Raw genomic sequence first — 288,358 nt, forward strand, 5'->3', positions numbered from 1 at the left:
CCTCATGAAAACATGGTACTGATACATAAATAGAGGATATCTCATGAGTGTCCTGGAAGTAGGTGTTTATTGCGCGGACAAGAGCAAATATGCGCCATTTTTAGGGTAGCAGACCACAACTGACTGGCATTTCACTAGCAACTACATTTTTTCTTTTCATTTTTTCGTTAATTTTTGATAGAACTTCCATAAAAAATAGGTGTAGGAAAAAGTGATGTTCTCTGAAGATACGTAAAGACGATCTGAAGTTGTCGTTTTTTATATGAAACAAAGAAGGATTTGAATTACTGACCTTTAACCTACTCTTAAATTCTTAAATTTAGATTTCTGTTACCCACGGTATTGCATATTTGTAACAGTTTTTCTTTCTTATGCCCACCGTTGAAACTTTACGGAAATACCCGGAAATCAACGATTAAGGTACATATTTTTCCGTCATGTACGAGACGAAGTGTCGTCACTCAACCGGACATTACCGAAACCCATTCGGAAAAACAACATGGCCGCTCCATAGTTACGAAGTACGCCAAATGTCATTCAGGTTAAATTTGACAAAATGTAATAAAAAGAGAGATTTCCGTTTGAATATGGCTCTTGCTGTGCTTTTAGATGGGGAAACACAAGCATAATGCGGTAGGAGATACGAAATTCGTTCCCCGCATTAGCTCTGCAAGTCGAAAAATTGCAGCCCGTCGATTTGAGCAAGCAGCTTCAAGCGGCACTCCACATTATATGAATGATACCACTACCAGGTCAAAAGTGCAGTTAGCACCAATTTCAACAGATGAAAACACACTATTTACGAAAGTGAATAAAGGTTTTTTTGCAGATTCCAAAGAATCTGATGAAACAAAAAAGTTGTTGAAACATTCTGGTAGAGAAGTGCTTAAACCTATCGCAATGAGCAAGCAGCCTTCAGTGATGTTGGATGACAATGTCTTTACCTTCCGGCCAAAAGTTAGTTCTACCAGTGCCAAAATTGTTGAGAATATGGGAACAGATTTTATGGCAAGACAACAGCAACATTTGGAAAAGCAAAAGAAACTTGTAAGTTAAATCTAAATTTCAGTGAGTTAAAGAGATAGCTGGAGCACTTGCACTTTAGCGGTCCCTATAAAAATAGTAGTTTAAAAATGTCTTAAAAATTAATAAGTTATAAGGAATATCTTTATTTTTAAATGAATACGTTTTGTGGCTGCTGCCCCCACACCCTAGCTCGCTTTCAGCTTTGCCCCACACCCCAACTTACTGCGCATGCTCATAGTAAACTTCCTGTGACCACTAAAGTGCATTCTACCCAAGATAGCCACTTTGATGCTCTTTCCGCAGTACTAAGAAAATAAATGATGAAGGAAAAGAATACAAAATTGTGTTGCCATTATTGTTCCTTCTCTCGAAACTCTGTGACCTTAGAAATAACCTCTGACGTTTAAATTATTCTTTCCTAATTGAGGCGACTTTCTGGCTGAACACGCTCCACAGATTATATATTACTAAATCTGGCATATGGACATGGACTGGTCAATGTGTATAGCCAGTGTTCCTTAATTACCGTATTTACTCAACTGAAAGTGGTATCTGATTTACTTTGTTGATTTTCTGATTTTACAATTTACGTAAGGGTAAATACTTTGGAAATAGCGGACTTGCCATTTTTTAGGCAGCAGAAAACAGCATAGTTCTTTTTCAAAATCTTAGTTTTTTGTATTTTGGTACAGAAGTAAATGCACCCTTGGTGCAAAATGTAACGCCCCGGGGCGCTTAAACGTGACACTGCAATCAAAATTTTACAAGATGGTCATTATATATTTCTATGTGCCCTAGAAGGAAGGAACTTTTGCTATGCTTTAACTTGTTACCTATTAACTTAGTAAAACTTTGTTGCAAACATTTCAGACAAAATCAGTTTTCTAGTTAGTACTTGTTTACTAATGTAAGTCAAGAAATGCTTCTTGTTAAACAGGTTTGAAACTCTGATGAGTGATATAGGCAAGACTTGTTTTATTTGGCAAAAATATTTCTGTTTTTGCCACACGGCAAAGCTAAGATAAGATAAATTTTATTTTAAGTCGGCAAGACAGAGAAACAATACAACATAAGCGACAGGCGCTTTTTAACCGACTATATATAACAAAGATAACCAGTTAAAATATATAGTAAGCAAACTGTAAAATAAGAGATAGGGTTATACAAAATTACATGTAGCAGTACAACATGAAGTTAAACCTGTGAAAGACCTGCTGCTCTTGACCAAAAGCCTAAGAACTGCTTAAGATAAACATGAAATAAAATACTGAAAGACTAAACTGGCGCAAAAAGCTGAATGAAAAATATGCTAAACGAGAATATCACCTCAGATCAGATCTGAAATGAACTGAGCAGCAGCTCCTTCACAGTAGCACATAAAACATAGCATGAAAATAAGATGTAATAATGACAATAGCACATAGAGAACATAAAAAGCATGCAAATTATTACATAAAAATAATAGAAAGAAAAGTGTGCAACTAAAGCAACAAAACAAAGAAACCAGCTAAAGCAGCTAAACATGGATATAAGTCGACTACACAAGGAAACAAGGTATACAAAAAGTAGCTAAAGCATGCAAAGCAAGACAAGTATTGACAACACAATGCAAAAAGCACAGCAAGTAACTAAAGCAACTAAGCATGGAGAAAAAAGCATAAAACTATGTCAACTACACAAAAGAAGCATTTTAGTACACATACTAATTGTAGCAAACTATGAGGGACAAGGCATGCAACAAAAACAGCTAAACAAAGCAAAAACTAACTGGTTGGGTGTAATGAAAAGAGATGCCATCCAGTCCTGCGGAACAAGCTGCTTAGTATGTTTGCACATTGAACATTTGCAGTCTTGACCATTCCAGTGTGCAATTAAGCTTTTAAATTGATTAAAACTACAGTCGACATCGTACTTGCGACCACCTCTATTAAGCGATTTTCGTATTAAACGACCGGTCAAAATTCCTCCCGAACGTTTTCAGTACATAAATTCATTCCATTAAACGACTTTTTTATTAAGCGACTAGCGACCACATAAATGTAGTCCCGACAGGTAAAATAATCGACAAAATATCTATTAAGCGACTGGGTACCAAAATTCTACCGGGCATTTCTTCATCTATGTAATTAGAGAGTACGTTTTGCACGTGACTGAATGCAATTAACCTTTGTATCAGTCAAACTGACAAACAATCTAGCCATGATTTTCACGGTTTGTGGACTTGGAAAAGTGTTCACGATGTTAAAACAGATTTTGAAACCATACATGTATGTTCATAATAAATACAGTTACATTAACAGTTAAAAATAACTTTTCTTTTCATTTGACTGAAATTCATTAAGCGACCATTCCATTAAGAGACCACTTCTTAGCAGTCCCTTGGGTGGTCTCTTAATACAATGTCGACTGTAATTAAAATTTTCTGGGAGCGAGTTCCACAGAACTGGAGCGGCATATCTGAAGCTTTGTTTACCATACCTAGTTGTTGTTGTTACCCGGGGAACTTCTAGTAGGTTGGAATACCTAAAATTGTAACCAGAATCATGAATATGAATTAAATCATTTAAAACAGATGGAGCGATATTGTTAAAAATCGTAAAGGTCAAGATCACATTAGGGGTCAAAGGTCATGTCAGGTTTTGTCAGTGGTGCTATAACTTTGTCTTAGGTGTAGTTTGTTTTTGATTACCTGGTATATTTTATCTTTAAATTTTGGCTCATTATTTTGAGTCATCTATTATTAGAAATCAAAATCATCCCCCTTCTTCTTTTCAGAAAATTATGGATGATTATCTTGCAGTTATTCTATAGTGGCCTTCAGGAGTTATTGTACTTTGATAATTTTAATTATGAAAACATATAAATTCTTCCCTTTCTAACTTCTGGTCTGATTTTGATGACTCTTCACAGCAGATATTACTATGAATGTGTATTACCGTGTATGTAAGTATGTAACCAAACATCCAAGACTGATCTTTGTAAAGACTGTAGTAAAAATGTTTTAGTTATGACAGAAATATCAGTGTACTACAGCCTTGGTTATAATCCGTTTTTGTGTTTTTCCAGATTGAGAAAGCAGGATATTCTTTCAACAACAACTCTGGTCGTTTGTCACCTCTGAGCCAGTACAGAAAACTGAAAGAAAAAGGATTTAAGGTATACAGTACAAATAAAAACTACATGATCTAGCTTTTAAACAGATTATGGATGATACTGGAATGTTACCATTTTAGGGGAACAAATTCTTGGATTGCATGGTTGCATAAATTCAGGAAATCACAATAACGTAACCCTTACCCACTCAAAACAGATAGACTAGCTCAAATCCCTTAACAGACCAGCTCAAAGCCATTAAAAGACTAGCTCAAAGTCCTTGATAGACTAACTCAAAGGTATAAGTAGACTAGCTAAAGTCTTTTAATAGACTAGCTCAAAGTCCTTAATAGATTGACCCAAAGCCCTTAAAAGTCCTGGATAGACTAGCTCAAAGGTATTAGTAGACTAGCTTAAATCACTTAATAGACTAGCTCAAAGTTCTTGATATATTAGCTCAAAGGTATTAGTAGACTAGCTCAGAACCCTTGATAGACTAGCTCAAGACCCTTTATAGACTAGCTTAAAGCACTTGATAGACTAGCTCTAAACCCTTGGCTAAAAGTCCTTAATAGACTAGCTCAAAGTCCTTAATAGAGTGGCTCAAAGTCCTTGAAAGACTGGTTTAAAGTCCTTAATAGATTAGTTAAAAGCCCTTAAAAGAATTGTCTAGCTAAAAGCCTCTGATAGGATCGCTCAAAGTCTTTATTAGACTAGCTGAAATCCCATTAAAGAATTGCCAGACGTCTTTAATAGACTAGCTAAAATCCTTTGATAGAATTGCTAGAAGTCTTTTTTTTAATAGACTGGCTTAAAGTCCTTTATAGACGAGTTAAAAGCCCTTAAAGAATTGCTAAATTGCCTTTGATAAATTGTTAAAAGTCTTTATTAGACTAGCTGAAAGCCCATTAAAGAATTGCCAGAAGTCCTTAATAGACTAGCTAAAAGTCCTTTATAGACTAGCTAAAAGTCCTTTATAGACTAGCTAAAAGCCCTTGATAGAAATGCTTGAAGTCTTTTTAAGACTAGCTGAAAGTCCTTTACAGACTAAGCTAAAAAGCCTTAAGAGACAAGCTAAAATCCTTGATAGACTAGCTGAAAGCTTAAGTAGACTAACCAAAAGTTCCTAATTGACTGGCTAAAGTCTTGACCTAATACAATCCAATATGAAAATACAAATATAGTAATGATCAAATATTAAACCATTAGATAATGTTATGCAATACTAAAACTGTATATTATATAACTTTATGTTGTAGACTTTGCAACAAGTTCATGTCCCGGGTTGAAATTGATCACAAAATTTTATGTTTTGCGAATCGGCATAAAATGAACTGAATTTTATAATTTTATGAAATGAACTAAATCAGCAGCTGGTTTGCATTTTGTTGATACAGCACTATATAGTATATTTCTATATTTTTCAGTTGTGTTTAGCACTGTATAAGGTATTTGAGATGTTTTAGTTGATTTTTTTATTGTATTTTATTGTATTTTTATTGTTTTTTGTTGGACTTTAAATATTTTCATTTTATATTCTGGTCTGTATACAGGTGTTCTTTTTTTTTGTCTCAAAAAGGTATCTTATATATTGCAGTTAGAGGAGAGAGAAAAACAGAAGTTCAAATTGTTTTTGCTTTTTTTGTTCATTGAATTACTTTTAGTTTCTTTTGGTTGTTTATTGAGTTACTTTCACTTTCTTTCGGTTGTTTATTGAGTTACTTTTAGGTTCTTTGAGTTGTTTATTGAGTTACTTTTAGTTTATTTAGGTTGTTTATTAAGTTACTTTTAGTTTCTATTGGTTGTTTATTAAGGTACTTGTAAGTGGAAGTTTCTGTGTGTTTTTTTTTCTTAAGTTCCATTTACTTTCTGTGGGTTGTTTATTGAGTAATTTTTAGTTTCCTTTTGTTGTTTATTGGGTTACTTTTAGTTTCTGTTGGTTGTTTATTAAGTTACTTTTAGATTCTATTAGTTGTTTATTATTTTACTTTATGATTCTATTGGTTGTTTATTAAGTTGTTTTAGGTTTCTATTGGTTGTTTATTAAGTAACTTTTAGTTCCTGTTTGTTGTTTATTTAGTTGCTCTAAGTTTCTATTGGTTGTTTATTAGTCCCCTACTGGTTGAAAACAAGTTTCGTTGACTATAGGAATGCACTTTTCCATCCGTCATTCTGTCCGTCCGTCCGTCTGCAATTTCGTGTCTGGTCCATAACTCTGTCACCTGGACCTCTAGCTTAAAGGTCAAGGTCACAGTTGAAGGTCAAAGGTCAACAGGGCTTTTTTCCTGTCTGGTCCATAACTATGCCATCCATGAAGGGATTTTAATATTACTTGGCACAATTGTACCTCATAATAAGACGATGTGTCATGCCAACTTTCAGACCCCTAGCTGAAAGGACAAGGTCACACTTGGCAGTCAAATGTTTACATAGCATGAAAAGGGTCTGTTTTGTGTCTGATCCATAACTCCGTCATTCATGAAGGGATTTTAATATAACTTAGCAAAAATGTTTCCCATGATGATTCAAACGTGTCATGCGCAAATCCGGGACACCTGTCTCAAAGGTCAAGGTCACAACTGGAGGTCAAAGGTCAACAGGGCTTTTTTCCTGTCCGGTCAATAACTATGCCATCTGTGAAGGGATTTTAATATTACTTGGCATAAATGTTATCCATGATGGTATGACGTGTCGTGTGCAAAACCCGGACCCCTAGCTCAAAGGTCAAGGTCACAATTGGAGGTCAAAGGTTAATAGGGTTTCTTCCTGTCCGGTCCAGAACTCTGCCATCCATTAAGGGATTTTAATATTACTTGGCATAAAGGTTTCCCATGATGAGACGGCATGTCATGCGCAAACCCAGAACCCTAGCTTAAAGGTCAAGGTCACACATTGAGATCAAAGGACAATGGGACTTTTTCCTGTCCGGTCAATAACTTTGTCATGCAAACCAGGATTTGAATATCAATTTGCACAAATATTCCCTTTGATGAGACAATGTGTTGTGCGCAACACCCGAGCCCTTAGCTGCAAGGACAAGATCACACTTGGAAGTCAAAGGCCAAAAGGGTTGTTTTCCTGTCCAGTCTGTAACTCAACAATCCTTAAAGGGATTTTGATATTACTTGGCACAAATGTTCATCACCATAAGACGGAGTGTCATGCACAAGAACCTGGTCCTTAGGTCTAAGGTCAAGGTCACACATAGGGGCAAAAGGTCAAATACAAGAAAGACTTTGTTCGAGCATTTCTTCTTTATGCATGGAGGGATTTTGATGTAACTTGGCACAAATGTTCACCACCGTGAGGCACCCATGTATTTAGAATTACGTCCCTTTGTTATTACTATAAATAGATTATATTGTGACTTATTTATTACTGTTCGTAGGGAAAAATTGAGACCAGTTTTCTGTGGTACAACATGCATGTTACATCCAATTTTTAGGAGCATTTTGACCTATCTCTACCTGGTAAAGAGTTTCTTGTGGACTTTTTTTCCCCCCTTTGTCATGTTTGTTGTTACTATATATAACTTATGACACCTTTTTAGCTCACCTGTCACAAAGTGACAAGGTGAGCTTTTGTGATCGCGCGGTGTCCGTCGTCCGTCGTCCGTCCGTGCGTGCGTGCGTCCGTAAACTTTTGCTTGTGACCACTCTAGAGGTCACATTTTTCATGGGATCTTTATGAAAGTTGGTCAGAATGTTCACCTTGATGATATCTAGGTCAAGTTTGAAACTGGGTCACGTGCCTTAAAAAACTAGGTCAGTAGGTCTAAAAATAGAAAAACCTTGTGACCTCTCTAGAGGCCATAATTTTCAATGGATCTTCATGAAAATTGGTCAGAATGTTTATCTTGATGATATCTAGGTCAAGTTCGAAACTCGGTCACGTGCGGTCAAAATCTAGGTCAGTAGGTCTAAAAATAGAAAAACCTTGTGACCTCTCTAGAGGCCATATATTTCACAAGATCTTCATGAAAGTTGGTCAGAACGTTCACCTTGATGATATCTAGGTCAAGTTCGAAACTGGGTCACGTGCCTTCAAAAACTAGGTCAGTAGGTCAAATAATAGAAAAACCTTGTGACCTCTCTAAAGGCCATATTTTTCATGGGATCTGTGTGAAAGTTGGTCTGAATGTTCATCTTGATGATATCTAGGTCAAGTTTGAAACTGGGTCACGTGCGGTCAAAAACTAGGACAGTAGGTCTAAAAATAGAAAAACCTTGTGACCTCTCTAGAGGCCATATATTTCATGAAATCTTCATGAAAATTTGTCAGAATGTTCACCTTGATGATATCTAAGTCAAGTTCGAAAGTGGGTCACATGCCATCAAAAACTAGGTCAGTAGGTCAAATAATAGAAAAACCTTGTGACCTCTCTAGAGGCCATATTTTCCATGGGATCTGTATGAAAGTTGGTCTGAATGTTCATCTTGATAATATCTAGGTCAAGTTTGAAACTGGGTCACGTGCCATCAAAAACTAGGTCAGTAGGTCAAATAATAGAAAAACCTTGTGACCTCTCTAAAGGCCATATTTTTCAATGGATCTTCATGAAAGTTGGTCTGAATGTTCATCTTGATGATATCTAGATCAAATTCGAAACAGGATCATGTGCGGTCAAAAACTAGGTCAGTAGGTCTAAAAATAGAAAAACCTTGTGACCTCTCTAGAGGCCATACTTGTGAATGGATCTCCATAAAAATTGGTCAGAATGTTCACCTTGATTATATCTAAGTCAAATTCGAAAGTGGGTCACGTGCCATCAAAAAGTAGGTCAGTAGGTCAAATAATGAAAAAACGCTGTGACCTCTCTAGAGGCCATATTTTTCATGGGATCTGTATGAAAGTTGGTCTGAATGTTTATCTTGATGATATCTAGGTCAAGTTTGAAACTGGGTCAACTGCGATCAAAAACTAGGTCAGTAGGTCTTGAAATAGAAAAACCTTGTGACCTCTCTAGAGGCCATACCCTTGAATGGATCTTCATGAAAATTGGTCAGAATGTTCACCTTGATGATATCTAGGTCAAGTTTGAAACTGGGTCACGTGCCTTAAAAAACTAGGTTAATAGGTCAAATAATAGAAAAACCTTGTGACCTCTCTAGAGACCATATTTTTCAATGGATCTTCATGAAAATTGGTCAGAATTTTTATCTTTATAATATCTAGGTCACGTTCAAAACTGGGTCACATGAGCTCAAAAACTAGGTCACTATGTCAAATAATAGAAAAAAACGACGTCATACTCAAAACTGGATCATGTGGGAAGAGGTGAGCGATTCAGGACCATCATGGTCCTCTTGTTTGATAATCGGGCAAAAAGAAATGCCATATGAAAACAACTGTAGGTTTTTATATATATAAATTTTAATCCAAGTGTTTTGTTATAACATATTATATATATAGTACAATATTGTTTATAAATCATTGACAGATATCAGTTCATTATGTTATACTGCAGTAGAGAAAATTAGGTGCCTTCCAGTAGGGGACTTTGTATTGCATGGCAATCCTTCATTCACTTGTTAAGTTACTTTTAGTTTCTATTGGTTGGTTTTTAGTTTCTGTTGGTTGTTTATTAATTAAGTATTAGGCCCCTAATAGTAATGTTTAAAAAATGGCATTTGCTTGGTATATTCTTACAGTTGACCGTGCTGTGCACTTTGTTGCAATTTTTTTAAAACTTGTACCATGCCGTTTTTTTATAAATTTTGTGTAATTTATGGTGTTTCCTCAAGCTCAAATAGTGACAAATTTCAAAGTGACGGCCATTATCCAAAACGTTTGCGGATAATTTATTTTACCATTATTTTGTATGAAAGAAACATCAAACTATTGGTAAACAGTTATAAAACTTAAAATAAAACTGTTAATATAATTTTTTCTAAGTAAACAGATTTAATGAGACAGAATTCTAACTCCAACATTGAAAAATTAAGGTTGAATCCTGCGGGTCTGTTTTAAATTTTGCTCACTTCATTCAAAAATAACCTTGGGGCAGAAGTAAAACCTACCTACATTTCTTCCACAATATGTAATCTAAAGAATGAAGGCAAAATAAAGAACTTTTACCGCATGTAACTCAGTATTTTTAAAGATGTCTAACTCTACCCCTTCTATTTCAGAGGTGAATTCACTTTGAACAGCAATAAATCGCTTATCAAATGAATTTTTTTCCACTTTTGTACAATATATCAATAACAAGTCTTGAAAGAAGTAAAAACTTACTAGAAAAAAAGGAAAATAAGGAAAAACAAATTTTGGTCCCAGTAGGGCTTGAACTTATGCCCCCCTGAAAATTGCAGTCAAAGTAGGTTTATAGTAGGAATTGAATACTCTTTAAAAAGGAGGTACTCTATTATGGGCCTAATACCTTAAGTTACTTTTAGTTTCTATTGGTTGTTTATTAAGTTGCTTTCAGAAGTTTCAAAAGTTTCTATTGGTTGTTTATTAAGTTACTTTTAGTTTCTTTTGGTTGGTTTTTAGTTTCTATTGATTGTTTATAAAGTTTCTTTTAGTTTCCTTTGGTTGTTTATTAAGTTACTTTTAGTTTCTAATGGTTGTTTATTAATTAAGTTACTTTTAGTTTCTATTGGTTGTTTATTAAGTTGCTTTAAATTTCTATTGGTTGTTTATTAAGTAACTTTTATTTCCTGTTTGTTGTTTATCAAGTTGCTTTAAGTTTCTATTAGCTATCAAGTTGCTTTCAGTTTCTGTTGGTTGTTTATTAAGTTGCTTTAGTTTCTATTGGTTGTTTATAAAGTTGCTTTAAGTTTCTTTTGGCTGTTTATTAAATTACTTTCAGTTTCTATTGGTTGTTTATTAAGTTACTTTTAGTTTCTGTTTTTAGCTCACCTGTCACGAAGTGACAAGGTAAGCTATTATGACGGCTTGATGTCTGCCCAGCGTCGTCCGTCGTGCATCATCCGTCAACAATATCTAAAAAAATCTTCTTCTTGAAAACCACTGGGCAGAATTACACCAAACTTCACAGGAATGATCCTTGGGTGGCCCCCTTTCAATTGTATTCAAAGAATTGAATTCCATGCAGAACTCTGGTTGCCATGGCAACCGAAAGGAAAAACTTTAAAAATCTTCTTGTCCAAAACAACAGGGCCTAGGGCTTTGATATCTGGTGTGTAGCAACATCTAGTGGTCCTCTACCAAATATGTTCAAATTATCCCCCTAGGGTAAAATGTGGCCCCGCCCCGGGGGTCACCTGGTTTATATAGACTTATATAGGGAAAACTTTGAAAATCTTCTTACAAGTACAAAACCACATGGCCTAGGGCTTTGATATTTGGTATGTAGCATCATCTAGTGGTCCTCTACCAAGATTGTTCAAATTATCCCCCTTGGGTCAAATATGGCCCCGCCCTGGGGGTCACATGGTTTATATAGACTTATATAGGGAAAACTTTGAAAATCTTCTTGTACAAAACCACATGGCCTAGGGCTTTGATATTTGGTATGTAGCATCATCTAGTGGTCCTCTACCAAGATTGTTCAAATTATCCCCCTTGGGTCAAATATGGCCCCGCCCTGGGGGTCACATGGTTTATATAGACTTATATAGGGAAAACTTTGAAAATCTTCTTGTACAAAACCACATGGCCTAGGGCTTTGATATTTGGTATGTAGCATCATCTAGTGGTCCTCTACCAAGATTATTCAAATTATCCCCCAAGGGTGAAATATGGCCCCGCCCTGGGGATCCCAAGTTTTACATAGACTTATATAGGAAAAAAAGTTTAAAAATCTTCTTGTCTGAAACAACAACACTTAGACTTTTGATATTTGGTTTGTAGCATTGTCTTATGGTCCTCAACCAAAATTGTTCAAATTGTACCCCTTGGGTGAAAAGATGCGTGAAATATGGCCCCGCCCTGGGGGTCCCAAGTTTTATATAGACTTATATAGGAAAAAGCTTTAAAAATCTTCTTGTCTGAAACCATACGACCTAGGCTTTTGATATTTGGTATGTTGCATTGTCTAGTAGTCCTCTAGCAAAATTGTTCAAATTAGGCCCCTGGGGTTAAAAGAGGCCCCGCCCTGGGGTCACTTAATTATTATGTGAGTTATATAGGAAAAATACTTAAAAAATCATCTGATCCTATTTCCAAGACTGTTTAATTATAATTACCTGATGACCCCAAGAAATATGATGTCACTTGACTGTTACCTTGACCTACTGACCTACTTTCTTGTTTTTTTTAAGGTACAGCCTTGATATTTTGATGACATACACAGTTCTGCACACAAATCATAAAACTGAATTTCATTGACCATGAATGTGACCTACTGACTTTCTTAATATTTTATCATCAGTTTGACATTTGAAACATGTAGCTCATATTACTCAGGTGAGCAATCCAGGGTCATCATGACCCTCTTGTTTGTTTATTAAGTTACTTTAAGTTTCTATTAGTTGTTTATTATGTTGTTTATTAAGTTACTTTAAGTTTCTATTGATTGTTTATTAGGTTGCTTTAATTTTCTGTTGGTTGTGTATTAAGTTACTCTAAGTTTCTTTTGGGTTTTTTTTTATTAAGTTGCTTGTTGTTTCTGTGGGTTAAAGCTTGCTTACAATACATCATTCTATAAAATGATTATTTATTTAGCAGATTTTAAGATTTGTATTATTGTTAGAACATCTTTTTTTATTAAAAATTAACAAAATTTCCACATATTGAAGGAATTGTTGATCAGTTTTAATTTGCTCACCTGCACAAATGCTTTTTGTCTTTCTATCCATCTGTCCATCCACAGTTCAAATTTATCCAGATTAACTAGATTAAATAGAGTGATCGGGAAAATGTATTCAGTACAGTATTGCAGAGTGATGCTGTTGCATGACTTTTATTTTGGTTTCATTTTGTAAATTAAAAAGATCAGAAATTATTTAACCCTTACCCTGCTATATTTCTATAATGGACTGGTCCATCTTCCAATTTGGGCAGTATCATTTATCATTTGAAGGGGTGTTTACTAAAAATTTACTGACTGAATAGCAAACAGTGCAGACCATGATCAGACTGCACGGATGTGCAGGCTGATCTTGGTCTGCACTGGTCGCAAAGGCAGAATCACTTGCCGCCAGCAGGCTAAGGGTTAAAGTTTTATTGCAATAGTTGTTTTAATGAATAAATAGGCAGTTTTTCACTTTTAGCTCACCTGAACTAAATGATTTGTAGGGATGATGAAATGGTTTTCATGTTATGATGTCGTTAATGCAGTGAAACTAGGTCATATTGTGTCAAAACTAGGTCATTAGATCCAGTCTAAGAAAAACGTTTTTAACACTCTGTGGGCCATATTTTTTGTTTGATCTGTAAGAAACCAGGTCTGAATGCCTTTTTTATGAAATCTTGGTAAAGAATAAAATAGGTCATCTAGGGTTGAAAGTTAGGTCATTACTTCATATCATAGAAAACATTGTCAGCACTCAACAGGTCACATTTTGTACCTAATGTACATAAAACTTGGCCAGAATGTTACAGTAATTTACATTTAAGCAAATTGGTTCACTCTTTTGTACTTGTTTTGTAGTGTCATTCTGTTCATTCATTTAACCTTTTTTTATGGCAGTTTTGAAAAAAAACAAACATTTTATGTGATAATGCATGTGTCTTTCCTTTTGTCTGTCTGTCACACAAATATTAACCTCCCCCCCCCCCCCCCCCCCCCCCCCCCCCCCAACTCTCTCCTCCCACAAAAAAATCACTTTCAGTTTCTTAAAGCTTAATTAGTATTCCATCACCGCTGCCACACAGAACCCTCCAACTGCCACATTTCATTCTCCCCCACCTCGCCCTCCAACCAACCACCCTGAAAATAATTAAAAGGTTAAAGATATACATAGCTGAAACTGTTTGCACTTTGCTTTTGATATCGTATTATAGAACAGTTTAAAAGTAATATAAGCAAAGTTTACAGATATACAATGTAAATGTGACAATATACAACTTTAAGTAGTGCAATTTTCAGCAAGTAACTTCTGTTTGGAAGTTTGCCTAAATCTGTGTCAGTGTACATTTAAACACCTGGATCAGCTGAATAGACATTATTTAAAGCAGAAGTGTTAATTGATTGTTATAATTGATTGGCATAATTAACTGTGTCATTGTTAGTCGGATCTTACATTTTGAACTGAAAGGTGTGTAAGTACTGTACAGTATAATGGCATTTTTAGCTCATCTGATTTTTTGAAAAAAAATGATGAGTTATTGTCATCACTTGAGCGGTTGTCGGTGTCGGCGTCTGCGTCGGCGTTGCCTGGTTAAGTTTTATGTTTAGGTCAGCTTTTCTCCTAAACTATCAAAGCTATTGCTTTGAAACTTGGAATACTTGTTCACCATCATAAGCTGACCCTGTATAGCAAGAAACATAACTCCATCTTGCTTTTTGCAAGATTTATGGCCCCTTTTGTACTTAGAAAATATCAGATTTCTTGGTTAAGTTTTATGTTTAGGTCAACTTTTCTCCTAAACTATCAAAGCTATTGCTTTGAAACTTGGAATACTTATTCACCATCATAAGCAGACCCTGTACATTAAGAAACATAACTCCATCTTGCTTTTTGCAAGATTTATTGCCCCTTTTGGACTTAGAAAATCAGTTTTCTTGGTTAAGTTTTATGTTTAGGTCAGCTTTTATCCTAAACTATCAAAGCTATTGCTTTAAAACTTGCAACACTTGTTCACCACCATAAGTTGACCCTGTACAGCAAGAAACATAACTCCATCCTGCTTTTTGCAAGATTTATGGCCCCTTTTGGACTTAGAAAATATCAGATTTCTTGGTTAAGTTTTATGTTTAGGTCAACTTTCTCTCTTAAACTATCAAAGCTATTGCTTTGAAACTTGCAACACTTGTTGGCCATCATAAGCTGACCCTGTACAGCAAGCAACATAACTCCATCCTGCTTTTTGCAATAATTATTGCCCCTTTTGGACTTAGAAAATCATTTTCTTGGTTGAGTATTATGTTTAAGTCAACTTTTCTCATAAACTATCAAAGCTATTGCTTTAAAACTTGCAACAGTTTTTCACCATCATAAGTGGACACTGAACATCAAGAAACATAACTCTATCCTGCTGTTTGCAAGAATGATGGCCCTTTTTAGACTTAGAAAATCATGGGTAGGACAATATTTCTATTACACAAAAAAAATCAGATGAGCGTCAGCACCCGCAAGGCGGTGCTCTTGTTATTTTTAGTAGTAGTATTTAAATAAACAATCAGTAGCATATATGTATATTTTGTTTTCCTTTGATTTGTACTTATTTCCATATGATGTATTTCATATTTGTAAGTAAGTTAGATCTTAATTAACTAATGTAATTTACCTTTGTTGAGTAAAGAAATGAAATAAGGCTTTAATTAAAATAAAACAATACTGGCTTGGGAGTCGAACTTAGGAAAAATGCTTTAGTTCTGTAATTGAGCGCACTCATGCCACACTACCCAGGGATTAGTGTTTGTATTGTAAAACTTGTATTACTATGCACTTACATAACTTATATTTATTTTATGTTCAATTCATGTATATTTTGAATATTAAATTACAATCTTCTATTTAAGTGCCAGTTCTTTATACATTGTCACCTCTCATTGTCATTGTGGGATAGAGTACCTAATCGGCATAATATTTTAGCTTTCAACATTCAATTAAGTGCGGATAAAACTACTGTAGCATGAATGTACATTGTTGTAACTGGTCATGAGTTTTATGACAAGAGATAATCCTGACTATAAATTTACAACTTTATCAAAGCAGTTAGTTCCCTTGTATTAAGATTTTTTGGTTACTACCAGTACTGAAAAAAAACTGTTTAAAAATTCAATTATGACAAATCAATGATATAAATATGTAAATACAACTGTGGTTTGATATACAGTAATTAAACACATCAACAATGGCTCTGAGACCTTTTTTCTATTCCTGAGACGAATTATGTTCTCATACCTCAGATATGGCGGACACTTTTTTGTGCTCTGAGTTCTAGGCACTATTCATTTAGGCCAGAGAAAATAAATCTGTACTTTCTTGTCTGGATTTTTGATAAAATGGAGCAGGTGGGCACATTTTTTATATGCCCAAAGGGACATATTATGTTATACTCCTGATGTCCGTCTGTCTGTCTGTCAATCCATCCATTAGCAATTTCGTGTCTGCTATGTAACTCTTGAACCCGTTGCAGGATTTCGAAGAAACTTGACACAAATGTTCATCACATCAAGACACCATGCATAGCACATGTTCTGGATTGCTCGCTTAAAGGTCAAGGCCACACTTAGGGGTCAAAGGTCATATGACTTTGTTTCATGTCTGCTCTGTAACTCTTGAACAGCTTTAAGGATTTTATAGTTTTATAGGAACTTGGCACAAATGTTCACCACATCAAGACAACGTGCAGAGCGCATGTTTCGGATGGCTCGCTTCAAGGTCAAGCACACTTGGGGGTCAAAGGTCATACCTGAACCCCTTGAAGAGTTTTGAAGAAACTTGACACAAAATTGAATTTATGTTCACCACATCGAGGCAACATGCAGAGCGCATGTTCTGGATGGCTCGCTTCAAGGTCAATGTTCAAAGGTCATATGACCATGTTTCATGTCCCCTATGTAATTCTTGAACTGCTTGAAGGATTTTAAGAAAAAAAAACTTGGCACAAATATTCACCACATCAAGACGAAGTGCAGAACACATGTTCTGGGTGGCTTGCTTCAAGGTCAAGGTCACACTTAGGAGTCAAACGTCATACCTTCGGGGTGTATATTGCTCTGCATTGCGGTGCTCTTGTTTTTTTTGTTTGTTTTTTTTGTTGTTTTTTTTTTTTTTAATACAAAAGACCTGTGGTGAAGTCTTTAATAATCTGACTTGAAACTTTTAAGTGAAATGTCATGGAATTTTATTTTAGTTACAGGAAATCATTTCAGCTGTCAAAATATAATGCTGTTAAACTATCTTTGCACCATCCAATTTTGTCAAATGATTGTTCAGAATGGAGATTCAGGGAATGTTAATGAAAGTATAACAGTATTGGTTATGACATTTTTGATACCTGGAATATGTTCTCCCATATTTGACAAATAATAAAATTGAGATTAGGTTTCAGACATGGGCTGGTGAGGATGAGAATCTAACAGATGGTTTTCTATCGCCTTTTGCCTTGGTAAATTACATTGTAAAGCTCGAAAGCATTGATAAAATCAACCTTTAGCCAGTTGACAGCAAGTAATTCTGCCTTTGTGACCAGTGCAGGCCAAGATCAGCCTACACAACCATGCAGGCTGATCATAATCTGCACTGTTCGCTATTCAGTCAGTAAATTTTATGTGAACACCTTCTAATAATAAATGGTATTGCCCAAATTGAATGATGGACCAATCCATTTTAGAAATTTAGCAGGATAAAAATTAAGATAAAAATAGATACTTATATCTGAGCTTTAATTATACTGATTAGTGTTTAATATATATGTTCCTATCTTTTTGTAACATTTTCGAATCTTAATGTTGACTTGGAGACAAGTCCCTTGAAATTTCCAGGTACACCTGACTGTTTGGCAGCGTTATTGCCCTTTGTCAGGCTCTTCTCATATACATACAGATGGCTTGAACTGAGCCAAACTTGGGAGAAATTTATGGGCGATGATTTTTGTTCTTTTAAAAATAAATAAAAATAAATTTTCTCCAATTGATCTTAAATTAGAACAAGAATAGTTGGAGATACAGTAGTAAATACTCTTCAATTAATTTGTGGATGTAGATGAGGAGATATGGTAGGCCGTTTATAGTCCATTGAGTTCTATTGACCAGCTCTGGGATGTTTCTCAAGTCAACAAGTTTCACTCAATGCAAAAAATTGATTTATTTATTAAACTGATGAATCGATCTTAAATGATAAATGTATGTTCAATACCTAAAACTTTGAACATTCTCGAAGTTAATCCTTTTATGCATAAATTTCTGTTTAAAAGTAATTCAATGTTATTGAATTTCATACGAGCGCAAACTAATTACTTATAGGTGTTTTATGGTGATTGGCCGACAAGTAGCCCCATGCATCTTGGTGCCGGTCTTTCAACAGTATATGATCAATATTTCATTAACAGGTAGAAAAAACAGATATAGAGCTGTCATTGTTGCACGTTCCTTTGAATATTAAATATCTTTTTTTTTTATTGATAATGATTTAGTGGCGTCTGTTATCGTAGTGAACAAATAATGTAGCACTGTTTTGACTACTGAAAGTTAATGTTGTTCTGTTCTTCGATGTAGGCATAGGTGTTATAGCTTAAAAAGTGAGCTTGACTTATTGAAAAGGAATTTTCTGACATATTAGGATAAAGTTATTTTACTTATCTATATACTGGGATGATTTAATGAACTTGAGGAGTAAGTAATTTAGTAATCTAGTCTGCATAAAATATTAATGTTGTAATATGTTTTTTTTTTCAAATTCTACGAAGAAGGGATTTCAGTCCAGTGTGATGACAATCATAATATAAATGTGTTGTTTATTCAATCATTTAAAAAATTCTTATCTTTAATAATGCGAGTTGAACTGGCTGTAATCTTTAAGTGCTTTTACATTTTTCATTTATTGCGAAATCATGAATTTTGCGGGCACAAAACTTTGTGGCTTAGGCTTTAAAAAAATTCTTTGTTTCCAGTAACATGCTCAAAAAAATTAGGGTAGGTAGGTCAGAATTTTTTTTTTTTCTTAATTTTTTTTAGCTCACCTGTGACAAGGTGAGCTTTTGTGATCATCCTTTTGCTTGTGACCACTCTAGAGGTCACATTTTTTGTGGGATCTTTATGAAAGTTGGTCAGAATGTTCATCTTGATGATATCTAGGTCAAGTTTGAATCTGGGTCACGTGTCTTCAAAAACTAGGTCAGTAGGTCTAAAAATAGAAAAACCTTGTGACCTCTCTAGAGGCCATATATTTCACAAGATCTTCATGAAAATTGGTCAGAATGTTCACCTTGATGATATCTAGGTCAAATTCGAAACTGGGTTACGTGCCGTCTAAAACTAGGTCAGTAGGTCTAAAAATAGAAAACCTTGTGACCTCTCTAGAGGCCATATATTACACAAGATCTTCATGAAAATTGGTCAGAACATTCACCTTGATGATATCTAGGTCAGGTTTGAAACTGGGTCACATGCCGTCAAAAACTAGGTCAGTAGGTCTAAAAATAGAAAACCTTGTGACCTCTCTAGAGGCCATATATTACACAAGATCTTCATGAAAATTGGTCAGAACATTCACCTTGATGATATCTAGGTCAAGTTTGAAACTGGGTCACGTGCCATCAAAAACTAGGTCAGTAGGTCAAATAATAGAAAAACCTTGTGACCTCTCTAAAGGCCATATTTTTCATGGGATCTGTATGAAGGTTGGTCTGAATGTTCATCTTGATGATATCTAGGTCAGGTTTGAAACTGGGTCACGTGCGGTCAAAAACTAGGTCAGTAGGTCTAAAAATAGAAAAACCTTGTGACCTCTCTAGAGGCCATATATTTCATGAGATCTTCATGAAAATTAATCAGAATGTTCACCTTGATAATATCTAGGTCAAGTTCGAAAGTGGGTCAAGTGCCTTCAAAAACTAGGTCAGTAGGTCAAATAATAGAAAAACCTTGTGACCTCTCTAGAGGCCATATTTTTCATGGGATCTGTATGAAAGTTGGTCTGAATGTTCATGTTGATGGTATCTAGTTGAAGCTCGAAAGTGGGTCACGTGCCTCAAAAACTAGGTCAGTAGGTCAGATAATAGAAAAACCTTGTGACCTCTCTAGAGGCCATATTTTTCATGGGATCTGTATGAAAGTTGGTCTGAATGTTCATGTTGGTGATATCTAGGTCAAGTTCGAAACAGGGTTATGTGTGGTCAAAAACTAGGTCAGTAGTTCTAAAAATAGAAAAACCTCTAGAGGCTATACTTGTGAATGGATCTCCATAAAAATTGGTCAGAATGTTCATCTTGATGATATCTAGGTCAAATTCGAAAGTGGGTCACATGCCGTCAAAAAGTAGGTCAGTAGGTCAAATAATGAATTGACCTCTGTAAAGGCTAATGTTGTGACCTCTCTAGAGGCCATATTTTTCATGGGATCTGTATGAAAGTTGGTCTGAATGTTTATCTTGATGATATGTAGGTCAAGTTTGAAACTGGGTCAACTGCGTTCAAAAACTAGGTCAGTAGGTCTTGAAATAGAAAAACCTTGTGACCTCTCTAGAGGCCATACCCTTGAATGGATCTTCATGAAAATTGGTCAGAGTGTTCACCTTGATGATATCTAGGTCAAGTTTGAAACTGGGTCATGTGCCTTAAAAAGCTAGGTCAGTAGGTCAAATAATAAAAAAACCTTGTGACCTCTCTAGAGGCAATTCTTTTCATGGGATCTGTATGAAAGTTGGTCTGAATGTTCTCTTGATGATATCTAGGTCAAGTTTGAAACTGGGTCAACTGCAGTCAAAAACTAGGTCAGTAGGTCTAAAATTAGAAAAATCTTTTGACCTCTCTAGAGGCCATATTTTTCAATTGATCTTCATGAAAATTGATCTGAATGTTCACCTTGATGATATCTAGGTCAAGTTTCTAAACTGGGTCACGTGCGGTCAAAAACTAGGCCAGTAGGTATAAAAATAGAAAAATCTTGTGACCTCTCTAGAGTCCATATTTTTCATGAGATCTTCATGAAAATTAGTGAGAATGTTCACCTTGATGATATCAAGGTAAAATTCAAAACATGGTCATGTACCTTCAAAAACTAGGTCAATAGGTCAATAATAGAAAAACCTTGTGACCTCTCTAGAGACCATATTTTTCAATGGATCTTCATGAAAGTTGGTCAGAATTTTTATCTTGATAATATCTAGGTCAAGTTCAAAACTGGGTCACATGAGCTCAGAAACTAGGTCACTATGTCAAATAAAAGAAAAAATGACGTCATACTCAAAACAGGGTCATGTGGGAAGAGGTGAGCGATTCAGGACCATCATGGTCCTCTTGTTTATTAAGGGAACATTTTCGGAAATTATTTTTGTGTCAAAAAATGAATACAAATAAGGGGGTTATGGCTTTAGAGCATCAGTAAGTTGATTTCTAACATCACTGGTCATGTTTAAAGCATTAAAAGTGCAGTTTTGCAACTTTTTGTTAAAAAGTTGAAAAAAAATAATTCTCCAAACATTTAGGGTCAGGCCAAAAATTTAGGGTAGGTCGGGATACCGGAAACAAACATTTTTTTTACGCCTTATGCTGAAATGACTATTTACTGGGAAATGTATAATTTTATGGATTATCTAAACAAAATGGAATTTTAGTTGTTCACTGGAATTAACCCTTATCATGCAGGACACTATTGATTCTGCCTTTGCAACCAGTGCAGATCATGATCAGCCTGCACATCCATGCAGTCTGATCATGTCCTGTACTGTTTGCCATTCAGTCATTATTTTTTGGTATGCACCCCTTTTTACAGTTAATGGTACTGTCCAAATTGAAAGATGGACAAGTTCATTATAGAAATTTAGCAGTGTTAGGGTTAAATCAGTCCTTCATAATATTAATGATTTCACAGTATTCTAGTGTGTAAATATACTATTACATTTGATTTTGTTAAAATATATTTTTCAGCATTATTTAAGTTAAACAAATGATAAATTTCAGATTGATGAAACTGACAACACCAACGCAAACACAAATGCTGTAGACGTTGATATACCTGGTACACCAAAATCAGAAGCTGACGAACAGTCTGACACCATGCCAGCCCTTCAACACAATGGTTCTGGTATGTCTGCAGGACTTCAAAGAATTCTTGATGGTAAGAAAAATGCAAATTAACATTAGTAATGATATTATATTGTTCATTTGTTTAACGCTGTTTGTTACCATTTTTAGCTCATCAGTATTCTGATTTTTAAAAAAAAAATGATGAGTTATTGTCATCACTTGATCGGCGTCAGCGTCGCCGTTGCCTGGTTAAGTTTTATGTTTAGGTCAACTTTTCTCCTAAACTATCAATGCTATTGCTTTAAAACTTGCAACACTTGTTCACCATCAATAGCTGACTCTGTACAGCAAGAAACATAACTCCATCCTGCTTTTTGCAAGAATTATGGCCCCTTTTGGACTTAGAAAATATCAGATTTCTTGGTTAAGTTTTATGTTTAGGTCATCTTTTCTCCTTAACTATCAAAGCTATTGAAACTTGCAACACTTGTTCACCATCAGAAGCTGACTCTGTACAACAAGAAACATAACTCCATCTTGCTTTTTGCCAGAATTATGGCCCCTTTTGGACTTAGAAAATCAGTTTTCTTGGTTATGTTTTATGTTTAGGTCAGCTTTTCTCCTAAACTTTCAAAGCTATTGCTTTAAAACGTGCAACACTTGTTCACCATCCAAAGTGGACTCTGTACAGCAAGAAACATAACTCCATCCTGCTTTTTGCAAGAATTATGGCCCCTTTTGGACTTAGAAAATATCAGATTTCTTGGTTAAGTTTTATGTTTAGGTCAACTTCTCTGTTGTTGCTTTAAAACTTGACGCAGTTATTCGCCATTAAAAGCTAACTCTGCACAACAAGTACCGTAACTCTACATTGCTTTTTGCAAAAATTATGGCTCTTTTTGGACTTGGAAAATCATGGTAGGACAATATACAGAGACAAAAAATTTAAAATGAGTTGAGCATCTGCACCCGCAAGGCGGTGCTCTTGTTTTTCTTTGGGGGAAGGTGGGGGATGGGTGATTGGTGGGAGGGGTCAGCAGTATATCAGTTAATATGTAACAGAGTTCTATTAAAATATTAGCATTCTTTGATTCTTTACCAGGACTGACTTAATCAACACAAGTAATTTCCACCTTCTACAAATGATTTCAGACAACATACTCTGTTGCCTCTCAGTTCATGTTCTTGTACTTCACCAACTAAGCTGGCATGGTCAGTATATTTTGAAATGGAAAATGAAAGAAAGTAAATATTGAACAGAATCATGTTTGTATTTAAAATTTCCAAAAACAGGGAAACATAATCTTTTATTCTAATACAGCTCAATTTGTTTGCCAATTATTCTGCGATAACTAATAGGTTTGACATACTGACTGGTGAGAAACCATTATGATCTCAAATTTTCATATTTTTTATGAACTATTTTATACTAGTGGTGATGTTGCATCCATAGTTATATACATTATTTCTTAAATGATATACGTGTTTTTCATAGGAAATCAGTGCCTAGTCGTACACACTATTCTATTAATTGTGAAGATGTTTTTCATAGGAAATCAGTCCCAGGTCCTACACAGTATTTTATTAATGATTTACGTATTTCTCATAAGAACTCAGCACCTAGTCCTACTCAATATTTTATTAATGGTGCAGGTGTTTCTCATAGGAAAGCAGCACCTGGTTGTTTGATGTAATTATCCCCTACGTCGAAGAAGAATGGGTATATGTTGTTTTACTCATTGTCGGTCTGTCAGCCAGTTGGAAGATCATTTGGCTTCCCAAAGTAACTACAGAATGCTTGGTCTCACAGCAATCAAATGTCGTAGGATGATTGTCTGTGGTCAGTTCTGTTGGGTTTAACCTATCACTTATAATCACTGATCACTTTCGTTTTGGGGGTCAGTAGGTCAAATGTGACCTTGAGACTGAAAATGGTTTCTGCTTAATAAGAATTCACAAACCTGACAAGAGACCACATCTATATTGTGGGGAGAAGGAGGGGGCGGGGGCAAGTGCGGTAGGTCAAAGGTGAAGGTCATATTGATCCCAAGACTGAAAATGGGAAGGCCGCCCTGGGAGACAAAAGTTTTACAAACAGCTCTTTTTTTATTAATAGTGGGACAGGGGTATTTCCATATACACATAAATAACATTTTTGATGACATACCATGAGTTATATAGAAAATGGTTTGATAATTATTTTCTCATTTGCTTTGATCTTTACCAATTGTCTGTGATTTTTGTCATCGATTTTCTTTCCATGAGATGGTAGCTTTGTTCTTGGTAAGTGTATCTAATATCAAAGCCAGTGTCATTGTGTAGAAGTATGTTCATTAATATTTGTGGACTATTTGTAAAGATATAACCTGAAAGTGATAATGTTTCAAGGCCAGTACGTATATCAGATTCTTGAATTTCTGTAGAAAAAACTTAACAGACAAAAAAAATGATACATTTTCTTTGACCGAAGTTTGACATCATGGATAGTTTTGATTTTAAAATAATAGACAAAATAATTATCGAAATTAGGATTTAACACGAAATTAATTTTTTCTTCAAAACAAAAGATGTTGCAGCCACATTATAAATAAAGGCATTAAGAGCTTTTAAATAGTATGCAATATCTATTAAAGCGTTAAATAGTTAGTAAATCTGATATTTAAAAGTATAATTTTATTTGTTTGTTGTGTGTTCATAAATTACATTTTCAAACTTTGTCAATTTAAGTTTTTCTATTATAATTGAAATTGGAAAGTTCTTCTGTTGAAGTTTGTTATAAAGGATTATTGATATTACGGTAGGTATGCTTTTAAATTGCTGTCACAGAATGATTTCTATTTGTTACAATATAATGTTATAGCAACATTGGTTCAGGTAACAGTCAGATCATTGTGCTCTAGACTGATGAAGCTGATCAGTGTTAATTATCAACTTGTAAATGAAATGAAGTCAAATTGATTCTCATGGACTTTTAAGGATAACATCTGATTTTTGGTTGTGTAAACATTTCTTTTGTTTTTTGTGATCTGAAACAATTTAAGTAGATTAAACCTCCTAACAATGTTTGTTTTTTTTGTGAAGTTAATTCCATCCATATGGTTTCTTAATTAAGCAAAAATATGTCAAAATTTATTTTTACAAAACTTTTATGGTGTATAGAAAGAAATTAATAGCAAAATTGCACTCATTGTATAAACACATTTAGCAAACTGATATTTTAGACATTTGTATAAGGTAACTTTGTTTTCAGTTTCCAAAAATTATTTAAGGAAACTTTATTAAGCTTTGAGGTTTCTGATTATTTAGAATGTTTTCCAGGCCCATATTCCAACGGCAATCCAGATATGGTGCTGAGACGCCACAAAACAAGAATTCGAGCGCATATGAAAGGAAATAAGTCAGTTGGAGACAGTTGTGATGTGGATGATTTAAGAGGTAATCTTACCTGTTTCATTATATAATATTTCTACACTTGAAATTTGATCAAACTGGGATTCTGATTTACAGTGCAACCTCTGTAGAGCAACACCCTTTGGGAGATACAAATATTGACTGTTATGTAAAGGTTGTTGTTCTGGAGAGGTAAATTTTATAGTATATTTCAGTTGAAGCAAATTTTGATGATGTTGTTATAGAGAGGTTTTGCTTAAGAGAGGGCTGCTCTTGAGAGGTTGTGCTGTATTTGTTTGCTTTGTACAGATTGATCTTTCTTGGTATAGAATGTAAAGTGCAGATTGATCTTTCTTTGACACAGAATTAAAGTGCAGATTGATCTTTCTTTGATAAAGAATTAGAGTGCAGATTGATCTTTCTTGGTATAGAATGTAAAGTGCAGATTGATCTTTCTTTGATACAGAATTAAAGTACAGATTGATCTTTCTTGATATGGAATGTAAAGTGCAGATTGGTAAGAGCATTGGTCTACGGATCTCGGGGTCGCGAGTTCGATCCTCGGGCGGGGCGTATGTGCTCCGTGACTTATTTGATAGAACAGGTTTGTACTGGTACAGAATCCAGGAATACTGGTTAGGTTAACTGCCTGCCGTTACATGACTGAAATACTGTTGAAAAACGGCGTTAAACCCAAAACAAACAAACAAACAAACAAACAAATGATCTTTCTTTGATACAGAATAAAGGTGCAGATTGATCTTTCTTTGATACAGAATAAAAGGTGCAGATTGATCTTTCTTTTATACAGAATTAAAAGTGCAGATTGATCTTTCATTGATACAGAATTAAAAGTGCAGATTGATCTTTCTTTGATACAGCATTAAAAGTTCAGATTGATCTTTCTTTGATACAGAATTTGATCTTTCTTTGATACAGAATTAAAGGTGCAGATTGATCTTTCTTTGATACAGAATTAAAAGTGCAGATCAATTTTTCTTTTGTACAGAAATGAAAGACTAAGTGGTTATTGATAATTTAATGGTACAGGAATAAAACTGCAGATTGATCTGTGTTTGGTACACACATGAAAATGCACATTGGTCATCTTTCTTTGGTATAGAATTTAAAGTGCAGATTGATCTATTTTTGATACAGAATTTAAAGTGAATATTCATCTGTCTTTGGTATAGAATTCAAAGTGCGGATTCATCTGTCTTTGATATAGAATTCAAAGTGCAGATTCACCTGTCTTTGGTATAGAATTCAAAGTGCATATCATCTGTCTTTGGTATAGAATTCAAAGTGCATATCATCTGTCTTTGGTATAGAATTCAAAGTGCAGATCACCTGTCCTTGGTATAGAATTCAAAGTGCAGATTCATAAAGTGCAGATCACCTGTCTTTGGTATAGAATTCAAAGTGTGGAGCCATCTGTCTTTGGTATAGAATATAAAATGCAGATTCATCTGTATTTGGTATAGAATTTAAGGAGCAGATTCCTCTGTTTTTGGTGTAGAATGAAAAGTGCAGATTCATCTGTCTTTGGTACAGAAATAAAACTGTAGATTGATCTTTTTGGGTACAGAAAGAAAACTGCAGGTTGCTATAGATATTTTTGCTAAAGAAATAAAACTGCAGGTTGCTCTATTTTTGGTACAGAAATAAAAGTGCAGGTTGCTCTATTTTTGGTACAGAAATAACAGTGCAGGCAGCTTTGTTTTTGGTACAGAAAAAAGAAGGTTGCTCTATTTTTTGGTACAGAAATAAAAGTGCAGGTTGCTTTATTTTTGGTACAGAAAAAAAACTGCAGGTTGCTCTATTTTTGGTACAGAAATAACAGTGCAGGTTGCTGCGTTTTTGGTACAGAAAAAAAACTGCAGGTTGCTCTATTTTTGATACAGAAATAAAAATGCAGATCAATTTTGCTTCTGTACAGAAATGACTTGGTGCAGATTGATCTTTCTGTGAAACAGAAATAAAATTACAAATTAGTCTTTCATTGGTACAGAAATAAAAGTGCAGGTTGATCTTTCTGCAGAACAGAAATAAAACTGATGGTTGATCTTTCTATGGTATAAAAATAAAATGCAGATCAGTTTTTGCTTTGTACAGAAATAAAACTGCATATTGATCTCATTTTGGAACATGAATGAAAATGCAAATTGATCTTTTTTACAGAAATAAAAGTATGGATCACATTTTCTTTCATACAAAAATGATTGATCTTACTGTGGAACAGAAAGAAAACTGTAGTATGATCTTTCTTTGGTACAGAAATAAAAGTACTGATTAATTTTTCTTTGTACGGAAATGAAAGATTTAGTGCAAGTTGATCATTCTACTGAAAAGAAATATATCTACAGATTGATCTATTTTTGGTACACACATGAAAATGCAGATTGATTAATCTTATGCAAATCTTTGCTACAGAAGTAAAGTTCAATATTGTTATTAGCAAGGGAGAGAATTTATGACCCTTTATGAAATTCTCAAAATTTGAAATTTGAGTGTAAGTGGAATGAATTGTGTCTGGTTTTCAGGAATACAGTTGGTGTAGCAGTTTAACAGAATGCCCACTAAACTTCTTTAGCTTCTTTCCTGATTGCTTGGCAGGCTGACTCCAACTTGATACGATTTTCTGGTAGCTTGTAGGCTGCGACCTTGGGTTTTCTGAAACCCCCAAAATGGATATCATTTCATTCCTCTAACATTGGTTGCTTTTGTCAGCATGGAGCAGTAAAATGATGATGATGTTGTTATTGCTTTGTCAGTAAATATCACATGCTGGAATTTCAGGTAAAGCACCTGCTGTGGAAGAAGAAGGTAAACCGACGATCAGACATTTATAACCTGCATTGGTGTTGGTTTTATGCCGTCCATATAAGTTTTGCTTGCAATCCTTCCCTGTTTGATGTCACTTTTAAATATTTCAGTTCCAGGTTTTAGTTTTATAATGTAAGATTGTTTTGCCTCGGCCATTAAAAATGAGGGGGCATATGGTGTTAAATCTGTCTTATTCATATGTTTTCCTCCATTTCATGTTGATGTGTTTTGAAAAGTCTTGTTCATTTCGGAACTTAGTCATTCATGTTAGGATTTTAAATGTAGTTTGCACAAAGGACCACCATATAACAAGACAACATATTTGTATAAAAGACTCCGAGGTCGAGGTCACATTTACAGGTCAAAGATTTAAGGTCATTTTTTGTCCAATCAATCACTTTTTAGATGGATTTAGAAATACAAATACATATGCACAAGCATTCATCATAATTAGATGGATATGTTGCATAAAATACCCAGACAGTTAATTTAAAGGTCAAGTTCATACTTATAGGGCAATGGTTATTCTCAGGTCAATAACTTTTGTATGCACAAAATTAATGGATATTTAAAAAACTTGGCATGAGCATTTGTCATAACAGGAGTTGTTTTATGTAAAACTTAGACCCCTATTCCAAACGTAAAGGTCAAAGATTTTACTTCCTTTTATCTGATCTTCTGCTTTTGTGTACCTGGATGGATATTCAAAAACTTAGCTAAGACATTCACTATAATTAGATACTGTGTTTTGTTTCACTCTTTATGATGAATATTTAAAAGATCCATACTACAAGCTCAAAGGTCAGGGTCACACTTAAGAGGTCAAATATTTTATGTCACATTTCTTGTCCAGTTCATGTCTTTTACATGGTTGGATGATTCAAATAACCTTGCTGAAACATTCATCATAATATGACCCAGTGTTCTGTGTAAGATTCAGACCCTTGGCTCAAAGGTCATGGTCACAGAGGTTAAATATTTGAAGTCGTTTTTCTTGTCTTGTCTATAACTTTTTTATAGGATGAACTTGGAGTTGACATTCACTGTAACAAGGTGGCATGCCCTTACAAACTTAAAGAGCCCTAGCTCATATGTCAAGCTCATACTTAAAAGTTCAGTTGTAATAATTATTCTATTATCAAAATGCAATTATTTACAGCAAATGTGCTTCTGTGTCCAGACATTACATAACAGGGGCATCTGTGGCCTATGGACATATTTCTTGAGTTTCATAAATTTGTTTTTATGCCCCCAAAGGGAGGCATATAGTTTTTGAACTGTCGGTCTGTCGGTCTGTCCGCAATTTTCGTGTCCGGTCCATATCTTTGTCATCGATGGATGGATTTTCAAATAACTTGGCATGAATGTGTACCACAGTAAGACGACGTGTCACGCGCAAGACCCATGTCCCTAGCTCAAAGGTCAAGGTCACACTTAGACATTAAAGGATAGTGCATAGATGGGCGTGTCCGGTCCATATCTTTGTCATCGATGGATGGATTTTCAAATAACTTGGCATGAATGTGTACCACAGTAAGACGACGTGTCGCGTGCAAGACCCAGGTCCGTAGCTCAAAGGTCAAGGTCACACTTAGACATTAAAGGATAGTGCATTGATGGGCGTGTCCGGTCCATATCTTTGTCATCGATGGATGGATTTTCAAATAACTTGGCATGAATGTGTACCACAGTAAGACGACGTGTCGCACGCAAGACCCAGGTCCGTAGCTCAAAGGTCAAGGTCACACTTAGACATTAAAGGTCATTTTTCATGATAGTGCATTGATGGGCGTGTCCGGTCCATATCTTTGTCATTCATGCATGGATTTTAAAATAACTACGCATGAATGTGTGACACAGTAAGACGACGTGTCCGCGCAAGACCCAGGTTCGTAGGTCAAAGGTCCTAAACTCTAACATAGGCCATAACTATTCATTCAAAGTGCCATCGGGGGCATGTGTCATCCTATGGAGACAGCTTTTGTGCAATGCTTTTTTGCATCCTTAATTTATAAACATGTCAACATGTTCAAAAAGGAAACAACAATTTTATAGTTATAATGCATTTAACATAAATTAGTTCACAAGCATGAATATTACTAAAGTATCATGTATCATTTTGTTTTTCAGCTCAGTGTGATCCATTTTAGTATTACAATAGAGATAAGTTTCAAGTGTTCATGAAATTTGAAGTTTTTTAGTATCGTAAAACATTTTCTTAAGGGCATTTGAAAGCTGGGCCCTGGTACAAAGATTTTTGAAGTTTGGTATAAAGTTAAAAAAAGAAATATAGTAGAATATATTGTTTGACATAGAGGTGATTAAATTGCTTATGGCAGAAGAGGGAAGTTTTATGTCCTTGAATATGAATTAAAAAACGCGCCTTGAATATCAATAGTATGTTAAATATTTACTTTGGTTGTTAAGGTATGATTGGACTCAAGTTTACTTAATTAAGTGTCTTCCGTGCTTAAATGATCCTGAATCTTGTTTATAATTTTCAGTTATGAAATAAAATGTCTTGTGTTCATTTACAACACTATTCCCTATAACATGCTGATTTAATTCATCCCTTCATCCAGTTTGGAGAACATTAACTTAACTGTAACACAGTTTTGCTTACTCATTTTTGAGGTGATCACATTTTTAAATCAAATATTGGAGTCAATTTAAGATCTGTTGATTTCAATAATCGTTTGATAAGACAGTAATCTGTTTCTTTCACAGTCACATTAATCAATTAGATTTCTTATTGTAGTACCGATAAATAGTATAGATTTGTTCTTATCATATATTAAACCTGTTTTATGGTTAAAAAAGGTATTTTAAGGTCACCTTAAGGTTGCATGATTATAAATGTAATACAAGATATAGTAAGTCAGTATTTGTATTTATTTTGTTTCCCCTGCTAAAGGTGGAGGGATATAGATTTGGCATTGTCCGTCAGGCTGTCCGTCCGTCTGTGCATCCGTGCATCCTTCCGTCCCTCCAAAATAGAAAAGTATTTGAGCTAGAATCACCAAACCTCAGATGACTATTACCGTAGATACCCATGTATAATACGCACCCCCGATTTTGGCCCAAAATCCTGGGAAAAAAGAATTTTTGGTCAATTTTGATACAGAATTAAAGTGCAGATTGATCTTTCTTTGATACAGAATGCAGATACTGAATAACCTATTCAGCTGGGGATGTAAATTTGCTGAATTTGCTTCTTTTTTCTAAAGGACATCTTCTTTACCATGTCAGCCACAACATTAATGAACCAGTCACTGCCTTAACCACCATTTGTCATTCACAGTCTGAATAACCCTTTTGTCAGTCACAACCTTCATAATCCTGTCAGTCACAACCTTCATAACCCTGTAAGCCACAACATTAACCTTTGTCAGTCACTATCATTGCAACCCTTTGTCAGTCGGACCATAATTACCCTTTGTCTTGCATAACCTTAATGACCTGTTGTCAGTTAAGACCACCCTGTCAGCCATAACATTGACCTTTGTCAGTCACTACCTCCATAACCCTTTGTCAGCCACTACCTTCATAACCCTTTGTCAGTCACTACCTTCATAACTTTTTGTCTGTCACTACCTTCATAACCCTTTGTAAGTCACTACCTTCATAACCCTTTGTCAGTCACTACCTTCATAACCCTTTGTCAGTCACTACCTTCATAACCCTTTGTAAGTCACTACCTTCATAACCCTTTATCAGTCACTACCTTCATAACCCTTTGTCAGTCACTACCTTCATAACTCTTTGTCACACCTTCATAACTCTTTGTCAGTCACTACCTTCATAACCCTTTGTCAGTCACTACCTTCATAACCCTTTGTCAGTCACTACCTTCATAACTCTTTGTCAGTCACTACCTTCATAACCACTACCTTCATAACCCTTTGTCAGTCACTGCCTTCATAACCCTTTGTCAGTCACTACCTTCATAACTCTTTGTCAGTCACTACCTTCATAATCCTTTGTCAGTCACCAGCCTAATACCCACATGACATTATCTGTCTGCTTTCATCAGACTACACCTTTTCATACTTGAACAGTAAAATTCAAATTGCAAAACTTTACAACCCAAATTTGTACAAGTATTGATTGTCAATTTTTCTTGTATACAAACATAATAAATCACAATAAGCCTATAAAACCCTCCCATATACCAGAATTATTTAATCATTTCTGTATTGTGTGCTCAATTTTGGATATTTGGAATGTCCCGGGAGATCTGCAGCTATTTAATTATTCATGTTATAAGGAATATTTTATTTCATCGTGATTGAATGCGCGATTGATATCATATTGTTCAGTTTCTAACAACAAAAATATTGTTAAGAGAGACGACGGACATATTTTGATTCTGATATTTTTAAAAATTAAATTGCACAGGAATTTAATTTGATTCAATTTTTGGAGTACATTTTTGTTTTTTATTCAAAATTTGCTTAAAAAGTCTAAATTAAATTTAAATACAAGATGTTTATATAAGTAAAAGCAAAATCAGGAGTATGAGGGATAAATGAATAAGGAAATAAAATAATTAATTTAATGAAGGACATTTAACAGTTTAATCAAGATGCATTCATACTTTGATAGTTCTTCTTAAATGATAAAAAAAAAAGTTGCCAAAAAATTAAAACAGTCAAGGATTTAATTATTGTTCAAATAAGGAGATTTAGTGACAGGTTAAATTTGATTTATTGAAATTGTTGAACTGCACAGTAATAAAAATCTAGTCACTACATTTTAATGAATATAAATTTTGGAAGTTATATAATGTCATTACATTTCATAGACAAAATGTTTGAGTACATCTATTAGGATTATGTGACAAAATTCAGTCTAAATTGTGATACATGCCATGTCATAATGATATAAAAATGGAGTTACCTCCCATGGAAGTACGATTTATGAGTACAGTCGAAGCATACAGAAAATCTTGCGGACTTCCGCTAATGTATCCGAGTAAAGGCGGTATATTCCAACAAAAACTCTTCAGTTTGACATGGGGAATTGTTCCTCTTTGCGTCTAGGTGAACATTCTTTCTTTGATTTTTAGCTCATCTGATTTTTTGGAAAAAAAAATGAGTTGTTGTCATCACTTGATCGGTGTCCGCGTTGCCTGGTTAAATTTTATGTTTAAGTCAGCTTTTCTCCTAAACTATCATTATCAAAGCTATTGCTTTAAAACTTGCAACACTTGTTCAGCATCAATAGCTGACTCTGTACAGCAAGAAACATAACTGTATCCTGCTTTTTGCAAGAATTATTGCCCCATTTGGACTTAGAATATATCAGATTTCTTGGTTAAGTTTTATGTTTAGGTCAACTTTTATCCTAAACTATCAAAGCTATTACTTAAAACTTGCAACACTTGTTCATCATCAAAAGCTGACTCTGTACAGCAAGAAACATAACTCCATCCTGCTTTTTGCAAGAATTATGGCCCCTTTTGGACTAAGAAAATATCAGATTTCTTGGTTAAGTTTTGCATTTAGGTCAACTTTTCTCCTGGTCAAAGCTATTGCTTTAAAACTTGGAGAAATTATTTGCCATTAAAAGCTGACTCTGCACAGCAAGTATCGTAACTCTACATTGCTTTTTTTGCAAGAATTATGGCCCCTTTTGGACTTAAAAAATCATGGGTATGACAGTATTTCTATTATACAGAGACAAAAAAATCAGATGAGCATCTGCACCCGCAAGGCCGTACTCTTGTTTTTAACATAGACCAGCAAAGCAAGTTATGAAGTTTTTAGAAGTACAGATATGTAGACACTATTTTATCAGACTATATAGGCTATATATCAGTAATGAATTAGTTTGTTAATGTTATTAAATCAAAATGTCCTTTAAATCCTAATTATTGACACACATTAATTTTTTAACAATGAAGTTTTTATAAAAAATGTGTTACAGAATTTTGTTTTGGCTAACACTTGTGAGCTGTTTTTGATAAGAAAATTGAATGTGTCTAAAAATTCTGTTGACATTTTAAAAAAAAAAAACCCATTATGGTACACACACACAATAGAAAAGAATTATTCCCCTTTTCTCCATGGGAAGTTTTACTTTCTTCAAATTGCAAAGAAGCAGTGCATGAAATTGAATTGAATCCAAAGATTTTTATTGTATCAATATAACTACATATTACATTTAAAAGGGAGATCGAATGTTTGTATATTTCAGATGACATTGAGAATGGCTCAGCTCTCTCCCGCAGTAAGACAATGCCGTCACTCGGACGTCCAAAACTCACGCGGAAAATTACCTCAGGCAGCAATTCTGATCGCCTTGCCAAAGCCAAAGATCAGGCAGAAAAAGCTATTAAGGTAGGACAAGAGGGGTCAATGTTGTGTATTGTCTTAAATATGATATTCCTTTCTTTACATCTAATGTATTGTAAAAAATGAAGTAATATTTTTTCCTATGCTAAAATATGTGCTGAGTTTCAAAAATTTTTGTTGATAACTTTTGAATGACAATATTCATGGGATGTTGATTATATACTAAAAATATACAACATACACATTATCCTGTTTTAAAGAAAGAAACACAAGAAAAATGTGACATCATTTCAAATGCAATAAAGGACGGTTTATTTGAGCATCAGTGACCTGAGAACCAAAGGTTGCCCCATAAGCTTCATAATGGTTCACTTCTGTTTTTCCCTATAATTATATTCTGTTAAAAATCTATGTTTAAAAAAAAGCAAACTTGTCATCACCTTGTGACCAAAAGTGATCATTGTGTTACTGTAATGGAAAACGTAACCAGTGGTTATAAGTTGCTTTCCAAAATGGAGCAGTTGCTGTCTGTGAATTGGTCCGTCTGACTACAGATGAAACACTCCCAGCGATTTTGTTCCTCATTGCTGATTCCTGCGGTGAAATTATCACATCCTTACAGGGGTACAGGCGTCAGTCATCCTGAGGAAAGCTTAGCAAGTCATGTTGTTGTTTTCTATTACAGATGAAAAAAGTCTTCACGATACAGGGTGGTTATTCAGCAATTCGGCAATGTTTGAGAAAACGTGGTTGGGTAGAGAAGTTTTACAGAATACCCGGACCACAAAAACAGACAAGGAAAAGAAGAAGAAGAGGTGGTGATGATGACGATGATGATGATGACGATGATGATGATGACGACGATGATGATGATGATACAGATAGTGACAGTAAGATATTGTACAATGTTATTTTGATTCAGAAGACAATTTGCATTTTAGTATAGAGATAGAGCTACCAGTATACTTTTTTCAGTGATGTTACTTTCATATCAAAACTTTTGTATTTATGACAAAGTATGAAACATTTATAGACTGGTATCGTCTCCTGACTGAAAAATGTCTAGAAAATATTTAGGACAGGCAGGCCTTCCAAAGGTAATAAAATGCAAGTATTTTTTAATGTTTTTGGTAGGTTAATAAAAGTAATTTGTTCATTTAAATTTACGTTTATTTGGACTGCAGATATTTTATTATAGTGAAATGTGCTGTGAATTTACTACCAGGTAAGACTGACTGTAATGTGCACCAATATATCAGTTAGACAAAACCACTAGACTTTGCCTTACTTCTCTCAACATAGTCTTCATAGTGTACAAGTATATACCAAACAAATTTTTATAATAATGTACAATCTAGGTAAAATAAACTAAAGTATAAAATACTCTTTTCTTTAGTTAACTCTGTATTACCAAGCGTTTAATTAAAACACTGAAGTAAAGTGCTGAAAGTTCAGTAAGCAGACTGTCCTGCAGTAAGTTGTTAACAACTGAGAACAAGTCAGGACCAGCTAAAAAGTCAGGTTCATCATTAGGTTGTATGACTTTTGCCTTTTGTCAGGAAGATATTGTAGAAATGGTAACATTTTTAAAAATACTAGATTTCTACACTACATACAAGGAAGGAACCATCTCCTGTATGCCTTTGTAGACATTTGTGTACACAAGCCTTTAGTAGAAAGAATTAAAGTCTAATTTTGTATACTACTGTTTGAACCTTAGACGAGGAACACATCAAAGAAATAAGACTTCCAGAATATGTTTAATATTTTCTAGAGTAATGTAAGTACTGTAAAATGGTATCAGCATACAATATTCTTCATGTAAAATGAATTGTTTGACTGACATTTATTCTTCGCTGAAAGCATGAACTTTTTTCTGTCTGACTGAAACTTTATAGAGATTGCAGTTGCTTATGTCTTTTTTATTTTTAGCTCAACTATTCAAAGAATAGTCTAGCTATTCTACTCATCTTGGCATTGGCGTCGGCGTCACACTTTGGTTAAAGTTTTGCATGCAAGTACATATGGCTATCATTTAAAGGTATATAGCTTTGAAACTTATTTTTTCTGTTAATTTTAGGTCATTTACCAAGCTCACTTAACTCTGGCCAAATTATGCCCCCTTTTGGACTAAAAGTCCTGGTTAAAGTTTTACATGCAAGTTACTGTCTCCAAAACTAATGCAGATATTGAACTGAAACTTCACATGTGTCTTCAGGGTTATAAAACTAGGTGATAGCATCAAATCCAATAACTCTGACATGCATTTTGGCCAAATTATGCCCCTTTTTGGACTTAGTAAATCCTGGTTAAAGTTTTGCATGCAAGTTTCTATCTTCAAAACTAATGCAGATACTGGATTGAAACTCTAGATATTTTAACATTTAGGGTAATATTCCTGCTTCTGTCTCTGTGACAACAATTCGAATAGTCGAACATTGGCTGTCTTAATTGTTTAATGCCACTTGTTTTTCCTTTGTATTTGAGCAATGGTTTCAAAAATATTTTTGTAACTATGTGAATCATGTAAATTTCTGAGTGTCAGCTACATTTTTTTTCCGATTTTCACTTTGAAATACAGTTCTAAATCATCTGTTTAAACGTACATTGTAAAACATGGAGTTCAGCAGTAGAGAAGGTGGTGAAAGAACTTAAGGTTTTCCATATTTGTTATTAATACATTCATTATGTCTAGGTCTGAGACTCAAGTTAACTGAAATACAATATTTTGTAGATATTACAAAATCGCAGTTTTGCTGATATGCTCTCAGTTTAGTATGACATAGAATAAAACTATGTGCATTTAATTTTGACTGAATGAAGCTCTATAGAAGCTCATTCTATTGAGTGTTCAAAGCTAGATGGTAGAACTACTTTAGTTCAAAATTCTTTGTGTAAGAAGATCTTACTGAAAACTATGTAGTTATGTAGTATTTTGAGTTCTGACAGAATGGGAAAGAAGCTGTTTAAGAATAAAACTGTGGCATGTAGTGGTATCTCGTAACTTAGTCTGAAAGAAAGAAAATAGCATGTAGACATTACAGTAGCACAATACTTGCAATTAATTCTATTTTCTCTTGATCTTTGATGTTCTGTTTTGTCTTACAGAATGAAAGTATCAAAAAATGTTCACTCTAAATTAAGAGAACAGTTAGATTAGTACTGGTAATAAAATCAGTTTGCATAAACTATTCACTACTTTGTGTGTGTTTGTGTCTATTTCTATAGCCTATAGTCATAGTATATAATTGTGAACATGAATTGTTTGTTTTCATTTTGAGGAAATATAAAAGTTTCATTATCATGAAAATACATACAGTAAAACTCTGAATACTTAAAATTAGGAGTGAGTGAGCAGAATGAGTTATCCTAGATTTTGAGCGATCAAAACTGAGAGAAAATAAGGAATATAAAGAAAATGGCTGTGGACCATAAAAATTATTTGAGTCAGTCCTACTGCTTGAGCCATTGATGCCTGAGCAAACAGTGTTTCACAGATATTATTAGTTCAACAGTAAGTCAAGACACATGGTTTTATTTACATTTACATCTGTGTGTTTTATTGAACTCTTTATATTACATTTTAGGTTAAAGCTCAGTATAATCTAGCAGTCTTGGTCAAATATTTAGCTGAATCAAGGTAAACTGATTATGTCAGACTTTACTGTTTATAAATTAAATCAAACATAAAATTATTTCAGATGATCAGCCAAAAGTGGCACCCTGGGAAGAGGATGATGGTATATATGGAATTATGGTAATTTAATACAGCATATTTTTGACTACAGTCAGCCTGTTCATAGGTCTGGGAGTTGTTGATCCAGACTCTGTAGTTATATTTTATAAAAGATGATAACAAAACATGTCAACCATACTGGCATTTATTCTGGCAGCAGTTGAGGTGGAGAATCAGTGCCATTTTGTTTCCCTACTTTTGATCATTTTTTGCACATAATACAAATAGCTTAATCATTGAAATAGACTGGGAATATTAATGCCACTATATCCCCAACAAGTAGTTTGTGTTCAGACCCTGTGTTTTGTTCACAAGAGTTAACTCCTGAGGCTTTTCAAATTTTGTATAATTATGTCCCTTTTCTTCTCAAAACACTTGATAATTAGAGCCAAGACTGATGAAGTCAGAATATATAACAGAATTATTTTTTGAAAAAAAAGAGAAAAGATTATCTAGTTGGTAGCCAGACTACCCAACAAGTAGCATTTAGGTCCAAGTCATTGATGCATAACAGGAAAGATTCTACCCAAACCTGCACCCCACCCCCATCCCGCCACCACCAGTCCTCAAAGACTGTGATTTGTATTGGTCTTCCTTCTGTAACCTTGTCTTGTATGTTTTGCATTATTTGGATTTTTTTGCTTTGCTTTCAGTCGCGTATAGTCCGTAATGTAAACCCCACCTTTATCTGGGTGTTAAAACGAGATGTAATTGATTACCGGTTCCTGACAAAAGATCAGATGGTCAACCATTACTGCAAGGCTGGTTCCTTCACTACTAAGGTTTGTATTGTAGTAGTGTAATGCTTGTATAGTGTCCTTGTTTGATAGAGAGACTCAAAACATTGGAGCCTATTTCTGTATTTTTGAAAGTATAAAAAATTATTTAGGTATTGTTTCATATTTGACATCATGGGAGTGAAATAGCGGCTGCTGTGTCATATTTCAGATATTGCATTTTTCTGACTTTGATGTTGGTGTCATTTTAAGTATAGAAGACATTTGTTGAAATAACTTTGGCCATCTTACCTACTGAAAGAAGAAACTTTGATGTTTGTACACAAAAATGTCTAATGAAAATGAATTTTACACTCGTATCTTTCTGCTTAATTTATTTAGCTAGTTTTATAAAAATGGATCTCACATTTTATTATATGCCCAAAGGGACATAATAAAAATAAATTATTATGTTATGATGCCGGTGTCAGTCTGTCTGTTAGCAATTTCATGTCTGCTCTATAACTCTCGAAATCTTTGAAGGATTTTGTAGAAACTTGACACAAATGTTCACCACATCGAGACGATATGAAGAGCGCATTTTTTTGATGACTCGCTTCAAGGTCAAGGTCACACTTAGGATTTCAAATGTCATATGACTTTGTTTCATGTCCCCGCTGTAACTCTTGAACTGCTTGAACGATTTTTAGCTCATCTGATTTTTTGAAAAAAAATGATGAGTTATTGTCATCACTTGAGCGGTTGTCGGCGTCGGCGTCGGCGTTGCCTGGTTAAGTTTTATGTTTAGGTCAGCTTTTCTCCTAAACTATCAAAGCTATTGCTTTGAAACTTGGAATACTTGTTCACCATCATAAGCTGACCCTGTATAGCAAGAAACATAACTCCATCTTGCTTTTTTCAAGATTTATGGCCCCTTTTGTACTTAGAAAATATCAGATTTCTTGGTTAAGTTTTATGTTTAGGTCAACTTTTCTCCTAAACTATCAAAGCTTTTGCTTTGAAACTTGGAATACTTGTTCACCATCATAAGCAGACCCTGTACATCAAGAAACATAACTCCATCTTGCTTTTTGCAAGAATTATTGCCCCTTTTGGACTTAGAAAATTTGTTTTCTTGGTTAAGTTTTATGTTTAGGTCAGCTTTTATCCTAAACTATCAAAGCTATTCCTTTAAAACTTGCAACACTTGTTCACCATCATAAGCTGACCCTGTACAGCAAGAAACATAACTCCATCCTGCTTTTTGCAAGATTTATGGCCCCTTTTGGACTTAGAAAATATCAGATTTCTTGGTTAAGTTTTATGTTTAGGTCAACTTTTTCTCTTAAACTTTCAAAACTATTGCTTTAAAACTTGCGACTCTTGTTCACCATCATAAGCTGACCCTGTACATCAAGCAACATAACTCCATCCTGCTTTTTGCAATAATTATTGCCCCTTTTGGACTTAGAAAAATCATTTTCTTGGTTGAATATTATGTTTAAGTCAACTTTTCTCATAAACTATCAAAGCTATTGCTTTAAAACTTGCAACAGTTTTTCACCATCATAAGTGGACACTGTACATCAAGAAACATAACTCTATCCTGCTTTTTGCAAGAGTGATGGCCCTTTTTAGACTTAGAAAATCATGGGTAGGACAATATTTCTATTATACAAAAAAAAATCAGATGAGCGTCAGCACCCGCAAGGCGGTGCTCTTGTTAAGAAACTTGGCACAAATGTTCACCACATTGAGATGATGCAGAGTGCATGTTTCGGATGGCTCGCTTCAAGGTCAAGGTCACAGGGGTCAAAGGTTATACCTTCGGGCATATATTGCTCCGCATTGCACTGCTCTTGCTATTTTATTCAATTCTAATAAATTTATATTTGAAAATATATGACACTCTTGTAAGATGTATGTTTTGAATGACTGATCAGTTTCAAGTTTAGAAATTCAGATAATGAATATTGTCACATAGTTCTAACAAAATGTATGTTTTTCATGTAGGTTGGCTTGTGTGTAAATATGCGTCAGGTACCATGGTTTGATGAATCTGATCCTGATGAATTCTACCCTAGATGTTACAGACTTAGTCATGAAGAAGAAAAAGCAGCATTTATAGGTACATCTCATTGAAATGCAGGATTTTTACTGCATAAGTTGACTTGATTTTGAAACAGGAGAAACCTTTCCATGCCTATTATGATATTGTTACTGCTTTAATGTTTTTGAGCACCTAGTGAAATTTATGTGCCATTTTCAAAAAGAGGGGGTATATTTTTTAGCTCATGTTGGTTTTGGCTGATAGACATTTGGTTTTTGATCAATAATTGGAGAATGATTAGATATCAAACATTATAGGATGTTTGTCTGTGTCAGTAGATTATCCCTATTGTTTTGAGAGTTTGTATGTCAAAGTTCAAGGTTGTAGCAGCCTGGAGATCAATGTAGACTGCTTGCATATAGGATGGTTGCATATGTTTTTAATAGATAACTCCTACTGTTCTTGGACATGTTAGGTCAAAGGTATGCTTGCAGTGGCCTGGAGCCTGAAAATGATTTCCTGTCATTAACTGGAGAACATTTGGAGCTACTTAATTGGATGATATCCTGTGATAGGTAGATGACTGTCCACCCACGATTGTTTTTTGGGGTTAATATTTGGTAGAATTTCAAGGTCATAACTTATTTGGGACTGAAAATTATATACCCAGTCACCTCTGACAGGACATCATAAGGGGAATATGTGTTTTACAAACCTTAAATTTTAAATTCAGGGATAGGATAGATAGAAAAGCATTCTTGATCTTCATGTGTTGCTGGAGTCATGCATCTGAGTGAACTTTTGATATATATAGGGGATTGAATTATAGTCGAATATTGGGCATCTTACCTGAATAAGGGGTCATCAAGCTCTGAGTCGAATAACTAAAAGTTTGATCCTATTGACTAAAAGTCATTTTGATCTGAAGCATTTAAACCAAAAATGGTAAATTGCTAGTCACTAAAATACAGTAATATTTAGGAAAAATCTCGCTTTCCTTGCAGATGATTTCAGAATAACGAGTTGTGTTAACATACTTAAGATTGTTACCAACATGTACATGGAGGGTGGAGAATGTAATGAAGAGAGTAGAGATAAGGAAAATATACCTAAAGAAACCACAGAAAATACATTTGAATGTACAAATCCGGAATGCACACGCTCAAGACCCAATCAAACAACAGAAAATTTGTGCGTACATGCGCTACAAAAGAAGGCGGAGGAGGAGCAAAAAAGGAAAGAAAGAGAACTTTTAGCTTCAGGTATATTTTGAAAATTAAACTTTTATGTAAGTAATTGAATCTCTTAAGTTAGTATCCCAAACATGAAGTAATTGTTCTCTTTGTGTCATTGGAGAAGTTCATTTCTTGACTTCTATTCGTGTTTTCTTTGAAGTTTTCTTAATTAATATATCACCTTTGCAAAACTGTTTTGACGATATACATCACATCCCTTCCGATGGTGTCGTATTTCATATTTCAAAAGATGTTTTCATTCAGAGCATGAAAATTCTGTTTCAAAATTATCTGTGTGGACAAGACTTGATACTAGACATTTCAAGTCCTCAAAAAATGATCCTTGTGTTATATATAATGTGGATACAACAGTGTACTATAAAATTTTAAGCACATGAATAAACATTTTTAAATGCCAGATTGATAAATGATTTTATGTATAGTAAAAGCATTAAATTTTACATTAGAGAGTATAATTTGAAAACTTTTACTATTTTTACTTTTTTTGTGAAATATTTTTAATATATAAGCAAAAGGTTATAAACTGTAATATTTTGCGACAGCTCTCATTTTTTTTACCAGCTTTGCCGCAAATTGCAATTTTGTTTATGAAAATATTGTTTTAAAAATTTAGAGAAAGATTAAGTAATATTTTCCCTGTTAAATGCCTATCAAAAACAAAGTCCATGCGTGCTTATGAAAGGTTTTCAATAATTTTGAACAAAACAGATAAACTTACGCAATTTTCATGCTCTTCTTTGTATATATTGTAAAACTTGTGGACATAAGTCGCACAATTTTCACATGATTGTCACATGACCTTGTTTATATAAGATGAGGATGACAAGGGAGAAATGGAAATAGAGTATGATGAAAATGGTGGTAAGTTTTCTACACCTCTGGCTGCCGCATGCATTCAAAAATATGGTGATCGGAAAGTACCGAAAAATAAAAACTAATTTTAAAATGATTAAGATCTGAAAATATTTTTAAAAAAAAATGAATGAGGGAGATTTGAAATATATTTTTCAGAAATTTGATTAAAATTTCTATTGGTGCATGTTTTCACTTCACCATAACTCACAATTTAAATTTTTTGTTAAAAACTAAAGTATATCATTGCTTATATAGCAGTTCAACCTGTTTGTATTTCATCCCCCCCAAACATAGCTGAGTATAATCCATCTATGTTGCCCAATTTTACCAGTTATGATGTGAGCACAGTGTGTTTCAATGATATATGCCTCAAAAGTTTTGCTTTGCAAATTTTCAGCATTTAATTTCTTCTCTCTGACATAAGTTTGTGAAACACCTTTACCATGTTATTAGAAATTGTCCATCTTGAAGTGTGTTAGTTAGACAGTGTAATCCATGTTGTTTTGTTTGATACCAAGATCTTACGTTCATGCTTAACATAGAACTAAATTTGTACTTTTTGTCGAGCTCCCTTGCGGTGAGCTCGATATAGTTGCCACTTTTGGCGGTTCGGTGTATATGCGTGCGTCCGTGGGTGCGTCCATCCGATTTTGTCCGGACCATAACTTTGACATGCATGGACCAATCTTGTTTATATTTGGCATGAATGTTTACCTCAATGAGAAGGCGTGTGATGCGCAAACCTCATATTCCTATCTCAAAGGTCAGGGTCACAGTTGGAGGTCAAAGGTCAAATTGAAGTTTGTCCGGAGCATTTCTTCTTCATGCATGGTGGGATTTTGATGTAACTTGGCATGAATGTTCACCATTATGAGACGGAGTGTCATGCGCAAGAACCAGGACCCTAGGTCCAAGGTCAAGGTCACACTTGACAGCTGGCAGGCTCGACATTCTGCCTGTGGGCATACTTAATATAAACAATCAGGCACATGATTAGGTTATGTACTACCATTACGTTATTCAACTACCATCAATCCAAGATTAAATAACACAGGGTCCCCTTGAAGATAGAATTATTGAAACTTGCGTGAAAGTGTATTGATACTATTGGTTTGTGTATCAGTATAGGACTGATCAAACACAGATAATATATAACTTGACTAGTTTTTTGGTATAATGAAATTTGAGCGCAACTATAAATTGTTGCTTTAAGAAGACCAATAACCATAGCTCTTTTCTAGTATATTGCCTATTAAATGTCTAACACTTACAGACAAGCATTATAGCTCCTGCAGGCATTTATATATGTAATTGTCCAGCAAGGATATAGTAAATTTATCACGCAGGTTTAAAGAATAGTTTCGTAAAAGTTCATTGTCAATTTGGAAAAAAATTTGAAAGTACAAATTTAGAATTTTCATTTCCATTTATATTATATTATATATATATATTTATTTATTTTTTAATGATACAATCATATTGACTCTAATTTGAAATAACAGGATCCCTTTTCCAATTTGACTTGCTACTTATTTGAAAATTGGACGAGATACTGTTTTTAATTGCTCTATAGATTTCTTTTTAATGTTGATCCATTTTTTCTCCAATTACATACTTTTAAATTTTAGAGAATGAATTTAACCGAGTAGTAAAAGGAATGAGTAGATATCTAACAATTGGTGTGTTCCATTCAGCAGTGTGGGATAATCTGGCTTTGACTGAAGTGGAACAGTACTCCTTTTTCTGAACTGCTTAAAGTTACGTAAATGGAACTTTTCTAACCAGGAGTTTTTCTTTTGGCAACTTTTCCAATTGACTCAAATAAAGTATCACGGTTCATGCTTTTTTTGTCTGTTGTTTTAGGTGGAACTAAGAAAGTTCTTGGAAATAAAATGTGATATATTAGATATAAATGTTTATGGAAGGGCATACATGCCATAATGTTATGATGGAAGTCTATGGGAAAACAAGTGATGGTCTATAACAATTCACTAGGCACATCCACTATGTTGTTTCACTGTGTGTGTTTGTCTCAAACTGCTACCCTTCATAATTTCTGACATTTATTTTAAATGTAATTGAGCCTTGCCAGGAGAAAACCAACAAAGTGTGTTTGCGACCAGCATGGATCCAGATCAGCCTGCGCATCTGCGCAGTCTGGTCACAATCTATGCTGTTCGCTTTCAAAGCCTATTGCAAAATTAAACTGTTAGCGAACAGCATGGATCCTGACCAGACTGCGCGGATACACAGGCTGGTCTGGATCTATGCTGATAGCAAATGTACTACTAGTATGTTGGTTTTCTCATGGTGCGGCTCAATTATAACTATTTCTGAAGCATGCTGTCATTTTTGTATTCTTTCAAAACATACCAGCTATTATGTTATGTCACTTCTCTTTTTAGCTTATATTGTTACATTTACCAAACATATTAGTGGCAAGAGGTTATTTTTGTTGTTATTATTTTTCTTTCACATCTTGTATAATTCATGTTTATTGGTTGTATTTTCAGTTTGTTAATATTATGTACATATGTACAAATTGTAGGTCAAATCTTGATTTAAAAAAGTTATGGCAGTTTATTTTGCTTGCTATGTACATACATATGCATACCTGTATATTAGTCTTTATGTTTGATTCATTAAATTGCATTACTATAATCATGTCCCAAGATGGTTTTCAGTTTCAATATTTATACCCGTAATAATTTCAATTTTAGAATAGAAGTTAAATATTCTGTTTAGTTTGTACTTTCAGCTTAAAGCTAGATTAAATGTTCATTTCACCTCTACATAGTAGTCCGTATCAGGCAGACAGAGATTTAATATCTAAAGGCAAGTTTCGTATGAATGTATACTTTATTTCACAGTTGCCAAACCTCCAGATTCTAGTAGGAAAAAGAAGAAAAAGCGTGTTGTAGTTCCCCAGAAATGTCTTGACAGGGCCATGATACAGTGTGAGAAATATCTTACCTTTCGTAACCATGACGATATAGATCAACCTGTTGAGGTGGGTACAAAGAATGCTTTGTGGTTCTACAGTGAAGATATACTTTTAATCAATATGATTTTGCCCATAATATGCAGTTTAAACTTTGATAATAGTAGTTACCAAAGCCCCTTGAAACATGCTAACGAAATGAATAGATTATGTTCACATTTTTTTTAAAAGAAACACATTTTGACTTATGTTGACACTTAACCCTTATCATGTTGGACAGGACTTATTCTGACTTAGCGACTAGTGCAGATCATGAACAGCTTGCACATCCATGCAGTCTGATCAAGATCTGCACTGTTCGATATTCAGTCAGTATCCTTTTAGTAAACACCCCTTTTAACAGTTAATGGTACCATCCAAATTTAAAGATGGACAAGTTCATTATAGAAATTTAGCATGGTAAGTGTTTAATATACACAGAATCACCATCTGTACTCAGATATTAACAAAGTTTGAAAGATAGATTCTATTTATCAACACTTACCAGACCAAGAATTGGACTTTTATGTCTCCAGACCTCACAACATTACATTTACTTTCAGAGAGATGCGTTAACTCCAGCACAGTGGGATGAAATGATAAGCTGGTACTACCAACTTGTACAGTGAGTATTCTTTGGCAAAGAAGCATTTAGAAAAGGGAGATAGACAAAAACTCTCCCACTAAATATTCAAAATAAATGGTAACAAAATCGTAAATAGATTAATTTGTTTCTATGATTATATTGCAGAAACAAAACAGTTTAATTTTTCTTACCGACTAGTTCAGGTGATGTGAAATTATTGCTTCACAGGTAACATTTTTTCATAGATTTTCTTATTCGTTTTTCATAAACTCGAATGTGAAAAATTACCAAAGTCCAATTTATTTTATCTTTTAATGTCTTCCATAAATAGTGGTTATGCTCAAAACAAGGAAAATGTATGCCATGAAGTTTTATGATTTCATAGTTGTAGCCAGTTGATGTGTGTTTGAAATTATCACAGAAAGTTAAGTACACATAATGAATGAACACAAAATGTAACTTACCGATGATGTTTTTTCAGTGATGGAGGTATAATACCTAATGTTCCAGCAAGTATTTTAGGGCAGATTGAAAATATGTTGAACAGAATCAAAGCACTTTGGCCCCAGTTTGACCTTGATGGGGTGAAGAATGTGTGGATTGTCAAGCCAGGTGCTAAATCAAGGGGAAGAGGTAATATAGTAATTTAAGATATGGCTTCTTTATTTGCTTAGTTGTCTTTGTTAGGTAACAGAAGCAAACAAAGTTGTACATTCAACAATTTAGTTCCTAGATTATGGTGAAAGGTCAGAGGCAACTAAGGTTGTACATTCAGCAAGTTCACAGATTGTTGTGAAAGGTCAGAGACAACTAAGGTTGTACATATAACAAGCTCCCAGATTGTGGTGAAAGGTCAGAGGCAACTACAGTTGTACATACAACAAGTTCCCAGATTGTGGTGAAAGGTCAGGGGCAACTAAAGTTATACATTCAACAAGTTCCTAAATTGTGGTGAAAGGCCACCGTTATTACAGGCCTAGGAGAGCTTCTAAAACTACCAACTTTTTACAAACCAGCTGAATGATTTACAAGTATAGAGGAATAGCCTTAGTAAGTTTTGATAGCCCATCAAAGCATGTGGGTAATCATGGAGAACAGTGCCATGGAGGGTAAAAACTAAGATGATAAATACTATGCCCAGAGGCATGGAATAAATAATGATTGGATGGGTGAATGGTGGTTACTTGAATTTAAGTTTCACAACTGTTATATCTACTTAAGCTAAAGGTGTTGATAGACACTACCATTAAAACCCATTCAAATAAAGAAATATAAGTAATGTTTCTCTAGAAACATTTTCTATGAAAATGTTAAAAAAGAACTTGTTTCTTTTATTACAGGTATAACATGCTATGATCGTCTTGAAGACATGCTGAAACTGGTCTCTAGTCAGGTGGTCAGAAAGGACAATAAATATGTCGTCCAAAAATATATGGGTATACACTATGTGTTACACTTGACTTTTCTTACAAATTTAAAGTAATTTGGAGATTTATTTAAATTTTAAACTATTATGTTGATTCTGAATATGAAAGAATGCTTTTAATTTAAATTTCCAAATCAGTATTATGCAATAGTATAAAGTGAACTATGTTAAATGAGCTGTGAAAATTGACTCAATGCCACATATATCTCTATGGTCAGTGTTTAATGTGTTTTAGAGCGTCCTTTACTGATACACAACTGTAAGTTTGATATCCGGCAGTGGTTTCTGGTCACAGATTGGAATCCTCTCACAATCTACTTCTACATGGATAGTTACCTCAGGTCTGTATTGTTGTATTATTTACATTTCTACTACATGCCTATACTAGTTTTTAAGTAATATAGGAAGTACTGTTTCTTTTGTCTTGTTATTTTATCACTTTGTCAACAATTCCTCAAAATCATAGTAAGACCCTGTAATACTATATGAGCCGTGCCATGAGAAAACCAACAAAGTGGCTTTGCGACCAGCATGGATCCAGACCAGCCTGCGCATCCGCGCAGTCTGGTCAGGATCCATGCTGTTCGCTTTTAAAGCCTATTGCAATTAGAGAAATCGTTAGCGAACAGCATGGATCCTGACCAGACTGCGCAGATGCGCAGGCTGGTCTGGATCCATGCTGGTCGCAAAGCCACTATGTTGGTTTTCTTGTGGCGTGGCTCATATGAGTTTATCTTTTATTCTGTTCAAACTTTTATCTTGTGAGCCAGACTGCCCAACCAAAGTACAGGGTCCAAGGTCATAAAATTAAGTTTGGAGACCTGGCTCAGATAGCAGCACTCTCATTGGTGAGGGGCACTCCATGGTTGAGTGGTTAAGGTTGATGACATCAAGTCACTTGCCCCTCATTAATGTGGGTTCGAGCCTCGCTTGGGATGCTGAATTCTTCATGTGAGGATGCCATCCAGCTTGCTTACGGAAGCTCAGTGGTTCTATCCAGATGCCCGCTTGTAATGAAATAATGCATGGTTGGGCACCTTCCTCCATCATCAAAGCTGGAAAGTTGCCATATGACCTATAATTGTGTCGGTGTGACATTAAACCCAACAAAATAAATAGATAAATTCTCATTGGTCAATTTCAAATTTGTGCCCAGAAACAACCAAGCACATGCTGCAATACTGAGACTGGTCTCAAAACTTAGTTATTTGACCTTTGACCCTAGGGTAATAAGCTCAATTCCAGGAATACATGTTTTTCTTCCATGATACCACAAATCTCCAGCCTCTAATCAGAGGTAATATTCAGCACTGGATAGAAATCAGAAAATATAAGTTAACCCCTAACATGCTGGACAGATTGTTTCTGCCTCTGCGACCAGTGCAGATCATGATCAGCCTGCACATCTGTGCAGTCTAATCATGACCTGCACTGTTTGCCATTCAGTCTGTCTCATTTTGGTATGCACCCCTTTTAACAGCTAATGGTTCTGTCCAAATTGAAAGATGGACAAGTTCATGATACGAATACAGCAGGGTAAGGGTTAAAGGCAAAATGTAATGTAAAAGCCAATTTTGATATTGAGAGATGTTGTGATTTCAGGTTTTGTTCCCAGCAATTTACACTGGAGGATTATGATGAAGCAATTCACCTGTCAAACAATGCTATACAGAAACATTATAAAAATGGTCCACGATCTAAAGAACTGCCAGAAGAGAATATGTGGACACATGAACAGTTCAAAGATTATATCAAGTAAGTAGTACTTGAAAATTATTCAGTACTTATTTAAGTCCAGTTATCAAGCAAAAAGTTGATTAAAAATGCTGATGCTATTATTTTGCTTGGTTGCGTTCTATGCTTCCGAAGGATCTTTTCACAGATTTTATTAACTGTCACAGTGGCAGTCTTGTGCCGTGTGGCGGCTGTAAAGAATCTTTACATACTTGGACTCGGTGTTGTTATATTTTCTGGTCTTTTGGATCATTGAGTACATGTTCTATGATAAAATTCCAAGCAAGCCAGTGCTAGGGTGTGTGAGAGGTGTTGCACATTTCATTACCTCTCGTAAGCAGAATCAAGCTGAGTCTGCTATCATGTTACTTGGTTGCGTTCTATGCTTCCAAAGGATCTTTTCACAGATTTTGTTGTAAATAATCTTCGTATTTTATGGCAAGTATAACATACGCCTTTCTTTGATATTCATCGCAACAGAGTACAATTCTGTCATGTGTTAGTGTTGAACAACTTAAACAGTAGAGGCTGGCATTAGGCTAGTTGTTATATTAATGAGCCGCACCATGAGAAAACCAACATAGTGCATTAGCGACCAGCATGGATCCAGACCAGCCTGCGCATCCGGTTTCTCTAATTGCAGTAGGGTTTGTAAGCGAATAGCATGGATTCTGACCAGACTGCGCAGATGCGCAGGCTGGTCTGGATCCATGCTGGTCGCAAATGCACTATGTTGGTTTTCTCATGGCGAGGCTTATATTTATCTGCAGAGGTCAGAAGATGCCAAATCATTGGGATGAGCTGATCTATCCTGGAATGAAAAAAGCAATCATCTGTTCTCTACTCTCTACACAAGATCTTGTAGAGTACAGAAAGGTTTGTCATTTCATTTACATTGATAATTCTCCAAAGATGTAGCATGATACATCACTAAGAACAGTAACATAAATGCTTTTAGGAAATACATTTACATACATTACTATAAATAGTAACAAAACTGCATAGCACAGAATCCTGTAATCCATGCGAAATATTAAAGGGGCATTATAAGTGGAAGCAGGCATTATAACAGATTATTGGCCCGCCGGGGATGAGTGAGATCACTTTTGCTGTCATCTTACCCCATGTTGTTGCAATAAAAATTTTAACATCAATATATTATATGATTAACTGATTAAAAAAAACTTGAGTAATTTTTATTATGTTTAGGTATATAATAGGGAATTGATCCTACTGATTTTGTCAGATCTCTCTTTTTTTTTTTTTTTAACTAAATGTGCTTTAGACAACCTTTTATCATATCATGTGTATAGAAGTGTGCCAAATTTACACTGAGGACTATTTTTTCAGTCTTCATTTGAGTTATATGGTGCTGACTTTATGCTGACAGAGGATTATAGACCATGGTTGATAGAGATCAACTCGAGCCCAAGCATGGAAAGTAGTACAGACATCACTTCCCGTCTCTGTAATAATGTCCTAGAGGATACACTCAAAGGTTTGATTTAGCATCTTATTGCCATTTTATTATAGGCAGGGTATATATAAATCTGGTTTAATATATAATTATATATGTATGCTTCTGTACAGGAAAATTTAATCAACACTGTGGGACTGTAAATATAAATGCAGTAAAACTTGGTGTCTCAAACTTGCTTATAAGTCATAAAATTCCGACTGTCTATCAAAATGCATTCTTTAGGTATGTTTTTTCAGTCTTTTTAAGTCAAATACGACACGCTGTGACATTGGTTTTTCAAACTGAATTTGAAGCCTGGTCAGTCAAATACCTATGTATTAACATTTTGAACTGCTTAAGTTAAAAACTTTAAAGGAGAAGAATTCTATAAGACTTGTCTTTCATTCTTATCCTTTTCTGTTTTGCTTTCATCACAGTATGACATATGTACCAATATATGCACTCTATTTTGGGAATAAATATGTTTAAACTAAAAAACTAAAGTTAAAAAACTCATTACAGACACAAAGGTATGGTCATGCCTTTAGAAATATCAAACAAAAACTGAGAAGTATGTTTCAAATTTCTCAGTAATCTCAAAATGCATATGAAATGTATGTCAAGTTTACATGTATACAAAACTATGGCAACACATTTAGCAAAAAAGTCTGCACCAATTATTGTCTTGGTTATCTCAAAGAAAAACAGGAGCTTTAAATTTGAGATACCAAGTGTCTGCTGTATCTAAAAAATGTTTTAAGTTAAAGAAGAGGATATCAAGGGGATTGTATCACATAGAATTAACTATATTGTGCTTCTTCCAGCCCTTGTTTGTTAACTATGATTTTTACAGATTGTAAATCACTTTCCTAAGAGACTATTTAGAAATATTTCATATAATTATGTCTATTAATAAACACTAAATTCTGCCTTTGGAATTATTCTTGCCTTTCCTTGTTTTATTCTATGCATTTATTTGACGTTATCATTTTATAGTCAGGTTCAAATTTATAAAGCAAACCTTTTTTAACAGAGTTAAATTACAGAAAACATTATTCTTTGTAGTACCGTATCTGTGGTTTAGAGGTTATGAACTTTGATCTTATATAGACTTGGCTTACAGTGGTTTGAAATTGCCTTTGAAATAAACACTTGCATTTGATAACACAGCAGAGTTACGTTTTCGCTTTCATATTTCAGTGGTGCTGGACAGAAAATGGGATAGAAACTGTGATATAGGACGATTTGAGTTGGCTTACAAGCAGCCTTTAGTGACTGTACCACCTTACATTGGAATAAATCTTTGTGCTGAGGGCGGGACAATAAAAAAGCCAAGTTGGATGAATGTAAAGAAAAACATTGATTCTGATGCTGCGTTTTCTCCCAGAAAAGAAAAGCAGGTGATATTTAGTGACAAACTCACTGGCAACAGTGTTGATCCTGTCAGTAAGACGGCAGGAAATTTGCGGCGACCTCACAGTGAAAGTAATCAGGAGGAGCATAGTAATTCTAAACCAAGCAATTCAGCTCCTGTGAAAAAATCTGTTAGCAGAGATAATAATGAGTCACATACACACGTGAAAAAGAAATCGCACGTGCAGAAGTCTCCGAAGATTGTGAACAATTTAAGTGCAAATCAAAGTAATAGTAACACAAGTGTATCTGCTGATAAATCAGCAAGTGATAGTGCTAGTGTACATAGTCATCATCATTTAGAGCATAGTCGCCAGTCGGAGCATAGTCGTCACTCAGAGCATGGTCGCCACTCGCAGCAGGGACGTAACTCGGAACAGGGACGCCACTCTGTGCTTGCTCGTGCAGATCCTGATACAGTGTTAGATGAAAAAAGTTCAGAGCGAGGAGCAAATATTTCTTCCCCACCTTCCCCGGTGCTCGCCCCAAAAACGTCAATGTTTGGATCTGGTGCTGTTCCCACAACAAGCTATTTTTCCAATTTACCATCAAAGAAAATTGTGTCAAGAACTTCTGTATCAACAAACTATACTATTCCTCCCTCAGATAACAGAGATCGTCCTGCTTTAAGTGTAAACAATGTGGAAACAACTGATCTGAAGACACTTAAAGCTCAAGCCAAAGGTAATGTTAATAATCCACTCTCTCTTGTTAACAGCAGCACACAAACACAAGAACTTCTTAGTGAATATTACAATATAGATGCTTTTCCTACACAGCCCCGCAGACCAAAAAGGCGACAGTTGGGCGTTCCGAGACAGCAGAATGGTCAACCACGGAGCAGTAGTAGAGCTAGAAGGCCTGAAGTTACGATTAAATTTCCAAAAGTCCCTTATGCCAGTATAAATGTCACTTTCAACCCAGATGAGGAGAAAAGCCCAAAATTTAGATATTTCAATCTGACCCGATCAACAGAAGACCTGTATCGTCCTGGTCCAGGTTCTGCCACGTTTCCTATCGAGAATTATTAGAACCACTTGATGGAAACTGAGAGAAACTGGACTTGTAATGTTGATTAGGTCAGAATGTTAACAAGGTCGGGATGGTGCTGTTGAGGTTAGAGTGAATGAATATATTTTATATGCAAGATGGGTAATTGGAAATAAACAGGGCTGTTAGGCAATCTCAAATATTTATTTTTAAAATGTGTGTATTGATACTGAAGCATTTTTAAATTCCTTAAATTAAAGAAAATTATAATTTGTCATATTTTTTGCTGGCTTTACAACACAATTTTGATAGGGAAATTGCTGATCTATAACAATATGTGCTGTGGTTGATAAAAAAAAGTTATACATCTATAGATAAAAGTTTTGTTAGACAGAAGACCTTTTTTCTCCAGGCTTTTTCTCCTCTTCTGTTTGTCGAAACTGAAATTTGTACTGATATAGTTGTAGATTGTGCATTTAATTGTACATATTTATTATTTTGCTGGTTGATATATATTTTTATTTTTACCTTGATTTATATTTTTATATGATAGATAGTGTAAATAGCAAATTTATTTTTTATCATATTTCGTTTTACCAGATTTTATTTATACACCAGAGTTTATATATTTATAGTTTTATAGTTTTATATTTTCTGCCAGGATTGGACATTTAAGATTTATAAATAACCGGTTGTGTTTATGACAGATATGTTTCTGGCATTTGACGGTAAATATTATAAATAGAAACATTTGCACTGTTTGACAGCATGATTATTTCCTATATATAGAGTAGTTTATATTACCACCATGTTATCAGACCTTTATGTATACAATGTATGGCAATATTATCATTTGCACATAAGACAGACATGGATTATGGAATATTTTCAGGCATTTACTGATATTTTACAATCATCAATACGTAATGGCAGCAACAACTAATGCAAAGATCAAAACAAAATTTTGTTCTTTGCTAAGGAGAATTTGGATTTTTAAATCAAAGTGATATTTAGAGTGTAAAGGATTTATCAACTTCTGTTGGGTTTTTGAAATTTTACGATAATTGATCAGTTTCACAGGTGCTTTATAGAAATCTCTTGGATTGCTAGTTAATGTTTTGCCTTTTTAAAAGTTTTTGTTAAATGAACCGCACCATGAGAAAACCAACATGCTGTTCGCTAACGTAACTGTTTCTTTAATTGCAATAGGCTTTGAAAGCGAACAGCATGGATCCTGACCAGACTGCTCGGATGCGCAGGCTGGTCTGGATCCATGCTGGTTGCAAAGCCACTATGTTGGTTTTCTCTTGGCACGGCTCAAATGTTAAAGCTTGTGTGAAGATTGTGACGATTTACCTCAGTTGTTAAGTTTTGTATTTATTTGTTAACAAGTCATATTTCAATCGGAACTCATTTTGTCACACATTGCATGAGATCATTATCAGGTACAGGGTAGTTTATCAGCTGGGAGCAGAGTGACCGCACAACATCATGGGGGCATTTCACGGGTAGGCACTGAATTTGGTTTGGCATTTCATTTTATGGGATATTACAATGCTATATGTGCAAGGCTTGTGTTACTGTCCAGTACTCAATGTGAAAGAGGATTTTTAGTGTGACAGCTCAGCTACTGCTCTCTCTTAACAATGGTGTTGTTGAATGCAGAATCAATGCTTCGCATGTAACATTTTTGAAAATTCTTGCCACACTATCTTTAAATAGCATTTCAAACACTTGTTTTAAATAGTAGGATGAAGAAATTAGGACCGATGGATTTTACTGTTTGAATTTAGAACTTGAAAAGTTCAATTGCATGATTGACGAACACATGTGTAAAACAGGTTTTAGACAGCCAAGGGCAGTGCTGCAGTGATGTGTATATTAAACAACATATCATTGTTGCAAAAATTCATAAGATTTTAAAATAGCTCGAAGTACCGAGTGTATTTTATTTTCAATTTGTCATTGCCAAAGTTATAGTTAAAAATCCCATCCTAGTAGCATACTAGAGAAAAGAGAATAACATTTTCATTTTAATCATCACTTCTTTAATTGGCATTTTCATTGATGTCATCCTATATTGTGTGTTTGTTTGCTGTGGTTTGGCCATTTGATTAGCAGTGTGTGTTGCTCTACTGCTGCCACTGTCTGTTCACACATATAGGGGAGGTAACTATAGATAAACAGAAATATTCAAACTTGAGTACATTTTTCTTACATTGATTCTAAATTATATGTTTTGATTTAAAGCCATCTGTTGCATAAATGTACAGAGAAAAAAATGCGTAGAGAGCAACTAAGACATTAAGGCACTAATTTCATATTGATTTTATGTATTATTAGTTTTTCAGTTTTTTATGTCAAAAAATAGGATTTGTTGCATATAAAAATAGTGTCACATGTTGTTAATAATTAGCTTTTATGTCAGTTATCAAATCAACGTTGTTTCCATAGTAACTATTTATATTTTAAAGGCCGACGGCGACGCAAGAGGTACCGGCTAGGTCGAAGCTTACCTGTTTACCCATCAGGGCCAACTGAGCCTGTAAAACTGCATTTCTCAAAAGGAACTACTGCGGCCCCTTCTCCGTACATGATGGTTCAAAAACTACCTGTTATAAAGGTCCATATTATAAACGAGGGGCAATGATGGGCTTTTATATAACAAATTTAGGTAGAAAGGTACTGAACAATTTATACAAAGCATGTCTAAAACTACCCCACCCATCCTCACCTTTAGTTTTGCATGATTTGGAAAAGAAGATAACAGCTAGATCTTTACAAAATTATACTGAAAGTATGTGATAACTGTTTATCCTACTAACTTAGTATGCTCTTTAGTTCCTGTATCAACATCTTACGAAAGTACATTTTAAGAGTATTGAATACCTAATGATTATATAGTAAATAACCATTCCCTATATATGGCAAGAAATAGCTAACAGGAGAGCCGCTGAGGGAAAGAGGCAGACTTTCTGTGCGTAGATATTTATATTGACTGTTGAACACTGGATTGATTTGCTTTAGTACCAGGTCTTGTACATACATTTTTAGAAGGCAAAAAAAAAATCATTTTAGGCCTACATACATAATAATTCATTGTTGAATATTTAGTGGTGATTTTTTTGGATCGTCGGATTATCAAAAATATGTACATCCTTACCAGAAATAACTTCATGTACTATATATAGATTTAGATTTCCTTTCATATTGATTCCCAGAAAATAATGAAACCGTCCTAAAAGGTAACCTGCACTTTCAAAATAGAGCTTTTGTCAAACAACGAACACATATTTTGTCGTTCCTAAGGTTAATGTTAATACTTTAATCCAAATTAACACAGGCATAATAGTACTTTAAATGTGTAAAATTGACATGCTTTGTGTAAAATATGTTGTATGTGTGAACAGCTAACAGCTTTGTTAGGGCGCCTGCTTTGTTGCTGGTTTTGTAAACATGTAATGGCATTGTTAAGGTGCATGCTTTGTTAAACTGTAACATGAGCCGCACCATGAGAAAACCAACATAGTGCGTTTGCGACTAGCATGGATCCAGACCAGCCTGCACATCCACGCAGTCTGGTCAGGATCCATGCTGTTCACTTTCAAAGCCTATTGCAATCGGAGAAACCATTAGTGAACAGCATGGATCCTGACCAGACTGCGCGGATGTGCAGGCTGGTCTGGATCAATGCTGGTCGCAAACGCACTATGTTGGTTTTCTCATGGTGCGGCTCACATACTTTTATTGGTGTTGGGAAGAATATAGACATAATAAGAATACATACTGTGCATGCAGGTCTATGGTGAAACAATGTTAAGATATTCTATTTTGGTAGAAGAGATCGATTTCGCACTTTCTTTAATGCCTTTTGTTCACTTTGATTATTTTTATGTTTATTTTCCAAATTGCAAATATGGCTCCCTTTTTATGAAAATCCAAACTTAGCAAATTTTATGTAGTTCAGTACTTCTTTGAAGTATATGGATCATCGCCAGGGAACTGGTTTTGTCCTGTGTTTGCTGGAGATTTTAACACACTGCCAACAGTTGCAACTGTAGCTGAAAAAAAAAACCCATAACTGTGACACATTGATTCAGTTTACAGCTTCATTTTTCACTTTATATAAATTTAGATTATGACCAGTTTTTGTACATTTACATTAAAGACTGCTGCACAGATTGTGTTTGGCATCAATGCTTCGTATATATGGCATATGAATTTGCAGGTGCTGGCTTCAAAACACACGTTTATGTTGTTACTATAGACACTGTTTCCAGTATTACCATACACATTCTGTAGACAAATAGTAAGAGCTTGCCAATGGGTTCATACTCATAACTTATTGTCAGATTGTAGCTATCTTCTTTTTTAGCTCATCTGATTTTTTGAAAAAAAATGATGAGTTATTGTCATCACTTGAGCGGTTGTCGGCGTCGGCGTCGGCGTCGGCGTCTGCGTCGGCGTTGCCTGGTTAAGTTTTATGTTTAGGTCAGCTTTTCTCCTAAACTATCAAAGCTATTGCTTTGAAACTTGGAATACTTGTTCACCATCATAAGCTGACCCTGTATAGCAAGAAACATAACTCCATCTTGCTTTTTGCAAGATTTATGGCCCCTTTTGTACTTAGAAAATATCAGATTTCTTGGTTAAGTTTTATGTTTAGGTCAACTTTTCTCCCAAACTGTCAAAGCTATTGCTTTGAAACTTGGAATACTTGTTCACCATCATAAGCTGACCCTGTACAGCAAGAAACATAACTCCATCTTGCTTTTTGCAAGATTTATTGCCCCTTTTGGACTTAGAAAATCAGTTTTCTTGGTTAAGTTTTATGTTTAGGTCAGCTTTTATCCTAAACTATCAAAGGTATTGCTTTAAAACTTGCAACACTTGTTCACCATCATAAGTTGACCCTGTACAGCAAGAAACATAACTCCATCCTGCTTTTTGCAAGATTTATGGCCCCTTTTGGACTTAGAAAATATCAGATTTCTTGGTTAAGTTTTATGTTTAGGTCAACTTTTTTTCATAAACTATCAAAGCTATTGCTTTGAAACTTGCAACACTTGTTCACCATCATAAGCTGACCTGACAGCAAGCAGCGTAACTCCATCCTGATTTTTGCAATAATTATTGCCCCTTTTGGACTTAGAAAATCATTTCTTGGTTAAGTATTATGTTTAAGTCAACTTTTCTCATAAACTATCAAAGCTATTGCTTTAAAACTTGCAACAGTTTTTCACCATCATAAGTGGACACTGTACATCAAGAAACATAACTCTATCCTGCTTTTTGCAAGAATGATGGCCCTTTTTAGACTTAGAAAATCATGGGTAGGACAATATTTCTATTACACAAAAAAAATCAGATGAGCGTCAGCACCCGCAAGGCGGTGCTCTTGTTCATCATTATGCCCCCCGTTCAAAAAGGAGGGGTATATTGTTTCGCTGATGTCAGTTGGTATGTTTGACGGTCTGTCAGTCGGTCCATAGACCAGTCGGTTTCGGGATGAGAACTCAAAAATACTTGGGCCTAGGATCATGAAAGTTGATAGGGAGGCTAGTCATGACCAGCAGATGACCGCTATGGATTTTGAGATCAGTAGGTCAAAGGTCAAGGTCAAAGTGACCCAGAACAGTTCAACCATTTCCGGACGCTAACTTGAGAACGCTTGGGCCTAGATTCACGAAACTTAATAGGGAGGTTGATCATGACCAGTAGATGACCTCCTATTGATTTTGAGGTCAGTAGCTCAAAGGTTAAGTTCATAGTGACCCGGAACAGTTTCCAGATGATAACTTGAAAAATAAAATAGATTCCAGATAATATCTCAAGAATGCTTTGGCCTAGGATCTTCCAACTTGACATTCTGTTCCTTGTGCAGTTACTGAATGCATCAAGAGGGGCATTTCATGTTCTACGAGCTCTTGTTTCACATCTAAATCTGTTACTTAAATGGATGTTTTATGATCATCCTAGCCGCGGCCTAGTAAACAGGATAGATACTTCATGTAAACTTTCATTATTAGATGCATTATTGGATATTAAAGCATTACATCTTTGGAGAAGACAGTTTTCAGTAGAGAGACTGATCTGTTAATTGCGTCTTTTGTGCGTTTATCCTAATTTTATTTTTTCTGAATATCCTTTGCTCAGTCTTGAGAAATAGAAAACATGTCTTGAACTTTTACCTTCAAAGGCTACATTTTATCTTATTATATTGAATTTCCCTGCCCAACAGTTCTTAATCAAAATGTGTTTAAAATAAGACCTATATGATTTTTACTTTGAAAATCATAGAAACTTTCACACTGAAACATGTTGAGCCTGTTTTTGTTGTTTTAAGATACCAGGCTTTTTTTTTTATAATGTTATAGCATTAAACAAATTATTAACATAATATTCATACATACACTTTGTAGACTGGTATCGAAGAACATCTAGTTTTTATCTCTCGATGAAAATCTTTTCTTTTTGGGTTATGAGAAGAATGAATTTTTCAATATATTTATTTATGCTTTTATCATCTTGTTGTACTATGGACTGTTATGTTATAGTTGTTTGACATAACTCGGGCTATTTTCCTGTGTTATGAGTGATAATGCTGGTGAGAGGGGATAAGATATTGTGTCACACATGATTGTGGGCCCTTTTTATGGATCTGGTTTTGACTTACACTCAGACTGGTTTCTGATAATATCAGTTAGTTAGTTTTGAAAAGGTTTTGGGAATTTCTAGATTTTATTAGATTAGATTTTTCTAACTTTATTTTTATGCCTCCCTTCGATGAAGAGGGGGGTATATGGCTTTGCACCCATCGGGCGCGTCTGTCTGTTGATAGAGTGAATGGTTTCCGCGCAATAGCTTGAGAACCACTTGTACCAGAACCTTCAAACTTGGTAGCATGAATAGGCTTATGAAGTAGATGACCGCTGTAGTTTTAGGGGTCAATAAGTCAAGGGTCAAGATCACAGGGGCCTGAACCTTGAAAACGGTTTCCACCCAGTAACTTGAGAACCACTTAATCCAGAACCTTTAGACTTGATAGCATGATTGGGCCTATGAAGTGGATGACCTCTTTTGTTTTTGGGTTCAATTGTTAAAAGGTTAAGATCACAGGGGTCTGAACCTCAAAAACAGTTGCCGCTCTGACAATACCTTGAGAATCACTTGACCAAGAACATTCAAACATTATAGCATGATTATAAGCTTATGAATTAGATGACCCATATTGTTTTTGGGGTCAGTGAGTGAAAGGTCAAGGTCACATGGATCTGAACCGGAACCACTTGACCTAATATCTGCAAACTTGATAGCATTATTGGGCTTAATGGACTACATGAACCCTAATGTTGTGTTGGTTAGTAGGTCATTGTCATAGTGAATATGGAACTGAAAATGGGACAACCCATCATGGGCGCATATGTGTTTAACAAACAGCTCTTGTTTAACAAAATGTGTAGGACAATAACCATAAAACATGAAATGTACTGTGTACATTGTTGTGAGGTGAATGTTTCAGACTGCTCCCAAGTTCTTATCACATCCATGAGCCGTGCCATGAGAAAACCAACATAGTGGGTTTGCGACCAGCATGGATCCAGACCAGCCTGCGCATCCCCGCAGTCTGGTCAGGATCCATGCTGTTCGCTTTTAAAGCCTATTGGAATTGGAGAAATTGTTAGCGAACAGCATGGATCCTGACCAGACTGCGCGGATGCGCAGGCTGGTCTGGATCCATGCTGGTGGCAAACCCACTATGTTGGTTTTCTCATGGCGCAGCTCCCATAGAATATAAGTATATGTTTATTCTTTTATTTAATTAACCTTGTATCATGCATAAGGATGTATTAAAACCTTGGAATCAGTCTGTACAAATGTAATTGCTTATACATGTATATAGACATGCTGCTTTCTGTATTGTGATACCAACATAATTAGTGGGTAGTAAGTAGTGTTAGCCTCATTTCTGTTTTAAAATCCTACTGCCGAGTATTAAGATATTCGTATATTTTGACAATTAACTGTTTATATAAGTAAGGTTTTCAGATAATTTTATTTAAACAAATCACCTGAAGCATTGTTATGGTCATATTTTATTTTTAAAATAGCACTGTATTATACAAAACTAAAGGTGCTTTATAGTTAACAGAGGCCCCCAAAAAAAGATAGTAGTAGCATTATATTAATAGAAACTGACATAAATAGGAGATTTAGACACAGTTGCTGAATTAAATACCCTGTGTAAATACAGTAGCTGTTGTATTTAACATTTCAGGTCCGCCCGGGTTGGCTCACAAGCTCTTTTATATAGGTACTTGGCTTTATAATCAATGATCCCAAATTAACCTTCTGCTGTACACCTTAGAAGCAAACTGATAGGAATTGTTACATTGACTTGAAACCGTAGTAGAGTTTCCTTTTATTATGTACTTCAGTTTCCATTAAACATTGGAGAATGATTTTGATTGGTATTAATTCTTTTTCAAATATACTAAAGCTTGTTTAAAAGGTAATTTTGTCATAAGGGAAGAAACATGCCTGGTTGCAGCAGTCATTACAGATTTCTTCCTAAGACTGAAGCTTCAGGTCGTCAAAGTTTAAACAGTGTATTTATTTTTCCTATCATTTTGCATGGAATAAAGGGCTGTAACTAGGAATTTCACAAAAAAAGAAAGTAGATCTGTTAAAGGAACTACTTCTTGTTGCAGAAACATTAGCTGTAACATTTTTGTTGCAAAAATGAAATTATGGCTAAAATTAACATAGTTACAGCCCCAACAATTACTGTAATATTTACTTGTGTTAAACCATAACGTAGTTGCTTAACTTAACTTAATCTTTATTCACAGAATATATCACAATTGTAGAAATGCTTTACTATAACTTTCATGTTTAACCATAAAAAAATCCTTTGCAACCCCAGTTTTTAATGAAGCTCAAGAAGGGGGTTATTAAAGGTTTTTTATATTTTATGTGTATTAGTGTGTCTTGCATGTTAGTTAAGATACATGTATTGTAACTTTTATACATTGAAGAATAATAATATATTTCATTCAGACAAGTTACTAGATATGTGAGATAGCCTGTTTTACTTGCATAGAAATATTTTGGCTGATTCTTTTGAGTCCATTTTAGATAGTTTTTTTTTTTTTCAGAAAGTGTTGTCACATGTAGAAAATTTCATCTTAAAACAAACAGTAATGATAAATGAGCCGCACCATGAGAAAACCAACATATTGCATTTGCGCTGTCTGGTCAGGATCCATGCTGTTCGCTTTCAAAGCCTGTTGCAATTAGAGAAGCCGTTAGCAAACAGTTTCGATCCTGACCAGACTGCTCGAATGCGCAGGCTGGTCTGGATCCATGCTGTTGGCAAATGCACTATGTTGGATTTCTCATGGCGTTTAATGCTGCAGGTTTGATGCATCAGTTATCTGTGGATTCGAGTTTGACAAGCTACTGCAAAATGCTGTAATGATATTCTTCAAACATTTTTTGGAATTCTGTCGTTTCGCTGTAAAATCTATTTTTGACCCGCAGATAAAATTGTTAATTCTAGCTGCAGTTGAAACCATGTTTGTATATGTATACTTTTTGTTTGTATTGTTTTCTTCATAAAGTATGTTATATGTCTGCATACATGTGCAAAATGTTTACTATCTAATTTCTCTTTTCACTTTCAAGTTCCTCAGTTTGTGTTCTTATTTTAATCTCAAAAGCATGTATCAGTATTCTGTTAATAAATCTAACAAGAACTTATAATTATGCCATATCTTACACTTTTTGATAAAATTTCAAATGTGTGCTGTCTTCGGTATCAAGTAAATCAGTAATGTTGAAATCTGACTTTGTGCTAAACCCCCAGATTTCGTAGCCATATGACAAAAGTTGACATAGTGTGTCAAATACAGAAGTATTTCATTCTATCAGCAGATGAAATAATACAGGAATATTTCATTCTATCAGCAGGTGAAATCTTAGATTTATGAAGGAAAGTTAAAAGTTACAGTCTTGAATATATGAAACACCCCAAGAAGTAAATCTACTTTATTAAGATCTCTAGGTTACAGCTGTTAGGTAGATATTTTGCATGACTTATTTTATACATCTATATATATATATTTATATATATAATACTACCTAAACCATGTTTTACGTTTCAGGCAAGTCATATCCTCAAGGTAATAAGACAAAGCTGCCGGCACCCCTTTCGTTAATACAGAACTACTCCTTAACTAAAAGCATGAACAATCAGACATACATGAAAGAACTACGTCAGAGGCTTAAAATGGCCACACTGAGCCTAAAGTTTCACCATGCTTATCAGTAGATCCTATATTTTGTAGGTTCAGAGAGATTTTGTTTAGATGTAGATGTTTTATTCAATCCTTCCTTTATAGATGTTCTTCATAGATATTTTTTTGTTCGGAAGGCTTTTGTTTTTTAGAAGTTTTTGTGCTAAAATCTTAAGCTCATTAGAGCTTTTTTCTGTTCATTTTTTATACAAAATCTTTCATGTTTCAAGTTTCTGTTCTCTTTATTTGATTATAATATAGAAAATTAAACAAAAGTCATGCCTAGTACCCAGATTTTCAAAATTAAAATTTCATTTTGTTAAATCAACAGAAATGTTACGATTTTTGGAACTGATTAAGAATTAAAATTGTACAATTTATGACCTGGAAGCTACTACAGACATTAATTAAAAAGGTTTTATTGTTATCTAAATAATTGTAAGATGATGGATGTGCAACCTTAATTGAGCCATGCCATGAGAAAACCAACATAGTGGCTTTGCGACCAGCATGGATCCAGACCAGCCTGCGCATCCGCACAGTCTGGTCAGGATCCATGCTGTTCCCTTACAGTTTCTCTAATTGCAATAGGGTTTGAAAACGAACAGCATGGATCCTGACCAGACTACGTGGATGCGCAGGCTGGTCTGGATCCATGCTGGTCACAAAGCCACTATGTTGGTTTTCTCATGGCATGGCTCATTTATTTTATGGCTATACCTATCTAAAATTGATACTTGCTTTTGACTGTTATTTTTGTTTCTGTTCCTCTACATGCTTTGTGTTGCCTTACTGTTACAGGCTTATGTTCCCTGAAAGAGCTTCATTGTTTAACCTTTGCTTTTTGTACCCATGTAAATCTGTGTGCCAAATTTCAGCTGTTTTATTTTGTCTTACAGACAGTTATTGTGCTTTTTGTTAAAACAGAGTTTCACTTAATTTTAGCTTTTCTATTATACTATTTTTCTTTGGATTTGAATCCTTTACAAGACTGCAAAAAATGCAAGTGAAGTTCTTCACTATTTATGTAGTGAGGCGAATTAAGCAGAAATAGCTTGTGTCATGAAATTGATATAACTATAAAGTTTTGATATTTTATTAAATGTAGTTCTTGGACTATTAGAACTTACCTGCTGTCTAGTTATTTGACCTGAATGGTGAGAGTAACGTTTCAGCTAAAGTGTTAAATTGGCTTTAAATCAAATGTTACAAGATTAGCTTAGACAGGAATACTAACAACTTTAGCTCTTTGTTATGCCCAATGCTCTTTAACCGTAACATGCTAAATTTCTAAAATGGACTGGTCTATCATTCAATTTGGGCAGTACCATTTATTATTCAAAGGGGTTTTCACTGAAAATTTACTGATTGAATAGCAAACAGTGCAGACCATTATCAGACTGCTCAGATTTGCAGGCTGATCTTGGTCTGCACTGGTCACAAAGGCAGAAACATGTGCAGCCAGCAGGGTAAAGGATAATGTTTATGTTAGTCATTCAGATTTCACTTTTCTCAAAAAAAAAAGAGTCTTTTTAGCTCATCTGATTTTTTGAAAAAAAAATGATGAGTTATTGTCATCACTTGAGCGGTTGTCGGCGTCGGCGTCTGCGTCGACGTTGCCTGGTTAAGTTTTATGTTTAGGTCAGCTTTTCTCCTAAACTATCAAAGCTATTGCTTTGAAACTTGGAATACTTGTTCACCATCATAAGCTGACCCTGTATAGCAAGAAACATAACTCCATCTTGCTTTTTGCAAGATTTATGGCCCCTTTTGTACTTAGAAAATATCAGATTTCTTGGTTAAGTTTTATGTTTAGGTCAACTTTTCTCCTAAACTATCAAAGCTATTGCTTTGAAACTTGGAATACTTGTTCACCATCATAAGCAGACCCTGTACATCAAGAAACATAACTCCATCTTGCTTTTTGCAAGATTTATTGCCCCTTTTGGACTTAGAAAATCAGTTTTCTTGGTTAAGTTTTATGTTTAGGTCAGCTTTTATCCTAAACTATCAAAGCTATTGCTTTAAAACTTGCAACACTTGTTCACCATCATAAGTTGACCCTGTATAGCAAGAAACATAACTCTGTCCTGCTTTTTGCAAGATTTATGGCCCCTTTTGGACTTAGAAAATATCAGATTTCTTGGTTAAGTTTTATGTTTAGGTCAACTTTTTCTCTTAAACTATCAAAGCTATTGCTTTGAAACTTGCAACACTTGTTCACCATCATAAGCTGACCCTGTACAGCAAGCAGCATTACTCCATCCTGCTTTTTGCAATAATTATTGCCCCTTTTGGACTTAGAAAATCATTTTCTTGGTTGAGTATTATATTTAAGTCAACTTTTCTCATAAACTATCAAAGCTATTACTTTAAAACTTGCAACAGTTTTTCACCATCATAAGTGGACACTGTACATCAAGAAACATAACTCTATCCTGCTTTTTGCAAGAATGATGGCCCTTTTTAGACTTAGAAAATCATGGGTAGGACAATATTTCTATTATACAAAAAAAATCAGATGAGCGTCAGCACCCGCAAGGCGGTGCTCTTGTTTTAGTTTTGATCAGTAGCAAATATTTTATAACTGTCTGTTAGGGAAACAATTGAGTACAAATGAATCTGAAAATAGTAACTTCTTTCAGAGAAAGCTTATACTTCAGTACAGTTACCTCTACCATTCATGTGAAATGAGCCAGACAACACTATGCAAGATTTCATTATAATTATTTTTCCTAACCACAACTTACAGTTGCACACATGCACTTCTATTCCTGTTGCACATTATATAACCAATATATCGAAGGTCACATGTAATGTTTAGATGTACTTACATATTTTATTGAATTTTTACTGAAATTCCAAGTAGGATCTGCTCAATTATATTCTGTAAAATCATTGGATTTCGTGGGCATGAAATTCGGTGGTTTTGGTCAAAACAGCAATTTCGTAGGGATATGAAATCGTGGATTTCAACTTTTTAACATAAAATTAATGGGAATTTTACTTGTTCGTTGGGATTAAATTTCGTGGATTGATTCAACAACGAAATCCACGAAAATTAGTCCCCCACGAATATTAATGATTTCACAGTATTATTTTGAACGAGAATTTTTTAAAGGTTTGTATCGATAGATAGTACTATGGGATAGAGTGAAAATTGTCATTTTTATTACAGCTGACTTTACAGACTAGTTCAGCAGTCGAACAAGAATAGAAAAATATGCATATGTTAAAATGAGTAATTTAAGTGTGTGAAAAGAACTGTTGCCTCATGTGACCTTAGAAATATAAAAATGCTTTTTTTATGCCAGCTAATAAATATTTTGTAAGCTACATGAACGGAGATAACAGTTTAGTATACAAAAAAGGTAAAATTGTTCTCAAAATCACAAAAACATGTAGCTTGCAAAATTTATTTAATTGACTTGCTGTATTAATTAACCAAGGCATGTCTAACACACTTTTCTAACATCTTTTAACAGGTGTCTACCCACTAACAGAGAGCACGTGGGCCCGGACCTGTAACGACTGTGGCAATGGCATGAACTTACATTTAGATAACATTAATCCTTTCTGTAAATGCCGTAAAGACGGGATCCGAATGTCCCCAGATCCACAGGAACCGCGATCTCCCAGATGTAGAAGTGCACGAAACATTTCTCGTCCTCAAAGCCGCACAAGTCCTCGTCCGCCAAGTGCCTCGGGGACGCTTGCCAAGAGAGTGAATAACACGTCCTCTGACACTGGTGGCAAGGTGTTGCTGCGATACACTGACGGTTGGATACAAAGGCCTATAACTCCTCAATTTTACGCAGGACCTAATGCATTGCCGAGACTTGTTCGAAGATATATTGGGAGACGTGTTGGACAGTATCATGAATTATCAGTGGCCCAGAACCCAACTATATTTATAGATACATCTCAGTTAAATGGGGCTTTGTCAATAGTTTCTCATGGATTTTGTTCAAAATGATAATAAAGCTGTGATATGTTAGAATAAAACTCATGAGTGTTCACTGTATGCTTTTTTATAGCGGTAGTTTTAACATAGAGAAATCTAAATATTCATTTATAGTCTCCAAAAGCTGCAAAATTCTTGTGATAAAACTCAGGGAGTCACTCCATGTTCAAATGAAATTGGAAATCAGATCTTTTCGCATTTCAGGTGTATTAGTTTCATGCAGCTTTTATTAGAAAAAAAATGAGGTATGTCACATTGAATATTGCAGTAAAATATTGCAGTAAACACATTGTATCTATCATGTTTTTTCATAAGAAAGACAAAAATTAGGAATGAGAGAATACTTGTGGTCTGTGACCATGATTTTTCATCAGTATTTTTGACTGGCCTATTAAAAAGAAATTTTATGCTATAATTGAGATACTTGTTTTACATGTAAAATGTTTATACCAGATTCCTTTAAGGGAGGAGTTATTGATTATTGTTTTATTTTTACACACAGCTGTACAAAGAATATAACAGCAGTGTATATAAATATTCTGTTAGTAGAAGTATTTTCAGTGTTTAACCTTTAGCATGCTAGGTAAATTGTCGTCTGCTGCAAATGTCGTCTGCTAAAATTGTTAAGTTCATTCAATTTGCTCCAAAATTGGAAGAAATATTGTCAGAGTAGCAAACAGCTTGGAACCTGATCAGACGCCGATTTAATCGGCGTCTGATCTGGTTCCAAGCTGTTTGCAAAGGCTGTTAAATTCGCCCGCAGCAGGCTAAGGGTTAAACATAGAATGGTCACTTTAGCAGTATTTTTGGAGAGATAATTTGATTCTTGAAAGAAAATATGGTTTTTGATAAAGAAAAATAATGTCATTTTACACAGTTTTTCAAGAAACTTCTGTGGCATAGCTACTGTGTGACACAAGGAGAAGCTGTCTCCTCTCCTGGACCCATGTCTAGGTTCTGCCTCTGTGTTATTTCATGTCTGTCAAGTAAAGTCACTGTTTTGAAAACGGAACATTATGTTTACTATTTTAGACAAAAGAACATGGGTACTTAGGGAAAGACAATGTAAATATCAAGAGTCAAATTTTCACTTCAGTATTAGAATGATCTCAGTAGAGATTTAAAATATGAAGTATTCTTATACATTACTAATATATATAGAGCTGTTGCAGCTATACATTCAACCACACAAGCAGTTAGAAAGGTTACTATATTATGTTTTGTCACCTCGGTGTGGAAGTGTGGTAACTCCATATTGATAAGGGAGCAGATACAGTATTTTGCCCGGAGGTGACAAGTTACCTTTCATACTGTGAGCAGGCAGGGCCTCATAGTTATCACATCATATATTATACAGTTATTGACTTATGTTGAGGTCAATATGTGTTTTTACGGACCTGTAAAAATGATATTGACTGAGGACGCAGTCCGAGGTCAGTATCATATTTATAGGTCCGTAAAAACACATATTGACCTCAGCATTAGTCTATAATTAATATATTATATGCCCTTCTCAAATGTATTTATCTGACCAGCCAATATTTCATACATATAAGAAAAAGTGATATCACAAGAGTCATTATTGCTCCGGCAGGTCAATATCGCTTTTTGCGGACCCGTGCGTGCACTCATTTCGACCAATCAAATGAGCCCATTTGAGAAGGGTACATAATATTATATGAATTAATTCAAAAAGATAAAATTTCTTTATGCCCAAATGGATAATTAAATTAATTATGAAATGCAGACAGGAAACTTTGATGAATACGAGCTATGTGCTATTAAGTCAGTTCTCAATGTAAAATAATGCACAAAAACTAATGTAAATCCTTATATAATGTTGTTGTTGTTGCTGAATAGAATTGTTTCAGAAGTATGTCAAATTAACAAATTTCTTTCAAATTTTTGTAATATGTTACACTATATAAATCATTAACAGTATTGTGCCAAATGTTCTATGAGATTTGATGTAATTTCATACGGATTTTGTACTATTTTCTTTCGTTCTGAAATTTGTTGTGATTTCGAATAGATACAACACATTAATGAGCACATTCTCTTTTAAGTATTATTGAACTTCCATTTCTATTTTTGTCCGATCACACACAGGAATGGCAAAATCGACTTTTACAGCTTGTCAAAAAGCCCATATGTACATACATGTGGAATTTCACCATTCTTTACTATATAACCATTTTATGGACAAGTAGAAAACAGCTTTTGGCAAAAATGGATAAGTAAGTCAAAAATCAGATTTTTGCCGCCTCTGCACACAGAGAATCATAGGCAAAAACAATTTGGTTTTTAAGACGCATTTCATACCTAGATAAACTGCCAGTACCAGGTTTAAGTGACTGCAAGTACATTTGTATCAGTATTACAGGGTGTAAGACTGCAGAGTTTTACAACACATTGCAAGTTTGGTGAATGAAAACTTTTGAAGGACATTAATTTTCTCACAGTTTCTATATTATGTCACCTTTGTGGAACCATCAGTCCTATCTCCACGAGGCCAGTAGCATGGATAGTGATCATCCAAATATACAGTTTACAGTATACACTTAATTTTTCTTGTTAACCTTTAGCCTGCTAAATTTCTAAAATGGACTGGTCCATCATTCAATTTGGGCAACACCACTTATTATTCAAAGGGGTGTTCACAGAAAATTTACTGACTGAATAGCGAACAGTGATCTTGGTCTGCACTTGTCGCAAAGACAGAATCACTTATCGCCAGCAGGCTAAAGGTTAGATAGAATACCACTTTTTGACTATATATCAATTAAATTGTACACGTATTGGGAAAATTGTTTTAGTCAGTATTGAGAAGTCTGTGATATTTGTTAAACACCGTAAAATGATTGTTATTCGTATGTCAGTATTTTATGCATTATGTTATACAAAATTTTTCTCGAAAGGTTATTTTGTATTTATTTATGCTTAGTAGATATTTTTCCATATGATCTGATGCTATATTGATATATTATTACTTGTCATTGAAAGAGTGTCACTTAAAATGTGAAACTTTATAGTAGTACTGAGAGCATACTTTTCATATCTTTATTTTTTGTTTTTCATACACCAGTACACAATTTTGTCACAGGCTTGATAGTATATTATTACTATATATTCAAAGATTTAAAACAAATATATAACTGAACCTGTACATTTTCAAAAGCAGGCAGATTCTTTTTGCTTACAGTGTAACGTTCCACAAATTAAAACAAAAATCCATTGAAAATTGAATCTGAATCTGCCTTACCCTGTTAAATTTCTGTAATAAACTTGTCCACCTTTCAGTTTGGACAGTACCATTAACTGTTAAAAGGGGTGCTTACCAAAAAGATACTGACTGAATAGCAAACAGTGCAGATCTTGATCAGACTGCATGGATGCACAGGCTGATCATGATCTGCGCTGGTCGCAAAGGCAGAATCAATCCTGTCCAGCATGATGAGGGTTAGGAACTCGTGCTGATTTATGTTTCCATATGCTATGCAATTATTTTATGATAAAGTTTTAAATGTGTTGCAATGAGCTGTAAGTTCTTCCTAAAGTGCTTTTGTGTGTGTTGCATTTTATTTGCATTTACTAGCATGCTTCGTTTAATATGAAAAAATGTGCAGCTAACCAACATTTTGAGACCTAAAATAACTACAAGTTATATATAGACTTTTTTAGCTCACCTGGGCAATGCTAAGGTGATTTTTTCTGATCGCTCAATGTCCATCGTCTGTCTGTTTGTTGTCTGTCGTGTGTCGTCTGTCTGTCAACATTTAGATTGTGTATGCGATAGAGGCTGTATTTTTCAACTGATCTTCATGAATTTTGGTCAGAATGATTGCATTGATGAAATCTAGGCTGAGTTCGAAAATGGGTCATCTGGGGTAAAAAACTAGGTCACTAGGTCAAATCAAAGAAAAACCTTGTGTGTGCAATAGAGGCGTATTTTTCAACTGATCTTCATAAAATTTGGTCAGAATGATTACCTTGATGAAATCTAGGTCGAGTTTGAAAATGGGTCATCTGGGGTCAAAAACTAGGTCAAATCAAAGAAAAACCTTGTGTATGCGATAGAGGCTGTATTTTTCAATTGATTTTCATGAAATTTGGTCAGAATGATAGCCTTGATGAAATCTAGGTCAAGTTCAAATATGGGTCATCTGGGGTCAAAAACTAGGTCACTAGGTCAAATCAAAGAAAATACTTGTTTTTGCTCCAATTTTAATGATAATTGGTCAGAATATTTTTTTCCATGAAACCACTAGGTCAATTACACTGTTATGGTGTATTATGGTGTGTTTCTCAGGTGAGCAACCTAGGGCCATCTTGGCCCTCTTGTAGACATTTTCAATTAATCCAGATATGATGATTCAAAACTGTGAGCCTCATTTTAAACAATTCAATTGGTAATTAGAATAAGCTAAAAGGATGGCCTTTTAAACAGACTGTGCTTTTAAAAAGTTTTGAATGTCTGAAGACATATCTCAACAGTGTTGATCCAAAAGCCCACAACTGCAAAATGGCAACTTTTCAGGATACAATAAAAATACATTTTCTCTGTCATAGCAATGACTTGTTCTGAGGAACAAAGGTTTTTAGACCCAGTTTTATATTGTGTTGCTGAAATGAAAAATTAATTATTATTATTAACCTTTACCCTGCTAAATTTCTAAAATGGACTGGTCTATCATTCAGTTTGGGCAGTACCACTTCTTATTCAAAGGGGGTTTCACTGAAAATTTACTGACTGAATAGCGAATAGTGCAGGATGTGCAGGCTGATCTTGGTCTGCACTGGTCGCATAGGTAGTCACTTGCCGCCAGCAGGCTAAGGGTTAATACTTTAACAATTTTTATGACACCATCCTTTTACTCAAATATCTAGTGCCAATTTTTTTAAAACATTTAATACATTTACATACCGGGTACTTTTTAAAAAAATGTTGATGAAGGTTTGATACCAGTAGGGCCCTTTCATAAAATAACAGTTTGCAAAAGGATTATGTCACTACCATGATAAAATGCCTATCTCAGTTGGGTTGCTGTTTTTTTTCCAAAGCCGTTACTCAGATAATGGAAGCATTTATTAATCAAATTTGATATCTTGTTATTTCTGTGTGTTTTTTTCCCATTAACTTTATCCAGAATTCATACAAACAGATGTAATATTAAAAAAATGGTGATAAGTTTATGTTAATTAGTTTATACCTGTAGATGTAAAGCACACTGTGCTGAAACTGTTGTCAGATTCTGTTATTGTGTTATTTTAGAGTGAATTTGCAAACATTGTTATTTCATAGTGTTTTGATTTGATACAATGGTTTCTATATATTAATTTGGAATATTTTGCAGATTTTTTATTATTTACAGTATAATATTTTATATATATGTAACCAATGATGCTTACAAAAAGGTATATAATAAAGTTTGTTAACTTTCTTTTAAAGTTGTTTTGTTCTAAATTATGGATTTTATCTGAGGAAAAGCAGTTGCTATGCAATCAAAAACCAATGTGTTTTCAGTATTGTAGCATTCTGATGGACGACTGGAAATGACTACATTGTCCATCACTTAAATACTGATGGTTCAAGTTTTTGAATGGTTAATAAGTGGGCCTCACACTTTTGGCATAACTGGTCATGAAGAAATTACTTTGTCCTGAGTGTCAGGGTCATAACTTTTTAACCCCGAATTCAGATTTTATTTAAACTGGAAAAGATTACTACTCACAGCATTACAAGTGCAGTGTACATAATTTGTTGTCCTATCTTCAAGGTCAAGGTCAGGATGGATCAAAAGGGTCATACAATTAACCCTCAGCCTGCTGGCAGCAAGTGATTCTGCCTTTGCGACCAGTGTAGACCAAGATCAGCCTGCACATCCGTGCAGTCTGATCCTGGTCTACACTGTTCGCCATTCAGTCAGTATCTTTTTGGTAAACACCCCTTTTTACTGTTAATGGTATTGTCCAAATTGAAAGATGGACCAGTCCATTTTAGAAATTTAGCAGGCTAAGGGTTAAAAAACTGTTCTTACTGAGGTGAAAAGTTTTAATTTTCTCAGTTTCACCCTAATTCAAGGGCGATAATCTAGAGCAACATAGACTTGCTGGTTATTAACCTTGACCAAGATAATATGCCCATAAACATTCTGACTAAGATTGGTGAACATTGGATGTGAACTACTCGAGTTAGAGATTTGACACCAACAATTTTTGCAATTTTGAGTACGAAGACTGTCTCCTAGTTTTTGAACTTTGTCCAAGATGAGATATTATGCCCATAAACATTGTGGTCAAGTTTGGTGAGCATTGTATAAGAACTATACTCAAGAGAGTGGACACTGCATGAAAATGTCCACAATTTTTAGAAATTTAAAGGTCTTAACTCGAGGAAGACTTGAATCAATGATCGAGCTCTTAATAAATTTAGCCAAAATATAATGTTAAAGCTTTGACCAAGTTTGGAGAAAATTGGATAAGAACTGCTCAAGTTAGAAGGCGAACACTGTCAATTTTCACAGTTTTGAGTAATTTAAGAACCATAACTCTGGAGGGAGTTTGAAGATCTCACTGGCATGTTAAAGTATAAACAGGATATAGATAATGTATTGACCTTGTAGTTTAACTACTAGTAGTCTAAACATCCAATAAGCAACCAGAGATTTTCAAATTTTTGACTCGCATACTGGTTTATTATGCCACGTTATGAAATACCCACAATTAATTAAGTATCTTATTTAGTTGACAAATATGGGTGTGCACTAATGGTTGCTTAGTTTTACTTGTTAATTGAACTACAAACATCTTAAGCTTAAATAAAGTACCTAAGGGTTTAGATATGGCCGACTTTGTTCCAATATTTAAGAAGCGTGACTAGATTACAGCAGCAAACTATAGACCTGTCTCCTGAACCCATACACAATGCATCATTCACTCTAACATATTGTGACACTTCTAGAAACAGAATATCCTAGCTGATACTCAACATCGGTTCCATAGTAGAAGGTCAAGTGACAGCTTAGTATTTAAAGTTGGCAAGACTAAATTTTCTGAAGGCAAGCAAACACATGCCGTATTCTTAGACTTTGCCAAAACCTTCCAACAAAGCCCCATATTAACGGCTCCTTTACAAACACCATTACTATTGAATTAATGGCTCCATCTTCAGCTGGAAGCCCACCCACTAAGCTCAATAGGGAGAGCGTAGATCTACAGATCATGTGATCGTGAGTTCAATCTTCAGGCAAGGCGTATGTTCTCTTTGACAACTGGATAAATTTAAGACATTGTGTCTGAAATCATTTGTCCTCCACCTATTATTCATGCGGAGAAGTTATATAGTATAGTTACTTGCGCAGAACAGTTTTGTACTGGTAACAGTGTAAATACAAAACAAACAAACAAACAAACAAACAAAAGTCTAATTAAGCTGGATTATGAGGTTTCTAAGTGACCAGAAGCAAGTACTCTTGAGGATTCCACATCATCAAACCGATACCACCTTAGAAAGGGACGACATGAGCATACTTCTCTTCTTGGCGTTCATTAATGACGCCATACAGTGTTTCTGACATTCTTTATTGACGACTGTTTTATTTACGAAACCATCAACACATTAAATGATGCAGTCTACCTTCGACAAGATCTTTCGACATCCTGAAAGATTGACAAATGATTGACTGTCTCAAATTCTCAACAAAAGAGATACTCTGCTGAGACCAACTACTATCTGCATGACCACAATACCATATGATTTGGACGTAACTTAAAGAGCTTCCAACAGGACACCATGGTACAGGGATACCCCGTGTCTTTGTATACACGTCATCAGTGTGGAATTCCTATCAAAATCAACAAGTCAAACAATTTTAACACGATATGAACATATCAAAACCCGTTATACTGACTTTCCTATACCGAATGCGAACAATTTTCAATATATGGGGTATGTTTATGACACTACCAGTTTCTCTAGAATGAAGGCACGTGTTATTGTGGCAAATATAGCTGATTTGCATTTGACCTTTTCATGTTGATTCTATATGTACCCTTACAGAAGCAAGCCTCTGTGGCGTACATGCTGCATATTTGCTGTGTATATGACGCGAACACAGTAGTACGCCAGAGGAGTACATTTTACATACACCGCATGCGGCGTACATGCCGCGTACTATTTCGACGAGTACACAGCATGTACGCAGGAGGTCACTAGTACACTTCAAGTACGCAGCACAGACTCTGAAAATTTAAGGAATACACTGCATGTACGCAGGAGGGACTTGTACAAGAAAATAGTACACTGCATGTACACCGCAGATACTTCAAAATTTATAACACTTATATTTAGTTGCATTAAAGTTGTTTCCCCTTGATGCAGTTACGCCATTTTCTTCAGATGTTTACCAAATTACATGCTACAAAAATTGATTTTTTCATTGAAAAGTGGATGAAGAAAAGCATACTAATTTATTTGATAACATCAGTCTACATTATTTTGGTAAGGGTAAATACTTATTGATGCATGTCACTTATCTTTTTTCTGTTTTTTTCTGTCCAAATGATCAGCATTTGCATAAGAAAGTTGGTGGGGTAAGGAATTTACATTATCACAGCAGTTTCGCCACAAGAGTACACAGCATGTTTGCAGCAGGAGTACACAGCATGTACGCCGCAGGACTCGGGCCAGGAGTACACAGAATGTACGCCGCAGGAGTACACAGCATGTACGCCGCAGGAGTACAGTCAGCATGTACGTCGCAGGGGTAGTACACCGCAGGCTCATTTGCATGTGAAAAGTGTATGTGCCGCGTACATGCTGCATACTATTTCCCGCATACTAAATTCCTCCAGCGTACATCCTGTGTACTATGTAGTCCACAGCATGTACGCAGCAAGTAGTACGCGGCAGAGCTCATTTGCATGTCAAAAGTGTACTACAAACGTACTATCGGTGTATGTGCGGTGTATATCCTGCGTACTATTTAAAGCCCTTGATTTCAGTACACATCATGTACGCATCATATACGCTGTATGTACACAGCAAGAGTACGCAGCAGGCCTTTTTCTTCTGTAAGGGTAAACAAGAGCTGTCAGTGGACAGCGCGCTCGACTATTCTCAGTGCTTGATAGTATAATATAAGCAATGAGTAAAACGTTAACATTACAATAAGCATATTCTAAGTCGAAAAGGGGCCATAATTCAGTCAAAATGCTTGATAGAGTTGCCTCCTCCTTTTTACAGACTGGGATCACGATGGTAAACAAGTATGCAAAATATGAAAGCAATATCTCAATGGACTTTGAAAATATTTGGGGTGGTACGCAAACTTTAACATTTATTCTAAGTCGAAAAGGGGCCATAATTCAGTCAAAATGCTTGATAGAGTTGCCTCCTCCTTTTTACAGACTGGGGTCATGATTGTAAACAAGTATGCAAAATATGAAAGCAATATCTCAATGGACTTCGAAAATATTTGGGGTGGTACGCAAACTTTAACATTTGTGTGACGCTCACGCTAACGCTCACGCCAACGCCAGGGCGAGTAGGATAGCTCCCCTATTCTTCGAATAGTCGAGCTAAAAATGTTCATATCGTGTTAAAATTTCAGTGCACCATCTGCAGTAGGCCAAGGAATCTCACAGTCTACTTCAAGTCTTTTATAAATTTTACAGCCACATCAGGTTTCTTGTATTAGTAACAAGATCTAGTCATTATGAAAAAAAAAGTCTGTATAAGGAAGAAAACGAGAAGTAAATGTAAGTTTTCCTAAGTTTAAAATTTGGGCGCATCCAAACATGAACTTAAAATGATAAGTATATATATTCTCCTAAAAAAGTCGTATTCTAACCGACTAAGAAGGGCATCGATCCAAAGAAAAATCATGTACATTGTGAAAGAAAAAAATTGTGTGAAACTAAATTAATTCTTTTCATGAAAGTTCCGTGAAGTAATAAACATAACATAATGCAGGAATTGCTTTAAGTAATGTGTAACTTTTCCAAAGAGAGACTAGGAATGCTTACTTCTTTGTTTAATCTTTGTGAAAAATATTGTACAGCACTTGTGAGTGTTTTGTTGACAACTTAAGTCTCTCAAACAGCAAAACACATCTACCCGCATTATAATTTTGTAAAGAACGGTTTCATATATTTTAGCTTTGGGTGAGATATGAAAGCGAATATATGATGAATTGGATTGTATTGTTTTGTTTCGTATCGTGTCGTCTAAGTGTCCTGGCTTGCGTTGGGTCTCGATGTGTTGTGTTTGTGCGTTGCTGAATTGCAATTAATTATATTTCATTTAATTGTCTTGGTTGATTTAACTTAAAATTGTCCACCCGGAGCTAATTGTGACATGTCAGGAATCAAAAATGGCGAAAGAAATACGAAAAGTTACTATTATTTGATTTTCCAAATCCATAAAAAGTATTTTTTTTAAATTCTGCTTTCGTTTGTCGTTTGCAGTATTCATGATAATCCTGTGTAAACTACAGTCTGGCGTGGACTGTGAACTTCAGTGACTTCGGAACATGATATAGAGTAGGATCGAGTGAGGTTTGGTCGAAACTGTTGAAACTCCCGAGTCGTGTTTGTGCTAGTCTGACTGTTTCCCGAAGGCTGTGTCTCACTGTGTTTCTATATAATGTCTGTTTCGTCTACGTTGTCTATATGTTTTTCTTTATCTATGTATTTTTGTGTGCATGTCAGTCATGTATACGTCTATAGGATTTGGTTAGCGGGGATGTGTTCTTATAATGCTGCTAAATATCCTCCTCATATTTATACATCATTCTACATTGAAGGTACAGAAATCTTGAATTTGAATGACACATTTAAAAAATTGGACTAAAAATGTATTTTCCTGTGTAAAATTCTGACCCATGGCCATTTGACATGAACTTTACTTTCAGATTAAAGGTAATTAATGGAAGGCCACTTAAATTTCCAAATATCAAATGCCAATCAGGTATTTGTTTTATGTCAAATATTGTCTGAAAATGGTTATTCTCAAATGAAACTAATTAATTGTTAACTGAAAAAAAGTGAAACAATGAATGCAGAATGCTAACAGTGATTATTCAAATATAGAGCTGAATACATCGGCAATGCATCCTTTTAAGGTACTGAACCCCTAATAGTAATATTTAAAAAATGGCATTTGCTTGGTATATTCTAAAAGCTGACCGTGTTTAATTCGCACTGTGTTGCAATTTTAAACAACTTTTAGGCCAGTATTTTTTTATCTTTAGTTTTACCGACCCGCCGACCCTAAAATTTGGGAAAATGAAAAAAAAAAAAAAAAATTCAGAAAAAAATCGAAGTGTCAAAAACTGATGCACACACGAGTGATCCGCCAACTGACCATAATTAAAACGGTAACTGAACGTTAAACGTGCGGCTTTTATACCAACAGTACGTCCAAAAAGAGATGTCAATTTTTCGTGCAACAAAAGCACATCGATACGAACACCGTGTCCGTTTATCCGCGCCCAGCGATCGGCGGACACGTTGTGTCGTGGTGTGCAATCGCGGTGATTCTCTGTGTATATAACGTCTAATTAAATTAACCCCGTTTTCATTGTAGAAAGATAATTTTTGTTCCATATTTTGTTTTATGTTTTCAGGTAAATACCAAGCTTATAAGATGTGTAATTATAAACCTTTTAGTTCCTTTGTTTATGTTTATAATTCTATGTAAAATTGTTAAAACGTCCACTAACAATTACTACTAACATTACATGTTGGAATAAATGTTTTACTCACCTCCGTTGCAATTAAACTGCATAATTCTTTCTTTCGTTTAGCATGTTTGCCCATTTTCACATGTTGCAAAACTATTTGGTAAGTTACTTATAATTAATAAGTTCATGTTGGTTAATAAGTGCTAATTAGATAATAATTTGTCGGTGCCCGTTCAATACGGCCCATACGTTTGTTATCAATAAAGAGTAATTAAATTTTTGACTGTTTTCGAGTAAAAACTTATTTGCAGTTTCAAAACAGTTAATATTAACTTCGACTCGTAAAAGTGTTCGATATTTAAATCAATTTCATTTTTACTTGTAGCCCCGTTTATTTTTATTTTGCACTGATTTATTATCGTAAGGCAGTGGCTACGATTACGGTACCGTATTATTATTATCGTAATGTTTACAATGAATTAAGGGATATAATGAAATGTAACGAAGCAATTATTGTATTCTATTTCAGGTACAGTCACAAACTACTAGTACATAAAATTAGAAAAACAAGAAGTAAAGTTTCGGAGCATGACGCGTTAGTGGCTAGTAATACGGTCCCGCACGGTACTAAAGCTAGTCATACGTGAGGCACGTTCAGCTAGACCGTCGTGTTTGGACTATATGAGTAGTTTGATAATGCTTTGATTTCAAATAACTGTATAAAAAGGAAGTTTATTTTCAAACAGTGATAATCACATACTACTAGATTTTTGGCCGTCGTGCGGGACCGTTCACTAAAGGATGTTTTAAAGCCACTTATAAATATGTATTTCCACATGGTGTATAATAAATAATGAAAGCGTAAAATAGTTGTTATCTATGCTTACGGGAAAGAACTTTCAACAAGAGTGAAAATTACAGCACAACAACCAGAGGAGGGAAGGAGCAGAAAACAAAAATCGGCCTTCTATATCTTTTTTATTTCCCTTTTATTCTATACAAAATTTAACGGAATATAACATTTATTAGGAAGCACAAACAATTTAAACAAAAAAAAGCCAAGAATGCTTTGCAATAGACAGAAAAACATTTGTTATGTTGCGTTCTCATAAAAATTATAATGCTTCCATTTAATTTCATTTCTTTATTTCTTATTCATAAGATGTACATAGATTTAAACGATACCAACAATTGAAGTTTATTTATATAAAATACAGACAGACAGGCATACATATTCTATAAACCGTCATGTGATAATTACAGATATTATGTGACAAATATACCTTCAGTTGTTAAAACAAAACAGTGTATTGTATTTATTTTTTGCTGCTGTTCCCTTAGCCTATTACACAGACCAAACTTTATGAAAAGATCACATATCGAGGGTTCAACGCAATAAGGGCGTATCTACATATAATAATTATATGTAGATACGCCCTTGTTGCGTTGAACCCTTGACATGTTTTTTACAAATATGCAAATATCTTAATTTTGCCGAAAATAATACAGAATGGAGAATAAACAATTTTTGTCATATATGAATTATATGATGAACACAAAATAATCTGTTAGCACTACCAATACACAGGTCTTTGTATTATATGATGCTATAGATATATTATGACATTTAATGCTAATAAAATTATGTTATTAACAAAAAAAACATTAAATTGTAAGTTCTTGCTTCCAAGGCTCGTGTACAGCTTTCTTCTTGCCCTGAAAAAAAGCAGATAAAATTTATATTTTTAATACAGATGTATGTTACACATTAATAGTTTCTTGAAATTCGACATGTCATGTGATAGAATTCGATTAATGTTATTTCAGACATGTAGACGTGCATCGAAATGTTTAAATGGATGATTGCTTTGTTTATATAAAAGTGAATACCACTGTTTCCTGAGCAAAAACTTTTAATTCTGATATTCTATATTGTACTAAAATTATATTTCAAAATTCTTTTTGATAGTTACATTAGCAAATAAATTGGTAACAAATTAACAAGTTATTTAAAAATTATTGATTTTAACTGGTAACTTACCTCTTAAATAATTATCAAATTCCATGCAAACTGTGAACGAAGATTAATTGTTAGGGTGTTAAATAACGTTATCGTATTAAAATTTTGTTAGTATAACAACAGAAGTTTGCAACGAACATACAAAACTGAAAAGTGAACTCTAAATAAAACAACTGAATTCACAGGTTTTATTGTTTATTATGCACAGTCTCATCGCATACGCTTCTTGTCAAGTGCTCTACCTGCAAAATACGAAAGTCTCCAAAATCAACTAGCAGACGAACATTGAAACTGAAAAATTACGATGTTATTTAATGTTATCATACATATATATATTTCCTTTCATTTTTGGATAAAAATAAAATGGAAAATAGCATATTTTAAAACAATCTTGAAAACTGCGATTCACCGCGATTTCACGGCGAAACAGCGTGGTTGGCGAGCACCGTGTGTGGACACGCTGGGTGTCCATTGGGACTTTTCATTTTGGACGTACTGTAAACCAAAGAAAATTAAAAGTGAGAAAAATAAAACTATAACGACTGTCTTTAATTTTTATCCGCCAACTTGTTTCACAAGTTTGATTCAATAATCGTCAAATAAATTGGTAAGAGTGTTGTCTTATTAGTAGTTTCAGTTTAGGTCGAGATTTTGCAAAAATACTTTACAATCGAGGATTTTATTTTTAATTTTTTTTCCCGCCGCCGACCCTATCTTTTTTCCAAAAAAATCGGTAAAACTAATAATAAAAAAATACTGGCCTTACCGTGCCGTTTTTTTTTTTTTATAAATTTTGTATAATAAATATTTATGGTATTTCCTCAAGCTCAAGTAGAGACAAATTTCAAAGTGATGGCCACTGTCCAAAACGTTTGCAGATAATTCATTATACCATTAATTTTGATAAAAGTAAACCATTATAAAACACAAAATAAAACTGTGGATATCATTTTTCTATGGTGCCTCAAGTAAACGGATTTAATGAGACAGAATTTTCACTCCAACATTGAAAAATTTAGGCTGAGTCCTGTGGGACTGTTTTAAATTTTGCACACTTCATTCAAAAATAACATTGGGGTAGAAGTAAAACCTACCTTCTTTTCTTCCACAATATGTAATCTAAAGAGTAAAGGCGAAATAGAGAACTTTTACCGCATGTAACTCAGTATTTTTAAAGATGTCTAAGTCTGCCTGGTAAATTCACTTTGAACCACAGGGGTACATCACATAAAGGTTTTGGGGTGGTCTGGGGTATAGTAACCCCTATTTATAGACTACAAATAGGGGTCACTATACCCCAGACAGTCTACTCCAGACCACCCCAAAACCATGTGCCTTGAACAGCAAGAAATCGCTTATCAAATGAAACAGTTCCACTTTTATTAATGTAAGTTACAGACGTTTAAAATGGGTCCTGATGTGTGCTGCGGCCATTGGAAATATGTCAATTCTGCGGATGTCTCTAAATTGCTTTTTGTACGTTTAGCATGTGTAAATGTTGAGTTCTGCTCAACCCGGGGCTAGAGGGCGTGGACGGTAGCATGCATTTCCACTACCGTCCATGAACAGGCTCAATCAAACCGAGCCTGCAACATTTTCGTACTTGTCGTGTTGGGCGACCTGTGAAGTTTCCACTTTTCTCTATTTTATATAGAATAAAGAAGAACAGCTATTTAGTGTGTTGTAACCTCTAATACATACACAGTAGTGACGTCACGCTCATATAGAATGCACTGATTTTGAGACGCTCCCTGGTTATTATTTTCGTTGCTATGACGTCACGGGCACTTCACCGAAGCGTACAAAATGGCGTACCAAGCAGCAGGAACGGAAAATCTCCTACTCGTAACCGATTCATATAAGGTATTTGATTTGTTTCTTGAAATCATATGGTGTGAAAAAATGTGATAAATAATTTTTGATGAATACAACAGCTGTCAAGACCACATGCGCATTCATTCTGGTTAATAATTCATATTTATCACACCGTTTTTATAAAACTTTCGATTTGACATGTTTTTTTTCGCTGCATCGGCGAAAATTCAGGAACAAAATAATGTTAAATTTTCTGAAAATTTGAATGGGCATTGAACGCTTTAAAAAAAGGTATTGGCTGGATATTGATTGCGGAAGCAAATAACTTACATTTTGGATAGTATTTTACTGTAATTCCGATTAGTTGGGCAAATGCTGTCAAAGTGAAAGTAGAAAATTGTTAACTGTGTTTACTTACTTGTTCTATATTATATAAAGAACCTTACCGTAAACATGGATCAAAACACAGAAAAATGTTATAGTATTTCATTTATGAACAGGAGTCTATTTTTGATTTGGTTATGTACTGATGTAAGCACACCAGTGGCCCTACTTTCACCTAATTTGGCCACCTTGATTTTATTAGAACACTGTTTTTATTTCCTGATTGTTGTTTTTAGAGATCTGTACCAGTAAATAAACATTTCTGACGCTGAATTTTCTTAGCTGGTCAGATTTTATTGATCGTGAAACACTTCGTTATATTTTCAACTTTTTAATTATTTGAAAATTTCACATTTTTTTGGTCACAGACACTTTGGAGTCAACCCGTTCAGCCCCAGCCAATTGTTGGTCAATTTATGTTTAAAGGCCTAGATTCACTATTATATAAGTGTCCCCCCCCCCCCCCCCCCAATCCAATATACAACTCCCATCTTATCTGCTGCTTATCAGCGATTATGTAATAGCAACTGACTAGAGGGCAATTACCACAGCGACCCCAACTAGACCATGAAGATGTGTGCAGTGGAGTTGAAAGAAATTAATTTTTCTTCAGTAAATGTGGAATGATAATAATAATAATTATTATTTTGATATTATGTAGATGATAATAACTATTATTTTAATGTTATAATAATGATAATACTAGAAATAATCATAATCATAATTATTATTTTCATTATTATTATTATTATTGTCATTATTATTATTATTATTATTATCATATTTATATTATTATTATTTTTATTTTATTACATACAGGATGATAAAAGATACAGTAATAATATTGAAAATAATAATGATAATAAAACACAAGTATAGTGAAAACTTCTTGAGTTCTTTGTGCTGACAAACAATATTTTTTTATTTGGAAATTGATTTTCATGTATTCATGTAATCAACATTATTTGAATATAAAATTATTGTGTTCCATCTATACTCAGTTTTCATTTTCAGTATGTTGTCAAACTTTTTTCATTCTTTGCTTTGTAACTTTGAAATTCACATTCTGTTTTCAATTTAGACAAATGTTATTTACAGTATTCTGCAAGCTTTAGATGAGTGAAAGTCACATTTTTCAGAAATATCACAATTCTCAAGACAGAATTTGAAAAAATAAAAATTTGCATGTTTCTTTAAGTAAGTTTCTCATTATTTCATTATAATTGTGAAAATAAGTTCTGATTATTTTATTATTGTGTTTAATCAACAAATATTTTTTTTTACATATAGAAATGCAAAAAAACTAGTATATAACTTTAAAAGTTATCAGTTATTCATTAATTTAAAATAAATTTACATCGTTTCCCCTTCTCACTAATAGATACACTTGTAAGGTAGACTGACTCTCCAATAAACAATGACCCTTGTTTATTGGAGCCATACTGTGATGGTCATTAGTCCCCAACCGTATTGGTGAAGACAGAAATCCCTTGGCCCACTGCCAAAATCTAGGCCTTTAAGACTTATTATTTTTTGATAAGATTAAATGAGATATTAAAATAACTGTTTACTGAATACTGAACTATAATGCCAATAGTTAATCTGCAGTTTTTGTTCTACTAATAATTGTGTTAAACAGACTTAATGACTGTTAACTATTAATGCACATCTATGTTTATAGTTTAAAGGTGTTGATAAAGTTGATCTTGAGTAATACAGGATCTAAAAGTATTTATTACAAAAGATTTTTTAAAAAAATCCATATAATTAAAAGAAGAGATAAATATAAAAACACAATAGGGGTGTGTTTTGACCAAATTCTAAACCAAATGGGGGATGTTTTGACCAAAATGGGGGTGTTTAATTAACAGTTTTGACCAGGGGACGTTTTGACTTAATACCGTAACATCAGTCATCATCAGTCATGTTCTGCAATGGCTGAGTGGTCAAGGCTTGTAAAGTTGACTGTTTTTAATCATGGTTGTAGTTTGCCTCATGTTGGGTGTGAAGATTTTTCTCCTTTTTATGCCCCACACATGTCAGGTTCAAGGTCAGTTTAACTGATTTAATTTGCATACTTAGAAAATTACACTGTGGCGCGGCGGTCTAGAGTGTTGGGCCAAAGCTACCTTTAAAAATTTATGCTGTGGGACAGAAGGTTTACAGTTCAAATCCCACTTCTTTTGTGATAAAAATGTCTTTTTAATTAATGCCATTGGGTTAAGGTCAAGGTCACAGTAACTATCTCACTGTGATCATCAGAAAGGTGGTTTCTGGTTTAAAATTATAATTGGAATTTATTTACTGTCACCATCTACATCATTACGCCAAACTGTCAGACTTTTCTTTGACGGTGAAAAAATAGAAAAATAGCTTCCTCTCAGTAGCTTTAGATTTGGTACACCTATTGTCATCAAACTTGTTGTGTCATTGTGTAGATTGCTTTTATCAAACACAAAGGTAGGCAGTGTATTTTGGGGTCACTTGGGTCAAGGTCAAGATCACTGTAACTAAATATAGAAAAATGGTTTCCACTCAATAACTTTAGTTTGGAATGAGGCAACTTAATTCTTATGCTGAGTTTGAAAGTTCCTCAGTGTCTCAATGGTATAGAGCGTTGGGCTGAAGTGATCTTTTATGCTTTGGAACAGATGGATCGCAGTACAATTCCCAGTCAGGACCTAACATTTTAATGTCATTTAGTCGAGGTAACAGTTACTAAAAATATTTTTTTAGTCCCCTACTGGTTGAAAACCAGTTTCGGGGACTATAGGAATGCACTTTTCCGTCCGTCATTCAGTCCGTCTGCAATTTCGTGTCCGGTCCATAACTCTGTCATTCATGAAGGGATTTTAATATTACTTCAAGTAACTTGGCACAAATGTTCCCCATGATGAGATGATGTGTCTTGCACAAGACCCGGACCCCTAGCTCAAAGGTCAAGGTCACAATTGGAGGTCAAAGGTCAACAGGGCTTTTTTCCCGGCTGGTCCATAACTCTGCCATCCATGAAGGGTATTAATATTACTTGGCACAAATATACCTCATAATAAGACAATGTGTCATGCACAACTTTCAGACCCCAGACCCCTAGCTCAAAGGTCAAGGTCACACTTGGCAGTCAAATGTTAACATGGCATGAACAGGGTCTGTTTTGTGTCCGGTCCATAACTCTGTCATTCATTAAGGGATTTTAATATTACTTCAAATATTTGTGCCAAGTTACTTGGCACAAATATTCCACATGATAAGACGAATTGTCGTGCGAAAAACCCGAACCTCTAGCTCAAAGGTCAAGGTCACAATTGGAGGTCAAATGTCAATAGGGTTTTTTCCCTGTCCGGTCAATAACTCTGTCATCCATCAAGGGATTACGATATTACTTAAATGTTCCGCATGATGAGATGACATGTCAAGTGCAACACCCAGAACCCAAGCTTAAAGGTCAAGGTCACACACTTGGAAAATAAGTGTCATTTTTTTCTTGTCCGGTCTATAACTTTGTCATGCAAAACAGGATTTAAATATCAGCTGACACAAATATTCCCCTGGACGAGACAACATGTCTTGCGCAAAACCCAGGCCCATAGCTGAAAGGTCAAGGTCACACTTGGAAGTCAGAGGGCAAAAGGGCTTTTTTCCTGTCCTGTCTTTAACTTAACAGTCCTTAAAGGGATTTTAATATTACTTGGCAGAAATGTTCACCACCATGAGACGGAATGTCATGCTGAAGAACAAAGTCCCTAGGTCTAAGGTCATGGTCATACTTAAGAGGTCAAAGGTCAAATTCAAGAATGACCTTGTTCGGAGCATTTCTTCTTCATGCCAGTAGGGGACTTAGTATTGCATGGCAATACTTCATTCACTTGTTTTTTCACTGTGATCAATAAAAACGTGGTTTCCAGTTTGTTAGGGATGACTTACTGTCACCAAACTTGATGTATAGCAAGCTCACATGAAGAACTGGCATTGGATTATATTTTGAGTCGCTGTTATTAAAAATAGAAACATGGTTTATGCTCAATACTCTTAAGTTTGCATACACCTTTTGTCAGCAAACTTGGTATGTAGATAGCTTTTATCAAACACAAATGTTTGGAATGTATTTTGGGGTCACTCAGGTCAGGGTTAATGTCACAGTAACTAAAATAGAAAAATGCTTTCATCTCAATAACTTTGTTTTGGTAGCTTTTATCGAAGACAGAAGTTGGGAATATATTTAGGGGTCACTAAGGTTAAACTCACTGTTAATAAAACTAGGAAATTGCTTCAGCTGAATAACTTGATTAATTTGTGTACTTTGAAAGTTCCGTTGTGGTGCAGTGGGCTAAAGCGTCGGTCTAGTGTACCTTATAAACAGGTCACCGTTCAAATTCTGGTCTGTGCCTTACCCTGCCATAGGGTAAAGGTCAAACTAATGACGCAAGTTATGAATTACATATGGCAATGAAACATCTACGTTTGTTATATCTGTACTACTGAATGGCATTATTTGATGCAGTCAGATATGTAGAATAGTCTTTAGAACATGACCCCTTTTTTAAGGACGCTCGCTACAGTTTCTTAATTTTTTTCTCAATAATAGATTTTGATGAAATGTTTTGTATTAAAAGATCATGTTATGATGTATTGAAAAATGAAATAAAAATACTAGGTCACCAGCTTTGTTTCAATTTAATTTTCCCCTAGATGTGCTATTTTAAACATTTTTCAAAATTTCTGTAATCCTAAAATATATTTCAGTAAAGTACAATAAATAATCAGCATAAATTTGATTATCTAAGCATTTTTATAACGGAAAACAATAATTATATCTATTTGAAACATGCTCAGAGAAATCAAAAGAACATGATTTTGTAAAGAAAGGAATACTTGTTCAGCAGACCCAAGGGCTATTTTTGCATATTTTTGTCTAAAACAAAAAGAAAATTGATAGGTCACCATATTAGATTTCCCTTAAATCAAATTACAACGAGGTGGGGTGTGGCGGGCATTTATACAACGCAGGTTGGTAAGAAATACTCATTCAGTGTTTGAGCAAATGATTTAGAAATATATATATAAAATTATCAAACGGCAGATTTCTTAATAAGCGGATTTTAAGTTGTTTCTGAAGCATTTTGATGGCATAGAACAATGAAAGTTTCCGCCCTTTTTTTTAACAAAACCTATAGTTTACGAATGTACAGTACAGGTAAGGTACGGGATTAGAAACAGCTGTGACTCAATGCAGAGTTTGAGCCCTGGTATAAATAACAGACTCCAGTATATGTCGGATTGAAGCAATTTGAACTAAAAGTACTTTAAATGTATATATTTTGTAACCATGGTGATACTTACCCTTACCTTTAGTCAGTATATTATACATTTTGTACATTAAATGCATGCGAACATACAATAATTTGCAAATTTTTGCCATACGTGACATTAGATAATCACTTCCGGGCATGCGCAGAAGACCGCACCAAGTCTGCAGTGAGCTACATCGAAACCAAATAGCCACGGTGTTGGGATAAATATCGACCCGTCCGGAAAAACTGTAGCGGGTGCCTTTAAACAGAACCTGTTCAATGGCGCGATGCAAAGTTTGAAAACCTGATTTTCATGGAATTTCCACGTTTCTTGTTTCTTTGTTGGGAGTATTATAAGGAAGCAAAAGGTCTTTTGGAAATAGCATCTATTCTTGGCAAGCACTGAAGTAACTGTCAAGGGGATTGTAATAATAAGAATAGAGCATAATTATAGTTCAGCTTATGTCTATATAAATATTCTACTAGTAGTTTCGTTATAAGCTACTTGTTGTTTTGTCATTGATGAAAATAAAGATAGAGCATCATTCTGTTTGCGAATTGAGAAAAAAAGAAATGCTTACAGTCTATTATAAAATATTTTGCAGGTTACTCATCATATGCAATATCCTCCAAACACAACAGATGTGTACTCCTACTTTGAAAGTCGGGGTGGTAAATTCCCGTCAACAGTGTTCTTTGGTCTGCAGTACATTATCAAGCGCTGGTTATGCGGGAAAGTTGTCTCAAAGGAGAAAATCAAGGAAGCAAAAGAATTGTATAAACTTCACTTTGGCAAAGATCTCTTCAATGAAGAAGGATGGAACTATATTTTAGAGGTAGTTAAAAATTTTATGTTTTATTCCTAATATTTGTACTACTTTTATAGCTTTGTTTTAAAAAAAGTTTATGACATGTTTGACGTCGCCATTACATAAAATTGATAATACACTAGTGTAATAAAGCTTTGACGTCAATGTCATTTAAAGTATAGGAGATGTTTGTCAAATTGATGTTTCGGCAGGAAAAGCGGACATGTGATAAATATTATCGTATAATATTCTTTATGAAATGTATGACATATGAAAATAGAAGTTGTTAAAACACGCAGTATAAAAAATGACTGAGCAGCGCCATGAGAAAACCAACATAGTGCATTTGCGACCAGCATGGATCCAGACCAGCCTGCGCAGTCTGGTCAGGATCCATGCTGTTTACTAACGGTTTCTCTAAAATTTTACAACAGGCTTTGAAAGCGAACAGCATGGATCCTGACCAGACTGCGCATCTCTGGTTCCATGCTGGTCGCAAATGCTTTATGTTGGTTTTCTCATGGCGCGGTTCAATTGTAATGAATTTCAACTATGAAGATATTAAACTGAACTAGAAATCCCTTGTAAGAAATCATCACCCTGCTTTATAGATCAAACATTCCTTTTATCCAGTGACAGGATTGTTTTCCAAATCATGTTGTCTTATACAAGGATAGCTGTCTCGATTGCACTTCATTTCTGCCAAAACTAATTTTATTACAAGGACTGTTAAAATGATCTGTATTTATGTCTGTCGTCATTATTTTCTAGTTTAATATTTTTGTGCAGAATTTTAAGCTGTTTTGACTTAAATAAATTTTGTCAGGACAAAATTTTCTTGTACTGTTTTGTCGGAATTGAAATGTAACTTGGTAGGAAGGAGCGTAGCAAGCCAAGCTGAGTAAATTGTGTTTATTTTTCTCTTTTATTGAGCTATGTAGGCCTTTAGGATATGTGATAGAGAAAAAAGACTCAGACTCTTTTAATTTAGAATATTTATGGTGCAGTTGCTTGTCCTTTGGGTGAAGCTGTATACACAGCTGATTCATTCAAACTTTCATTTGCTCTTTTGATCCTAAAGACTCATTCAGCTATGATTGAGTACATATGCCTTACCGTCATATGAAAACCTTGCATTTTACCGGAAGTTCACCACGGAAAGCTTGCATTTTGATGCAACATTAGAATGTTTGCTAGTCCAACAGCAGCCGCCTTAGTTGACAGTTCTGTTGTTTGAGAGATCAATTAAATCAATGAGAAAGAAAGGGAATAACAGTACTGTAAATATAAGAAATTAATCGTGGTTCTGTAGTCACCATCTGCCCAGATATAAATTGTGTTGAGCTAGCTGTTGAACCTATAGCCTGCTGGCGGCAAGTGATTCTGCCTTTGCGACTAGTGCAGACCAAGATCAGCCTGCACGTCATGGTCTGCACTGTTCGCTGTTCAGTCAGTAAATTTTCAGTGAACACCCCTTTGAATAATAAGTGATGCTGCCCAAATTGAATGACGGACCAGTCCATTTTAGAAATTTAGTAGGGTAAGGGTTAAAATATGCATACACTTATTAAATTGATGTATTTTATATCAGGAAGGGAACTACATAGCAGCTATTTATATCTCAAATATTTGAGCTGTCATGTTACTTGATTAGTATAAACCTACTAGAGTGTCAGAGATGTATCGGCAGTAAACTAAAATTTATGCCTCAAGCGGAAATGAAGTAAGTCGGTCAATGGATATTTTCAATGGATTTATAAATGGCACTGTTGATCAGCTGTGAAATAACAAACTTTATGATTAACTAATTGAGAAGGAGTCATAAAGCTATAGTTCAATGATAGTACTGTATGTAGAAGTCATTGTTCGCCAGCACCTCTGTTAAGTTACTGGTATTTGACGATTTTAATTGTAACTGAAGTTGTAAAAAGAATCGTCTTAACACGAAGGGTGATAGGAGAAAAATCCTGAGTATAAATTGAGATGACTTTAATTGTTCAATATAAACACTCTTTTGCTATTAGAGCAAACCATTCAATATTTTCCATGTAATACCTGATATTGGAAAGTTGGTAAAGTACAGTAGACGTATTGATTACTTGATGTGAAAGTGATGTATTCAAATTAAAGCCTAATAATTTCTTTTACTTCAAGATTTATATTCAAGATTTATATATCTGTTATACCAGATATTGGGTGAGAAAATTTAAGATTTTTGTCGGTAGTTGACATAGCACATGATACTTTATGTACATGATGGCTGCTGTTTTATTGTATAGACAAATTGAGACTGTAAAATGTCTTTGCAAGTCCTTGATTACCGTGATTTGATAAGTGTGACTGATACAGTATGTATTGATTCATATTGATTGTTTTGTTACAATGATTGCCATACACTTCATTGGTAAACCTGATCATTTCTCCAGCCTGTGGTACATACTGTGATTGGAAGTGCAGCAAACCTTGAAACATGCATAGATAACACAGTCTGTGCTGTTAGAAAGTGTAGCAAACCTATAAACATGCATAGGTAACATTGTCTGTAATGTTAGAAAGTGCAGCAAACCTTGAAACATGCATAGGTAACATTGTCTGTGATGTTAGAAAGTGTAGCAAACCTTGAAACATGCATAGGTAACATTGTCTGTGATGTTAGAAAGTGTAGCAAACCTTGAAACATGCATAGGTAACATTGTCTGTGATGTTAGAAAGTGTAGCAAACCTTGAAACATGCATAGGTAACATTGTCTGTGATGTTAGAAAGTGTAGCAAACCTTGAAACATGCATAGGTAATACAGTCTGTGCTGTTAGAAAGTGCAGCAAACATTGAAACATCCATAAGAAACATGGTCTGTGCTGTTTGAAAATGCAGGAAACCTTTTAAACATCAGTAGGAAATACAGTCTGCTGTTTGAAAGTGCAACAAACCTTGAAACTTCTATAGAAAACACTGTCTGTGCTGTTTGAAAGTGCAGCAAACCTTGAAACTTCTATAGAAAACACTGTCTGTGTTGTTTGAAAGTGCAGCAAACCTTGAAACATCCTTAGGAGACACCCTGGAACCAGATATTCCTATCTGCATCTACTGCCAGAGTCTGTACAAAACACGGTGTTTGTCAGCTGTAACAGTGTGTTTGTCCAAAACCTGTAACTTTTACATAATTAAAGGGATTCCAATGAAGCTTTACATATATGTAAAGCATGATGAAAAGGTATGTTGCATATAAAAGTTGTGTCCCAACCTCAAGATCACAGGCAAGGGTACTTTGATTAGGGATATAGATGGGGTTACAAGCGATATAACATGTTTGGCAGTATAAATATAATGTTATTTAAAAAAAAGAATTGAAGGCACAATGTGATTTTTATGCCCCCAGCATCTACTGATGCGGGAGGCATATAGTGATTGACCTGTCTGTCTGTCCGTTCGTTCGTTCGTTCGTCTGTTCGTATGTGGTTTACCAAATGGGACAGTTTCGTCTAGCATCAATACCCCTTACTAGAATGACTTGATACTAATGCAGATGTTACCTGTGACCATTCCTCATCTTCAGACATCACCTGACCTCAGTTTGACCTTGACCTTGACTACATTTTGGACTTAGGTTGCATTATATGGGCCATCTCTTGGTTAACCAAATGGGACCATTTCGTCTAGCATCAATACCCCTTACAAGAATGAATTGATACTAATACAGATGTAAACTGTGACCATTCCTCATCTTCAGACATCACCTGACCTCAGTTTGACCTTGACCTCATTTTGCAAAATCTATCGACAAGGATGCCACTGGGGGGCATCAAGCGTTTATTGAACGCAGCTTCTTGTTTTCTTTGAAGTTTCCAAAGTTTATTTGTATCATTTATCTGCGTTTCATCTGTCTCCCAGTCAGTAAATGATGCTATTTTCATTTCAGGTACATGATGGTCATCTGCCATTGAGGATCCGGTCTGTACCAGAAGGGATGGTCATTCCATACAAAAATGTTCTTTTTACAGTAGAAAATACAGATCCAAAATGTCACTGGTTGACAAACTACTTTGAGGTAACACAGCCTGTTCCCAGTTATAGTTATATACATTTAGAAGTTGGTGTTAAGAGCATTTGGTATAATAAACTTTATTTCTAGTATTAATGTTCAAAGACTGGAAATCAAGAAGAGCTCCTCCTATTTTTAGGTTCTCCTATATTTAACTTTTTACATATAAAATTTTGCAGGTAGTGAGATAGTCCTCATGTTAGCTGGTTTAAAAGTTAGAAATAAGTTTTCCTTGAAATAATTACATGTTCATATTTCTGACTTTCCCTTAATTGCAGTGCTAAATTTAATAGTGGAAGGCATTAAATCCACTCCATTTTGTTTTAGTGTTGTAGGTTTCTTAAATCTTAAGGGATTTGTGTGGTTCAAGTCAGTATAGTTAGTATTTTTGTTTTTGTTTAATTAGATTTCCGAAGATTTCTAGCATTTGTTCTGATGATAGTTTATGTTATTATTAACAGTAAATTGTAAATCAGGTGAATGGTTTCTGGAAATGATTTACCTGTACAGTACACATGCACTGTAAGTTTACAGAATGATGAAACAGCATTTCAGACTGTGGATTTGATGACCTTGAGGAAGAATTATTGATTTCACTTGATTGCAAGAAGTAATTATTGAACTGCACATAGATGTCTTTGATGCTTGCATGTTTCCAATTACAGTTTATTCTATGGCCTATCTTGATGTACAGTGTCCTTCAAAACTATGTTCACACGCTATTACTGTTAAATGTATAGTCAGTATAAGATGACTCAGTCTCACTTTTTAGGTGCATTTTCTCTCAGAAATGGAAAATGTGTGGGTGCTGTGAAAGTGACTAGTAGCACAAACTTATTGACATATGAATTTTGCAAGATATTTTAATGAATTGTTAAAACAATTGTGCTGAAGGTAGTAAACCTTGTAATAGTTTTGAAATAAGGGAGAAAATCAAAATTCTTTTTGCCGTTTTACCAATATCAACATCTTTTTTTGTTTACCTTATCATTTTTTAGTGTTTTATGTATTCTGTGCCAAACTTGGTGGAAACTAGGGTTAACATGTTTAAAAATTTTGCCCCAGCTTATGAAGTGTAACTTTCAACTTGGAAATTAACATTTGGACTAAATGTGTTTTTGTGCCCCCACCACTCATAGATCTGGTTTGTCCGTGTGTCCATCCGTCAGAAAAAAAGTTTGCGAAGCGCCTAGCTCAAAAAGTATTTGAAATAAATTGATGAAACCTTGCATGAGTTTTTATCATGATATGAACTTGCGCACCTCCTATTTTTCGTCTGGCTCCATCCCCTTTTTCAAAAGTTATGGCCTCTGAAATTATCAAAAATGCATATTTTCACCTAATGACGTGCCTAGCTCAAAAAGTATTTGATATGAATTCGTGAAACATTGCATGAGTATATTTAGCACTCATTACAGAGTTACGGCTCTTGAAATAGCCAAGATAGTGGATTTTTTGTTTGCGATGCTCATATATCAAAAAGTATAATGGATCCTTTATATAAAATGTTTGTTGAGGCTATACCCCTATAAGACTGCAAACATATGAATCATTTCCCATTATTTGTGACAAATGTACCAGTGGAGGCACACCCTGTATCCTACAGACACATTCTAATTTTTCTTCACAGATATCATGCAGGTCTTCATTCTGTGTAAAACAGTATGAGAGAGATATTAATTAACAGAAAGTAAAAAACTAAATTGTTTATCCTGTGCAACTTTTGCAACATTTCCTAAGTAGCTGAAAGTGCCGAGCTGTATTGTATTGCTTGACGTTCATACATAATGTGCCAAATTAATTTTACATTTTGTGCAAGATGTTTGAGTGTGTTGTCACATGATCATAATGATCTCCCAGGAATATTACAACAGTGGTCTCCATTCTTTTGGAGAAGCCTGTATGTACATGACTAAATGTTGTCACTGCTGTTATCTGACCTAGGGATACAATGAGAAATGCAGGCATTGATTGAAAATATAGATATATAAAATATATTGTAAATCGATCGGAAATTTCTAAGGAAGAAGCAGCAGTATAGTTGAATGTAGGAATAATTACAGTATTTTCCTGAATTCTAAGTTCCAGAGAACGAATTGTTATCCAGACATAGTCCCTTCATACCTTCATTATTTTTGCAAGTTTTGCTAAGTTTCAAATAATGGAGAAATTTAAACTTTATTCATCCTGTACTGGTGTGTCACCATTGCAGACTTACAGTTTACCACACTTCAGATCTGTTACAAAATGCGGATCTTGAGATAACTTTGTAAACTCTTCTTAGTATCTTGCACTTGCCCAAATTCTATGGTTAGCCCTTACCATGCTGCACACAATTGATTCTGCCTTTCCGACCAGTGTAGATCATGATCAGTCTGCACATCCATGCAGTCTGATCATGATCTGCACTATTCGCTTTTCAGCTAGTCTCTTTTTGGTAAGCACCCCTTTTAACAGTTAATGGTACTGTCCAAATTGGAAGATGGACAAGTTCATTATAGAAATTTAGCAGGGTGAGGGTTAAAGGTTTTCAGATATTCATTGACATTCAGCATTTGAATTCCAATTTATTTATGTACCTGTGTAATTGAAGTCAGTTTGTATTTCTTGAAAAAGGAGCTGAAAGTTTGAGCTGGAAACATGTTGTTGATTTACATTTCATTAAAGGCACTGACCTCCAGATTTTGTCTAAAAATGATCTTTTTTAAAATTGAAGTTTGTTTATATTATGAACATTAGAACATGAGTTTTTGTTTTTAAACTATGTCAAATCAAGAGAAAAAATATACCCAGGCTTGATCAAACCTAGTCCACCATGGCAATAAAAAATTTCCTGCGTTCTTGATCAGTACACCACGGAGGAATATGTACTAAATGGTCATTAAATATAAAGTTTATAATTAAGGCACTTTACCTCTGGTACCTCTTTAACACTTCTCAATTTTGAATGGAAAAATTAGTAAAAACAACTAATTCTGATGTGTTTCCATAACATATAATTTGTCAGTAGCTCAAGTTTCAAAGCCTCTTAAAAATCAAAGTAACAATTTCCTGATATCCTTTTTGTTGTTGTATGATGTGGAGGCCAGTGCCTTTAAGTTTCAAATACTGACGGTCATAAATCACACATACTCAAAATTGGAAGATAAAGTTGAAATACTTCCCTGTCTCAAACTTTGAACGAAAGCTGCCGTTGACATAGAATACAAAAAAAAAGGCTATGAACAAGGACATAAATTTTATGTGAAGTTAATATTCAGTTTGAATATATTCACTATTTCCTCAATTATGGGAGCATGCAAAGGGAACTAAATAATTGTACACTTTTTAGCTGTCAGCTTTTACCTTACATGTATGCCAACTAATTTATTACGCACCAGTAGTGACAGTAGGATCGTTTTGAAATATTATTTTTTGTAAAAACCAGTTTAGACAGGAGTCGATATTGAACACTCACCAAGACAGCTAAAGTATCTAGTAATAACAATGATGATCCTGTCTTGTAGGTAACTCCCTGTTATAGTCATGACCTTCATTGTGTAACACCAGCACCTACTACTAATAACACTGGCCATAAACTCTGACTTTTCTCCCTTTTTTTGTGTACATTTCAGACACTGCTGGTGCAAGTCTGGTACCCGATGACTGTAGCGACCAACTCTAGATACCAGAAAGAGATCATTGCTAAATACCTTGATGAAACAGCTGACACTCTAGAGAAACTTCCATTTATGTTACATGACTTTGGTTTCAGAGGATCTACATCAGTAGAGGTATCTATATTTTCATTTTAGTGTAAATTGTTTTAGTAAGATTTCAGTAGGTGTCTTCTGTCTTGATTAAGTCTATATGGTAGGGTCTGACTTTGTATATGTGTCTGCGTTTTAGTCTGTCTGCAATAATTGGCAAAATTGATAGAGTGGGGGTTATTTTTCTTCTATATACTTCTAGTTTCAAATAAAACACGAAGAAACAGTGTATGATTGATAATCAGTGAATTTTGTCATTTAGTTTACACATCCCAAGATATATAGATTATTGTTAATGAAGGCTGTTATAGTTACATATATGAATTGTTCTTCAAGAAACCATAAAATAAATATTTGAATCGTTTTTAAACATGTTGTACAACGTAGCATATATATTTCAGTCAGCAGGTATTGGAGGGTGTGCACATTTAGTCAACTTTATGGGTACAGACACAATAGCTGGAATAGCTACAGCAAGACAGTACTATGGCTGCCCATTAGCAGGGTTCTCAATACCAGCTGCAGAACACAGGTTTCTTGTGGTTTATTTTTGAACATTCTCTTCAGTGTTTTTGTTTCTATCTTTTTATGCCCCCGAAGGGAGGCATATTAGTTTTCAACTGTCCGTCCGTTCGTTCGTCACAACGTTAACTTTTTGCATGAAGGCCAACGTTAACTTTTGCATGAAGGCACTTTACTCGCGAACGACTGCACCCAGGACCTTCAATCTTCACATGCTGATAGTACTTATTGAGTTTACGACCCCTACTGACTTTGGGGTCACCAGGTCAAAGGTCACAGTGGCCAATGTTAACTTTTTGCATGAAGGCACTTTACTCGCGAACCACTGCACCCAGGACCTTCAAACTTCACATGCTGATAGTACTTATTCATGGTTCGCACAGGCCATGAAAAGTCCTTGAATTTGATGCCTACTCCTTGAAAACTACTTGAATTTTGTAACAGTCAGAAACTACTTGAAAACTACTTGAATTTAGGAAAAAACTTACAAAAGATGGCAAATAGTCCTTAAATTCGTCAGGTGCGAAGTGAAAATGGACAAACATTATAAACGGACCCAAAATAAACTAAAAAACGACAAAAAAAAAAAAAAACCGTTACCGCCATTAGGGCCAGCCACGGAGTCGGCGATAGTACAGTATGGTACTGTACTTTACGGGTTTTATGCTCTTTCAAGTAATTTTCACAATGTGTAATTTATCCGCGATGCGTTGAAGGTAAATCTTGTGTTACATTGTTTAATTTTGTCCTAAATTGGATTTAAATTGGTTATTTCATGTCTCAGCAACAGTGACATTGCGCCCATTTTAGTCCTTGAAAATGGAGGAAAACTACTTGAAAACTCCTTGAAAACTACTTGAATTTTTTTTTTGGGAAGGTCTGTATGAACCATGTTATTGAGTACAAGTCCCCTACTGACTTTGGGGTCACCAGGTCAAAGGTCAAGGTCACAGGGGCCAATGTTAACTTTTTGCATGAAGGCCAACGTTAACTTTTGCATGAAGGCACTTTACTCGCGATCCACTGCACCCAGGACCTTCAAACTTCACATGCTGATAGTACTTATTGAGTTCACGACCCCTACTGACATCGGGGTCACTGGGTCAAAGTTCAAGGTCACAGTGGCCAATGTTAACTTTTTGCATGAAGGCACTTTACTCGGGAACCACTGCACCCAGGACCTTCAAACTTCACATGCTGATAGTACTTATTGAGTACATGACCCCTACTGACTTTGGGGTCACCAGGTCAAAGGTCAAGGTCACAGGGGCCAACATTAACTTTTTGCATGAAGGCACTTTACTCGCGAACCACTGCACCCAGGACCTTCAAACTTCACATGCTGATAGTACTTAATGAGTACATGACCCCTATTGACTTTGGGGTCATCAGGTCAAAGGTCAAGGTCACAGGGGGCCAATGTTAACTTTTTGCATGAAGGCACTTTACTCACGAACCACTGCACGCAGGACCTTCAAACTTCACATGCTGATAGTACTTATTGAGTACACCACCCCTATTGACTTTGGGGTCACCAGGTCAAAGGTCAAGGTCATCAGATCAAAGGTCAAGGTGCTGCGGGGGCATTTGTCACCAATAGTGACAGCTCTTGTTACACACTAAATTCCTCCCTACGTAATAAAAAAAAGCAAGGTTAGAAATATTAACCATAGAGAAACAGAATTAACATTTATTCCAACACGACCCGATTTATTTTCTGACTGAAACTGTGTGTTATTATTCAATACAATCACTGTAAGTACATCAAAATTACTACGTTATAGCATCAAAATCATAGTGGCATGCTTGAAAAGAAACTCACAAAGAACAGGCAAATATTTGGTGGATGTCATTAAGTTTGTAGATCATAATCCTTGATATTGTGTTAGAATTGAAATAATATATCTCGAACAGTGATCTTCTCTGGAATAAAATCATTGTTTTTAGTTCAGATGCATATTATTAGTCCCCTACTGGTTTAAAACCAGTCTTAGAAACTATAGATTGCGCTTTTATGCTCGTTTTATTTTGATTATTTTTCACCACATTGATACTAAATGGATATGTTTCCAACTTAAAGTGATTGTCCGGGGAATTTGTCCCACATCATCACCCACATTATTTGGCATAAGGTCCATAACTCTGGCACAATATTTTAAGAGTTATGCCCCCTTTTTACTTAAAGTTTAAGTGATGCACTTTTACTCTATCTCCGTTATTACTAAATGGATTTGATTTAAACTAAAATTAGTTGTTAAACATTGTTAGTCACATGATAAGACAGATAGTGTATTACCCTTGCAGAAATATTCCATGGATTATGTCCCTTTGATACTTAGTTAATGTTTTGATACATTTTCACTTTATCTCTCAGACTGTTATTACGAAATACATATGACTCAGACTTAAACTATTGTCCAATATTGTCTTCCACATTGGAGTCATTAAACACTCCAGTGTAAGCTCCAGCTTCCTCAGATGTGCCCAGTTTCACTATCCAGCATCAAAATAGTCAAAGTACAGTCTCCTGTAACAGCTCTTGTTTCCTATTTGGTCCATAACTCTCATCAGTCAAGGGATTTTAATATGAATGGCACAAATGTTTCCTGAATGAAACAACATGTCATGCGCAACACTTTCCCAGGTAAAAGTAACAAAAGTTCTCAGATTGGAAAAAATATTAGAAAATTCCTTTTCTTTAAATTTAATTTTTCTGACCTAAATCTTACAAACATACCCATCTTTTGTGAAAGTGGATATAATAAAATAATATGCTTGTTACTTCAGTACTATAACTACGTGGGGGAAAGATGGTGAAGTAGAAGCATTCCGCAATATGTTGACGAGATTCCCGGAGGGTCTAGTAGCCTGTGTGAGTGACAGCTACAATATCTGGGAAGCTTGCGAGAAAGTTTGGGGTGGAGAACTAAAAGGACTGGTCGAGAGTAGGAAGGATAAAGGGACGCTGGTGGTACGCCCAGACTCTGGTGATCCTCCTACAGTGGTTGTTAAGGTAACGATTTTCGCATATCTGTTTCAATTTCAGGGGTTTATAGTTTTGTGTCATCCTCAGTATTTTAGGTTATGAATTATCGTAAGGTAGTTTTGCATGTTTACGAAGGAGTTTATTGATCTTCTGTTGTTCAACTATTACAAATGTTTATACAGTAGAGCTTTCGTAGTCACATCACAGAAGTTTTGCATGTAAGCATGTTTCTTAAAAACTACTTGACACATGTTTTCAAACTTCTTACATGTCTTCAACAGCATTAGATGAACTTACAAGTTACATAGCTACAAGTAAATGATATTTCTTACCTATAAATAAAATTTTGCTATTTTTACAAAGCATTACTTTTATATAAACCTTTTCCCCATCAGTCATATTTTGTTAAAATTTGTAAATCTTATCTTAAAATCTACATTGTATACTTTACAGGTTTTAGATATATTAGCTAAATGTTTTGGGAAGGAGAAGAATAAAAAGGGATATTATTTATTACCATCCTACATACGTGTGATACAAGGTGACGGCATTAGCTACGAGACTTTAGGAGCTATCTTAGAGAACATGAAGAAGCATGGTTGGAGTGCAGAAAATCTTGCCTTTGGAAGTGGTGGTGCTTTACTGCAGAGGTTAGACAGGGATACACAGAAATGTGCCTTCAAATGCAGCTATGCAAAGTGCAATGGGAAAGAGGTATTGTTTTCTGACATGTTTGTCTGTATTACTTCTTTAAGGTAGTAGACCCATAATTTGCCTGTATTACTTCTTTAAGGTAGTAGACCCATAACTTGTCTGTATTACTTCTTTAAGGTAGTAGACCCATAATTTGTCTGTATTACTTCTTTAAGGTAGTACCGCCTCGGTAGCCTAGTGGTAGAGCGTCCGCTTCGAGTGCGGGAGGTCGTGGGTTCGATCCACGGCCGCGTCATACCAAAGACATAAAAAATGGTACTAGTAGCTTCCTCGCTTGGTGCTCAGCATTAAGAGGGTAGTGCTAGGACTGGTCAGCCCGGTGTCAGTATAATGTGACTGAGTGGTGTGTCATGTCACGTGTCTACGGCGTGATATTCCAGTGAGGCAGCACTATAAAGTTAGGCAGTGTGCTCACTGCTACAAGTAGACACCGTCGTTTATATGACTGAAAAATTTTTGAAAAAGACGTTAAACCCGAACACACACTCTTTAAGGTAGTCGACCCATAATTTGTCTGTATTACTTCTTTAAGGTAGTCGACCCATAATTTGTCTGTACTACTTCTTGAAGGTAGTAGACCCATAACTTGTCTGTACTACTTCTTTAAGGTAGTCGACCCATAACTTGTCTGTACTACTTCTTTAAGGTAGTCGACCCATAATTTGTCTGTACTACTTCTTTAAGGTAGTCGACCCATAATTTGTCTGTACTACTTCTTTAAGGTAGTAGACCCATAATTTGTCTGTATTACTTCATTAAGGTAGTCGACCCATAATTTGTCTGTACTACTTCTTTAAGGTAGTAGACCCATAATTTGTCTGTATTACTTCATTAAGGTAGTCGACCCATATATTTTGTCTGTACTACTTCTTTAAGGTAGTCGACCCATAATTTGTCTGTACTACTTCTTTAAGGTAGTAGACCCATAATTTGTCTGTATTACTTCTTTAAGGTAGTCTACCCATAATGTGCTTGGCAATTTCCATGTGATTACATACTCTCGTTCGGCAATTCGGCATTCTTCGGACATAAATATAGTTTAATACGTACATAGTTTTTCGTAAAAAAATAGAGAATGCCGAAATCGCATGTGGAAAATACGAAATTTGACGATTGCCATTACATGTCCATTACCTGAACTTAAAAAAAAATACTGTAACTAAAGTACTTATTGGTTTATGGAACACATATTTCTAGGTGAAGGAAATAATAATACAATGAGAATACAATTGTTGAATTTTCATTGAGTTGTTGAGAATATATACAGTTATGTTGATTTAGCGGATGTTACATAAAAAAAATCTCCAGATATTTTGAAAGAAGAAAGTGAAAGGCAAAATAGATGCATGAAAAACTTTAATATTTGCATCACCGTGACTTTGCAGTCAATTTCTGCCAATAAAGGGAAATAACACAATTAACCAATGTTTGGATTGAACATGGTGTGGCACAAGAAAAGGCAGATGAATTCATTTCAAAACAAATATGTAAATTATTAAAATATTCAAAATGCTAGAAACTAACAGACTTTACATAGCATTGAATAATGGGTACTGATCACAGAAAATTAGACAGAATGCAATTTAACTGTGCAATGCAAGATGGCACTGTGTCGGCATGACCATGTATTTAAAAGGCTACAAACTTCAAACAGTTCATAAGTGCAGAAGTTTCCTACCAAGTTTTACTGCAAAAATGTAACCAAGAGAAGGAGAAGCTAGGTTTGTTTGTAACAGACAGACAGCAAAATCAGATACAAAAAGACTGTCGAACCAAACCAAAAAGGGTAGGTTGGAATGTAGAAAATGAAATTTTATTTCATGATTGAGTTCATAGTTATTTTTATCTGTATTCTTTCAATAGGTAAATGTCTTCAAGGCCCCAATTACAGATCCTGGTAAAGAGAGTAAGAAAGGACGTCTGACCTTAGAAAAACAAGCAGACGGAAAATTTGTTACCGTACAGCAAGGAGCCGGAGATGTTAAAAAGGTAATTTTTAGCTCACCCTGGTGTCAGCAACTGCATCACACCTTGTTTAAAGTTTTGCATGCATATACATAATTATGGCTATCATTTAAGGGCATATAGCTTTGAAACTTATTAGCTCACCTGTCACATAGTGACAAGGTGAGGTTTTGTGATCACCCTTCGTCCGTCGTCCGTCCGTCCGTCCGTCAACAATTTCTTGTCTGCACGATAGTGGTTTCATTTATGATTTTATTTTAACCAAACTTGCACACAACTTGTATCACCATAAGATCTCGGTTCTTTTCTTGAACTGGCCAGATCCCATTATGAGTTCCAGAGTTATGGCCCCTGAAAGGGCCAAAATCAGCTATTTTGACCTTGTCTGCACAATAGCAGCTTTATTTATAATTTGATTTTTACCAAACTGGCACACAACTTGTATCACCATAAGATCTCGGTTCTTTTCTTGAACTGGCCAGATCCCATTATAAGTTCCAGAGTTATGGCCCCTGAAAGGGCCAAAATCAGCTATTTTGACCTTGTCTGCACAATAGCAGCTTTATTTATAATTTGATTTTTACTAAACTGGCACACAACTTGTATCACCATAAGATCTTGGTTCCTTTATTGAACTGGCCAGATTCCGATATGGGTTCAAGAGTTATGGCCCCTGAAAGGGCCAGAATTAGCTATTTTGTTCTTGTCTGCACAATAGCAGCTTCATTTATGATTTTATTTTAACCAAACTTGCACACAACTTGTATCACTATAAGGTCTTGGTCCCTTTTTTGAACTGGCTAGATTCCATTATGGGTTCCGGAGTTACGGCCACTGAAAGGGCCAGAATTAGCTATTTTGACCTTGTCTGCACAATAGCAGCTTCATTTATGATTTGAATTTAATCAAACTTGCACAAAACTTGTGTTGCCATAAGATCTCGGTTCCTTTATTGAACCGGCCAGATCCCTTAATGGGTTCTAGAGTTATGGCCCCTGAAAGGGCCAAAATTAGTTATTTTGACCTTGTCTGCACAATAGTAGCTTCATTTATGATTTGTTTATAACCAAACTTGCACACAACTTGTATCACCACAGTATCTTGGTTCTTTTCTTGAACTGGCCAGATTCCATCATGGATTCTAGAGTTATGGCCCCTTAAAGGTCCAAAGTTGGCTATTTTGGCTTTCGCAGCCATATAGAGACTTCATTTATGGTTTTATTTGATACAAACTTCCAAAATACAATGTATCTTCAACAACAATAAATCTTGGATTTCCTGGCAAATCAGATCCAATCATAGGTTCCAGAGTTATTTTATATCTGATTACCTCCCCTGATTGTAATCAAAATGGATTTATATCAGTAAGTACTTATAGTACTTATTTGAAATTTCATTATTGTCATTAGTTGCACTGAGCCAATCAGGGTAGATAACTATGGACTGATTTTATGTCAAATTACTTCCCTTTATTTCAAATTAAAATTGCTATATCTCCGTTACTAATGAAGATACTGATCTGAAATTTCATTTATGTCAACAGATTTATTTGGCAGATCCTTCTTTTGTTCACTCACAATAATTTTCTTTTTAATTACTTCCCTTTTACGTTACTGTAAATAGCTTATTTTTAGTAACTTTTTTATTATTGGCCATAGGGAAAAACCGAGACCACTTTTCTATGGTACAACAAGGATGGTACCTCCAATTTTTAGGTGTATTTTGACATATCTGTACCTTGTAAGAATTCTTTTTCTTTTTGGTTAAATTTCTTTCCTTTGTTGTTGTTCCTGTCCTTTGGACTTGGATATTTTTTCTGAGGACCTTCTTGTCCTCAAGTGCAATGATAACAGGTGAGCGATATAGGGCCATCATGGCCCTCTTGTTTTTCTTTTTCTAGGTCATTAACCAACCTCACTGGGTCAAGTCTCATAACTCTGACATGTATTTTGGGGTCTTCCTCCACCATCAAAGCTGGAAAGTCGCCATATGACCCATAATTTAGTCGGTGCGACGTTAAACCCAACAAAATTAATAAATTACCTTACTAATGTTAAGGGAAAGCATATACTATATGTATTAACCAAGTTTTGAATGTGAATTTTCTTTTCAGGATATTCTAGAAACAGTGTTCGAGAATGGTAAATTGTTAAAAGACTTCTCCTTCGACGAGGTTAGAAAAAACGCAGAACTTGAACTTGTCATTCAAAGGAAGAAAGAGTAGGAAGATGACATGGCACAACAGAAGAAATAATGTGTCACATTTAAACTGCAATTTCTTATGGAGGCCAGAAGACATGTTGCTATAGTCCTGTTATAACGAATGACTGATGAAACTGGTCACCATGTGTATAGGCTCCATGTAGAAACACTATATTTAAACATATCAGATGGATGCAAAGAGTTCATGTATAATATATTTCTCCCATTGTCATATTTGTGCACAAACTTACTAAATATTTGGAAGGTTTAAAGTGTAGGACTGCTTCTGTTGTTGATCAAAATATACCAGCAGCAAGCATAAAGCAAGCAGTGGCATAATTTTTGTGTTCCATACCATAAGCTTGTGCCAGTATTGGGTATACAAATAAGCAAGATAAATTATCGATCATTACATTTAATAGGAAATACCCTCTAAAGTGGTTATTATATATGTTTGAGAAATCATGATATTCTGGTGTTAATCTGCATGTTTGTCTGTTTAATGATAGTCCCTTAATTATGTCCACTTATTGGTTGTTAAACTATTGAAATCTTTGAAGTCATGGCTTTATCTACAGTGTAAAATGTGTCTTTTGGTAGTTATGTCTCCCACCACACAATGGTGTGGGAGACATATTGATTTACTCCAGTCTGTGTGTGTGTGTGTGTCTGCCTGTCGCAAAGCTTGTCCGCACTCTAAGTCGAACATTTTTCATCCGATCTTCACCAAACTTGAACAAAATGTGTTTGACAATAAGACCTTGGGCAAATTCGATAACTAACCAAATCCACCCACGCACGTCTGAATTATGGTCCTTGAATTACTGATTGAGTCCACTCGTCCAAGCCAACTAATTGGGTCCACTCATCTATTCCATCTAGAGAAACTAGACATTTTTCATAGGGGCAGTTGTGGGAGAGGTGCGCTTTTCTCAAAAGCGTCTCTAGTTTTATGATATGTTTATACAGTTTATTTTCCTCCCATCTATGTACAATCATGACATTTTATACAAATAATTGTGTAATCAAATGGTACATTGCCACTTACATTTGACTTGTACTAGACAATAGTAAAAGAAATAGAAATACTCCTCACATCTTGTGTACATTATAAATTCAAGAGTAAGTAAGTAAATTCTTTATTTATAGATGGTGACGCTAATCTTCTATGAGGCCCTCATATAGTACAAATATTTACAGATATGGTTAAGATTAAAACAGAAAATGATATAAGTACCCCATTAGAAAGTAAGATACAAATGTATAACAAAAATACAAGAGAGGAGTATGGTACGTGAACATCTTTAAAATTACTTTCATTGGGATGAAATAGTCAAGTAAAGTTATTAATACTAATAGCAAAAGTGTGACAAATAAATTATATTATTCTTAATTGGAAGGATGATTACTTTATTAATTACTCCGCAAACACAAATGAAAAATTGAAAATTTTGCTTTAAATTGTAAATGGTACAATATATTGTTTATGCCACTGTATGAATCAAAGCAGATATTATAATGTTGATGTTGCAGAATAAATGTAAAGTTATATATATTGTTTATGTCTCTATATGAACCATAAATGGTATATATATTGTCTATGTCGCTATATTACCTACATGGTATAAATGATGTGAACCAGAGTATGTGTTAATGGTATGCATGTTGTTTTTGTCACTGTACTAATCAAAGCAGATGTAAATGGTATATATTATAATGTTGATGTTGCAGTATGAGTGTAAAGTTATGTATATTGTTTATGTCGCTATATTAACCATAAATGGTATGAATCAGAGCATGTGTTAATGGTATTTATTGTTTATGTCGCTATATTAACCATAAATGGTATGAATCAGAGCATGTGTTAATGGTATATATTGTTTATGTCGCTATATTAACCATAAATGGGTATGAATCAGAGCATGTGTTAATTGTATATATTGGTTATGATGCTATATTAACCATAAATAGTATGAATCAGAGCATGTGTTAATGGTATATATTGTTTATGTCGTTATATGAACCATAAGTGGTATATATATTGTTTATGTTGCTACATTTACCTGTAAATGGTATGAATCAGAGCACGAATTAATGGTATATATGTTGTTTATGTCACTGTACGAATCCAAGCATGTGTAAATGTTATGACTTAAATCTTGTTGTAGTGTAACATTATAACTTTATTAAGTAATGGAAATATTAGTTCTTCCTTAATTTATGAAATAATGGATCTTGTCTGCATAAGACAGAACACATTATTTTATGACAATTTTATTGCCTACTTCTATTTACAATTTCTCCCTCTATATATACCTATTACAATGATACCGGGTAATTGGAAAGTAGATGTACATGACTATTTCACATTCAAACGTTATTGGCATAATCAGTGCAAATACAAAAAAAAGGTAATGATTAAATAGATGATCAAAGATCTATGTAATATAACAGATCTGACAGCCTCACAGGAACAGAGAGTGAAATCTCGGTACAACTAACTAAAATCTCATTATCACTTTATCAGTGAAGATGCTTTAGTTTTACAGTTTAGTTGATAAGCGGTTACTTGCTTGGTATATTTGATAAGAATGATTTCACAAGAAAAAGACATTCAATAGTCTGATATTTATTATGTTGTTGGGATAACAGGGGAGGGGCCAAAGAACAAAATTTTAATGAATTGCTAAGAATATTGACAAAGCACTACTTGAATGAGTAACTTCTTCTCATATTTGCTAGGGAAGTGTTTTCAGTCATTATTCTTTGCAGTGAATGGAAGGAATTGCGATCAGGTTAATTACATTTCAAGGGGGAAAAAAACTAACAAAACCATTATACCCTGTATGTATGAAATTTAAAGTTTACATCTATACTGTAAAATGTTGTAACATACATTTCCTTGAAATGCTGTGATATTGTTGTGTGGTAATACCTCTATGCAGGCTAAACTGCTGTATATGTTAATCTATTGTAATGTAGAAAACATAGTAACATCTTGATAAATATAATACACAGTGTGTTGAATAGCTTCTTGTAAACAGACTTGGTTTGTAAAATTTTGTAGGTCACCAGACCACCTAGTGCTCAATATGAGCTATTATGAACACTCACCATTAGGCATCTCTCTGTTGAAAGTTGATGAAACTTGGCATGGATGCTCGGTAGATGGTCCTTTTCTAAAACTGGTTAGCAAAATCCCTTCTTCAGAACAGATTCCAAAGGCAACGGGAAGGAAATGTTTTTAAAAATTCTTCTCAAAAACCATTGCCAAAATATCAATAATTTGACAGACATGTTCGATATGTGATCCTCTTAGGACATTATAGTATTCAGAATTGTTAAAAACATGTCTGCTATGGTATGTGGTAACTTTAAAAATCTTAACATCAGAAACTTCTGTAATATTCAAATCAAGCAGACGGTATGGCCACTTTTCCATATATGTGTAGAAACTGTCAGAAACTGCCTACCCAATTCTGTAATAATTTACAAGTGACCCTTTACCAAGATTGTTAAAATTGTCATGATTTGTCCAAAAAAATGTGTTCAGCTGAGCAAAATGTAGAACAATCTCTTCACAGTATTTCCTCTACTATTTTTCCCATGTGAAATAATGTCACAGAGTGGCTGTCTACAAGGACTTTTCATATTGTTATATTTGCTGAAAATTCTGGTTGCCAGAACCAAAAATAGAAAAATATTGGAACACCATCTCCTGAACCACAGGTCTAATTCAAAATAATCGTACAGAAATGACCCTCTCCTAAATTTGTCATGGTCATGTGGATTGATAAAAAGACTTGGCCAGTTTTCCCTAAACTTCGGAAATTTTCTCAAAGTCTGCAAGCAAATTTTCAAATTGTTTGGCAGAAATGTTTTACTTGTTTTAGCTGTGAAACTTTGGCGAGTGATATACTGTCATCCTTTCCCACTTACACTCATTCTATCTATCAATACCAGATTTTAAAAGTGCATTAAGCCATGGTAAGTAAAACAGTGTGAGGTTTTTGTGAAGATTATTCTTATATATGAATATGATCTACAAAATGTAAATGAGACTTTTTCTATTGTTGCTGCCAGTCTTGCTGTTTACTTATTCCACCTGTCCTCTGTAGTATTCATTATCATAAATTGGAATATTCCATTAATGTGAAGATAAATCATTACCAGAAAATTATGTATGGAAGAGTCAGTTGTATGCTCAAAATTTGGCAGCACCGTGTAATACATGTGAAAATTTGCAATATGCCATAGATATTACATTATTCTCCTATCAGTGTTGAAATTCATTTATATTTTATAATCTTTTCTTGCAAATATATTTATATTGGCCCATTGAGTTCAAACGTTGTCTTTTTTATCATTCTTAAGTATGCCTTCACATGTTGAAAAAAGTATAAACATATTCTTGTATTATATATTACGATCCTTCATAGTGATACAAATATGCAAACAATATTGTAGCTACCCATTATGCCCAAAGACAGGGACCAGCACAAGGTTTTTCAAAACCATAGTTCAGTCTATTGATAATTTCACCATCGTTCATTCTATTGATAATTTCAAAATGGAAATCTTCAAATTTGTCTTCAAATATACATCAAAATGCACCAGAGACATTTTTAAGTTGGAAAAAAATCAGAGTGCATGCACATACATTTCTGCCTGGCTACTCTTGGTATATGTGGATATAATTTCAACATTCTGATGTCTTACGAGGTTAGTTAACACCAGTGATCTGATGTGCAGGGGAAAAAAATTGTTCGCAAGATACCTAGACTAGCTAGTGCATCTACATGTACAACTGTGCTTGTCTTCATTTACTGTTTAATGGGTATATGATAAGTTTTCTAAAAAATGTTTTAATGAAATTCTGTGACTGTGAAATTCTGTTACTGCTGTTAACAGAAAACTATCAGCTATGTATGTTTTAGAAAACACCTCAATAGATACCAGGTCAGGTAAACTGCTAGCCAGGTAAATTGACTCTTTTAAGCATTTTTTATGTTTATTTCTGTGGTCCAATTTTTTAGCCTTGCCATATTTCTTGACCATAGTGAAAATTGTTACATATTAGAACTGGATGATAATATATGTTTGTTGTACATAGATATTTGCTATAAAATGCCATATGTTTTGATTATAGATCTATATCGGATTTAATATTTTGGCCAAGAAGAGTAATGTAACACTGTTGACATTCAAAATTAGCTTTGTCACAATTTATACAAATGTTTTACTATATATAGCGCAGCATATTTTCACAACACTTAGTTATTCTTTGTAATGACCCATTTTTGTATTTAGCAAGTATTCTGTGGTCAGCAGTTACTTACAGTAATTATATGTCTATTTTGTAATAATCTGTAATCAGAAAAATCTTACTTTTGAATTTTTACTTTTTTATTTATAACGTTCTAATTTTATATGCAATCTGACTATCTTTGTTTCATATGTTTGCGATATGTATTCTGAACTTATATATTCATCTTGCATTGCACTCTTTCTGTTATGATTATTTTAGCTACAAAAACATAGAACTTTTCATGGACTGCCAGGTGCATCTTGACTGTCCCCCAATGTGTAACTATTTGATGTAGTGATCTTTCATGGAGAGTTTTTTTTGTCGAAAAAAGGACATTCATTTCTGACCGTTTCCCTGTGGATATGACAGATTGACCTGATTTTGCAGATTTGTCTTTAGATAAAGCAACATAATGCTCTATGGATGCAGCAAAATAATACAGTTCTGGTATTTTTCTACAGATATTACAACTTATATATGAAGCTGAAATGTTCTTATGGGATTAGTACAACTGGATGATTTTTCACAGTTAACTACGAGCGTAATAATAAAGTTTGAAGCATTTTGGTATACATTCAACAACATTAATTCTCTATGAAAACCAATGATTATTGACACTTTTGTGCTTTGTCACAATAACTTTATTTGTAAAACTTGCAGAAATCACAGAAGATGATGTACATCCATAGGGAACCACTGGAAGTTGTGCAGCTTTGTCAAGTCCATAGAGAATCACTGCAAATTTTGCATCATTCGTACAGAACAATGCAGTGAAGATCATGTACTGCTGCAAACAATATCTTTAGATAATTTTTGCATATATCTTTGTAAAATCAATAATTCCCACAGATTGTGTATCTGTAAATAAAAACTTTGTTTAAAATATGCAATAGTCACAGTCTTTCTTTGTAAAATTGAGAAAACAACACAGATCATGTTTATTTTTTTGTAAAATCTAGTTGTATCTGTTAAAAAACTATAAAAAAATGGTAATAGTCATCAGACGTGTATTTTTTCTCATAAAATCCTGAATCATGGTGGATCATACATCTTCTTTGTGAAATTGAGACAACAAGACAGATCATGTTTATGTTTTATGAAAAATCTATGAAAACCACTGTACATGATATGTTTTTGTGACAAAAATTCTCTTTGATGTATATAAAATAAAAAATTGTACCAGTAGTGTCTATGTTTCTTTCTGGTAAAATTGTACATTAGGTATAGATAAATTTTAAGTACTATTGGATAAATTATGAAAAACGAAACAAAACAATAAGCTTGCCTCAGTTAGTTTAGCATTTTTGAGCTAGTAGGAAAGTAGTATGAAAACTCTGTTGTTTGTAGATGGCTTATAGTTGAATAGTTTTAATATTTAGGATACTCACACTGTGTAAAGTTTCTATTTCTAACAATGGTAATAAATCTATGCTATTAAAATTTACCTGAAAGATGCACTTGTTGATTTTTTTCTTGTTTATATGAACAGTTCACTTGTATTGCTTCAGTTAGAATCGTTAGTTACTGGGTGATATCATGCTTGGAGGCAGAATCCCAGATTAGACCTATCTAATTTTGGAGAGAAAAAACAAAACTGCATAAATGTTATCTCAGCGTGGAGGACAGACCACAAAAGCTAATCTGAACAATATCAGTAACTGTATAAAACCTGCATGTTTGATATTTTTACAGATTGAAATTTGAGGAGAAAAAAACATGCATAGATAGTACAGTTCTTTGCAATGACCGTAATAATAATAATGATTTGCAAATCAGAGTAGGATTAAGTTTAGCACAACTACAAAACAAAAACAAAAAATTCTGTGGTTTAGCTCCCCTTGTGCTTTTGAGTATTTCGTTGCACCACCAGTCTTCCGTTCAAAGATATGAATGATTTCATATATGTATACGAGTTGTTCAATAAATACGTAGAATGGCTTTATAACTTTGGCCCCTTTATGGGCAATTTAGTATATAACATGTATCATTTTAACCATGGAACATGTCTGTTTGCAACTGTAATTACTAAATTAGAATGATGTCACACAGTACAAAACTAGTGGTAATTTAATAACCATAGCAACACGATAGTGGCCCAAGTGATGTTTTGACATCTTAATTTTAAAAACTTCGACAACTGCAAGTAAAATTACATAACATTCTGCAAAAAAAAATCACATTAACAATACGAATATTTTTTTGTAACATTTAAGTGGTGTCTATTGGTCAGTTTAAAGTAATTATGGCATCAGTCTCCATATTTATTGAACGACCCTTGTATATCCAAGGAAAACCACCTAGAATATTGTCGAGCCATCCAATAAGGTAAAAGCAAAAGAGATTACTGTTATTGAGGTATATATATCTATCATTTTAGCCGAGCTTGGTGCGTGCATTGGCCATAAAAGGCACACAAGAACATTTTCATGGGAATTTAAAGTTCAACCAATAAAGAACTGTTTAAACTACAAAAATAGGCATGTAGTAGTGGTTTTATTAGTCTCAATTCATGACTAATTACCTCCCCTGACGGTCTGTCCACGAAGTCACAAGCAAAGGCTGATAAAATTTGGCGCAGTCTAGGTGCTTTAGTTTTCCAGATATTATTGTTAACACAGTAATGATTTAAGGGCAAAAAGGAAAACACGAATAGCAAATTTCTCTTGTGTATGGTTTTGTGCAACACGTGGTATGTCACGACATGAGTATTTCAGAGTACTCAAAGAAAGTCAACCACTGACCAAATCATTTATATGTTTTCTGTATTGATGACTTCACATCCTGAGGATGTCATTTGTAGGCGCATGTCATTTTGCATCATGTACCATTGCATCAGTGCAATTAATTTGTATTTTATAAGGAACTGCTATTGTACTGACAACATCTGAATACACAAAATATATTGATTCGAAAGACTTAGCTCTGTATTTTATAATTTCATTTGCCTGTTCTTTATGAATGACTTGGATGAACTTTGGTGGACAAATCAGGCACAACATCGCATTGTGCTAAATGCTGCCATAAATGTTGTCAGCTTTTTGACAAATGAGCTGCGCCATGAGAAAACCATTATAGAAATCCAACAAAAGTTCCAGTGCATGAGAGGTCGACCCAGCTGTAAATGGGTACCAGCAAATTGGGGGTAAGGTATAACTGGTTTTAACTGTTCTTAAAATATGGTTGCTCAAAAGCTCTACAGAGCTTATGTTAATTGTTTCACAAAGTGACTGTAAATAAAATTTACATTTGGTTAAAATTTTGCATGCAAGTACATAATAGCTATTACTTAAAGGCATATAGCTTTGAAACTTACATTTTTTTCTTTTTCTAGGTCGATTACCAACCTCACTGGATCAAGTCCCATAACTCTGACATGCATTTTGGGCAAATTATGCTCCTTTTTGGACTTAGAAAATCCTGGTTAAAGTTTTACATGCAAGTTACTATCTGCAAAAGTAATGCAGATATTGAATTGAAACTAGACATGTCTTCGGGGTTATAAAACTAGTTGATAGCATCAAGTCCCATAACTCTAATATGCATTTTGGACAAATTATGCCCCCTTTTGGACTTAGAAAATCCTGGTTAAAGTTTTGCATGCAAGTTACTGTCTCTAAAACTAATGCAGATACTGGATTGAAACTCAATAGATATTTTAATATTTAGGGTAATATTTCTGCTTCTGGGACAACAATTGGAATAGTCGAGCATTGGCTGCCTTATGGACAGCTCTTGTTTTTCTTCTACCAATTAATTTGAATTAAGAGTAGCTATGCACAGTTCAGATTGTGATTTGGAGAAAAAGACAACTCCTTCATCTATCACTCGCAGCACAGCTAATTCTTACTTCCTCAGAACTACTTGCACAGGACTAGCTTTTATCTCTTTTATCAGTCTTTGTAAATACACCCATTTACGGTGATGCTGCAGAGTGGGCAAAAAAAAAAAAACAAAAAAAAACCGGACAATCTGTTATGGTCTTCCAACATTATATTCTGTCAAGTTCTAGTTTTAATGTCTTTAATAGACAGGAACAGTTAAATTCTTCAGCACTGTACAGGGGAAAATGAAAATTTAGTGGTCTATACCTAAACAAGTCGCTACATAATTAGGCTACTGAAGTCTACTCCCGTTGCCGAGAACGTGAAAGCAAACTATTATTTTTTTTGATAATTCAGGGGCTCAGTGAATTATTGTAGAAAATGAATATTCGAAATGGAAAGGTAACATTTCATTTAATTTAACCGTATTGTAGTTTACCATTCTTTGAGTGAAACTTTGCCATTATTTATTGATTGTCAGTTGTATAATATTCGGATAATTTGTTTTACTCGGATACATGTGTTAAAGGCTATATACCAATAAAAGAAATTGTTCGTTTTTTCATATAAAATTCATCTACTGCAGAACAATTTTGATAGAGTTTCTAGATTTTCATTTTAGACATATTTTCCACAAGATATCCATACATTTGCTTCAAGAAAACGAAAAGAAAAAGGGGTGTTGAATAGTATGCAGTGAAATGCAAGCCAACTGAAGTCAGGTACCCTCATATTGCTGCATTTCAGAAAGCGGTTTGCAGAATAAACGCCCTACTTTCGTTTTCAAGTAAACAACTCGAAAACATACAAATATAAGCATGAAAAATGTCCTATTTTATGTAGAATTCATTCCACAAGTGAAATAAAGCCCATTTGGCCGCCGATTTACGGTACCCGCAAATGCGCGAAAAATGGAAAAATTAGGATCTGTTTATTAGGGACTTCTTTCGACTACACCATTTTTTGACAGAATTACTGCTATATAAGCTAAAAGGTTGTAAATAAAAAAGCAAAACTACACCCAATCATCAGCACACTTGATATTTATTGTATAATTTACAGAATATGTAATGGCTTGGTGCATGTAAGAATTCTGATGTATATTATTTCCAAAGTAAAATTGCAAAAAGTTGAATACATTTAAGGAATGCAGACTTTAGTAGCCAGTACTGAGTTTTCTTGAGGATGCAATGTTACCTGTCATTAAAGTAAGCCTTGACCTACAAATGTACTTCACAGCCAATATTATCTAAAGGATTTTAACCAGAGTAAAGGTGTGAAATTGAAATGTGCAAGCACGATTAACCGGCACTGTATTTTATTTCCGTACTGGTGTTTCCAAAGAACATAATATCAATAATCAAGAATATGTGCATCATTTTATCTGTTCCTCTTCATCCATACATGTTGCAATCATTCTGTCTGTTAGAAAGATAAATGCTGCATAAATATCAAAAATAAAAGGGAGATTTTTTTTAAGGAAACCTGCTTTAAACTTAAAGATGATGGGTTATTTGGACAATAAGCAGGTCCATTGATTTAGGTTCACTATGCTCTTCCCAGTGGGGGACTTACGTCTTGTTAATCTTTATTACTGCTCACCTATCGCATTTAATTTCAGCCAGAAGACTTGATGAATATGCAGCATTGTAATTTACTGTGCTTGCCAGAGAATTATCAGATGAAATACTATTTCTATCACGGCTTATCCTGGCCACAGGTACTTTCCTTTGGTTCCATCATTTGACATTAGTTTATCTCATTTTCTGTTTTTAAAATGCAGGGCATGTTTTCTCCTTTAAAGTCACCTCTAGTGAAATGACATAGCCACAAAGCAGGAAAGTATTTTTCTTCCGGATTTAAACTGAATTAAAATTAAGATTCCAAAAAGGGTTGTTAATATTATTAAGGGTATTTTGCTGTTTTTAAAGTTTTGCTACTTCAGTGTTCATTTGTATTCTTTTTAGGCAGCTAACAGTATTTACTTTTGTTCAGTTATCAAAGCAATCCTCTTTTCCAAATGTATTAATCCAAAAAAATATTTTTATGTTATATCAAGTTCCTGTTTCCAAGAATCAGACAGTCTGCAGAAAAAATGTTCCTAGTTCATAGCTGAAAGTAGCACTCCCAAAATGATTTTAAGAAGGCCTGAATTGTTACAGTAGCCCTCTTCAGAAGTTGTCAGTTATTCTTTTTAAGGTGATAATGGTTTATAGTTTGTGTTAACAGAATATTGATGGCTAAAATAGACTGCTGAGTGAAAAAAAGAAACAAAAATGCTCTGCAAACATAGACAAATAGACAGAATACATTTAAATGTTCTTGTTTATGATATTTATCAGGGATACTTGCTTTCAATCCAATATTGTAAGTCTCGATAATATTGCTGTGTTCATTATGCTAAATATTTGGGAAAAACGTATTATAATGAAATTTAACCAATTATTTAAAGAATGTTAACATTGGAAAGTTGTCATTTTCTTTTTTTCAATAGCTGTCATATGTTGCTGAAGATGAGGCTGGGAAAATTGTGGGCTATGTTTTAGCCAAGATGTGAGTATTACAACAAATACATGTGTAACTAAAAAGCAAAACTTACTACTAGTTAAAAGCTTTAATTATTCATTTTAGAATTGAGGAGAACAGACCTTTCAAAAACAGAAACTATGACAAACTTGATGTTTCAATAATTATATACTTACAATTTATTATAATATGTCGATGTCCCTGGTTTGAACCAGGAGGCATATAGTGTTTGTTCTGTCTGGCCATATGTCACACTTTCTTGTGTATCCAACTCCTCCTACAGATTCAGTCCATTTGAAATAAAGATGATGCACATCTTACACGTCAAGATGGAATGGATATGCATATATAGTTGGAACATTCTTGTCCAGTTAACTAGTCCCCTACTGGTAGCACACCGGAGTGGACAATAGGAATGCCCTCCGTCTGCCCGTCCACAAAACTGGATCCTGCAATTACTCAAAAAATATTCAAGCTAGGCTCTTAGGACTCTGTATGTGAATATAGGGCAATATGTAAATTATGCATGTACATGATTTGTGCTTGTAGGTCAAAGGTCTAGGTCACTATTGAAGGTAAAGTAAAAATTGTTTCCGCTCTGTAACTTTTATATGCATTGATGGATTTTTTTAGTGGTACACACAAACATTCCCCATGATAAGACAATGTGTCAACACATAATCTAGACTTGTCGGTTAGAGGTCAAGGTTACTGTTTACGGTCAAGTGAAAATTTGTTTCTGCCCCATAACTGTCAAGAGGAGGTGCGTATATTTTCTTCATTATCTGTTAGAATGACTTGTCAATGAGAAATTGCCCTTTGATCATTCAACATTAGTGAACTATATGTGCCCAGTCAGTCAATTCCACTTTTGTTCTTTTAATATGCAAATTTCGGGGAGTATCCATCACTTTTACTGATATTTTCTTGTTTTAGTTAGCCCTGTATTTGATTTTCTATTTTATTCTTTTATGTATTGTCAGGGGGCATGTATCATACAATGTTGACATCATTCCAATTGATTTATAATTAGAAATTTTACAATGCTGCTTTCTCTTGCATTATTGATTTTGTCATTAGAGGCAGCTAAATATCTACTTCATTGTAGGCACTTGACATGCTAGAAATGTTATACAGTAATGCAGTGTTACAATAAGAGAAAATGTTTTACATTTTATTTCAGGGAAGAAGATCCAGAAGATGTACCACATGGACATATAACATCACTGGTATATTTCTTTTTATTCCTTTCTTACAATATATGCCCTAGATACAAATTAAATGCGAACTGTGATGGAGTCAAGCACGTCTGTCGGCTAATTCCTTTACTGTCAGGATATATTTAAATCCATTCAACAAGTTTTCAGATAACTACCCACAGATGTTCACAATCATGATACAACAAAATACATACACAATCCTGGTCACTTGTAACTGCTGGTGTGATATTCATAAAACTTGTGTCAATTATTTACTTCATCAAAAGGCCATGCAGAGTGCATGACCTAGATCACTAGATACATGGTCAAGGACAGACTAGGTGCTCGAAGGTCAAGTAGCTTAATGTTGTGTCCATAAGAAGTATTTTTAAGCTAGGGGCCTCAGTGGCCGAGTGGTTAAGGTTGCTGACTTCAAATTGTTCGCCCCTCACTGATGTGGGTTTGAGTCTCACTCAAGGTGTTGAATTCTTCATGTGAGGAAGCCATCCAGCTGGTTGGTGGCTCTACCTAGGTGTCTGCTCATGATGAAATAATGCACGGAGGGGCACCTGGGGTCTGGAAAGTCGCCATATGACCTATAATTGTGTCAGTGTGACATTAGACCCAACAAACGAACTTCTTTAAAGCTGTTTAAGAGTCTTCAAAAAGTTCCTAATATGCAGCCTTTAAAATGCAGTATCTCCTACTTGCATATCTCAAAGTTGATGATTTTTAGCTCACCTGAGTCAAAGGCTCATGGTGAGCTTTTGTGACCGCTCAATGTCCGTCGTCCGTCCGTCAACAATTTCTAAAAAAATCTTCTTCTTGAAAACCACTGGGCAGAATTATACCAAAGTTCACAGGAATAATCATTGGGTGGTCCCCTTTCAAAACTTTTCAAAGAATTGAATTCCATGCAGAACTCTGGTTCCCATGGCAACCGAAAGGAAAAACTTAAAAAATCTTCTTGTCCAAAACCGCAAGGCCTAGAGCCTTGATATTTGGCGTGTGAAGTCATCTAATGGTCCTCTATGAAAGTTGGTCAAATGATGCCCCTGGGGTGAAAAGAGGCCACACCCCGGGGGTCCCAAGTTTGCATAGACTTATATAGGAAAAACTTTAAAAATCTTCCTGTCTAAAACCACAAGATATAGGCCTTTGATATTTGGTATGTAGCATTGCCTTGTGGTCCCCTACCAAAGTTGTTCAAATTATTACTCAGGGGTGAAAAGAGGCCCTGCCGCGGGGGGTCTTAAGTTTTACATAGACTTATATAGGAAATTTAAAAAAAAAATCTTGTCTGAAACTGCAAGGCCTAGGCTTTTGATATTTGGTATGTTGCATTGCCTTGTAGTCCTCTACCAAAATTGTTCAAATTATTACCCTGGGGTGAAAAGAGGCCCTGCCCTGGGGGGTCTCAAGTTTTACATAAAATTACATAGGAAAAAAATTAAAAATCTTCTTGTCCTAAAGTTCAAGGCCTAGGACTTTGATATTTGGTGTATAGCATTGCCTTGTGGATCTCTTACAAGATTGTTCAAATTATACCCCTGGGGTGAAAAGAGGCCCCACCTGGGGGGGGTCACTTGTTGTATGAGTTATATAGGAAAAAGTACTTAAAAATTATTAGATCATAGTTCCTAGACTGTTTAATTATTATTACCTGATGACCCCAAGGATTAGAAAAAAAAATCAGATGAGCGTCACCTGACTGTACTTGACCTACTGACCTACTTTCTTGTTTTTTAAGATACAACCTTGAAATTTGGATGACATGTACAGTTAGGCACACAGATCTTAAAACTGACTTTCAGTGACCATGAATGTGACCTACTGACCTACTTTCTTTATATTTTAGCATCAGTTTGCCATTTGAAACATGTGGCTCATATTACTCAGGTGAGCGATCCAGGGTCATCATGACCCTTTTGATAGCTCAGGTGAGTTTTTGTGATCGTTCGATGTCCGGCATCTGGCTGTCGTCTGTCTGTCTTCTGTCAACATTTAGCTTGTGTATATGCGATAGAGGCTGTATTTTTTAACTGATCTTCATGAAATTTTGTCAGAATGATTGCCTTCATGAAATCTAGGTTGAGTTCGAATATGGGTCATCTTGGTTCTAAAAGTAGGTCACTAGGTCAAATCAAAGAAAAACCTTGTGTATGCGATATAAGCAGTATTTTTCAGTTGATCTTCATGAAATTTGCTCAATACGATTGCCTTCATGAAATCAAGGTCAAGTTGGAATATGGGTCATGTGGGACCAATAATTGTTGGTGCGACATTAAACGCAACAGAATAAAATAAATAAATCTACCTAACTGTGCAACAGTTACCTCACTGTGCAACAGTTAATGTATAGAGTGGAACTTGGGATTTTACTCCGTCATTAAAAGCGAAAAATCACCGTTTGACCTGATAGTGGTGACTTAAAAACCAGCAAAACAAGAAATGTCAGAAATGTTTAAAGCTTAGTGTCATTTTTCTTGTATCAGTAACCGTTTTGTTATTCATTTTATTATACACAGGCTGTGAAAAGGTCCTACAGAAGGCTTGGACTAGCCAAGAAGTTGATGGACCAAGCATCACGTGCAATGGTGGAATCCTTTGATGCCAGATATGTCTCTTTACACGTGCGGAAGAGTAACAGAGCAGCTTTACATTTATACACAGAAACACTTAGATTCCAGTATGTAACCTAGGCCTTAACCCTTACCCTGCTACATTTCTATAATGGACTGGTCCATCATTCAATTTGGGCAGTACCACTTATTCGAAGGGGTGTTCAGTGAAAATTTACTGACTGAATAGCGTACAGTGCAGACCATGATCAGCCTGCACTTCTGTGCAGTCTGATCTTGGTCTGCACTGGTTGCAAAGGCAGAATCACTTGCCTCCAGCAGGCTAAAGGTTAAAAGATGCTGAAAAAATATAATGCTTTGTTTTTGCAAACCTATACAGTTGTTGATGACACAAAGTGTATATAATGTTATACATGTATACTTCTCTGTGATTTAAATCACATTTTGAATTATGTTGAAATCCAGTAAATAGTTGATTCTTTATCCTGTTTTGTTGATGTATCTGTTGGAAAACACAAACTATGATGCAACATAAATCATAAGAATGCTGACTGTTCCAATAGCCAATATTAACTTCTAATTAATAAAGATTCCACCCGCTTAGCTCAATAGGAAGAGCATAGATTTATGGATGGCGGGGTCGGAAGTTCCCCGGGCGGGTAGTATGTTCTCCGTGACGAATTGATTAGACATTGTGTCTGAAATCATTCATCCTCCACCTCTGATTCATGTGGGGAAGTTGGCAGTTACTTGCGGAGAACAGGTTTGTACTGGTACAGAATCCAGGAACACTGGTTAGGTTAACTGCCCGCCGTTACATAACTGAAATACTGTTGAAAAACGGCGTTAAACCCAAAACAAACAAAAAATTAATAAGGACTTGAAAGTACATTACAATTAGATAAATTTAAAGCAAAACAAGATGTGTAAATATAAGGAATGAATGGCAGATTGAACTATTTTTATTTGGTTTTGTTTGAATTATGCTATGGAAGTGTTTTGGCAAACAGATCTGATACGTTTGTTATTCTCCAGGGACAGGAGGAGGGACATATTTTTGGCATTGTTCATGGGAATGTCTGTATGTCCTCAGGCATATCTTTGTAGCTTAGTCTTATTTTTGAATGTATTTGTATTTACTCATGGCTGCTTACCTGAAAATGTGAAAATCGACCAAATATGACCAGAGTTATTACTCCCCCTGATACAAAGTACCGTATGTGGGGCTATATTGGAATCACACACATTTCCGCAGGTCAGTTGTGTCCTCTCCATATCTTCTTAAGATTTTTAGCTCATCTGATTTTATGGGGAAAAAAATGACGAGTTACTGTCATCACTTGATCGACGTTGGCGTTTCCTGGTTAAGTGTTATGTTTAGGTCAGCTTTTCTCCTAAACTATCAAAGCTATTGCTTTAAAACTTGCAACACTAATGTTCACCATCAATAGTTGACTCTGTACAGCAAGAAACATAACTCCATCCTGCTTTTTGCAAGAATTATGGCCCCTTTTAGACTTAGAAAATATCAGATTTCTTGGTTAAGTTTTGCGTTTAGGTCAACTTTTCTCCTTAACGGTCAAAGCTATTGCTTTAAAACTTGGAGCAGTTATTCGCCATTAGAAGCTGATTCTGCACAGCAAGTTCGTAACTTTACATTGCTTTTTGCAAGAATTATGGCCCCTTTTGGACTTAGAAAATCATGGGTAGGACAATATTTCTATTATACAGAGACAAAAAAATTCAGATGAGTGTCTGTACCCGCCAGGCGGTGCTCTTGTTATAAAACTTGCATCAGTTATTAACCTCATCACTACCATGTGCAGAGCGCACAACGCAGGTCACTCGTTCCAAGTTCAAGGTCAAACTTGGAGGTCAGTTACCTAATAACTTTCTTTCCACTCCATATTTTCAAAACTGATGGGAAGATTTTCATAAATCTGGCAGTAATAACTCATCAGTATGACATGCAGTAATGTATGCACAGCCTTGTTTTTTTTTAAGTTTTTTTCATTTGTGGTAAATGTTTTCTCCCTCTTTTTCAGGATAAGTGAAATAGAGCCAAAGTATTATGCAGATGGTGAGGATGCCTATGCTATGAGGAGAGATCTATCAGAATTTAAAGTAAATGTAAGTATTGTTTACAGGATTATATAAGGTGTACAGCTTCAGGTTAACTGTTCAGGTGGTAACGATGCTCTTAAGGGCTATTAGTATAAACTGATGGTTAGGAATCTGCATCTTGCAACATTTCTACTTTTAAATCATCTTTTCCTCTGAACCTATTAGTCAGAATAACACCAAACTTTTTCTGTATTATCCTGTTATGGACTGTCAGTTTTGCTCAAATGGTTCAGCTTGACTTCATTTAGAGGCTGCCAGTGCTAAAAATAGAACAAGAGGGTCATGATGACCCTGGATCGTTCACCTGAGTAATATGAGCTACATGTTTCAAACATCAAACTGATGCTAAAATATTAAGACAGTAGGTCAGTAGGTCACACTCATGGTCACTGAAAGTCAGTTTTAAGATCAGTGTGAAAAACTGTACATGTCGTCCAAATTTCAAGGCTGTATCTTTAAAAACAAAGTAGGTCACAGTCAGGTGACCCTGATCACTTGGGGTCATCAGGTGATTATAATTAAACAGTTTAGGAAATGTGATCTGATAATTTTTGAAGTATTTTTTCCTATATAACTCATATAACAAGTGACCCCTAGGGCAGGGCCTCTTTTCACTCCAGACAAGAAGATTTTTAAAGATTTTTCCTATATAGGTCTATGTTAAACTTGGGACCCCCAGGGCAGGGCCTCTTTTCACCCCAGGGGCATAATTTGAACAATTTTGGTAAAGGAGCACTAGGCAATGCAACATACCTAATATCAAAAGCCTATGTCTTGCAGTTTCAGACAAGAAGATTTAAAGTTTTTCCTACATGTCTATGTAAAACTTGAGACCCCCCGGGGCAGGGCCTCTTTTCACTCCGGGGTAATAATTTGAACAATCTTTGTAGAGGACCACAAGGCAATGCTACATACCAAATATCAAAGGCCTAGGTCTTGTGGTTTCAGACAAGAAGATTTTTAAAGTTTTTTCCTGTATAAGTCTATGTAAAACTTGGGACCCCCGGAGCATCTTTTCACCCCAGGGGCACAATTTGAACAGTCTTCATTGAGGTCAATTAGATGATGTCACATGCCAAATATCAAAGCTCTACGCCTTGCAGTTTTGGACAAGAAGATTTTTAAAGATTTTCCTTTCGGTTGCCATGGCAACCAGAGTTCTGCATGGATTTCAGTTCTTTGGCCAATTTTGAAAGGGGCCACCCAAGGATCATTCCTGTGAAGTTTGGTGTAAATCTGCCCAGTGGTTTTGAGAAAGAAATTTTTTTTAGAAATTGTTGACACACGACGGACATCGAGCGGTCACAAAAGCTCACCTTGAGCCTTTGGCTCAGGTGAGCTAAAATAGACTTTAAACAAGTTCTCATGAACTGCTTGATGGATCTTCACCAAACATGATGTGTAGCATCCTTGTAAGAACCTGTTTCTGAAATTTTTTAAAATGGTTCCACTTGACCATAGAAAAACTTTATACAGCTTCTTTTCATGAACCTTTGGATGGATCTTCACCAAACTTGGTCTGTAGCACCATTATTTGGACCTCTGTCAAGTTAACCTAACTCCATTGAGTTGAAAATTAAAAAAAATATATTCTATCCAAGTTTATTCTCGTAGACTATTTTTTGCCATGCATACATTTCATGTTAAGTCAAAAATAACTTTAATACTTGTATGAAACAACAGGAACGTCTTGGGGCCTTAATGTGAAAAAATCCTAATTTGACCACTAGTATTGGGGTCTTAATGTGAAAAAATCCTAATTTGACCACTATCTAACTCACTGCTTAAAATTCTAATGGTACTGTAGAAAATTTGGTAAAGAATAACAAGATTTTATGCTGTTTTCAGTTTAGAATGTATAAAGTAATACAGATAATGGCATATTCTCTGTATGCAGATAGCTATTTTATACTGTCGTGATGATGACAATTGGTCCTTGAAAAAGTGAGTGTCCTTCAAAAGTCCTTGAATTCTTTCTGAATCATGTGTAAATCTTTTATGTGTTTAGATAATCAAGTTTTTTAAATTTTCCTCAACAGGAAAAAGAGAAGGAGACTTGTGCTATGGCACTGGAACAAGCGAAGAAAGCTGAAATATCAACTGTTACATCAAATATGGAGAAAGTGACTGTATCTTGATACATGTAGTTGTGATAGGAAACATTTAGTGTGTGGTCCTGATTGAAAAATTGTGTCTAGCTTTCTACATACTTACAGAACAATGGGACAGATGTTTCAGATAAAATGTTATTGCGTATTTAATTCACAGTCTGCAAAGATTAAGTATAACTGAAAAAGCTTATTGTGAATAGTGCTTGAGGTACATAGCTACATTCTAACAGACATTTTCGGCACCATATAAAAGCAAATTATTTTTCTACATTGATGCGTTTGAAGTATAGTTGCAGAGGTACTGGTATAACACCTGGTGTGGTTATTAGAACGGATAAATCTATATTTGCATGAGGGCATAGCCTCACTGTATTCAAGGGAACTTTTACAGTTTTTTTCTATGCATAAATTTCACCATGGAACAAATCTGTGTGTGTTTAGGAGTGCTTATTAAAAGTTTTTTTAAGTCTGAGCATTTTATGTTCTAAACAGTGGATGAAGTGGAGAGTGTGTTGTTAACTAGAAAAACAAATTACACATTTAAAAAACCCAAAAAGTGTTGATATGCCCTTGTCTGGAATTAAAAAAAAATGTATAGCTCCATATGGATACAATATTACCTACCCCCTGCATAGTATTGGATGTTTGGTGACAAAAAGAGTACAGTGGGAGGCTGCATACAGTGATCACCTGCCCTCTGTTTTGTTATAAAATATCTACTAACAAGAGCTTGAAGACCTGTTTCCTATATTTATTTTATACACATCATTTTAACTTTTCATAAAATGCTATAGTTTAATTCAAACAAGTGAAATTTCGTACTTATCATCACTATTTTGAAATATTTTAAGATCTGTATGTTAAGGATTAAAGTTTTCATGTTTTGTCGATCTTTGCTGTACATGTTTGATATGTTCTGTTTTATACAAATTTAAAGAAATAAATTATGCATAAACTAAAAAAAGATGTTGGTGTCAAGTGATGATTCTAAATGACTTGAGCCTGAAATTTTGCAATGTGCTCAGTGCATCGTAAATTTCTTTTACATGCCTGCAAAGGGAAGCATATAGGAATATCAGTGTCAATCTGTATGACAATTAGATCGTCAGAAAACCTCTTATCTCAGCTATTAAAAGTTCAAGGGGTTCACTGAAACTTCATGTAAATGTTACAAATGATGAAAAGGCGTGTTGTACCAAAGAGCTGGGTTTTACCTCCCAGGTCAAGAGCACTCCACTCGGGTAGCATTCCACAGTTACTAGTGACTATTGCGTCGAGTTGACCACATCTTGAACTGCAGACATTTTATTCTCGTCTATTTTTATGCCCCCCTTCGAAGAAGGTGGGGTATATTGTTTTGCAGGTCTGTCTGTCGGTCGGTCGGTCCGTAGACCAATTGGTTTCCGGATGATAACTCAAAAACGCTTGGGCCTAAGATCATGAAAGTTGATAGGGAGGTTGATCATGACCAGCAGATGACCCCTATTGATTTTGAAGTCAGTTGCTCAATGGTCAAGGTCACAGTGACCCTGAACAGTTAAACGATTTCCGGATGATAACTCAAGAACGCTTGGACCTAGGATCATGAAAGTTAATAGGGATGATGGCCATGACCAGCAGATGACCCCCAATGATTTTGAGGTCAGTAGGTCAAAGTTCAAGGACACAGTGACCAGGAACAATTAAACAGTTTCCTGACTATTACTTGAGAATGCTTGGGCCTAGGATCACAAAACTTAATGGGGATGTTGATCATGACCAGCAGATGACCCCTATTGATTTTGAGGTCAGTAGGTCAAAGGTCAAGGTCACAGTGACCCGGAACAGTTAAATGGTTTCCAGATGATATCTCAAGAACGCTTGAACCTAGGATCATGAAAGTTGATAGGGAGGTTGTTCATGACCAGCAGATGGCCCCTATTGATTTTGAGGTCAGTAGGTCAAAGGTCAAGATCACATTGACCCAGAACAGTAGAACTTTTTTTTGCCAAGTTACTGGAGAATGCTTTCGTCTAAGATCACATTTGATACAGAGTTTACTTATGATTGGTAAATGACCAATAGTTATTGATTTGAGGTCAGTACGTCAAACATCCAGTGCACAGTGACCAAATAATTTCTGTTCCTTGTGCAATTACTGAATGCATCAAAGGGGACATTTCATGTTCTACGAGCTCTTGTATGAATTATATTTAAGCAGGCTGGTAAAACTGTTAATTTTTACGTTTCTGAGCTACAAATACAATTGTATTTATGATGCTAGACAGCTTATTTCCTTTATTCAATAAAGATTGAAACCTCTGGCCCGATTTCAAAATAATTTCGGGCCTCGTGGACAAGTGGTTAAGGTTGCTCACTTGCCCCTCACCTATGTGGGTTCAAGCCTCACTCATGGCATTGAATTCTTCATGTGAGCCATCCAGCTGGCTTACGGAAGGTCGACGGTTCTGCCCAGGTGCCCGCCTGTGATGAAATAATGTATGTTGTCTTTATCAAAATGAACAATTCATCTATGTTTTATTAGCCCACCTGTCACATAGTGACAAGGTGAACTTTTGTGATCATCCGTTGGCGTCCGTCCATCCACAATTTCTTGTGAACATGATAGAGACCACATTTTGCAATCAATTTTAATCAAACTTGCATACAACTTGTATTGGCATAATATCTCAGTTCGTTTCGAAAACTGGCCAGATCCCATCATGGGTTCCAGAGTTATGGCCCCTTAAAGGGCCAAAATTTGCTATTTTCGGCTTGTGAACAAGTTAGAGACCACATTTTGCAATCAACTTTAATCAAACTTGCACACAACTTGTACTGGCATAACATCTCGGTTCCTTTTGAAAACTGGCCAGATCCCATCATGGGTTCCAGAGTTATGGCCCCTTAAAGGGCCAAATGCAGCCACATAGAGACTGGGTAACTATAATCTTTTACCAATCCTGTGATTAAATAAACACAACTGTCATCAAATAGCTCATGAAAAGAAATTATACAAGAGCCGTCACAAGAGACAGTAGACTTTACTGTCCAATTTGCCCCTTTTTAGCTCACAGTGACAAGTGGAGCTTTTGTGATCGCCCTTCGTCTGTCAACAATTTCTTGTAAACATGATAGAGACCACATTTTGCAATCTAATTTAATCCATGAGCCAAAATTTGTTAATTTTTACCTTGTGAACACGATAGAAGTGACATTTTACATTCAATTTTAATCACACTTACACACAAACTGGGTCATGTGGGGTCAAAAACTAGGTCACCAGCCAAATCAAAGGAAAAGCTTGTTAACACCCTAGAAGCCAGATTTATGATCCTATCTTCATGAAACTTGGTCTGAATGTTAATCTTGATGATTCATATGCCAAAGAAACTGGGTCATATGGGGTCAAAAACTAGGTCACCCGGTCAGATCAAAGGAAAAGCTTGTTGACACCCTAGAGGCCAGATTTATAATCCTATCTTCATGAAACTTGGTAAGAATGTTTATCTTGATGATCCCTAGGCCAAGTTCGAAACTGGGTCATGTGGGTCAAAAACTAGGTCACCTGCTCAAATCAAAGGAAAAGCTTGTTAACACTCTTAAGAGGCCACATTTATGACCATATCTTCATGAAAAATTGCCAGAATGTTTATCTTGAGGATCCCTAGGCCAAGTTTTAAAATGGGTCATGTGGGGTCAAAAACTAGGTCACAAACTCAAATCAAAGGAACACTTGTTAACATTCTAGAGGCCTATCTTCATGAAAGTTGTTCAGAATGTTTATCTTGATGATCCCTAGGTCAAGTTCATGTGGGTCAGAAACTAGGTCACATGCTCAAATCACATGAAAAGCTTAACACTCTAGAGGCCACATTTATGATCCCATCTTTATCCAATTTTGGACAGAACTTTTTCATTTCTTTATGAGTATCTTCCATATTCACACATACCATTCATTGTCACATCATGTCCTTTACATTAATGTATAAACATGTAGCCATGACTTTCAGTGTGATTTTTTTCAAGGTCAAAAACTTTGCAAAGTTTCCTTTTTTTCCAACAGGGGCATTTATGTTTCAAACAAGAGGACCAAATGGTCCTAGGTCGCTCACCCGAGAACAGCTTGATCAAATTTAATATTTAGCTTAAAATGCGACCCCTTTTGCATAGGCAAGGTATTTCTTTGATTTGACCAGGTGATTTAGTTTTTGACCCAACAAGATCCATATCTTAACTCGACCTAGCTTTCATCAAGACAAACATTCTGATTAAATTTCATGAAGATCCACTGAAAAATGCAGCCCCTATTGCATACACAAGGTTATTCTTTGATTTGACCAGGTGACCTTGTTTTTGACCCAACATGACCCATATCTGAACTTGACCTAAATTTCATCAAAGCAAACATTTTGATCAAATTTCATGAACATCCTGCCTAAAATGTAGCCCCTATTGCATTCACAGTTTTCTTTGATTTTACTGGGTGACCTAGTTTTTGACCCCAGATGACCCCTATTTGAACTCTACCTAGATTTCATCAAGACAAACATTCTGATCAAATTTCATGAATATCCAGTGTAAAATGCAGCCACTATTGCATACACAAGGTTTTTCTTTGAATTGACCGGGTAAACTAGTTTTTGATATTCGAACTTGACCTAGATTTCATCCAGACAAACATTGTGATCAAAGTTCATGAAGATCCAGTGTAAAATGCAGTCCCTATTGCATACACAAGATTTTTCTTTGATTTGACCTAGTGACCTAGTTTTTGATTCCAGATGACCCATATTTGAACTTGACCTAGATTTCATCCAGACAAACATTCTGATCAAATTTCATGAAGATCCGGTGTAAAATGCATTCTCTATTGCATACACAAGGTTTTTCTTTGATTTGACCTAGTGACCTAGTTTTTGACCCCAGATGACCCATATTCGAACTTGACCTAGATTTCATCAAAGCAATCATTCTGACCAAATTTCATTATGATGAATTGAAGAATACAGCCTCTATCGCATACACAAGCTAAATGTTGACAGACGACAGACATCGAGCGACCACAATAACTCACCTTAGCATTGCTCAAAAGGATCTTGTATAGAGTTATATAGGGAAAAACTTTGAAAATCTTCTTGTCCAAAACCACAGGGCCTTGGGCTTTGATATTTTTGTATGTAGCATCATCTAGTGGTCCTCTACCAAGACTGTTAAAATTATCCCCTAGTCAAATATGGCCCACCCCTGGGGTCACATGGTTTATATAGACTTACATAGGGAAAAATATTCTTGTCCAAAACCACAGGGCCTAGGGCTTTGATATTTTGTATGTAGCATCATATAGAAGTCCTTTACCAAGATTGTTCAAATTATCCCCCTGGGGTTAAAACTGGCCCTGCCTCGGGGGTCACATGGTTTAAATAGACTTGTATAGGAAAAAACCTTTATAAAAATTCTTGTCTTAAGGCCCGGAGCTTAGATATTTAGTATTTGTCATGCTCTAGTGGTTCTCTACCAAGATTGTTCAAGTCATGACACTGGGGCCAATATATGGGAGTCTCTTGTTTTACATCGACTTATAAAGGAAAAATATTTAACAATCTTCATGTCCAGAACCATAAGGCCCAACATAAGATATTTATACCCCTACAAAACGAAGTTTTTTGGGGGGGGGGATATGAGAGAGCTAGAGCTTGTCGGTCAGTCTGTCAGTCCGTTGGTTTTCATGGTTTCCGGACAAAAACTCATGAAAGGCTCGACAGATTTAAATAATTTTTGGTACATGGGTGAAACATTATAAAATACAGGTCAAGTTATACTTTGAGGTCAGTAGGTCAAAGGTCAAGATGACCCAGAACAGTTAGTTTCCGGATGTTAACTTGAAAACACTTAGGCCAAGGATCATAAATTTTGGTACACAGGTGTAACATCATAAAATACAGGTAAAGTTCGACTTTGAGGTCAGTAGTTTTTACCAGATTTCAATTGTTATCTTGAATAATCTTTATCATGACCTACTCACCTATTTTTAGCTCACCTGTCACAAAGTGACAAGGTGAGCTTTTGTGATCGCGCGGTGTCCGTCGTCCGTCCGTTCGTGCGTGCGTCCGTAAACTTTTGCTTGTGACCACTCTAGAGGTCACATTTTTCATGGGATCTTTATGAAAGTTGGTCAGAATGTTCATCTTGATGATATCTAGGTCAAGTTCGAAACTGGGTCACGTGCCATCAAAAACTAGGTCAGTAGGTCTAAAAATAGAAAAACCTTGTGACCTTTCTAGAGGCCATAATTTTCAATGGATCTTCATGAAAATTGGTCAGAATGTTCATCTTGATGATATCTAGGTCAAGTTTGAAACTGGGTCACGTGCGGTCAAAAACTAGGTCAGTAGGTCTAAAAATAGAAAAACCTTGTGACCTCTCTAGAGGCCATATATTTTACAAGATCTTCATGAAAGTTGGTCAGAATGTTCACCTTGATGATATCTAGGTCAAGTTCGAAACTGGGTCACGTGCCTTCAAAAACTAGGTCAGTAGGTCAAATAATAGAAAAACCTTGTGACCTCTCTAAAGGCCATATTTTTCATGGGATCTGTATGAAAGTTGGTCTTTATGTTCATCTTGATGATATCTAGGTCAAGTTCGAAACTGGGTCACGTGCCATCAAAAACTAGGTCAGTAGGTCTAAAAATAGAAAAACCTTGTGACCTTTCTAGAGGCCATATATTTCACAAGATCTTCATGAAAATTGGTCAGAACGTTCACCTTGATGATATCTAGGTCAAGTTCGAAACTGGGTCACGTTCCTTCAAAAACTAGGTCAGTAGGTCAAATAATAGAAAAACCTTGTGACCTCTCTAAAGGCCATATTTTTCATGGGATCTGTGTGAAAGTTGGTCTGAATGTTCACCTTGATGATATCTAGGTCAAGTTCGAAACTGGGTCACGTGTGGTCAAAAACTAGGTCAGTAGGTCTTAAAATAGAAAAACCTTGTGACCTCTCTAGAGGCCATATATATCATGAAATCTTCATGAAAATTTGTCAGAATGTTCACCTTGATGATATCTAGGTCAAGTTCAAAAGTGGGTCACTTCCATCAAAAACTAGGTCAGTAGGTCTAAAAATAGAAAAACCTTGTGACCTCTCTAGAGGCCATATATTTTACAAGATCTTCATGAAAGTTGGTCAGAAAGTTCACCTTGATGATATCTAGGTCAAGATTGAAACTGGGTCACGTGCCGTCAAAAACTAGGTCAGTAGGTCAAATAATAGAAAAACCTTGTGACCTCTCTAAAGGCCACATTTTTCATGGTATCTGTATGAAAGTTGGTCTGAATGTTCATCTTGATGATATCTAGGTCAAGTTCAAAACTGGGTCATGTGCCATCAAAAACTAGGTCAGTAGGTCTAAAAATAGAAAAACCTTGTGACCCTTCTAGAGGCCATATATTTCATAAGATCTTCATGAAAATTGGTCAGAACGTTCATCTTGATGATATCTAGGTCAAGTTCGAAACTGGGTCACGTACCTTCAAAAACTAGGTCAGTAGGTCAAATAATAGAAAAACCTTGTGACCTCTCTAAAGGCCATATTTTTTGTGGGATCTGTGTGAAAGTTGGTCTGAATGTTCATCTTGATGATATCTAGGTCAAGTTTGAAACTGGGTCAGGTGGGGTCAAAAACTAGGTCAGTAGGTCTAAAAATAGAAAAACCTTGTGACCTCTCTAGAGGCCATATATTTCATGAAATCTTCATGAAAATTTGTCAGAATGTTCACCTTGATGATATCTAGGTCAAGTTCAAAAGTGGGTCACGTGCCATCAAAAACTAGGTCAGTAGGTCAAATAATAGAAAAACCTTGTGACCGCTCTAAAGGCCATATTTTTCAATGGAACTTCATGAAAGTTGGTCTGAATGTTCATCTTGATGATATCTAGGTCAAATTCGAAACAGGGTCATGTGCGGTCAAAAACTAGGTCAGTAGGTCTAAAAATAGAAAAACCTTGTGACCTCTCTAGAGGTCATACTTGTGAATGGATCTCCATAAAAATTGGTCAGAATGTTCACCTTGATGATATCTAAGTCAAGTTCGAAAGTGGGTCACGTGCCGTCAAAAAGTAGGTCAGTAGGTCAAATAATGAAAAAACGTTGTGACCTCTCTAGAGGCCATATTTTTCATGGGATCTGTATGAAAGTTGGTCTGAATTTTTATCTTTATAATATCTAGGTCAAGTTCAAAACTGGGTCACATGAGCTCAACAAGAGATCACAGAGTGATCTTGGCGCCCACCAATGTGCCATTTTTGAGTGTTCCAAATTTCAAGACTTAATGACTAGCTCAAGGTCAAATTTCATTTCCGTACACATCACTGTGCATGTGGTCCAAATTCGAAAGCTGTAGCTTGAGAAATGTGAAAGTAGGTCACTAGATCAATTTCAAGGACAAAGTTCTTTGTACACAAAACTATGCATGTACATCAAGTTTGAAGGCTGTAGTTTGAGAAATTTGAAAGTAGGTCACTAGGTCAATCTTAAGGTCAAAGTTTACTTCGGTACACAAAACTATGCAAGTGGTCCAAATTTGAAGGCTGTAGCTTGAGAAATGTGAAAGTTGGTCACTAGGCCAAAATCAAGGTCAAATTACACTTCAGAACACAAATCTATGCATGTGGTCCAAATTTAAAGCCTGTACCTTCAAAAATGTGAAAGTAGGTCACTAAGTCAATGTCAAGGTCAAAGTTTGTTTCGGTACACAATCCTATGCATGTGGTCTAAATTTGAAGCCTGTAGCTACAGAAATGTGAAAGTAGGTCACTAGGTCAATCTTAAGGTCAAAGTTTATTTCGGTACACAAAACTATGCAAGTTGTCCAAATTTGAAGGCTGTAGCTCGAGAAATGTGAAAGTAGGTCACTAGGTCAATGTAAAGGTCAAGGTTTGTTTCGGTACACAAAACTATGCATGTGGTCCAAATTTGAAGGCTGTAGCTTGAGAAATGTGAAAGTAGGTCACTAGGTCAAAATCAAGGTCAAATTTCATTTCAGAACATGAAACTATGCATGTGGTCCAAATTTGAAGCCTGTACCTTCAAAAATGTGAAAGTAGGTCACTAGGTCAATGTCAAGGTCAAAGTTTTTTTCAGTTCACAAAACTATGCATTTGGTCCAAATTTGAAGGCTGTAGCTACAGAAATGTGAAAGTAGGTCACTAGGTCAAAATCAAGGTCAACTCGTGTCAAGGTTCATCTTGCCACTCAAAACCATACATGTGGTCCAAATCTGAATGTTGTAGGTTATTGACAAGAAGATTTTAAAAGCTTTTCCCTATACAAGTCTATATGAGCCATGTGACCCCCAGGGCGGGGCCATATTTGACCCTAGAGGGATAATTTGAACAAACTTGGTAGAGAACCACTAGATGATGCTACATTACAAATGCCAAAGCCCTATAGTCTTTGTGGTTTGGACCAGAAGATTTTCAAAGTTTTTCCCTATATAAGTCTATGTAAACCATGTGACCCCCGGGGTGGGGCCATATTTGACCCTAGGGGGATAATTTGAACAATCTTAGTAGAAGACCACTAAATGATGTCACATACAAAATATCAAAGCCCTAGGTCCTGTGGTTTTGAACAAGAGGTTTTTCAAAGTTTTTCCCTATATAAGTCTATATAAACCATGTGACCCCCAGGGTGGGGCCATATTAGACCCAAGGGAAATAATTTGAATCATCTTGGTAGAGGACCACTAGATGATGCTCCATACCAAATATCAAAGCCCTAGGCTATATGGTTTTGGACAAGAAGATTTTCAAAGTTTTTCCCTATATAAATCTATGTAAATTATAGAAATAAACAAAGGGCCATAACTCATTCAAACATTGTTGAACCAGTCTGATTTTCAGGGGGACACAACTAGGGTATCAATACATCATTCTGACAAAGTTTGGTCAAAATCCCCCTGGTAGTTTCTGAGGAGATGCGATAACGAGAAATTGTTAACGGAAGGACGGACGGACGGAATGACGGACGGACGGACCACGGACGCAGAGTGATTTAATAGCCCACCATCTGATGATGGTGGGCTAAAAACTAGGTCACTATGTCAAATAATAGAAAAAACGACGTCATACTCAAAACTCATCATGGATCATGTGGGAAGAGGTGAGCGATTCAGGACCATCATGGTCCTCTTGTTTTTTTAAGCTTTAGCAAAGAAATTTGTTCAAGCAAGCTACTAAACTCAGGTGAGCGATATAGGGCCATCATGGCCCTCTTGTTTGACTTAGCAATTTTTGGTTAGGTTTTTGTATGCAATCTGGTAGCTAGGAATGGGTTGAAACGCAACACACTTGCAGACTGTGACAGGCTGACATGCAGTGCACAGGTTCCATAACTCTACTTAGCATATTTACAAAATTATGCCCCCTTTTTAACTGCAATTTTTGGTATGTAAATTGGTAGCCCAGTTCCAAATACTGGGAATGGATTGAAACCTTACTCACTTCTACACTGTGACGAGCTGACATGCATGCAACAGGTTCCTTAACTCTGTTTTGCATTTTTACAAGACTGTATCCCTCTCTTAAAACTTTTATATTCATTAAACTGACCAGGCTGTTGAAATTGTTGAGCATTGCTGTCCTTGTTCAGTACTGTGCCATTGTTCACACAGGAATAAAATCCATCTGACTAATTTTTCTCTTGATTGTTAGTGAAATCTGAACAACAGTTTTGGGGTTTTACTTGAGTAACAAGTATGCTGTAGCAGAACATATATCGTACAGGCAATATTTTCCAGAGGTTATTTCAAGATGGGACAGACACAAGCCTTGAATTGAATACCTTGTCCATGCCACAAAGTATACAGTAAGATTATCTGCTTTGTATGCAAGGAACAAATCAGTTAAAGCAAAATGTTCATTTTCATCTATTTTCTGTAATCTTTGACACAGCATAGAAATATGATAATACATAGCAACATTCATGCATACATAATCACACATATTCAACAAAACTTGCACTCTGCCTAAATTTTGTTTTGATAATTGATGCAATTTTCAGCTCAAGCCCAACCCAACTAAAATATAAACTTTTCCTTTAAAATGTACAACTACTGTAAATTCTTTGAAATGGAGATTATACATATTCTAAGACGCAACAGTATGTAAATATATAAAAACATTGCATATATTTAACTGTATTATCACCATAAAATAAGACATAAACATAAAAACTTTCTTTCTCTTTAAAAATAACCAGCAACTTAAATAAAATTTAGAACTAAAGAAACTGAAGCATATAAATATTACAGCACAATTTGTATACAAGAAAACAGTCATCAACATTTTCCCATAAAAAGCTAGATATATATACATATAGAATGATAAAAGGCTCAATAATAAATTATGTCAAAACTGATTCTAAGAATTTTTCAGTTAATTTTAATTGATCTTTTTATTCATTACATCAATTCAATCAATGGGTATAAATCAATTTAACCAACAAGCTTCGATAGTAATTTTGAAGTAACACCTTTCTCGCTTGTTTGAATTTTACATTTTTTTTTCATTCTGATTTCTAGTAACATGACATTACTCAGATTCAATATTTACATCTTGAGGTAGCCTTATATAGCAAAATAAACCAATAGAATGTCAGTATCAAATAAACCAATCAGATTTCAGCATTTATAGTCAATTGACCAATCAGATGCAAGAATAGCATGATTATGTGGAAAACACTCCAGCAGATAAAGTTCATAGAACACAAACAGCTGAACACAAGAATTATCAGCATAATATCATAAATTTTTGTGTTACATAAAAAAACAAGAGGACCATGATGGTCCTGAATCGCTCACCTATCCCCACTTGACCCAGTGTTGAACTGAGTATGACGTCGCTATTTCTATTATTTGTCATAGTGACCTAGGTTTTGAGCATATGTGACCTAGATATCATCAAGATAAAAAATTCTGACCAGTTTTCATGAACTCCATTGAAAAATATGACCTCTAGAGAGGTCACAAGGTTTTTCTATTATTTGACCTAATGACCTAGTTTTTGAAGGCACGTGACCCACTTTTAAACTTGACCTAGATATCATCAAGGTGAACAATCTCACCGATTTTCATGAAGATCTCGTGAAAAATATGGCCTCTAGAGAGGTCACAAGGTTTTTCTATTTTTCAACCTACTGACCTAGTTTTTGACCGCACATGACCCAGTTACGAACTTGATCTAGATATCATCAAGCTGAACATTCTCATTAATTTTCATGAAGATCCATTGAGAAATATGGCCTCTAGAAAGGTCACAAGGTTTTTCTATTTTTAGACCTACTGACCTAGTTTTTGACCGCACGTGACCCAGTTTCGAATTTGATCTAGATATCATCAAGGTGAACATTCTGACCTATTTCCATGAAGATCTCTTGAAAAATATGGCCTCTAACGAGGTCACAAGGTTTTTCTATTTTTAGATCTACTGACCTAGTTATTGACCGCACATGACCCAGTTTCGAACCTGACCTAGATATCATCAAGGTGAACATTCTGACCAATTTTCATAAAGATCCCGCGAAAAATATGGCCTCTAGAGAGGTCACAAATTTTTTTCTATTTTCAGACCTACTGACCTAGTTTTTGACCGCACGTGACCCAGTTTCAAACTTGATCTAGAGATCATCAAGGTGAACATTCTGACCAATTTCTATGAAGATCCATTGAGAAATATGGCCTCTAGAGAGGTCACAAGGTTTTTCTATTTTTAGACCTACTGACCTAGTTTTTGACCCCACGTGACCCAGTTTCGAACTTGACCTAGATATCATCAAGGTAAACATTCTGACCAATATTCATGAAGATCTCTTGAAAAATATGGCCTCTAGAGAGGTCACAATGTTTTTCTATTTTTAGATCTACTGACCTAGTTTTTGACCCCACGTGACCCAGTTTCGAACTTGATCTAGATATCATCAAGATGAACAATCTGACTAATTTTCATGAAGATCCATTGAGAAATATGGCCTCTAGAGAGGTCACAAGGTTTTTCTATTTTTAGACCTACTGACCTAGTTTTTGACCCCACGTGACCCAGTTTCGAACTTGACCTAGATATCATCAAGTGAACATTCTGACCAATATTCATGAAGATCTCTTGAAAAAAAATAGCCTCTAGAGAGGTCACAAGGTTTTTCTATTTTTAGATCTACTGACCTAGTTTTTGACCCCACGTGACCCAGTTTCGAACTTGACCTAGATATCATCAAGATGAACATTCTGACCAATTTTCATGAAGATCCATTGAGAAATATGGCCTCTAGAGAGGTCACAAGGTTTTTCTATTTTTAGACCTACTGACCTAGTTTTTGACCCCACGTGACCCAGTTTCGAACTTGACCTAGATATCATCAAGATGAACATTCTGACCAACTTTCATAAAGATCCCATGAAAAATGTGACCTCTAGAGTGGTCACAAGCAAAAGTTTACGGACTGACGGACGGACGACGGACGCCACGCGATCACAAAAGCTCACCTTGTCACTTTGTGACAGGTGAGCTAAAAAATTATATATTTTTTCTTCAAATTTTGTAGAATACCCCTATATTAAAGTGTAAATATCAGTGTATCTGTTTAGTAAGATGTATTAGTAGTAACAAAGCAACTGTCAAACAGTCTTTCACATAAATAGAAAACTTTAATACAATGAGATTATAATTTAAATGATGAAACTTAAATATATTATCACAGGAAAAATATATCATGCCATGGTAAGCATAGGAAAAGCATTAAGGGAAAAGCTTTTCCCCTCTGATGTACCTTGAAGCGTTGTCAAATGTTGTACCAATTATATAAAGCACCTGTTTCTTAATCATCTATTATCATTTCTTAAATCTTAGAAATCCGACAGAACACCACATTGGGCAGTTCTATGGAACTGTTAAAAAGATACTTCGTTTGTTTGTTTTGTTTTTTTTGGGTTTAACGCCGTTTTTCAACAGTATTTCAGTCATGTAACGGCGGGCAGTTAACCTAACCAGTGTTCCTGGATTCTGTACCAGTACAAACCTGTTCTCCGCAAGTAACTGCCAACTTCCCCACATGAATCAGAGGTGGAGGACTAATGATTGCAGACACAATGTCGTTTATCAAATAGTCACGGAGAACATATGCCCCGCCCGAGGATCGAACTCACGACCCCGTGATCCGTAGACCAAGGATCGAACTCACGACCCCGTGATCCGTAGACCAACGCTCTTACCTACTGAGCTAAGCGGGCGGGCTAGATACTTTGTAGTAAATATTTAATGATCTTTTCTACAGTTAAAACGCTCTGTATCCGATATTCTTACAATGTATTATAACACAGAATAAATACTTTATAAGCTGCTTTACACGGTGAGAAGTACATTAAAGGAAGCTTTGATAAATAGGTAAAACAAAAAACATAAAAGCACCTTTAAGAAATCAACTAAAAGGCATCTTTAATAAAAGAAATGAAAGTAAATGAAATATAATGTGAATTAAAAGAACTGTGAACCAAAATTTAAACAAAATAATTTTAAACACCCAAACGGCCAACCTTACTTACTCTAAAATTGCACCAATTAATTAAAACCCGCTTTTCACAGTAACAAATCAATGTTACGTTTTATTCTCCAAGTAATATACATGTCTTGAAATTTATTTTCGATATTACTTATCAAGACATCTCTGACTAAATAGTAAATTACTACGATATTGAACTCTTAAACCTTTTTTTTAAGAAATTTAAAAATTAAAATAACTTCATATTGGTGTTTTAAAAGTTTGCTATAGATAGTAAAACATCACAGCTCTGCGGTTCTAACAACAACGTCATGTTTATGTACAAAAATGGGAATAAAAATGACATTTCTTGTATACCATAATAATCTCATGAACTATTAACCTCCCATTCTTGACTGTATTCTGAGTACACATAACATCTACTACTCTAATATAATCATATATATATATAAAGTTACAATTTTTTTAGATGTTTTAAACAGTCAGCTATTTTAAATTCTATTTTATCCATTCATGATGACATTAAGAAGCGTTATTACCTAAAGCTCTTTATGTGATATCTGCAAGACAATATTAATTAAATATTTCAGCATGTGTACTCTTCATCTTCATCAGGAATAATGGTAAAACCAAATATTTGAACAACACTTGTTTCCAAGTAATCTTATCACAACACAAAAAATGTATTTTTATGATATTTCTATAAAATCAAACAGTTTTTGGGTTTGAAAGTTCAATACCCAATCAGCTGTTTACTTCATGGTCACATGACCATAAATGCACTGGCACTAGTATGTTGCTACCCCAGTCTGAACTGTGCTTCCATGACGACCTTCCATCTCTCGTGACCTAGAACATGTAGCCACCTCAGTCGAAACCTTTATAAGAAATGTTTTCCAAAGTACCAAATATGAAGCACAAATTCACTGTAAAAAGTAGCAACTATCAAATGTTTTCTACCACAGATACAAGACCGTGATCAATGTAATATCAATATGGTGGATGAATTCTTTGGGATAAAACACGAGACAGTGCTCATGAGCCATTCAATTCTTTGGTAAACCAGCCACAATCAGGACAGTCTCACTTCCCCCGACGAAACAACAAATGCATTTATCTGTTCAGCACTGAAAATAAAGTAAAATTAAACCTTATTAAATATATATTGCTTTTGCATGGCATAAAAATAAACGCAATTTCAAAAATGTGATTAATACATGTATATACAAAAACTGGATTTTCCACACAGATAAAAATAAATAACTGGAACGTGTACTCAAGTTACATTTAACATTAATTTATCAGCATACTTTTATACTATAATAAAATCATTATAATAATATTTACAACTTTTTACTCTTGTTTATCAAGAAGCTGAAAACCAAATCGGGGCTATTATTAATAATGGAAAATTCTGAAAACAATAAAATACAAAGCATGGTAATAAAATCAGTTTGTTATGGTGTAAATATATGTGCAAATACTGGTGTAAATGTTGGGATTTATTGCCATACACGTCAAAGCGGCAGTTAAAGCCGGGATAAGGAAAAACAACAAGACATTGTAGTCTTTTGTACAAAACCTTGTTGTCATCTGTCACAAAGTAGTTTGCTTGTATGTCTAGATTACATTTCCTAAGCACCCAAATCACAGTCATCTTATTATGAGCATTTTTTTTTCTCTATTTTTTTCTACTTAATTCACAATGTTTTTATTAACCTGACAAGGTTCAACTTTCTATTATTTGAATTCACAAATACATTTAAGGTATAAGATCATTTAACCTGATCATGCTCATTGCTGGACATGACGGATTCTGCCTTTGCGACCAGTGTAGATCATGATTAGCCTGCACAGATGTGCAGTCTGATCATGATCTGCAATGTTCGCCATTCGGTCAGTATCTTTTTGGTAAACACCACTTTTAACACCAAACTGAAAGATGGACAAGTTTGTTATAGAAATTTAGCAGGGTAAGGGTTAAGAATTGTTTTAAATGTCAACAACTTGTAAACCTTGAGGTTTTAACAACTGATTGCACCCAGTCAGGTTAATACGATTGACTTACTTTACAATGTCCCGTTAGTTGACTCCATACTTGTGGTCATTACTGATTCGGTAAGCAGTAAAGAAAGAGAAAGAATCAAGTTAAAGAAAATATGGTCAATTGCAATTAAAAAATTGCATGTCTTTTGTATGTTAATTGTAGGTACAGTTTTAATGTGAAAAACTGTTAAATAACCATGCTGACAGTTTAGTGTCTGTTAGATATGTTACATTTTTTTATAATGATACCTCATATTTTACTGCCAAGGCAAAACTCCCACATGTTAAAAAAATGTTTGCTATTCATACTATATCTATGAAAACTACTATCTAGTAATATAGGTCTATTTTTGGCAAATATAATACCATCAGATATACCGATAGTTTTGCATGATGACTCGGGTATCAATGTACATGTCTTTAGTAGAATTGAACTAGTTTACTTTCTTCTGTAGCAGTTAAAATTACTTTCCCAAATGCAAGCATTAATACAATTCTTTCTACTTTTTGTATAATCTGCATAATCAACTATCACACTCTTTTTCCTGGAACAGTAATGATGTCTACATTTGGGAACAATACTGTCAGCCTTGGTCTCGGATGACAGTTTTCTCCTCATGTTGACAATATTATCTGTCCCACTAAAAGAAATGTGATACAATTTCCTGTTTACATAAATTAAATTTACAAATTTATTTACATGGAGAAGAAAGATGGAAAACTTAACAAAGTGCTCTTATCACTTACATATTTAGATATAAAAATCATGGGCACAGTCAGAAAACTTATTTCAACAAAATAACTGATAAATGTTACACAGAGGAAACATCAAAAGCGCAAACTATGACAGACAATACCATGTAATATTCTACTAATTTCACCCTTGTACACAATTTTTGCAGTGTTATTTAAATATCTACATTACTGTATTACCGAAATGGTAATTTTTATTAGTTTTCACAGCCATAGTACCATACCCCAAAACACCTCTCAGGAATAGACACAGAAAGGTTGACCTACAGTATGAAATGCTGTACTGCAGCATCTAAACAGCATGTATATAAGTGACTTGCACTCCCTTGCAAGTACATCTAGAAATGATAGCGAAGGAATTCTTCTGCTGTCAGTTTGTATAGGTTAAAGATCATTTAATGACCTCTTATGACATTAAGTTTTTTAGTAACAGAAAGGAATAACTTAATTCATTAGGTCAATGAGTGATCTATAACCAGAGTAAAACTGTAGGTAAACATTTATATGATTAGCAACCCCCATATTAGCCAACAAAATGATCTAAAATGGATTTCCTTTAATAGGTACTGTGTAACCAGAATAAACCTAAATTAGTGAAAAATTTTAAAAATACAAAATGTATCAATTTTGGTCGCTGGCTGATGTTTAGACTGGTTAAAGTTTAAACTGTAAGACAGTATCTAGAAAACATCATGACATTTACATTCAGTTCTGTGGAAAATCAACTGATTCCTAGATAGAAAGTGAGGCAGCAGTAAGAGTAAATTATTGTAACAAGATTATTTCTGCAGGTGAAAATGTAGTTGTTGCTTTTTTTTAAAAGGTACAAATCATTGCCAGGTACCCTATGTGCTCCAGGAGAACAGGTGTATATTTGTTGTGCATCCTGCAGCCTTATCTGTCTTAAAATCTTTAATTAACTGAATGCTGGGTTTTCCCCTTACTAACTTGGTTCATTTCATCATAGACTATTTTGAGCAAACAGGCACGTAATGAAAGGTGGCATCTAGTTGAAACATTGTATTTGCAAACAATTATTATACTAGCAGTCATCTTACACAACCTTTTTTTTCTGTCTTCTCTATTAAAATGCTACAACATACATATCAGTTTCGAAGGAAAGTCTGCCCCAAACATCATACAAGACTGGGAATACTACAGTATCATTGTTGGCAGAGATAGACTGTAACAGTTCAAATACAATTGAGCCATGCCATGAAAAAACCAACATAGTGGGTTTGCGACCAGCATGGATCCAGACCAGCCTAGGCATCCGCGCAGTCTGGTCAGGATCCATGCTGTTCGCTAAAGGTTTCTCCAATCCCAATAGGCTTTAAAAGCGAACAGCATGGATCCTGACCAGACTGCGCGGATGCGCAGGCTGGTCTGGATCCATGCTGGTCGCAAACCCACTATGTTGGTTTTCTCATGGCACGGCTCAATTGTACAATTGTTGTACAAAGACCTACTGTAAGCTGGATACCATTCATTTAATAGTAGACTTATCACCAAACCTCAAAGAAAGTTCTTTGTTTATATGAAAACTGTTTATCCACTAAAACATGTTTAATATGCTACTGAAGAATTATCAAATTTTATTTACATAATTGCCTTAGAACCAGTCAAATGACAGCAGGAAGTGGTCACCCTTTCAGATAGTTCAAGTTTTTAATATTATACTGTAGTCTTAGAATTTCAAAAGGTGTACATTGTTTTGAGTATTTGCAACAATGTCCGAGCTCGCACATTGAAAAATCTAAGTAAGATTTTCGTTGATTTGTTGTTTTTTTTCCTGTGAGTTCACCATTTTTGGCCGATAGCAATCTGCAATTACATCTAAGGAAGCAACTACTGTAAAGAAATTAACATAATGACATTAAGAAATTGCCATGATTCAATCGTAAAAAAAGATATAAATGGAAAAACGAACTTCTCACTATTGTTGGTAAATAAACTACATCTTCACCAACAATCTTTCTGTCCAATACCTGTACATTTTTGGAATTCAAGTAAACATCTAAAGAATAATATAAAAATTTATATGTTGTTCAATTTTCATTTAAAACAACTATTTATGTTCAAATAACAAAATTTTAAATACATGTACCAATCTAAACACTGAACTTCTGCAGCACAACTATTACTAAATGACCGACAGTCTTAACAAATATATATCACTGTAAGTTGTAACTTAACCTTCACAAGAAGACATATTTCATGACCGTGAGAAACTACCCCAAGTACCTGCCTAAAGGGAATAAAGGTGTTGACACTGGCAGCTGTATGGTTTAAAACTATTAATATATCTGCAATCTGACTCCCTTCCTAATTAGCAAGATGCATGAACATCTGAATGCCTGAATAGTCACATATGATGAAGTTTCTCACAAAATGAACAAACTTAAACCTCAATAAAGCCGGTGGGCATATATGTTACTAAGATACGGGTGAAATTCTAAAACAAACTGCTTTAAGGGTTTTACAAAGCCAACTCAAAACAGAAGCACGTGATCACCAAAATACAAAAAGAAAGACTAACAGAATAGCACACAGGGAGAGCAAATGAAAGCAATGTGATACAAGTGACTATGATGAAAACTAACAGACTCTTTCCTACTTCTACCAAAAAAATGTTCAGAAAGTGACCACACAAACTCATCTAAAACAACAGTAAAAACAAACTGGCAGACAATGAAAACAATATCAACATGCTTTTATAAATACTTTTGGCTTCTTTTCTTGACCTTTGTGAAGCAGGACAAAATAACTAAATCTAAGTTTTATTCAGCATTTATCCATTATGCATTACCACATGTTTTACTTCAAAAAATTTCTTTCAAAAAAGTATGTATATTTATATATATGTATGAAAAAAAAATGTATTTATCAATCCATTATTTAGCATGTCCCTTTAGGGCTTAATTAACATTTGTCACATTTACTATCGTATCTTAACTTTACAGCATGCTACTGTCTGATAAACATCAGGCATATTATCTTAATCAAATCTATGAACCAGATGCAAACAATTACTTATATACCAAATGCAACTAGACTTTGGTTAAAAATGAATATAAAACATCAGAAAATATTAAAAAAAAAATATTCAAGATAAAAAAGCTAAGGTAAATAACTACCAAAACCATCTTCAATATTCAAATAAACTTTGAAATTAAAAGTATGTAGTGCATTAAAATACCAAGAACCTACTTGAAATAAATTCTGGAAAACTCTGTGCACTATATACAAGAGTGGCTTAAACACAGTATTTGGTAATGAAGCATCAAAGTTTAATGCAAATCAACAAAGGGTTTAATGTTTAAATATTCTCTAGCCCCAGCAAGTTTATAAATTTTACACCCCAGAATGGCCAATGATGCAAGAATATTTTAGACCAAGGCCCCAAAGTGAAAAATAATGCAAAACTGTTTCAATGTAAGAGTCCAAAGTGACTAAATGATGCAAGACTGTTCTATACCAAGACTCCAGAGTGACCAAATGATGCAAGAATATTCCAGAGTGACCGAGTGATGCTATGTTTCAGACCAAAGACTCCTGTGTAGTGACTATGTGATGCAAAAATGTTTCAGACCAAGACACCAGAGAGACCAAGTGATGAAATAATGTTTAAGACCAAGACATCAGAGAGATTGAGTGATAAAAGAATGTTTCAGACCAAGACTGCAAAACCACTAAGTAAGGCAAGAATATATTTCGGACCAAGACACCAGAGTGACTAAGTGATGCAAGAATTTGGAGATGGGGGACCGAGTTTCAGACCAAGAATGCAGAGTGACTACATGATGCAAGAATGTTTCAGACCAAGACTCCGCAGTGACCGAGTGGTGAAAGAATGTTTCAGACCAAGACTGCAGAATGATAAAGTGATGCAAGAATGTTTCAGACAAAGACAACAGAGTGACCAAGTGCAGGTTCTGCCGAGGCTTTGATATCGCAGGAATCTAGCGTAAAAATTATAAATGTCACACTAAAATTCTAGAAGCATCAGTTGTCGCCTAACGAAAATTTGGGGACGACCAGAACTGAGTGTGAACTATCCGAACATTAGTTTCCCACAAAAACATCATTTTGATCAACAACATTTCTGTATCTGCAGTCTAATGATTAATGGCCTAGTACTTCATGCCGCTTCATAAAAAGCCCCATAGACCACACGAACCCGATGTTGTTAATTGTTCTCCATCTACTGTCTCGGCAGGTGAAATTGAAAGTGTGTCCTTTGACTGCTTAAAATTTATCAGTCGTTCCATACTGTTTCCAAAACTGAAACTGCTTCACAAAATCAAACCACGAAAACGGTTTGGATGAAGCCAAAAAGGAAAGTGATCCCAAATTTCAGAAGAGCTGATTTAAAGTGTATCAATGGTTGGACTACAATAAAGACTTCAATTTTAGTAATGTTACCATCTTATAAATTTCAATGACAAACAGTAAAGTTGTTGTCCCAAAGATTTTGAAAATGTCCCCACATTTTTTATACCAAAGGGACATGATTGTGTCCCCACCATTTCTGATCCTCTGCAGAACCCTGCAAGTGAGACAAGCTACCAAATGATGCAAAAATGTTTAAGACCAAGACTGCAGAATGACCAAGCGATGGAAAGATGTTTCAGACCAAGACTCCTGAATGGCCGAGTAATGCAAGAATGTTTCAGACACCAGAGTGACTATTAAAGTGATACCAGAATTTTCAGAAGGGTGACTGAATAATGCAAGAATTTTCAGATCAAGACTCCAGAACTACCTAGTGATGCAAGAATTTTCAGACCAAGACTCCAGAATGACCGAGTGATGCAAGAATGTTTCATACCAAGACTCAAGAGTGACTAGGTGATGTGAGAATTTCAGACCAAGACTCCAGAATGACCGAGTGATGCAAGATTGTTTCATATCAATACTCAAGAGTGACTAAGTGATGTGAGAATTTCAGACCAAGACTCCAGAATGACCGAGTGATGCAAGATTGTTTCATATCAATACTCAAGAGTGACTTAGTGATGTGAGAATTTCAGACCAAGACTCCAAAAAAGTTATTTTATATTACCAATGAAAATAGGCGGGCCAATCAAATTTCTCAAATGGCACAACCACCGTTACATATGTAAGGCCTTAATTTGCCTTGCACATTTATCATTTCTGGGCTTAACGGATATATTACTTATTTCTGCTTTCAGAACATCTGCAAAATCGACATCGTACTTACTTTTAACATTTAAATTTACTATTTAGTCTAATCTTACCATCTTCAAACATGTAAAGTAACATTGAAGAACTTGCAAATCCACAGTAGTTCTGAATCTTAATTTTGTAATATTTGCATCGATGGAATATAAAAGGACATGCAATTTCTTGTGAAACACAGAAGAGCCTGGACAGTTGGAAACAAATGTTTATGTCTACCTCAGTTAAGATCATGTGACCTCTCTTTTAAAAATACTAGTAAAAGCTACTGATAAAATGCAAATAAAATGACAACACCTTTCAGAGGACAGTACACAATATGAAAATATAAATATGAAAGTATTAAAACTGGCAAAACATCAAAATAAGGAACCAAAATAACTTAAGAATACTTCAGAGGTAAGACAAAGAACGATGTACGTGATTACAAAATGTAAAAGCTTGCTATAAAAGTACAAGATACATACTGTTAGCTCGGGAACTGGAGCAACTTCCAGGGAATGAAAAGCATTGTTCCTAAAAGTAAATAAACACCTCATACCCAACAATTATATGCTAATTTCTTATTTACACTGACCACAATGCCTTCTTTGATACAATGAGCAAGAACAAAGCACCTAAGCATTAAAATTCTTTTGAGCACCATAAATTTACAGATTACCACAATATTTGTATCAAAGTCCCATCAAAAACTGCTAAGGGGATTTGTTTACACAATTAACATGACTGTATTTAAAATAATTTTTATCAGTTGGGCTATTCATAGAATTACTACTATTTAGTGTTTCTGCAAAAATGAATCGAGAATAAACACCATCCACAATGACAAAGGTGTGATACTATCAACAGTACAATGAGAAATTGAACTCTCCAAGGCACATTCAAACAAAATACACAGGGAAAAATGTGTTAATGTTGTATGTGGTCCATTAAGATGTTTCACTGTTTCTACTCCGCAAAACTGGACAGAATCGACCCTGAAAATGTTCAAAGAAAAAGAAAAGTAAAATCAAAAGTACAGAACAAAAGTTGTCCAACTACTGAAAAATCTAGACAAAGAAACCCCTACCGCCCCCCTCCCACTCCACTACAAACAACAGCTAGTCACCCCACCTCCCACTCCCCTACAACCAACAGCTAGTCAAATCCAAATGTATCTGGTAAGTTCTTCACTCTCTTTTTAAAGTGACAGAAGTTGCCTTAATAAAACACAAATCCAAAATCAATTTCATTTCCCCTTATAAACTATTTCCCCTAATAAACTAGATTAACCTTGTGGTATTTGCCCTCATTATTGAAAAGGTCTTGCAGAGAACCATTTTAAATGGTTTTACCTACCACAGTCTCCTTGGGATGTATCTTTTCACTGAAAATATATTCCCCATCATTTACATTAAATCCACTTAAGAAGAAACAGTAAACAATATGGAATATTCAAGTTGTATCTACTGTGATATTAATTTTTGAGGAAATGACTGAAAGAGCCTTTCATCTAAACTATTCAACTAATATACCAGGGGGCTTACTGATGTGTATCACTTTAACAAAGATGAGGCATTTCTTTATAATTACAACTCTGGGCAGATCGATTATATTTGTGGCATATGTCTGGTTTATATCTTTTCCCCCTTAAAACTTTTCCATTATTGGTCTACACAAGCTGCTAATCCTTCCAAAATTGCAGCTGTTTGTCTTATGCTTAATAACATATAATGAACAGTATGGAATAAAAAATTGTTTGTCAGCATATCAATTTTACTATGTCATGACCATCAATTGATTTTTAAGTTTCTAAGTAAAATCATTTCTAGATTGACACCTATATAATTATGAGCCATCTTTCAAAAAATTTAGGAGTACCATATATATCCATCTGGCTGCCATCAGTTATGGCAAAAACAATGAGCTTCGAGCTAAATGCACTTCAAACGCTAATCAACAAGTCTCTCCATTAAATTTTCTTAACAAAAGGTATCTAGAGCATACTGGACTTATTTTGCTGATGTTGCCAAAGTTGAAGTAATTTATTCAAATTTACCTATTTATCCCCAACAATTCCTCATTAATCTTAAAAATCACGTATGTCAGTCTAAATTAAGAGCTAGGTCTTTTAACCTTCTTGATCACCAACCAATTAACATGTTGTGCCAATCTTAAATAGTAATTATGATATGTCACCCAAAAGTAACAAAATGCCTGTGAAGTATAGTGTTCTGGTCTGTGGGGGAGGGTTTTGGGTTTGGATCCTTGCCTGTCACCTTGACCTTGACAGTGCAAACCTGACTTGCACACCCCTAACCCACACAGCTCATCATGTTTCACTTCTGTGTAAAGGTTCATTGGAATCCTTTGAATCATATACATTATGGCCGTGACATCAGGTGCTTGAGTAAAAAGAGGTAAAGAACTGATAAACAGTGTGATTACTTCATGTCTTCCTTTGTGGGGCTTAAAAACAAACGTATAATATTTTCATAGATCTTATGTAACTGACTGAGAAGAAATGCTAGTCCATGTTCAAACATATGTATTGTTTAGTCAATATATCATTTGCTTGAAAGACTGCTTTGTCAAGAGACTGAAAACTTGATACGTTTTACTAAACTTTTTTATTCAGAAACCGGTTTTAAATAAAGTCAATAGCTATGAAGAAATATTTTTCTGAACAGAATATGTTTTAGGCATAAAAAAAATTGTTTGTTTCCGGTATCCCGACCTACCCTAAATTTCTGGCCTGACCCGAATTGTTTTCATGGCCTTGGAGAAAATTTTTTTCAACTGCACTTTTTATGCTTTAAACATGGCCGGTGATGTTAGAAATCAACTTACTGATGCTCTAAAGGCATAACCCCCTTATTTGTATTCATTTTTTGACACAAAAATAATTTCTGAACAAGCAAATTCGATTAATTGGAATCCCCCGCCTAAAGGGTCAGAGTTGAGGAACAGCAAAATAATATATCCAGCAAAAAGTTAAGAATGTTACCAAGGTGCAAATAATTTCATTAGTCAAAATCAAATTAAAAGAAAATGAATGGTTTGTTTGGGTGGGGTGAGGATACAACAGTTTACATGTTGATTATAAATATTGATAGAAAACGAAAAATGAAAAAAAAAAAAAAAAAAAAAAAATTGGGGTGGGGGGGGGGGGGGGGGGGGGGGGGGGGGAGGGGGATGACCAAGGTAAGGTGGTGACCAGGTGTAGGTACACAACATCACATGTTTATAATAAATGCTCATGGAAAAGAATGAAAGAAGTTTAATGAAATTCTTCCAATTGGTTGGTTTGTTATGTACAGATCCGTGGATTTTTAAACAATTAAAGGGCAATAACTATATGGAAAATTGACCAATTGAAAAAAAAAACTGAAGGGCATCGTCACAGTATCTTGGTTCATGTCTATTTCAAGTTTGATGAATTCTAACCTGTTAGTTACTGAGAAATGGCTGCAGACGGACATGTTTCATTAAATCAAGCAATACTCTGAGGGAAATTGACCAATCAAAAAAAAAACTTGATGGGCATCATCGCAGTATGTTGGTTCATGTTTATTTCAAGTTTCATGAAATTCTACCAAGTAGTTACTAAGAAATGGCTGCGGACGGACGGACGGACAACACCATTTCAATACCCCACTCCCGATTTTATCGGCGGGGGATAAAAAGTCTCCCTTAACTAAAAAAAAAAATTTAAAAAAAAAAAAAAGAAATCCGACCTACCTACCCTAATTTTTTTGAGCACATTACTGGAAACAAAGAATGTTTTTAGGCCTTACCCTCTCACAATCCGAGAGCATTTTCACTGATTAATCATTTCCTATACAAAGGTCATGATTGTCTGTGGACTATCCTTTTATAAAATTACTGAAATCAATAATTGTACACTCAACTGATGAAATACCCATTCACAACACAAATCTATTGAACTATATATAATGATCAGTAATGATTGTACTGTCAAATCAGATACATATTATCTTGTATGGCAAATTTGCTGCAACGCCTTGCAGTTAAGAGCTTGTAACGCCCTTGTTTAATATGTGACTGCCACATTTATGGCTCTAATTGTAAAAGTTCATGTGCAGTATCAAAAGAAGCCCTTTTCTAACCATTATTATGCATAACTTTTATCTGGACAGCTGTTTCATCTGTTTTTAACACAAAATTTAAAGCCTTATAAAACTTTAATAGTGCACTAAAAGAGGAGGAATATTGTCTAGAATTATTTTCATATAAAAAATGTCAACATAACCACCAAAGCATGTAACATAGATGCTTAACAGATACATTAGAAACTTGGTTGGAGTTTTAAGAAGAAACTAGATGGCCGCGGGCAACATGTCAAGCCCGCAAGCTGTCAAAGGACTACCCGGTAATATTTATGATACTATTTGGCAGTGACAGAACTGATTGCAGCAAACATTTCTGCCAAGTTATTTAAGAACATCTCCATCCATGTCTAAGTTACAGCCCAGACAAGAGAAACTGTATCAACTTTTAACTTTGACCCCAAAGTGTGACCTTGACCTTTTAACTACATACGCCTGACAGACCGTCTCATTAAGGCAAACAATCGTGCCAAGATATTTAAGAAACTTTTAAATCCATGGCTGAGTTACAGCCCGGACAGGAAAACAAGTTTTGACCTTTGACCTCTAAGTATGACCTTGACCTCTAAGCTACCAATCTGGTTGTTACACATGACACATCATCTTATCAAGGCAAACATTTGTTCCAAAGTATTTAAGAATTTCTCCATGCATGGGTGAGTTACAGCCCAGACAAGCAAAACAGCACAGAGTTTTGACCTTTGACCTCAAAAGTATGACCTTGACCATTAAGCTACCAATCTGGTTTTTGCAAGCGACACACTGTGTCATTAAGGCAAGCATATGTGCCAAGTTATTTAAGAAGTTACAGCCTGAACAAACTCGGACGAATGCACACAGACACATACACCAAACCACCATTAACAACTATGTCGAACTCACCCCCAGCGGGCTCAACAAAAAAAGAGCATTACCCACTTATGATTATTGACAACTTAAGGACTATTACTATTAGAGACCTGTGTAAGGACAAGAATTTAGAAAGATATTTCTGCCAAAATCTTAAACATCTTCAGAGAATTAAACCTAAAGGAAACCAGTATACCCCCCGCTTACAACTTTGTTGTCGGGGGGTACAAAGAGGAACATAAACCAAACACCAAGAGTAATTAACTCATTTTCTACTTTACTAAAACCGACTAGTTCAGCCATTCATCAGGGATAAATTTCTTTAAGATAAGTTGATAATTTGTAAGTTTTTAACATACCTTTATAAAATATATAAAACATATTTATGATGGTACACAGAGATTTGACTTTGTTGTGGTAAATTGTAGAGCAGAGTTTATTTTAAAACATTTAAATCACTTCACACTGCATTCATCTCAAAAACTGAACTAAACATTATCGTGAAGTTTCAATGTGTATTTCAGCTTGACTTGACATGAATAAAGATTTGCATCTCTTAAATACACCTAGGCTGCAATTTAAGTTGATGATACAGTGACCAAAGGTGTGAATAATGACCAAAGCAGAACTTTAACATTGTGAAACTGACTTAATTTAAACCCACTTAAACACACACTCAAGTACCTGCCACAAAATTTACACTATCTAATGATGACTAAAAAATTCTTTTTTTGAGACAACATGTATACTTCATTATTAAATAAGTACTGTATGTTGTATGGCCAAACTATTCAAACTTCCATGGAAAAAGACTTAATATCAAGCAGTTTTATACAAATCTTAAATTTCTTTATAAATTTTGTTGTATTATCTAAAAAAAATTTGAAAACAGGCCAAAACTTCCTTTCCCCTTAAGCTGATAGTACATCATGAATGTACGGTGGTATTTGTACAATCCTTTAATTCATTTCCAAAAATGTTAATACAGTGTAGTATTTATTAATTAACACTCCTTTTACTTCAATGTCAATCATTCAGTTATCAGATACTAGTCATAGATATAATGGTATTTATAAATACTTTACCAAAACAAACAAGTTCATAATTTATAAATTTAGCTTTGTTTCTTTGGAATTTTAGCACTGACTGCCTCCTGTATGAATCAATAATTAATGCCACCGTTGTTCTTGATGCCATATATATATATTTTTTTTTTTCAAACAGTATTTCAGTTATGTAACTGCGGACAGTTAACCTAGTGTTCCTGAATTCTGTACCAGTACAAACCTGTTCTCTGCAAATAATTGCCAACTTATCCACACAAATCAGAGGTGGAGGACAAAATTTAATGATTTCTGACCTATACTATGTCATTCATCAAATAGTCACAGAGAACATGTGCGCTACCAGGGGATCAAATTCATGGGCCGTACAATCCATAGATCTGTGCTCTTCCTGTTGAGCTAAGTGAGTGTGCCATATATAGCACAGTCCGTGTAAATAAGTGTTCCCAAGGTTAGTCCATTAATAATGAGGTGTTAGTTGTGTTAAGTTAAAAGTATCAAATGAACAGTGTCATGCAGAAAGTTTTCCAATTCAGCACAAAGAGAGAAATGAATGCATTGTTAAAGTACCAAATATCAGAAATGACCACTGGCTGTTGACAAGGCCACTATTTTATACCTTCATGTGTATTTAGTATGTATGTAATCTGTGTAACAGTAGTACCACCCTTAGAGATTCATTTAACATTTTTATTTTTTGTTTTTTTCTGTGTAATCTGATGATATACTTGAATTCCTCTTTCAGTTTGAACTGCACAAGAACAGAACTCATCACAACATCACTTATAAATAAATCAATGCTTAAACAGTACCTGTAAAAAAAAAAAAAGGATTAAATTTTTTTTATTTATTTTTTTTTTACCAAAAGCACTCAAACAAAATCTGCAAGTTTTCAAATTTTACCCCCCCCCCCACCCCAAAAAAAGCATTTTAGTTTTATCTATACCAATATAAAACATTTCATTGAGGGTCAGCAAGATGATATCTAAGGGTGGGTGTTTTAATGGCTATATGCAAGCTCCTTGATACACGTGTAACAAGCCTTTACATGAATACATACCTGTTTTTACTGTGAATTAAGTCTATCAAGCATGCCCCCAAATACCTGGTAAAATGTTTATACTGTAAAATTGCTTTCCCATCTCTATATGCAAACAACTCTGACACCAAAATTTTTACAAAATTACATATATCATAGATCTATTAGTTATGAGTGTAGTCTTAACCAGTATCGTTAAAAGGTTTATAGGTGATCTGTCCAAAAAGACTTGAATCGTTATGCTAATGTAAATACACTGAACAATTTAACTTAATATAAAGAAACCCTTCCCAGACACTTAAAATTTTACTCTTATTTTACTTTTTAATTTCACTTAAAACGTACCACTATAATTTGAGGAACTAAGTTTTTCTATTCTACTCAAGATATTTCTGGGTTATTTAACTGATTGTGAACCAACTGCCAAAGCAAGCAAGGAGGAGTGTGCCGTTTACCAATGAGAAGATGTGAATATATCCGAAAGAGAAAACAAACCTCAGCGCTCTACAGATATGTACATAGTATAGGATTATGTGTTGAGGGAAAGCGGACTTCAGGACTTACCCCAAAATAAACTGGTACTTGCAGGAATGGAGTAATCAAGTTCTAATAGTCGCGTCTTGGATTTGAATGGCTATGATGGTTTTGATAGTTATGGTGTCTGCCTCCCCCATAGCGCCCACTATATGACTGTTCATCATTGTAGTGACTTACTTTGGAAGCGCCAGACTTGTTTCTACCGCCGCCCCCTTGCGGTCGACGCATGTTCCGTCGCTCTCTGTCAAACTCCAAGTCCTCTAGTCTCTGTGTTAACACCAGTTTCTGTTGGATAGCCATTCGTAGAAGAGAATTAAGGGTCTTCTTTTCCTCTTCTGCAGCTGCAAGCTGGCGTTGGTATTCATCAAGCTGGGTGACATATTCATCGCAGCGCTGCGCAAACATGGCTCTCAGAGAAGCAAAAGTGGCTGCATCCTCTTTAAGAGCCTTCAGTTCATTTCTCAATTTCAGCATTGTCTCTGTTACAATTACTTTTTCATTTTCATATTTCTGTTTCAAGTTAGCCAAAGCAAATTCAGCTGTTGATTTATTGGCTTTGAGAACACTTCTTAATGTTGCAATCTGTTCCCTCTTTGTTGACAACATTGCTTTCAACTTAACAATTTGTTCTTGTAATTCTTGAGCATCTGACTGTTCATTGTCGTCTGTTCTATTTCTTGAAACTTCCATTAAATGCTCAACAGATTTTTTCAAATGTTTTGTCTGGTCAAGAATGGTTTCAGTTAATTTTTGACAGGAATTTGCATCAGCCTTCACAGAGTTCTCATAACTTTCAACCGGGCTCTTTTTCGGCTTTGATTTTCTCTTTTTACCACTTTCCTTTTCAGCAGTTCCCTCCTCTTTCTCTCCTTGTTCTTCACTTCCTTCTCTGGAGTCTTGTTTTGACAGTTTGTCAATGGCTTTGGCATGCTGAAGCATCACACGACTTGGTGTCTCTCCACTAACTTCACAAACAAGATGATACAACTGTGCCAATTCCTCAGTAACTTTCAACATTTCTTCCTGTGTCATATTTAAGGAACCTTGAGATTCTCCAGCAATCTTTGTAAATGTTTTCAAGTCTTTATTCATGTCTTTTATAACATCTTCATATTGCTTGACCTTAGCCTGAAGTTGATTAAGAATTTCTGTTACGGCAGGATCACCTTCTTTAAGACCTCCTTGCTTGTTTTTGTCCATTAAGTTACTGATTTCAGACTGAAGTTCATTGATCTGCTGTAAAGCTGAGGAATATTTCTTTTCATTCATAAGCAAATTTTTCTTCATTTCGAGTAAAGCTTTCTTTCCTTGATCTGATTCATTTGCAATTTGTTGGTCTAAATAATCTGTAACATCACTATCTGGGGATGAATCAAGGCTCCCACTGGCTAAAGCAGCACTTATTTGTGCTTTTAACTGATTTGCTCTGTCTTTTTGTTCAATAAGGTCAGACTGTGTATCTTCAATTAATTTCTTTGCTTCGTCTAATGCTCTCTGCAGTTCTATTTTCTCCTCTTCACTCTGCTCCAGCATTTGTTCTAATTTCTTAACTTCATTTTGTTGAATTTCACTAAGAATATCATTGACTTTGCCTGGCCCTTTCCTTGGTTGACCTTCTTCTTTATGTTCATAATCTGCCTCTACTCTCTTGAGTGCTGGATGTTGATCTTCTTCATCTCCTTCACCTTCATGATTATTCAGTTTCAAACCATCACTGAGGCCACCAAGTTGTGCTAAATTGCTCAAATTGAACATTGACTCCTGCGTTAATCTAGCATCAAGTTCTTTCTTCAAAGCATGTTTCTGCTCCCTTTCAACTTGCAATGCATTCAGTGCCTCTTCAAGATTTTTATCTACTATTTTTTTCAATGACACACTTTCATCTAACTGCATGTTCAGGTCATCCAACTCTTCTTCTAATCGCTTTTTTTCATGTTTTAATCCTTCATACTCTACCTGACTTTGTTTTAACACAGACACTTGCTTTTGCAGAGATATGTTTTCCTCTTCCAATTCTGAATAGTCGACAATATTTCTGTTTTCTCTGATCTTGTACTCTTTCAACTCGCTCTTCAACTGTCTTCTCTGATCCTCCAGCTGATCACATTTTGTTTGTAGATCAGACACCAGGTTTGCCATAACAGTATGTTCAGAGGAGAGCCTTTCATGGTTCTGTTTGCAGGTTTTGAGTTCTACTTCAAGGCTCTGTATGTTTTCCTGATACCCCTGCTCCCTTGACACTGACTCGCGAATGATACTGTCCTCCAGATTGATGCCGCTCTCATTTTGCTTCTTAAAAATCCCTTGATGTTTACTGAGCGTCTGTAAAATATGGAGACATGTTTAAACAAGTGAATGAAGTATTGCCATGCAATACAAAGTCCCCTACTGGAAGGCACCTAATTTTTTCTACTGCAGTATAACATAATGAACTGATATCTGTCAATGATGTATAAACAATATTGTACTACATATACAATATGTTATAACATTATAACAACACACTTGGATTAAAATGTGCATATATAAAAACCCACAGTTGTTTTCATATTGAATTTTTTTTGGCTGATTATAAAAATGTTATCATGTAAGTTATTTATAGTAACAACAAAGGGAAATTAATCCTTAAAAAAAAAAAAAAAAAAAAAAAAAAAAAAATAATAATAATAATATAAGTCCACAAGAAACTCTTTACCAGGTAGAGATAGGTCAAAATACACCTAAAAATTGGATGTAACATGCATGCTGTACCACAGAAAAGTGGTCTCGATTTTTCTCTACTGCCCGTAATAAAAAAGTTACAATAAAATCTATTTATAGTAACAACAAAGGGACGTAATTCTAAAAACAAGGGTGCCTCATGGTGGTGAACATTTGGTCCAAGTTACATCAAAATCCCTCCATGCATGAAGAAGAAATGTTCCGTACAAAGTCATTCTTGAATTTGACCTCTGACCTCTAAATATGACCTTGACCTTAGACCTAGGGACATGGTTCTTGCGCATGACATGTTGTCTCATCCAGGGGAATATTTGTGCCAACTGATATCTAAATCCTGCTTTGCATGACAAAGTTATAGACCGGACAGGAAAAAAATGCTCTTGACCTTTGATCTCAAAGTGTGACCTTGACCTTTAAGCTAGGGTACTGGGTGTTGCGCATGACACGTCGTCTCATCATGGGAAACATTTGTGCCAAGTAATATTAAAATCCCTTCATGGATGGCAGAGTTATGGACGGGACAGGAAAAAAACTCTGTTGACCTTTGACCCCCAATTGTGACCTTGACCTTTGAGCTAGGGGTCCAGGATTTGTGCATGACACGTCGTCTCATCATGGGGAACACTTGTGCTAAGTAATATTAAAATCCCTTAATGAATGTCAGAGTTATGGACCGGACACGAAACAGACCCTGTTCATGCTATGTTAACATTTGACAGCTAAGTGTGACCTTGACCTTTGAGCTAGGGGTCTGAAAGTTGTGCATGACACATCGTCTTATTATGAGGTACATTTGTGCCAAGTAATATTAAAATCCCTTCATAGATGGGAGAGTTATGGACCGGACAGGAAAAAAGCCTTGTTGACCTTTGACCTCCAATTGTGACCTTGACCTTTAAGCTAGGGGTCCAGGTTTTGCGCATGACACGTCGTCTCCTCATGGGGAACATTTCTGCCAAGTAATATTAAAATCTCTTCATGGATGGGAGAGTTATGGACCGGACAGGAAAAAAGCCCTGTTGACCTTTGACCTCCAATTGTGACCTTGACCTTTGAGCTAGGGGTCCGGGATTTGCGCACGACACATCATCTCATCATGGGGAACATTTGTGCCAAGTAATACTAAAATCCCTTCAAGGATGGGAGAGTTGTGGACCGGACAGGAAAAAAGCCCTGTTGACCTTTGACCTCCTATTGTGACCTTGACCTTTGAGCTAGGGGTCTGGGTTTTGCGCATGACACGTCGTCTCATCATGGGGAACATTTGTGCCAAGTAATATTAAAATCCCTTCATGGATGACAGAGTTATGGACCGGACACGAAATTGCGGACGGACGGAATGACGGAATGACAGAATGACGGAATGACGGAATGACGGAAAAGAGCATTCCTATAGTCCCCAAAACTGGTTTTCAACCAGTAGGGGACTAATTAGCAATACATACCAAATCAATGAAAGAAATAAACTAAACAAGGGGCTTAAAGGAGCTCAAGTGGCAGATCTTAAACTTGCTTCTGACAAAGTTTGATGAACATCCATTGAGCAGTTTCATTAACAAGAGCTGTTGGAGGACAGCAACGCTCGACTATTTAACAGCCTTGTCGCTTGAATGAATAAGAAAGTCGAAAAAGGGGCATAATTTAGTAAAAAAGTAAAATAGGGTTATGGAACCTGCATAGTGCTTATCAGCTCATGACAGTGGACAAGTGTATGAAGTTTCAATCCATTCCCATTAGTGGGTACTGATACCAGCTTACATATAAGAATTTAACCCAAAAACTCCTAAGTTGAAAAAGGGGCATAATTTTGTAAAATGCAAAGTTGAGTTATTGACCCTTTGCACTGTATGTCATATCATGACAGTGAACTAGTGTGTGAAGTTTCAATCCTTTCCCATTAGTGGATACTGAGATACCAGCTTACATACAAAAACTTAACCAAAAATTTCTATGTTGAAAAAGGGGCATAATTTTGTGAAAAGGCAAAATAGAGTTATGGAACCTGTGCAATGTAAGTCAGATTATCACAGTAAATAAGTGTGTGAAGTTTCAATCCATTCCCACAAGTGGTTACTGAGATACCAGCTTACATACAAAACCTTAACCAAAAATTTCTAAGTCAAAAAAGGGGCATAATTTTGTAAAAAAGCAAAACAGAGTTATGGAACCTGTGCAATGTAAGTCAGTTTATCACAGTGAATAAGTGTGTGAAGTTTTAATCCATTCCCACAAGTGGTTGCTGAGATACCAGCTTACACATGGTTCATACAGGACTTGGCAAAAAAAAATCAAGGACTTTTCAAGGACTTTTTAAGGACTTTTTATGGATTTTCAAGGACTATTTTAATCGCTTTAAATCTTAAATTACAAAACCATTTAGGCTCTTCATAAGGCATTATGACAGAAGAAAAGTTACAGAACAGTTTTATTTTTCCATAAGCTACAATAGCATATCTTAACCTTTATGAGATCTTCAGTGGGATTACCTTTTATGAGCTATATTGCCTGTATACATATACTTAGTACATGTTTCTTATAAGTCTTTCAAGCTCTCAAGACTAGTTTTCAATTTGTCCTCAAGGGACTTCACTTCTTGTTTTCGCGTGTGATTTCAACGCACTTTCTCCCACAGTTCCGACATCAATGAGTTTATCACATACACTTATGCTTGTCTGACTTAAACTCCTTTAACCACGATGAATAATCATCCTGTGTAAGCCATTTATTGGCGAAACTACATTTATTTTTTGGGCCACTCATTGTTGTTGTTGATAAGTCACGCTACAATGACCTTGCGCATAATATTGTAACGTTGTGCAAATCGCTATTCCGTATCTAACTTCCGTACCGAAACGGTGTTCAACTAGCGTTCCCTCCGTGGGTGTGCATGTATTTTTATTTTACACCGTTTTTTCGCTCGTTTTGACTTATTTATTATTTATTTTTTGTATTTTTCCCCTACAATACGATTGCACCCCCGTTTTTAGCAAAATTTAAGGACTTTTTTACCTTTTTTTCAAAATTCAAGTACTTTTTCAGGGGATTTTTGGAAGAAAAAAATCAAGGACTTTTCAAGGACTTAGGATCAAATTCAAGGACTTTCAAGGACCTGTGCGAACCATGTTACATACAAAAACTTAACCAAATCGGGACGCGGACGTGGATGCGGACGCGGACGCCGACGCATGGGCGAGTCCAATAGCTCTACTATTCTATGAATAGTCGAGCTAAAAATTCTAATTTTTATTGTGACTGCCCTAAAATGTGTAATCACTTAACAAACTTAAGTAAGGTGTTACAGAACAAGTTTGGTCCATAAAGTGGTTAATAACGTGAAGTTGTTAAATGGTTTTTACTACTTTTAGCTCCAGTGGCATACTCTGAATAAACTACAGAAAGATGCATCCAAGAATGCTACAGATCAAGTTATGTGAAGATATTTCAAGTAGATCATGATAAATGTAAGTTGTTTTTTCTATCTTCTGCTCTAGATGCCCCTAAAAGGGTTTAAGTGGAAGCATTTTAAAGGCACTAGTCTCCAAATCATATGACAACAAAAAAGAAAGAACAAGAGCTGTCTCCATAGGATGACACATGCCCCCCACGATGGCACTTTGAATGAATAGTTATGGCCCATGTTAGAGTTTAGGACCTTTGACCGACGGACCCGGGTCTTGCGCGCGACATGTCGTCTTACTGTGCCACACATTCATGCGTAGTTATTTTAAAATCCATGCATGAATGACAAAGATATGGACCGGACACGCCCATCAATGCACTATCATGAAATATGACCTTTAACGTCTAAGTGTGACCTTGATCTTTGAGCTACAGACCTGGGTCTTGCGCGCCACACGTCTTACTGTGGTACACATTCATGCCCAATAATTTTAAAATCCATGCATGAATGACAAAGATATGGACCGGACACGCCCAACAATCATGAAAAATGACCTTTAACGTCTAAGTGTGACCTTGACCTTTGAGCTACGGACCAGGGTCTTGCACGCGACACGTCTTACTGTGGTACACATTCATGCCAAGTTATTTGAAAATCCATCCATGGATGACAAAGATATGGACCGGACACGCCCAAATATCATGAAAAATGACCTTTAACGTCTAAGTGTGACCTTGACCTTTGAGCTACGGACCTGGGTCTTGCACGCGACACATCGTCTTACTGTGGTACACATTCATGCCAAGTTATTTGAAAATCCATCCATCGATGACAAAGATATGGACCGGACACGAAAATTGCGGACAGACTGACAGACGGTTCAAAAACTATATGCCTCCCTTTGGGGGCATAAAAAGTTATAAGGAAATCTATGCTATATATATATTTCTTGAGAAAGGCTTTCAAAGCCTTAAAATTTAATTACTGACAGATTATATTAATTAGCTGCTTAAATCACTAATTTTAACATTCAAAATTGAAAATGGTTTGTAACACTTTACTCCAGGTAAACTACTGTAATTACAAATACCTATATTTTATGACTGTTATATAATACGTATTCCTTAGTGGTGTAATGGTGAAGACCGCTGGCAAGTTTTTATTGCCACGGGGGTCCGAGTTCGATTCCTGACTCAGGCATCTTTTCTCTCCCTTGATTTATAAAGTAGTTTACAAACAGTTATATTCTGAAGTTCATTATATGATCAAACTTCAAATTTAAAGATATTTTTTTCACTCAAAACCTAGAGGTCATTGCCTTTAACATAACCCAGAGGTCCTTACAGCAGTGCTATGGAAAAAGTTTGGTGAAGATCAAAACAGAGGTTCAAGAAAAATTGTTTCTAATATAATCCCCCCACAATTTTAGCTCTGGTGGCACCAATAACGGATCAAAAGAACCGCTATTAGGGATGCTTTATAGTTATCATGTATACAGACCCAGTTTAGTGGTGGTCTAAACTGTTTAAAGGTTTTTCTATTTCTAGCACTTGCAGTTGCTGTAAGGGGCATGCAAAACAAATCATACAAATTTGAAAGGTCCATGCAATGATGCTGTCAACCAAGTTTGTTGACAATTCATCAAGCAGCTATTGATAAAAAGTTGTTTCAATGTTTCTTCTTTTATTGCTAGTGATCGCTAAAAGGGGCCAAATCTATTCAAGGATGCTACAGACCTTTGTTTAGTGAGGATACATCAGACATTTCATGAGAAGATTTTTTCTAAAATTAAAATGTTTTTCTATTTTCAGCTCTGACTGCCCCTTACATGGACCAAACCATCTGAAAGGAGTCAATAGTAAGATGCTTCTTACAAAGTTTGGGGAAGATCTAACTTACATTTCAGGCCCATAGCCACAATCCACAATTAAGACCAAGCATGATTTATCAATTCTAATAAAAACATGTCTACAGCATGTGTAAAAATACATGTCAGACCTACTAGCAGATGTACCTGAAGGTGAACAATGGTGAAGGGGAAAACGAAAGCGTCGTATTTAAAGTGCTTTCAAAAAGCACACACTCGCCACTCTCAGATACCATCTGATTATCAAGAGTAGATTCAGTCAGCACACTTTTAATTCACTATAAACATATATATGATGCGCTAAGTTAAATAAAGAATGAGTCGTTAGGTCAGGTAGCTGCTGCTGCTTCCAGTTATTTGCAGGCTATGGAGAATTCGAGTTAATAGTAGTGGCATGTTTAAAACAAGCGGGCCAAGATGGCCGTTGGTCGCTCACCTGAAAAACACACCATAACAGTGTAAACATGTTTGACCTAGCGATTTCTTATAAACAAATATTCTGACCAATTTTCATTAAGATTGGACCAACAATCCTGTGGGTAAACAAGTATTTTCTTTTATCTGACCTAGAGACCTTGTTTTTGACCCCACATGACCAAGATTAGTGCTTGTCAAAGATTCCATAAAAAAAAAAGAGGACCATGATGGTCCTGAATCGCTCACCTCTTCCCACATGACCCAGTTTTGAGTATGACGTCGTTTTTTCTATTATTTGACATAGTGACCTAGTTTTTGAGCTCATGTGACCCAGTTTTGAACTTGACCTAGATATTATCAAGATAAAAATTCTGACCAATTTTCATGAAGATCCATTGAAAAATATGGTCTCTAGAGAGGTCACAAGGTTTTTCTATTATTTGACCTATTGACCTAGTTTTCGAAGGTACGTGACCCTGTTTTGAACTTTACATAGATATCATCAAGGTGAACATTCTCACTAATTTTCATGAAGATCTCATGAAAAATATGGCCTCTAGAGAGGTCACAAGGTTTTTCTATTTTTATACCTACTGACCTAGTTTTTGACGGCACGTGACCAAGTTTCGAACTTGACCTAGATATTATCAAGGTGAACATTCTGACCAATTTTCATGAAGATCTTGTGAAATATATGGCCTCTAGAGAGGTCACAAGGTTTTTCTATTTTTAGACCTACTGACCTAGTTTTTGATGGAACGTGACCCAGTTTCGAACTTGACCTAGATATCATCAAGGTGAACATTCTGACCAATTTTCATGAAGATCTTGTGAAATATATGGCCTCTAGAGAGGTCACAAGGTTTTTCTATTTTTAGACCTACTGACCTAGTTTTTGACGGCACGTGACCCAGTTTCGAACTTGACCTAGATATCATCAAGATGAACATTCTGACCAACTTTCATAAAGATCCCATGAAAAATGTGACCTCTAGAGTGGTCACAAGCAAAAGTTTACGGACGGACGCACGGACGGACGACGGACACCGCACGATCACAAAAGCTCACCTTGTCACTTTGTGACAGGTGAGCTAAAAACATTCTGACAGTTTCAGGAAGAATGAAAAAAGTGACCTCTAGAGTGCATACAAGCTTTTCCTTTGTTTGACCTAGTGAACTAGTTTTTGGCCCCACGCGACCCACATTCGAAATCATCCAGGACTTTAAACATCAATATAAACATTTTGACCAAATTTCATGAAGATATGGTTATAAATGTGACCTCTTAAGTGTTATCAAGCTATGACCTAGTTTTTGACCCAACATGACCCAGATTCAAATCTGAACTAGAAGTCATTAAGACAAACATTGTGATCAAATTTCATAAAGATCCAGTGTAAAATGCAGTCCCTATTGCATACACAAGGTAACCCATATTCTTACTTGATCCAGATTTCATCAAGACAATCATTCGGACTAATTTTCATGAATATCCAGTGTAAAATGCAGTCCCTATCGCATACAAAAGGTTTTTCTTTGATTTGACCTAGTGACCAATTTTTTGACCTAAGATGACCCATATTCAAATTTAGCCTAGATTTCATCAAGGCAATCATTCTGACCAAAATTCATGAAGATCAATTGAAAAATACAACCTCTATCGCATACACAAGGTTTTTCTTTGATTTGACCTAGTGACCTAGTTTCTTACCCCAGATGAACAATATTCGAACTCGACCTAGATTTCATCAAGGCAATCATTCTGACAAAATTTCATGAAGATCAATTGAAAAATACAGCCTCTATCGCATACACAAGCTAAATGTTGACAGACAGATGACGGACGCCGACATCGAGCAATCACAATAACTCAGCTAAAAGACATAGCATTTACAAGACCACTTTCAGTTAATATACAAGTGAAATTTTTTGACCTATTACTTGTGCACAAAGAAGCCAATATTAAACCTACATTATGAAAGTCTTCGGTTTTAAATCGTTTACAATATAACAATGATTGATTATTCTAGGAGGAATCATTAATTTTATTTTCCCAATTATTAGACCATGTGATACAGCATCTTACACTTCTTTTTCCAAAACAACTCAAAGACGTTTTACATGGTCAGGGATCGAATTTAACATTTTTTTCCCACTAGTGTCATTTTTTTCCACTAGCAAAATGATGAGTTCCACTAGCAATTATTTAAAAGCTGTGTATGTGCTAAATTTATTAAGTTGTTTTGCTGTTGTTTGGTTTCATATAAAAGTTCACGGTCCGGACAAGCGGGGACTTTCTGGTTTTGAAAGTACGATATGAACCAAAGTACAATATGATTTTTTGGACGATTGACTGGACTCGAAGTTTTATGGATTTTTTTCAGATCACTGCCCCTATCGTGCTAGCATTTTCGGTCTCCATGGGCCTTTTCTGCACGAAGAAACTTGTTATTTTCCTCTCCACTTCCGCAGAAGTTTGCAAATCATCGACCAAAACGAAAACAAATATTGTCTAGCCGCTTACTTCGATATCCGATAATTACATTTGTATAAAGCGACAAGTGTCTACAAGCGGTCACGTGATTATCGGTAAATTAACTACCCCAAAGGAGGTTTTAAACAGGAAAGGACAGTTTGAGTGGAATTCCTTGAATTTCGAACGTGATCACGAAAATATTCGAGTGCCATGATTTTCCACTCGCATTTTTTATTCTTATTCGAATTTCACAAGTTAGCGACCGCTAAGACTTAAAGTTCGATCCCTGATGGTATCGACTGATTTTTTTCTCTTAAATGTACTTATTTAGTCCAAATGTACAAAGTTTAGGACTTTCAAGAATCAACGTCAAGTCATTACATGTGATTTGGCTATAATTTCACACTTCTTTTGATAAATTTAAGCCCGATTGGGCAATAACAGCTCATTTGGGCTTTTAAGCCAGATCAGGCAATGTGAACAGCCTGTATATTACAGTTACTGCACTTACGTTACTGCAGAGCCTCCGCTGTCGAATATTAATGTCGCCATTTGCGATAATTCTAAGAATTTGGCGCTAAATTTTGCGAATTGGCGAAAATGAGTGGTGCATATTACTTTCGGGGTCGTTCATGTTTTTTTCCCTTAATGATACAAGCAATCAAGAATTGGTTCTCGATACACATGTTTACCTAGGCGCTGGTTGTAAATAAAATCGAAAAACAGTCTAGGCGGAGTATTTGTCAATTCAGCTATTGATGTTTTCAGCTATGTTGGGTGTCACTTTGAGAAGATAATTGCGTAAACATGTGTGAATTGATAATCAGTTATAAAAACATCTACCAACTTGTATATTTGAAGTATGCCGAGGATTCACCAAAATTAACGACAATGACGGCATACTTAATGCGTTTGGATTATTACACACAAAAAAAAACTGACATGTGTTTGTGACATGCAGTTGTATGACAAATTTTTAATAATTTCAAAAGATACATAGAGTCAGTGTACCTGGTTTCGCACACTTTTTACACACTTCTTGAAATAAACTGAAATATGTGGAAGCAATTTATTATTTTGCATTTTCAGGCAGAAGAATAGATACATGGCTCTTTATTTATGCACTAGGTTATTCTTCATGTGGTAACTGCTCACCACTGTTAGCTCTCCAATATAGCCAGAAAATGACCCATTATTCGGACATATTTGTACCCGGTTTCGCACACCATGACTAAAAATTCTCTAATTCTTTGTACAGTACGGATATTGGTTGAATCGAAATTGCACAACACTGATACTTCTGTAGAAACAGTATTTTTAGCTGTCATTATCATAATGATGTCGCTATACCATGCACAAGCGAGGTGCCCTCAGTGGTGTCTAATTTTATACTGTCTGGGTGATACTTTTACTACACTTTTATATATCTTTGTCTTTTATCAGGATGCCTGCTTGTCGTTTAGAAAACTATAGGAACATTCAAAAGGAGACCTGGTCCCTTGATTTCACCAGTTTAAATTTCTCTTGGCAAGTATTTCATTACAAGAAACGGAAAATTCTTTGGTGTGCGAAACCGTGAACTGTGCGAAACCGAGTACACTTACTCTACTAATCATTTTAATTTCTGCTAATATTTTAGATAATTTTCTAATTTGTTAGTGCAAGTCAAAAACCTTTTATTTCACTCATTATAATGAAGATTAATTTAATCAGTTAAAAATTATCAAGATTTTAACATGGGTGTGAAAACAAAACCACAATGTCAATGGACACAATTGGTATCCTGACTATTAAATTTCTTTAAAATGTTCAGAAACTTTGGAAAATAATGTAAATAAGACAGTATGGATTGTAGAAATCTCATGACAGTTTAAATTTAATCTACTTTAAATTGAGAAACTGGACATTTTATTTAATATTTACTTTTACAGTAAGCATTACTATTCCTATTAAATGTAATTATTTACAATAATTAATTTCCCTATGCACACTATGACAGCCAACTGAGAGAAATAAATGGCTCAGAACTTTGGCTCAAAAGTGGCTCCAGCTTTTTAAATTTGGCGAAAAGTATTTAAAACCCAGTGGAGGCCCTGTTACTGTATGTGCAGCCTTACCTAATCACTGTCTCTGAAGCTGATCTTTTGCCTAATTCAGAATTTATCTTAGGAGTTAACTAACAGAATGTCACAAAGTATCCAAGAGGAATCACAGGTTGGTAGTTCTGAACTTCTGTATAAATTTTATAGGGCAGACAGTATTTCACACATCCAGAAAGAAAATTCTTCTTCTTTCTTCTTCCAGTTTACTGGCCATCTTCAACTGACTGAAGTTAATTGCCAGGTTAAATGCGCTGAGAGAATAAGAAAGAGTAAAAAGTTTGAAAGCAGGGTTTTCCCGGACGCAGGTTTTCTGCGTCCCTGACGCGCTTTGACTGCTTTGGACTCGCATTTTGTAGTGCCTCTGCGTCCACTGGACCCGCAAAATTGGTCACGAAACTCCTTTGCACTGAAGCTTCCTTTGCGCAGATACCCATGTAAAATGCGCAGCTTTTTACCACCGGGACCATCCCCGAATCGTGGGTGCTCATTATACACAGGTATAGACGATTTTCCAACTTCAAAACAAGTTTTGTTACCGATGTTCGCCATTTTGGTAAAGGGAAACTACTCTCCGCGCTAACTGACACCACTAAAATCTAAGATTGCCGTTACGTTCCGTAAAAGATCGAATGGTTTATTTTTTTATTAAACAAAATTAATTTCATATAAATTTAAAATATTTTGATGAAAAAATATTAATAAATCACAAAAATTATGATACTAATTAAGGATCGAGTATTATCTTTAACTAAGATCAAACTGTGAACAACATAATTGACACGAGTTGACACTTAATTGCCGGTAATTACTAGCTATTTGATCATTACAAAAAGACTGTCACACCTTTTGTTATCAGTCTGAATTGAGAAGCTCATGCCATTTTGAAAGATACCATTCCGAAATACTGAATCAGCTGCTATCTAAATTAAAAAGATACAAGTTCATTCGGTTTTAGGATAAATTTTTTTAGTAATAATGTCCATTTTCAAGATCAATAATTTGTGGACCCCCAAAAATTATTAGGGACCCTTAAATTGGCAGCCATGGGAGTCCATGGACTCCCAAATAAAAAACCCGAGGGAAAACCCTGGAAAGTATGTACAGTGCCATTAAACAGGTCTAGTATATTGCCCGATTGGTGCATCATGTACCGATCGGTGTATCATGCACCAATTGGTGTATTCAGAAATTCACCAATCGGTGTATCAACACGTAGGATGCCACTTTAAAACAAAATATTTGGAGAACCGGAAATAACCGCATTCCGATACATTCACATGTTGTTGATGACATCGGCCATTTTCAGTCGCCATTACATTTTTTCCGACAGACTGCTGCGTTTCTTGCGTTTTTCACATTGAATGCACTGTTACATAATTATAATTCATTGACAGGTAAGCGAACACCAGTTAAATACCCCCACAAAAGTGAGTTTACCCAAATTTCCTTGCCTTTATACAATCGCAGCCATGTTGGATTCGGATCTACGCTTATAAAGCTACAAAATTTTCCCAGCATCCCAAAATTTGATTGACATGTGTATTACCTTGAATATGTATGGTGTACCTGTAGCGACATAATAAAATAAGAAATAAGTTTACACAGTGTCAGTTTTGGAACCCCGTAACGTTCAAAGTTATTTAACATTTGTATTATCAATAACAAGTGATATCAAAGTTAGTAACATGATGGTTTTATGAATGATATAAATCATTATGTTATATAAATCAATCAAGCAGTTTGGTTAATAATTATCTATAGCTTGAATTCCTTTTAAACCGATCTTCAATTTAGTTGTCTATATCTATCTGCCCTCTGTGAAGATTAGCACGGGCTTTAGTGACATGTGTCCTTTTCTGACTTTCTTTCCATGGTATTCAGTCTATTAAAATATGCACTATCACAATATCATGAGTGCATTTATTAATTTATTTTGTAGGTTATACAGCACTTGCATAGAAAACTTTTTTAACAAATAATTTGCGGTGATTTTATATTTTGGTTTATGTCATTTTTTGGACACCATACTTTAGCATATTTTTCGGACAGATACTGATTTTTCGAGCGTTCTGGCGCAGAATCAAAGGGAAATCACTCAGAATACCCAGGTATCAATATGGCGGAACACATGCTGCAGTAGTGTTGAGAAATTATAAACAAAAGTGTTTTTTAACCCTGAAATTGTTGCGTTCGAAAATAAATAATATGTAAGTAGTACATGTAAATGTGTTTTATCATTACGTTACCTTATACATTTCAAAAAGAATGAAATAATTAGAAAACTTTACCTCGGAGGGTTGTTCTTTTGTTTTTCCCATGATGCGGAAATATCAAATACACATGAAATAACGGTCAGTTTATTAATTTTCTGAGCTGATACACCGATTGGTGTATTGTTGAATACACCAATTGGTGCATGATACACCGATCGGTGCATGATGCACCAATCGGGCAATATACTAGACCTGTTAAAAACATATCATTACTCAGGGAGTGGGACCTGTTCAGAAGTTTAGCATTGTGAGAATACCCCTAAAATGACACATCTAAAATCTCATTTTCAAGGTAATTTTGAGAACACTAACCTCTTTGGCATGCTCTAGTTCAGTTTTGATGTGTTCTTTTTCAGTCTCGAGTTCTTCTATATGGCTCTCGAGTTGATGCTTTTCTTCAAGGACGGCCAATCCGTATTCTGCCGCTCGGATTTTTTCTTGGTTTGTTTCTGTTAATTCCTGCTGCAAACGTCCTAGTTCTGTTTTAAGTTCCTCAACGGAGAGGGAGCTAATGTTTAGTTCAGACATTGTGGCAGGAATGTCTCGAAACAGTACGAAAATCAAGAAAATCCAGTACGGATGGATGAAAATATTTTACGTTGAATCACGATCTGTCCTCCATTTTTAATTTATGTAAATAATTGCTGTCACGTGATCTATGCGGATCACCATAAGAAATGAACTACATGAGCTTTTGGAGGCGTTGGAGAACTAAAATATATCTTGTATAATAAACCCCTAATCTTATTCTGTTCTATTCTGAATTGACGGCGATTTCCGGCAGTCTTTCAGTTTATCAATAAGCACCACTAAGGACCACTGAAGACCACAAAGGACCGCTTAGGAGGCACTAAGGACCTTTGAGGGGGTACAAAGGACTATTTATGAGTACTCAGTGGTCATAAATTATTTTACCTTTTCAGTTAGATATCTATTTAATGTACTTGTTATCAGTAGCTTATTAAAAGGCTCAGTCAGAGATTACATTGTATTGTTTTAATTGTTATATGTCTTGTCTATTTAAAATAAAGAAAAAAAAACATGAAATGATTTTAGGAGTGCAGCAATCCCCATTACTCCCCAAACTCCCCACACCGAAAAAAAAATCACTTTTATATTTTCGTCACTTAATATTCTAGTGCATAAATCAGGTTGGTAGGTCAAAGGTCAAAGTGACAGCAAGGTCAAATCTGTCTGTCATATTTTTGTAACTTAATAAATATTCAAAATACTGACTTCGAACTTGGTATGTAGATAGGTGGCTATTAGGCGATGTACAGAGAGCATGAACTTTGTTTGATTGATCAAAGGCCAAAGTCAGAGTTCAAATTTGATGAAGTGATCTGAGGAGTGCAACATACAATCCACATTACTCACACCACGCACGCAAAAAAAGCATTAATATTATGCTGGTCACTGATAATAATCTATATAAATCTATCTTCATTTCACGAAAAAACGACTAAAACACATTTTTTAGACAAAGGTGTGGTACTGCCCATGCCCTTTTTGCCGAATGTTTGCGATTTTGGGAAAAAAACCCCAAAAAGTTATACGTACAAAATGGAACACTACCGCTAAATAGTATACTTTAGGGCGGGTACGGTGCATTTTTTTCCTGAGTCGGAAGCTACAGTGATAAGAAATTACAATTTAAGACCTTTCTTACCTGAAACGGCGTTATTTGCGCTCGTTTTTGATGAATTTGCAATCTACGCTTCCCCACAGGTTTGGGAAAACACTGTCTCACATAGTCAGTCATATAAGGCCCTTATAATCCCTCACATTTGCGCATGTTCAGGATTGTAATCAACAATTTAATTCCTTCATAATCATTGTCTTGTCAAATTCCACATACTGCTACTTAGGTTGTGTTTGAGTGATATTAAGTCCCGCAAGACAAAATCTAATAGCAAATCACGCGTTGCAAATATGGAACATAATTATAAAACTATGAAATTACTTTGTTGTCACAAACCTGTATATAAAATGTATATGCCATCTTTACATGAACATGTATGGTAACATAAACTACGATAATACATTTAGTGAAACACCTGCATCAACTGTAACTTTTAAGCTGAATTCAAGTTATCTCAAAGTAAAATGTTCGGTTCCTTGGGATTCAAGATCCCGAGCGTCAACTGTAGTTAGAAGTAGGTCTACAATATTGTACTGTAACAAATGGTCTTGGACCCTGGCAGATCTTGATTGTTGTATTGGAGGATCGTGAAAAGCATCAAATACAGTGTGACTAAAGTTGTACAGTAAGGTGACTATGGATATATGTTGCATCTTTGTTGAAGGACATGGATATATTGGCCTGCATAAATGTTTACAAGTACGCAGCGGCTGAGCACATGTACACATTAACACAGACGACTGTAGTAGTGATAACATAGAAGTAACAAACACAAAAACATACATCAAAAAGAAATACGACAGAGTACCTAAGCTTGTTCTGTGAAAATTATTTTACGAACTTGGTAGCTTTTAAGAACTAAAGGTGCTATATATCCAAGTAGTTGATGTTGCCGTCAGCATAAGGAGACTATACAGTGAACGAATATTCCACTGTTGGATAGACATATGCCTTGTAGGTTGTTGCTTTAGCACAAAGTCTGAATGGACCTGAACGACTAGTTTTGCGGACGAATGCCACGGCGGAGTTAGCCTTTTTTTCTGATGTTGTTTATGTGGGTTTTCCAAGGCAGGTCGTGGTGTGATGGTGACTCCGATAGTTATATTTAGTGCTGTCGGTAGGTTTCAACGGAGCGAAGTATCAATGGCGTTATATGTGAAGTCGAGTGGATTTCGCTTACTGAATATATGTGACAAGCCATTACAAAATGGTCCCAAATGACATTTTTATGGAAACTGAGTTTTACACATATTCTGAACTGTACATGTGTCCTTAACATAAATTCAAAATTTTAGACCTGCATGTTTTAAAATAACAAAATTATAGCATTTTTTGTACAATAACTCCCCATCGCAAACTTGCACTTTTTGTTTCATAATAATGACAAATACTAAAATCATCTATTTTTATCATATATTTTAATTTCATATTTTGCCATCAATATCAAAAGTATTTAACATGATTAGCACAGTTGATAATGCCTTCTTGCTATAAATATGCTATTTTATATTAAAAAAATTGTCACAATTCATGTTTCCATAGCAACAAAATACAAGAATTGCTTTAAATGTCAATTTAACAGACATTTTAGCCTACATTTGATACAAAAATGTAAATTTATAAAATATATATTAGTTCTCTAGAAGAACTAGAATTTGTGATTTTTCTGATTTATATTCATCTCAAAAATATCTTAAAGCAATTCCATAAATATCTAATATTTGTAATGTGTCGTTCAACTTCAAATGTACATAAGATGCATTGCTCAATGACAGTGTAAATTGAAAATTAAAAGTATCAGTGATGATTATATAACATTAAATTGTTTAAATAATTATAATTAAAAGTCATATTACTCTGGTATGAAAGCAGATAAACTTAATACTCAAATTATGTTTCCATGGCAACAACATTTTTTATAAAATAAAGAATTCATTTTAACATCTGTTTCCTTCAATTTTCACAAAAATTTTCAAGTAAAAGTATCATTTCAAAATATTCTTCCTGGAGGTGGCTTTTTTCAACTTATATAGTTGCATAAAATATATCTTCACTAAAATATTTAATATTAAGTTAATTACTGTAGAAAATCATCAATAAATATATTTAACTTTGCTTAATAATGTATAAATCAACTGTGTATGTAGAGCTACATTCATAATTTTATGTCATGCAGTACTAAACAGCAGATTGTTGAAAAATCTTCCAGTGTCTTAGAGGAATTTAACATTTATACTGTGTTCAGCCTTACATACATACAGTGTGTCTATATTTAACCAGTGCATAGTACTGTTGACTTCATAAACTTGTTAATTCAATGTTTACATAACTATATGTAGCATTTGTTCATATTCATATATGAGCCACGCCATGAGAAAACCAACATAGTGGGTTTGTGACCAGAATGGATCCAGACCAGCCTGCACATCCACGCAGTCTGATCAGGATCCATGCTGTTCGCTAACAGTTTCTCTAATTCCAATAGGCTTTAAAAGTGAACAGCATGGATCCTGACCAGACTGCATGGCTGGGCAGGCTGGTCTGGATCCATGCTGGTTGCAAACCCACTATGTTGGTTTTCCCATGGCACTGCTCATAAATGGAATTTGGGTCTAGTACACCTTTAAAAAATCAAAAAACACTTTCAAAATTAATTAAAATTTCAGAAAATACCAAATGAGCTAAGCTCTTTCTCTGTATTACTTCAAATGTTAAACACTTTTTTTCCATTCATTCTTTGTTTTAAATGACTGAGTTCTCAATTTTAATGGCTTTGGCACTGCTAGTTTTGAGCATACATTGCTGTTGCTGCAAAGGGGCGCTATTTCATTATACAGGTACCACTGTCGGCTGGCATCCAGCTCAGGAATGGTAATACAGTTGGAGAATTTGCCTGTCATGCCAATCCCCTGCCTAAAATATTAATCTCCGTCTCTGTGTTGAAGTTATAATCCTTCAAGAATACTATACTAGGTCATTCTGACATTCTGTAATGATAAATGTATCAAATTTTTAAGACAAAGAACACTTATACCACACATAATTACATTAAATTAAATTTTAGAATTTTATTATAGTAATGACAACCTCTTTTCATAAAAAAATTCAACCATCGCACATATTTTACATCAAGTAATGGCCATGATTTTGATCTCGATTTAACAAATAGTTCTTTAACCTGGTTAAGAAAAAACAGTTACTGTATTACAATTATGTTATTTCTGTTGAACTGGCTTGCAGTGAGCTAGACACTCTTTAACAACATAAAAAGAAACAGAAAATGTGGCATCTTAATATAAGTGGCCTATTTACAGACATGAACTCTGCAGCAAGTTTTATCAATACTTGATTATTACACACAAAAAAACTGCTTAAAGAGGTGACAAGCCAAATATACCTAAACATGTTCAGGACTGAATTCTGCAAGCCCAGTCCCCATCAGGTTGTACTCCAAGTCAATCATGTAGACCCATCATAACAAGCCACATTCCAGAACTGAAATAAGGGTATATTTAAACAATGAATTCTTAGACAATAACTTTTAAGTAGCAATAGTGTAGTCCTTAGAATATAACATAGCTGCAGCATCACTTTATTACAACAATTAAATGCCAGCTACCCAGTTGGATTTTTTAATACAGTATGTTATGTAAGTTTACAATATTAAAATTGTAAATCAATGTTTATCAGTGGAGATATGATGTTTCATTTACATAAAAGTATGCACATTATATATATAAACCGGAAACCAGTGACTTTCCAAACTGAAGTGTATGATCACACTGTGAAATTAAATATTTCAACATCAAGTTCTGTGTGCTTAATAAATATTTCTTTATTTATTGGGAATTCTTACCTTATTAGAACACTTCTTATTTTGTCCAGTATAATTGTCCATATGTAATAAAACCTTCTTTTATCCACAGTCATAATGCTTGAAGTGATGGTGGACCATAGATACCACACTGCTCCTCTTCCAACAGCAGTACTGTACTTTTCATACACTAAGTAGAAAAAAACAAGAACAGTTTATGAGAAATGTATTAAAGTCCTCATCAAAATAGAGTGAATCAACACTGACCAAAACAGTTCATCATTTCTTATAGATAATGCTTGACAACAACTTGCATAAAAATTTTATCAAAATTTAATTGAATTCCAATTTAAAGTGCTTATTATACAGCATCTTTATTATAAAGCAATGCAGTATTTTCAATCCCATTTCAGAGATGTACAAAATGTTCAGTGAAAAAAAAACAAGCAAAGAAATTAATAGTAAAATCAAGTCTTAACAAAAGACAACTTCCTTTGGATAATGTCACTTAACCAAATTTCTGTTATTAAGGTTTCACTGTAAATTCAAATGTAAAATGCGCACTGTAGCCTTGCAGCTTTTATTTATAGAGTCATGGTTGTTTTGAAGACTGTGGAATTTAATTTAGTGATACTGTGCAGTATATGGGATTTCATAGTTAAAATTGATATTGAAAAAAAGATGCATTTGAGGATACTGACATTGATATGAATGTAAACTAACTTTAAATATTATAACTGCATGAGAACTCACAGCAACTCCATGGCACTTGATGGGCATTGTCAAAACTGCAGTGAACATTTATATCTCATACTGCTGGAGGTTGTCCTAAAAAATTTAAACAAAAAATTTTTTCATTTATTAAGTAGCCTACCAGTATGCCGTCTGCAAGTACTGACAGTAGTGAGAGTGAAAAAAGTAGTTTTTAAATATTGTAAATTGCATGTAGAATTTTTTAGAAATTTTCAGGTCTATTTTAGTTGATATTTCAACAAAAAGTGACAATTTAAAACACCACTTTTCCTGTGTTATTGTAGATTCTACTTTTCTTTTCCAATTGTCATAGATTCTACTGTATGTGCATAATGACCATGTAATTATTCACCAGTTCACATCTGTGACTGACCAGGCTGGTAACATTGCCCGATCGGGCTTATGACACAAAACGTAATATTTCTTGAAAAATAATGAAGATATTTCTTCCAAACTTGGTCCATTTGTTAAGCATAACAAATGATACAAATTAGAATAAAAATAACTTGGTTGCCTTCAGTTTTGGTAGAATTATTTCCCCTTTTCAGATTTTTATGACGCATAATCTTTGAAGTCCAAAAAAACAATGTTCTAATGCTAAGTTTAAAACAAAAAAGGGTTAAATGGCTTTCTAATGCTCTAAATTATTGCGCTAGTATATGAATGTAAGCATTTTACTCTGCTTTCACTTACAACATTATAGAGAAATATTAGTCCTAAAAAAATTGCTCATACATCTGCACTAGAAACAAAGTATTTACCCTAAATATATAGAATAAAGGTATTGGCGCACAAGTTTGGAGCACTAGAAAGCCATTGAACCCTTTTCTGTTTTAAACATTGCATTAAAACATAATATTTTTGGACTTCAAAAATTATGCATCATAAAAATCTGAAAAAGGGAAGTCATTCTAACTAAACTGAAGGCAACAAAGTTATTTCTATCTTGATAAGCATTATATGTAATGCTTAATAAATGGACCAAGTTTGAAAGAAATATCTTCATTATTTGTCAAGAAATATTACTTTACTGGTTTCCCAGTAGTTTCCGGACCCAAGTAGTTTTCCGGACCTTTTACATTTCGTGCCGTATAGACTTTACGCCGTCGTAAAGCATCTGGATAACAATATCATATCATCTAGACCTTTGTTGCCTTTACATAGCACCGAAAACCCAGCATTACTGAAATAATTTATTATTTGAATATCCCGGTTGTTTTAACTTACTTCGATGTAATGTTTACACAAGAGATTGTCAACTGCAGGGGGATTCCAGTTCCAGTGCGCATGCGCAGAAATTGAGGTGCCTTGAAGGTAAATATCAGTTAATTGATGCTCCCATTTACAGACGATACAGTAAAAACATTCCGATAGTAATAAAATAAAACGAAAGTCTGAAAAAATCGAACTATTCACTATTCTACGGCATTAAATTATCGATTAAAAATAGGAACCAAAATAGACAGGGATTTACCTACGATACCGTCGTATCAATCAAATGTTTAGCTGCAGTGTCCATGTCCGAGTGGTCAGGGCGTTAGACTACCAATTTTGAGACCGGTCTTGTTATTTTATTAAGTTGTTAATTATATCAAAACTTCTTAATTTCTTTTTTGTAATATTACCAGTCCGCTAAATACATCCCGTCATTTTGGGCGTGACGTTGCAAACGTCAGTAAAACGTAATTAGACGTAGCTGTAATGAGCGTATTATAAACCTAGTATTCGTTAAATTCTTGAAATATACTTTTCAAATCATCATCAGGCCTTAGAATTATGTTTTAATTTTGAATATATATAACGAAATCGGAAATTTTTACTTTTACAGAAAGGGTACAACTTTTACACTGAAAGGTCCGGAAAACTACTCGGACAAACTGAGATATTAATGGAATTAATTGCCCCTTTTTAGGCCTCATCTACATTTGGGTTATGAACGCAAGTGTAATACAAATTCTGCATGGTGGTAACGAAGAACCTAGCTGTTTTTCTGTGAAAATTTTATGTTTCTGCTATGTTTAGTTTGAAAGTTACAGGCAAAAACTAGCGATTTCGGTCCGGAAACTACTGGGAAACCAGTAAGTGTCATAAGCCCGATCGGGCAATGTTACCAGCCTGCTGACAGTTAAAAAGATGTACAATATTCCTGTTCATTTACAATTTCTAGACAGAAAATTTCATACAGAACATACTTAATATAGTAGATGCCTGACTGTCTTGGCTACAAGTATATTCTGCCATCATGAAAATTTACAAATATACAGAAAAAAATATTAAAAGTACTTGACAGCAGACAGTCAAATCGAAATGTCAACACGGTCATTTTTCGCTGCCAAGTTGTATCTTCGATACATTAACAAAAGAAGCAGTCTGTTCATTCTTTTCTTTACTTAAGTTACGGATAAATTTATGATGAAAATAAACACTTACCATAACAACCAATAAATCCGCCGTGCACTTTAAATATCCGCGTATATTCAGAGCAATAACTGCATGTTTTCTCTGACCCAGTTTCACACATGTATACACCGTTAATGGCGTGTAGATTTCAAAGGGAAACAATTCGCTAATTCATTCATTATTTGTGATATTTCACAAAGTACCAGTCTAGTGCGATAACTAAATTATGAAACGTTTAAACTTAACTATCTTCGTCCGATATCAATGATTTTAACACTAATGGCTGTTGTTTTAAAAACAAATTAATGAAAACAATTATCTAATTAAGGTAGTTCTGCACGTTTGGATCGAAATTTTTTCTACAATGTAGAATTTGATTAAACTCTGATTTTTCAAAACTTCAGAATATACCTAGAAAATTCAGCAAATAAAAAAGATAGGGTCGTGTGCTTGATTTTTTGCTAGACTGATTTGAAAAATTTGCACCTCACGCAATATTTCATAATGGGAGTCTATGGGAAAATCATTACTTTCATAACATTTTCGCGAATAGAATTTTTTCTATAATGTAGATTTTGATGAAACTTCTCACAGTTGTAAATAAACACATGGTCTATACTTTCGTGAAATAAAATGTATAGGTCCGTGTGCTTATTTTTGAGATATCTGACCATGATTAAAGTGAACCGTACATTTCACGCTAATTTTAAGACATTATTTTCATTATTTTAAAGTGTTATATGTTTCAATATCATATTTTGACTTTAGAAATATAGCAACAATGCCACTGTAATAAATTTACTCACATATTTCAATTAATTCATAAAATTATTTTCATTTCCGTACGCCGAATCCAGGCTTTATTCTACGTTTTCCGGATAAATGACGTTACGCCATCACTTCCGGTTTATCAAACGTGCAGAACTACCTTAAGTGACGTCAACTTCTACGTCATTTTACCGATATCGAGGCTTGTGTCATTTGGGATAAAAATGTCATTGCGGGACACATATGGTTAACTTCAAACTTACCATAGTTAGATGACATCAGCTACTTGCATTCCCAATATTTTTTAACAACCAAGATCATGCTTGGACTGTCTGAGTCTTCAATGTCCCTGATTTGTCTGTGCATCAGACAATCATCTGCAAATGGGCGGGCTCTAAGTTTTACTCTAGAAGAAAGTTCGTTGATGTACACTAGGAAGAGAAAAGGTGTAAGAGCACTGCCTTGTATGACACCATGTATGAGACAGAGGGGACTTCTGAGCTAGAACTTTCAAGAACTACAAAGCAGGCAATTGGCTATCCAAACTTTGATGCTGCCTCTGACTCCATTACAGGTTGTTGCTAATCTTGGCATTCTTGAACCATTAGCACTTTTATCTGGTCTCTGTTGACCCAGTGATGACTGCATATCCGGATATCTTAGTGTGAGAAGACACTTCATTGTCCACAGTTTTCCCGACAGCCAGTTTTGAAGATATCCTAGATGATGTTTACATCTGTTGTGTATTCAGTAATGCAGTTGCAAAGGGCTTTGCATTTTACTCCCAGATGGTATCTCTGTGTTAGATTTGTCCCAGATAAGTAGTATACTAAGTACGTCGTGTATTCGAAGTACGTCGTGTATTCGAAGCGCTCTTGGATAAACCGTTCATTTCTAAAGCTCTTTCTGTAATACTTTCCCAACCCCCGAAGGATGGCCATATAGTATTTGTACTGTCCGTTTGTTCATTAGTTTGTTCCTCCGTCAGTTAAAAATAGCTGTAACTTTTAAACGATCTAAGGGTACACTAATATTTAGCCAGGTGAGTACAGTAGTCAGGTCCGTATATCTGAGAGTAAGACCACATACAGGGGCATAGCTGGACAAGTGTATACATGTATGTACAGACAAAGCCAGCTAGGAGGCGGATTGCATGTAGGACCGTCTCCCGGCATATCTAGGACAAAAACCCAGAAACCCAAGTGTGGTTAACGGAGTTAAAACTCCAATGATATCTTTTAATTTGATTTATATGGAAAGTATGTGCTCGGGGCCTACATTGTTTTCGTGGAGCTATACCGATGGCAGGCAATGCTATTTATTGTTTTCACGCTCATTGAAATATTATAGTGGTCTGTGCCTCAGTAATAAGTTTTAAGTATTGAAGAGGCAAAAAAGTTGCTCTTTTTTTCCGGGTAAGTTCGACCAGGTTGTCTCTCGCACGAGTCAGTCCCATCCCTAAATAACACTGACAGTGCTCTTCCGCCACAGTTCTTATATTCATTAAAGGAATGGTTACAAAGTATGAAAATATCATAAAAAAACCTGTAAGCCATTTTAGACCGTGAGGCCCATTTCATTATAAAGAAATGCAATTTTGACTCGTTTATTTTAAACGGTTCAGAATATCTTAAGGTTAACAAAGAAATCAATATTTATAATAAACTCTGTTGAAAAAGGAGGTAAAGTTATTTTAAAATTGGCTGGGGCAAACGTTTACAAAAATGAATATAGCTAAATATAAGTTAAAATTTTGAAAACGCATAAACCTGTATTCCAGGTCGTGGGTCCACAAAAAAAATAAAATGAAAATGCTCCAATGACGTACATGCAAAGCTTAATTGTCTATAGTGCATAATGACGATTAGGAAAGGATTCAATGAAACACTCATGTATTATAAGATGAAAGAATTAAAATTTACAATAATGTTAAGGACTGGTGGAAGAATTCATATAACTTTAACCTTTGTCAGTACACCGCAAAATGAGTTATTACTGTCGCAGATTCTACAAACATTTGTTACAATGAAATGCAGCTTATTAAGTATACATTTTCGTTTGCATTTTGTTCGGATACTATTGAACAATTCTCATTTCTTTTTCTTATATTTTATGGACTCGGGGTTTATTATTTGAGTGTTGCAAGGGACGTAAACGCTACACGTGAAAGACGTTACAAGTGCACTGCGGTTTTGACTCTTTCGATGACTAGGGCTGAGCTCATGATCAGTATACATTGACGGTAACAGAAAACAACCGAACAGAATAATTGAGCCGTATGAGAAAACCAACATAGTGCGTTTGCGACCAGCATGGATCCAGACCGGCATGCGCATCCACGCAGTCTGGTCAGGATCCATGCTGTCCGCTTTCAAAGCTGATTGCAATTAGAGAAACCGTTAGCGAACAGCATGGATCCTGACCAGACTGCGCGGATGCGCAGGCTGGTCTGGATCCATGCTGGTCGCAAACGCACTATGTTGGTTTTCTCATGGCGCGGCTCAATTTATTTCGAGACTTGAACCACATGGGAATAAACTGATAACGCAGACTATATTTCATGTTTTAAGTTCATACACTGGATTGTTCTAAAGATTTTTTCTTAATCTGCTTAAAAGTTTTTAATATATTACCTGCTTTGTATAATATTTTCATTGTTTAATGCGAAATACAATCAAACTTCTGAAATCTGACATAATCTTATATTATTCCACTCACGATAACGTTAAATATATGCTTGCAGTGGTTAAATTAATCTTTATTAATCCGCACCCATCCAGCAATAATGTTGAAAGCTATATTAGCAAAGTAGAAAGGTTAACTTTATGTTTGTATAAATTCACCAGTAGCAATGAAATATTAGGTTTGAATATCACACGTTATAAACATAGATACTTACAAGAATATCACGTAGGGAAATATATACTTTGGATAATTTCCGGAACATACAATAATTTACAGCTGACTTTAACATTTGAAAGATAAAACTTTGCACGTAAAGACCTTTTTAATGGCGTACATATGAACATCTTGAATATAACGTACAGAAAATATTCTGTGAAATAGAATACAAGAAGAAAAAAACAGTATGAAAGTTGACACAAAATAACGGAAGGACATACATTACAGAGGATATTTGTGTAAACAACCGACCGTCTCAAGGTACTTTGCAGAATACTCATTTTAAGAGAAATAACAAGGTCGATTACATAACAGAAGACATGGCGGACAACGAAAATGAAGTCAATATTGCTGAAACGCAGAAAACAGACGACGACAAAACAGAAGCGGGTACAGATGGAATGTTAGACACTGATAAAGATGGAGAAGAAACAGCTAAAGAATCTAAATATGACTCAGATGAATTTGAAACCGAATCTGAATCGAGTGTTCCAAAAACAGACGAAGAAAAATACGCTGAGAAAAGCAAAGCAGACTCTCCTGATAACGAAGATGTAGAAGTAAAGACGGATGACGAAAAACTTGCAAATGATTCAAAAGAAGAACAACAAACAGAGTCTGAAGCCGTGGGCACAAAAGAAGGTGAGTGCAAACGCTACACGTGCATATTCCGAATATGTACTTCAAGTAACGCGAGATGATAGTTTTTCAATTATTGTTTTTTCTTCATGAAATATGAGACGTATGTTACATCTTTTTATGTAAGTATCGAATATAAAAAAAGATTAAAGCATTTGTGATTTTAGCATCATCTTGTACATAAATACATATTTATAAGAACATTTCTTGGTGAAACAAAACACGTTCGGCTAAATGTATATAAGCTGTGCGGTATGACATCAGATTAACAAACGGGTGTCATCAAAATCATGCAACCAGCCACACCTTTTACATTAAATCTCATTAGGTTTAAAATTTTATCTTCAAAATGGATGATAAAGCTGTCCAAACAGATGCTATGCATCATTACATGGTTAGAAAAGCACTACTTGAAATACTGCGCATGACCATATACATTGAGATCTGTAAAGGGAGGTAATCAAAACAATGTATTCAATAAAACTCTAGTTGTAATATGTTAAACGATGTTCAAACGTTTGACAAATATTGGAGAAAACAATTACTGAAAATAGGACTTCACAAAAAATGAATATATTTCATGTTTATAATAAAACATGCGGCAGTCACATTATGAACAACGGCATTATAAATGTTTCGGACATATAAACTTGCATTTACATCCACGTTTATTGTATTAAAGAGTGGTTATTGAACGAGCATAAAAGTTATAGGTGTATACTGGTGCAAATCATTCCAGGTACTTCAGTTTTAGTAATACCATCTGTTGCCGCTACCAGTACAATTTTCCCGTTATAAGGTATGCCAATAATGTGTCACATGCCAAGTAAAGACTTGAAATTTGCAACAATATGTCGCGCGTGAATATGTGTTTAATTGCATATGGGACTTCAGTCAAAAAATGTTTTATATAGTACATGTATATACCATATTATTATAGAAACCCTACGGATACGCCATTGGTATCTGCAAGGCAAATTCAGTATATAATATCGGTCGACAATCACTTGTTTTTATGTAAGATTTGTCTAATTCTAAAATTTAACTGAGGTAACATTTACCTTTTTGAACCTTCTACCTGTCTGACCGTTATTTTAACTAACGAAATACCAGTTCACACGCCTATGTAAAAAGCATTAAAAGCACATTGTACAGGTCAGTAAATGGATTAGCAAATCCTGCATTTGACACAAGTGGAATAAACCATACAGAACCCAGCAAAATCACTGCTAGATTACAGAGGGAAGGTCAAGTTATTTACTGTTTTATAAATTTGATGGGAGGAGAAATTCTTTATCCGTGAGCTGAAGTCGACATAAAACACAAGTTTTGAAATGATAACGTTTAAACATACAATATGTGCAAACTTTGTCAGGACACTCGTATATAGAAATCTAAATTATTCTGTTTTGTATTTTGACAATACATCTGATATATATATATAACAGTGTCTCCCAGCCTTTCAATGAACAGCCTTGTAACAATCAATGGAAAGTATTGAACTTGTGCGTACACGTATTATTACTGACATGTATACACATACGCTAAACTGATAAATGTTTGTTTCGATTTGTACCAGATTTTTCAAGTGATTTTATTAATATCATTAAGTTTTATAAGTGTCAGAGGCGTTGTTTTATTTGTTACGGGTATATTTACAAATGTTGTCATACTGTTTATTGTAGTGATAATGGAATAATTTAGAATTTGCTCGATTATTTTCTCATGAATTTCATGAATGACCAATGAAGGACTAGGTTAATAAAATTCATTAGCGCTGTAAACTTTTGATTTAACCGCATGCGGACACTGAAGGCGGCTGGAATAAATTGTGAAAAGGACATAACGGTTAGGAATACATGAGTTTTAAAGGTATATATATCAAAGAATATTTCAGTTGACAGGCATACACTTCAAGTTTATTACATATATCCATTGCCTATAAATAATTTGTTACTATACATATCTCATTCTCTTTGATGTAGGTTGAACCATAGTACATTGTATATGCGGGACAGGGTATAGCAACGGGTTTCATCTTTATATGAAGTATGTTTTGAACACATCGGACTGATCAAATGTATTAATTTTAAACTCCGCTTCCGGGTTAATTTAATACTACGGTGCAGAGCATTTTTATAAGAATAGATATACATTTCAATAGAGGTGTTATCAAAATGAAAATCGGTGATTTAAAATGCTAGTACAGGTGTATTGACAGCACGTGAATATAAGAACTTTTGTGGACATGTCAATATTTAATTGAAGTTATTTAAACAGAAATATCTGTCCTTTACGATGTGAACAAATATACAATTAAAAATTTACATTTTACGTCACAGATTAGTGTGGTGTCCTGTGGTAAAACAGAAATAAAATCTTTTGTACCATAATCTGTAATCTTAACATAATCAAACATAGTTAAGATTAAATCCTTTTAATACATTTTCTACTTTAAAGATAAAAGATATAGCGATTTATCAAAACGAAAAAGGAGGAAAAACATTAAAAAAAAACATACAGAAAAAATACTAGTAAAGGCGGCAAAAAGAAAAGGAAGAATTGAGATAATTGAAAAATTATGTATATTTCAAGCATATGCCCCTTTTCTGTACACAGTTTAAAGGTGCAGAATGTTGCAAGCATTTATATCAAGTTAATTTTTGACTATTTACAGCGATCACCACTGACGAAGATGTTCGAAAGTCACGAACAAAGATTTTAGCCTAGCACTCTTATATATTTATACAGCCTAACTGATTTTCCGTGATTCATTTCAAAGTCATGAATGTACTGTAAAAAGACCCAGATTTAACATTCGTCTAATCTGTTGCAATATATACACGGCGCTAATAAACTATAGTCTACTGTTATAAATGGAAAAAGTTTTAAAGCCATAAAATGAACTATTGAATTGTTATAAACAACAATTGGAAAAAGATCGAAGTATGGAATTTAATAAAGGTAATAAAACGCAATTGTTATAAACATACATGTAGCTTTACGTATCCAAGATACGTATAACAACAATACGTACTACCTGTGCAATAATGTGACAGAGCCTACCGCCATTCGACGTCTGACAGCAAAAATCGTCTATTTAGATTTTTGATGTAAGTTTATATGCATGTTGGAATGTAATATTTAACCTTTCTAAGAAATAAATCTGTTTGTATTCATACCTGGCGCTCGGCTAGGAAACTTTTGTTAACAGTGTGAATTTTTAGAGAAAAAAAAGTTTGTACTAATACAGCCTTCCTTTCTTTCAGAGAATGGTGAATCAGTGCCTGTAAATACAGAAACAGAAACAAATACAGAAATGTCAGAGACAGTTGAAACAAAAACAGACGAACGATCGGAGGACACTCAGCCAGTCAGTCAGCAGGATGAACAGAAACAAGAACAGGATGGCGTCACAGCACAGGGTGATGCTAATGCTGATGCTGAACCATCAAATCAGGAAACTGAAACTGAACAAGAAAAAGCTACTTCAGAAAAAGAGCCGGAAAACGAGGTTGAGGAAACCCCAACTAACGAGGATAAAGCTGAAAGCGGACACGCTGATGTTGTCAAGGAAGATCACGAAGAAGTTCCGGTTGCTGCAGGTTGGTGGATATATCTATATATCTTTGAATAGCCACGTGTTTGTAAATAAATCATGATCCTGCATAAGTTGAACACTAGGATGCTATCAAAAAATTGAGATTGGAGTTATAAATGAAAGATGCTAGTATTGTAGAAAATTTAATAGAGACTGTTCCAGTGAGTGATGCTGTAGCAGAATGTATGTAATCCATATGTATGTAATCCATGCAATACTGTATTGATGTATTCAGCAAGTATTTTGACAGCGTTGCATTTCCCGACAAGATAGGGTGGAATGTACACCAAATTGCGAAAAAACGTCATTAATAATAGATCTAATATAATCATTTATGATTATTTTGAACTGAACAAATCAAACTTGGGCCTAACAGAGCTTGCAATTTCTTTATTTTCATTATTATGCAAGTGGGAAAGTTGAATAAATAAATGAATCGATAAAAAGAGATTCATAATAAATAGCATTACGCTCTACTATTATTTTTATTGTTTCACTATTAAGAACTTCATTTATTCTAAATTTCTAGCTGGAGAACGTGTGACACTGTAACTAGTGAAATTTGAATATTGACTCCACTTGACCTGATAAAAGTAATTTGTCTTAACTCCACCGGGCAATCAATATACATTATAATTGTTTTACGATTTAAATGTAAATACATGTACAACATTAAACCAAAAACAAGTATTAACTTGGTCGGTGTTTGATAAAAAAACAAAACAACCCTGCTTTTGTTGCATTTAAAGAGTTTTGGGATCTCGTAAGGTATTTCGATGGAAGTTATTTCCTCGATCATTGAACACCAAAATCATTCATTTTAAACAACAACAAGAACAAGAACAAAAAAAGCGAAGACAACAACAACAACAACAACAACAATAATAATGACAATAGAAGTATAGTCTAATTTTGACGCATGAGAGTTCAATATATAGACACATCTGTCGATTGGGGAAATCAGAATTATTTACTTTGCCTTATTTATGTAAGAACCACTAATCGCACTGAATTGAACATTACCTGAATAACGGATCGTTCCATTATTAAAAGTTCAAAGACATCGCTGACCTCAAAATCAATCTATAAACATAAAATTAATAATAATAATAATAATCATCATCAAAAATATTGTTTTTTCCAGAATATCTGCTGACATTTTGACGGAAATCATTTTCGTATTCAGTTTTAAATATAAACACATACCAAAATCATTATAGTTTGAAATATTTCAATAGTTTCATAATTTCACTGTACATCATCATTATCATCATAATCATCACCATAATCATCATCACCATCACCACCATCATCGTCATCATCATCAAGATCATCATCATCCCCATCGTCATCATCGTCATACCTATACCACCACTAGCAATACTGCTAGCACTGTCTTCATCATCAGAATCATCACCATTTGTAGACAGTTTCATGCGATTATCTTAATACATGTACTTGTTGACAATTTGTAGGATCACCGATTGAAAAAGAAAAGTTAGATTCTAAAATCAGGGAGAATGAGGAGTTATCACAGCAGTTAGAATCGTCGCTTAGCAACCAGGAAGCGGACAAAGCTGCATACAAGGTAAATATTCGTATAAACCATCAGACCATATCACAGAATAACAAAATACTATATTGAGGATATAACATGGGTATCTTTTCATACTGAATTTATTATACGAGTGGAATGAAATAATAAACTGCAAATATTCTATCATATCGTTCAACGCATTTAATAAATTCAGTGTGGGAAGAAAACTTTTGTGATATTCATTTTATCACACGTTAAGCCTTTTTGGCTGAAACGTGGAAATTTCTTCTTTCAACGTCTAAATGTAACACTGCTTTTGTAAAGACTTTTTTCACTCCCACGACGCCAAACATGCGATAAGAATATGTTTTCAATGTGTTGACTTGTTTCATTTAAATATTGGTTCTAACAAATTACTAGTCTGACCAGACGTTAAAGTTTCGAACATATCAATTACTTAATCAAAATTTGATCCACATTAAAGACGCAGTTAGTCACTTTTTTCACTGAGAGGATAAATATGTGTCTTTCAAAGTTGCAGTTCAAATTACATGTACACACATACATTTCGCTACAATTTGTCATCCTTCATTCAGCTCCTTTATTTCCAAGAAAAGAACACACTAGTATCGGCTGCATGATAATTGGAAATTATCTAAGACATTTAGCCATTTAGAAACAATCTCTTTCACATAGATGTCGTTTCTGATATCACTGGGTTTGAAAGAACGGGCATTCTGTATTAATTATTGTCATATGCTTGTTTCTGTTAAAACACGTGTATGCTAAAATTACTTCATGTTAACGAGCGATGACGTCAATCAAGAAAGAGCGTTACTATAGTCTATCTTCTGTTTTTGATAAAGATCATATTAGAACTATTAACCTAATACTACGCACTCGTGAATTTATAACGACGTATAATCTCTTTTTCGTGTATTGATAACATTAAAACACGATTTTTCTATACGTTAAATTTGTAGCCTTTTAACAAGAAAAGGATATAGGCCACTAAAGAGGAATAAATGTGTGCTCCATCATCAGTTTTTGAACAATGCTTACAGTGAGGTCTCCCCTGTACTAAAAAAAAATAACTGCACATTATACAATATTTCCTGCTTTAGGGACCACTGTCACACAGAATTGATATTTTGTGCCTTTATATGGGCAGTGACGGGGATAAGGGAAATATTATAACATCGAAACAAATCTCGTCTTTCTCCCGAAAATCTGTGATATGTAAATTGCACTAAATTGTATGGGGGTAAGACATTCCTTGCCCTTTAGTGACCTTTATCTTTTTTGAAGTCATAAAACTTATGGTTAGTTTTGTTTTTATCCGTTTATAGATTTAAAAGACTTTCCAAAAATGTTATTGTTTATTTACTTTCCGAAAGCAATAAAAGTAACCTATGAAGGATTCAGCGAATAGACTTTCATTAGGTGTAAAATTCAACCCGAAGAAATTTTGCAACTGAGTTAAACCGTGTAGACTTTTATGTTAACAGAAACTCACAGAAGAAAATGCAAGGCTTCAAAAGCATTACGATGATATGAAAGAGAAATTTGATGATATGGAAGGGGGTCACGTGGTTCTTGTGGCGGAAGTGGAAACACTACGTAAGGTAAACCAAGAGCAGAGAGAGGCGATCGTGAAACTCGAATCAGATATAAAGTTGTTGAAGGAGACACAGGGAGGTGATGAAAACGTTAAAGACATGCAAGAAAAATTGATTAGAATGTCAAATGAACAAGAAGAGAAAGATAGGCGTATCCATAGTTTAGAAGGTGAATTAGACGCTACACGAGAAAAACTGAAGGATGCTGAATCTCGTGCTGCGAGAGGAGGAAACAATACTGCTCAGAATTCTAAAACTTGCATAGTGATGTAGGCAGTTTGAAACAGAATTTCAAAATGATCCGAACTAAACATTTAGCAGATATTTCTTCACCAATCTGCGCTAATTATCAGTGTTTTTTTTTTTGCATTTAGACCGTCTGTCAACATCTTTTTATATTTCTAGTCTTTTGTTATATGCATACTTTGTAGATGAATATTTGGTTCTTATTCAAAATGCTCCGTCCAATATTTCCTTTACTGTTTATATGTAGAAATAGTATTATGTTTATTTATCTGTTTATTTATTTTACTTCTTAAAGAGCTTTAAACCGTTTCCTTATACTGTATTCATACCAGTTCAGGCTACTAGAATCTGTGATACACTCCGGAAATATTCCATAAATAAATTATATTCTATCTTACTCTGTTTTTTTTCCTACCTACTAAGTTATGACTTGCTTGGTGGTGATCACTAGATTTACCTTGCTTCCGACTGAGGCCTTAATCACGGTTTTGTCAAAATACAAACTAATTATTTAGCCTGTTCGACTTATACACTTACTGAACGGCTAGCCGGTCAATAGTGAAAAATAAATGCGGTAGGTCCTTTTGACCGTTGACCAGTAAGCCATTCAATAAATGTTTTATTACATGACATCAGAAATGAATGTTTATGTTTTTTACTATAGGTTTTGACTTTAACCCAGCAAAATTTAGTGTTTGACTATAACTATAACCCGATCAAAACACAAACTACGTTTTTCTATGTTGCTTTTGCAAAGAAAGCCAATGGACCCGTTACGCTCCCTGCACTTACCGACCAAAGTGTTTACGTTTCTGTATAAATACTGCTTTTACTTATATCTATACAAATTAGCCAGTTTCTTTCAGCATTACAACATTAAACCAAACAAGGCACCAGACCACCATGATTTACCTGCTCTATTCTTTTTTAGCTCGACTATTCGAAGAATAAGTAGAGCTATCCTACTCACCATGGCGTCGGCGTCACACCTTGGTTAAGTTTTTCGCACCAGTCCACATTTTGACAAAGTCTTTTGAGATAAAGCTTTGAAACTTTCAACACTTGTTTACCACCACCATGGCCAGTTATAGGCAAGAGCACATAACTCCATCAAGGATTTTGGCTGAATTATGGTCCCTTTTGACTTAGAAATCATGGTTAAGTTTTTCGTACCAGTTCATATTTTGACAAAGTCTTTTAAGATAAAGCTTTGAAACTTTCAACACTTGTTTACCATCACCATGGCCAGTTATAGGCAAGAGTACATAACTCCATCAAGGATTTTGGCTGAATTATGGCCCCTTTCGACTTAGAAATCTGGGTTAAATTTTTCGTACCAGTCCGTATTTTGACAAAGTCTTTTGAGATAAAGCTTTGAAACTTTCAACACCTGTTTACTGTCACCAAATCCAGTTATAGGCAAGAGTACATAACTCCATCATGGATTTTGGCTGAATTATGGCCCCTTTTGACTTAGAAATCTTGGTTAACTTTTCCGTACCAGTTTATATTTTTTGTAAAGTGTTTGACATATGGCTTTGAAACTTTTATCACTTGTTTAGTATAATAGTCTCTATCTGTGGGAAAGAGTACATAACTCTGTCGTCTATTTTGGCTGAATTATGGCCCTTTTGGACTTTGAAATTGGTTCTGTTTTCATACAAGTCCACGTTTTGTCAAAACTATTTGACATATGGCTTTTAAACTTTGAACACTTGTTTATCATTATGATTTCCATCTGTAGGCAAGAGTACATTTACTGTTGTGACTGAATTATTGCCCTTTTTGGATTTTGAAATTGGTTCATACGTTGCCATTTAGTGAAAGACTTATCAAAATCAAAGAAATACAGGAACATTGTTTGTCTAATCTATTTATTTCTTTTGTCTGAATATCTGTGGTAATATTTTGACCCCATTCTTCAATCAATTCTTCGAATAGTCGAGCGCGCTGTCATCAGACAGCTCTCGTTTAAATTTGACTTCCTGATTTCTTGGATGTATAATCCAAAGATAGATACAGTTTCAATAAACACATACTAGTACTAAAAAAGAAAAGAAGAAAAAAAAACCCCTGATGCACTAGAACTGATAATACAATTAAGTTCTAAAACATGTATCGAATTCATACTAACGACTATCTCTGTAGGATAGTCTCTGTTATTTGGGCTACAACTTATCCGCCACCCTGTACCTGTCATGTCACTTTTACCCCTATACGCCACTTTATTTCTCGCGGTCTCGCGCAGATTGGGAGACGCTAAAGAAAAAGGGGAAATAAAAAAATGGAATTGGAAATGTTTCTTTGGACAGAATACAGGTTTATTTGATTAGATCTAGATCTACAATTGGAACAGATAAAGGCCTACATCGTAGCAGTTAAACATTCAGTAAGACACCCAAGAGGCGGAGGCAACGTTTAGAAAAAATGGGCGAAAGAGCTTGACCTGTGTTACCCTGCAGAGAAGCGACCTTTGGTTGAAGATGGTGGAGATGATGGCACGGGCAACGCTGGAAGAAACGTAGGGCAAGATCTGCACATGATGGAAAAGCCAGTGGGGTCCAAGTATGGCAGACAGCAGTGGGAAGAGTGATGTTGGTCACAATATTAGCACTGATAAAGGTGATCTAGATTTTGTGTTTGTCCCTAGTGTACTAGCCTGGGAATCCAGTCTGACAATTTATAACCATTTATTTACCTGCAAATTGACAGTTGATAATATCAGAAACTCGATGAATGCCAATTAACACTAATTAGCGCAAATTAAGTGGCATCTTTAATGAATAAATATTAGGTATGATTTCTTCTGACAAAGCACAGATATTATCAACAGCGTCCCAGGCTACTAGTGTACATACTCAGTTAGGTTATAAAATCTCGGAGGCTGTAAATCTATTAAGATTGTGGAAGGAATGTAGATCTACATAGACTTAGCTAATTTACTAGATCTGATGCCAGTTCGAGAGCTAGTCAAACCGACAGTCAGGTTATTATCAACCCGTCTGGCGAGCTCATGTTTAGACCAAAATCACAGTCACAAAAGATAACGTCTATAGAAACATGGAACAATGCCTTTATAGTTTAAATGAGTATTTACTTAGCTTGTCGTCAAGAAAAAATGCAGGAGGTTATTACATGAACTTAACTTGAGTTAATAAGGTCAGGTGCAAAGCGTATAAGAATCTAGCGGGTTGGGATGGAAAGAATATGACGATCAATTTCGTTATAGAATTTCAATGGACCACTGTTTATCTCTGAGTAAGACTGACTACGAACTTTGCGATTGGCTCATGTACATGAACAACCCTCAATCGCTGCGCACAATGCCTAAATCATCTCGGGCATCTTATGTTTAAAAGAAATATTTTTACTTCAATTTCAGACAGTGTATACTTCAAATTTAGCTGTCCGTATAAACATGTATGTTTGTCTTGTAATGGAAATAGTCCCTAAGATTTATGGGCTTTTGGAAACAGTCCAATCAATAAAGCAGAATCAAAAAGGCAGTTGGTTATTTACCCTAATAAGACAGATAAACACATTTTACTGGATGGTTTCACTTCTGGCTTTAAATTGCACTATATAATCAGGGTTCCAGGAACGCTTCTGAAGCAAAACACGAATTCATACCTATTTTATGTTCATGCGGGAAAGTTACATAGTTGAAATAGTCCTAGGCCACTGGGATTAATTTAGATCTTAACGCATGCTTAAGGATGTCGGTCAAACGAAGAAATGGTTTTGAACGAGCCTTGGTAACGGATTTGTGAGCAAAGTGTCATGGGTTTCTGGACGATTTCCGTGTCATTTGCCGACATTTGAAACGAAAATACCGGTAGGTTAGAATTTCACATATTGATATTTCTGTTCACTATTTAACTTATTGTTTGGCAATATAGTGTTATTCGGACTCACCATTGAACAAATTACATAAATGGCAAAGTAGACCTTATGTCACTCTTTTTTCAAATGACACGGGTTTCATGACATCTCATTTTTCTATGTTATGGATTTCTGTCAGTTTGACAATTTTGACTTAAAATATGGGTAATTTGGACATTTTCTTTATTGAAAATCTGTCTGTGATGTAAGGATAACGTATGTTTTTCTTCTTATAACATCTGCAGAATTTCGAGGGATTGGTGGGTAGTCAAGTACAGTAGGGTGAGGATACCAAGGTACCCCGGGGGATTTTGCAGATATTATAACACGAAATGAACATGTGCTAGAAAACTTGTATACAAACCTAGAAAATAAATTGCCACGGAACGCGCATATGTAAAAAGTGTGTAAACAGCGCGCAATGAGCGCGAGAATCTCTCTCATCTCCTGTTAAAACACAAGACAAAGCAAACAACAACAAAAAAACCCCCCAAAACCTCCAAAAAACAAACAAAAAAAAAAAAACCCAGCAGTTTTATGCTAGAATACATGTACTATACATTTCATGCATTAGTAAACGAGTGCATTTCGGTTACCAAAAGATCGTTAGCTTTTTTCAGTTGTTGCAGATTTTCTCACTGCATTACTATTAGCAAATTCTGTTGAAATATTTTTACCGTCAAATACTGACAACTTAATTGTCATTGGTGCATTTTCCATCATTTGGAAGATTAATACCCGGAAGTATGGCGCCTTCTGTCTTCGCCCAAACATCTTATTTTACATCTGAACAGTCAAAGCTGACAGATATTCTATTTCTTGCTTCAAATCCAAACTGTTACCTTGACCGCAACTTTCCATACACCCATGAATCAAAAGAACTTTGTATCAAATAGGGATAGCCCTACAGGCCAGATTTCACTTGCACCAGACCAGAAAAAAACAACAACAACAACAACAACAATGTACATGTTATACCCTACCCCAAGGTATACCATAAGAACCATGGCCATGAACGGGAAAACGTACATACACAGTTCAATGGCGCATTTCTCACCTAAAACAGGCATTTCAGTAAAATGGTATTATGCATATTGAACAAGTGGTAATTTATCTTCCATCGTGCACCAGTCACATTGTCTCAATATTTAATACCACAGAGAGACTCTGCATATTTTATGCTTTCGTCAACGTTACAGAAAAATCTTGGTGGTTCGCTTGATCTTCCGCTTTTTCATACATTCATCTGTTGCTTACTCTCTGTATTCTTTTACATGAATTTGCAACAAATAAAGAAATAAATAAGGAAGAACTACTCGTCATTACAGTAAATCAACGTTGCCAGTTGAACATATTTTTTTTTGGCATTACTCCAACTGGTAATTATTAGGCATTGTAATTGTTTTACGATTTTAATGTAAATAAAACTTTAAACCCGAACACGTATCAAAGCGCTTAATGTAAACATTTAACGTATTTGGCAATGTTTGAAATAATTAGTACATTTTACATGGGATAATTTCAACTATGGGGTTTGACAAAAACAAAGGTAAGTGTTCTTTTGCTGCATTAATATCTGTAGATAAATTTTTTTAATGGATCCATTTTCCCAATCGGTTTTGATTTTTTTTCAGTCTTCTGTATGTGCTACTATGAAATCACAAATAAGCACATAGCTTGCTATGCATGTGATAGAATGTTGAAAGACTTATCGAATATACAAATCGCAGTCATAACATACCTGTTAAAAAGCTAGAAGATTTATATGTAAGCAACAACAAATATAGACACTGTTGTGTAAATTAGAAAAAGGAAACATTAATTATATCAAGTGTGGACTATTTATCAACCACTACTCACATAAAACTTAAAGAAATTTTAATCGACATGTATGAATAGTTTGAAAATTATTATCATAATCTTCTATTATACCAGCCTGCCAGTTCTCTGGGCATCGTTTACATATGTATAAATAATATCATCATCATCGTCGATGTCATTACTACCACCTTTACTATCATCTTCATCGTCTAGCGTTGGTCTACGGATCGCAGGGTCGCGAGTTCGATCCTCAGGCGGAGCGAATGTTCTCCGTGACTATTTGATAAACGACATTGTGTCTGAAATCATTAGTCCTCCACCTCTGATAATTCATGTGGGGAAGTTGGCAGTTACTTGCGGAGAACAGGTTTGTACTGGTACAGAATCCAGGAACACTGGTTAGGTTAACTGCCCGCCGTTACATGACTGAAATACTGTTGAAAAACGGCGTTAAACCCAAAACAAACAAACAAACAAACATCATCGTCTATGTGGTATCCATCATCATTATCATCATAAAAACAACAAAAATGATATTTGGTATCTCTAGAAATATTTTAATGGAAGTTATTTTATATCACGAATTGTCAAAGTCATTTCATAAGTTCAATTTTTGAATATTTACATCATCATCATCATCATCATCATCATCACCACCACCACCACCACCACCACCACCACCGCCATCATCATCATCATCATCATCGTTGTCGTCGTTATCATCACCATCACCACGACACCACCACCAGCATCATCATCATAGTATGCATCGTCAGTATTGTTATCATTTGTAGATATTTTGTTACTTGGAAACAATCTTTTCATGCTAATATCTTGAAGGACCACCGATTGAAAAAGAAGAATTAGATTCCAAAATCAAAGAGAGTGAGGACCTATCGCTGAAGTTTGAATCATCGCTTAGCAACCAGGAAGCAGAGCGAGCTGCATACAAGGTACATTTTCGTATAGATCTTACCGCATCACTACATATTAAAATGCTATGAGTATCAATATCTTACCTGCGTAAAAGTTCAAACAAAATAATTGGCTGAAAAGGTCTGGTTTTGTATTTATTCAACACATGTATCGTCGCTTTGGTGCAAAAATGGTTACCTATAGTGATATTCAGAGGCTGTTAACCACTTTTTGCGCTAAAGAAATGATATGTGTCACATCCACATTGTATGTTATTAATGAATAATATACGTCATCCAAAGTCGCAATTCGAAGTACGTGTACATATTGTACGCTACAATTTGTTGTTTTTCATTTATACCCTTCATTTCCGATGGCGGAACAAACAGGATCTGAATACTAATTAGAAAGCGTTTCAGGTCATAAAGCCATTAATAACTTATCAGTGTCACGTTTCAAACGTGTAAAGTTTATAAAGAAATAGAGTTGGCATTCTAGTATTCATATGAAATTCTGTAATTTAGAATAACCTAATTTTTTTAAACAGAAACATTTTTTCTAATTTCAACAGAAACTCACAGCAGAAAATGCAAGGCTTCAAAAACATCACGATGATATGAAAGAGAAATTTGAAGACATGGAAAGAGGCCACATGTGTCTAGTAGCGGAAGTGGAATCGCTACGTACGGTCAACCAAGAACAGTGGGATACAATCCTAAAACTGAAGTCAAATATAAAGTTGTTGAAGGAGACTCAGGGAGGTGATGAAAACATTAAAGGCATGCAAGAAAAGTTGATTAGAATGTCAAATGATCAGGAAGAAAAAAATATGCGTATCCAAAGTTTAGAAGGTGAATTAAACGCCACACGAGAAAAACTGAAGGACGCTGAATCTCGTGCTGCCAGAGAAGGAAATAATACTGCTCATAATTCTAAAGCTTGCGTAGTGATGTAGGCAGTTTGAACGATGCGCATTTAACGTTAGTAAATACCGTGTCTCCCTGATCCGCACTAAATATCAGTGTTTTCCATTTCGATTGTCCGCCGGCAGTCGATAGATACTAATAAACTTTGATAATGTGGCAGTTGAGTCCAATAAGTCCAGGGATGTTCAAAGATAATCCGTCGTAGATCTATTATAAAGCAAATATGGATTTACCTGTATTGGAAAATAAACAGTGTCCACTGGATTTAGGTCAACTGCCACATTATCAAAGTTTATTAGTATCTAGTCTTTTGTTTAGAAATACAGTATGCATCATAATAAAAGTGCATTGCCCCTCAAATCTGATTTACAGGAGACAGCAAATTTAAATAATTAAAATCAGCGCGAAATGCGCGGATCTCTTTAATCATGGGCAAATATCTCGAAAATAAGCGCACGGACATATACATTTTATTTCTCCATGTTATAGGTCCGGCATATGTTTATTTACGACTGTGAGAAGTTTCATAAAAATTTACATTGTAGAAACAATTCTATTTTGGAAAATGTTATCAAATTTGTGATTTAATTTAATTTAATTAAACAAATTTAATTCTACATTGTAGAAAAGATTTTGATGCAAACGTGCAGAACTACCTTAATATGTTTTAATCTTTTAATTACCTTTACCGTTTCCTTATAAATAACACATTTATAATAGTACATGCTACTGGTATCAGCGATACACACGGGAAATATTCCAAATATAATTTGTATTCTATATGCTGTTTGTGTTTTTCCTGATTATTTAGTGGTGTCTGGCTTGCTGCAGCTTATTACTTGTATTTTGAACGTAGCAGCCCATACATGCACAGTCTACATGAAAAACTGATGATCAAGGATTCGTTGGAATACACAGATAAAATATATTGCCACGTATATTTATCAGTTTCTTGACCTGAAATTTTAATTTAGGGACTTTGTATACCAAGGCAGATGGAACAGTGATTTGTACTTCTAAAGAGGTCAGAGCCGAAAGAGGAATTTGATCGATGCCTCTAACAACACATTTAGTCACGAATACTGGACTGTTAACTAAAAACTTAAAAGCTTGTATTATGTATTGAAAAGTTTGCAGTTCAATGGTTTAGTATGCCGAACACTCTGATTATCTAAGTTCTACTCTGTTTGTTCAATGAAAAATTCTTAGTCGTTCATACATCCTTTTCAAGAAAGTAGCTTTAAATGATTGTGTTTAACTAATACTATTTCTTTAAAGAGGACATCCACTATATCAGCACTCGATTTAAGAATCGGGTTGACGGCTTATTGTCGTCCTCCTGTGGGTTATTTGTCGACTATTATGCATACGAGGTAATGAAACGTCAGTTATTAGCTGGACAATCACTGTACATTTTGCGTGCACAAAATACACGAGCACAACTGCTACAGATAATTGTTGTTATTATTACATGAGGCATATGACAAATACAGATCTAAATATAATACAAATTGTTTATTCCGTTTCTATTATTTTAACAATATAATTTAATAGGCAACAAATCATGCATTGCTCTTTTCAGATCATTATAAAACGATTCAGAATATTTTGATAAAGAATCTGTAATCAACTGTAAATACAGTAAAATAAAAGGAAAATGTTCAAAATAGTTCATACAATTTTGACAAACAAGTTTGACAATAGAATAAATTTGATTAGGTATCTTTACAGTTAACCACATATAGAGTCTTTTAGAGAGGTGTATTAGCTCCGTCTGGTTATTGAATTCATAATACATAACCTGACATCCTCAGCACGTTCACTTTGCTCTTTACATGTCGTCACTATATCCGGTCTACAGACCGAATGTTTGGAATGTTAAGTCAGTTTCAATTTGATGCACTGCAGTATATACATGTAGCTTGTTATCGGGAAGCATATGTCACACATTTCAACAATAAGCATATTACTTATCTGCCACCTTCGAACACCAACCATTCATGTAAGTGTTTATTTGGCAACTGCGATGTAGTATGGTGACACTCGGTATCTAAAGTGGGAAATGGCCGGATGCTTCCGTGTATAAGACTCATGCCCAGCTCTACCACCTGGGTCCGGAGTTCACATAGAGCACATACTGTAAGATGAGGTATATCATGCCACGCCGAGGAAAACTAATTTTTTACATCTGCACCTGCTACCGATCCTCATACATGCTTTACCAACAGGGCATTGTCGTCTGCAGCAATGACCTAGTCTTGTTCTTGTTAGTCGCCTGACGTAACGACGTTACCGGCTTAGCGTTCATTTCTGAGAACGTCTGGAGCATAATCATGAATATAAGAGCTGTTGCTACAAAAGCTGTCTTCATCCTCGATTCTGTCTTTCTGAAATAAAATCATAAATACTGTAAACCTGGTCACTTGATATCACTGGAAACTAAGTTAATGAATCACATTTCAACTAGTAAATATTAATAAATTTTACTATAAATTATATAGATACTCTGGTTTAGACAAATATGACATTGTATATTTTTACCTTATTTGTTTTGTAAGAAAAGGAATTGGTAGTTTTCTTGGTTTAACAATGTGCAGCATGGACTACTTATTATATACTAGTATATGATTCATGTGGGCATACTTGTGCTATATTTAGCCCTAAATATAAAATTCCCTATTCTATTTACGTATTCGCGCTATTTAAAGTACAGTTACAAACTTATATCCTGAGAAAAATGTACTGTTTGTATCAGTAAACTGTTTTTCTCTTTTTCAAATGATTGAATGAATTTCATAATGTTTGTCAATTAAACCAGCTTATTTATGGGCATATTTTCACCAAACCTAGCAATAAAATCCCAGTCACCGTCTAAGATGGTCTTAGTTTAAATATGTTTATTATCAAACTACTGTGGTTAATTTCAATGTATATGATTGTTTATGCCTTTTTTGTCATTTGGTGACATTTCATATTTTAATGGTGGCGGACGACCTCACGGGCGCCATCCAAGCTTTAATTTAGACACGGAGTCGAGGGCACTTGGGTGAAAAAAAACGTCATTCCGTTAGTTGATCGGATAATTTTTCATACGAAAAAGAAAAATAAAAAAAAAAAAAAAAAGTGAGAGGCAAGTGATTCCAAGCCAGCGGCCTAAACTTCTGACTACGAATGTTTAATTTTCCTTTAAAGGGACGGTGTTACAGAATATGGCTAAAAAGATCTTTATTAAAGATTGAAGTTTAGTCATTTTATGAACATTAGAACATAAAATTAATTTTTGTTTGTAAACTATCTTAAAAACGCGAAATCAAGAGACTTCGAACCCGGTCCGCCTCGGCAATAAAAAAAAACAACAACAATAACAACAACAAAAAAACATACCTTCTGGACCAATACATCACCGAGAAATTCGTACTTTACGACTGTTAAATATAAAACTTCCAAATTAAGGGTGTATGATCGACATTTTTCTACAATTAAGAATTTTTTCATACTCTGTGAGCTTGAAGAGCTATAGTTTTTAAAACATATTAGAACAGAAAAAAGCCCGGGTTTCCCCCCCCTGTTTTTAAATTTTATTGTGTATTTTCTTCACCCCTGTGAACCCATTTTGAAAAAAGTAAATTTGAAAAATGGGGGTATTTAAAATACAACGCATGTACCCGGGATTATGTTTATAAAAATTTTCAGGTCTGAAAAAATTACTATGTATACATAGGTATATCGGGATTCGAAAGTTGATAAATTTGGGCCCCAAAAAAATTATTTCATTTTTACATGTGGGGCATTTTTTACCCCATCCAATTTTTCTTTTGGGAAAAAAAAAACGTTTTTAAATCTAAAAAAACAATCTTTTCCCTTAGATTTCAGAAATTTTTTGCTGTTTTTAATTACACAAAACTATGCTTAAAAATTTGAAAAAAAAAAGTTCGGATCCCCGTACATCTAAAGATATATTTGGGAAAAAAAAAAAACCTGAAAAACCCCGTAAATTTTTTGATTTTTTTTTTCCCTTTTAACAGAAGTTTAAAGGGGAAAATTTTGACCACTTTTTGGGGGTAAATGTTTTTTTTTTTGTTACAGATGGGAATTTTGCATTTTTTAATTTACTTATTAGCCTTTTTTTAAATTTTTTGGCATTTTTTTGAAAAACATTTTTAAAAGGGGGCGGAAACCTGAAAAAAAAAATCGCTCATTAATCTTTGAGGCGTTTACATGGGGTTACCCCGTCAAGACGCTATGAAAAAAATTTTTAAAAACAACATTTTCCCATGTTTTTCCCCATAAAATATTATCAGTCGGGAATTTTTTAAAGTTTCAATGTTTTTTTTAAAAGAAATATAGAAAGAATTTCTAGATATCAAATTTTTTGTTGTCTTTCGATTGGAGGTCAGTCCCTTTAAATGAAAATGTTTTAAAATGCCCCTTTTTGAATAGTGCAAGAGCGGGGTGAGTGGTTGGGGACAGTAGTAAAAAAAAGTGGGGGGTTAGGGTTTTTAAAAGAGTGGAGCTGAGGGGGGGTTTTGGGACCCGGAAACCCGGGAAACCTGTTTTAGCCTTAGGGAATTCGTAAACATTGCGTAACTCAAATCCCCAAATATTGCGTAATTTATAAACATCTTTTTTTTAATCCTTTAAACATTGGTATTTTTAAATTCGCCCATCTGTAAACATAAAAAACAATGCATATTTTTTTAAATTCTTTATTCATTTAAAAATTTCAAAAAGATTGGCACATTCAGCCAGTACACGGGTCTGGGTTTTTATCGGGGAACAAAAAAAACGAATAATCTATTATTTTTTTTAAAAAAATCACCCCCAAGGTGTAAAAAATTTTTTCTCCGTTTTAAAAATATAAAATATATAGAATCATGTTTTTTACGTTAAATTTACCCCCCAAAACCCCGCCCCCCCATTTAATTCCCATAATTGTTTTTGGTTGTTCATTAAATTAAAAGGGAAAAAATTAATTTTAGATTAATATTATATAGTTTTTAATATGGATATAAAAGAAGGGTGCGCGTAAAAAAGGGGACACCTTATTGAAAGTGCGACCCATTTGGAGTATTCTACCAGGTAGTATTTGGGAAAAATGTAGGGGGTACGGGTTTTGAAAGAGGGGGAGCTGAGGAGGGTTGGAGCCGGAGCCGGGCTGTTTACCCTTTTAAGTAATCGAAAAACATTTTTTTAACCCCTAACCCCCCAAATATTGCGAAATTTTTTAAACATTTTTAAATTTTTAAATTCCGTAAACTTTGGGGTATTTTTAAAACGTCATCTGTAAACATGAACAATGAATATTTTTTATCTTTATTATTTAGAGTACAAAAAGATTGCGCACATTCAGCCAAAACCACAGTCTCTTTTTAAATCAAAAAAACAAAAGAACGAAAATCTTTCTTTTTAAATTAAAAAATCACCGCCGGGTTTTCAAAATTTTTTTCCCCCGTTTTATAAAATATAAAAAATCATGTTTTATTACTTTTAAATCTTACAACAAAACAGGGCACACATTAAAATTTCCATAATTGTTATTTTTTTGTTTTTCATTAAAGGAAAATTTTTTATAAAATTAATATATATATAGTTTTATTTGGATATAGAAGAAGGGTGCCCCAGTAACCCGGACACACATTGAAAGTGACGACCCAGTTGGGTTTTCTACCCCCGGGAAAAAAGCACGGTATGCTCGGAGAACGAAGAAAATCAAAGCGACATTTTTTCTAGACGTTTCCCCCGGAAATTTAGTTAATTTTGTTGCGCAGGTTTTTTTAAATTCTATGGAATCGTGGCTGTATCATTTCAAAATTTTTTATTGTAAGCGCAAAAGAAAAGAGTTGTGGATAATATTTTTAAGACTTTGCTTTGGGCTATTTTTGGCCGTCGCCGAAATTTTAAATACCCCCGGGGAAAAAAAATCGCTGGCACAATTTCTTTCTGCGACAAAGTTGTTCTTCTCCCCGGCCCCCGGAACGGAAAACCCCATCCGGGTCTTGGGTTTTCGGGTTGTTTGTTCCATAACATTTATTTCCGAAGGCGGGAAAATTGACTTTTTCTTCCACTTTGGCTTTCTAATCCCAGAAAAGAACGCTAAAAATTTTTTTTTATAAAAAAAAAAGAATCAGTATATTAAAAACTGTTTTTTTAAATCAAGGGAAAGGGGATGATAAGTTTTCAAAAAAGGTTTTCAGTGATCCAAATTTCATCGGGTGTTTTTCTGGACCAGGGAAATGAAACAAGTGATTGATCACAAAGGGCCCAAGCGCGACTCGTCTGGGGAAAAATAAAACATTTTCTTAAAAAAAGGGATACTTACACTTTTAAATAGCCTAAAAAACATAAATTTTACAAAAAAATTTGCAGTCATTCCCAGGGGTATACGCGACATGTGGGAGGAAAGATTCGCGGATATGACTAGTTTTAAGCAAAAGGGACAGGGGTGAAGTTCTTTTTGGGTGTCTAGATGTTTTTTCACGTTTCCCCTTTGTAAAACCTTTGCTTTGTAAAAAGGCCCGACCATGTTTTAACAGCTTTTAGAAACATTGTATTGAGAAGGGGAAAAAACCAGGGTTTTTTTCGTTCAGTTTTGGGGGTGCTAAATTTTAAAAAACACAAAGGGCGTCCTTTCTAGCAAAAAACAACATTAAGCATGTATTTGCAAATCCCCCCAAAAAAAGCAGGGTATGGGGAAAGATTTGGTTGTTTTATATTACTTTAAAAACATTTATTTTTATTTATTTTCAAAAATTTTGTACGTACAAAGTACTTATAGGAATTTTTACAATAATTTTCTTTTCCCCTTTCGGGTGTAAGCCCCAGTGAGATAAATAAGCCCAACAAATTTCGTCTTTGGGAATGAAATGTATTTTTTAACCGCCCTTTACAAACAGAAAATATATTCTGCTAAACCAAACGAAGGGGGGGGAAAACTCAAAATTTTATTTGCTAAAAAAATTTAGTTTCAAGTTTAATCAATTTCTTTTTCGTGTGAGTAAAAATGGGGCGTACTTTTGAAAGAATTTTTCCCCCCCCAAAAATTTTCAGATAAAATTTTAAAAATAAAAGGACCCCCGAGATAAAGAAGTTTTCCCCGTGTACTACCTCCAAAAGCCCTCCAAAAGGGCCCCCAAATTTTTGGGGGCTTTCCCAAAATTCAGAACTGAAACCCCGTTTCAAAATTCGGAGGTAGCTGTTCAAGTTGAAAAGTTTTTAAAACGTGGGGAAAAGGGGGATAATGTGAGGTTTTGTAAAGAGGGAAAGAGGTTCCCCCCCCCCCCAAAGTTTGACTCGAAATACCTTTTGTTTTCATGACGGGACGTCTAAATCTATGTTACCATGGGTTATTTCCCGTCCCAAACAAGGGGACTCTGTTTAAAATTTCGTTTTTCGATATACATAAAGAGGTGATCCATTCACCCCCCTTTTAAAGTGTGTTGTTAAGAGGAGAACTGCACTTCATTATTAAATTTAAATCTTTTGTTAAAAATAACTTTGTTGGATTATAATAAATGTTTAAAAAATTCTCCGGACAATTTTCGATCTTTTTGTCCCAGTTTTACCCAAGCTGGAGTGACTTTTTTTTGGAAAAACTTGGGGCGCGAGAAAAAGTCGGATTGGGTTTTTTAAAAATAAACAACGGGCCCACTTAAAAAACAGGGGAGAGCAAAAAAAAGTTTTTCATTTAAAATAGACAATCAGTTAAAAAAACCAAAAAAATCCAGGCCCAAAAATTTGGGAAACGTAATTTCCCGACTAAACAAACTGTACGCAGGCAGAGAGTGTAATGAAAAAAAAGAAAACTACGGAAAGGGGAAAAAAAAATTAGGGCGGATATAATTGCCCACCGGGACGCCCAAAAAAAAACAAATAAAAAAAAAAAAGCTGGGTTTTGGATAAAAGAAAGGGAAGCTTTTCACATACCGAAAATTAAGTGATATCTTCAGTCGCCAAAAGTGAGCTTTTTAAAAGTTTTTTCCGCCGGAATGTCTGTATTCACCCCGGGACGGGGGGGTTTGGGACGTAGCACCTTTTGGATTGGTTTTTTTTAGTACCCCCCAAAACCAAAGGGGCTTGCTTAAAAACAGTTTTTAGGGAAGACTTTGGGCCCCTAAAAACCCGTATAAAGGGGTTTAAATCCTTTAGTTTTTAAAAAAAAAACTTGCAAGGGGAAACTTTTAAATACTAATCTTTCCCCAGAGTGCCTATCCCTTTAAATGTCGTCTGTGAAAGGCGATGGTACCCGATTTTCCTAAACAGATGACGTTCCCCGTGTAAGTTAGCCCTGTTAACTTAATGTTTCAAGCAATGTTTTGGGAAAAATGATGAAAAAATTGAATGGGGACTTTTGGTGAGTACATCGGGAACTTTTACCCAAAAATTGCTTTTACCCAAAACGCCTTTATATCCCCAACCCCCTGATTAAGAAAAAACGTCTTTGAAGGAGTATGGTATCGGGCCCCACTGCGGGAAATTTTTTGATGGGGTTAAAACCCCAAAAGGGCCCGCTAACTTTTTTTTGTTTGCAGACACAGTTTAAACCCGGGAGGATCTGACTTTTTGAAATGTCAGGCCGTCCCCTTGGCGCCCTGCTTTTGATGGATAGGTATTTTTTAAAACCGGAATCAAGTTGGACATAAGATAAAACGTTCATCACCTAAATTTTTTTTAATGAGCTAAAAAACCTTGTTCCAGCTTTGAAAAACTATAAAATTTGTGATAGAAGCGCCTTTCTCTTTTTTGGGTTAAAATTAGGGTAAACCCTGCAATTCTTGTAGCTCTTTAATAAACTTCTTTAGCCCAGTTCCAGCAAAATATCCCGTTATAAGACGAAGTATAAGGTTTGGGTAATGTCCCACCAAACAGACCGTTTTTCATTGGGATCATTTTAACGGATCCCCGCCCCAAAGATTTGTTATTTTTCGGGTTTTGCTACCCGCTTGGGGCCCGGAAAGTTATAAAGAAGCCCATGGAACTTTTTGACTGGGGATTTTAAAACAAATCAGTTTCTGTGAAGGGAAAATTGTTTTTCCCCCCACGGACCTATCAGGGGGAACTAAAAAGGGAAATCAAAACCGGGCGAAAAAGTCTTTACGGGGATTTGATAGAATTCTCGATTATACACGGGGTTCAATTTTTTTCCATTTGGCGTTCGGAGCCGGGAGGGGCTATGCCTTTCCCAAATTTTAACATTGCCCCGGGGTACAGTAAAACAATGCATTTTTCCACGGGCAAAAGAATGGAAAATTTAAACTGTCAGTGCAAGGTTGGGACTGGGCTAGACAGGGGGGCGACTTTTTTGCTAAAACAGGGGAAACTTTTACTTTCCCTTCAGTTTGGGATAAAACCAAGAAATGAAAAGATTCAATGGTTTTCCGTATGTACGTACGTGCGTGTTTTTCCTGCGTATGTTTATATTTTTATATAATGTTTTTGGGTGGTGTGTGTTTTAAAAGTACGTTTTTAAAATTTTAAAGAACAACATACAGAATATAATTTGAAAGCGAATACTTCACGTGTTTACTTTAATTATACTCGCGGAGTAATATATTTTATTATTTTTTAAAAATAATTAAAAATGAAATGTTAAAAAAAACCAATGAAATCCCAGACGCTTGAAGGGAATTTTGTTATTTTCATTAAAAAATTTAAACGGAAAGAAAAAAAAATTTAAGGATTTTCTTTTAAACTTTTTAAATAAATGATTCAAAGTGTAAATAAAAATTTTTTTCAGTTCATTTATATTTATGTATTTACCCCAAAAATTTTAGGGAATTTATTGAAAAAAGGGTGGGCCCCAAACGTTTCTAATTAAGGCGATTTTTGAAAATTACCATTTTAGTTTAGTTTACGGTTGTAAAAAATTTAAATATTTAAGAAATTTCGTTTTCTCCCCCTTTTTGTATGTTCATTGAGAAGCGATGTTTTAAAAATTTGTTCCCTTTGGGGCCATGGTAGTAGCACTAAATGTAGAAACACAAAACCCCAAACTGTCTTCCCTAATTATTGCCCCAAAGATTTTTCCCCGGGACACGGGGCCAAAAAACTTTTTTTTTCTCTTTTTTCACAAAGTGGTTTAATCAAAATTGTGAAAAGGGTTAATTTTTATTAAAAAAAGAAAACCGGAGATCATTTTTAAAAAATTTAAAAAATTTTTTTTATTTTTTTTAAAAGTTCACTGGTTTGGGAAATTTAAATTTGGGATTTTAAATTTCCAATGTTTACCTGCCCATCTTTGTTTTTTAAAAAACTTGATCAAAATTTTGATTTGTGTTTTCGTTTCCATTTGATAAAAAAAAAAAATTATTGGATTTATTTACCAAAGTTTTCCCAAAATAAGAAAAAAAATTGTATAGGCTAATTTAAACATTTTCATGTAAACTATGTTATTTCCCCAAAGGGGACGTTTTTTGGGGGAAAAATTTTTGGGCAGAAATTTTGTGGATGAAGTGCTTTTCCAAATGAGTGCAAAGGAAAAACCCAATTGTTCAATATTCCCCCGTTTTCTCAAACAAAAAAGTATGTGTGAAAAACTCTGAAACACAGTTTTTGAAAGGGAATTTTCGAATCTAAAAGGGCCCTTTTGACGGAAAACAGGGGGAAACTAAACGCCCGGGAAAAGTCCCTTTTGCAACCCCCTACTAGGGCAGGGTCCTTTGCAGTACAACTTTTGCAAAAAAATTCAACTTGGATAGGCACTCCCGAAAAAAAGGGCCCTGAAAAAATTGTTGCTAAAAAAACTCGCTAAAAATTTAAATTTGGGAAAAATTGGTGCAACAGAAAATTTTTAAAAAAACTTTTAAATTTTATAAAAAGGGCACATGAAAAACAGACTGTTTGAAAACAAAATTTTTTTTGTGAGGGCTGGGGAAAAAACTTTCATGAAGGAGGGTTGCCCTTCACAAAAATCAGAGAAATGATTTTTGGGGACAGAGGGCGTCACTTAAAATTCGGGGAAAACAGTGGGCCCAGTGGTATTTGGTTTTTTCATGGGAAACCTGTTTGTTTAGCGTGAAACCAAAAATTTTGGGCCAACAAAGGGCCCTTTAAAATGGCCATAAAAAAACGGAATGTTTGCCCAAAAAAAATTTTGGAAAATTTGTTTCAGTGCAATAAATTTTAAAAAAATGTTTTTTTCCCCGTTTGCGTCCCTTAAAGCAGCTTTTACAATAGGACTTCGAAAAATCAAAACGAAAACCCGGGCCCAGGGAGGTTTAAATTTCCCAAATTCACCCCAACATAAATGACAAAACGATGACTTCCTTCAAAAGGGAAAACTATGCCCCATAAAAAACGACGGTCCATTAAAGCAGAAATTCGTTGTACTTTCTTTGGAAATTTACCATGATTCGGTACGAAAAACTACGGTAGATGGGAAAAAAATGATAGGGCTCTACTTTTTTGGGAAAACCGGAGGGAAAAATTTAAAGGTAATATCCCCACGGGAATGATCGTTTTCGTAAAATTGAAAATGGTATGTGGCGTTAAGGTAAAAAGGGAAAAGGGTAAAATTTGAGGGTGCGGTTGTTGCCCAAAAGGGGCCCCCCCAGTTTTTAGGTCTGTCACAAACCCAATTTTGTCAGGGAAAGCTTAAAAAGGAAAAAAAGGAAAGAAAACGATGCGTATTGAAAATGTTTGAAACATTGGGCAGTTTTCGCAAATTTGGGGATCAGGATGGCCCCTTGAAACCCGGGTGGGGGCCAACAGGGGAAAAAACCTTGAAACCCTCCCCCCCCCTCCGGGGAAATTCGTGTCCCAATTATGTCTTTCCCAAACACACTACTAAGAAAAAACGCCCCCTTTAAAACGTCAGGGGGACCCCCGTTTAGACGGGGAATTTTTCCGTTACTCACTGTGGCCGCCCTTAAAAAAAGATGGAGGAATTGTGGGAAACATCCCTTGGGCAGATCTCCCCCAGTCCAGAGACACGATTTTTTTTGAGGGTATAGGGGGGTTCTGGAAAAAAAAACCAATCCCAAATTTAAACGGACATTGGGGCCCCTTTGAAATAAAAAAACATTTCGATCTATTTGTACGGCTATGAAGAGTTTGTTTTTCCCGATTCACAAAATCTTCAAAAAAAACAGAGAAAAAAAACATGGGGAAAACTTACAAATTCTTCGGGGAAAAAAGTGATGTTGTTTGATGGGGGATGAGATGGTGTTTATGAAGATGTTATTTCGCTAGATATTGGACAATGAAAATACATTACTTTTTTCTTTAAAAAAAGCCAAAAACGGCTATTTCCTCACGGTTGGGCGTCTTTGTCCCGATATTTGTAGGCGTTGCCTCCCCCCTAGATACACAAATAAAAAGTATGGCTAAACATGAACAAAATTTTTCCCAAAGGGACAAATTTTTTATGTTCTCTGTTCTATGCCGTGGGGAAAACAAAAGTGGCAAAATTTTTTCGAAATTTAGGGCCCCCTTCTGAAGTTAGTTTCTTTCATAGTAGAAAAATTTTTTTCTGTTTTTACGTCCCCTTTGTATTTCTTGATAAACCTAGGGAAAGGCTTAAAAACTAGAGAAAGAAGATTGGTTTCCGTGTCCCTATTCTTTACCGGGGTTAGATTAAAGGGGTTTCTCATCCAAAAAAAAACCTTTTGTGTAGTAGGGGGGACGCAGCGACCCAGGGAACATTTTTTGGGCCCAGATATGGTTGCTGGGAGGGGAAAGTTTTTTAAAGTTTACAGGGGAAACAGCCCCTCCCTTTTTGTGTGGGGGAACTTTTAAAAAATCTACAGTCTTCCAATGACACGTTTTTTCCGTATGAAAAGGATCCTTTCCCTTCCCTGGGGGAAACGACAGTTGTAGCCTTTCCCACACGTCTTTGGTAAAGTACCCATCCTATTACAGAAAATTCCCTTTATTAAAAGAAATCTTTACATTCAAATCAAAAGACATCTTTTAATTTTAAAATTTGTGCCGGGCAAGGCCCGGTTTATTCACCCTGTCGGCCTCCTCCTTAAATGTAGAAATAGGAAAAAAACCCCCCTTTTGGGTTCGAGTAGGGTTATTAAATGCCCGAAAATTTTAAAAATGAAGGGGTTTTCATTGTGATTTAAACTTCCCCAAACTTTGGGGAAAAAAAAAAAATAGTAAAGAAAAATTTAAAACGTTTTACAAACCCCTGTAAATTTTTAAATTAAATTCTATTTTAGTTTCTTATTTTTTTTTTGTTTTACAGGAAAAAAAAGAGGGGCTGTCCAAAATGTTTGGGAAATTTGGGCGGGTTGAAAGGGGCCCAATTTTCTTCCGTTTTTCTAGGGGTTTGGGTAGGATTAAATTTTTCCCTTGTTTTTTTCTGTGTTTAAAGGGTTAAGTTTAATGTTTCCCTTTATATTTAAATTTAAACCTTTTTTCCCTGTGAAAACAGTTAAGTTCACTGGTGGTTTAACTACTATTTTTTGGCCATATGAGTAAAGTTTTATTTAGGGAAAAAAAAAAAAACAAAAAAACCGTTAACAAGGAATGAAAAAGTTTTTAAAAATTGTTTTAAAAAAAAAAAAGATAGCTAATTAAGAAATGTTTTAAATTTAAAATTTATAAACAAGAAAAACTTTTACCCCGCTATTAAGATGTCCCCCTGGCTTAAGCGTCAACTCCTTTAAAAACCCCCCTTTGGGACTTTTTTGTTCTGTATAGGTAATATTTTTATGGTGCAAATCGCTGAAAACGTGGTTCGGCCTCTTCAGCTGAAAAAACCCTTTTTTTGGGGATAAAATTCAAATCTAAAAAATTTTCCCATTTTTCCTTTCTTAAATAAAAATTTACATTTGAAAAGTTTATTTTTAAAACTTATTTTTAAAAAGCCCCCTAATCATAATATAGACAGAAAAATGTCTGCCTGATTTTGTTAGGGGTTTTAAAAAGTGCTTATTTTTAACTCGAATTTGGTTTAAACACGAAGGCAGATTGATCATGAAAGCAATCGGAAAGTTCGGAGCGGGATGTTTTGGGACGTTATCCCACAGACTCTGGATACATTTGTTTTCATACCCCAAAAAGCGCTGTAGATATTTAGATTTTCAGCCGTTTTTGAAAACCCCTTTTTAGATGATTTAGTGGACGGGTGTTAGAGCAAAATCGGGGTTTTGATGTTTTCCATTTTGGGGTTTTAAAAAAAAACATACAGCCAAATACCTAGATTTCAGCATTGGAAAACAGTCCCTTTTTTACGGATTATCTTGTTTCTTCTTTTTTGTTAAAAACCTCTTTTTACCCCCGCTTTCCCCCTTTCAGGGGACCGTATAAAGGGTACAACCTAACTGAGGGAAAAAATACCGGCAGGGTGGAGCGTTTTGGACGTTTTTTGGATGGTGATAAAAACTGCTATAAAAACACCAGTATTTAAAAAACAAGATGTCTTCTCTTGGGCAGGGAACGTCTTTGAAGTTTTTAGGCAGGTTTTAAATGCACGACTTCTCTCTGGATCCCATGCATTATTACAGTCTACCGGGTTACAGTTTTTGATTGTTGTTTATAAGACCCGAATTTTCACTTGAATTTATGACTGCGAGGACATGCCCCAATTTTCCGAAATTTACAAGCTTTACGAGGGGGGGGTAACTGTCTTTGGGTTTCTCAAGAATATTTTCCAGCAAATCACCAGGTCTCCCCGGGTTTTCCCGTTCCAGATTCTCCTGTCAGCAGAATATTTTTTTTTAGATTTTTAATTTCTTTGTACCCCAGTTTATGATCGACTACCCACTTCCAAAAATGGCTTTGGTATTACCGAGTTTGACATAGAAAACCCATTTAATATCATGGATTTCCCCCAAAAATTTGTAAGGGTTTTCATCTTGTCGGGGATTTAGAGTCCCAGAGGGGAAACAAAAGGAATTGTTTCAATAAAGGGAGCATTTATTGTTTTTGCCATAATTTTCAATTTAAAAGAGCAAAAAGCGTTGCAACCCGGGTTTTCTACCTTCTTTCAAGGTCATTTATAAAGTTTTCTGAAAAAATTCATGTGTTTTATAAGTTTTTTATCGTAGTCACTTTTATAGTACCACATTTATGGATTTTTCGAGAAAAAGATATCGACAAAAAAGTATGGGGGAGTTCATTTTAAAAAGTTAAGAAAAGGGAAAAAGGGCCCACATGAGGGAAAGAACCCGGTTTTCATTAAAAAAACTACAGTTTATTTTATTTTTTATATTGCCTGAAATCAAAAATTTAAAAACCCCCATTTTGTTTCAAAATCATTAAAAATTATGTAGGGAAAAATTTCAGGAAAACGTTAGAGATGACGGTTATAATGTGCCCCGAAAATGCGTAATTACAAAAAACATGTTGTCTCCTATATCATCAATTGGCAGGAAAAAATGTGGGGTAAACTGAAAGGGCGGGCCCAAAGCTGTGTCAAAAACCTTTTTTTGGGTAAAAAAAGATAGGGCCCCGATTACCTAAAATTTTAGCACTACCTGAGTCCGGAAAGGTGTTTAAAAGAAACACCCCGTTTTTTGAATTCCCCACAAACACGTTGGCTTGAAAAATTCATGGGTACCATGTACTAAAAAAAAGGAAGCCACCAACGAGTTCGATGCCCCTTTTTGGGAAAAGGGGGAAAAGCCCTTTAAAGCTTTGGTAAAAAAAATTTTTTTTTTTTTAAAATTTACCATAAAATATTTTTAACCTTGGGGATTTGATTTAGTTTGATTACATAAAGCTCATTTTTTTTAAAACCCCAAAAAAGGATTTTTTGTGATTTCATTGCTTTTTATCCGCTACTTTCTAGCGACGTTTTGATGAAATAATATGATCCCCGAATATGTTAAAAGAAATAAAATTTTGGGGAAACCCCATGTCATATTTTAAATAGAAATTCCCATATTATTCTTACACCCGTTTTTTTCCTTTTTTTTTTTCGTGTTTTTCAGGGAAAACCCCCTTTTAAAAACCCGAAGAAAAAAAATTTTAAAGTTCGCATTTGTACGAAAGCCAAACAATTTTGGGCGGCCCGGTCCAAAGGAACCAAAAGGGGTTTTCAGCTGCGCGTGGGGAAATTTTTACAAAATCTTTTTCAAACTGTACAGCTTTTCAATCGGGGAAAAGTTCTTCTGAAAAAAACCGATATCTGTTGGGGTTTACCTCCTTTAAGTATCTAAGCTACGGGTGTTCCCGTTTTATCACGATTTTTGTTACAAGCCCTTTTCCGAGGGGACCGTGACGGTTTTTTACTCGGACCCCTGATAGCTGGTTGATTAAAAAGAAAAAGGCAATTTTGAATGGACTCAAAAATTTTTCGGGCCCAAAAAGAAAAAAAGGTTCGAAATTTTTCATCTTTCCAGATGGACCATCCCTGAAAGGGTGAACATGAAAAGAAAAAAAACCCCGGGAGTTAAAGTTTGAAATTTGGAAAAAAGTTTAGGGACTGAAAATATAGTTTTGTCTTTAAGGGAAAAAGCTATTCTTTTTCCTTAACTGAGAATGGTACCCAAAACTGCCCCCAAAAGGGGTTTCAGTGCAAAAGTTAAACATGAACCCCTACCCGGAATGCCTGTTGAGCGACACAAGTTATAGTGGGACAACGAAAAAATGTTATAAAAAATTCGGGGCAATCGTTGGGAATTACGGTTTTAAACACAAAGGGCATGCTCACGCCAGTTGACACAAAAAAAGTTTTTTTTTGTCTGCAAACAAAACGTTCAGTTACGGCCAAAAAAACTACTTGAAACCTTATAAAAAAAACTTTTATGTGGGCCCCACTCAAATCAAACCCCGGCACGGGATTTTTTTTTTTCCCGTTTAAGGGTTCCCAGCAAAAATTTCCCATAAATGTACATTCAATATGGGTAATTGTTAAAAAAAATGAAAATGAAAAAAACTGTTGGGCTTATTTTTCCCCTATAAAAGTGCGAAAAATTCATATTTATGGTTCTCCCCTTTTCATTGCACAATTTTTGTCACGTGGCTTTTAAAAAAAAAAAAAGTTAATTTAAAAAAATTGGAAATTTTTTTCGTTTTTACCGCTTCATACATACTTAAGGAAAAAGTTTTTAAAAAAAAAAAATTAAAAGTGTATATATTGAGCGTTTATTTTTTTGTTTTTAAATTGGGTTCCCTGCCCCTTTTTCAAATTTTTTTTTTTCTTTTTCTAACATATGTTCTAGCTTTTTTTATCCCGTCCTTGTAAATTTGTTCGGCTTGTTTTACCATTTTTTATTTTCAGTACATTTTTTCTTAAAACCCGTTTATGCAAATTCATTTTTTTTCCCCTGTGATTTTTTTTTTTATTTAGGATATTTAAAAAATAGAGTATTTAAGTTCGGGGCAGCTTCCTTTCGGTATTTAAAAGTAAAATTTTTGATGTTGTTTTAAAAAAACTTAATTTTCTCAATTTAAAAATGTCATTAAGGTACTATTTTTTGGATGTTTGGGTTTTTTTTGGTAGAAAAAAACAGCTTGGATGGCTTTGGGGTTTAAAGAAAAAAATTTTAACTTTTTTTCCATTAAATTTTGGGAAAAAAAAACTTATAGCATTAAAAACTATATTTTTAAAACTAGCAATGCGCCCTTGTGGCTAAAAAAAATAAAAGGAAAAATTTTCTAGAGGTAAGCCCCTTTTTTTATTTATTTAAAATTTTATTTTGTTTTAATTGAATTTCAAAGGCGTTAATCGGGCATTTTTTTAAATCTTAAATATTTTATCCAAAACCATTCGTTAGAAATTTTTCTGGGGGTCTTTAAATTACTTTTTTAAAAAAATTTATTTTCGCCATAATAATTTTTTAATCCAGGGAAATAATTAATTTTAAATTTCAGATGGGTTGCCGCCCAAAAACAAAGAGGGGGCCTTTATTTCACTGGTGGCCTTGCCAAAAAAAGACATATAGAAGGGATGCCTGACATGGATACTGCTGCTTACCGGGTACCAAGGGAAACGGATGGGTTAGGGCTGTAAAGGTCAAAAATTTTGGATATTCCCTGGGAAGGAAAAGAACCCCCGGTATGTTTTGTGTTTATTTTGGTTCTGTCCCTTTTTTTCACTTGGGAGATGACGTAAAACACTGCCGTAAAAAAACGGGGTGAAATTAAACAATAAAATTAAAAATAGTCATCCCCGTGTCAAAGGGTATTTCAAAAATTTTGCTTCTATTATAATAATAAATTTTAATAAAAATAATTTTTTGGAATTTCGGCCCCGATTATTACCTCAAAATTTTATTCAGGGCCTAAGGGCCAGGGAAATTTAGACTTTCTGAATCCCTGTACGGTGGGCACCAAAAATGAGATGACGGCTAATTAATGGGGTTCGAATAAATTTTTTTCTTGGGGTTTCCCAAAAGTCGTGTTGCATAAAAAAAGTGATGATGTGTGACATACAGAGCGCATTAAGACTTTCCCAAAGTGTTTGTCTGTTTTTTTGAATTTTTGATACATGTGGTTTTGGGAAAAACGTTTTTTGGGAGGACTTACAAGTCACTTCTTTATGGGGTGCCCCGTACTTACCAAAAAAAACTTAGATTGTAAAAGGGGGGTATTTAGGAAAAAAGTTTAAATTTCCCCCCAAAGGGGCCCCCCCTTTAAAGCTTGTGTTTGGGTGGTTGTATTATTTACCCCACCCAAAAACAAAACTTAAAAATATTTAAAATTTAAAAAAATAATTCTTTTATGTTAAGTTTTTTATTTTCTACTAAGTCCTAAAATGTTTCCCCCGTAAAACAATTTTTTGGGTCAAAATTTTCCCCAATTTTTTAGGGGGCCCCCCGGGAAATGAACCCTTTTATGTTTTAGGAAAAGGGGGCTTTCTTTATTATTTGATCGGGAAAAACGAAGAAGGAAAGTGTAATTTAAAAGTGGAAAAAAATAAGGATGAGTTTTTACGGTTATTAGTAGTTGTCTTTTGATTCTATTATTTTTAAAAAACACTTTAACTTGGGAAATAGGGAAACAAAAAAATCCCGTCAGTGGAAACAAGTACCCACTGCTGGGGTATTGGGGCAAAAAAATAAGGGAAATTTAAAAAAAAACAAGCATATTTTTTTTTATCAATGATTGTGTAAAAAAAGTTCAACTAAAAATGAATTGATCAGTAATACATTTTTCATACTTTGAATCGTTCTATTTATTGCTTGTTTTTTTTTTCCCGGAAAAATATTGAGGAAAAACCCTGTAAAAAACGGGGGCAGGAAAAAGCAGATTTTTTAAGTTTAAGAGGGGCCCAAATTTTGATAAACCCCGAGCTTTATCTTAGCTGAAAATTTTGACGGGCACACGGGACAAAAAATAAATGATACAAGGAAGGGAAAAATTGTTTTGAAGAAAATATTTTTCCGGGGGTTTTTTCAATTTTTGGCAAACTTGTCCCAAGGGTGAGGTGGTTGTGGAGTAAAACCGTTCCCTGATAACAGCCTTTTTCCCAAAAAAGTAAAGAAAATTTTTTTTTTTTTTTGTTTAAAAATTTTTATAATTAAATTTAAAAACAATAAATTATTTTTAAAAAATTTAAAAATTTACAAATTTTTTTAAAATTAAAGAGCCCCTTATAAATTTTCAAAATGCTTTTTATGTTTGCCCCAAACTGCACCCGTTGTGTAATGCGGTCTCTTAAAAGTAATTTTTTGAGCTCATCAAATTTTTAAAAGGGGCACAAATCCGATATTTTTTGTTTATCACCCTTACGATGGTCCCCGCGGTGTAATTTTCGGTCCCCATCAAAAATGGGGTCGAGATTTAAAAGATTAATGGGAGCACGCGTTCTTATTTGCGTGATACGTGGGGAAAAAGGGCCCCGGGGACATAAAAAGGGAAGATGATTTTTTTTTAATTGCTTCATTCTTTTTTAAATGCTGATAAGTTTAAATTCCCCTTTTAAAGGGCTAAATTTTGTTGATAAGTAGAATGCATTTGATTTTTACTTATTTGCTTGGGGACTTTATGCCCTGTTGGGACATGTCAGTGTCCCGGGGTAGTACCCTTTTTATTTGGGGTCAGGTTTAATGGACAGCGGGTGAAATTGTTTTTTGGGAAAAATGTGACAGAAAAAAAGCAAGGATGCGGGCGACGCTGTCTGCGGGGGGGGGGGGGGATTTGGTTTGTTGTGGATTTAGGCTGGAAACGTCAAAAAAAGAAGGAAGGTTTATTAATTCTACCCAAAAAAAAACTTTTAGCTGTAGTGACGTATTTTTCTACCCTTTGACAGCACTATGCGACGCTTAAAAGGAGATGTTTGTGTCCCCCCCCCGTGGCAAGTTTAAAATCCCAAATTTGCCCCCCCCGGGAAGTTTTAAAATTTTAAAAATACTTCTAGTTATAGATTCAAATTTAAAATTAAACAAATTTTCCCCCCTGTAGATTTGGGTGTAATTTTTTTTCTTTTTAATGCTTTAGCAGGTGTAATTTCCGGGGTGGAAAAAAAAAAAATACCAAACCCGTACGAAACCCCAAAAAAAGGGTAAGACATTTATTTTTTTTCGGGTTTAAGTGAGATAAAATTAGGTCTAGTCTCTCATATTTCTGAAAAAGAAAGGTAATGTGATATTATTTTTTCTTGAATTTTTTGATCTCATGCAAAGTGGACTTTAATAAAGGGTTTTATTTTCTTACCCTTTTCTTTTTTAATAAAACCCAATTTTCCCGCCGAAACGTAAAAAAACCGCCCCTTTTATCCCGTTCCCGGGTTCCCGGGAGACAAAACAAGGGGTGACGGGAATGGTGATGATGATGATAAAAGATGATGTTTATGATGATGTATGATAAGGGGGGTTTATGGGCGTAAGATGAAGGTGGTTTAAAGAAGTGATTTTGATGACAGTAATGTGGAAAGATGTGGTACTGGTGAAACGGATACGTTTTTCCCCCCCATTTTTAAAAACCCACAACAACAAAACAACAACCAAAAAAAAAAACAACAACGGGGTCTTCCATAACCGGGCACCAACTTTTACTTGGGAAAATGATAGGGAATAGGCCAAAAATTGGGCTTTTTTCAATTTTTTTGTTTTTTTAGGAGAAATGTTAAATTTTAAATTTTCTTTTTTTAAATTTAAAATTTCTGCAGTCTTTAGTAGGAAATTATTTTGGGGCTCTTATAACTAAATTTCGTTTAGGACAAAAAACAAAAACCCGGGTCCCATTTTTTTAAACCCAAAAATTTTTGGGGGCAATTTTTGGTAAATGTAACATTGAACCCATACGATTTTATTTATTAAACCAAAAATTTAAAAAATTTGAGCCGTGCCAGGGGAAAAACCAACATAAAAGGGTTTACGGGGCCGGGAGGGAAACCCAACCCGGGTGGGGCCCCTGGGGGGGTTGGGTTTTTCATGGAAGGGGCCCTTCCTATTTTTTTCCAATTTTAATTTTTTTGCCAAAAAAGTCTTTTATTTAATGTTTTTATATATATTTTCAGTTTAAACCCAAACTCATTTCCCGGGTTTGAATGGGGCCTGGCCGGGGGGCCCTTACGGCGATTTTCGGGGCCCGGGGAAATTTTAATTTTGATCAGAATTTGCCAAATTTGCCGTCGCAGAAAGGCCAAAAGTTTCAGCTGGGAAAGAAGTATCGACGAAAACCCCGGGTTTGGGTTAAATTTGACCCCGGGGACTGTTTTTCCCAAAATCCTAGACGGAAAAACCCCCTTCCCTTTGGGTTCTGTTTGGTTTTTGTTTGCCCGTGAACGAAAAATCAGGATTAAAAAATTTGAGTGGGGCTATTCAATTTTAGAAAATTTTAAAAGTAAAGGGTTTAAAAGGGAATTTATAAAGAAAATTTCCCAAAAATAAAAAAAAAAAAAAGGATAATTAAAATGATCATTTTTATTTAAAAGACTTTTAACAATAGTTGAATTTAAAATTAACAAAATATGGGGCACAGATAATTGATTTTCCTTTTAAAACATTTATGTATTTCAAAAAGGTTTTTTTTTTCCTAAAAGGGATTATTAGAAATTTTCTAAAATTTTGAGGACTTTAAAAAATTGGGGAAATTTTTAAAGAAATATCAAAAAAGACACGTTTTTTTTTTCGAGGACGGGAAAAAACTAGTTAAAAAAATATTTAATACACACAAGTGTTTACCCCAGAGATGGATATATTTGACTTTTATAAAATTTCAGGGATTACAAACCCTTTGGGAAAAATTTTAAAATAAAAGTTTAAAAAGGACAGGTTGGGCATAGACAGGAAAAAATAGTTTAAAAAATATTTGATTTCCCCATGCCCCAAGAGTTTTTATACTTCTTTAAAAATAGGTTTCACAAAAAATGTATTTATTGAAAAAAAAAAAAGTTACAAAATTTAAAATTTTTTGTTAAGGTTTGGGGGTATTTTCGTATTGAAAGGGTAATAATAATAATAATAAACGGCTCGGGAATGCAAAATGGTGACAAAATTTTTAAAAACCAAAAAAGGGTGTGTGTGGGGGTTTTTTTTTCCTGTCTTTTTTTCTTTTGTTAAAAGATGAACACAAAATTTGGGGGGGTTTTGGGAAAAAAAAAGATAGAAATAAAATTAAGTATCCAAATGGGTTCAAAACGTTTTTGTTTAATAGATTTTGTTTCTGATATGAAGATAAAATTCCCCCCTTTTTTGTATCCAAAATTTCAAAATTTGGCGTTAAATTTTTAACCAACTTCGGTGAGTTTTCTCCCCATTTTCTTTGCCAAAGGTAATTTTTTTTCCCCTTTTTCCTTATTTAAAAGGGAAAGGGCATAAATCTGAGTCGGCAGCTTTAAATTTTTTATACGGTTTTTAAAAAGCAGTGAAAAGATACATTCGTTTTATCATTTCTGGTAATGGTTTTTGCAAATTCGGTTTTTTAAGGGTGAAATGAATGTAAGAAAAAACAAGGACAGAAACTCTCGCGGGGTTTTTACCAAAAAGCCCCACCCGCTGCAGTTTTTTAAAGCTTGATGTGTATATACTGTCCATTTTTCTCATCCCCTTTTCCAAGAAATTTATTTTTTTGGGAATATAAGTTTTAATTTACTACCCAAAAAATGAATGTTCAATTATGGGCACGTGATTAAACTCTTTTCCGTCCAGCAAAGGGGGTCATCAAGAGGCTGTTTTAATGGTTTCATGGGTTTTAAAGAAAAGGGGGCCCCAAATTCCTTTAAATCTGAGATCCCTTCAAAACTTACGCGGAAAAATTTATGCAGTATTTTCCCGGGGAAAAAAAATCATTTGGAGTCGAAAAAAATTTTTTCCAAAGGCGTTTAAAATCACTATCCGTGTCCATATTCATTGGCTTATTCACGTAAAACTGGTTTTTTTATAAAATTTTTTAGACAAGAAAAACTTTTTCAATAAGGCTTCCCCGAAAAATTGGGTTTTTTTAAAGTATTCAATTTTCCCCCTACATCGCTTTTTGTCCCTTTTGTTGCTCTTCAGGGGCGATATCTAAAATGGGTTTTTGGAACATTTATACTCTTCAAAGCAAGTTTAAAGGGTCATATCCGGGGGGTTTCTCTGGTTGATTAAACCTGGAATCACAGTCGCTTCTAGAACTCGTTTTTTTTTTGATTTTTAGTCTAGCAATTTTCCGTTGATCAAAATTTTCCATTGGGGGCAAAAAACCGGATAGAATTTTTCCAAAATTAAACAATATTTAAATTTAAAAAGTCCCAGGGATCCCCCTTTTTTGACCCGCAGGGATTTAAATACACTCTTTTGTTCGTTAAAAACTTTTTGGAAAATTTTGTCTTCATATTTGAGTAAAAATGTCGTCCCAAAGGGCGTCTTCCCGGGATCCTCGATCTATTTTTGGTTTAACGCACTTATATGATCATTTGTGTAGTTGTTGTCGGATTATTGTCGCCGGTCCCGGGGGCGGCGGCAAATTGCGGCGTCGATTGGTTGGGGTTTTTGTCCCCTTTTTCTTTTCCTTTTTTTGAAATTAAAATGCTTTGGTTTCTAGTTTGAGGTAGTTAAAAATTTGTTTCCTTCCCCCCCCTCCTGTCCATTTGTGTTTATACAAAAGGGAAAAAGTGATTGAAAAAAATTGTATCAAGTGTTTTAAAGGTTTCACTGTTTTTAACAACGCCCCTTTTTTTCAAAAATTAAAAAAAATCCTTCTGGGGAAACTAATTCCTCAGTATATGTTTTTTTCTGGGTTTAAATTTTTAGTAATTTTAGACCCGGTTTAAATTTAAACCCCGCCTTCCAAAATATTATACGCTATTTCTGATAAAGGTTTTTATTTGATCGGATGGGGCGTTTCTAAAACCTTTCTACGTGAACACAATTTTTTAAATCCTTAAAAACTGCAGTAAATGTATGTGTTTTTCCCGATCCGATCCTGCAAGAATTTAACAATTGAAAAATGTTTTAAATAGGTTTTTTTTCCATTTAGGGTTATTCGTTTTTAAATAGGAAATTTCCCCGGCCCAAAAAATTTTAAAGGAGGGTTATACGTTTGTTTTTGATGACCTAGGGAAATTTTTTAATATGTGGGTTTCCCCTATTTTGTTTTTCCCGACCCCCCATGTGTAAAATTTAACAAAGTTTTTTTCCTTTCTTTTGGCAGAATAACTGACCCCCTAAAACGGACAAATGCAAACTGTTTCGCAATGTAAATAACCCTTATTGTAATGAGGTTCGTTTTAAAAATTTTTTTGCTATATTTGCCGCCATGAATATATTTTGACTTGTCATTATAGAAACCCAAAATTGGGATGTGGGGGTAAAATTATTACGAGATCACAAATAGGCTTTGCCCGTAGTAACTCGTAATATTTAAAACATCAAAAAACTATTTAGAAGGGTGAGTTTTTGCCTCGGCCCCTTGCTCAATTGTTTTCACGATCTGGCAGACCTTTTTAAAAAAAATTTGTTAGGTACGTTTGTCCAATTTCTGTGAAAAGTGATGGGTTTAAACCATAAATTTTAACAGAATTTCTACCCCCGACGGAGGCATAGAAAAAAAGGGCCCCCCCTTCCGGGTGTTCTAAAAAAGTTTCTTTATGTTTTTAGTTTTTCCGCCCCGAAAATTTATTCCTGAAAAAAAATAGGTTGCCCTTTATTTCTTTGCATAACAGTGTTCAGTTTTACGTTCTTTTCGCGCGCGCCAAAAAAAAAAAAAATATTAAAAACGAAAGGGGCGTTTTTAAAAAAAATTTAACCAATTAAAAAACATATGAACGGAGGGAACCAAAATTTTTTGAAACGACTCCGTTCAAAACCCTTTAATATTTTTTTGCAAGTAGGAGAAACAGTATTCTCTGTTTGGTGGTGGGGAAAGGGAGTCCCGAGAGTCGCGTTCCATTGGGGCATGAAAGCCCGTAGTCGTAGAAGTATGATAATTTTCGTTATGATCCCCAGGTTCCCGGGGGCCCCCGGCGCCGGGTTCCCTTCGCCCTCCTTTACTTTTTATCTCATCAAAATTGTAGGAAATTTTGTGTTTTTGGTTCGAAATCGCCCCTTTTTGAATTGTTCATTAAATTTTTTAAAGGCCCTTTTAATTTTCTTAAATTACTTTTTTTTTTTTAGTTTTGGGAATAATTCAGTTAACCCTCCCGCGCCCGTGATATGTATAAACGAAAACCTTGGTAAGGAATTTAAAGGGAGCCCTTTAAAAAAACAGATGAAAAGTTTTAAAAAAGAATCGAAAAAATAAAGTATGTTCCCGTTTTTGTGGGGAACAGCAATAAATTTTTTACCCTTTGGCCCGGTTTATTTTTTAAATTTTAAAAGAATTTGGGTTAAATTTGTTTTTTTTGTTCCTTATTTTAAAAAAAGCGTTTATGGGGCGGAAAGTGCGCAAAACTTTTTGTATTTAATGAAAAAAAGAAAAAAATTAAAAATGCCTTGTTTCATGTTTTTTAAAAATGGGGTTTTAAGGGGAATACGCAAAGTTTCCGGGGTTAAAATTTTAAAAATGTTTATAAATTACGCAATTTTTTTGGGGGTTTTGAGGGTTTCGCAATGGTTTTCATTTGTTTGGCTACACAGCTTTTCCCGGGTCGGCTTTCCCAAATCCCTCCCCATTTTCAGCTTTTAAAAAACCCGTACCCCCACATTTTTCCCCCCTACTGGGGCAGCAGAAAACATACCCCCAAATTTATATGTTTAGGGGTTTCCACCCAATTTTTTTTTGGGCTTTCCAAAAGTTTTTTAATTTGGGTTTTAATAATTTTTGGGTTTCAGTGGCAATGTTGATTTTTTACAAACCTAGATTATATGTGATCTGTCAATGGTGAATCTATCTAGAAATTTTCTTATACGACGTACTTTTACAGGCAGTTAAATGTGGATTTGCCCAAAGGTGTAACTCAGTGATATTACATACTCGTTTTTATTCTGCGTTAAGTAAACGTCAATATTCTTCCATATTGACGTCTGTTTTTTATATGGGGTACGTGACGTCATTTTAATGAATGTCATTGCGTTAATTTGTTTATTTATGTCAGAATTGTCAATTTTATTCAGACTACTGAAAAAAAATCATAACATAGGATATCAAAATATGTAGATACGTATGTAATAAAAAGATTGTTAGCTTTGTATCTAGAAATATACACTCGTTCTTTACCGGAATCAAAGTCGCGCAATATTTCCACTGCAGAACTCGTGCATGCTTCTCGGTACAAGGCTAATAACCTATCGTCGGGAATCGATAACATATCTATAGCGCATTAATGTAGCGTGATGTACCGCGCTTACGTTGAATTCACTTCCGACGTAACGTTGTTTTGTAGTTACAACATAACGTTTTAGTAAAGGTCGAATTTGGAAACCACAACGCAGTTTGTTTCTTCGCTAGACATCCCCACAGGACTAATGCTACTTGCTTAAATAACCTTACCGCCCAAATAGCCTATACTGTTATTTATTTTACGATGATGTAACCGGAAGATATGTCTCAAAATATCTTTCAATATAATTATGTAATCTTGTTATAAATAGCTGCGAACGAAAAATCCAGAAAACTAAAAATAATCCGGGAAAACCAACATGTATCATTCTTTACTATGATCAAGGGGGTATTGCTGTTTAAGGCGAGAAAAAAGTAATTTTAATTAAAAAGGGCGATATTTGTTTACTTTTTGACATACCAGAGGACACATTTTCAGAGGTAAGTGTTACGAATTTTCAAACGATAACGCCCAGTTGGTGGCCGTATGAATTATCTTCACTCGTTTTTTTTTGTTTACTACCAATCCAATTTTCGTCAGTTTGAACTTGCACTGTATCTTCAATAACTTTTTTCACAGATAAATAAGTCCCCTGATGATATTATTCTCGTTTTGAATTGCCCCTTATTAGATTTGGCGGTTTACTGGCACGTTCAAGTTTCTCGTGAATTATTGAGTACTGTCCACTCTATATAAGACGTAAGACGTGACACCACTCAGGGTATTGGTTTGCAGTGAATATTACAAAGAGTGACGATTAAACTTGAAGAAACAATCGGTTGACGAGCTCAAAGATTTCTTCAGCTCCAAATTCAACGAATTTCGTTGATAAGGAATAGGCTGTGAAGCCTGCACGGAAGACAGAATATTTAGGGATGCACCAGTAAGATTCAACATAGGTACAAGATTATAATAATTGCTAGGCTGGGGCCGGCCCGCTTAGCTCAGTAGGGAGAGCGTTGGTCTACGTGGGTCGCGAGTTCGAATCCCGGGCGGGGCGTATGTTCTCCGTGACGATTTACTAAAGGACATTGTGTCTGAAATCATTCGTCCTCCACCTCTGATATTCATGTGGGGAAGTTGGCAGTTACTTGCGGAGAACAGGTTTGTACTGGTACAGAATCCAGGAACACTGGTTAGGTTAACTGCCCGCCGTTACATAACTGAAATACTGTTGAAAAACGGCGTTAAACCCAAAACAAACAAACAAAAGCTAGGCTTGGACCTCATTCAGGGATCATCTGGATGTCATCAGCGACTCAGATGACGACAAACGTACCCGATGTGCGAAAGAGAGGTCACTTTCAGTTAGTCAGAGACGCCCGCAAATCCATTTGCTACCTTTGGTAGTTCTGATGCTCGTATATGTATACCACTATTTTGAAATGCCACCCCACTCCTCTGAAAAAAATGTTCGGTGTTGATTTTACAATGTTCATATTTTAGAAAATGTTACCATGTAAATAAAATGCAATTAAACCATGAGTACAACATGTTCTATTTTTAGACTGTCTAGTATTTAATTCATATTGAAAAAATGGTCATGGATTTTAGATGAGACAAAATTTTCAAGTTATCTGGGCCGACTTTATCACATGTAAAAATATTTTTGGCTATTTGCGTTTGTACTTATTTTGTATATGATCGCTATAATCCACTTATTAGTCCCCTACTGGTTGAAAACCAGTTTCGGGGACTATAGGAATGCACTTTTCCGTCATTCCGTCCGTCCGTCCGTCCGCAATTTCATGTCCGGTCCATAACTCTGTCATCCACGAAGGGATTTTAATATTACTTGGCACAAATGTTCCCCATGATGAGACGACGTGTCATGCGCAAAACCCGGACCCCTAGCTCAAAGGTCAAGGTCACAATTGGAGGTCAAAGGTCAACAGGGCTTTTTTCCTGTCCGGTCCATAACTCTCCCATCCTTGAAGGGATTTTAGTATTACTTGGCACAAATGTTTCCCATGATGAGATGATGTGTCATGCGCAAATCCCGGACCCCTAGCTCAAAGGTCAAGGTCACAATTGGAGGTCAAAGGTCAACAGGGCTTTTTTCCTGCCCGGTCAATAACTCTCCCATCCATGAAGAGATTTTAATATTACTTGGCACAAATGTTCCCCATGAGAAGACGACGTGTCATGCGCAAAAGCTGGACTCCTAGCTTAAAGGTCAAGGTCACAATTGTTGGTCAAAGGTTAACAAGGCTTTTTTCCTGTTCGGTCCATAACTCTCCCATCTATGAAGGGATTTTAATATTACTTGGCACAAATGTACCTCATAATAAGATGATGTGTCGTGCACAACTTTCAGACCCCTAGCTCAAAGGTCAAGGTCACACATAGCAGTCAAATGTTAACATAGCATGAACAGGGTCTGTTTCGTGTCCGGTCCATAACTCTGACATTCATTAAGGGATTTTAATATCACTTAGCACAAGTGTTCCCCATGATGAGACAACGTGTCATGCGCAAATCCCGGACCCCTAGCTCAAAGGTCAAGGTCACAATTGGGGGGTCAAAGGTCAAGAGAGTTTTTTTCCTGTCCCATCCATAACTCTGCAATCCATGAAGGGATTTTAATATTACTTGGCACAAATGTTCCCCATGATGAGACAACATGTCATGCGCAAAGCCCAGACCCTTAGCTCAAAGGTCAAGGTCACAATTGGAGGTCAAAGGTCAATAAGGTTTTTTCCCTGTCCGATCCAGAACTCTATCATCCATCAAGGGATTACAATATTACTTGGCATAAATGTTTCCCATGATGAGACGACGTGTCATGCGCAACACCCAGTACCCTAGCTTAAAGGTCAAGGTCACACTTTGAGATCAAAGGTCAAGAGGATTTTTTTCCTGTCCGGTCTATAACTTTGTCATGCAAAGCAGGATTTAGATATCAGTTGGCACAAATATTCCCCTGGATGAGACAACATGTCATGCGCAAGAACCAGGTCCCTAGGTCTAAGGTCAAGGTCATATTTAGAGGTCAAAGGTCAAATTCAAGAATGACTTTGTACGGAACATTTCTTCTTCATGCATGGAGGGATTTTGATGTAACTTGGACCAAATGTTCACCACCATGAGGCACCCTTGTTTTTAGAATTACGTCCCTTTGTTTTACTATAAATAGATTTTATTGTAACTTTTTTATTACTGGCGGTAGAGAAAAAATCGAGACCACTTTTCTGTGGTACAGCATGCATGTTACATCCAATTTTTAGGCGTATTTTGACCTATCTCTACCTGGTAAAGAGTTTCTTGTGGACTTATATTATATAGATTTTTTTTAAAGATTAATTTCCCTTTGTTGTTACTATAAATAACTTACATGATAACATTTTTATAATCAGCCAAAAAAATCAATATGAAAACAACTAGGTTTTTATATATACAAATTTAAACCAAGTGTTTTGTTATAACATATTGTATATATAGTACAATATTGTTTATACATCATTGACAGATACCAGTTCATTATGTTATACTGCAGTAGAGAAAATTAGGTGCCTTCCAGTAGGGACTTTGTATTGCATGGCAATACTTCATTCACTTGTTTATACTATTTTGTTTCATTTTGCACAATTGACACCCCAGAAATAAAAGGTCGTAAGTGAAAAACAGTACTTTTGAGAAAACTGAAAAAAAATAATGTTTTATAGACTTCTCACCAAAACCATTTATATCTGTTTTCAATCTCATAGCTAAAGCTGTACCGATGGGCATGTATTTATCGAGATGATGACATTTTAGAAATTGTATATACACCATTTTACAGTCCCTAATAGTGAAAGGTCGCATCTACTACTTACCACCTATTTACTATTTATTTTTTTGTATCCAAAATCACATAATATGCAATCTTAAAAGGTTGTAAGAGGCAGATACGACCTTCTACTTCAGTAGATATTTCTAAAACTGGCAAAAAAAAAATGGATCGTACGTAACAGATACCTTATATTATTAACAAAATGTCATTTTTGGTTCAATAAACAGGATCACACAGTAATGATTTTCTGTTAAGGTTATAGCCCTTTTCATGCAGTTTCCGAAAATGTATAGGTCATATAAGGTTGTGAGTAACAGTTACGACCTTATTTTTCTGGGACGTCTGAATGAGAGATTCTGGCAAAGACAGAGTTAAGTAGAAGTCATGGTTATGTCAAGGACTCTTTGAAAGGCAAGTTATCAGCTTCCTTTAATTTAGATAGTAGTTTGACAATAGTTAATTTCATAAATGACTTATGGGATAGTCACATGCCCAATTAACGATATTTTGACTTTAGCTGTATGCTAAACTTTTGATGTTTTAAGCTGAGCAAGGGTGATAGCGGTTGCAACGTGCCCAGGATATGCTAATGTGTTAATGTTGAGCACGGATGATAGTGGTTGCTATGTGTCAAGAATGTGCTAATGTGTTATTTTGATCACAGGTGATAGTCATTTTTATGTGCCCAGAATGTGCTAATGTGTTTATGTTGGGCAAGGGTGTTAGCGCTTGCAGTGTGAAAGTCTTTACTATGTGCCCAGAATGTTCTAATGTGTTTATGTTGGGCACGGGTGTTGGCGCTTGCAGGGAGAAAGTCTTTACTATGTGCCCAGAATATGCTAATGTGTCTATGTCGAGCACGGGTGTTAGCGCTTGCAGGGTGATAGTCTTTACTATGTGCCCAGAATGTGCTTATGTGTTTATGTGGAGCACGGGTGATAGCGATTGCAGGGTGATAGTCTTTACTATGTGCTCAGAATGTGCTATAATGTGTTCAAAAAAGTGTTGAGCACGGATGATAGCGGTTGCAGGGTGAAAGTCTTTACTATGTGCCCAGAATATGTTGAGCACGGATGATAGCGGTTGCTATGTGCACTGAATGTACTACTGTGCTTATGTGGAGTACGGGTGATGGCAGTTGATGTGTGCCAAGGATGTGCTAATGTGATATGCTAAGCATGGATGATACCGGCTGCTATGTGTCAGAGAATGTACCAAGGGTTTTATAAGTATAATGTTTTTCGGCGACGCCGTCTAAATTCGTTTTCGTTACCTATGCCACGTGACTTCAGTTTGCAAATCAAACTACTTGATAACGCATTATAGATAATTTATCAAAATGGAAGATTTATGCAACACCCTGCCTGATTGGACGAGAGTGTCAATTTCTTTCACTCTGTTGATTGTGCTACGCTGAGTGAAATGTAGACAAAGCGTTTATCCTAAACGACGCTGTTCACAGTTTTAAAGCTAACTTTGGCTCAGTATATTTAGCAAGAATATTGATATATCTCAAAATGATAAGTAAGTTTAATAAATATGATAAAAAAACCTGTTCAAATACCAACATATATCAAATGAAAGAAAGAGCTGAATACGGTCTGCGTATCACATGAATAAGGGTGTGATAAGAGTCTTTTATGTAGAGAAGTGTTTTTTAAAAGATTTTCCTTGTTACAATTGTCGTCTGTATATGAAAAGGTTTCTTGCTTTTGCGACTTATTCAGATTGCATATTAAAATGAGTACTTGTTTGCTTTGATATATTTGTTATAAATCATTTAACTGATTTATTATATATGAATATTTTTCTTTAGTATGGTATGCAAATATTGAACTCAGTTGAAATCTGTTTTATTATATATATGCTATATATTAATGACTGAATCTCATTACACTGAAAAGAAGGTACGCTGCATACAGTTTATCTATGTGATATGACTACGGTCAAACTTTGCTTACAAAACAGAAATAATTACAATTGTATGTTTTGTTTGACCTTCACTTTTTTATAGGTGTGACGTAATTGTCCAAAGATTCATGAATAGCGAATATGCATTTGTTAAAGCGGGATCAGTTGGCCTATTTTAGAAATAAATAAAAATAATAAATAAAAAATCCTTTAATTGATTTTTTCTCATGTATTCTTATCAAACTTGATTTGTAGCATCTTTATTAGGCCCGCAGCCAACTTTGTTCAGCTGGGACATTTAACCCCTTTTAGGGGCTGCTAGAGCTAAAACTAGAAATGCCTTTATACAGCGTCTCATGAACAGCTTGGTGGATCTTTGTCATACTTGGTCTGGAGCATCATTATAAGGCCCTCTTCCAAATTTATTTATATAGGAACTTGGGCCCTATTAGGGACCACTATAGCTAAAAGTAGATATGCCTTTCTTCGCATTAACCACTAAAATGTAATGGATTTTTATCAAACTCGATGTGTAACAATATCGTAAGGTCTCCTGCTATTTTGTTACAAATGGGGATAGGGACCAATTTAGCTAAAAATATAAACACGTTTAATGGCATCTTCTAATGAACCGCTTCATGAATCTTCATCAAACTACTGCTGTAATAATTCGTCTAAGGATAAACGAAACAAAATTGCAACCCTACGAAACCTTTGCGAAAAATTAAAAGAGAACCATTTAAATTGTTAAAGTGCGGTGTTTAGTTTTGCAACTTGAAAAATGTTAGAGGAAAGATGAATGTTAGATGAAAAATTCATAAACTTCTTTCCTTATTACAATTCGCCGACCATCATTTTTAAAGATATTTCTTGTTATTTATTTATCTATTAAATTTTCTGTAAGAGAGTGAAACTGTGTACATTTTTGTATCTTCTAATATTCTTAAGTATGTCTGAGCTATAGGCTTCAGTGGCGTTTATTGGCGCCGTGAAATGCTTAACACTGGAAACGACGTTTGTGACGTCGGGCGTATAATATGGCGCTGCCATACGGCTTAAACTTTCACACACTTCTTCTGTATCTGATAATCTTTTTAAATCGTATATGATTTTAGACTAGCGTTCTATACTGACATTTATTAATTGTAATTTTTCTTTATATTCTATTATAAAAGTTTATTTTTTATCCATTTTCTGATTTGTTTTAAGTTCTAATTATGTATGACCTTTCAGTACAGTTTGAAATAGTGGTCAGAATAAGAAGGTTTCGTACAAGTATTTGATGTCACGATGCAGGTTGGAACAACACGTCATGCATTCTGTTTGGGTAATATTTGTATCAAGGTACTGTCTTTATCAGTAAAGATCTTCCTTTAACCTTCTTTGTATGCTCGAGAATTTCTGCCAGTTATTTACCATATTCCTATGTCTTTGTTATTTTTTCTTTTTATATTGTTACTAGTATATCAGAAGAATGAAATTGGAGAATGATGGATTTTCTCAGTAAATGGTATTAATCTAATGCTTCCGTGTCGTGTTTTCAAAATTGATTTGGTATTTCAGATATATGATATTAGAGATTAATGGGATTTGCTCATGATTTTAGTTTGAGTTAATGGATTTTATTTTCTAGAATTTAATTGGTATTTCAGATATTGAACACATTTTTTTTGCATTACTCCAGCGGGCAAGTAATAGGCATTGTAATTGTTTTACGATTTTAATGTAAATAACACTTTAAAACATATGAAAATCACAAATAAGTACATAGCTATGCCTGTGACAGAATGTTAAAAGACTTTTCGAATTACAAATCAATTTCATACCAGTTTAAAACTAAGGATCGGTTGTTATTTGTGACGAATACAGCTAGAAGATTTATATGTAAGCAACAACAAATACAGAAAACGGGAACATCAGTCATGTGTGAACTATTTATCAACCACTTCTCAGATAAAACTTAAAGAAATTTTAATCGACCTGTATGAATACATTAATGTCATTAGTATGAAAATTATTTTCATAATTTTCTTGTATATCACCTTGCCAGTTCTCTGGGCATCGTTTACATATATACTATTAATACCATCATCATCGTCGATGACATTACTACCACTTCTACTATCATCTTCATCGTCTATGTCGTATTCATCATCATTATCATCATAAAAACAACAAAAATGATTTTTGAAATCTCTAGAGATATTTTAATGGAAGTTATTTTAGAATCTATATCAGTTTTGAATGTTCACGAATTGGAAAAGTCATTTCATAAGTTCAATTTTTAAATATTTACATCATCATCATCATCAACAACATCCCACCACAACCACCACCATCATCATCATTATCATCATCACCATCGTCGCCGCCGTCGCTATCATCATTATCATTACCACGACACCAGAACCAACATCATCATAATATGCATCATCAATATTAATTGTTATCATTTGTAGATATTTTGTGTCTTGGAAACATTTCATGCTAATACCTTGAATGACCACCGATTGAAAGAGAAGAATTAGATTCTAAAATCAGGGAAAGTGAGGACCTATTGCTGAAGTTAGAATCGTCGCTTAGCAATCAGGAGGCAGAGAGAGCTGCAAACAAGGTACATTTTCGTATAGATCATACCAAGTTACCTACGAATCTTAATATCTCATCTGCGTATTAGTTCAAACAAAATAATTGGCTGATTTAAAACATGTATCGTCGCCTCTGCGCAAAAATGGATTTACCTATAGTGAGATTCAGAGCCTGTTAACCACTTTTTGTGTTAAGGAAATGATATGTGTCACATCCACTTATACGTCAATAAATAGTATACGTCATCCGAATTGGAAGTACATGTGCCTACATAAATTATATTTCGCTACTATTTGTTGTTTATCATTTATATTCTTTATTCCCGAGGGCGGAACAAACAGGATTTGAATGATAATTAGAAAGTGTTTCCATTAATAACTTATCCAGTGTCACGTTTCAAACGTGCTGAATAACGAGGGAAATTTCATAAAGAAATAGAATCCAAGCTTATTGGTTGGCATTGTGTATTAATTATATGACGCCCCGTAATTTAGAATAAACAGATTATTTTTCATTTCAACAGAAACTCACAGCAGAAAATACCAGGCTTTAAAAACATCACGATGATATGGAAGAAAAATTTGAAGGCATGGAAAGAGGTCACATGAGTCTAGTATCAGAAGTGGAATCGCTACGTAGGGTCAACCAAGAGCAGTGGGATACAATCCTGAAACTGAACTCAGAAATAAAATTGTTGAAAGAGACGCAGGGAGGTGACGATAACGTTAGAGACATGCAAGAGAAGTTGATAAGAATGTCAAATGAACAGGAAGACAAAAGTATGTGGATCTATAGTTTAGAAGGTGAATTAGATGTCACACGAGAAAAACTGAAGGACGCTGAATCTCGTGCTGCGGGAGGAGGAACTAATTCAGCTCAGAATTCTAAAGCTTGCTTAGTGATGTAGGCAGTTTGAACGGTATGCATTTAACGTTAGCAAATACCGTGTCCCTCTAATCCGCACTAATTATCAGTGTTTTCCATTTAGACTGTCCGTCTGCATCTTTTGTTATAGTTTAGAAATACAGTATGCATCATAATTTTAATTTAGGGACCTTGTATGCCAAGGCGCCAAGGCAGGTGGCACAGTTACTTAGTGGTAGAGATTTGTCAGAGCCGAGAGAGGAATTTGACCGATGCCTCTCACAACACATTTAGTCACGAATACTGGACTATTAACTAAAAAACGTGTATATCATGTATTGAAAAGTTTACAATTCAGTGCTTTAGTATGCCAAACATTCTGATTATCTAAGTTCTACTCTGTTTGCTTAAACTCTTAGTCGTACATACATCATTTTCATTAAATAATTGTTTTAATACTGTATTTCTTTAAAGTGGACGTTTCAAGCAACACGTCCACTACATCAGCACTCGATTTAAGAATCGGATTGATGGCTTTGTACATGTCGTTATTTGTCGGCTATTATGCATATGGGGTAATGAAATTGGACAATCACTGTACATTTTGCGTGCACAAAATACACGTGCACAACTGCTACCGATATTTGTTGTAACTATTACATGAGGCATATGACAAATATAGATCTAAATGTATAACAAATCGTTTATTCATTTTCTATTATTTAATAAGCAATAAATCATGTATTATTCGTATTGTTTTTCTGAAATATAGAATCCATTGCTCTTTTCAGATCATCAAAACTTGTTTCAGAATATTTTGATAAAGAATCTGTAATCAACAGTAAATATTGTAAAATAAAAGGAAAAATATTCAAAATGGTTCACACAAGTTTGGCAACAGAATAAATTTGACTAGGCATCTTTACAGTTTAAAAAGTTCCTATAACCATACATAGAGTCCTTTGGAGTGGTGTATTAGCTCCATCTGATTACTGAATTCACGACAGAACAATTATTTATGTAAAACAATCAACATAAGCTGACATCCTCAACACGTTCACTTTGCTTTTTATATGCCGTCACGCATATCCGGTCAACAGACCAAATGTTTGGAATGTTAATTCTGTTTCAACTTGATGCAGTATATACATGTAGCTTGTTATCAGAAAGCATATGTCACACATTTCAACAACAAGCATATTACTTATCTGCCACCTTCAAACACCAACCATTCATTAAGTATTTATTTGGCAACTGCGATGTAGTATTGTGACACTCGATAAACGTTTTACGATTCTACAGTTGGAAATGTCTTAAACGGATGGTTCCATGTGTAAAACTCAAGCTGGGTCCGGAGTTCACATAGAGCACACATGCTGTAGCACGAGGTATATCATGCCACACCGAGGAAAACCAAATTTCTACATCTGCATCTGCTACCGATCCTCACACATGCTTTACCCATAGGGCATTGTCGTCTGCAGCACTGGCCTGGTCTTCTTAATCGTCTAATAAGCTTACGTAACGTTATCGGCTTAGCGTCTATTTCTGAGAACGTCTGGAGCATAATCACGAATATAAGAGCTGTTGCTACAAAAGTTGTCTTCATCCTCGATTCTGTTTTTCTAAAAATAGAATTATAAATACTGTAAAACATGACCATTTAATACACTGGAAACTAATGCAATGAATCTCATGTTAATAAATTTCATTATGAAATTGCATAGACACTCTGATTTAGACAGATATTTATATTCTTACCTTATTTATTTTGTAAAAATGAAATTTGTAGTTTTCTAACTTAAAATTGTTATGGTTTAACAACGGGCAACATCGTTCTTATATAATATTATCTGTGCTATATTTAGCAGCATATTTTTAAACATAAAATTCCCCCTATACTAGTTTAAAATTGTTATGAATAGCTTAAACTAAAATTAAGTCGGGAAAAACCAACATGTGGATGAACCACCGGTTACGGATGTAATTAATTCTGCTCACGTTTAAATGAATCAGTATGCGTAGGAGCGGATTAATGTTTGCGACATTACTCAGTCTTGACCAAAAACATGAACAAATGAATTTTATAGGTAGATAAAATTATTTATGTCATTGTTGTACATTTGGGCGAATCTGTCACATTCTGAATTATGTTAATTTATGTACTACGGTAAAAGCCAATCAGGGGGAATTCCTTTTATCACGTGATACCGTCATCTTCCTTCTTCGTCAACATTCAAGAGTGAATAGCACGCTTCTTTCTTTAATTTTATTTTGGCTAATTTCTGGTTTTATCTTAAGTGATTCGGCTGAATTTTTATGGTAATCTAATACACAACATATTTGTTAACAGTTACACTCTGGTTTACTGCAGTACAGATTGGATATACTTGTAAATTTCGATGTTTTCCTGTACAGGTTACATTCTACCAATTCAATTCCTTATTTATTTCATATTAATAACAAAACATTCAGACCTCATTTTCAGCACTTTACAGCATTTCAATGATATGAAAACCATATAATGGGCATTTAGTATAACATGTCTTCTTATCAAAAATAGAAAAATATTGACATGTTATGTTGTATATAAGAAAAATAATCTGTTCTGACAAACATCACCGTCTAAAAATGCCCCCATGAAAACAGCCGTTTAGCAATTACGCGTAGTTAGACATTTTTCGCAAAGAATAAAACTTATTCCAAGAAATTTACAATGAAAATGGTCTAGATCTATTCTCAATACTATAAGCAATAAACATAAGCCAAAAATTTAACTGTCACCTCCTCATGTTACTCATTATACCAGATTTCATTCATAGCATGGAACTACATTTTGGACTACTTCACACGTAACACTGAGTAGTCACTTCCGGTTTGGTGTAATCCGTCCTACACGGCGTTGGCCTGTAAACTTCGTTAAATAATTCAGAATCAGGGGTGATATAGTACGTCATTAACAGGTGCGCGCATCACTTCCCGATACGGCTTTTTTGTGTCAAAACATCTCGATTCGGTGAGTAAACTTGCGATTATTACATTGATAACGAATAGATTTGGAAATGACATATAGTCTAAAGTACCCGCACATGCTTCTAGTTTATCATTGACGTTTGCATCTTTCAAGAAAGCCTTCCGTTTAAGAGAACATTCGTGCACAATGCACTTCATGGAAACACTTCCCTATTCACCTCACCATATTATATGGTATAACAAGAGTTTCCATGCATTTCCGACATATTCAAGCATTAGCGGGTGTTCTTTTATGGTAAACAGATGTCAGTGATACCCCGATTATTTATCGGAATCTAAACTTTCCGAAAAAAAAAGTAAACTAAAATTTCGCCTTCCCGGTTCATCAGCTGAAATGATGTCCTTCCCGGCTCACCAATTTCCAGTATGACTAAAATCGGATAGCGCTCATGTAAATGTGTTCACCCTTGCCTGAAAATTTTATTTGGAATAAATAATCGTTTAATTGCTTGCGCTAGATGGTCCGTAAACGTCATTTAAACATTTGAAGATAATATTGAAAGAATGAGGCATATCTTGAAGATTTATTGTATACTATAAACGTGTATGATATTATGTTCTATCAATTCCTTATATTTGTTATTTTAGGTACATGAAAGATGAAAAAGGAAACAAAACTTCTAGTGTCAATTATGTTAAAAAGGCTTGCTGAGTGATTGGCATGACAGACATAAATGACGCATTATTTTCGAAAAGTTGTACGACATAACACTGAGAAGTGGAGAACATCCTGTAACAGAATTGCCACAGCGTGGATTTCTACGCTCAACTCAGAGGTCCTGTACCATACAAGACTATGTCGGTTGCTGTTTGAAGGTATGGATATAAATAACTGATTTAATTTCAATAATTTTACAGTTGATAAACCTTAATCATGAGTAGCTAGATAGGCACTTCAACACATGATAATATTTAGTTTCCACTTTAAATAGAAAGTGTTTTGGAAACCGTTAGTTAACTTGTTACTCTAATTATTTGTTCATGATACATGTAACTATATATGGCGTGTCATCGAAAATGGTCGAGTATGATGGCTTTGATTCCAAACTTGAGTTCAAGGCGAGACTCGATGAGAGAAATAAGAATATGCATTGATAATATCATGCTAAGTAAAGCAAAATTATATAGTAAACTTATTATCATATGCTGTTTTTAAGGAGCAACTTTTTAATATATTTTAAAGGTCGCACCAATGCAGTTTACTTTTTAGTGATATGCTACTATTTAATTTTGTTTAACGTTTCAGGGGCCACGTGTTCATTACAGTTGCTCGGGAAAAATGCGAAATGACTGTATCGCGCCAACGAAATTTTCGTATCAAAGGGTTTCAGATGTGCACAGGGAAAGAACAAAAAGGACATAAACCGAATAATAATTACCACTTAGTAGAACGGGACATCGATTGAATCTACACGATTTAATATTGACTAATGTTCAGATTTTTGCTGGCAAATTTTAACGCATAAAACTCGTAGTGAGCTTGAACAGTGGTAGAACAATTTTACTTGCAATGTAAATTATTTTACTTTTCTTTAACTATTTAGTTGTTGAAAATGTTGTTGTATAAAAGATTACTCAAATTGGAAATTTTGCTGATTTTTTTATTCAAACCCTTACACAGTTGAAGCCGTTGTGACACCGTGTTTGAAACATACGCTCATACACTTCCAAGTCATAGCAATATTTCATTTCCCTTGTTATCAGCTTATGTTATATATTTACAAAAATCAAGGAAAGAAGATTTGTTACATAAACATTGTACACACTGTTACAAGTATAAAAATAACCTATCATGAACCTTGGACGTAATTCTTTATAAACTCAACATTTAAAAAAATGAAATTCACCTTAAGTTTTATTAAGATCGCATATCTGACAAATTCGTTCCACATTGTTGGTGGATTTCAATGAAACTAAATCAGAATGTTCCTCTAGAAACCCACTGGCGCCAGATCAGAAAGAAAATGCCTCTGTACATGTTATACCCTACCCCTAGGTATTCTATAAGAACCATGGTCATGAACGGGAAAATATACTAACCCATTTGAATCGCGTATTTCATACCTAAAACATGCAGTTCAGTAAATGTGTACTATTGATATTAAACAAGCGATAATTTATCTTCCATCATGCACCAGTCACATTGTCTCAATATTCCATATTGCAGAGATACTCCATATATTTTATGCTTTAGTCAACGTTACAGAAAAAACTTGCGTGAACTCCCCTAATGAACATCCGGTCTAGAGGTCACGGCAGTGTGCACATGTTAAGCGAAATGTAAACAAACAAAAACAGAATGCAATATATTCACAGTTTTACGATAAGACTCTAAATGATTAATGAAATTCATCTTGTATATGATTTTGAATTTGAAATCATACATTGGTATACATCTATTCTGTTTATTTAATTCATTTTGCACATTTATGCTGCATATAAACATTTTAGCGTACACGTGTAGTAAAATGACGACTGACATACATTTTCACATCAGCCAACCAGAGTGTGTCTGTAATCTAGACCGGAACTTCACCAGGGAAGTTCAAGCAAGTTTTTTGTGTATCTCTGAAATAACTGCAAACTACATGTTGTTTTCCTAAGATAAGAAGTATTGAAGAAATGTGACCGGTACACAACGGAAGATAAATTACCACTTGTTTAATATCAATAGTACACATTTACTGAACTGCGTGTTTTAGGTATGAAATACGCGATAGAAATGGGTTAGTATATTTTCCCGTTCACGACCATGGTTCTTATAGAATACCTAGGGGTAGGGTATAACATGTACAGAGGCATTTTCTTTCTGATCTGGCGCCAGTGTAGAAACCTAGCTGGTTTTAGATGAGAATGGAATCACTGAGTCAAAGGTCAAGGTCACTAGGGTTTTACTGAATAACTGGATAACTATTTCACCTATGGCATTGAAACTTCATAGATGGATAGTTGATCCCTACTGATTTTGGGTAATTAGGTCAAAGGTCAAGGTCACATAGACCTGTACATTGAAAATGGTTTCTGCTCAATAACTGAAATATTATTTTCCTTTAGGACGTTAAAACTTAAAAAGTTTATTGGTATTGATATGCTGATAACCCTACTGATTTTTGGGTCTCTGGATCAAAGGTCTACAACATATACAATAACAATGGTAAGACTTAGAATATGAATGACACGACATTGAATAACACTATCAAAGATACAATAACAATAACGAAATATAGAATATTCTAACAAGACCCGAATTGTTTTCCTATTAAACAAAAGAAGGTTAAAAATCGTGCTTATTTTCAAGTTGTCACAATTATTACGTCATGTAGCGTTAGACGGCGCGGCGCGCCGTAAATGAAATCTACAGAAATCAGGCTATTTTTTATGGGTGTCGTCAAGGAGGTACAAAATAATCCTTGATAACGTGTGAGAATCGAAATAATATATTTCAAAAAGTGATATACTGATAAATAAAGTCATTGTTTGTCGTTTAGACGTGTATTATTATCATTTTTTTTTATCACGAGGGCTATGATGTAATTCCTTCGCATCTAAACTCCAAAAGATAATTTTATTAAATGACAAATCACTGTTCGGGATGTATTATTTCTTAAGCTTTTTTACCGTAAGAATGTCTAACATACAGTAAGACACAGAATAACAATGGTAAGAGTTAGAATATGAATGATATGACCTTGAATAACGATATCAGAAATACAATAACAATACAGAAATAAAGACTAACAATAATGACTTTTACCATAAGAATATCGAAAAACAATAAGAATATCGACATATACAATAAAACAGCAAATTTTAGAATATACAACACAAAATAACAATAACAAACATACAATAATAATAACATATGTATATGATTTAGCAACGTTTGACTTGCTATAATAGTGCTGTGTTTAAAAGTTGACTAGACATCTGGAATGTTTTCGACCTTGTTCATTCCCATACGACCAGAAGATATACCCATACTTTACAGGTATAGGGCCTAACTACAATTTAAAACAATTTATATATTTTATTTTGTTGGGTTTAACGCCGCACCGACAACTGAGCCTACATTACCTTGAGAAGTTCTAGGTTCTGTGGTCGTCATATATGGATGTATACTAGGGCTGTATTAATTAAATATAAGCAAAGACTAATGTATTTGGACCTTTCTCGAGTCCTTGCATGCTGAATACCTGGGAGTACCCTATATGAATGTGAAGACCAATGTATTCACCTTATTTGGTTTCGTGATTTTTTTTGGCAATAGATAAATAAAATTATTATGAGCCGTGCCATGGGAAAACCAACATAGTGGCTTTGCGACCAGCATGGATCCAGACCAGCCTGCACATCCGTGCAGTCTGGTCAGGATCCATGCTGTTCGCTAATAGTTTCTCTAATTACAATAGGCTTTGAAAGCGAACAGCATGGATCCTGACCAGACTGCGCGGATGCGCAGGCTGGTCTGGATCCATGCGGTCGCAAAAACACTATGTTGGTTTTCACATGGCACGGCTCATATGCCACCTTAATGCGACCGTATATGTTTACCACCAGCTAAAAATGTACAACAAGTTTATAATGACACAAGGTTACTTCCAATATTTCAATAAAGAATTAAACTTCACAATATACAAGCTTTTAATAGAAGAAAAACTGATTTTATATTCAGATAAGGATGTATTCTGCATATTGTATGTTCTAACATGACTAGATTTGATTGCCAGTTAAACAAAGAAGAAGTTAAAGTTCTGTATATTTAAGAAGTCATTAATATGTCCGTATATTTCATCAGTTAATAAAATATGGGCAGGAGTTCGGATGCGTAATAGTTAAATCACGAGTGCGTAGCACGAGTGATTTAATATTCACATCCGAACGACTGTCCATATTTTATTAAGTGATAAAATTATTGGAACATATTTATTATTTCGATTCAAAGCACGAAATTTCTTCACATTTTTCAGCACTAAATTTTAGCTCGATACGTCATTTGGCTGGCAATATGCCATTATGAAAACCTCCCCACGAATGGAAAGCCTTGCATAAAACAGAGTTTTCCGATATTCTGTAAATTTTAATTAAGTATTATGTAGTTACTGCTGTGAAAATGTTATTTTCAATGACATCTAAGGTCGGATATAGAAATATAGAAATCAGAAGTAAATACTAGTACTTCATTGAAAGGTTGTATATTCATTTTCTTAAAACAGTACACGTCACCTTCATGATGACGCCAGAACATTGCGGCATGTAAACCACAGGTGGCAGTAGCGTACCTAGGATACAGTATATAGGTCCATGAGCCATATACACTTAAATACATTACAATTATTAAGTTTTCTAAGAAAAAAAATGCCAAAAAGTCATGTTGAAAATTTTAGCCCCTGTGACATTGAGCTATTAGAAAGGTAGATATGAGCATTTTGACATGTGCATTGCTTCCAGGTCCATATTTTTATTTTTCAAAAACACATCAAGTACACCATATCAATTAAAAATAGCGTTCAGAATAGGCTAAATGTAAACTAACAAGACTAAAAATAAGGTTCAACCCTACTTAGTTACTTACCACTGCTATTTAATTTGAATTTGGTAAATAATCTTCGTGTACCATAGCTGCTTGTTTATATTCGGGTACTCTTCGGATTTTATCGCTACGTTTGAAATACGTAAACTGTCTCCGCCAATGAAAACATTCTTTATATATACGATTTACATAGGCTCCTTGTTCGTGTTTATTATCGTCGAAAAAGTACATTTTAGTAAGAATATTACTTTAACTAGATCTAGTGTTGTTTCAACGGTTTGTATACATTTATACAAAAACATAGTATTACCAATATACCTGGTTTCTGTTAGAACATATAGCAAAGTAGACGAACTAAAAAGGATAAATCAAGACCATACGGTTAGTCGCATTAAAGTCCGTTTTTTTTCTTTTTTCTTTTGTTTTTTTTTAAATCCGTCTTCTTTAAGAAAAGAGAAAAAAACCCTTAAATTTGGTATCCTACTATTTTTGTTTTGTTTTGTGAAGATTATATCGGTTTTGTAGTTTATATTTGGATATTAAATACAGTGCATGTTTTAAATCACGGCTGTTATACGGCATTTATGCCTGGTTATTGGTACTGTTTATTTTTCAGCTTGAACATTTCGGCCTGGGTGGTTCCAATATTCTTTTTAATTCTTGTCTTTTGGTAGTTCCTGTGACATGCAGGCTCCATAACCTCAGATCCATTTTCTAAATTTCAGTTTGTTTAGTTCTGCCAATTGTTTTCTCATTTCGGACAAAACTGGAACCATACTCCGCTCTTCACGGAATTACACCCCGGTGTATCATTGAAGGTTCCATGTGCACCGCGGTATAAACACATCTTCGGATGTCGCTCAATTGCTTTTGTACTTATAGCATGTGTAAGTGTTGAGTTCTGCTCAACCCGGGGCTAGAGGGCATGCTCGGTAGCAACCATTTCCGCTACCGTCTAGAACAGGATCAAAGAAATCGAGCCTGCAACATTTTCGTTTTTTTTTGTCGTGTCGAGCGACCTGCGGAGTTTCCACTTTTTTCTATTTTAACACATAACTAAGTATTTTATGATGACACATAGCAAACATAATAGTTTTTATATAAATCATATTTTGGAAGTATTTTTGACATTTTTAGAGAAGGTTGTATCCGGTAAGTAAAACCAAATTTTAATATGAGTAGTAATACCAGATCGTTGCAATGGGACTTTGGTGTGATCTGTAATAGGAAAAATCTCTCGTGGAAGATACATGACCTCTACTTTTCTTCTTCATTTTTATCGCAAAAATTATGTAAGGTTTTCATTTTTAAGTTAGAATACATATGGGTGGTGATGAGGTGATTTGAGGAGCGCAACAATCCACATAACAGTCCCTCCCCACAATAATTCGAGGCAGCCGGTACCCAAAAAAATCCCTTTTTCATTCTTTCGCGTTAGTACTCGAGCGCATAAGCCAGGACAAATCTGTCCATGATGTTTTGTGTCTATAGAATAACTTAGTAACCATTTGAGGTATTGACTTCAAGCTCGGCATATAGGTAGGTTGCAATGAGACAATGTGCAGAGCCCATGAATTAAAATTTAAGTTCAAAAGTCAAATCTGCTCTTTATATTTGGTTCCCGAAGCACAAATTCAAAACAATTCAAAGTGTTTACTTTAAACTTCAGCTATAGGTTTGAGGACTGCAACAATCCATATCATTCCCTCAAACACCAACTCCCTCTCACACCGAAAAAAATACTTTGAATTCCTTGTGCCTTAGTATTCCATCACCGCAACCGCACCCCACCCACACAATCCAAACGCCCCAATAATTCTTTAAATTTTGCTCCCTCCTCCTCTGATCTAGAAATATTCGGTCATATGTTGTCCCGCTTTGTGGAGTTCTTGTCTGTAAATATGATGACGCCGAAAAAAAGGATGATAGGTCGTATACGAGATATCGCATAAATTTCTGCTATATCACACGGTACTTTAGACCTACTACATGTGCTCAAATCTAGCTTATATTCTTCATGCTCAGTTGAGTAACAAGAAACAGCAACAACAATAAAAGAGGGCAATATAATTTAAAAGAAAACGTAACGATTTAGGTATCACAAATAGCATTGTAAAAGTTTCTATCCCCATCATACGATAAGCACCTCCACTGGAATGTTTCTCGGACCAGTTCTCTTCGTGTTGGCATAACTGAGTTACCTCTTACATATACATGTAAACCGCTTGATGTGTGACGTATAGAAGCTGCTGTTACTCCAAAGCCACTTCCGGTAATTACCAACTTATCACATCTTTGTAAGACCATATGATCAACCATGGTTCTCATAAAACCTGCACATTTCAGATCTTGAGGCATAGTACCATTACCCATATGATCAATATGGAGAATTGGACCACTTGTATCAATAACATTTTTGAACAAATGTCGAGCTATTTTCTTTACTTTATCAGTATCGGTGGCGACCATGATTTTGTAATCATCCATGTTATCAAACCTCTTCATAAAGAGAAGAGGAATCATAATTTCTTGATACGTATACCGTTTATAAGCCTCTTCACCCATTCGAGCATGCAGACACGCTATTTTCTTGCCATTCACATTCTTTTCGAAAAATTCATCAATTAAGTGTTTCAATTCGTTTGAAGGTTTAAACAAACCGGTATAAATCGTCCTTAAGAGCTCACTAGAATGGTACTGGTATAGCTGAGGAAATCGTTTTGGTGACACGCTCATTTTTCTGAAAATTCTCGTCCAATCTTGATTAGCTTTCATTAGCACTACGTCATCTTTTAGCAAACTGATTGGATCAGGATCCAACTTCTGGAAGTCTATTGTGTATTCATGATAATGTTCCATATAATCTAGAGTTTTACCAGTCATTTCTTTGTTTGCAGGAAATCGCCAGTCTAAAATATTAGGCTGAAGAAAATTTTCTATTTGACATGGCGTTTCCATAGAGATAGCAAATCGTCTCTCGGCAAGAATTGACATCATATACACCATGGCAATACCTTTAAGTCTGTCCGCTAGACCCCCACACTTTCCTTCACAAAAGTATATCAAATATTTTGTTGCGTTTTGATGATTAGGAAATGTATTAAATAAATTTTCGGAAGTTCTCTGATACTCATTTATGTCATTTAAATCAAATTCGATATCCTCATTTTCAAAAATAAATTCACCATCTGCATTATCCTCTTTAACTGTGTTATATTTGATATCAGCAGCAACACCTTCATCGATTTCTTTTAGTAAATTCTCTAATTCCTCATCGTATATATTATCCATCACTTTCCTGTTATCCGCCTTGATGTCGTTTGAATTCTTACTAGATGTAACATTCTGTTGTTTTGGAAAATCAAGTTTAACGGACTCAGAATTACTTTTGTTCCCACTTGAACTTAAACGTAAATTTGTGACAAGTTCGCCGTCCATTTCCCGGCCTTTCTGAAAGCTAGGTGAAGATGTGTTGTATGAGGAGGTTGAAATGTCTGTCCTTGATGCCGTTCTATACCTTTCATCAACGCTTTGCTTTTGTTCTAAACTAGTTGCGGAATCACTATCAATGCCCTGATACACTCTATTCGCAAAATCTCCTATTGAGTTGTAGGTGGCCTTCTCTATGACAGTTTTATGTTCGCGCAACTTCAAAGACCAGTATAGACTTGGTAATTTATACACGCTATATGTACAGCACATAAATACAGCGAGGACGAGTGTCTGAAATAAATAATGTAATTTGTAGCATATTAAAAACAACAACAACAACAACAACAACAAAAAGAAAACAAAAAATCGTGTAAGATTAAAGATGGGGTTTTGGTTAAATGAACACCACGTGTCTGTAATTTATCAATTACGACGGTATAATTGAGAAAAGACAAAATTAGTACATTATTCAGTGTTCTGTCTGGATACTATAAGACATATACGTAACAGAATAACAGTAAACCATATTTCAGCACACAATGTTTCAAGTTCAAATTCTTGATTACTCTTAGATTGTACAACGCAATGACAAAAGGACGAAATTAATCATTATTCGCAATGAAACTAGTATTCAAACACCAGGACAGCCCTCCGTTAATATTATTTCATTACTTCCAAAAACTAACGGTTTCTCTAATTGCAGTAGGCCTTGAACAGCGTGGATCCTGACCAGACTGCGCGGATGCGCAGGCTGGGGTGGATCCATGCTGGTCGCAAATGTACTATGTTGGTTTTCTCATGGCGCGGCTCATATAGTCGTTGGTTTCTACCGGCGACTAAAACATATACACGGTACTTTTTAGCACTCAGTGGCATGTTTTATTTATATCTAACCTCAGTTATAGTATTTCTTGCTAAAACCTTAAATATGAAAATATTTTGCGTTTAAAGGATGTTTACAATGGCACTGACATGTGTCTAGATTATTTTATTGAAATCTAACAGTTCTGAATGATTGTCAATCAAATATCAAAATTAATATTACTTTTGACTAAAATATGTATTAAGAAAAATAACATCTCAGATATTCTGAATCAATCTCAACTGTAAAACAGAAAATTCTCAAATAAACTAAAAAAGTTTATAAACGAATTTGTGCATGCCCTATAACAATAAAAATTAGATAACAGTCATCATTTTTTTTTTCAATTCGTTATCGGTATATCTGTATCTGCTTTATAACAACAAAATGATATGTATAAATTATTTTAAAACACATACCCTTAAAACTTTCCTACTCATTGTATTCTTTAAGATAACACTCTTCTTTACAAATTAGAGCAACCAAGGCTACACCAGGAAGTTAACTTGATGTGATACATTCACCCCCGGGCGCAATCAGGTGACAAGTCCATGATCGTTCTAATTATTAAAAATATTTTTAACAAACTGAAACGGTTGTAAAGGCAGGATATTTTAATCTAGAATTTGCAGTATGCGATTCGTTAATTCTCTGACTGTACTCAAAATACTGTTTTAGCAGCTGCCCGTCACAAAACCAGAAAAAGAAGTAATTTTAGAATTACTGCGTTATTTTCTAGGGATTATAATGAGATACAAACTTTGAATAAAAGAATTAACAAAAATATGGAAATATAATTCGGCTGAAATATAGTCCAATGCAGTGGCTACTGTACCGATAAGGGGAAGTAACACTATGTTGGAATTTGTCCAATAAAATGAAATTCACCCAGGGGCAAATGTAAAGATATATAATGACCATCTTTCACTAAAATATTTCATCTTTAGATACTTGCTTAAAGGGTAATAAATCCTCATCAAATGTATTTAACTTTGCTAAATATATAAATAAAGTTTGCACATAGACATGATAGATCTGCATTCATACTTAAATGCCACACAGTAGCAGCCAGTTGATAGTTTTCAGTAGTTGGACACATTTATACCGTATTTATCTATAATATACTTTTAATTTAAAAGAAAATTTGATACTTCCTGATTTACTAATTTATCAGAAAGTTTCCAGAGAGAGTAAAATCTTCCTAATGAAAAGTATTTCATATGTCACACGATTTATGTTTTAAAATGGGAGATTGTATGGCAAAAAGCTGTCGTAATATGCCATATTTCGGATAATGTGATAATGTTTCATCAGTCGCAGTAACAACCTCTATTTCTTTAAAGGACATGTATAAACAGTTACTTTGCATGAGACACTTCTCTAAAAGTGTATTGAAAACTGTAAGAAGAGTAGAAACGGAAGGGACGGATGGCTGAGTGGCAACAATATTAAAAAGCCTCAAAAATTCTGTGATAATCCACAAGTTAGGTCTGCCAACTGAGGGTATGCATAAGTGAAGTGCTTTGACACGGAAACTGGCAAACGATATCAAGTTATCTCATGATCACAAGGAAGCTGTGTATCACCTTTCTTTTTGATCTATTGACCGTCGCTTATTAAACAGTTAACAATAAGAAAAGTGAAACTAAAGACATGTTTGTCATACATCTGTTTTGTTTAAGTCTCGAAGGGGGCTTCGTGGCAGAGTTGTTAAGGTTGCCGACTTTAAAACAATTGTCCCTCATCGACGTGGGTTCGAGTCTCACTCGGGGAGTTGAATTCTTCATGTGAGGAAGCCACCCAGCTGGCTTATGGAAGGTCGGTGGTTCTACCCAAGTGCCCACTCGTGATGAAATAATGACGGAGGGGCTGGAAAGTTGCCATGACCTGTAATTTTGTCGGTGCGACGTTTAACCTAACAAATAAATTTATCTCGAAATAAAATGATCATTCCGCCGAAAATTGAGGTACAGACTCGACAATACAAATAAGCAATCTTGTGTAAAAAGTATTTTGAAACTAGATACATTTTAGTAGCATTTGACAGAAAACATACTATATTGACAGGCAGAGTTTTTTTCCATATGATAAAGCCGTTTCAAATTGAAAATTAGCGGAACACATTCAGTCTAGCAGAAGAACTTTTGATATCAGATTGCCTTCATTATTGTACACTAGTGTAGATTTTAGCATTCCCCCACACGCACGCACGCACGCATACACACACACACACACACACACTTTTGGCCAATTCTTACGCATGTTCCTGGCTGTTCTCTATTAAATAAAGTTCTCTTAAAACTATTAATGACTTTGATAATCTATATCTATTGAAAATAATCTTGCTTTCTTTGAGGAGAGACAAGGCCGTGTTGTCACATTCCTGCAGTCTGTGATTGTGCTACGTAGAACATTGTGTTGACGAACCGTGTCTTTATTTAATAAAATTGTCGGGTTGCTGTCGGCGAAATCGTCAAAACAGTTTTCATGCGTATCGTATCGTAGCGTAACCTGTCGTATCCCATACTGTCCAACAGTATCGTATGGATTCGTTATATTGATGTTTAATCGTCAATTTCAGACCCAAACTGGAACAAATCGCAATGGTTGTAAAACATGTTTCTTTACGAACGACACATATGTTCAGATCAAGTTAAATTGCTTTAACATATTGACTAAAAACTGAGGGAGGCGATAGAGGGGTACTGACCCCAAGGTTAGTTTGACCCACATTGTGGTGGGAGGGGGAGGGGGAGGGCGTGCTACCACCCAGGGGGTTATGACCGGTCTGTTATTTCTGTTGAGGGATTGACCAATATACCATTTTCAGCTAAGTTGATTTTTACCTAGGGGATTATGAAGTACACTCAAACTATCGCTTAATAGTCACTTATGCCATGTAGATGTTTATAATAAGGAGTTTAAAGTTTTGATTTTGCTGATTTGCACATTGTAATACTTCTCCCACCATGTTAAAGATGGAAGCATAAACATGATGTCTGTCTGTCTGTCTGTCTGTCTGTCTGTTTCTCTCTGTTGTATTTTGTTGCATGTAGAATTCACAAAGATAAAATACACTGCAAATGAAAATTGCAGTCTTTAGAGCTAGACTGTTTCCGTCTAGAGGTGTTTTCTAACACAGGTTTAATTGTATTTCTCTGTGCGTATTATAAAACATAGTCATACAATTTTGAAAAATAAATGTAACACTGTAAAATAATCATCTATGAATTTATCAGAACCAGATTCCGGGTTCTCTCTCACACTGTATCATTTCATTATTGAAGCTGGTCTTGCAAACGCACTATGTTGCTTTTCTCGTGGCACGACTCCTATGATTTTCTGCAAAAATTGCCTCGGACGTACGGAAATTTCCGAACCTGAAAGTTATAAATTTCGATACTGCGAGTGCACGAGTATAAAATAACAAACATACATGTATGTATATTTTACACGTACACACACATATTAGCATGCTCTTACATGCACGTATATACCAATACATTTAATTAATAAATGCCGGGTAAAAATGCATACAGCAACATGCAATGGGCACGTATCTTTTGAAATGTGCAGGCAAGTGTGGGCACCTGGGTAGAACCATCGATCTTTCGTGATCCAGCTGGATCATATGAAATAAATCTACACCTCCTGTGAGGTTTCGAACCTACAACATAGAGTAGCAAGTGATATGATCTGCACCATGAGAAAACCAACATAGTGCAATTGCGACCAGCATGGATCCAGACCAGCCTGCGCATCCGGTTTTCTAATGGTGCGGCTCAATTATGAAGTCCGCTAAGGAGGGGCCCAAAATAGCTGAAGGCAAAAACAACGAATCATGTGATACACATATATCTATGACACAATAAACTTTTTCAATACTGATATTAAACCTTTTCTGTGTAAAGTTGGACGACATTTTAAAAAAGCCCATAAAAGGGCCATTGACTGACCAAAGGCGTTATTTCAAGCTACACTTTGTATTAGATAAATCATATGCGGAAGCAAATGCTTTCAAAAAGTTACTAGACCTTAGAATGAAATTACTAAAATAGCGGCAGCATAATACTTGATTTTATAAACCATTCTTGCATGCCAGACGGGGATTCCCGGTATTTTTACCGGTGCTGGAAAAATCCATCTTACACCTAGGGGTGAGTAAGATGACTTCCGTGCTGTAAATGACGTATTACGAACTACATATATGTAGAAGATTTATGTAGTAATCTATATTTTATTTAAAAAACGGAATAAAAATTCAGTCCCGATAGTATATTTTTCAAATAAGAAAAAAGATTCATAACGTTACGCTGCAACTGACTAAACATAACCGGAACTAAACATTGTTATTTGTCTTTGAAACGTCATGACGTCTTTCCTGTTTACGGACGTTGGTTTCCGTGCTTTGTTAAAATACGCTGCGGTGAGAAATAGAATTAAAAAGAAAGCCGTTTGATTGATTTTATTATTATTATTATTATTTCTTGAATATGGTATGCAAGAAAAAGATTCTATCTCTGGTTGTAGGTGCAGATGAGAATATCTGGCTCTCGGGTAACTGTTTACGCGGTAACTCGGCAGGAGCCTCGTTACCGCCTAAACATTTACCCTCGAGGCCGGAAATTCCCATCTGCACCTACAACCAGTGAAAGAATCTTATAAGATTGAACAGTGTACAATATAACGGAATGGAAAGTGCTCTAACTTGTTCAAATTGCTGTCATGTTGTAGTGATTAGTGTAGTTTGATATTTCAGTTACAGTTATTGTATAGTTCATTTAATACTACCAAGTGCATGTTATTTATTAGCTCGACATATCGAGTTACTAACTATCGTATATGTATGTAGATGTATAGGTCCTGGCCAAGACCAGTTACCTTTGGCAGCCCTAGAGGATCATAGAAAATGATCAGGTAATGTTCGAACTTAAATGTCACTATTTTCACTAAATATTAGATCAGGTTTTGTCTCACCCTTTGGCAGAAAATGTAGTCATACCCTAAACGAACGTAGTAATATGTCCTGGCTACAGTTTGAGAACAAAATAAGGTACATCTATTAGCTCTAGATATGAAAGGAAGTCATTGAAGATGACCATGTAATATTTCACTTTCTTGATCATATCTGGAATGTTTAGACCGTCTTGTTCAAGCTCCTTTGACTGGAACATATACCCGCACTGTACATTGACATAGGCTTGTGAATGACTGTATTTCTTTCATTAACCATGCTTACCATATATCAGTTGAGAGGCAAGAGATGAGTAGAACAAGCAACAATTATGTCAAAAACCTAAATCGAAGCAAGATTTAGAAGACGTCGCCAGAATGTTAGACAAGCTTAAGGTTGACCTTGTGCACGAGGTAAACAATAAACTTAGTTTGATCAAAATGAGCACCGAGGTCTCAGAACTGCACCGTGAGGTTGAGCATCTATGTAATAGTGTTAAAACAACGAAAAACAATAATGATGAAAAAGAAAAGTATGGGCGGCGAATGATACTAAACAAGGTGACGACACAGGAGATGTACAGGAAGATATGTATACAAAGTTTGCAAATAAAAATTGAATGTTTCTCTTTGACAGAATATAGGCAGATTCTAGGAGCAGGCGTGTGATTGTGAAGTTCACAAATTCTAAAGCACGTCCGCATAAAAACAACGCAAGAAAATCAATTGCTATGTTGTTGTTGTTGTTTTTTCATTCAAGAGTCCCTCATCAAGAAAAGTGAACAATTTGCCTATTGCTACCAAGCAAGAAAGATACAGTATTTAAAACTTAAAAAAAAAAAAACAAAAAAAACTTCAGAAAACAGGGATTGCCGGAGATAACATTATAGACGCACATTATTTATAGTTATGTAATTTAGAGATCTGGTTTCCCAACCTATTATTAATAACATACAGGTATTTATGTCTGGTTTCCCAAACTATTATTAATAACATTATTTCGTTTTAAAATAGTAATAGTAACAGTAAATCTAAATACCACGGTGGCGATACCCTGGGTATGCAGGGGTGCAAAATGGCGGCGGAATCTCTCGATTCAAGTAACATTTTTCATTATTACTGTCTTAATACTTAACCAATTTTAACGAAATAAAGACGAGTGCCCGCTCATAAGAATACTACACCCTCGGCTATAAAGCTTGGGCTCCTGAGTTTCGTAGTTTTTGTGAAAAGTGCAACGGCGCATTCTGACAGAAAAAATGCAACTGCTATGTAGGGGTGCATTTTTATGAAAATGACTAAACCAGCTATCCCTGTGTGTTTCGAAAAACGGCTTGTAGGGCGGAACTGGGCTTGACATGTTCCGAAGCTGTTGTAGAACTTTGGCCAGTGAAATCACCAATTTTCGGCAATTCCGAGCGATTGAAAGGAAATGCTATGTGGGGGAGGTGTTTTCATTATGTTATGTGGGGGTGCTTTTGACATGTGGGGGTGACTTAACTGGCTGCTAGAGACACGCAATAATACGGACAAATAAAGCCAGCGAAAAATACTTTTAACTGTTAAAGGCATATCATATGTCAATATATATTGTGATGATGTCCGTCCGTTTGTCCTTGCATGTTTCTTCTCATACATCGTTGGCACTAGAAACTTGAAACTTGATCACGATACTGCTATGGCCTTTGGAGAGTACATGTTCATACGACACCTACATATAAAGCTATAGGTGTCATAAAGGGGCCTGGATCTATTATATCATATTTGGCCATAACTTGTTCTAAATTAGTACTTGACCGATTTGGCTAATAATCAAATAACAACATTGTTGACACATAACGTTCAATTATATTCTTTGATATTTGACCTTTACCTTTATTTGACTTTTCACCTTTACTTTTAAAAAGTCGGAACATAGTCATTTTGATGTCCATCTGATATTTGACATCTGCTACTTAAACGCTAAAAACAGTTAGTTTGCTGTAATGTTTTTTATTACTTCACACATTTGACTTATATTCACAAATACCAATTCTTGTGACAAGATGTTCACTTTGATGTATTTAAGTACGACAGTGTACTTCATTTTACTTTGATCTTTGCGTTTAAAACTCGGAAATAATGAAATTCCCAATAACCTTTGTCAGATTTTATAACCAACTTGGCTGTAATGTAAACTGAACAATCCATGCGACAAAAAAGCGGCGTAAAGATACGCGATGGTATCATTTGACAAATTCTAGTGATTTATTGTAGCCTTCCTTTAACACGGTGGCGATACCTTGAGTATGCAGGGGTGCAAAATTTAACCTTTTTTCATGGTAACTTTATTAATTAATACTTAACCAATTTAAATGAAATAAAGACGAGTGCCCGCCCATATGAAAACTACAGCCTCGGTTGTAGGGTACTCATCCTTATTTCGTTTAGATTGGTTAAGTATTAACAAAGTTATCATGAAAACAATATAAATTTTGCACCCCTGCATACCCAAGGTATCGCCACCGTGGATATGGCTGAGGTTGTCTGCATTGGTTTTGTTTCTCTTAAGATTGGGATAAAGGCACTTTACCAGTTCAGTTTTTTTAAAACTGAATTTACCTGAAACGCTTTCCCGCAGCAGTGGAAGTTTCCCTGATTTGCATGAATAGCAAGATGCGGGTCAAGCTGTATTTTCGCGAAAATGTTTTCCCGCGTTTCTGGCACACGTGCTCGGTCATACCTGAAACCGAATTGCATTCATTTGGAAATGTGAAGTGATTACAACTTTTTAATATTATAGTATTGAGTATGTAACATTACTATAAATGACTTACTATTGTTTATTTTGTAGTTTTATTGACCTGCCTAAAAGTAATATATGTTTTCGTCCACTGCCACAATGTGTTTAAACACGGTGGCGATACTTTGGGTATGCAGGTACACAAAATTTATATTTTTCATGATAACTTTATTAATACTTAACAAATTTAAACGAAATAAGGACGAGTGCCCGCTCATAAGAAAACTACAGCCTCGACACAAAATATGAAACCCAGATGACCAAACCCTACAACCGAGGCTGTAGTTTTCGTATGGGCCGGCACTCGTCTTTATTTCATTTAAATTTGTTAAGTATTAATGAAGTTACCATGAAATGTTTGTATGCAGGGGTACAAAATTTATATTGTTTTCATGATAACTTTGTTAATACGTAACCAATTTAAACGAAATAAGGACGAGGAGTACCCGCTCATAAGAAAACTAAAGCCTCGATGGTTAGGCTTTGGCACACGAGTTTCGTTTTTTTTTTTTTTTTTTTTTTGTTCTTTTTTTTCTTTTTTTTTTTTCTTTTTTTTTTTTTTGAAAAGTGCAAACAGTTGGATTTGTTTCATTAGAATGCGCCGTAACACTTTTCACACAAAATATGAAACCCAGATGACCAAACCCTACAGCCGAGACTGTAGTTTTCGTATGGGCCGGCACTCGTCTTAATTTCATTTAAATTGGTTAAAAATTAATGAAGGTACCATGAAAAGAGTTTAACTTTTGCACCCCTGCATAATTAAGGTATCGTCACCGTGTTAAATGAAGGCTACAATGAATCACTAGAATCTGTCAAATGATACCATCGCCTATCTATACGCCGCTTTTTTGTCGCATGGATTGTTCAGTTTACATTACAGCCAAGTTGGTTATAAAATCTGACAAAGGATATTGGGAATTTCATTATTTCCGAGTTTTAAACGCAAAGATCAAAGTAAAATGAAGGACATTGTCATACTTAAAATATATCAAAGTGAACATCTTGTCACAAGAATTGGTATTTGTGAATATGAGTCAAATGTGTGAAGTAATAAAAAACATTACAGCAAACTAACTGTTTTTAGCGTTTAAACAGTAGATGTCAAATATCAGATGGACATCAAAATGACTATGTTCCGACTTTTAAAAGTAAAGGTGAAAAGTCAAATAAAGGTAAAGGTCAAATATCAAAGAATATAATTGAACGTCTTGTCAACAAGGTTGTTATTTGATTATTAGCCAAATCGGTCGAGTATTAATTTAGAACAAGTTATGGTCAAATTTAATATATTAGATCCAGGCCCCTTGTGCCACCTATAGCTTTATATGTAGGTGTCGTATGAAAATGCACTCTCCAAAGGCCATAGCAGTATCGTGATCAAGTTTCAAGTTCCTAGTGCCAACGATGTATGAAAAGAAACATGCAAGGACAAACGGACGGACATCATCACAATATGATTGACATATAATATGCCTTTAACAGTTAAAAGTATTTTTCGCTGGCTTTATTTGTCCGTATTATTGCGTGTCTCTAGCAGCCAGTTAAGTCACCCCCACATGTCAAAAGCACCCCCACATAACATAATGAAAACACCTCCCCCACATAGCATTTCCTTTCAATCGCTCGGAAGTGCCGAAAATTGGCAATTTCACTGGCCAAAGTTCTACAGCAGCTTTGGAACATGTCAAGCCCAGTTCCGCCCTACAAGCCGTTTTTCGAAACACACAGGGATAGCTGGTTTAGTCATTTTCATAAAAATGCACCCCTACATAGCAGTTGCATTTTTTCTGTCAGAATGCGCCGTTGCACTTTTCACAAAAACTACGAAACTCAGGAGCCCAAGCTTTATAGCCGAGGGTGTAGTATTCTTATGAGCGGGCACTCGTCTTTATTTCGTTAAAATTAGTTAAGTATTAAGACAGTAGTAATGAAAATTGTTACCTGAATCGAGAGATTCTGCCGCCATATTGCACCCCTGCATACCCAGGGTATCGCCACCGTGAATACGATGAATCAAATTTGATAGGCACATAAAAATATTTTACTTGTATTTTCCAAATCTGAATTCCAAAAATGTGTAATAAATTTTTCTCATTTTTTCTCAAGCGGCATCGCTTCTGGTTAGTTTGAACCATGATTTGTAAATGATTATTTGAAACATTAATCTACTAAAATCAGGAAGATAATCAAGTCATTTGGTACATATACAGTTCTGGCTGGTATCAAACCTGTATCTGCTTTTTAAAATCAAACATGTTTCAACAACTTATCACAAACCACTCGACCCAGGGTGAGTATATGGATAGGAAACCCCTGCAAATATGAACATTTGCCGCAAGCATGAGAGACTAACCTTTCCACAACCCACCTAGGTCCGAACCTCAAGTCCGTTTCTAACCAAATGTCTATTTAACCTTAAACTGTTGTCTCATACTGAAAACTGTAAAAGGAGAGGGGACACAAATGCAAGTGGGCGATAGGGGCGGGGAGAGGAAAGATACACCAACCATACGCAATACACGAAACAGACAAAAACAAATTGAAAATAGGGGCTTCACCATAGAACGGTCAGTAACCTATATGGAGGAAACTGGGGGCCTAAACGCGTTTAGGGTATGCCAACCTGGAATATACCCAATTTTCAACAAGTTTGACAAGTATGTACTTACAAAAAGTCAGTGTTCCTTCAAGATTTATGTCAAACAGCAGGTTAATCAAAACTTCCGTACGATAAAATTAGCCATACCACCAACACTTATCCATCTCTCACAACACTTGATGAACTTAACATTTCATCATCATGTAGGCAAATCCTCATGGTTCTGACTGTTTTGTCGCCAGAATATATAACTTCGGGCTTCATACCTAGCTCATGGATGTATTCTGCTGTTGTGTCTGCAACGTCAGGAATTCCTTCCTCAAGTTTACATGAATTTTACCTCTCTACAGTTATCATTGCTTTCTCTATCACTGCTCCACTGTCTTAGCTTGTCATCTCACTTTCTTGATCGACTTTTTTTCTCAAATTATCTTTTATTGTTAAATTAAGCTTACATTTTTGTGAAAGGTTTTACATTTCAACATTTATATCTCCAACGTTTGTTTAATAAACGCACTTGTTGGTAAGGCTCTATGGGTAGGGTAGTGTGTAGTATTTCTTTCTTAAATAGTATATGATGGCTCCATTAACCGCGGGGTTTGAACCTCTATATGCAGCTCGTCTGGGCGTACCAGATGCTTTAAGCACTGGTATTGGCAATAGGGGTAAAATGACCTCAAGGAGAGGGGTGCTGTCATGACTGTTTGTTACAATAAGGCTGTTATTATTATTATTTTCATTATTAATATTGTTATAATAACTATTATTATTATTATTATTATGTACAGCGCCATTGAATAATCATTGTATAAAAATAGGCGTTTAATCAAATTATTCAGTTTCAGTTTTATTGTTCTTTCCCTTTACAGATGCAACAACAGGCTTCACACTTGTCCTCTTGCGAAAAACCTGTCCTGTACAGATATCATTCATCTGTCTTGTGTCGTCACCTTCTTCGCTGATCTCAAGATTTTCCTGATTTTGGATAAGGTTTTCTTAATATCCAAGTGTCCTGAAGCTTTAATATCATGTGAAAAATAAAAAATCTCCCTTCTTTGACTGATACAAATCACAGTCCGACAATAAAATATCTGTCCCCAGAATATTCCATCTTCTTTCATCTTTAATTTCTAATTTTGAGCCTATGCCATTGATTCCAAAGATATTTCAGAAAGTAGTTTTCACTGCCTAAAACCTTTTTTTTGGTCTTGCACCACATTTAAGCTAACGTTTGAGTTTAATGATGTTTTAATTCTGTTCCTGTACATACCTTATGCTCGTTAATTCTGACTGTTGCAGATCTTATGAACAGTTCTTCTTCAGATGTTACCTTTGTACTTTATTCAGTGTCCGAGATGATTTTTCTTCAACATTGCCTGCATGGAACTCTGCTTAAACCGTCAGCATTATTGTATGTTCGTCCCGTTTCGTATGAAGATAGAACTTTAAGTCAACATACAAACTGACCCTCAGGATTTTGAAATTTATTAACCATCTTGTTGAACCATGATCTGCCCTAACAGTCAATTCTTTTGTCTAAAGTATTTATTAAACTGAACTGTAAGCAAAATACCGTCTTTCAAATGCCGAGAGAATTCTACTTGCATAAGCAATGACGCGTTCTTCCCCATCAGTCGTGGTGATAAGACGGCATCTGTAGCAAAATATATTACCATTGATGTCTAATATAAAGCTCTTACTAAAGCCAGGGTGTGCCAAAATCGGATCTCGAACCAATTTCGTTTTTAAATGTTTTGAACGCAGAAGTTAAATTTCTGATTTTTTTTTAAAGTAAGAGAATGTAAAGGTTTAGCAATACTAGCGAACCGTCTGTAGTAACTATAGAATCCAATTAGTGCACATTGCATGGTTGAAGCCAATTAAAACCGTTTCAGTTTTCTTAGGATCAGTTTTTATGCTAGTTTCTGATGTAACAAATCCTAAAAATTCTACTGTTATATCAAAGAGTTGATATTTTCGAGACTTAAGTCTAACCCAATTTCTTGAAACCTATCAAATAATTTCTCAATTATATTGATAATCATTTCATCAAAGGTTCGGCCAGTTTAAATAAATAAGGCATATGTCCCAATTTAAACGTGCACGTACTGTTTCCATTAAATCATGGCCAAATATATTTACAGGGGCGAGAGAGTGTGTAGTGTCATGGTTACAGATGTAGAAAAACGACGCTAATTAGGAAAACGATAACCTAATACACATAGTTCTTGTTAAACACTGTTTCAATCAACCAAATCATAGAAAGTTAAAAATGTAAAATTTATAAAATTCACCACGCTCTAAAAAGTCTGTAGTGTTTTTGCAACTCACCGTTCCAAGGCGGTGCCCCACTGTGTTCCTTTATTTGTTCGTTTTGTCCTCGTGTGTGTGTGTTGGTAGAGTGCACGTCTGCACGTGAAATCAACAGAAGAGGTGTTATCTTATTTATTTTTCATAGAGAAAGATACGATCCTTTCATAATATTTACTTAAATTTATTCGCACGACTTAGGAAAATAATTGCAGCAGTAACGGAGGGGGCGAAAAAATCACTTCAATTTGATTTAATTTTACATTCTAGCTGGTGTTTGTGACTGACATATCATTAAAGGGTATAATAAATTTGAAAGAAACATTATTTTCGCTTTTTAATCGCCGGTAGATTCGCGGTGTTTTCGCCCCCAAATTATTCACGTACGGGCATACGATTTCTTCTCGGATAATTATACAATAGAAGACTGCAGTGAAATTATTTGAGACAATTCAAACAAAGTTTGAAAAATATCAGTTTTCAATATTTGCATTTTTAACGATAAAATTCGTAAAAAGGTCATTTGGAAGCAGAGAATGCAACCAAGAAGAATAATAGCAGACTCGGTTTGATTGAGTCTGTTCATGAGCAGTAATGAAATGTGCAACACCTTTTACGCCCCCTAGCACCGGCTTAAGCGGAACTCTATTACACATATGTTAAATGGACTCCATGATCCCAAAGGACCAGAAAATATAACAACACTAAAACATGCATGTTGTACTATGAGGCATATATTTCATTTATCTACAGCTGAAAAATGACTAAATGAAACCTGAAGATCATGATGTGTGCTGATATTGGAGGCAATAATAGTTTTTTGGTTGTTTTAAAATAGAATTAAAACACTTTATTTTCATTGTAAATATTCTTTTATGGTTGTTTTTAGTTTAAGAACTATTCTGAAGTGTCTTTTATTTAATGTAATTTATGATGAGATCTCATTTGAAAATAAATAAATAAATCACCTGTCAAGGTCACAGGGGCTTGAACATGGAAACCCATTTCTGATCAATAACTTGAGAACCACTTGACCCAGAAAGCTGAAACTTCTTAGGATGATTGGACATGTGGATGAACCCTATTGATTTCTGAATCATTTGATCAAAAGTTAAGGTCAGAGGAACCAGAACATGGAAAACAGTTTCCAACCAATAACTTTAGAATCATTTGATCCAGAACCTTCAATCACGATGATAGGAATTACAGAGTAGATGACCCTTAATATTTCTAGTGACACTTGACGTAAGGGAAAGGTCACAGAGGCCTGAAAGTAGAAAAATTCTTTCTGATTAATAATTTGAGAATTACTTGACCCAGAATGTTAAAACTTCAAAGGAGGATTGGACATGCAGAGTAAATCTATGACCCCTGTTGATTTTGGGCTTACTCGATTAAAGGTCAAGGTCACAGGGGCCTGAACATGGAAAACGGTTTACTTGAGAACCACTTGACCCAGAATCTTGAAACTTCATAGGGTGATTGGACATGTCAAGTAGATGATCCCTATTGCAGCCAACCATTAGTGTTTGTTTGTCTTTCGCTCCTATCCTCTATTGACTTCTTGTCTATTACGACTCTGCATTGGGGGAGACATTGGCATCTTCTAGTTTGAAAGTTAATTGCCCTCCTTCGAAGGAGGAGGGGTATATTGTAAATAAAAAACTAAATATTATTGTTTGATGATAGATGTTGGTCGGTCTGTAGACCAATCGGTTTCTGGATGGTAACTGGATAACGCTTGGGCCTATGATCATGAATGTTGTTCGGAGATTTGTCATGACCAGCAGACGACCTCTATTGATTTTGAGTTAGTAGGTCAAACGTCAAGATCACATTGACAATAGAACTTTTTTGCCAGAAAACTAGATAATGCTTTGGCGTAAGATCACATTTGATACGGAAGTCATTTAAGACTGGTAAATGACCCATAATTATTGATTTAAGGTCAGTACGTCAAATGTCAAGTGTGTAGTGACCAAATAATTTCTGTTCCTTATCAGTTACTTCGTGCAAGTGTTCTACAAGCTCTTGTTATAACATCACATAATTATCAATTAGTTCATGACCTTTGCTCACATTTACTGTTCCATTTATAAAGCAGAGTGTTTTCCCATTGACTTGTTAAAAAATTCTTATTATTCCAAAAAGAGTTTGAGCAAGATTAACCAAACCTCACAAATTTTTCAATAAGCACATGCACTTTGCTCATGTATTATTTTATCACCCTTGACAGAGTAAAAGCAAGCAGAGTTTTACCCCTTGATTTGGTAAAAATATTTGGAAATGCTTTTTAATCAAAAGTAGTTCAACTAGAATCACCAAACTTAAGCTTACTGTTCATGCCCATTACCAGAAGCTGCCAACCGCTGCCCACATTAGTCCTCTCAGTGCTTTGATTTTTCTTTAGGTCCACCTTTTCTCAAAAACTATGAGTTACAGCTTTGAAACTTTGCACGATTGTTTTTCATCAATATGTGACTGTGAAGGTCAAGAACTATAACTCTGATATCTAAAATATGTTCCCTCATTTCACAGGCGTTGCATGCTAAGGATATAGGCCTATAATTGCTAGCCTCGGATATTTGGCATCCTTGTATAGACTGCATTCTTCCATCTACTGGGGCTTGACCAGTTTTAAGCGATAGTTTGAATATATATTTTTATGATTACAGCTTTCCATTGTAAATCTCCTTGAGTGGTCGTGCAGAGGCTTTATTAGGATTCCACCCCTTCAGTAACTTAACCATGCTATTGCCTACTATGTTTAATGGGATCATGCACTTTGTTGTACATAACATGAAATTTAACCGAAGAAAATTGAAATCTGAAACGAGAAGACTCGGGGATGGGGCTTAATATTGTTATATCGTTATATCTAGGACCATCCCAGCGTTGATTGCAAAGGCAAATTCCGTGTTCCGTATTCGGGTAAAATCCGTTTTTTCTATGCACATATGTATAAAATTATATATAAGAAATGTCCGTTCCGGCACTATATTTAGCGTACTGCTCTCCCCAATTCAATGTGTCATTTTAAAAGTCTTAGTATCGGTGCAAAGTGTATGTGCCCAGCTGCAGTATGATATTTCTGCCGATCACAAGGCCCGTGCCTTAATTATTATACAAGCACGGATTGAATTTAACCGAGACAGTTGCTTAATATTGTAATTTAATACCAAGGAAATCGAATTAGGGCTAATTTGGTCCTCTTGTTTGTGAAACAGTTTTATTCAAAGAACGCATAGTTGTTGGAATAATGTTTGCATACTGAGTTTGACATTGCGGCATAAAATATATAAGATTCCTTATGGCAAATATATTAGATTCCTTACGGGTATGACATTAGTATGGTAAGTTTTAACAATATAATACTTTATTTATAGAATAATATGAGAGAGTGAAACTAAAATATGTTTCATCATTTCATAGGCAATGCATGCGGATATTATTAGATTATTTAACATTGTTCTGTACAATACGGAAATATATTTGGACGAGTACCCAGCTGAGAAAACCATATTGGACGAGCCGCTATTCTATATCTATTTTATCTAAGTTTAAATTAAAAATGTTTCACTGAATATTGTATTCATGCCTTTTCTGTATTTTCCCAGCTTGGTATGAGTGCAAATATATTTTTTTATAATTTATTTCCATTTCCACATCCAAACTATCATACACTCATCACAAACATTGATTTTATGTGCCAAAAAAGATATTTACATAGAATATCAAGCGTAGCTGGAAAAATAATTCTACCTACATAAACAAGATTTTTTGAAAGTGTACATGTCTATTCAAAAAAGAAATAAATTTACCTATATAAACCAGTATTGTTTGAAAGTGTATAAGTGTACATGTCTAAGCAAATAAACATTGTTCATTATCTTCAAGTAATATCCTCTTGTATTCATATGGAAACCATTCTAAAAAGATAAACTAGTAATATATTAACGGTGAAAAGACCGTACACATGATCAGATAGTTTTTCAAATGCTGTTTGAGTAACTTATCAGTAAATAAACTTAACCTGCAATGTTTGAGTCTACATTAATATCGTTAATAATTGTATTATAATTTGTTATCCTTGCTCGAAAGAAAAATAACAAGGACAAATTGACAAGTAGGTTCCAGAAATCCAATTACACACAATAAATTAGCGGCTTAATAAGCATACATAGTTACCTTGCTTAGCTTAACTGCAAGGTTTTTTATCATTAACATGATATTGATCTAGGGGAGAAAACTCTAACGGATACTTTTCGTTGGAGATTGCAGAGTTGCATATCTTCTCTAAAATATTTTATTCAACAAGTAATATGTGCAAAAAAAGGAGAAAAAATGTAGTTTAAAAAGTACAAGGTCAGAATGGAAAAGAGTCAGTAAAAATATCCATTAATGAAAAGCTAAAATGTTTCATAGATAGCATGTAATTCAGACCTAAGTTAATTTTTTACTGAGAAATAAAAACAGAACAAAGAAAAAGACAAAAAAAAAAAAAAAGACAACAGGCGCAGTCACTATGAAGCCCTATACTGAGTGCAAATATATATTATACAGAACAATGTTAGGTCTTAAATAACCTTTTTATTCTATATGTATTTCACTTCATACGTAATATACGTAATTCATTGAATGTTTTTTTTTGCGTATCAGTATTAAATAAATTATACGGTGCAACCTCCCTACAACAGCCATTTGGCGATTTGGGTGGTTATAATACTTGGCTGAGATATTATGCCAACAAACATTGTTTGGTGAAGATCGAATGAAAACTGTTCGACTGAAGAGAGCGGACAAGGCTAAATTCCCCGTTTTATTTTTCCGAGTAATTCAAGGACCATAATCCAAGAGTGCTCGGTACAATTTGGCTGGTTATCGAAACTGGCCGAGATGTTATGCCCACAAACATTGTCAGCAAGTTTGGAGAAGATCTGATGAAAACTGAATTAGAGAGCGGACATGTTTTAGATGCCGACCGCCTGTCCGCTGCCATTCATAATCTTCTCCATTTTGTTTCTTAACCGTTAAATAAAAACTTCTAAGGTTCAGACAGTCAGGGCTGATCTCTTCCAAAATCTTAGTTTCGTCCGGAACGGCTTTTTTTTAGCCACTTTTCAAATATTCTAACATCTGATCATGTTTTTTTTTGTTACTGTATTTTTAGGTTTTTGATTATTAACGAACGTGTTAATATCTAAATCAGATAGCATTGTCATCACTTGAATCGTTTAGGTGTTTTGTAAAAAATAAACAAAAACCAACCCCCCCCCCCAAAAAAAGCGACAATTAAATCCTGATTTCAAGACGCATAATCAAACACTGTATATAGAGCGCCTACTTCATCCGATTTACATTCGGAACATTTTCACGCGTTTCGGGCTTTATCGTATGTTTAACATGGGACTGTTGAACCGTCCAAATACAGAAAATACAGGGTTTTTTTTTTGTACGCGCGTGCGTCCAAATACAGAAAATACAGGATTTTTTGTACGCACGTCCCTCCAAATACCGTAATATATTGTACGGTCACGTGTTGAAAATGAACGTTTGCTATTGGATAGATAAAATAAATATAGAATAAAGGCCTGTAGTTAATAGCCTAGGATTTTTGGCTTCCTTGTATACTAGATCGAAGCTAATGCATTCTTCCATCTACTGGGGCTTGCACAGTTTTAAGCGATAGTTTGAATATATCTTTTCATGATTACAACTGTCCTTTGTGAATCTCCTTGAGTTATCTTGCTGTGGCTCTTTTTTTAGGATTTCACCGCTTCAATAACTTAACCATGCTATTTCCTACCATGTTCCTATAATGGTATTACGCACTTCGTTGTACATAACATGAAATTTAACCAAAGAAAAATGAAATCTGAAAGGAGAAGACCCGTGGATTGTGCTTAATATTGTTATATCGTAATGTAAGTAAGTCGTTGGTCTTCTAGGACCATCCCAGCGTTGATTGCAAAGAAAAATTCCGTGTCCCGAATTCGATGTAATTTATTTCTTATACATGCTTTTATACAGTGTTTTCATATTGGCATGTCGCAATTTAATACCCAGGAGATCGAATTAGGGCTAATTTGGTTGTCTTGTTTGTGTAACGGTGTTATTCAAAGAACGTATTGTTGTTGGAATAAAGAGGTTGCATACAGGATGTGACATTGCGCTATCAAATGTATTAGATTCCATATGGCAAATGTTTAAGATTCCTTATGGGTGTGATATAATTATGATAAGTTTCAACAATATAATACCTTTTATTATAGAATATTATGAGAGAGAGGCTGGGAAACTACGATTTTCAAAGGATTGCCAGTTATGTCCTTTAAGGTGATACAGCTTGTTTGATTATAGTTTATGGACACGTTTGGATCTTCTTATAGTTATACTCGTTGAATTTTATGTGATGAATGTCAGATGTTAGTGAAGCATTCAAGTTTTGGTCAGACATAAAGGTGTTATATGCTGTTTCTTTGACTATTCTGATTGTTGTTTTGACATTTCTCTTGCTGATTTGGGGTGAGTTCTTTACTTTCGCAGTTTTGATATTTGTGTGCTTTGGCCAACTGGGGTCTTTACTCAAAGTGAAGCCTGTGTATTTCATTCTATTAAGTTGATAATTATGCTTTGAAATCACTGTGTAATTGTAAACACTTTCATGTAGTCTCTAGTACCCCATATTTATCTAAGTCGAACTTCATTAATCAGTCCATTTCCTATGCTTCTAGGGAATGGAGATTTTTTTTTCTCAGAATTTATGTAACAAGTTAGAACTTCCACATAAGACACACAATGGTGTTATATGCAAATAATTTATTGTTACTTTTAATTGAGTCGTTAAATGGTTAAGGTAAAATCAGGAATGAAGCTTGTGGAACTGCAGCGAGAACATGTAGAGTGCATAAGTACAGCCGTGAACAACGACACTTTGTGATATGTCTTGGAGGAATGACTATGTGCTCTCTGATGCTAATGGATGGGCTACCAGAGGAGTTTATGTATTATTTTATGGTGGTCAACCTTTTCGAAAGCGTTAACAAAGTGTATTGCCATAATTGTCAGTTTGCTGGCCATTTTCTAGATTCTCGAAGGCCTATTTTTTAACAGTTATATCTTTTGTTTCACAGGTAAGCTCTGAACTGAATAAATATTGGTAATGACTGAAAAAATCATTTCAAAGTAAGACGTGGTGTTAGAAACTAAAATATGTTCCATCATTTCATAGGTAATGCATGCCAAGGATATAGGCCTATAGCTGTTAGACTCGGATTTTTGGTTTCCTCGTATACTCGATCGAAGCGACTGCAATCTTTCATCAACTGAGGCTTGCACGGTTTTAAGCGATACTTTGAATATAATTACATTTTTTATGATTACAGCTGTCTTTTGTGAATCTTCTTAAGTAGCCTTGCACAGACTTTATTAGGATTTCACCCCTTCAATAACTTAACCATGCTATTTTCTACTATGTTCCTTAAAATGGGATTACGGACTTCGTTGTTCATAAGATGTAATTCAACCAAAGAAGAATGAAAGGAGAAGACCCGGGGATGGTGCTTAATATTGTTATATCGTAATGTAAGTAAGTCGTTGGTCTACTAGGACCATTCCAGCGTTGATTGCAAAGAAAAAAACTGTGTCCCGAATTCGAGTAAAACCCGATTTTTTCTATGCACATATGTATATAATTATGTATAAGAAATGCCCGTTTCGACACGTTATTTAGCCTACAGCTGCTCCCCAATTCAATGTGTCATTTCAAAAATCTTAGTATCGGTGCAAAGTGTATGTGCCAAGCTACAGTATGATACCTTTCTATGATATTTCTGCCGATTACAAGGCCCAGGGGAACCCTGTGCGCGCATCCTTATCACACAAGCACGGATTGAACAAGGAAAATATGGGCACCCGAGACAGTTGCTTCGTATTGTCCTGTCGTAATAAGCTGATGTTGAAAAAAATCAGTTAAATATATAGATCTTAAAACGACTGTGCCAAGACAGTGGTTTTTAAATACATTTTTTTTTGCTATATAGTTGCTAAGATTTAAGGTATTTTTAGCTATCATAAAGATCCCATTGCAGCCTCCGGAGACCTTTACAATGATTAAAGTTTGTACCTTGATCTTGCGAAATACAAAACAATGGTCTTAGAAACTTACATAAATCTCCTTCCTCCGCCGGACTGAATAAACGGCACAAATCTCAGCTAACTGAACACATGTGCTAAAGAACGGACTCATTTCCACTTCACGCTCTGAAGTTTACCCATCGTTTTCATAAAATTCGGTTTATAACAGGTAGAAATTCCTTTACATCATAATTATAAGATCTTGAGTGTGTCTTTTCGTCTACTCGTTCTGTGTAAATTTCACCATTCAAACATTTAAGGCGTTGTTTCTTTTGCTGCTCTGTGAACAAATGAGATACCCACCTAGCGTAAACATTTCTCAGGTCCAATCGCTTTTTCAAAATTATCTGTACACTGCCCTCTGATATGCCAGTACAACTGGCTATCTCTTTCACTGACAGAACTTTTAGTGTCGACTAACTCTGTGATACAGATAAATGGGACGGACAAACGTGGTCCAAAAAGGACCAGAAAATATAACAACACTGCGTATTGGCTTTACGCCCGCGGTTGTGATGGTTGGAAAATATATACGAAAATCCATTTTTTTATCGAGTCTGTTCACTGAGAATTATGCAAGTCGGAATATATATTTTTTTTCAGATTATTTTCAGAGTAAACCAAAGACGTTTTCACTTATCCTTTTCTTTCAAATACTTTTGTTAACCTTTTGGTAGAAAGAACCATGAAAACATTACACTGTGTATTGAGCAGTCTTCTTCGGTACACCACTTAATCCAATGCAAGCAATATGTCTTAGGCCTATACTTCTTTAATTAAAGGGGGGTCCCAGTTAGGTGTCTGCGCAAAATGTTTTTGATTTTCTTTATATTTTATGACAATATACCTACATGTATTAAGTATCATTCACAAGTGTTACTGTTATCAGTTTTGACTTACTTTTATAGAAATTCACATTTAAAGTGGGTGGGGTAATTTGACATGTAACCAGCCAGGGACACAATCTCCGCCGCGTTTTTAAAAATGGTTCAAAGTTTTTACCTGGAACTTTCGTGATAAAAAAACTAAGCAATGGACATTTACACAACATGTTACGTTTTAAATTGTCTTGAATACTTTTTTCAACACAGAGCCACAAAGTGACCTAATCAAATTTACTGATTTTCAATGAACGAACTTCACCAAAAATCTAAAACATTTTTTATTAGTTGAGATATTTAGGTGTTATTTTCAGCAGATATTGTAAGCTAAATAAACATTAAAATGACAATATATCAGTACACTCTGATTAATATTGGAAGAGTGGTACACTCTCAAACTAGGGAAAAGTGGGTGGGGTAAATAAACATGCGAAGCTAAACATTCGAAGCAACACAACTATAGGAATAATAATTTTGCAGTTCAAGAAATGGCCTCAGATTATCTACTACTATCTTAATTATGCCCCTATGAGTGGTAGGGGCATATAGATTTGGTCTTGTCCGTGCATCTGAACGTCCCTCCGTCGCACGAAGTTCTTGACGCACCTAGCTCAAAACGTATTTGATATAAATTGATGAAAAATTGCGTGAGTCTTTATCGTGATATGTACTTGCGTACCTTCTATTTTTTGTCTGGCTCCGCCCCTTATTTCCAGAGTTATGGCCCCTAACATCGTCAAAAACACATATTTTCACCTTGTGACACGCCTAGCTCAGAAAGTATTTGATATAGAATGTGTCTGTAGGATATATGGTGTGCCCCCACTGGTACATTTGTCACAAGTAAGGGGCAATAATTCAATGATTCATGTTTGCAGTTTTAAGGGGATATAGCCTCAACAAACATTTTATACAAAGGATTCATTATTCTAGGCCATATACCTCTTGAACTATGAGCATCACAAACAAAACATCCACTATTTTGGCTATTTTAAGGGCAATAACTCTGTAATAAGCGCTAAGGTTTTCAAGAAGAATGCCAAGTGTGCAAGGTCACATCATAATCAAGACTCATGCAGTGCTTCATGAATTTACATCAAACTTTCTGAGCTAGGCACGCATTAGGTGAAAATGTGCATTTTGAACCATTTCACGGGCCATAACTCTGGAAATAGGGGACAGAGCTAGACGACAAATAGAAGGTGCACAAGTTCATATCATGATAAAGACTCATGGATGGTTTCATCAATTTATATGAAATACTTTCTGAGCTAGGCGCACAACTAGGTGAAAATGTGCATTCTTGACTATTTCAGGGGCCATAACCTTAGAAATAGGGGGCGGAGTCAGGCGAAAAATAGAAGATGCTCAAGTTCATATCACACGTATGATTCATGCAAGGTTTCATCAATTTATATGAAATACTTTTTGCGCTATCCACATCACAACGTGAAAATGTGCATTTTTTACTATTTCAGGGCCAAAACTCTGGAAAAAGGGTGTAGAGACCGTAGAAAAGTAAAAGATGCGCAAGTTCATACCATGGTCAAGATTCATGCAGCGAACTTATTAGGCTGGGGAACTGGAGTTTTCAATCTGTATCAAACACTTTCTGAGCTAGGCGTGTCACAAGGTGAAAATATGTTTTTGACTATGTCAGGGGTCATAATTCTGGAAATAAGGAGCGGAGCCAGACAAAAAAAAAAAAAAAATAGAAGGTACGCAAGTACATATCACGATAAAGACTCATGCAATTTTTCATCAATTTATATCAAACAATTTTTGAGCTAGATGCGTCAAGAACTTCGGGCGACGGACGGACGCTCAGACACATGGATACACGGACAAGACCAAATCATTATTCCTATAGTTGTGTTGCTTCGAATGTTTAGCTTCGCATGTTTATTTACCCCACCCACTTTTCCCTAGTTTGAGAGTGTACCACTCTTCCAATATTAATCAGAGTGTACTGATATATTGTCATTTTAATGTTTATTTAGCTTATAATATCTGCTGAAAATAACACCTGAATATCTCAACTAATAAAAAATGTTTTAGATTTTTGGTGAAGTTCGTCCATTGAAAATCAATAAATTTGATTAGGCCACTTTGTGGCTCTGTGTTGAAAAAAGTATTCAAGACCATTTAAAACGCAACATGTGTAAATGTACATTGCATAGTTATTTTATCACGAAAGTTCCAGGTAAAAACTTTGAACCATTTTTAAAAACGTGGCGGAGATTGTGTCCCTGGCTGGTTACATGTCAAATTACCCCACCCACTTTAAATGTGAATTTCTATAAAAGTAAGTCAAAACTGATAAAAGTAAGACTTGTGAATGAAACTTAATACATGTAGGTATATTGTCATAAAATATAGAGAAAATCAAAAAAACATTTTGCGCAGATACCTAACTGGGACCCCACTCCCCCACCCCCACCTTTTCAAATAAAAAAAAAGTTTCGACTAAGATTTTAATGACTGTCATGTACAATTAGCAAATTATTTCAAAATGAGCGACCAGGTGCATAGCCAGCCAAAAGTGTATATTCATGTACAAATTAGAAGGTGGGTGTGGAGGATACATGGCTGCTGCCCCTAAAACTCTGAACTGTAGAACAGCACTGGCGCATTCTGTTGTTTTGGAGATATAATCTCGCCTCTTTTGAAATTTTATATAATCTGTTGTACATGTGAAAGTCGTGCACTATGACTTTCAATGTTTGCATGGTGTCCTTATTAAGATATGTTATCATTATATTTTCTAAAATAATTGTTAAAAATGCTTTCTATGTTTAATTTTCCTTTATTTATAAATTCTTATATTGATTTATCTAAGGCCAACTTTGAAAACAGTACTGTATTTCTTTAAGTTCACACGAGATGTAGTTAAAATTCTAAAGGAGGTTTTGTTATTTACAACGTTTAAGTGTAAGCTCTTGACTGACGGGTGACTTATGATGTATAGTTCCTGCAGGGTGATGTTCAGGCGGCATTTCCACATATTTTACTATGTCGAAGTTGAAACCGTTTCCCTTCTCTATAATAGCATACTTCTATCCCATTTTTATCCGTATCACTACCAGTTATCGTGCTAGTTAAAGACATGCATCGTCATCAGTCACGAGCCAAACTGCTATTTTTTCCAACAGTCGAATATTTTCCCATCAAATAGCACTTCTTCGCAATGGCGATGGCATGTAATTTAATCAAGTTTGATCGCAAATATGGTTTTCTTTTAAGGCCTTAGAAGTCATATTCTTAGCTTATTGTCATGTTTGCTTAGTAATAAAATTTATTTTTTTTTCATACACATCGCACTCATAATTAGACTGGTTAAATGTAAAGCACTTGGCCATAAAATCAATCCTCTATAATAGTACATTCTGGAAAAAAAACAACAATATCTTTACCTTTGATTGTTGAGATAAGCCTAGAGAGAAAATGTTTTTCTGAGAAAATATCAGTGTCGGTAAGAAGAAAGAATAAACTTTATTACATATACTCGATCTCAACAGACTTTGTAAGTCTAGCTCATCATAAGAAACTACGAGAAAAGATAAATTAGATTTATTTAACAAAGTGTATACATATAACTGTAAACGACATACAATATACGAAAGTAAAATAAAAAAGCAACTTGTAGCAAGTGTCTTTATGAATGTCACACGGCAAAGGAAAGGTTTGCAAACTGGCAGTGCAATATGTAAAAATGTTCAAATATGATAAAAAAAAATGTACTGACCCGAATATTTACCAATCTCCTTTTATAATGCACAACAATTACACATTGCCAAACAGTGGAAAAGTTTTAAATATTTTACTGCCAATTAATTCAGGACTGAATATTTGCTAATCTCCTTTTATAATGCACAACAATTACACATTGCCAAACAGTGGAAAAGTTTTAAATATTTTACTGCCAATTAATTCAGGACTGAATATTTGCTAATCTCCTTTCATAATGCACAACAATTACACATTGCCAAACAGTGGAAAAGTTTTAAATATTTTACTGCCAATTAATTCAGGACTGAATATTTACTAATCTCCTTTTATAATGCACAACAATTACACATTGCCAAAGGGTGGAAACGTTTTAAATATTTTACTGCCAATTAATTCAGGACTGAATATTTACTAATCTCCTTTCATAATGCACAACAATTACACATTGCCAAACAGTGGAAACGTTTTAAATATTTTACTGCCAATTAATGCAGGACTGAATATTTACTAATCTCCTTTCATAATACACAACAATAACACATTGCCAAACAGTGGAAACGTTTTAAATATTTTACTGCCAATTAATGCAGGACTGAATATTTACTTATCTCCTTTCATAATGCACAACAATTACACATTGCCAAACAGTGGAAAAGTTTTAAATATTTTACTGCCAATTAACTCAGGACTGAATATCTATTAATCTCCTTTTATAATGCACAACAATTACACATTGCCTAACAGTGGAAACGTTTTAAATATTTTACTGCCAATTAATTCAGGACTGAATATCTACTAATCTCCTTTTATAATGCACAACAATTACACATTGCCTAACAGTGGAAAAGTTTTAAATATTTTACTGCCAATTAATTCAGGACTGAATATTTGCTAATCTCCTTTCATAATGCACAACAATTACACATTGCCAAACAGTGGAAAAGTTTTAAATATTTTACTGCCAATTAATTCAGGACTGAATATTTACTAATCTCCTTTTATAATGCACAACAATGACACATTGACAAAGGGTGGAAACATTTTAAATATTTTACTGCCAATTAATTCAGGACTGAATATTTACTAATCTCCTTTCATAATGCACAACAATTACACATTGCCAAACAGTGGAAACGTTTTAAATATTTTACTGCCAATTAATGCAGGACTGAATATTTACTAATCTCCTTTCATAATGCACAACAATAACACATTGCAAAACAGTGGAAACGTTTTAAATATTTTACTGCCAATTAATGCAGGACTGAATATTTACTTATCTCCTTTCATAATGCACAACAATTACACATTGCCAAACAGTGGAAAAGTTTTAAATATTTTACTGCCAATTAACTCAGGACTGAATATCTACTAATCTCCTTTTATAATGCACAACAATTACACATTGCCTAACAGTGGAAACGTTTTAAATATTTTACTGCCAATTAATTCAGGACTGAATATCTACTAATCTCCTTTTATAATGCACAACAATTACACATTGCCTAACAGTGGAAACGTTTTAAATATTTTACTGCCAATTAATTCAGGACTGAATATTTACTAATCTCCTTTTATAATGCACAACAATTACACATTGCCAAACAGTGGAAAAGTTTTAAATATTTTACTGCCAATTAATTCAGGACTGAATATCTACTAATCTCCTTTTATAATGCACAACAATTACACATTGCCAAACAGTGGAAAAGTTTTAAATATTTTACTGCCAATTAATTCAGGACTGAATATTTACTAATCTCCTTTTATAATGCACAACAATTACACATTGCCAAACAGTGGAAAAGTTTTAAATATTTTACTGCCAATTAATTCAGGACTGAATATTTACTAATCTCCTTTCATAATGCACAACAATTACACATTGCCAAACAGTGGAAACGTTTTAAATATTTTACTGCCAATTAATTCAGGACTGAATATTTACTAATCTCCTTTTATAATGCACAACAATTACACATTGCCAAACAGTGGATAAGTTTTAAATATTTTACTGCCAATTAATTCAGGACTGAATATCTACTAATCTCCTTTTATAATGCACAGCAATTACACATTGCCAAACAGTGGAAAAGTTTTAAATATTTTACTGCCAATTAATTCAGGACTGAGTATTTACTAATCTCCTTTTATAATGCACAACAATTACACATTGCCAAACAGTGGATAAGTTTTAAGTATTTTACTGCCAAATTATTCAGGACTGAATATTTACTAATCTCCTTTTATAATGCAAAACAATTACACATTGCCAAACAGTGGAAAAGTTTTAAATATTTTACTGCCAATTAATGCAGGACTGAATATTTACTAACCTCCTTTCATAATGCACAACAATTACACATTGCCACAGTGGAAAAGTTTTAAATATTTTACTGCCAATTAATTCAGGACTGAATATTTACTAATCTCCTTTTATAATGCACAACAATTACACATTGCCAAACAGTGGAAAAGTTTTAAATATTTTACTGCCAATTATTCAGGACTGTTAAATCCCTCGCATACTGCGTATCAACAACTCTCTAGCTTACTGATTTTTTGTTTTACATTGGAGCTTCATGCATGGTAAGTTACCGGTGCTTGTATGTGACTGAATCTCATTAATTAACTGGAACACTTCACATATTTGTAAGTTTATAGTGTAGGATTATTCATACTTTGTTTTAATAAATTCGAGTGCCAACATTCAGCACAATGTAATGTCCACACAATTTAGACGCGCACGTTCAGCCTGTACTTGTTAAACATAACTCTGAATATCAGATCGTGCAGAATAACTTGACATTTTTCCATTTAGATATACCGACGCATATGTGTTTCCCACATGTCTTCGAATAATCAAACATCTATGCCCACAGAGAATAAAACAATTTACATGACCCAATGATCACTGTTCAACTGGTGGTTTGTGTGTACTAAGACAGGTAACAAAACATACGCATAAAATAACACATAAACAAAAAGCAATGCTAACTACATTCATAAAGAGGTATTTCTCGTCTTCAGGTAAGACTTCAGGTTCCAAACCACCTTCGCTATCATGTTGTGTAGTACTGGCCGTTGATGATATATCCTGACGATCACTCCAGGTTTTACAATTAGCTTCATAGAATGTTGAGACACGTGCAACATTTGAATATGGGTCCGCTATAGTACCATACAATGTCAGAGAAGCAGGTCCAAGCCAAAACACGTCTGGAATATTATATGTTATATCACTGCAACTAATACTAATATTTAAAAGTTTTATATAATTTTCTACTACTGCTGTTGTTACTTGCCTTAAGATGAAGAAATACTTTGGTATTTGTTTAAAACCTTTGTTATTTCAACGCAAATTTTAGTAATGACTTTAAATAACTGCATTGTATATGTAACAGCTACGTTGTAAAAACCAAATTACATTTATTCTCAGCGAAGGGAAATGAATGAGTTTGCACATTTGAAATTCAATACTTTAGAAATAGTATATAGAAAAAACATGTTTTAATATATTTTAAACACGACAAAGGGGTTATATGCCTGTTACATAAGTTCACGAGGCCGTTTAGTTAAATTATTATACTTAGTATATATCCGATTCCAGAGTGCGTAGGTATACCGTATATTAATGTCTTTGTTATATATATTTTTTTCGTCAAATTAAAGGCCGACGTGACGTCGTGGTCGAATGCTTACGCGTTAATTTACGAGTGCGTAGACGTATAATGAATTATTTTGCGTGGGAGTGGGCTAATTGCTAAGTGTAACACAGTTATATTAAATAATTTTGAGTCTGAAACATCTCATATCTAGATCGAATATAGTAGCACATGGCACATATATTGCCATGAACGAAAATGAACATGACTGTATCATATTAGAATCATATCTAAATCACTGTTATGAATCATGTCTACGTGTGTAGAAATGTCTTGTGCAAACCTAGAGAATGTTTCTTTCTTGCTAGTCATTGGCAGTTTTAATTACATGTTATGCATACAATCGTGTGGCTTTTATGCGCTTCTCGAAAAAAGTAACAACACTAATTACTCATGTGTCATGCAGTTTATGTGACAGAACATTTTATAGCATTTTCGAGTCGAAAATAAACATACTGAGAAGAAAAAAACATGCTTACGTGATTTTAAGTCTTAGTAGGTCCCAATGCGAATCATTGAACACGAGTGTTTTGTTCAACCGTTAACAATGAAAAGAGTACAACATTTATTGTTTAGTATGTATATGCGATAAATCTATATATTTTCAAAGATAATTTTACTATTCGATGATATAGACATTAGAACTTCATTATAAATTTACACTTACTGACATCATCAGTGTATTGCACGCCACGAAATTTCATGCGCAAAGTCCAGTTCCCGTACGGTTTTTCTCCCCAAAACTGCACTGATGTGAAATTCCAATTTCTGACGATACTGTTACTTTTATCTGACTGCCTTTTAACTCTGTGCAAAAGAACCGACCGTGTCCCTGATGGCGAGCTCAGACTGATTTCAAGATGGCTCTCCAGACGTATTTGTATGTTGTAGACAAGGTTGACTCTTACATGCTCAATATATTGTAAACAACATCTGCCACAACTTTTGGAACGTACTTCGTACACACGTACATTTTTTCTGGGTGATCTAAAGCAAACAGAATGATATTCGCATGCATTCTATATGACCCTTGCATCTTCAAGCCAATAAAGCTGAGCCGTAGAAAATTTTAAACGTCGTCAGTAATGCACTACGGTGTCCATAACCAAATCAAAGGGAACTAGATGTGTGTCCATAGAACATAGGTGCCCCCTTACTGTCACTTAACATGCAAACTTTTAAGCTCTTTATGTGTATTTTTCAAGAACCATAACTCTGGTCTGGCTGGGAGAAATCCCAAACAGAACACCACCTGCACAACTTCACATGCTATATAATAATACTGTATTTTTTATGACTCTAAACGCGTTTAATCCCCCAGTCGCCTTTATATAGGTTATGGACCGTTCCAAGGCGGTGCGCCTATTTTCAACTTGTTTTCTGTCCGTCTTATTATATTTTGTGTTGCGTATGTTGTCCTGTTTGTTGTTAGCGTTTCTTTCCCTTCAACTCCCACCCCTTTTCTACCCCCTTCCTCTCTGTTTTTTTTTTTTTAAATGTACTTGTTGGATTTTTGAAGCAATCCGTCTTTTAATATTTTTCCGTTACAGCTTCTTTTTCTTGTGGGCCTACTTTGCACATTCGTGGCTCTGAAGCAGTGTATGTGGTGCTCTGTGATTCCGAAAAATATACCCTTACCTTTTATGATTTTTAAGTCAAATACTTTAAGAGATACATGTAACACAAACGTTTATGTCATTAATGCATATTGTTTAATACCTTATCAAGGGCCATACTTTCGCCTGAGGGACAGATATCCCAAACAAAACCTTAAGTGCATAACTTCAAATGCTGAATACTATTCCTATTATGTTTCATAACGTTATGTCAAATGCCTTTAAAGATATATGCTATAAAAACTTTAATGTCATTTTATAATATGCATATTTTTAAACAGTCAAGGCCTGAATGAATGAAATCTTTAACAAAACCCCAGGGGCCGTATTCATAAAGCATCTTAAGTATAATTTTTGACTTAAGTTGAAGATTTTACTTAAGTTTGTTGTGATTTCAGCTTAAGTCTAAGTAAAAAACTTAAGTACTATTCATAAAACAGCTTAAACTTAGGATACGTAAGAAATGACTAAAGTCAGAAAACAAAATGGCGTCGTGAGTACGATTTAAGTGCTGTTTTTCAGATAATAGCACTTTAAACATAATTGTGCATGTTGTATCTGTCTGAAATTAATGTTTTTTTTAATGTTTTCGTCCACAATAAAAGCCAAGAATTACTTATTAAATTGGTTTATGAATAACAAATATACTTCAGTAAAATAAATTTCTCACTTAAGTAATACTTATGAAAATAAACAATTTCTTATACTTATACTTAAGATGCTTTATGAATACGGCCCCAGGTGAACAACTACATATGCTGAATGATATACTGTAATGTTCATTATAATGGATCAAATACTTTTTGAGATATATGTGACACAATTTTAGGCTCTTTTTATGCGTCTTTATGACTAAGTCAAGGTATCTAGTCTGAATGTGCAAGATTTCAAATAAAACACCAGGTGCTACACATGCTGAATAACAATCCTATGAGGTTCGATTAATGTGTGTCAAATACTTTTTGAGATACACGACACAAAGTCGGACGGAAGGACAAGGCCAACGCAACGTGCTCCTTCCCCATTACCTACACAAAAATATAGGAAACGATGTACATCCCGTCCAAATTATATACGAACTGGCCGTCAAATTAACAAAATACACCGTTGTGTTCTGAGCATTTACAACTTGATCCGGATTGATGCTGGTCGCAAATGTACTATGTTGGTTTTCTCATGGCGTGGCTCAATTATAGAAAACGTATCATTTCGTTTGCTGAATTTGTTCAGATTCAAGATTCAGATTCATGATCAGAGACTTGTTAGACAAATTGTATGAAAGTGTACCTTTGAAAATTTAATGTTAAACTCATCATTTCAGGAACAGTTGTCCAGTTCTGTGCCAGTAAAATGGCCTTTGCTGCATCCATAAGTCCGAAACCAAAGTGAGGATTATCTGTAATGATAGAAGTCACCTAGAATCTCTTCAACATTGCATTGAGACAGCGCCCCATATGATAAATTTTAACTGACGATGATTTTAAAAGGTTTCTTACTTAAAAATTCGTTTTTCCGTATTTCAAACACTTACCCTTAAATTTTTTTTTAAAAAGTGACGCAAATGATCATACATGTTAGGCCGTTGCCGTTTTCTGCAGTCTGTCTATGGTATTTCAATCTTTCAAAGGATGATGACATCACCACAATGTGCTGTACATCCCTCCATGTCAAGTTTTTACTGAAACATATCTACGTTTATATTATACGCCTATTGAATTGCTTGATAGTCAAAAATATACCAGAAGACCGAAAGAACTGGCAAGGCATTCAATAATTTATCAAAAATAAAATTAATTAAATAATAGACAACAGAAATACATTTCCATATTATTCTTCAAGTTTGGCTAAGCTAAGTTAGTGTTGAACTATAGACCTGTCAACAACACACCTTATGGACAAGCACTTTATATATTTGGAGACCGTAAAATCATATAATACTGTAAAATCATTTAATTTCGTGGGCATCAAATTTCGTGGTTTTGGTCAAAACGGAATTTCGTTGGGATATGAATTCGTGGATTTCAAATTTTGAATATAAAATGAATGGAAATTTTACGTTTTCGTTGGGATTAAATTTCGTGGATTGACTCAACCACGAAGTCCACGAAAATTAGTCCCCCACGAATATTAATGATTTCATGTAGTTGAATAATAGAGAAAGCGATCACTTCAATACCAATTTGATGATTATAAAAGGCATATAAACAGTTAGCAATGATTGAACTGACTCTCGTTATGGTTATTCTACAATTTTATTTAGAACTTAAGAAAATATTTTGTCATTTAATGTATGCGTTAACATAATCAACATTTAACACCCGCCCGTTAAGCTCAGTAGGTAAGAGCGTTGGTCTACGGATCGCGGGATCGTGAGTTCGATCCTCGGGCGGGGCTTATGTTCTCCGTGACATAAAGGATATTACATGAGTGTCTTTTCATATTGAATTCACACCCTATAAACGACTGTAGCCCCCTCTTCCTCTTGCGAGTGATCAAAACAATAAACTGACAGCTAAAAGTTAAAAAATAACATTTTAAAGTGACTGATTTGCTTTGAAGGTATGTATATTTACATTTTATTGGAAGCTGAACATGATTTGTTTCTGTATATAATGTGTTAGTCTGATGACAGGTAGAATTATAGCAAAAAACTTGATTGATCACAGATTTTGTCCAGAATTATACATTGTCGGCGTCAAAAGTACTTATTTTCTTGCTTGAAGACTGACCTACATGTAAATTTCACTGTTTCATGGACGAAGAAACAATACTAGTTTGGTAAAATAAAATAAAATCATTGATAAATTCTCCAATATGTTCATACCCGTCAATGAAAGAAGATTCGGTGTTATTTCCTGATTGCATGCGTGCTTGCTTAAATACTGTACAAGTCCTTGCGAGTTTCGTAAAAAGACTGTATGCCTGTTTGTGAGTGACTTCTTTATAAAATATCGGCGTTTCCTATGGTCCTGTAGTACTTCTTCATAATTATAACCCGCAAACAAAGTTTGAAGGAGGGTGGAATATAGCAGTCAACATGCGGTCTGTCTGTTCGGTCTGTTTGTATATGTGTCCTCATATATTTGGTTGTGCAATTACTTCAATGCTATTACACCTACCTCTCTCAAAGTTTACGTACAAACATCGGCAATATGTACTTAATGTCCATCTTATTATTTTCCTTTTTCTTTTTAAAGTAACACCTAAAGGTGAAACATGGTCTGCTTTTTTGTGTCAGTGCCGTAACTTCTTTATGCATTAAGGGATTTTGAAGTAACTTGGCACAAATGTTCACCATCATGAGACCATAATTAGACAATGTGTCGTATACAATTCTATACTTTCTAGAATTTCAAACCATTGAAACCAGTATATAATCGCAACTACAATTGATAAAATGTGAAAATATGAACAGTGAATGGGGTAATTTGGAGTGAAACGGCGACAGACTGAATCTACTAATCCTTTGTGAATCGCTTTCTTGATAGCGTCGCACAGTAAACAGCATTATTTTAGTTTTGTCTTTGTATTTGCCATAAACACACGAACTTTAACATGAAACTTGTCTTATTTTACTGAAAATACATTCTGCGAATGAAATAAGTTCCCATTTTACAAGCAGAAGTGCCATTAGAGGAAAACCTAACCTGAGCAAGAAGTGCTCAAGGTGAGCTTTTGTGATCACCCTGTGTGCGTCGTCCTCGTCCGTCGTCAACAATTTGACTGTTAACACTGAGAGGTCACACTTTTGGTCCAATCTTAATGAAACTTGGTCATAATGTTACCATCAATAGAATCTTAGACGAGTTTGATATTGGGTAATCAGGGCTCAAAAACTAGGTCACCAGGTCAAATCCGCAAGGACAGATTCCTGACGTGTTATCACTATCAAATGTAAATTATTTCTAACCTGAGAAATAGCAGTAAATCTTGACAGGTAGTAATCACGACGGCTGTACTACTCGCGCACGGTATTTATAACGATAACATGTTTATGTTATTATTGAGGAAGGGGGACTCGGGTAGTTAAACCATTAGGCCATTCGTGACAAAATAATTGTACTACTTTTGAATCATGTTGACTAGTTTACCATGAAGTAAACTCTGAATTACTAATAAGGACTTAATCGACTTTCCCGGTAATGTTTTCGTTATCCTTTTCTATTTATACGTTTATTCGCAGGATACTTGCGGGTGAAATAGTTTTTTTTTAAAAAATCAGAGGATCATTTTGTTGCAGACGGACAGACAGACGGGAGTCAACCTATAGTCCCCTCCTGTCTCATCTCATAGTTATTTTAAAATCGTCAGATTACCGTGATTTTCGTAGGGAATTGACGGTTTATTTCTTGCATGAAATAGTAGGGACCCTGTTTATACTTTCAGTTTCTAATTCGTATTTTATGATAGTATATGCTGTGACAGGATGGACGTACCGGGGACAATAACTATCAGAACAAATCAACACCCATTACAATATTTACAAATTTATTTACAGAAAATGATTATTTACAATGAATAAATGAAAAGTGAAACAAAAATCTTATTATAAGAAAGAAAGAAAAAGTTCTGAGCTCAGTAACTCTTTTGTGAAGTGTAAAGTTCTAACACTGACTGTTCGTTGACACAGATGTTTCCGTTAACTTTGAACATTAAGTAGCACAAAAATACAAAATATCTTCAAATAAAGTCCCTTTAAACCGTGAATACGTTGACTCCGTTTTGGCTCCCTATGATGGTAGGTGATTGCATCCCTGAGCTGACTTCAGTGGATCACAAAAATCATCGTCTTTGCAGTTTACGGCACAACCATGGGACAAAAGCTCTGCGCTGGGAAAATCACATCCAAGCGAGTGAAGACAAATGAACCTCGGGTATTGTACTTCCGGGTCGTGACAGCATCACCAGGTAAAAGTTGTCTGGTGGAAGAAGCTAAAATATATAACATATTGTAAGCACCATAGCAAAACAAATAAGTAAGGGCATAAAACTGCTCCTTTGGGTACACCATACCTCCATAGGCTCCCATAAATAATACGTGCTACTTATACAAAATATTATGTGCTACTAAGTTCATACGTCACGTGATTAGAATACGTCACTTATTACTTCCATTATTTCTAAAATTACTAACAAGTCTAAAGTTAAAGTATAGAAAAGATATGAAAAGTTTATGATGAAAAATTATAGATAAGGAAATGATAAACTGCAGCTATTATTTATAATCACAAATTAGTACGATGTAATGCGAAATAAACGTAATACAAAAGCTAGCATGAATATAATATCAATTAGATGTAAATTCTTCTAATGTCGAAAGTGGTGTGCACTAGGCATATCTAGTCCAGTCTATTTGTAGGGTAATGTCCCGTCAAATACTAAATTTCATGGGACTCACGGCTTATGCGTGTACTCTGATTATTTGCATTTTCACGGGAATCACATTATAGCCGGGAAATCTGACTACTTTGGCGCGGATTGATATTTACAATTTAAGGCCCGTTATAGTGGTTTTGGGGATAAAAACATAAGTTACTGAAGTTTATAAAATACCAACTTTCTTGTTACTGAACCGAATTTAATAAAATTTACATGGAAATTCAACTTATGAAATACAGAAAAACATGAGAGGTATTTTATGCGTAAAATCTGACAGTTACCTCAACAACTCAAAAATTTACACAAAGATGATGCAATACCTGTATTTACACTACAGATACATTGAGGCCCGTATGTCAGTTTGTGACATATGTGTATAAAACCAACACCGAATACTTGCATGTAAACGACGCTGAAGCATTCAATTAATTATTTTATTAAGTAGGATAGCGAGTCACAGACACTCCATCCCCACCCCCAATGGATTAGTACAAGTATCGCACGAGGAGGTAGACATTAAATGACATTATAAACATGACGACTGATCAAAAGACACAATTTTGTTTGCATTTAAAATTTCATTGAAGCATTTAAAGGACATAAATCGCCTACTGTACTCGCAAGATGGAATACAGTATCACTCGCAAATACGCGTTCAGATCAAATATCAAAATTGGCAAGTCGGCATACAGTTAATGTTTTTACACAGACTAGATAAAAAATTATTTCATTCAAAAACGCAATAAATACGAAACATTTTATTTACATATATTTATAGAGTATGCATACATATTACAGAAAGCATCATGGAAAATTGGATTACAAATCAATTTGGCGTAATCTTTATCAGTTTCGTGACTTGGTCGAGTGAATTTTCATGCAATGAGTGTGATTAGTCAACATTTTGTAAACATTACCTGTCAGTTTCATCTATTATATCACCATATACACATATTTATGTTAGACTTATCGTTAAACTTTAATAAACATACAGTGTAAAGCAAAATAATGAATTTGAAGACGATTCTTACCTTTCGCGTGTCTGTTTATTGTTTTGATCACTCGCAAGAGGAAGAGGGGGGCTACAGTCGTTTATAGGGTGTGGAATTTATTAATCAATTTTATTCAACTCGTTTAAATTCAATGTGGAAAGTCACAAATGTAATATTCTTTTTATCACATGTAAGCCTTTCTTGTCGAAACATCAAAAAATCGACTTTCTTTTACTATATAAACAAGACAATTTGACCGACGTCGCCTATATTATAAATGACGTCGACTTCAAAGCTTTATTACACTAGTGTATTATAATTTTTCTTTAATGGCTTTACTACACTCCCGCGACGTCAAACATGTGATAATATTTGATAAACGACATCGTGTCTGAAATCATTATTCCTCCACCTCTGATTCATGTGGGGAAGTTGGCAGTTACTTGCGGAGAACAGGTTTGTACTGGTACAGAATCCAGGAACACTGGTTAGGTTAACAGCCCGCCGTTACATGACTGAAATACTGTTGAAAAACGGCGTTAAACCCAAACAATCATTTTTAACTTATTACACGTACATGTTTACTTAACGGGCATTGATCGGATTGAACACACTTGAAATATAGCATATATAGTAGTACATACTTAGCTTGCAACACAAGTGCGATTATCCCAGATGCTAGAGCGGCGGACGCTGAGGTACCAGTGAACTTGTCGCATTTATCGTCCAAAGTTGTTGTCTCCTAAACGAGTGGATAATATGACCGGTTGAGATGATAAAACTTTGATTCGGTAAAATCAGGTTTTTTAAATGTGTGTAGGGAGTATCTGTACACACAAAACAATAGCCAACTGTCGGGTAGTTACATATGTGAGTGACAGTAGGTTGATAGGCCAGCTGTTGAGTTAACCCTTTTGAGACGTGGTTAGAAGGTCTGCCTACGGATCACGAGGTCCAAACTTTGATCTCAGGTACTAACCTTTGATTTTCTCCTCCAAATTTACTCATTATATTTTTGAATATTTCCTATACTAGTTTAAATTTGCTATTTCTTTCACCATAAAAAATTACCTAATATATTGTTTTTTTTTTTACTTAGCGTACATATTTCATGTTACGACTTCCTCTGAAAAGGCCACTTGGTCTACTCCATGCATGTTGAAATATTTTGGCAATTAATGTAAATGTATTTAATGCAAAATGATTGATATGCTATGATATGTTTATTAGGCAAAGTACGTTTATGAAATTCATTCGTATGCCAAAATAACTCTTTCTTGGTCTTGCAACACCATCTGGGAAAACTTCATATAGAAAACGTATAAAAGTGTTGATGATCAAATGTTTACGTTCTAACACGAACAAATCAGTTACTTGACGAAAGTCTGGCATTTCTTACCAAATATCTAGTTCCGTTATAAGTGTTATACTCGCCGTAAGTCGAAGCAAGTACACTAGAACATGGCATGGAATATTTTGGTTTGGTGCCACCTTTCCCGACGCTTGCTATGGTGATGGTGTAAATACTGTTTGTGTACGGTACAGTATTGCAATCATACACGTTTCCACGATTCCCGGCAGAAAATACATATATGCTGCCTTTTCCTTTTCGACCCTTAAGAAAAAACGAAACGATGAATTAAAAACAATATTTCGGAGTTAAAGTCAATATATCTGTCCTAAAGTACAGTCCGTACAGTCCTATAATGTAAGCTTTGGAACCATTTCAGAGTGCTTAAGGACGCCAGTTTCGTATCACTTAACTCCCAGAGTACAGTGTTCGAAAATCATCAGGAAATTTAGATCGAGTTCGTTTAGCTGGGTATATGGTGGTTCATCAAGTCAATAAGAATTGTCTCATGGGAAGGAAGAGAACTTGGAGTGCTCTCCATTGATAAAACACTTACTCGGTATATACCTGTACCGTTTGTCTTACTTATATAGGTTGGTCCGTATTTGACTTTTGTCAATACAAAATCTGTTTGATTGAAGAAATATTGCATTGGCAATGTAAAATGAATTAGCATTAATACAAGCAAAAATTAAAAAGAAAAAAAGCAAACAAATAAAAACAATTAAACTTTTGATACCTCTGCAACGCCTTCTTTCAATACTGCTTTAATATGACTTGTAGATTCGGAAAACATATTCGCAAGTCCGAAGCTGCAGGAGTATATATCTATTTCATTTCTTTTATATTCAAGAGCCTGCGCTATATGGTCGTCTGGAAATATTACACCAGAATGCGTGATGCAGCTTGTTTCTTTGCACTTAAATACTTTCAGTGCTGAAAATAAGAGACGCCTGGCCTCATTTTGGAGAAAACTTGTTATAGACATTACATACAATCGATAACGGGATTTCTTTATTTTTTAAAATAGAATATAGAATGAATTACTTTAAAGAAAGTAAAAAAAAAACTAGTAAGTAATAAGGTTATAGAAACATTTACTTACAAATTATCGTAGCATTAAACGCCACTCCTGCGGAGCAATCCCCATTACCAAATTCTGCCGCCACAAGCCCTGCAGCTTTTGTTCCGTGACTAAAAGTACATATATAAGGTATTATACTCTCACTTTCTACATGTGATGTCCTCACACATTTAAAAAGAGGCTTCCATTGAGCAATAAATACACATGTATGTCTCATTCAATCTACTCCGTTCTTGGGCAGACGAAGGTAAAGTTAATGATGCATTTTGCGATAGTTAATAATTTTTCAGTATCATCTGTATGTACTAGTACACACTTTCATCCTTTTTATATCTTAATCAAGTGACCTATAAGATGTTACATTCCAGTACTGCTAAAAACAAATAAGTTTTGTTTGGTGTCTGTATAAAACTAAAATATATATATATATATATATATACTTTTTTTGCCGTTTATCTTATTTTTGAAATACCATACCTTGTGTATACGTCTGTCTCTGGATAAGAATGTAACCTTTCTGTATTTCCGTCTTTCGAATCATCCTCTGCAAAGCTTGTAGACAGTTTTCTGTCCTGTTCAAAAGAAAAATACATATAGGGTCTACAATTGTAATCAAAGATAAATATAAGCCATTGCATCCCGGTTTCGCTATACTCTGTACGTTATAACCATTGTCTTAAAGTTATTACCATTGTCTTTAAGCACCGTCCCTCTTAAATTCGCCATAAAATCCGAGAGAAAAGTGTCTGTATAACTGTAAACAATACCCAGATAATTGAAATCATTCACGACGTCCAGTTTTTGACCATTTGACAAATACTCTTTATGTAGCAATAAACCGCCACGTTTTCTTAAAATAACTACCATGGTATTGTCCATATTAACATCAAGGCTCCACTTTTGGCAATGTTTATAACAGGCTTTTATTTAGGTCTTCTGGTGCATAACCCAACATAACCATGTCATAAATAAATAAAAGCAGCATTAGTACATTGTATAATGTAATTTATTTGCAAACCACTGTTGATATCATGCTGTGAAAACCATTCCACACCATAAAAATAAAACAGGGAGAATACAATTAGCGAAACTAGTCCCACCGCCACCTCCCCCTTGGCATAATTCCACTGCATATCAAAAATCGGATAAAGTATTACAATATCTTATAAAAGATTTAATTTATTATACATATCTCTGACAATACGAAGCACTTTACCTTAAATATATACTTTTTTTTGTAATTTAAACCATAAAACATTCCTATACACAATCAAACGCTTTCTTAAGATCCACAAAAACACAATTTAAACTATTGGTATCATTTAAATATTTTTTAACAACTGACATAAAATAAACAATTTTCCTGTTTTAAATAAGAAAATATACTATTATAAACTATTTTCTTCACAATGTCTGATTACAGCTGTTTCGTGTAATCCCTGTATAATCATTACGATTGTTATTTGTTAACATCACCCTTCTTATTTTTTTGGTATTATTATATCTCATGTCTACGATTCAGCAAATTAATCGCTATCAAAGATACAATTAGATACAACAAAAATATGTGAAAATTAAATATCAATAGCTTCAACGAAATATATTTATTCTACCAGGAGATCTTCCCCTTCTCAAAGTTTAAACGGCCTTATTAATTTCTTCGAGACTAATAGGTTTATCAAACAACTCATTCGCATTTCCTCACTATTAAATTAAACCCCTGGTATAAAAGAGTGGTTGATATCAT

General features: G+C 34.9%; 8 protein-coding genes and 4 long non-coding RNA genes across 32 annotated transcripts in view; 7 read left to right on the forward strand and 5 right to left on the reverse strand.

Annotated features, from left to right (window-relative positions):
* Positions 1-468: 468 nt before the first annotated feature.
* Positions 469-73,298, forward strand: LOC123528992 (tubulin monoglycylase TTLL3-like). 11 transcript variants are annotated; one of them, XM_045309134.2, is made up of 24 exons: positions 469-1,047; positions 4,093-4,182; positions 21,817-21,973; positions 25,201-25,317; positions 34,297-34,439; positions 35,080-35,284; positions 38,096-38,151; positions 38,784-38,912; positions 40,860-40,974; positions 41,901-42,158; positions 42,966-43,013; positions 45,878-46,017; positions 46,551-46,612; positions 47,055-47,206; positions 47,914-48,009; positions 48,235-48,340; positions 49,602-49,754; positions 50,504-50,609; positions 51,084-51,231; positions 52,393-53,289; positions 54,303-54,323; positions 56,070-56,218; positions 63,762-63,779; positions 67,379-67,537. In XM_045309134.2, exons 1-24 carry the CDS (start codon positions 610-612, stop codon positions 67,391-67,393), a joined length of 3,819 nt encoding a protein of 1,272 aa, XP_045165069.2. In that variant the 5' UTR covers positions 469-609; the 3' UTR covers positions 67,394-67,537. The 11 variants fall into 11 exon arrangements, 10 of the variants coding, with proteins under 10 accessions (XP_045165069.2, XP_045165068.2, XP_045165070.2 ...); XM_045309133.2 differs by lacking the exon at positions 63,762-63,779 and adding an exon at positions 61,874-61,909 and having other exon boundaries at positions 67,379-67,507; XR_008366718.1 differs by lacking the exon at positions 56,070-56,218 and adding an exon at positions 68,630-73,298 and having other exon boundaries at positions 470-1,047; positions 67,379-68,419.
* Positions 73,299-83,344: 10,046 nt separating this feature from the next.
* Positions 83,345-108,852, forward strand: LOC123528988 (nicotinamide phosphoribosyltransferase-like). The gene is made up of 9 exons (XM_045309120.2): positions 83,345-83,424; positions 89,657-89,887; positions 93,779-93,907; positions 97,516-97,674; positions 98,052-98,182; positions 100,960-101,185; positions 101,612-101,872; positions 103,736-103,861; positions 105,951-108,852. Exons 1-9 carry the CDS (start codon positions 83,368-83,370, stop codon positions 106,059-106,061), a joined length of 1,431 nt encoding a protein of 476 aa, XP_045165055.2. The 5' UTR covers positions 83,345-83,367; the 3' UTR covers positions 106,062-108,852.
* A 6,585-nt stretch (positions 108,853-115,437) lies between these two features.
* LOC123528987 (N-alpha-acetyltransferase 10-like) lies at positions 115,438-126,676 on the forward strand. The gene is made up of 7 exons (XM_045309119.2): positions 115,438-115,570; positions 116,790-116,888; positions 117,663-117,721; positions 118,878-118,923; positions 121,422-121,582; positions 123,521-123,605; positions 125,639-126,676. The coding sequence occupies exons 1-7, from the start codon at positions 115,550-115,552 to the stop codon at positions 125,735-125,737; spliced, it is 570 nt and encodes a 189-aa protein (XP_045165054.2). The 5' UTR covers positions 115,438-115,549; the 3' UTR covers positions 125,738-126,676.
* Positions 126,677-136,608: 9,932 nt separating this feature from the next.
* On the reverse strand, positions 136,609-171,739 carry LOC123528984 (protein bicaudal D homolog 2-like). Of its 9 annotated transcripts, none has more exons than XR_006682063.2 (5): positions 171,412-171,739; positions 155,871-158,165; positions 148,713-148,761; positions 142,313-142,354; positions 136,609-141,371 (listed from the first exon to the last, which is right to left on the reverse strand). XR_006682063.2 is itself a non-coding variant. In XM_045309112.2 (5 exons), exons 1-4 carry the CDS (start codon positions 171,625-171,627, stop codon positions 142,327-142,329), a joined length of 2,409 nt encoding a protein of 802 aa, XP_045165047.2. In that variant the 5' UTR covers positions 171,628-171,739; the 3' UTR covers positions 136,609-141,371; positions 142,313-142,326. The 9 variants fall into 9 exon arrangements, 6 of the variants coding, with proteins under 6 accessions (XP_045165047.2, XP_045165046.2, XP_045165051.2 ...); XM_045309112.2 differs by lacking the exon at positions 148,713-148,761 and adding an exon at positions 145,768-145,787 and having other exon boundaries at positions 156,021-158,165; XM_045309111.2 differs by having other exon boundaries at positions 156,021-158,165.
* A 3,583-nt stretch (positions 171,740-175,322) lies between these two features.
* Positions 175,323-179,941, reverse strand: LOC123536229 (uncharacterized). Its single transcript, XR_008366719.1, has 5 exons — positions 179,739-179,941; positions 177,309-177,383; positions 176,598-176,745; positions 176,139-176,236; positions 175,323-175,728 (listed from the first exon to the last, which is right to left on the reverse strand). It is a non-coding gene; the product is annotated as an uncharacterized LOC123536229 (long non-coding RNA).
* A 3,466-nt stretch (positions 179,942-183,407) lies between these two features.
* LOC123529293 (serrate RNA effector molecule homolog) lies at positions 183,408-191,416 on the forward strand. Its single transcript, XM_045309564.2, has 4 exons — positions 183,408-184,019; positions 187,286-187,621; positions 189,093-189,205; positions 190,663-191,416. The coding sequence occupies exons 1-4, from the start codon at positions 183,698-183,700 to the stop codon at positions 191,044-191,046; spliced, it is 1,155 nt and encodes a 384-aa protein (XP_045165499.2). The 5' UTR covers positions 183,408-183,697; the 3' UTR covers positions 191,047-191,416.
* A 4,876-nt stretch (positions 191,417-196,292) lies between these two features.
* On the forward strand, positions 196,293-199,343 carry LOC123530018 (uncharacterized). The gene is made up of 3 exons (XM_045310701.2): positions 196,293-196,450; positions 197,563-197,675; positions 198,209-199,343. The coding sequence occupies exons 1-3, from the start codon at positions 196,429-196,431 to the stop codon at positions 198,590-198,592; spliced, it is 519 nt and encodes a 172-aa protein (XP_045166636.2). The 5' UTR covers positions 196,293-196,428; the 3' UTR covers positions 198,593-199,343.
* A 26,097-nt stretch (positions 199,344-225,440) lies between these two features.
* LOC123528980 (uncharacterized) lies at positions 225,441-235,025 on the forward strand. Of its 2 annotated transcripts, none has more exons than XR_006682056.2 (4): positions 225,441-225,578; positions 232,055-232,165; positions 233,281-233,435; positions 233,934-235,025. It is a non-coding gene; the product is annotated as an uncharacterized LOC123528980 (long non-coding RNA). The 2 variants fall into 2 exon arrangements; XR_008366720.1 differs by having other exon boundaries at positions 225,480-225,578; positions 225,770-232,165.
* On the reverse strand, positions 234,978-236,133 carry LOC123528981 (uncharacterized). Its single transcript, XR_006682060.2, has 2 exons — positions 236,036-236,133; positions 234,978-235,899 (listed from the first exon to the last, which is right to left on the reverse strand). It is a non-coding gene; the product is annotated as an uncharacterized LOC123528981 (long non-coding RNA).
* Positions 235,895-239,219, forward strand: LOC128547880 (uncharacterized). Its single transcript, XR_008366721.1, has 3 exons — positions 235,895-237,290; positions 237,896-238,123; positions 238,554-239,219. It is a non-coding gene; the product is annotated as an uncharacterized LOC128547880 (long non-coding RNA).
* A 5,544-nt stretch (positions 239,220-244,763) lies between these two features.
* Positions 244,764-246,549, reverse strand: LOC123529788 (uncharacterized). The gene has a single exon (XM_045310316.2). It carries the CDS (start codon positions 246,537-246,539, stop codon positions 244,929-244,931), a length of 1,611 nt encoding a protein of 536 aa, XP_045166251.2. The 5' UTR covers positions 246,540-246,549; the 3' UTR covers positions 244,764-244,928.
* Positions 246,550-272,350: 25,801 nt separating this feature from the next.
* The window catches only part of LOC123528967 (furin-like), a 21,613-nt gene continuing 5,605 nt past the window's right edge, over positions 272,351-288,358 (reverse strand). Inside the window, exons 5-13 of one of the 2 annotated variants that reach the window (XM_053521465.1) lie at positions 287,089-287,183; positions 286,633-286,721; positions 286,267-286,400; positions 285,576-285,791; positions 284,821-284,918; positions 279,377-279,483; positions 279,093-279,201; positions 276,857-277,176; positions 272,351-275,743 (exon numbers count right to left, since the gene is read on the reverse strand). In XM_053521465.1, the coding sequence (XP_053377440.1) occupies positions 275,436-275,743; positions 276,857-277,176; positions 279,093-279,201; positions 279,377-279,483; positions 284,821-284,918; positions 285,576-285,791; positions 286,267-286,400; positions 286,633-286,721; positions 287,089-287,183 (1,476 nt within the window). In that variant the 3' untranslated portion in view covers positions 272,351-275,435. Of the gene's footprint in view, positions 275,744-276,856; positions 277,177-279,092; positions 279,202-279,376; positions 279,484-284,820; positions 284,919-285,575; positions 285,792-286,266; positions 286,464-286,632; positions 286,722-287,088; positions 287,184-288,358 lie in introns of both variants that reach the window. The other variant, XM_053521464.1, reaches the window with a different exon arrangement.

The sequence above is a fragment of the Mercenaria mercenaria genome, chromosome 13, assembly GCF_021730395.1.
Source record: "Mercenaria mercenaria strain notata chromosome 13, MADL_Memer_1, whole genome shotgun sequence".
Classification (NCBI taxonomy): Eukaryota; Metazoa; Mollusca; class Bivalvia; order Venerida; family Veneridae; genus Mercenaria; species Mercenaria mercenaria.

Bases quoted from the DNA above. Each gene is read 5' to 3' on its own strand.
- LOC123528992 (XM_045309128.2), top strand. From the start codon at position 610: ATGGGGAAACACAAGCATAATGCGGTAGGAGATACGAAATTCGTTCCC. The intron at 48,341-49,601 runs GTCTGTATTGTT...TTGTGATTTCAG, and splicing joins TACATGGATAGTTACCTCAG to GTTTTGTTCCCAGCAATTTA. The intron at 50,610-51,083 runs GTTTGTCATTTC...CTATTTTTTCAG, and splicing joins ATCTTGTAGAGTACAGAAAG to TCTTCATTTGAGTTATATGG.
- LOC123528988 (XM_045309120.2), top strand. From the start codon at position 83,368: ATGGCGTACCAAGCAGCAGGAACGGAAAATCTCCTACTCGTAACCGAT. The intron at 83,425-89,656 runs GTATTTGATTTG...AATATTTTGCAG, and splicing joins TCGTAACCGATTCATATAAG to GTTACTCATCATATGCAATA. The intron at 89,888-93,778 runs GTAGTTAAAAAT...TTTTCATTTCAG, and splicing joins GATGGAACTATATTTTAGAG to GTACATGATGGTCATCTGCC.
- LOC123528987 (XM_045309119.2), top strand. From the start codon at position 115,550: ATGAATATTCGAAATGGAAAG. The intron at 116,889-117,662 runs GTACTTTCCTTT...TTTTTTCAATAG, and splicing joins ACGGCTTATCCTGGCCACAG to CTGTCATATGTTGCTGAAGA. The intron at 118,924-121,421 runs GTATATTTCTTT...TATTATACACAG, and splicing joins ATGGACATATAACATCACTG to GCTGTGAAAAGGTCCTACAG.
- LOC123528984 (XM_045309110.2), bottom strand. From the start codon at position 171,627: ATGTCTGAACTAAACATTAGCTCCCTCTCCGTTGAGGAACTTAAAACA. The intron at 158,166-171,411 runs GTTAGTGTTCTC...CATATTTTACAG, and splicing joins AACTAGAGCATGCCAAAGAG to ACGCTCAGTAAACATCAAGG.
- LOC123529293 (XM_045309564.2), top strand. From the start codon at position 183,698: ATGGCGGACAACGAAAATGAAGTCAATATTGCTGAAACGCAGAAAACA. The intron at 187,622-189,092 runs GTTGGTGGATAT...GACAATTTGTAG, and splicing joins AGAAGTTCCGGTTGCTGCAG to GATCACCGATTGAAAAAGAA. The intron at 189,206-190,662 runs GTAAATATTCGT...TTATGTTAACAG, and splicing joins CGGACAAAGCTGCATACAAG to AAACTCACAGAAGAAAATGC.
- LOC123530018 (XM_045310701.2), top strand. From the start codon at position 196,429: ATGGGGTTTGACAAAAACAAAG. The intron at 196,451-197,562 runs GTAAGTGTTCTT...AATATCTTGAAG, and splicing joins GGGGTTTGACAAAAACAAAG to GACCACCGATTGAAAAAGAA. The intron at 197,676-198,208 runs GTACATTTTCGT...TAATTTCAACAG, and splicing joins CAGAGCGAGCTGCATACAAG to AAACTCACAGCAGAAAATGC.
- LOC123529788 (XM_045310316.2), bottom strand. From the start codon at position 246,539: ATGTGCTGTACATATAGCGTGTATAAATTACCAAGTCTATACTGGTCT.